This window comes from Aethalodelphis obliquidens, unplaced genomic scaffold (genome assembly GCF_003676395.1).
Source record: "Aethalodelphis obliquidens isolate GAN/ISIS:26980383/991018 unplaced genomic scaffold, ASM367639v1 scaffold6, whole genome shotgun sequence".
Classification (NCBI taxonomy): Eukaryota; Metazoa; Chordata; class Mammalia; order Artiodactyla; family Delphinidae; genus Aethalodelphis; species Aethalodelphis obliquidens.
This window is the reverse complement of record NW_020837950.1, coordinates 44278311-44529248: the sequence shown is the minus strand read 5'-3', so window position 1 is coordinate 44529248 and position 250938 is coordinate 44278311. Positions and strand designations below refer to the sequence as shown.

The window sequence follows — 250938 nt, the reverse complement described above, 5'->3', positions numbered from 1 at the left end:
TTTAAGTTTAAAACATCAGCATTTCATGGCCTTCCACAAAGCTTCCACAGTCCATTGAGCTAGTCTGCAAACCACCGACATCACTGATCTCATTTCAATGTCTTGCTGAAATTCTAGTTCTGTTTCCTTTTTTCAACCTTCACTACAGCTGGAGAACAGCTGGCTACCATACTTGTAATAACCCTCCACATACTGTACTTGAAGATTGCCATTAAATCACCCCTCAAATTTCTCTTCTCCAGGCTAAGTAATCCCAATTCCTTGAACCTTTCATCAGTGGTCCTTTAATCATTTTCATTAGTATCCTCTGGAACCTCTCCAATTCCTCTTCATTTAGTCCTAAACTTGAAGCAGGGAAAAATGTCTATTACGTTCAGGGGACCTACTTGTTAAAGGTTTCCTATTCATTTGAAACTCTCTCTCTCTCTCTCTCTCTCTTTTCTTAACATACATGAACCAAGAAGTTATAACTGTTTAAAGCTGCCACCGTGCTCTCTCCAGAAGTTAACTATAAGATCCAAGGAAGTGTAGGAAAAATCTAGGGTGTTACTTTTGGGGGGAAAAACAGGTCATAGCAACACATTGGTTCTTCTGAGTCTCAGAAAGAAACTGATTAGTGATAAAAGTCTGTCCGTCAAGTGAACAGAACAAGGATAGTTGTGAGACTTGCACCTCAGCCAAAGCCTTCTCAAGTCTCCTCTCCCTGGGTTCCTCCTCCTCTACGTTTTTATGACGCAAAAAATGGGTAAACAACATTGAAAGAAATGGGTTGTTTGAATCCTCCGGGCCACAACTTGGTCCCTCCTAGTTTTCTATTCATATTTCCTCCAGAATAACTCTTCCTAGATAACCTGGATGTCGTGGCACGGTGCTCACTCCTGGCCCATTCTTCCCAAATCCTGCTTTCTGCAGGCAGCAGTTTTGGTGAAAGGAGAGTCCAAGAGTCCCCTGAGAGGCACACACAGACCAAGGGACACAGTCTCCTGGGGCAACGGGGCAGAGGGACTCCCCTCCGGCCACTGCTTCTGTTTGCTCTTGCAGTGATTCGGCTTCGGCTTCCTTCCCCGCGGCGAGCTCGAGGCTGGGGCGTGTTGCTGGAGGAGGACGGCCAGCCCCTCTCGGAGGTCACAGCGGATGCGCCGGTCGTTACCAAGCAAGGGGCGCTTTCCTTGTGGCTTTAGTGTGTTTGGTTGCTGGCAACTACCTGTTCGGCTGGAAGGAGCCTTGGAACACCTTCACAACTATGGCTGTCCTAAATACAACCATTGTTTCCTCTATACGTTAGGAAACTATGTCTTTTCCTCTAGAAGGTTGAAACAATACGGAAACTTCTGGTCAGGGGCCCGCGAGCAAGAACAAGATGTCTGCGTGGCTTTCTTTTTAAAGGAGCAAAGTCACGAGGGAGCGACGCATGGTCCCGACAGAAAGGAGAAACTTAAATTCCGCGCGACGTACTAGTTGTACAGGTTGCTACATCTGCCACAGGATGTTATCTTTCATACGCAGAAATTTTAAGAGCTGCCCTGTGAAGCCTGACCTCCAGGGATACGTACATGTATACGCGCACAAAATCTGAACTGCTTTTTAACAGACACTGAATAGTCTGAAGTTAAGCATCTTAATAGGAATAGAAGAATGGGATTCTAAATGCCTATGTATGTATTACGGGAAAAAATAAGATGACTGGTTTTGTTGGCTATTACTTAGTGGATACCATCTTGGCAGCTGCAAACCTCCAAAACTTCTCCAGCTCTCTAATGCGGAAAACCTACATTGTCTTACTCTGCAGCTAGGAGTGGTTTTGAGGGAGACTGGAGAATGTATCGGGTATACCGAGACAGCCAGTTAACATAAACGTCACGAGCATGAATCAACCTAAATTAGAACTTGCCTAGCTGAAGAAAAATGCTCCCCTTGTTTACCGTCGGCAGTGCTGCAGGCCAGTAAGGCGGCGTTAAACAGAATTGGTCAATGCACTCATTCAATACCTATTTACTGAGTGAGCACCCGCCCATGGGCTCTGCCGAAATAACTGTCCACTAGGAAAATGTTTCTGCCGTTTGTAAGCTTGTTCACCACCTGCATTTGTTATAATATACAGGCATCCTTCTCCCTGAATAGTAATTTAAACTTTAAAAATCAGTTGCTTATAACGGAAGGAGGTACACGGTGGGGAAAGCCCAGGTTTGTCGCACGGAGCCGGACAGTGTCTGCCGCGCCCGCTGCCAGGAGCTGTGTGCTTCATCCCTCTGCACACACCCCCTCGCGGGCTGAAGAAGATCTCACTGAACTCCGCGAACATACGGCGAGTGGAAAATGAGAGACACCCCACACATACAAAATAACTAGCAAATGAAGTTCCCTTTGAATTGTTTTAGAATTTGTTATTAAACAGTTTCTTTTTTCCCCAATGTAAAAAAATAATACCTTGTTTTTGTAATGCCTGTAGCCATAGAACATATGAGTATTTTTCTTCTGCCCGTGGAAGCAGTTGGTAACCAGGCCTAACCACTCTGTTTTGGACCAAAGAGCGAGGAAATGGTTACACTAAGGGTGCAGAGTCTGGATTGTATCGGGTCATTTACACTGATGTGTTTATTAAATATTTTTCTTTATCTCATCTCTAATAGCTTGAGATGTTACCGGCTCAGTTAAATTTTGATCTCCATTAAATACATGGAGAAGTTGTTCGAAAATGTATTACTTGCCGGATGGAATGAGAACACTGCCTACAAACAGACTTAATCACACAACTGTTGTTTCTCTTTGTAGTCGCAGTGCGAACAGATTAGTCATTCTCTTCTCTGTTCGTAACTTAATTGTCTCAGAATTTGAACTCAGTAGAATCACTAAATTATGTTCTACACTGTAGTAATATTTTCTCCCACCAGGAAGAAGGTGCAAGACAACCAAAGTAAAACGGAGCCCCACAAATTGGCCTGTTGTTTTTACCGGTCCTATCAACGTTACTCAGCTGGAGAAAGGCAACCCACGGTTTCAAAATCTAGCTCGCCCTCCATGCCCGGCTCTAGCCACCATGCAGCGTACGAAGCAAGGCCTGTGCCGTGCTTGCTGGGGACTTAAAAAGCCCAGGGGTGCCTGCTGAACCACTTCATCTGTTCCCCGCATTCCAGCATCGGGCACAAGCTGTGTCTGCTCTGATTCCTAGGATCCAACTAGCTGGGTCTCTTCTTTCCTCAGTGCCTGGTCTCAGAACTCCAACCCATCCAGGCGCCCCTTACAACAACTGGCCCATTTTCAGAAGACCTAAATAGACATTTCTCTAAAGAAGACATACAGATGGCCAAGAGGCACAGGAAAAGATGCTCAACATCACTAATTATTAGAGAAATGCAAATCAAAACTACAGTGAGGTATCACCTCACACCAGTCAGAATGGTTATCATCAAAAACTCTACAACTAACATTGTAGAGACGTGGATGGACCTAGCTGTGTCATACAGAGTGAAGTAAGTCAGAAAGAGAAAAACAAATATCATATATTAATGCATATATGTGGAACCTAGGAAAATGGTACAGATGAACTGGCTTGCAAGGCAGAAATAGAGACACAGATGTAGAGAACAAACGTATGGACACCAAGGGGGGAAAGCGGCGGGGGTGGGTGGTGGTGGTGGGATGAACTGGGAGATTAGGATTGACATGTATACACTGATGTGTATAAAATAGATAATAAGAACCTGCTGTATAAAACAATTAAATAAAAAAAAAAACTCTACAAACAACAAATGCTGGAGAGGGTATGGAGAAAAGGGAACCCTCCTGCACTGTTGGTGGGAATGTAAATTGGTACAGCCACTTAAAAAACTAAAACTAAAAAAAAAACAAAAAAAAAAACCTAAAAATAGACCATATGACCCAGCCATCCCACTCCTGGGCATATATCTGGACAAAAGTATAATTCAAAAAGATATACACACCCCCGCTATGTTCACAGCTGCACTATTCACAATAGTCAAGACATGCAAGCAACCTAAATGTCCATCAACAGATGAATGGATAAAAAGAAGATGTGGTACATACATACAATGGAATATTACTCAGCCATAAAGAAGAATGAAATAATGCATTTGCAGCAACATGGATGGACCTAGAGATTATCATACTAAGTGAAGTCAGACAGAGAAAGACAAATACCATATGATATCACACATGAAATCTAAAACATGACACAAATGAACCTGCCTATGAAACAGAAACACGGACACAGAGAACAGACTGGTGGTTACCAAGGGGAAGGGGGTTGGGGGAGGGATGGAGTGGGAGGTTGGGATTAGCAGATGTGAGCTATTATATATCGAAGGCATAAACAACAAGGTCCTACTGTATAGCCCAGAGAACTATATTCAGTATCCTATGATAAACCATCATGGAAAAGAATGTGAAAAAGGAATGCATAAATATGTATAACTGAATCATTTGCTGTACAGCAGAAATTACCACGACACTGTAAATCAAATATACCTTAATTTAAAAAAAATTGATAGAAAGGAAAAAAAAAAAAAACTGGCCCATTTTCATACGCTTTCAACCTGAATGCAACACTCAATATTGTGGCCACCACAACTTTTATTCTGAAATGTTAGGAGCACTGTGTCTATTCTCCCCTCCAGTCCTTTCTCCCAGAGCAGCAGGGATGGGGAATTTCAAGCGGTGATGAGAGGCCCTGGAGCACAGAGTTGCGAGGAGGCTGTGACGCACAGGGATGGGGCAGGGACTGCAAACAGCAAGAAGCGCAACAGAGATGTGTTGTCCCCAGAGCCCCTGGCACTGCAGACTAGCGTGACTTTAACAAAACGACGCTAGCACGAGTCAGCCCCTAACACGTGCGAGCCTTAACTGGCAAGGGAGGACAACAGAGAAAATCAAGACTTGAGCATTCGTGACCTCACACGGGCCTCTGACCTAAGAGCATCGAGCCAGCGACCGGCAGAATCCCCCAAGAAACCCAGTGCTGAAAGGGCAGCGGACTCTCTAAACACCAACACGCGCACGCGGCTGGTTCCCAGCCGAGGAGGTGTGTGCCTTCGCTTAAGCTCTGCCAGCTGTGCAGGGTTGGGGGGGAGGGGAAGGCAGCTCGGTACCAATTCCCTCCCTCACGCATCACCTGATGCCAGTTAAGCAGGTGTCACCTGCGGGCCTCAGGGCGGACAGCCTCTCCTCTGGACTCAGAGGGCCAATCACGGCCCCAGGCCCAACCAGGGCACTCCCACTCCGCCACGAATCCATGGGTGGGGGGGCTGCCCTGCAGCTGTAACACTGAGGTGTTAGAGCTCTGGAAATCCCCCTCCCCAGGGGTAGGTGGCAAAACCTCCACGCGGCTCCAGAGTGAGGCTTTCAGGGTTCGGTCCTTCAGACGCTTCAACCAGAAAACTTCGCGGAAACGCGCCTTCCTCCCCAGGCCTGTTTGGGTGGTTTCTCAGTTTCCTGTTTTCTAAACCCAGGATTTCCAAACGTGGTAAAGTGACCGTTTACGAGGAGTTCTTAGTCTAAGTTTTCTCTTATAACATGTGCTCGGCCGCCTGAGAACAGGCTACATGTTTCTGGCGGACTCGAGGCCTGCAGGCCAGCAGCGGCCACAACCCTTGCGCCTGAAGGCCTGTCTCCTGGCTCTGCCTTGACAAACGCTAGGAGAGCACGAAGTTCGCCGCTGCTTCTGTTCCTACACCGCCCCCTTCCCTGACTTCTGCATGTGTTCGGCGAGTCTTGGGGCCCTCTCTCCTACGCACTTGCTTTCCTTCTGGGGTCCTGAATCTTCCACAGTCTACTGCTCACACATAAAACGGAACTCACCTGGGTGACGGCCGCCTCGCCCGCTCGCTGGTTCCTGCGTGCTTCTCCCTCCGGATCAGCCCTGACAGCGGCCCTCCCGAGGCTTGGGAGGCCCTTGTGGAGCAGCTGCGGGGTGGAGTATGGAGCGCCCGCACTTATCTTTTCACCCAGTTGTCCCCGCAGCTTCGCCTCTAAGACTCCCTGTCACGCAGCTCCCTCCCGCAAGTGTAAAAGGCTCTTAAGCCTGCAGGTTCTGAGGAACCGTGGCTTCCTTCCAATGGGCACAGAGGAGGGAGGCAGTCACGATCAGCCTATTGAGCCAGGCAATGAGCTCAACACCGGACGTCCATCATCTCATTTGGTCCTCAGAAACCCTGTCGGGTAGCCCCCATCACTGTGCCCATTCTGCTAGATTTCTCCAGAAGACAACTGCCCGCCCCGCCCCCTCGAGGTGAGGCTACATAGGTAAAGAGAGTGCAGCTGAGCACTAGAACCCAAGTCTGTTTAATTCCAAAGCCCATGGTATTAATCACTTATACCGGTGAATTCTGGAACAGCTACATTTGGTCATTTTAAGTAAAACGCTGAATAGAATTAGTATCAATGATGGGATTTTTCTGTCTTTCAGGAGTTAAAATTTGTTCTGCCATAGAAATAAAAACTGTGATTATGAAATCGAGTGATCTTAAAAACAGAATTTACACAATCAAATTGGGTTGAAAACGCAGCAATGCTTCCATTGTTCAAAGCATTTTTTGATTACTGTTTATGTACCATCAATGCCTGTTTACAGGAAAATTAGTTCCACAAAATTACAGCCACACCTTGTATTTCTGCTAAGACTTAGTCAATTAGTTACTTAGGTTGAAATGTTAAAGGGATTAAAATCAAGACAAAAGCTTGTTTCAAATGTGTGACAACTACAACTTGAAAACTATGAGAGAAAGTGTAATTTGTGCATGTTGTATAAGCGGTGACTAACGTATTAGTTTTACCTCCTCCAACAATTAATGGCTGGGTCTCAAATGAGCTTTTAAAAGCTGACATGTTAAAGAGTCTGAAAACTTACCATAGAACAGAACCCAGTGGGGAATCATTTTGTACCGCCAGATTTCATACTGTAGTTTCAAGATCTGTTCCTGCCTTACCCCCATGCTGCATCAGTTAACAGTCCCCAAACTGGAAACAGACCTTACAACTGATGCCAAGAGAAGTTAGCCAGGACTTCCCTGGTGGCACAGTGGTTAAGAATCCGCCAGCTAATGCAGGGGACACGGGTTCGAGCCCTGGTCCACTTAGATCCCACATGCCGCGGAGCAACTAAGCCTGTGAGCCACAACTACTGAAGCCCGCGCGCCTAGAGCCCATGCTCCGCAACTAGAGAAGCCACCACAGTGAGAAGCCCGCGCACCGCAACGAAGATAGCCCCCGCTCGCCACAACTAGAGGAAGCCCGCACGCAGCAACGAAGACCCAACGCAGCCATAAATTAATTTTTAAAAAGAAAGAGAATTAGCCAACCATTGCCCCCTGAGAAACTACTAACAGTGAAGCTTATGGACATTAAAGGGCCACAATTTTTACTTTACAAAGACATTTTCAGAAGCGCTAAAACTATCCTTCAGAGAACGCCATCTGGCTAAACATAATTGAAGTCCAGGTGATGGCTATGCTCAGAGGCTCACTTAGTCTTTTTCGACAAGCTATTTCATCCATCGTACAGCTTTCTTTTTAATCTCAAATTTTCATTTCTATCATAGGAATAATAATATCACTAAGAAGGGAGTACAGGAGAGAAGGGGGGAAGAGTATCCTCTTGATCTAAAAAATCTAGTAATTACGTTCAAGATGTGACCAAACATCCCTGGATCGCTGATTGGAGGAGAATTCAGGGAATAGAGGAGGAACAGCATCGGGGAAGCCAGGCCCACAGCCCCGCCTGGACTTGCCCTCCCTCCTGAACAAGTGCAGCCAAACACAGTGGAGGCCAACCCAAGCCCCTACGGTTCCTGCTGAGGCTCAGTTTGCAACACATACCGTGGCAAACAGCAGCAGCCGTCCTGATTTGAAAGCAGAGGACCTGACCACAGAGACCCTTCTCCCCACAGAGCCCTCGGCGGGCAGCAGCTGGGCTCACCCAAGAATGCAGAGACGGGGCTGAGAAAGCCGCTCTCTGCTCCTGTGTGTAAGAAGATGTTCAAAATTCCTTCCCGGACTCAAACATGGCATGTGGAACAGGATTTTTGAAAATGATAAAAGAATCTTCAGAGGCCAGGTGTTCTGACTTTCTGGCAGGCTGAGTGAGCTGAAAACCCTCAGCCAGAGAAAGGTGCTGTGACCTCCACCCTCACCCCGGCAGGCTGACAGTCACACCACTGAGAGCTCTCTTTCCTGGAATTCAGCGGTCAAGAGTGAGCCCTGCCATTTCCAAGACAAGGGCCCACATCCTGCGGGCACTCCAGTCAGAGAATAGAAAGAAAGAAAGGCCCCTCCTAAGCCCGGGGCTCCTGTCAAACAAAGGTCAGGAGCCAGCCTGAGAGTGAGCAGGGGGCTGTCTGACCACAGGGTAACCTTAAGTAATGGAAATGGTGATGGTGTCACAGGTGCTTCCTTTTATCGTTAGGAAATGTTTTATAAGAATAACCTACAAGTTTCCTAAACCAGGTTCTATGTGTGGTAGAAATGTAAGTACATATTAATTTTTCCATTATGCTATAGTTAGATTCAAGTAAAAAAAAAGAATAAGCTCCCCTTTATCCACCATGAAATGGAGGGGGGCAGAAATCTCTCAACCACTGGCACTGTGACCCAGGATACCAAACAAGGATGCCCATTTTGGGGACAGTCCTGTTTGAAATTTTCAAATTTGCTTTTTTGTATTTTTTTTTTAATCATTGAAACCTAGTTCTAATCCTGGCTCCGCCACAAAATTTCTGGTGACCTTGGGCACATCACTTCAGCTATCTGTTAATGAGGCCACTGGACCTCAGGGTTTCTGATTTCTTTCCAGCTTCAAAATTCTATCTTGGAAGACACTTTCTCAAGCCAATGATTAAAAGAAGCTTATGTTACACTGTTTCTTTTTGTTGGCAAAGAAGAAACCGATGTTCCTTAAAAAGTGTTTTCTGTGCCCTTATTCTTGCTCTGTGGGTAAGAAATCTGGAGTGACAGCTGCAGGCAGGTTGTACATGAACACCCTCTCCTGCCACTCCTCCCCCTCCATTACCACTCAAAAAAGTGACTACAGGCCAAGGAACATGGCACAGCTTCTGCCTAAATTACCAACCTTTACTTTTATAACCATTTAAGCATATTATGATTTTAAATTTTACATGTTTATTTGAATTCAAATTTTCACAGAATAGAAGACTGCATTTCATTAGAGTCAATCTGCAGCAATTATTTCTCATGAAAAAAAAAAGACAATAACCACTCAGATTTCAGAGGTGAATGAAACCTCTTCCTGCAAAAACAAAACACATGGAGGTATTCCCACCAATCCAGAAGCAGCATCTCGATGATGAGCTGAATTGAGGCGTGACACCTGACGTCACGCCCGAAGTAGGGTAAGGCTTGAGGCTGCAGGCAGCACATGTTCTGGTAAAGGCGAGATGCAGGTGCTGCTCACGCAGCCCTCCACGGACACACCACGACGAGGCAACGGCTCGCGGCTCTCCCGTGTGGCAACGACGGACACAGGGTGCTCTCGTTACAAGTGAATGAGTTCAGGTTCAGGACACTCTTTACAAAAACGACAAGGTTCAAAATAAATGTTTACTCCAAGGCACCTAAGGTGTAAAGCTTTTTAGAAAATACACAGAAATGAATAAACAGACTTAAAAAGGGAATTAGTTCTCAATGGAGGAATCGGCTATTACTGTAACTATTGTAAATAATTAGTTCAGATAGATTACAATCAAAATGCACATTGAACAGACTGTGCTGTGTGAGGGAACGTCTGACCAAAGAGCATTCCCCTGGGCACTTGGGGAGCTGTTGGTATGTGCTTACGGGGCTTCTTCCCAGAGCCAGAGAAGCTGCGCATCACTTGTATTTGTAATATCCTTCTCCAGTCTTCTTGCCAAGCTTATTCTCTGCTACCAGCTTATTCATGGATGGGCTGGACTGAAACAAGGGGTTCTTTGTATCCATTTCATGCCATCCTATTGAGAGGAGGGAAAAGAGCTTCGGATGAACTGCTGGGTTTAAGTCTCGGCGTTCCTGGGCAAGTCTGGAGGCAGAGTGTGGGGAGAAGGGTCCTTACTCTGATGTGGGAGAGCCCCACAGGCTTGGTGTCACTCGGGCCAAAACGGCAGAGGCAGAAGGAAGGCTGAGCATGAGCCCTAAAGCGGGTGTGCTGCCACCAGGCCGCGCCACTCGAGGCCCAGCTCTACCAATGGCCGTCCCGTTCATCCGACCCCTTCCTGGGAATCGCTAATGCCAAAGGTCCAGGGTCACAAACAGAACCCATTCACCTGGTGGCTGGACCCCTCAGTGACACAGTGAAATGACTTTTCAACAAATCTGAATTTGCTGCCCCTGGTATTTTGTACCCTCATAAAATTCAAAAGTTCATGCTTAAACCAGAGCCCTCCTTGCTCCTCCCGTAAGTATTCTTTGTGCAACTTGGTATTATGAGGTACATTCAACTTCGGTAGCCCAATTTTGGTTACTATTTTAAACCTGTCTTCAGAGCCACTACAGTAAAATGAATACACTTTTTTAAATGGCTGTGCATCTTGAATGCAGTGGTTACACATATCAGCATATGTGATAGAATGTGTACCAATGTCAATTTCCTGGCTTTGATACTGTACTGTGGTTATGATATAAGATGGAACCACAGGGGGAAACTATATAAAGGGGTACACAGGCCCTGTCTGTGCTGTATTTGAGACTTCTTGTGAATCTATAATTATTTCAAAATAAAAAGTTTAAAAAAAAAGTTGCCTTATGAGGAGAATAGGCAATCACATTTTTCCTTCTGCCATTTCACTTTAATCTTTAAGCTGGTGGGGCAGGACTTTGGAAGGTCTACTAAGACTCCTTATCTGTTTAAATAGGCATTATACTTTAATTCATAGTTGAGAGACTACCTCAACTCAATTAAAGACAGACAACAGAGAATTCCAATTCTTACCGTCCATGATGAACTTCGTAGTATCCAGCCCAACGTAATCGAGAAGCTCGAATGGGCCCATGGGGTACCCAGCACCCAGCTTCATAGCAGTATCGATGTCTTCCTTGGACGCATCACCTACGCAGAAGAGGGCAGTGCTGAGTCACCACCATCCTTCCCAGAATCCTCCTGGTCACGTGCTGAGTCCCTGAATTACTAGCATTTTACATATTTGCACATTCAAAAAACATCTGGAGTCAGGAACTCTGGCTTAGGTAAGATTTTTCTTAGAGGTAAATGCCAAATAGGTCACAAGATTTTCAGAGCTACTCCACGAAGTTACTCTGTGAGGTGAATTCTAGAGCACGGCAACCTTGTTCATGGAGAGAGAAGGCCCCAGTGGCCTGGAAACATTAGTTACTTTCTAATGGATTGGGAATCACCCTCTCTGGAATAACTTACCAAAATATCCTTTAAAGCGAGGACATGTTTTTGATTGATAAATGGGCTTTTTTTTGTTTTTCTATGTATTATATGTATATTTTTCTTTTCCAGATTTCCTGGTTTTATAAGTAATGAGTATCCCTCTGGAATCACATGCACACAAACTCTTTAGTCACGATAATGTTTAAAGGAAGGCCCAAACCCGACTGAGCACTGCCATGTAAGTGTGCAAGTGTGCTGAGGAGTCAAGGGCCAAGTGCTTTTTTCTTGGAGTTTTTATCCTTCACATAATGTCCCTGGGTCACAGAGGTCTTTACAGAGAACAACCTGGTCCCTTTCTCCAAAATCAGGACTAGCCTGTCACAAGTGTCTATCTAGAATTTTGTTCCAAAGCATAAAGAAATGGTCAATTATACCAAAGCTAAATAAAATTAAAAAGCTATAAAAGACTTGAGAGATTTCACAACCTAAATATTTCAGATTTTTAGACATGAGGAACAAGAACTACTTAACATGCATAAAGACTCTATTTTTAAAAGCATATGAAGTACTAAGGTAATGCCAAAGGATTTCAAGGCGGTTCAAGATGATTAAAATACCAACCAATTATTTCTTACAGGAGACATTATCAGTACTCCACTGATTAGTCAACCAGAGGATCCTGAGAACCATGATTTGAGCTTCAGGCCATAAGAGAGCAAAAATGATCACATACACATTAGCCTTATCAGGCAGCCTCATTCACTCATTCATTCAACTTTTGTCTATATCTGTTATGTATCAGGCACCAGAGACTTGGAATGAGACAAAGAAAAACAAGACAAGCACTCCAGTGTTCACAGTATAATGGGAGGATTCAGACGTGTAAAGCACAAATTTCATCATGACAAGTGCTGAGGATTCATGAAGACTCACAAACACGGAGAGATTTACTCATACTGCCACGACTTCACCACAACTGCCACCCAGGCCCGGGTCCTGGCAGTCCTGAAGAGAATCTCAGGGAGGGGCAGGGAAGGGCATTCCAGGGAGCAGGAACAGCACGTACAAAGGCAGGAGTGAGAAAGAAGCCGGCAGCTGATAAGTGGATTATGCCGAGAGGATTTCATTAGACTTCGAGGTTTCCGTGGTGTCCGGGCCAGAATGCTGCAACGACAGCCCAGGATGCTCCCTGTACTGGTGACCTGTCCTCACCATCCGCAGAACCTCTGCTCAGGTGTCACCGCATCAGAGCCTCCCCCTCCTCCCTGCATATACACTAGCAACTGTCAGGACTCCAGGCTAGGACTCCGGCCATCCCCTAGACTTTATCTTTCTCGGGGATTACTGATCACAACCTAACATGTTATCTATTGGTTCATTCGCTACAGGCTGTCTCCCCTCATTAGAATATAGGCTCCCTGGGGACAGAAATCTCATAGCATAACGGTTCCAACTTACCTAAAGCCATTTAATCAAATCAATATTCAAGACAGACAATAAACCCTAGAGTCAAAACTGTAATTCCAGATTCAGAGACTCACTTGATTGAAATAATATGAAGACACAGCACATCATGGAAAAAAAATCTAAAAAGCTTTACAAAGTCACTGTAATTCTAAAAATTCTGTTCTGAGTAACACAGGGTGAAAGAGGCAAAAAGAAAAGAGAGAGAAATAAAATACAGACCGGTGTGCCAAGTGGGAGTTAACAACACGTGGTATAGACCAATAATTTTAACCAATAATAATTTTAGACCAATAATTCCTACTCTTTAGAATCAAGCACTTCACTTGGAACCTGACACCTTCTCCAAAGAAAATGCACGTATACACAAAATTCAGCATCAACCTTAGGAGGCTCATGGGACCCACCCCCACCGCCAGCTAAGAGCCGCCAACTCTGAACAACAAAGAAGGGCGTCCTCAGTGAACTCCCAGCTCTTCTGCAGGCCTGAGAACCTGGGACCTGCCCCAACAGGCTTCCTCTGCCGGCTCATCAGCACCACCTACCGACCATTCTTGGCATTAACAACAAACCAGAGTCACAGCGAAGAGATCAGAACCGCAGTGCAGCCACCATTCCTTTATTCATCAACAGCTACCTAAAGCCTGTCCTACACAAGCACTTTGCGGGGTATGAAGATGGGGACCCAAATACTGCCGCAGAAGACAAGAGTACAGTAGGAGAAGAGAGACACATGCCGTGCGGCAGGGAAGAGAGTAGCACATGCCCCGAAGGAGAAGCAAAGTGTACAGAGAGTTACGACAACACAGATCACATCCAGCCTGGAGCGCTGGGGACAGTGCAGTGGGGCCTTGTGAGAAGCTGGGAGTAAGGTGTGGGGTGATGACAGGAAGGCAGAGGGTGAGGAGAAAGAAGGCCCCCTGGTGAGGGCACCGTATTTGGTAGGCTACAATGGAACCACTGAACACGTCTTGGGCGGGGGAGGGACAGTGTGAGCAGGATGTCACACAGTGCCTGGGGAACAGGCTCACGACACTCCCAGGGCGTCACCCGAGAAGAGCTAACCATGCAGCCCCACCACGCTGCCAGAGTGGACCCTGTCACAGTGGCATCTGACGGGGGCAGCTGTCTGTTCCAGGCACCAGCCTGCTCAAAGGTCTGCAGAGAGAGCCCGGACCCCCAGGGGCGAGGGTGACCAAGCCCACCAATCAGGCCTCGGTTACAGTGGGAATAATGAGAGCAACGAAGGAGAGAGGACAGAAGCTGCAGGGCACTGGGGAGGAAGGCACGGCAGAAGCAAGGAGGCTCCCAGCACCAGAGAGCAGCGATGGGGGCGGTGAAGCGCAGCTAGACTCCACAGGCAGTTGACGGAAGCGCTGCTGGGGGCCTGTGCACTGAAAAGACGCTCAGCTGCCCAGGAGGCCCGAGTGGACAACGACGGAGCTGATTCTCTGTTCTAACGCCCCACACATCCTTCTGACGACCCTCTACCGCTCAAACCAGCATTCTGCCAACCTGTCTGAGTGGCACACTTACCTCGGGAATACCAAAAGCGTTTGTAAGGGACCCAAAATTCACGTTGAAATACTACCCCCCAATGCGATGGTATAAGGAGGTGGGGTCTTGTAGGAATTAGGATTAGAAGAGTCACAAGGGTAGAGCTCCCATGAATGGGATCAGTGCTCTTCTCAGAGTCATAAGAGAGCCTGTTTCCTCTCTCTGCTCTCTGCCATGGGAGGCAGTCTACAACCAGAAGAGGGCTCGCACAGATACCCAATCATGCTGGCACCCTCAATTTGGACTTTAGCCTCCAGAACTGCGAGAATTATATTTCTGTCATTTATATGCCACCCAATCTATATTGCTGTATTTTTTATGGCAGCCCAAGCTGACCAAGACAGTGTCATCCAGAGAAATTCTTCACAATGAGTTTGTAAAAGGCTGGGCTGAACTGCCTTTATGGCTTGACTCTGCTGCCCGGGGTGGGGGTGGGGGTGGCGGCACTGCACGCACTGTCTCCTCACCCTCCTGGACAACACAATACTTGAGGAGACCAGTTTGGAAAAGACACAAGGTAACGGGAAATCCTTTGCTGCCTGGGGGAACCTCACTAAAGGCAGGCTGACCGGCACAGGGAGACTGGGATGACAGGGAGGAATCCAAAGTGACAAATGAAAAGACATGGCAGCGAGAGAGGATAATCCAGAATGCCTTCAGGTTTCAAAGAAGAACGGATGCAGTTCTGCCAGCCACTCAGAGCAGGCTAACAGAGGCGGGGTGGCAGGCGTGCATGTGAGCACCCCCTGCGCTGGCTGAATGAGGGCAGAACCTTGAGGTGGCAGAACGGACATGGTAAGAAGCCTGAGGTGTGAGGAGTCCAGACCATAGTGTGGCTTCCTGGGAAACAGCAGCCAGACATGACCCCCAGCACCTCCAGGGTACTGAGGGCGCCGCCAAGGGCAAAGTAAGAGTACTTCCCCTGTGGGGTCAGACTCCCCTCCAAATTCTACCTCCCAGGTGGCTAGTGATGGTGAAGGTTAAAGGGATTCCATCTGTTTAGAAAAGGACCACTGCTGGTAAGAGGAAAGTAGAAGATAAGAAAATGACTTTCAACTTACAACCAGATACATGGTTCAGTTGAAAATATATCAAAGTGACAGCATGTTTCAGTGAGAAAGACACCATTACGAGGTGGATCACCCACATGCTATATTCTAAAACATTACATTACAAAAAAAACTGCCTTTCAAAGTAGGGCAAAATGCTTCATGCTGTCTTTGAGGTGTAATTAGGCATATTTGTTGATAGATAAACACAGAAGTGTTGGTTTGATCTTGGAGCAAAAGTGAGGCAAATGCCTCCATAAAACACAGAGAAAAGTTTTAATATTTAAAGCAGATATTGAGGAAGAAAATATGCTTTCATCTCTCTGGAAGAGCTAGTATAAATGTTTTATTTCAAAAATGACATTCTCAGGAGCAAGCATTTGTAAATGAAGTAATTGAAAACAATTACACTTGCTTTTCATCCAGTCCTATTAAGGCCTGTTTGCCTTTGAAGCAGACATGATAGTTACCTTTCCAGAAATGCGGTAGGTAAGGCAGGCAGGAGGATACATGACATTTTATAACCTTGGACCATGTCCCAAGTCTACTTCTGCAACAGGGAAAATGATTCTTTGTCAATTAACAAAGTATTGAGAAAAAACCATTTCAGACCATTCTTAAGGTTAAAAAAAAAAGGCATCATAACATCACTCAGTAAGGATGGACAAGGCTGTTAACATTCCTTGTCACACAACAGCCTTGTTACTCGTTTCCCTTCTCCTGTCACAATTTTAGAACTTTAGGGAATTTTAAAGGTTTCCTAGCCCTGTGATTTTTATATCTACATCATCATCATCATCATCATGATTATTATTTTAAGCAATAAACCCTTTAACCAGAGATCCAGGATATAAATCCGTGTTGGCCTATGATTGCTCTGGCTGGGACTGTAGTGGGGGGGCTGTCCCAGAGCCACCTCAGAGGGAATCCAGGGTGGCCTGGGAGCACAGTGACAGAGGCACGGGGGCCCAGGGTCAGGCTGATCCACAGAGCCAGAAAACAGAAGCTCCTCCCCTACACCTCATGGCCCATCCCTTCCCACAGACCCTGCGGGAGAACTCCCAGACTCGCTGCACCCAGCCTGGGTCAGGACAGCTACCTCGTTCATACAGCCTGACTGCTTCCATGAGGTACGGCACCAGGAGACGGTTCACAATAAACCCAGGAGTATCCTGTCAGAGGAGAGAGAAAAACAGTAGACAAATGAAATTTCCGTGAACTTTATCTTTTGTAAAGTCACCAGATCACTCCTTCTCACCCTGGACTGTTACCCACATTTATCAAGCTATACATTTTCAAAATGTCTTAAGGTACCAAGACAGTCTCACTTCTATCTCACATGACAGTTTATCCAACAATTATAGTACTCCAGAAGCCCCTACTGCACGGACCCTGAAATAAAGGCAGATAAGGTCACTAGAAAGAGCATGGCTTTGGGGGCAGGCAGATGTGGGCTCGAATTCTAATATTCTCTGACTTTGCATCATTCTGAATCTCAGTTTCATCATCTGTGAAATGGGAATAGTAACTTCCACCTCACAGGCTGTGAAGATAAATCAGAACACATAAAATGCTGTGCATACAGCCCTCCCCTCAAATGGTAGTCCTTTTATTCCTCTTCTCTCCCACATCCCTTCTAGGAGTCTAGAAAAAGTAACAGTCCACCTTGAACACTCCTTGTAGGAGCACGACCTCCCGGCTGCTCAGGATTTTCTCAGGCTCCAGCGCACAGCACAGGATGGTGGAACTGGGGACAGGTGCCGGGGCAAACAAGCAGATGCTAACAGATCGATGGCCTTTCACAGCTCACTACGGAAGACTCTCTACCCTGATGACTCCTTGTACTGCACATCCTTTCTTCATTTCCCCCCTCATTAAAATGCTTAACCATCTCTCCTGGAGGCCTAGTATGGGGTCTGGATTCTACCTACTGATCTCTTTTGGAAGCTTGTGGGGCAGGCTGGGTTGGTTAACTTTTTGGTGGTATTTATGTGAAGTTGATTTCCACTAAGTAAATGGAGCCCGCTCTTTTAACAAAAGGCTGTGATCCTCCTGCAGGAAGAAATCTGCACCCTCGCCCCAGGTCTTGTGTCCCGTTTCAAGCACACACTGGACACTCCAGAAACATCTGAATTAAAGACGCCCAGCCTCCTGCATTACTCTTCCAACTCACCAGACTGCACACCATAGCCACAGGATTTGTAGCTCCTTTCACCCTGGACAAGCTGAAACCATGCCTACCCCATCTCCCAGGAATACAGAGATGCACAAAAGAGCTTTATCACTTTAACCAAGACTATATTAATATAACCATGTTGATTTAATAACTAGGGCATGGAAGCACTTAAATGTCCATCGACGGATGAATGGATAAAGAAGATGTGGTACATATATACAATGGGATATTACTCAGCTAGAAAAAAAGAAAGGAATAATGCCATTTGCAGCACCATGGATGGACCTAGAGAATCTCATACCGAGAGAAATAAGTCAGACAGAGAAAGACAAATATCATGATATTGCTTATATGTGAAATCTAAAACAGTGGTACAAATGAACTTATTTACAAAACAGAAAGAGTCACAAGTGTAGAAAACAAACTTATGGTTACCAGGGGAAAGTTGGGGGGGTGATAAATTGGGAGACTGGGACTGACAAATACACACTACTATATATAAAATACGTAATTAATAAGGACCTACTGTATAGCACAGGGAACTCTTCTCAATACTCTGTAATGACCTATATGGGAAAAGAATCTAAAAAAGTGGATATAGGTATAACTGATACACTTTGCTGTACAGCGGAAACTAATGAAACGTTGTAAATCAACTATACTCTAATAAAAAAACTTTTTTAAATAACTAGGGCAAAAATGCTTTTCAACTTCAAAAAGTTTATTGTAGAAATTCAGGATGGGGTAGGGTACCTGAATACATGAAGCACACCATATACAAGGTTAGAAATCAGAAAGCAGCCTGGGAAAAATATTTTCTCCATATATAATATATGGAGTTTTAAAATCATTTACATAAAGAGCTCATGGAACTCAATAAGGAAAACATGCTAAAACTCACAAAATATTTGAAGAAATATTCATTAGAACAAAATAGCATGTTGCCAGTAAGACTACTGGCAAGAGGTTTTTTCCCCATTATAATATTCAATGCTGCTGAGGATGCAGAGTGATACTCTCAGTAGAATGTAAAGAGACACAGTCCTTTAATTAAGCAATTTAATTTTATATAATCATACACCTTACATTTTTCATACACATATATTTATTAAATATACTTTACTGTATTTATTACATACCAGGTATTGTTTGTTCTAAGTACTTTACAAATATTAATTCATTTATTCCTCATGATAACCCTGTGAGACAAGTACTATTATTACCTCTACGTGAGGTAGAGGATACTGAGGCACAGAGAGGTTAAGTGACTTGCCCAAGGTTACACATCTAATAAGTGCCAAAACCAGGATGTGAACCCAGGCAGGCTGGCTCCAGAGTCCATGGCCTTAACCTTTTCACACCACACTTTCCCTGTGAAGTCCTACTAGGACGAAAGACACATTTCAGGCACATTCATGCCATTCTTCTGTGTCGGGTGTTGGTAAGCTACAATCCTGCAGGCCAAATCCAGTTGTAAATAAAGTTTTAGTGGAACACAGCCACACTTCTCTGCTGGCATGGTCCATGCAGCAGAATCGAGTAGTTGCAACAGAGACCATAAGCTCTAAAATATTACTATCTGGCCCTTGGCAGAAAAGTTTGCTGACCCTTGTTCTATGTGATTGCCTTCTGTCGTCTGGGTGCCTCAGCAAGAGCTTGAATAACTGACCCCGAAAGACTCCCCAGAAGCCCTAAGGTATCACCTAAAAAGAGATGTAACAAGGGCAATTTTATGAGACCAGAGTTGCCAGGCCTGCATCTGCCATGGCCAGTCTGATGGAAGAATGAATCATCACTCTCCATGCATTAATGACTGTGCTGCTGAAGACCATCCCTGGCTTGTTCCCGCACCTCCATTTTCATACCTGGCTTTTGATCTGCTGCAGGCTGATGCCCTTTCTAACATTATGACTACTTTCTGCCACAAAAAAGCATCAACTGGTAAGAAAAAGTGCAACCATACCCTCTGGTTATTAATGTGATTTTTTTTAATCCAAAATATTTAAAACCATAAAACTAAACCAAAATAATGAGTGTTAAAAAATGAGATTCCCTAATATAACACTACAGACCTCCACTGGGGGGACTGGCATGTGGAAGACTATTGGGGTCCACATCGACAGATGACTGATTCAGATGATTCATGAACAATTTGAGTTTTCATGGGTTAATACAATATTTGAAGTTTGAGTTCAAACTTGAGACTATTTTAGAAAGCAAAACTATGGTATGAGAAGAACCACAATGGTATTTAAAAGATTACAGTCAACCAGCAATTCCACTCCTGGATATATATCCGAAAAAACAAAAACACTACTTCGAAAAGATACATGCACCCCAATATTCAGAGCAGCACTATTTACAATAACCATGACATGGAAACAACCCAAGTGCCCATCAACAGACAACTGGCTTAAGCAGACATGATATATATACAATGCAATACTGCTCAGCCATAAGAAACAATGAAATTTTGCCATTTGCAGCAACATGGATGGACTTGGAGGGCAATATGCTACGTGAAGTCAGACAGAGAAAGACAAATACTGTATGATATCACTTACATGTGGAATCTAAAAAATACAACAAACTAGTAAATAGAACAAAAAAGAAGCAGACTCACAGTAACAGAGAACAAACTAGTGGTTACCATGGGGTGGGGACAGGTTAATACAGGGGTGGGAGAATGGGAGATACAAACTACTGGGTATCAGGTAGGCTCAAGGATGTATTGTACAATACGGGGAATATAGCCAATATTTTGTAGTAACTGTAAATGGAAAGTAACCTTTTAAAATTGTTTAAAAATAATTTTTTTAAATAAAATGATTATGGTCAAAAAAGTAGATAACATATTTATAAAAATCTGTAATGGAATTCTGTGACACAATTGTCCTTTCAGAAAAACGGCCAAGTCATGAAGAAGTGCAGCCCTAAATCTGGGGGGAACTAAAGAGGAACTACAGCAAATGGAGAGACTGAGGGTAATCAACCCAAAGTAGGTGACAGCACCTGGGGATAATTTTACATATAATACCAGGTATCTCAAGAAAGGGGAAAAAGGCCGGAGGCAAGCTTTCCGCCCACCACACTTCTTACTGAAAAACAAAACAACACAAACAAAATCATAAGCAACATTCCACTGAGAAACAGCTTCATTTTCTGCTACCTTGGTTGAGGTGGGCTCTACCTCCCTCACACCATTTCCCTAATCACCTGCAGTGTTCTTTCCAAAAGGGAAGGCCCAGTTTTCTGTTCAGGATTCATGTGCCACCAGGCTGTGCCTGACACACAGGGTTCTGTTTCCTCAGGGCCCAGAAGAAGCCGAAGCTGATGGGGTAACAAAAACCACTGATGGAAACACAACCACTCATCAAGAGACAAAAGTCAAGACCCAGAGAGAAATCCGAGTTTTTGATTTAGCTGAAGCCGTGGCTCCATTTGGATCGCAGACTATCCACCTGATGGCCTTGAGCACGGCTAGATGCAACTTGCTCTTTACAGCCTGCGGACAGGCCTGCAGCAAAAGTGGCCCACGTCCCACATCATCCTACTATGGAAGAGTACTACCTGGAATAAGTCAGGTTCTGAGAAAAGTCACCCCCCGGCCTTACCAAGCTATCCATACTCTACCTTGCAAGCAACAGGATGCTTTCCCAGCGTTTTGCTGAAGTCTACCAGAGATTCAAAGGTCTTCTGGCTGGTCATTGGTGTTTTAATGACCTGGAAACGTAAAGCAGAGGAGAGTTATAATCAGAAAGTCAGCAAACAATCTCAACAGAACAGTTCAAGGAAACACTGATCAAATATTGCCACACAGGTGACAAAGATAATTTGAGTTTCAGATTAGAAGGATTTCAAGCCAGAAACAAAACGTCCACTTTAAGATAGTGGACTACGGCAGAACACACAAAATCAAGGCTTAAAATATAAATGTGGGGACTTCCCTGGTGGTGCAGTGGTTAAGAATCGCCTGCCAATGTAGGGGACATGGGTTCGAGCCCTGGTCTGGGAAGATCCCACATGCCACAGAGCAGTTAAGCCCGTGCGCCACAACTACTGAGCCTGCACTCTACAGCCCGTGAGCCACAACGACTGAGCCCGTGTGCTGCAACTGCTGAAGCCCACGGGCCTAGAGCCCGTGCTCCGCAACAAGAGACACCACCGCAATGAGAAGCCCGCACACCGCAACAAAGAGTAGCCCCTGCTCACCGCAGCTAGAGAAAGTCCGCGCGCAGCAATGAAGACCCAACGCAGCCAAAAATAATAAATAAATATATTTTAAAAAAACCATACGTGTGTGTGTGTGTGTGTGTGTGTGTGCAGGAGAGTTCTACAGGTTTTGTCACTGAGACAGACCTGGGTTCAAATACCAATCACACCACTTACTGGCTCTGTGAGCCTGGGAATGTTTCTTGAAATTGAAATGACATTTAAACCACTCTACCTACCTCAAGGAGTTAAGGTGAGGATGGAATTAGATTAGGAAGTAAAGCATTAAGGGCAGCTCCTACGAGGGCTGAAGTGCTCAGTAAATGCTGGCTTTTATTAGGGTTTTACTTGCTACTGTTAATTATTTCAGGGAGGTAACTGGAAGTCTACTAGAGTGTAACAACTGCCCTTAAAGTACTCTGCATGAAGTCACACCTTCTCTTAGCATACAGATGAGAAGGAGCCTCAGGAAAACAGAGGTGCACTCAGGTCACCCAGGTCCTGTGGACTCTGAGATGAGTAATCCCCCCATTACTGCGCCCTCTCCCACACAGATGCCCCAAAGCCCAACAGCTCCATTTGCCTCAGGACAGGCTCATCCCAGTGGAAGGCTTTCATAACCAGCAAACACCAGCCAATGGCTGGGGCCTGCCACCTGCCAGGCGCCTCAGGAAGGCCCCTGGCTGTCCTCCTGACCTTCTCTATGAGGTGCACTGCCAGAGTATGACTGCTACCCTCCTCACAGTGGCTGCTGGGCTCTACAGAAGTCAGCACCAAGGGCCGCACCTGGCAGTCAACTCTCAGGCGTTGTCAGCAATTAGATTTCAGCAAATGGAGAGAGACCCAGATGAATTTAAACTAAAAATGTATATAAATTAAATATACAATTTAAATGCCAGTTAAAGGACTTCAACAAGAGTCAAAGCAAACAGGCTTGGCTTCTACATCAGACCCTTTATATGAGCCTAGGCAAGTCAAATCTACCCTCTGTGCCTCACCTTTCTTATATGAAATTGGGATGATGACATTTGACACATCCTCCCTCTTTTAAGAGGGCTATATGGTGTAACGAGCTAGTGTCTGTGCAGGATGAAAAGCTCTATATAAATGAAGAGAATCATTATCATTCATGTTTTAATGTGATCACAGCTTGGGGTGTGGGGCTACGTTATGGCACTAAGGGAAGTAAATGAGTGGAAACAGAAAAAAGCACCATGAAGATGGGGTTGAGGAATGGGATGAGATGGGCCAGAAACTGCTCTGCAGGCATCACAAATCAAACAGCAATAGGAGAATTATTCAAGAGGAGGTATAAAACCACCTCCATCAGAACCGTATAGATTGAGCTAGGACAAGGGCTGCTAATTATGGAGTTTAAAAAAATAATCTGTTGGCTTAAAGGAGTCAATACTATAGTTTTTGTTTTTTTTTTAACAGGAGGGATGCATATTTACTCATTCATTCAACAAATAGCAATGTGCTACATATATTCTGTTCCAACACAGGGTCTGAAAAAATATACATATACACACATCAATTGAGCCCAGCCCCAAGGAAAGAAGAGCCACTCAACTTATGGTTCATTGTGGTGCTTACCACCAGCAACACATACATGAATGCTCAAGTTAAAGAATAAAAGTTGCATAAAGAAGAGCACTTTTGGAAAACACTTTCTAGAAAATGTTAACACTTGCCAAGCATTAACTGTTAACAATCAAGGTGCCATTATTTCCAAAGACACAGATGGACATTATCAGATGAATGCAGTTGAAAACAGTATTAGAGTTTGAAGTAAATCTACAAAATTTGTCTGTATCTTCGAAACACATTATGTGCATGATATGGTAACCAAAAAAGTAATTAGTCCCTAAGTACTGAAATGCTGAAAATTCCATTCCACTTCCTTGCTCTTTTTTGTATAAGGAGAAATGCTGTTTCTTCTAATTCCCTGTGCCCCTCCCTTTCATTCCTTAACTTCTTCAAAAACAGCCTTAGGGGTTGGCAGTAAATTGGAAGAAACTAAGAAGCAATGTTAGTGGAACAGATAATTCCTATTGCAAGATGGGTCAGAGTCGTCCTTGAAAGAGAACTGTAAGAAAACGTAGTCACCCTTAAACTAGATGCTAATGCTTATGTTGTAGGGGGAGGGGACACGGGAGGGGAAGGGGCCTGGAGGAGAAGGCAGCAGTGGAGAAAAAGACCCCACCGCGTGCCCAGGGAGCCCGGGCCAGTCTCCGGAGGCCTGCCTGGATCCACAGCCCCACGCTTCGCGCATGGCAGTAACTCCGCAGCCTCAGCACAAATGCTACTTTAATAGCAGCTGCTCCTCAGATCCTGTAATGAGCCCCCCTATTAATGGCAAGTTGCCACATTTCAGGTGCAAATTATCTACAGTGACTCCACCTCCCTGGTATCTAAGACTCCAAGCAAGCAAGCAGAAGCAGCCCAAACAGGATCGCTGGCAGCCCTCCCTGGCCACTTTCCTCCACCTCCCAGGTTTGAGGTCGGGAGGTTCAAGGCTACTGGAAGCTGCTTTTTAATTTTTTTTTAACACCTTTATTGGAGTATAATTGCTTTACAATGGTGTGCTAGTTTCTGCTGTATAACAAAGTGAATCAGCTTTACATATACATATATCCCCGTATCCCCTCCCTCTTGCGTCTCCCTCCCCCCCACCCTCCCTATCCCACGCCTCTAGGTGGTCACAAAGCACCGAGCTGATCTCCCTGTGCTATGCGGCTGCTTCCCACTAGCTGCTTTAATAGGTCTGATTATAACACACGGGAGCTGTGCCTCCCCTGGTGACAATATCAAGGTCCTGTTACCTGGGGCTGAATTCACCCCGGGAACAGTGGTCAGGGCATATTACAGCGGCTCCTGTGGGAAACCAAGCTTCTAATAGAATTCCACATCCAGCCTAGACAAACTGACCTGGACAAGACAATATGAACATGGGTGGCTCTCCCCTCCGTGGTCTCATCAAGCTAGTGGTCTTTAGTGCTGCCTTCCCAGTCTGATGCCTCTCTCTACACTACCTATCAGCTATGGCACAAACAAGTAAGTGACATTCCACAAAGTTAACAGCCCTCCTGGACATCACTGGTCAGAACGCAGGGCTGCAAAGAAACAAAGCACAGGGGCCTTCCTAGATATTAGGTGCTGTTTCTTCCTTTGGCTCTGAAAGGAGAGTCTGGCCAGAGAAACCCAAGCACAAGGACAACCCTCCACCCTGCCACTAAAATCTATCCAGTGCAATCCCCAGTGGCAGGGAGGATGTGACTCACAGAAGCAGGGCTGAGGGTTGGCAGGGCAAAAGCACGTACGCACAAGCAGACACCCACTGACCTCCACAAGTTTCATCAGGGGCACTGGGTTGAAGAAATGGAGCCCGGCAAATCGGTCCTGTCTGGTGGTGGCATTGGCTATGCTTGTGATCTGCAAAGAGGAAGTGTTGCTGGCAAAGATTGTGTGTCTGTGGAGAGAAAGACAGTAGAGTATTGAAATGAGTCCCATCTTTGGAAAGTCAGGACTCCTCTCAGGTGCAACACACAAGGTGACTGCTTACTGTCCAGGTCCTGTCCTTTCCTGACCCTAGAGGAAATCAGGGAAAAGACACAGCTTCACACAAGAGGCTGGAATCAGTGACCTGTTTCATTTAAATTTTGAAATTTTAAATTCAGAAGTTACCTGTTCCAAAAGCCTACGTAGTCTTTACCAAACCTTCCTTAATTTTAGGGAGCAAAATTTCTCCTGGCTACTTGCATTATTTAATTCACACAGTATGTGAGAAACAAAAGGAGGCAACAACGTCAGTCACAAGATGAAACTCCAAGTGAACAAAGACTAAGGAAAAACAGGATGCATCACACTCAAAATAAGCAAAAAACTGTGAAGAAACACCTGAATCCTTAACAAGAAACATCTGACATAAACATGAACTACAATCTTTTCCCCTCAAGTGAAAAGCTTTACTTTTCCATTGACTGGGAATTCAAATGAAAACAGAAAAAAACCAACATGGTCCAAAAGAAGTTTTAAGGTTATACTAGTAGACTTGGGGAAGGAAGGATACACGTATACACATGATAAATGTAGTTCAAGGCATTCTTATTATTATAAAATCTCCTTAAAAAAGCAGTACCATCTTCTTTTGAGTATATAAAATATTAAATTATTAATTTAAAAAATCCATACTGACTTAAACCCAATTTAATTTTTTAAGACCTCAGTAAAGTGGGGTGCCAAAGGCAGGACAGGCAAATATTTAAAGAGACAGGCAAGACTTACGAGCTTTCCTACAGCACCACCTCGTGGATAAATGTACACAAAATGGCCTAATGCTAAGTACAACCACAGGAGCCTGGTCACAGCGCAGGAAGGGGAGTGGTTCCTTACGACCAGACTGGGGGGTTCCTGCTTGCTCAAAAGGCAATACTACAATCTGCCTGAAATCAGGGGCAAGTGGGAAGGAGAAGGGAAGGGAGAAGAAACTAGTAATTTGGGAAGAGGAGAGAAGAGTGAGGTGAAAGCAGCTGGTGTGCTAGGTAGTGGCTACCAGAGGCTGAAGGAGGACCCTTCGTGTGCTCAGCCCAGGAAAGCACTTCACTTTTTTTAAAAAATTTTTGTTGGGGTATAGTTGATTTACAATATTGTGTTAGTTTCAGGTGCACAGCAAAGTAAATCAGTCATACATATATGTATACCCACTCTTTTTTAGATTCTTTTCCCATATAGGCCATTACAGAGTATTGAGTAGAGTTCCCAGTGCTACACAGTAGGTCCTTATTAGTTTTCTATTTTATATATAGCAGTGTGTATGTGTCAGTCCCAATCTTCCAATTTATCCCTCCTTGCCCCTTACTCCCCCACCCCATAACCATAAGTGTATTTTCGACATCTGTAACTCTATTTCTGTTTTGTAGATAAGTTCATTTGTAGCCTTTCTTTAGATTCTACATATAAGTGATATCATATTTGTCTTTCTCTGACTTCACTCAGTATGACAATCTCTAGGTCCATCCATGTTGCTGCAAATGGCATTATTTCATCCTTTTTTATGGCTGACTAATATTCCATTGTATATATGAACCACATCTTCTTTATCTATTCCTCTGTTGATGGGCATTCAGGTTGCTTCCATGTGTTGGCTATTGTGAATAGTGCTGCAATGAACATTGGGGTGCATGTATCTTTTTGAATTAAGGTTTTCTCTGGATATATGGCCAGGAGTGGGATTGCTGGATCATATGGTAGTTCTATTTTTAGTTTTTTAAGGAACCTCCATACTGTTCTCCATAGTGGCTGTACCAGTGTACATTCCCACCAACAGTGTAGGAGGGTTCCCTTTTCCCCACACCCTCTTGAGCATTTATTGTTTGTGGATTTTTTTGACGATGGTCATTCTGACCCGTATGCGGTGATACCTCATTGTAGTTTTGATGTGCAATTCTCTAATAATTAGTGATGTTGAGCATCTTTTCATGCATTTTTTAACCATCTGTATGTCTTCTCTGGAGAAATGTCTACTTAGATCTTCCACCCATTTTTTGACTGGGTTGGTATTTTTTTGATACTGAGCTGAATGAGCTGTTTGTATATTTTGGAGATTAATCCCTTGTCGGTTGCTTCATTTGCAAATATTTTTTCCCATTCTGAGGGTTGTCTTTTCATTTTGTTTACAGTTTCCTTTGCTGTGTAAAAGCTTTTAAGTTTCATCAGGTCCCATTTGTTTATTTTCGTTTTAATTTTCATTACTCTAGTAGGTGGACTGAAAAAGATCTTGCTGTGATTTACAGATCAATGGAACAGGATAGAAAGTCCAGAGATAAACTCATGTATCTGTGGTCACGTAATCTATGACAAAGGATGCAAGAATATACAACGGAGAAAAGACAGTCTCTTTAATAAGTGGTGCTGGGAAAACTGGACAGCTACATGTAAAAGAATGAAATTAGACCACATCCCAGCAATTCCACTACTGGGCATATATATACCCAGAGAAAACCATAATTCAAAAAGACACATGCACTCCAATGTTCACTGCAGCACTATCTACAACAGCCAAGTCATGGAAGCAACCTAAATGCCCATCGACAGACAAATGGATAAAGAAGATGTGGTACATACAATGGAATATTACTCAGCCATAAAAAGGAATGAAACTGGGTCATCTGTAGAGATGCGGATGGACCTAGAGTGTGTCACACAGAGTGAAGTAAGTCAGAAAGAGAAAAACAAATATCGTGTATTAACACATATATGTGGAATCTAGAAAAATGGTACAGATGAACCGGTTTGCAAGGCAGAAATAGAGACACAGATGTACAGAACAAATGTATGGACACCAAAGGGGGAAAGTGGTGGGGGTGGTGGGGTGGGGGTGGTGGTGTGATGAATTGGGAGATTGGGATTGACATGTATACACTGATGTGTATAAAATGGATGACTAATAAGAACCTGCTGTATAAAAATAAATAAAATTAAAAAAAAGAAAATTATAAAGAAATCAATATAAAGCAAGATGCTATTAAAAAAATAGATAAGAAGCTGCTGTATAAAAAAAACCACAAAAAAAATAAAGCAGATTCTCAATCTAGTCCATTAAAAAAATAAATAAAAGCACACAAAAATGACTGCAAAAAAAACCCCAAAACAATGAAATTAGAATACACCCTAACACCATACACAAAAATAAACTCAAAATGGATTAAAGACCTAAATGTAAGACTGGACACTATAAAACTCTTAGAGGAAAGCACAGGCAGAACACTCTCTGACATAAACAGCATTTCACCTTTACAGCACAAGAACACTGACCTTTCTCAAACAACTTCTAAGTTGGCCAACTTAAATGCCAGCTGGAGGGGCCTGTCGTTTAAAAAAATAAAAAGACTTTTTTTAAGGTTTAAAATTCTAGTTTTCAAAGTTTCTTGCTTTTTGGTCTGGGGAAAATAATATAAATTATCCTGTCACATAATATAAACCATCCCCCATCACAGAAGGCAAGGAGACCCTCTGCAGTAACAAGGAGTGGCTGACATGCCCTGAAGCACAGCAGCAGGGTCTCCACAACCCAAGGCTGTGCTAGCAGGGGTTCCACACCACCCTTAAGAAAAGAAAGGGCTATCTCAAAGGTGAGGGTTACACACTCATCTTTGATGAGTGTGGCACCTTTTTATAGGACATTTGAAGGGCAACTCATCTGCAAAAAGGGGAAACAAAGGCACACTGACTGGAGAGCACGTTTCGTCAAACAATGAAGTTACAGTCGGCCCTCAGGATCCACAGGTTCCGCCAACTCGGATCAAAAATATTCCAAAAAAAAAAATTCCAAAAAGCGAAACTTGGACTTGCTTGTGATTTACATAGCATTTACATTGATGTGGACCATTTTTTAAAAAGTCTTTACTGAATTTATTACAATACTGCTTCTGCTGTTCATGTGTTTTGGTTTTTTTTGGTCCGCGAGGCATGTGGGATCTTAGCTCCCTGACCAGGGATCGAACCTGCACCCCCTGCACTGGAAGGCAAAGTCTTAACCACTGGACTGCCAGGGAAGTCTACATAGCATTTACATTGTATCAGATATTATAAGTAATCTAGAGATGATTTAAAGTATATGGGGGATTGCGTAGATTACATGCAAATACTACAACACTTTATGTAAGGGACTCGAGCATCCTCAGATTTTCGTATTCCCAGGGGGTCCTGGAACCAACCCCGACAGATACAGAAGGAAGACTGTACATCAGGGCCCAGTGCCGAGTGTCTCCAACCCAGGACATTCCCAGCACACATATTACCAGAAGGAGAAAGATGTCTCCTGCCGACAGACCTCCACCGCCACCTCTCCCAATCGGCCAGGCTGGCTCTGCTACTAACAGTGTCTCACACTGCCTTCCTTCAAGACAAACACGATATATGTACACATTATCTTCCACAAAAAAGCACACTCTCACATTTTCCTTGAAACACTTGACTCTCTAGGACCATCTTTTGTTTTTCCCTTTCTGATATTCACGTACCAAAAAACTTTCCTCTGAAATGCACTAACAGAAAATCAACAGCACAAGCATGATGGTCACTGGCAACACCCCCAGGTGTGAAGAAGACTAGAGGAGGTGGTGGACTGTGGTGGAGGAGAGCCCATGCTTTGTCGAAAGGGGGGAGCCAGGACTCAGCTGGGGTGGGCCATGGGCCCTAAGGAAGCTTTTCATCTGCATGTCTTATACTGCAGCTAGGGAATTTGTGCTCTCTTCCAGGATGCAACTGTTTTATCAGGGCTTCCAAGTGGATCTTTATCACTAGAATATATTTTCGTCTCCCATTATAAGGATCTAACTGCAAAACTAAGCAGTAAAGTATCTCAATCAAGCTGTTTTATCAATAAAAAAAAACACAACAACAACAATTCAGCAAACATTCAATAAAGGCGGTGATCTAAAATGAAGACGAGAGTGTGGAGAAGGATGGCTGGGGCCAGAAGCAAAGTCACATCTACGGCGTGCCTACTACTGGTCCTGTCACGTGTCACATCTGTTTTATTACATAAACTTAGGTGAAAGAGGCTAGTATAGTGCCTGACATACAGAAGCTCTCCGGAAATGTGAGCTGAGTTACACGAGTTTCCCAAACAACCCTGTGCAATAGGTACCACTACCCCTATTTCACGGACAGGGCAACTAGTCTTAGAGTTAGGACTGGGAAGGTCTTGGAAATTATTTACCCCTAACTCCTGAACTCAAATTACAGATGATAAAACTGAGGGCCAGAAGGGGTTCATGACTGTCCAAGGTCAGAGAGGGAAGTGGGGGCGGGGGGGCCTGGCACCAGGCCCCAGGCCACCTGACTTTCCCCTAACAGTCCTTCCCTTACTCGACGCTGACAAAAGAGGGCAGTCAGACCCGTCACTGTCACGAGGGAATGACCAACATTCCAATAAAGACCAAACTGCTTGACAATACTCCCTTTTCTGGGGGTGGGTGTTTCACTGACTCAGAGGGCTCCCCGCTGACTTGGGAGTCAACGCCCCTACCAAGACAGCCTTCTGTTTCTGTAGATGGTGCTGCAGCCCCTAAATGCCCGTGTAAAGCACATAAGCATGCTCGTCAGCAGAGTGACACACAGGTGACAGAAAGACAGGCCTCTCCTCTTTGTCAGGACAGGGCCTCTCCAGCCACCAGACCATAGAGCTCTAAGGGCTGACAACCCAGCAGCCTGGTATGCAAGTGTTTCTCTTTAGCCGGTGCTCACTGGTGGCTGCCTAAGAATTACTGTTGTCATATAATCTTATTTGACTTTGAGTCCCAACCAAGAAGGGTGAAGCGTGGCCAGGCAAACCACAAGAAGAGCATGAATGAATACATCAGGTGTCAGTATCACCAAGAGCCACACGCAGAACTAGAGCTGCACATGTGCACAGCTTGCTGACACTGCAGATAGTCCTGAGCCCGGCAGCCCTGTGCCTGACCTGCATGAGGCTGGCTCTCTTCTCCCACCCTTTGCCAGGAAGCTGGGTAAGAACTCAGTGCTCCTTAAAGGCTCCCAAGAGTGTTGTGATTTAACCCACAGAAAGCTCAAAGCAGGAGGGTCCTCGAAAACTGTGTAGACAGAGAAGCAGTCCCTTCAATTACATCATTCTGTTGGTTCTACCCAAAAGAGGGGACACACCAAACTGCTCTGAGGTTGTTCAGCAGACATTTAAGGACATGTCCGAGTGCCTCCATCCTCTGGCCTGGGAGGGCCCAAGACAAAGACGCTGCAAGAGATGAAGGCCTGTCCCTGGATGGGCCCTCCATTTCACATGGGAAATTCCACCCTAATTTGGGGACAAGGATCAGATGAGGGCAGCCCAAGCCTCGGGAAGCAAACTGGGGGTGGAGGATGGAGAACAAAGGAAACAGTGTCAGCTCTTCTAGAAACAGCTGTAGGGTAATAAAAAGTCTTAGTGTCAGAAGACTCTTTCCCAGGAGAAAAGCCCAAGCGCCCAGGAGGAAGCCCCCAGACCCTACAAGATCTCCCAGAGATCACGTACTCGGAAGCAAACTTGTCCAGCCTCTTGAAGAGCTCGCTCTTCACGCTCAGATTCTCTACAATGGCCTCCACCACCAGGTCTGTGCTGTGGACCACGGATGCTGCGTCCATGCTGGTCAATATGCTGCTCAGGGTCTTCTCCATGAACTCATCGCCAGCCTAATGCAGTGGAGTAAGAAGAGAACAGTCACTGGGCTCACTAGAAAATGGTGTGTGACTTGCTGCTAAGGCGAGAGGAGAGAGGAGGGCGAGGATACCCCAGACACAACCTGAATGTGTCCTGAAATTAGGAGAAATAAAACTCCCTACGTTTCTTCTTAGGGCAGACAGCATCTCAATATACTTCTGGACACCAGGGCAAGAATCAGCCTGTGCACAATCCCAACTGCTGGTCAGCACACTGTCGTGTGTCAGTCATAATCTTTGAAGCTCTTAGTCAGCTCTGCTCCAGTCACTAAACTGTTTGTTCACAGCACCTGTGTTGGCCTGTTCTATCTGTTCCGAGTGAACAGCCAGCCAGCCATGTACTGTTCCATGACGGGCTTCTTGGAAGCCTGTAATTTGTCTTCCGGAAAAGGGTAAAGGCTGAGCTCAGCCCCATCCATGAGTCTGAGGGGTGGTGCTGACTATACCCCTCTAGTAGGAGGCAGGGAAGAGCCCAGTAAGGGCAGGAGCGAGGAATAAGAAAGCTGAACTCAGCAGTCGCTCGTCAAATAATGATCGCCCATCACGTGCCGGCAACGGGTGGTTCAGAAGCACGCCAGACACAGTCTCTGCTCTAAAAGAGCTCACAGTCCTGTCTTTTCCTCATTTGTGCCTCCAGGTTTCCACAAAGAGACCTCAGTCAGGGCAGAAGCAGACAGTGCCCCTATCAGCTGCCATTTTACTTCAAAATGTCATTTGCCCGTGAGGATTCAAAATGGTCACAATCAGCTAAAGGCATCCAAAGTCATCAGGAAATAAACAACTCTCAGAGCCATTCAACAGAAATATAACGCAAGACGACAGGTGATTTAAAATGTCTACTGGTTGCATTTTAACAAGCGAAAAGAAACAGGTAAAATTAATTTTATTTAACCCCAATATTTCTCATGGACTATTTAGTGATTACGTTATTATACTGGCCTAAAGTTAGGCCTATTATACTGGCCTAAGGTTTCAATTCAAACAAATTGAAAAAGCAAGCAAAGGCGAGAGCACCCTCACAAATGTGAAGTGGTCAGAGGACTGGTCTTGAGGACATGGACGACAAGAAATTACCTTGGGGTTTTCTGCAAACTTCTTCTTCGCCACTTTCCGAAGGCTTTCCTCAATTCCCTTTCTAGATTTTGCCAGGATGTCCTCTGTTTGGTCCACCAACACTACTGTGTGGCCAGTTGCTGCAGCAACCTGGAGCAAAAAAAAAAAAAAAGCAAGAAAACATAAAAGTTAAAAAAAAAAAAAAAAACAGTAGATGGGAATTCCCTGGTGGTCCAGTGGTTAGGACTCAGCGCTTTCACCACTGGGGTTCAATCCCTGGTTGGGGAACTAAGATCCTACAAGCCGTGTGGCGTGGCTCAAAACAAAAACAAAGAAACAGTAAAGTTTCATATTCTACATGAACTCTAACACCATTCTACTCAAAATACCGAATAAACATAATAAGCCAACAGTAATTAAATACACACTTCTTACTTCTTCCCAGGCACTGCTCTAAACCCTTAACACGATGACAATTCTCCAAACAACCTTACAAGGTTAAGAAATGTGCCCATGGTCACACAATAGGTAGGCCGCAGAGCTGGGATCTGAATCAAGGTTCCGAAGGCCACACTGTAACCACTACCCCAGGCTGCGCTGTCCAACACAGAAGCCACTAGCCACACAGGACTATTTAAATTAACTGAAATTAAGTAAAATTAAAAACTCAGCTCCTCAGTTGCACCAGTCCTATCCCAAGTGTTCAACAGCCCATTCACAGAGCACCTACTCCCTCCCCAACCACCTTGCTTCCTTAGAGCTGGCCCAGCTTGTGCAGATTGACCCGTGGCTCATCTCTGCTGCAGTCCTTAAGTCAGCAATGGGTAAGACTTTAACAATGGTGGCAAAAAGACTCATGTCCCCAAGGGCTAATTAGTGATAAGACTCCCAGGAAACTAGGTCTTGTCATCAACCAATTTAAAAGGAAAATTCCCCTCCCGTCCCCTTGCCCATCTTGGTTAAATCCTGAGGATACGTTTAGTGAAGCTGCCCCAAGTTCACATGGAGCCAGCCTAGTTTAGCCACAATCAATGACAAGTCAAGCCCTACCAACTTCATCACAGTTTGCCAACAGCTTTGGCAAAAACTGTGGAAAAGGTAGATACATTTTTTATTTCATATTACAGGTAGGTGTTATACTCAGTTCAAGCCATAAGTAATAGGACACATATAGCCTAAAACAAACATCAATGATGCAAGATAACAGCACAACTGAGATGCCTCTCGGTCTGGAGAGACCCCACAGAACCACTGGCTTTGGAACATCTGTGGACCAGTGGTACGTAAAAGAGGGGCAGGTTAGCAGAAACAAACCTGCCCAGAGATGACAGTAAAGAGTAATTCTAAACCACCATCATGATGTGATTCTGGAAACCAGGCAACTAAAAACTCAAAGTTGAAAACCAAAGAGGAAAAGAAAGAAACAGAAGAGAAAAATGCAAAGGAAAAAAGGTTCATATCCCAAAGAAAGATTTCCAAGGAACACTTCTAAAAACGATAAGACAGGTTTTAGATGGAAGTTAATTAACAACAGCGTCTCCCTGAGAACGCTGCACTTAGGACTGCGAGTCTGAGCCTGCGGGGCCTGTAGGCCGCATAAGCACCGCCAGCGCCCCAGAGACTGGAACCGAGAAAAGGAAACACTGCCAGGATCCGAAGGCCTGACAACCACAGCAGGGCAATGGGGGTAACGGAATGAGTTATCTTGATAAAAAAACAGAGGAAAGAAGCAAACTTGCCCTGTCGGCACAAACACAGGCTGCAGGCAGCAGCAGGTCAAAGTAAAATAACACCCTGAAAGCTAAACACACATCAGTCCAGACCAGGTTTCTCCCTAAGTAACAACAGACCAAGGCCCATCTTGCCAACACCTCAAATCACTGGACACAAATCTGAACCTCCAATTCAGTAAATTCAAACTAAAAAAGCAAGAGCAAGTTTAGAAACTGTGCAGGAAAGACCACACTGTGAGACTGTTTTCTTTAGAAAGGCTCTTGGCTGGTGTCTGGAAACATACATTTGGAGAGGGTTCCTGCTCGCGGTATCTAAACTGTGCAATATGGTTTACACTCACAACTGCTTTCCTTCTGAGAGTCTGAAATTCTGGTGCTTGCCAGGAGGAGGGTGCCTATGTGACCAGCCCCAATAAAAATCCTGGGCTCTGGGTCTCTAGTGAGCATCCCTAGTAGACAACATTTCACATGTGCTGTCACAACGTGCTGCTAGAGGAATTAAGTGTGTCCTGTTTGAGTTCACTGGGAGACGACTTGAGAAGCTGGCACCTGATTTCCTCTAGACTTTGTCCCACACGCCTTTTCCCTTTGCTGGTTCTGTTCTATATCCTTTTCCTGTAATAAGTTATAGCCACCATGGTGATGACTTTATGCTGGTCCTGTAAGTAAATCACCAAACCTGGAGAAGCGGGGGGAATTTGGTGAGGAACCCTGACACAGAAAACTAAGAAAATAAATCTCAAATTCCAGATGCAGCTGGTGATGAAACTGAACTGCTTTGAGGCAGGCAGCACTAGGGGGCAACAGCTGAAGGGAGGTGTGATGACCACTGGTCGGGCACCTCGTCTGCAAGGTGGGGCAAGCAGAGGTGCTGGCTTGGGGACCTTCCCTTTTTGTCTTGGTTCCTCTGTCTGACAGTCCGTCTGGAATAACACAAGTAGTTTTCACCTTGCTCCTCTTAACCTTTGACCTAGGTCATCCTTTCAATAGGCCAGACAGGATTCCTCAGGTTCCGCCTTTTGCCCAGGTCCCAATCCACTCTTCCGCACTTCACCTCCAGCATCACTCGGGCTTTTTTGCTCCTCAAGGGGTTGGGGAGGAAACTTCAAGTACATTTGGAACAAGACAGTGCCAAAGCTAAAGGGAATAGAGACAAAGAAAGACAGCAAGGGACTTCGCTAGTGGTTCAGTGGTTAGGACTCCGTGCTTCCACTGCAGGGGACACTGGTTTGATCCCTGGTCGGGGAACTAACATCCCGGAAGCTGCAACTGGCGACCAAAAAAAAAAAAAAAAGACAGCAAAGGCAGTGTCTTTCTGCTTTAAAACTTTATAATCCCACTGAGAAAACATGAAGGGAAAAAAAACACTCAACAATACAAAGCTCCATATGTGGGATGTCAAAGAAAATAAAAACCACATGGTGAAGAATTCTGTCAGGCAACAGATCTCAGAAAGCCGGGTAAGAAGAGTACACCTGGAATGCGCCATCTTCCCAAGGAACAAGGTATTAACCTTAAAGAGGTGGAGCAGAATAAGTGAAGGAGGTGGTATCATGCCGTCTCTCTAGAAGGCCTCCTTCAGAGTTATTATAATCGTGTTTGTGACAGTCACAGGGCATTTTTGGTTATGTGGCAGATAAGCCATAACGTTATCCTTATGATTACTTTTTTTAAGTTGCAAGCAGAACCAAACCTAGAGAGGAAGCAACCCTCAAAAATTCAAGTGAACCAAGAGAGACTTACAAAAACACTAAAATTCAACTGGGAAAAACCCTGGCCAAAAAGCATTTTCAGCCTAAATGCTGACTTTCCACTCCTATCCAAAGTCCTCTGATAAACACCGCCAGCTGCCCACCCACACTCCCCCCCACCCCGCCCCAGTCCCCCACCCCGGCCATAAGGAGACACTGGGCAATTCAGTCACTACCTTGCTCATCCTGGCGTCTAAATGAGCACACTAGAGATGATACAGTATGTAGACAGCAGCCAAAACCAGCTATTAAACCAAGGCTCTCTAGGCAATGTTCCAGAAGAGCAAAGTGCATGTGTCAAATGACCCATGTCAAAGTTACTGAGGGTGTAAAATTTTTGTTTACTTTCTCATCTCAACCAGAAGATACAGGATGTGCAAGGAGGGGCCGAACCTCAGAGAGAAAGAAGACAGACAGATCTTCCCAGTGTCACTGATCACATCCTCCTCTGCAAAACTTCCCTCAGCCCCACCGTGCCTCAATGGTCTGAAAGAGGCTGCTCTTGTAGAAACTTTGTTCAATTTTTTTCTCTACCTCAACTGACTGCAGAATTTTCTACAATTTTGGGCTCTCCAAAATGCCTAAACTGGTATTTCTGGTGTAGTAAGAAAGCAACAATTGTATAATCTAAATGGTTATCCCTTTAACAATTTCTACTTCAGCTTTTCTTACCTTGGCTAACTCATAAAGCTTCAAGAAAATACGAAAGAAATCTTATGGTAGAGTCATTCCACAAATATAGTTAGAGAAGGACATTCTGGTTTAAACCCAAAGTGGATATGGTTAGTGGGGAGTTCCCTGGTGGTCCAGTGGTTAGGACTTGACACTTTCACTACCGTAGCCTGGGTTCAATCCCTGGTCAGGAAACTAAGATCCCGCAAGCTGTGCGGCACAGCCAAACAAACAAACAAACAAAAAACCCAAAGTGGATTTGGTTCGGACTGAGTAGAGAAAATACGAGTGAAAAAAGAGAAATTTACATTCTTGAAATATTTTCCATCTCATGGTGGAGCTCTTGGTTGCATAGCAGTAAACTGCCGTTACAGCACAGCTTCAAATGATTTCAAAGAAAGCAGTTATTTTCATCCTACCCACTTGTAGACAGTAACCCAACCTAATGCTAAAGTTCCTTGCAATCATTTCTTGCAGACATACCCAAGAGACACAACGTTGGCAGTATCTTGAGGGCAACTTCCTGTCCTATTCATCTTTGCAAACCCCAGTGCCTGGTCTGTGGTGGGCACTCAATGTATATTTGTTGAATAAGTAAATGATCAAACTACATCTAGCCCACTGCCTGGTATGTATTACATGCCTGATAACATTTCCACAGGATGAGTCTAATGTTCTTTGATTCTATTCATCTACTCCAAGTGGGGCTGATATTCCTCTCCTACTCTGTGTGTCTAAACGGGCTACCACTGGGATAGAGTCAGGATGCAGGCAGCCTGTCCCTTGCCCCCCTGCAATCCATGTCCAACCTGAAAGCTGCATGACTCTCATCCCAGGCTGGCTCAGTAAGCTGATGCAACCTTAGGCATGGCCAGCAGTCAGATCTTCATTCATGGCTTCAGCTACATGCGGGTTTGAAGGCAAAAACCAGAAAAAACAGAACAGGAAGTGCTGTGTTTTTCTTGGAAGCCAAGTAACTGCACTGGGGTATACAAACAATCTGGACAGTGGGGAAGCTGTCAAATAGTTTGGATGAAAAAAATGCAGATTATTAGGAAACGCTTTCCACCAAATGACCAGGGGTCACAGACGAGAACTTTGGCCTCTCAGAGGTGAGCACTTTTGCTCCCCCACGCCAACACCCGCACTCCCCTGGGGTGGAGGGCAAGCACCATTTAGAGTCCTGTGCTGAGCACGGCTCTACATGCGTTCCCTTTACTACTACTGCCTCCTCGTGGCTCAACCCCGTGTCGCGGCTGCTCCAGGCCCTGGGACAAGGTGAGGAACAAAACAAATCCCCTGCTCTCAGAGAGCTTTCACTGCTCATAAATTACCCCGTTTGGTCTGCACAACAGCCTTTGGGGGAGGCACTGTAACAGTAAGCAAAGTCTGGATGTGATGGGGCTTTGACGCTAGGGCCGCCTGTATCCAAGCTCACGTGCTGGCTGTTCCTGACCCCGAAAGGCATGGCTGGGTCTGAGGGGAACAGTCTGAGACAGCTCTGAGCTGGGCAAGGGCCAGACTCTGGAGCCCGTCTGCCAACTGTGAGACAGAAAAATTCCTTAACTCCCAGAGGCTGTCTCCTCACCCATAAAAATGGGCAGCAGAGCTGTTGAGAGGATTAAAAGAGTTAATATACACTAGGGACTGTGCCTAGCATATCACAACAGCTTAACGATTTTACTCTAGGCAGGCCCCTTCCTCCTTCTGCAAGGGTCCAAGGCCTAATGCTGGATCCAGGTACAGACTCCAAAGGTAAATTACTTTATTTTGCTTTTAAAATTACATCTTCTGATCTCACGACTTGTTCCCTTTTTGGTTTTCATTTTCAGGTTTCCTCTTCTGCGTCCTTCCATTTTTACAAACAGGCTAGGATCTCTCTTCATTTAAAAAGAATGTTTAGGGACTTCCCTGGTGGCACAGTGGTTAGGAATCCGCCTGCCCAATGCAGGGGACACGGGTTCGATCCCTGGTCCGTGAAGATCCCACATGCCGCGGAGCAACTAAGCCCATGTACCACAACTACTGAGCCTGCACTCTAGAGCCCGCGAGCCACAACTACTGAAGCCCGCATGCCTAAAGCCCGAGCTCCACAAGAGAAACCACTGCAATGAGAAACCTGAGCACCACAACAAAGAGCAGCCCCCGCTCAATGCAACTAGAGAAAACCCGTGAGCAGCAATGAAGACCCAACACAACCAAATTAATTAATTAAAAAAATAAGAATGTTTAAAAAGCAGGAGGGACACCCACAAGCTTCCTTAGCCACCTGAAGCTGGCCTTTGCTTCACCACAGAAGTCTTTCAATTACTGGGGGGGCACAGTGGTATGTGGAGTGCGAGTTCTAGAACTGGACTTCCTAGATTGAAACCCTGGCTTAGCCACTTACTGCATAACTTTGGACAAGTTATACAGCCTCTTTATCTATGATTTCCTGATCTGTGATAAGGAAAACAACAGTGCCCATTTCATAAGATTGTTGTGAAAATTAAAGAAGTTAAAGCGTTTAAAGCGTATAGACCAATGCCAAGCACAAAGAAGGTGCACAATGCTTGTTAGATGTCACTCTCGTCACTACACTTTGCACTCTCACTTTCCCCCTGAGCCATGCAATTCCTAAACCCTAGCGATGAGGCTTCCTCCACCAGTACTGTGGTATGAATGCACAGATAACTTATCAATGGTCTTCTAAGTGCTAAAGCCAATGCCTGTTCTTTGGCTCCATATTCTACTTTTCCACAGCCCTACACACTGCCAGCTAAACCATCCTTTTTGAAACTCTCCAATTTCTTACCTCTATTTTTTATCTGTTCCTTTTAGCCATATTAATTCTCTCCATCTTCTCAGCTTTTGAACAAAGGTATCCTTCAAGGTTCTGCTGTCAGTATTCTTTTTCTCTGTCTTTATAGCCTTTCTTTCTGGAATCTTAATCATTCGCATAATTCCAGCTATGTATGAAACCAGCATATTCTGTCCTAAGCTACAGTCAACACCTTGACCCTAAAAACCAATTCTCCTTGACCTTCATTAATACTACCACTATCCTGAGGGTCACAATTTGCTGGACAACACTTTTTTCTTAACCTCAACCCTTAATTACGTCCAAAGAAATTATATCCACTATTCAAGGCCCATTTCAAAAGCTACCCTCTCCATGAAGCCTTTTTCCAAATGAATGTCTTCTTTCCTCTGTTTTGAAACCTTAGACCTAGACTTTTACTGCTGTTATTATGCTGCTTCACACCAAAGTCAGCTGTGTCACGTGGATCTTTGTCTAATGATCTCTGCTCTTGGATCTGAATCCCTTGATAGCAGACACTGATCTGGTCCCTGTGTCCCCTAGCACTCATCACTTGCACACGGTGGTTGTCCGATAAATAACTGCTCAATACCAGGTGCCTAGAGCACAGTGACCTGAGCCCGTGCTCTCCTCCGGCCACACACTTCTCCCTGACGCTGCTTCATGGCTCCACGACCCTGCCCTTAGGTTCCCTCCACCAGAAAGCACCTCTGCCTCACTGTTGCCTGGGGGACTCCAACTCGTCCTTCATGATCCAAGAGAGGCCCTCTCTCCTTTAATGAAAGCTCTCCCAACCTCTAGCAGAGGTGGTCACTCCTTTGTGCCTCTACTGATTTACAGATACAGCAGGTCTTTCCTGCAGGACTCCAAATACAGAAAGAAAATAGAGTGCGGAGCTGGTGAGAGCCACCAGCTACCAATGGCCACTCAGTTATGTAACGGTAGCCAGAACCCCAGGATGTGAATACAACAGAGGAATCAAAAACAAATGGTCATAAACAATTTCATGTTGTAAAAATCTCACAAATTTCAGAATGAAGGTCATAAACCAATGAGTATGTAGGAGAAATTCCAGATGTGAAAGATAAATTAGACATGAAAAAGCTGACCAACACCAACTCCTGATGATGACTCAAAATAATACCTAGAGACCTTTTCAAAAGAGCTGCTGTATCATCCACTTCTTCAGAGTCTGAAGTAGCTGTTACCACAAATCCCAACATAGGGTGGTTCTGGCACACTCCTAACTGCAATCCAACCAAAATTTCCAGTAAATATAAATTTCATATACATATATGTGGTGTAATGTATACATATGCCTTTTTATAACATGTACTTTTTTAATGTTCCTTTTCCCTCACCCTAAGAAGATATATCTTATATGTAATGTTATATGTTAAGTGTCTAAAAGCCATATCTTAAGGTATTTAAACCACTAAAACTTTCATCTGTATCAGGTGACATCCCAGATATGATAAGCAGGCGATCTGTGCCTTTATGACAATTAACTGTTCATACTTGTGCTCCTTCCTCTGGACAGTGAGCAATTCAAGAGCAGCAGCCACATGTTACCTTCAACTGCCCCAGTGCCTGGCACAAAGGGACACAATATTCATGAAAAGAAGGCATGAATAACAGCTGTATTTTTTAAAAGCGTCAATTTGTAAATTATCTTAGGAATAAGTTCTCAAGAAATCATGACTGGTTTTGCTACTAGAAACTCTTCATAACAAATTTTACAAACCAAGTTATTTTAGAATTATGAAAAAATCACACTCTTAGTTTGAAAAGGATAGGAAGAAAAAAAGAGTTAATAACTGGAGCCTTTAGTCAATTACCAAGTGAAAAAAATGCCACAAAAATGCCTGGTATTTTGTGAGCAGTCCAACCGTTTTCTGGCACTGGTGGAGATGCCAAGCAAAAGGGGAACTGGAGGGCAACCGCCGTGTAATATGACCACCTCTGTAATTTCAAAACTGGATTTATGCTTAATTTCCTCCAGCATGTCAATGTGTCCTGTACCATTTATCAAAGGGGCTGTGGGCACACACAGCCCCTCTGACGGACAGGATGTGTCCGTCCATCCTGTGAGGGACACGTGCGTGAGCCAGGTCAAGGATGACCACAGACATGTGACATAGGTTCATCTTCAGGTTTCTCTTCAACGTATGTTTCTTCTCTATCATAGAAGGGAGAAAGTGAGGCACCTTAATTTCTCAACTACTGCAAGGTCAGAGATTGGCAAAAGTATTTACTGTTCAGCTTTATTAGCTACAGATGATCAAGATCCTCAATTTTTAGAGCAGGAAGATCAGTGTGGTGGCTTTCACACTTTTTAGCCATGAAATCCTTCCTCCTAAGAATGTATACAGAAGAACAATACATAAAGCATGGGTCAGGAAGAGGGCTTTGGGAATCACCAAGGAGATTCACTGAACTCCTAACCCTAAAGTCTGTCAGAGCATAGTGTAAAAACCTCTGATCTATTCACATCTGTTAGGATGGCTATTATTAAAAAAACAAAAACAAAAACAAAACCATAAAATAAGTGTTAGCAAGGATATGGAGAAATTGGAACCCTTCCACACTGCTGACGGGTAAAACAGTACAGCCACTGTAGAATATGGTATGGCAGTTCCTCAAAAAATTAAAAATAATTACCATATTATCCAGCAATTCCACTTCTGGGTATATACCCAAAAGAACTGAAGCAAGACTGTAACACAGTTACAACTGTAACACAGTTGCAGACCATGTTCATAGAAGCATTATTCACAATAACCAAAAGGTGGAAGCAGCCCAAGTGTCCATCAATGGATGAATGGAAAAACAAAAGGTAGTGTGGACATGCAATGGAATATGATGCCATTAAAAATATTCCAATGCAATATTATTCCCTAAAAAGGAAAGAAATTCTGACACATGCTACAACACAAATGAACCTTTAAGATTTTTAGGTGAAATACGGCAGTCACAAAAGGACAAATACTGTAGGATTCCTCCTATAGGTAGTATCTAGAACACAGTCAAATTCAGAGACCGAAAAGTAAAGCAATGGCTGCCGGGGGCTGGGGGAAGGGGAGATGGGGAGTTATTACTTAACAGGCATGCACTTAAATGCCACTGAACTGTACATTTTTAAATGGTCAAAATGATGTCTTACTTTATGTATTTTTTACCACACACACACAAAACCTTTAATCCAACACAACACCTTCATTTTACTGAGAAAGAAACATTAACTAAAGCAAAAAAATTATTCACCTAAGATCACATACAGGCACTAAAGTGTTCTATCCAAAACATAATTCTGTAAAAGGCACTTCTGTCTACATTACTAACTCCATTAAACTTTTCAGTGGCTCCCATGACCACAGAATAAAAGTTCTTACACATGGCATGCAAGGCCCTCCAGGAAAGTGACCCACCTCCTCTCCAGACATGCTGTTCACCGTCGCCTGAGACTCTAAGACCACCACAAGGCTCGTAGTTGCCCACACCTGCTACTACTGCCTCTCACCTCCAGGACTTTGTACTGCCCATGCCTCCTCCCCAACTTCCCCTTATTAACTAAGCCTAAGTATCACTTCCAGATACTAAGCATCCCCACCCCAAGATCCTCTTCGTCCCAGGCACAGCATCTGTGTTCCAGTAATACCCCTGCATACCCTTACCATCCACCCACCACGGTGTGTGATGATCACCCGTTTAAGTGCTGTCTCCCCGACTCCTGGATTCTGACTAAATGTCATTCTATCTTTGTCGGCTGAATAGACCCTGCATGGCTGGGGTGGGCCCTCAGGAAATGTTGACTGAATAAATACATCTGCTGGGAAAAGCCAAGATGAGATTAGGTCTCCTGAAGGTCCAAGGCTCTCTTCATAGGGTTGCTTAGGGCCTCCCCTCATAATGTGAAAATAACTATACTGGAGTTCCAGTTCAAGACAGTACAGTAGGAAGATCCTGAACTCACGTCCTCCCATAGACACGCTGAGTCTACAACTACATATGGAACAATTTCCTCTTTAAAAAAACCTAAAGAGGGGCTGAGTGATGACTACACGTCAGGCAAAAGAGAAGAAAACCACAAGGTAGGTAGGAGAGGCTGGGATACAATCTCATCATAAACCCCATGCAGGGAGGGACCTTGGAACCTGGAGCTTCTCCCTGAAGAGCAAGGGGCTTGCACCCACATCAGGCATCCCAACTTTTGGGTCATACACTTGAGATGACCCTCCAAAACTTCTGGCTTTGAAAACCAACAAGGTTCATGTCCCAAGACCCACAAGACCCTAGCAATCTGAGAAGCCACTCTTAAAAGGCTCACGTGCTCAGGTTCACACACCCCAGGGCCCAGCTCAGAGGCAGCTGATCACACCAGACTTAAAATAAAGGAAGCTGACCTGCTTATATTAAAGCGTCAGCCTGAAGGGCAGGCATCTAATTTCACACACACATCTAGAAGCCGGCTGTAACACTCTCCAGGTATGGAGACCGGTAGGCACCACCTCTGCGCTCTCCCTGTGCCATTCTCCAGAGCACCAGTGTCTCCTGGTGGGAAACTTCTGCACGTGTCTGGTGCCCCAATTTTTGCGGCCACTGCTAAGCAGTGCCTCTTGATTGCCTGCCTCTGGAGGCTAGGTGAGTTTGCATTCCTGGCCCCGTAGGACTGTAATAATTAGTGTCACCCAGAAGGGAGCTCATACCCATTTGGCACCCCACTTTTTGCTACTGCTGCCAGGGGACACCTCTACATCGCCTGGCTCTGGTGGTCAGTGGGGTTTATGTTTGTGGTTCCCACAGGACTGTAACCAACAGAGAAAGTTCTTAAAGGGCTACCAGAAAAGAGCTTATACACTCATCCAGTGCCCTAATTTCTGTGGCTGCCACTCAGGGAACACTTCCAGATCACCTGGCTCTGGTGGCCAGAGGGGCTTAATGCCTAAGGTTCCAAGGACTGTATGTATCTAATTACTTCTAAAAGCTGATGCCTGAGGGCCTGGCTTCCAGGTGGCCTGAATCTAGATGCTGAGATTCTTCCCTTTGGGACATTAACAGGACTTGGCACATCCTCAACTACTAAGAGCTGTTAAAAACATAACAGCGTACTTGGATAAGCACAGAGGTTGGAGACAACCAGGAGCTGAGGCAGGGATGAACAACAGGGTTCACCTTCTACATGAGGTCACTCCTTCAGGGCTGGGAGATGTGATTGTTCCATCTACCGTTTAGAGTCAAGCAAACTGAAGAAACAGAGGATTATGTTCCAAATGAAAGAACAAGATAAAACCTCAGGAAAAAACCGTAACAAAGCAGAGACAAGTAATGTACCTGATAGAGTGCAAAGTAGTGGTCATAAAGATGTTCACCAAATTGAGCAGGAGAATAGATGAACACAGGGAGAACTTCAACAAAGACATGGAAAATAAAGAAAGTACCAAACAGAAGTCACAGAGCTAAAGAATACAATAACTGAACTGAAAAAAAAGCTATAGAGGTTAAACAGCAGAACAGATAAAGCAGAAGAATGAGTCAACTAGAAGACAAAGCATAAAACTCAACCAATCAGAGCAGCACAAAGAGAATGAAAAAAAGTGAAGATAGCTTAAGAGACTTATTGTACAACATCAAGTATACTAACATTCACGTTACTGTGTCCTAGAAGGAGAAGAGAGGGAGAAAGGAGAAAACTTATTCCAAGAAATAATGGCAGAAAAATTCCCTAACCTGGGGAAAAGAAACAGACATCCAGATCCAGTAAGGCCAAAGAGTTTCAAATAAGAAGAACCCAAGAGACCCACACCAAGACACATTATAATTAAAATGTCAAAAGTGAAAGACAAGGAGAGCTGCCCTGCAGATGCCCGACTTGCTGGCACCACGGGTGCGGCTGCCCTGCTGCACCTGTGACGCTGGGGCAGAGAGGAAGCGGCTACTTCTATGCTCAGTGCTCAGAAGAGTGGGCGCTTAGGATGCTTTGTAGCCAGACACCACCAAAAGCTGCGTGAGAAAGCACCTTGTTTCCACGTGCACTTGCAGTGGGAGCTGTGCGCAGGCCCTTGAACACTTTGATATTCTTTTTCTTTATAAAATAAGGCTCGTCGTGAGAATTAAATGAGATATGTGTACAACCACATGGCAAGCTTTGGGCACAATGGGATTGACCAGGAGAGGGTCTCCTTATTGGAAATGATTGTTCTGTTGGTCTGTCTGGCGAGGACTTTTTAGGAATCCTTGGGCAAGTGTGACATGCATCCCTGGCTGAGGGCCGCTGAGCTGGTATCAAGGCCCTGTAGGGCCTCCAGGCCCTGTTCAGAGCAGGGTCCTAGGTGGGGGCGAAGGGGGCCCAGAGCCACCTGGTCCACAAGCACTCGTGCTCTGAGGACCCTGAGACATGTCACTCTGGAAGGAAGGCCAGAGGTTCGCTCCTGGCATTTGTCCTGTTGATGAGGCAGAAGTGGGGCCCCTGTGTGGAGCCCCTCGATGGGCCAAATGTAACCCTATAAAATGACCATCCAAACCAGGGGCGTCCTGATCTCCTTGCGGGTGGAGAGTGCATTTTGCTATTTCCCGAAATGTTTAAGTTGGAGGGCTAAACAAAAGCTGTAGGTCAGTGGCTCTCGACTAGGGGCAGTTTGTCCCCCTCCCAGGGCACATGGCAATGTGCAGGGCAGGAAAGGGGTAGCGGTGCTGCTGGCATCTAGTTGGTGGGGGCCAGGGCTGTAACTACATGTCCTGTGGTGCCCAGGACAGCTCCACAGTAAAGCTACAGGGTCCCAAATGCTGATAGGGCCAAGGCTGACAAAACCTGCTATAGAAAATATGGTTTGGGGGTGATTCACGGATTGGATTCCATTTCTCAGGTCCGTGGGCCCAGCTCGGTCCTGTGCAGCTGGTCAGTGGAATAGATCTGCAGGTGTGGCTCTTGTCACTCTAGGACTGGCTTCAGGACAGATCCTGCTGATGAGGCCAGGGCACCATCCTCAGTTCTGCAGGACAGTGCACCGGAGTGGAGCCGGGGGGTGTGTGCCTGACTCACAGCACGGCGTCCACGCACACCCAGTCTGCCGGCAAGGGCAGTGGAGAGCCAGGGAAGTCATGGCCTTGGGAATGTCTTCTGATGAAAAAGAACCTGCAGGCTTATCAAATAACTTTTGTGTGGAACGTTGGTGTGTTGAAAAGCAGTTCTGTGTGCTTTCCCCCTTGGTGTGGATCAGCAGTGCTGAGGCAGCAGGCGTGATACAGAAGTGTGAGCAGAGACGGTCTGGAATCCCCAAACTCCAGGGAAACTAAAGGTGACAGCAAGCCAGTGAAGAGGACAGGAGTTGGGGCCAGTAGTGGTGGTGGCAGCCCAGCAGGCACCCCTCGTCTCAGGGCCCTAATCCTGGCTCCAGCCGGGTGGTCAGGGGAACTGCAAGGTCTTCTGGGCGAGCAGAGCCCACAGTCCTGAGCTGTTCTTCGCTGTGTTTGGGTCATCTCCCCACAACCAAGGGGGAGAAATCTAGATGAGGTTTAAGAATTAATGCTTTAAGAATGTGGATCTCATAGTTAAAACCTTGGAACACGTGTTTTCAGCACAAGGTGCTAAAGTGAACGAAGGATTTAACACCTTTTCAAGGAGGGTGTCTCCATGTGGGCAGAACTAGAGAATAAATGGGTGTTGAATAAAAAAAAAAAGACAAGGAGAAAATATTAAAAGCATCAAGAGAAAAACAACTTGCTACACACAAGGGAACCCCCAGTAAGACCAACAGCAGAATCTCTGTATGTTAGAAGGGAGTGGCACAATACATTCAGAGTGCTGAAAGAAAAAAACTTCCAACCAAGAATACTCTACCTGGCAAAGTTACTGCTCAGAGTGAAAGAGTTCATCACTACTAAACCAGCCTTACAAGAAATGTTAAAGGGACTTTAAGCTGAAAAGAAAGGGCACTAATTAGTAACAAGAACACATATGAAAGAATAAATCTCACTGGAAAGGTAAATATATAGTAAAGGTAGATTAATCATTTATAAAGCTAGCATGAATATTAAAAGACAAAAGTCGTAAAAGTAACTATGATTATAATAATTAGTTAAGGGATATACAAGATAAAAAGGTGTAAAATGTGACATCAAAAACATTAAATGGCGGGAGGGTATTAATGTTGAGCTTTAGAATGGGATCAAATTTAAGTCGTTATTAAATTAAAATAAACTGTACAAGTTGCTGTATGTAAGCCTCATGGTAACCACAAAGAAAATTAAAAGTCAATGCAGGGAACTGAAGATATCTGAAATATGAATATAAGAATTCATAATCAGAATCTATAAACATTTCCTAAAAATCCATTAGGAAAAAAAAGGACAACATGAGAGCTAAACAGGAATGAAATTTAATAGCATATTACACAAGAATATATCTATATGGCCAATAAACATGTGAAAAGAGGTTCACCTCGCTAGTATCGTAAGCAGGGAATTCTAATAAAAATACAATGAAATGTCACTACACCCACCAGAATGACTAAACTTGAAAGGAACAATATAATCCTATAGAGCAAAGAGAATCTTCATACCCTGAAGGCAAAACTGTAAACTGGTATAACCACTTTGGAAAAATGTTTGGCATTATCTACTGAAGTCAAATATATTCATATCTTGTAATCCAGCAAGACTGTAATTGAAACTGAAATTGTGATTTCACCCAAGAGATATGTCCACACATGTATGTCAAAAGACAGGACCATGACTCTTCACAGCAACAGTGCTGTGCCGGTTAATTCCAGCAGGTCTAGAATTAGCCTGAGTTGTTTTGCTGAAGTTCCTGCACCACAATGACCCCTGGTCAAGGCATGAAACCTACTGATTTATAGTGTTGCTTTGTAAACTGAAGTCTAAAGTTTTGGGGTGGTTTGTACCAGCTTATCAGCATTGTTTGTTGATAAGAGTGATATTGATGATTCACACCTGATTTGATTTTAATTAATTATTGAATTTTCTCTTACTTAGAAAAGAATTTCATGTGTCTTGTCTGCAAGGAAATCAATCACACTCATTCTTCTCAAATTATTCAGTGATAAATTATCCCTAGCTTTCTGAGGAGATGGTAGTGGAAGAGTGGATCACAAAAATAAAGAGGTCTTTTTCCCTCCTCCCATAGACATGTTATTTTTTCAATAAATAAGGAGGACTCTCCGTGGCACTTTAATCTGAGTGCCAATAATCTGAATCAACCCACTGAGAACTCCTGTTTTATGTGATAGTGACCTACACTGTAAGACCTTGAGGACAAGCAGTCTGCAATGGAAAAAATTTTATTTGAAGGCTATGTCCTCAGCTCTATGACTTCTCTAGCCTTGGTGGAAAGCAGGCTTAGCCAGAGAGAAATATTTTTGGACAAGGGTGCTCAGAGCTGTAAAAATAGGTCCAGTGAACAGCACACTTGTCAAAGCCCCTGAGTACGCCAGCCACAGGGCCAAGGAAGCATGCCAAGCAGAAGCTTGCTGGATTTTTCTATTTTTGCAAACATACCACCAGATTTGAAGCCCCTTCTCTGAAGTGTAATTTGAGTGGAGAATTTGTGAGAATTACATCAACTGGTCCAGTGAGATGTTCCACGTGCCCCTACACTACAGGAGGGCTGCATTTCATCAACATTACATTCTCTCTGAAAAACGGCAAAGTTGTATGTACCATCTGCCAAACGCAAATTCTGACTTCTCGATCCTCAGAGTAAGTGTTTGGCCCAGAATAAGTACACGGAGTCGCTGCTCCCCATGAGGCTGCTGCGCCCCGGAGGCTGCTGTGCCTTTGCATCTAGGCCTGCCCTTGGTTCTCATGATTTGATCCAGGGAGGAAAAAAGTCACAAATCAGTTGCATCTCTCAGAGCTGGCAAGTCGGGGTTTATGACTGTCTCTGTGCAATGCCGTGAACTCTGCCATCAACACAAGCTATCTTCACAAACTTCAACAATCAGAAAAAGGCATTCCATTGAGGCTTTCGACCACCACCACAGATAGGTGGTTTGTACTTAAAACAGCTAAGTTCATTGGCTGGCCTCTTTTTTTAACTGAGATTTTTATATTTTCAATAGCATTTCTAAAAAGCCAAGGAAATGTGCCTCAATTTTTAAGTGAGCCTGTTAAATACACAATTTTTTTTTAAATTCAGTAAGCATCTGGGTTTGGTAATGTAGAGAAAATAAATTCTCTCCCTGGACCCTCCACTCCCATCTCCCACAAATTCTGGAAAGGAGATGGGATAACTGGACATGTCAGTGGCATCAACCAACTCTTAGTTATACTTAAGAATCTCTGAAAGATGTTGCCAGGATGCACACTTTCTGAGTAGAGGAGAGAGCTGCAATTCCAAACTGCTCTCTCGGAAGATTAATATGGCAATGGTTATTAGGATGAGTGTTTCTTTCCTATTAGATTCTGCTGAAATGAACCAATTAAGATGTTTCCTCAACAATTCAGGTATCAACGCCTGGCCTAGGAATTACAAAGTAAAGAACAGGGGAAACAGTTCTCCTCGGAGGAAAGCCTCAGAGCCTTCTGCTGTATGGTGGACACTCTGACAGAAACCCTGTCTTTGGAGTGCATGAAGTGGCTAGAAGATCAACAATGGCAATCACAGAGGGAGGAAACTCTTTGGGAAAGCTGGAGAGAACAAAGAAGTCTTGCCAGGTGAATTTGAGTCTATTATGGGCAGAAAGATAGTACCAGAGAATGGAGATGACTAGCAGGTGACTCTAACTTTGAATCTAGAGCTGAAGAGAGGTCAAGCTGATAACTGCTGATTCCAGATACCCACAAAAAATCCCCTTGCCCATGGAAGCCATACTTCTCCCCACAAGACAGCAGAGGCTAAAGGTGCAGGTAGAACTGTGGTCACTGCAGCCACAGGGATCTCCAGCAAGCAGAAGAGTAGTTGAGAGACCCGAGTTCCAGGCCCTGCTCTGCCTCTGACCCTTGACCCCAAGTGCCATCTCTGCAGGGATGAATATCATAATGGTCACATGAAATGACAGAGACATTAAAGTGCTTGGAACAGAAAAAAAATGTCACATCTGTAGAGTGTTTTTTAAGTGTCAGGCTCTGTTGCAAATGCTTTATGACTATGAACTTACTGTAATACCCAAATACAAGTGAACAAAGCACTAAGATTATCTCTCTCAACAGCCCACACAATTAGTCTTAAAATCTTTAGAACTGTTTGAACTCTCCATAGCTCCCTATCATATCTTCAAAGACAGTTAAGAGAATCTAAAATAAGAGAAGTCATCACCAGATTACAGCTGATGGAGCTACATAAAGGCAGCTAACATTTACTGAACAGTTACCATTGAAAACACTAGTACAGTCTAAGCACTTAGCTCATAGAACTCTCAGAACACTAAGTATTATTCGTAGATAAGGGAAGAAGCAGAGAGGGGTTAAGAGACTCGCCCAAGATTCCACAGCCAGGAGAGGAAGGGCTGGGATCCAAACTCCAGCAGGCACCTTACAGCCTGCTCACTTTCAGGCATTAGACCACCACTGAGTGGAAACTATCACATAGTCAGCATAACCTAGAGGGAGACAGAGAACAGAAAGCAGCAGCATTATCTTCCTGTGGTCCCAGGAGAGCTAGGCAGTGAGGTATGTGCCTAAGGCAGATATGGGGAGAAGAGAGAAGGAGGAGGAAAGGAAATGAGAAACTCAAGAAAGGGGCAGATAACAGTGAGGCGGATCTAGGAAACGGCAGAGAAAACCCAAAACCGGACTGAGGTACCATTTCTGCTCTACAATATCCAAACATATTCTACGGCATTCATTTTTCTGCCTGTCAGCCCTACCTCTTCTACAGCATCTACAGCCACACCCCAAGTCCAAAGACTAACATGCTGACAGAAGCTGATTTTACTGTCCTAGTACATCATGGATATCAGAGAACGGCCCAATAAAGAAATGAGCAACAACACAGTAAATGAGGGAAGAACTTCACAACACACACACACCCCGTACCCTTGAGGACAAAGTTAACACCTGGGAATAAAACTATTCCCTCCACGGGACTTCCCTGGTGGCGCAGTGGTTAAGAATCCACCTGCCAATGCAGGGGACACGGGTTCAAGCCCTGGTCCGTGAAGGTCCCACATGCCGTGGAGCAGCTAAGCCCGTGCACCATAACTACTGAGCCTGTGCTCTAGAGCCCGCGTGCCACACTACTGAAGCCCACATGCCTAGAGCCTGTGCTCGTCAACAAGAAAAGCCCCTGCTTCCTGCAACTAGAGAAAGCCTGCGCATAGCAATGAAGACCCAACACAGCCAAAAATAAAAGAAACAAAACAAAACAAAACACAACTATTCCCTCCATAAAGAATTCTGAGTCAAAATGAGAGCTTACAGCCACGTGACTGTGCCAACCTCCTGTGCTCCTAAAACTTCTCCTAGGCCACTGCACTGTTTTCAAACAAACTTCAACAGAGGCATACTCACTGTAGTGACAGAAAAGAATAAAGCTAAACAACACAAAGCAACTCTGATCATTCTTCTACTCAGCATCAGAAAGTTCAGAGTTGGGGGCAGGAAAAAGGAGATGGGCAAACAAATGCAGAGGCTGGGGAGAAGACTTCCTATCCACTTGAGTCCTCACCAAGCATCGCAGAGTACTACAAATGTCAGGGAAACGTGTACTTGTAGTTTAGAATACCCCTCCCCTTGTTTTAATAGCCTAAGGAGCTTTCCCCAGAAAAAATGTGCACTTTTTGCTCTTTAAGAAGAACAAATAAAAAAGCTTTCGGTGTGAACTCAGCTCCAACCTCCTTCTAGATGCAAACTCTCACTTCCTCAAAGAAGTATAGTGCACTAAAAGGAAGGTTGTTACCAGAGAGCCAAGAAATCCAGCCCCTAAAATGCCATTCCCAGAAAGCCCACTGGCTTCTCACTAGTAAATTAACAAAAGCTATAAGCTCTCTGGGCTCCTCATATGAAAAAAAGGCAATGCAAGAAGCAAAGTTCTGACTCATTCTATAAATTGAAGAGATGCACAGCTAATAACTTCTTCCTTTTTTCCCTTCTTTACAAAGCAAAAACCAACCTGTCCCCCACTCAAGGGTCAATTACTGCTGGAAGCTTCTTTGCTGGCCTAAGTATCCAGCTGAAGATAAACTGGCAATCAGACCCAAGTCAGAATAATGGGCAAACACACACAACAAGTTAACCTTACTTAAATATTAACCCACAGTTTTTGTTTTTTGTTTTTTTAATTTAAAACAAGCAAAAGTAATGACAGGCAAAGTAGATACTCTTAGAGAATACAAATATACAAATGGCCTGTGCTCTGATCAACTATGTATAATTAAACACAAACCTCACTCGTCTTTAATTGCTTAATTGCTTGAGAAATGTGTCAGGCTCCCACAAAATCTACTCAGTTTTTTTTTTACCCTACTCAGCATGAACTGGAACATATGGCAAAAATGATACATTTTTTTAAAATATTAAAAATGTAAACAGAACTACACCTTGATTAAAATTAAAACTACTTCATGGGACTTCCCTGGTGGTGCAGTGGTTACGAATCCGCCTTCCAATGCAGGGGACGCGGGTTTGATTCCTGGTCAGGGAACTAGATCCCACATGCATGCCACAACTAAGGAGCCCGTGAGCTGCAACTAAGGAACCTGCTGGCTGCAACTAAGGAGCACATGTACCACAACTAAGGAGCCCGTGAGCCACAACTAAGGAGTCAGCCTGCAGCAACTAAGACCTGGTGCCACCCCCAATTTTTTTTTTTAATTAAAAAAAACCCTATTTCAGAAAGAGTTCTGGAGAGTGAAGCTAAGTGTGAATTAGTAGCATAAACTTAGATGTTACTTTGTGCTTGTGTTTTTAAGGCTTTACTGAGGAGGATAAAAAGTGCCTTCCCTCTTTTCAGAGGTCCCTGAACAAACTGCAGTCAACAACTGGCATTTGCCTTCAAGATTAAGCAAGATGGAACAGAATCACAACCAGTGCTCTCCATCTTAACATCACAGGCCTACCATAGCAGCAAGGATCAGAGATGGGCGTGGCATGAGGGGACAATGACAAAAGGACAAGGATAACACCATGATGGTAATAACCCTGAAGGCAGCTAACATTCTGTGAGCCCTTACTAGATGCCACTGTGCTAAGTGCTTGACGTGTGCTACTTCATTCAATCCTCTCCATACTCCCAGGAGGCTAGTCCTACCTCAGAGATTAGTAAAGCAAGGCACAGAAGTAACTTTTCCATGTTAGCACAGAGCCAGCATAGACCATCCCAATTCCCCACAGTGAACTGGATCCAATCTACAGTCAAACCACACCAACTAACAGCTGTGGCACTAAATAAGCAAAACAGATTTACCCTGTGACAAAAGTTGTAGGTCAAGGAGCATGAAGAATGAGGCAGTACTGCCTCGAACAGCATGCTGCAGGATAGAGTGCAAAAATGGATCAGCTAAACAGCCGAAACCAACCAACTGTCTGAAAGTGGCACACAGAGATATAATGCAGGAAAGTGCGGTTCCCCTCCACAGGATTAAAGCTGTCACCTACAGCGGCTGAGGCTCTTTTAAACCTTGTTCTGTAAGGACAGAACTACCGTTCCCTAGGATTGTCCACTATTTAAATCTTTGGTCCTTATCAACTTCTTGAATGACAATTCCATTATATTTCCAATGTGTGGGGTAAATAGCTTTCTTTTTTACCCCTTAGGTTTCAAAAGGCACGCCACCCTGGTCCAACTACTCAAGGATTTGATCCACAAGTCTGAATGCCCATCATTGTCAATCTCCTCCCTCCTTCCTCAGATGAAAGCTCCAACACCATACCCATAATTTTTGGTGTTACGTGTGTGCCTTTTTGTGCAACATAACACTTTTTGGGCCAGTAGTGGATACAGTACTCCAAGAACTGAGCAACCTGAATTTGTACAAAAGTTGAAGTGATGCTTTCTACTTAGTCTCTAATCGTCTTCCACTGATGTCTTCAAGGGACCATCAACAATAGTTTCTGGACCCATTTCCTATATTGTTATTGGGGGCTTAAGGCCCTAATATCTTGTCACTAAGATGTTGTTTATATGATTTTAAACAAATACATTATTTTATACCTGCCCACAACAAATCTCACTCTCACAGCATAGGGAGATTTGGGTGGAGCAGGGAGATACAAATGCACTCAACCTAAACTTTCTTTTAAGTATCATGTAGTATAATAAACTTTCATGTTAAAAGGACCTACTCCTCCCATCTCACGTATAATAAAGATTAATGGGACAGCATAACCCAGCAGCCAGGGCATGTACACAATAAAAAGGGCAATATATGTCCAAAAACATGATCTGAGAAGAAACGGGAGTCAGAAGGATAAAACATTAATGAAATACAGATTTTAGAAGAAAACACAATCAAATTAATATGTTGCAAAAAACCTGCAGTCTGGGAAGTTTTAAGATATATAATAATAAGAAAAGATTTTTCTACAAAGCAAGCATAGAAGCATAGACTTGGCTGGAAACAGACACTACAAAAATTAAACTCCTTCATGATAGCCACTGAACTTGAGTTCTCCCCTAAGAAAAATTAGATAAATGCCTCTCCCGTCCAACAGTACAAGTAACAAAGGGCCGACATGCTAATCAGCTAGGCTATGAAAATCACGGTTCCCCAATACGAGCTGGAATATAAACGCTAAAACCCAATCAGTAAAAACACAAGGATCACAGTACCTAGGTAACAGCTGCACAACTGACCCTGAATGACAGCTTAGTTGGAACCGCGCGCAGTCCTGAAGATGCACACTGAGATTAGCGACTCCTTCAGAGCCCTCAACCGCTCTGCCTCCCCCTCCCACTCTACCCAGCGCCAGAGGGCACTAGGTCAAAGACTTCTTGCGCAGCACTTGGTGGAGTCCCAGCGCCTCACAAGCGCCGATTAGGTAACGTTACCAAATGCTGCAAAAGTGCTGACTATTATTCTTCTTTGTAACTCAGCAAGCACACACTGGGAGAAGAGAAAAGACCATTTAGAGAGCAGAAAACTGCTCTGACAACGGCTGCAGAATTATAAAAAACTAATAAAATTAAAACTGATCGCAGTGCGGGTCTCTGGAAGCCAACCGCCGTAAACTGAGGCTCGGCCCAATAACACTAGATCTTTGGGGGACTGCAGACTAACAGGCCCAGACATTTCAACTACACGGGGGAGGGTCGGGGTGGGAATTCCGCGGGGCTGGCGTGAACGCTGGCCTCCGGGCCTGACAACTCCCGCCGGGTCGCGGCCCGCCAGCGCTTTCCTGTCAGGGTGGGGCAGCAAAGCGAGTAGGGAGCGCTGCCCGAGGACTGCCCACCTGGGCGATGCCGGCGCCCATCAGCCCGCCGCCGATGACCGTCACGTGCTTGACGAGGATTTTCTTCGCTGAGGCCGCGGCGGTGGACGAGGAGGACATGGAACGCACGAACTGCCTGGTTACGAAAGCCATGGTGCAGACGGCGAAAGCGGCGACAGCGACAAGACCTGGCGGAGAATACTCCCTCACGCAACACCTAAGAGCGAGCAGACCTCTGGAGGCGGAAGCCCAAGAGCCCCGCGGCCCGCGCGCCCTGGGCGACGCCGTGACGTATTCGACGGAGGGGGCGGAGCCTCGAGGCCCGCTTTCCCCATTGGCGGAGGCCGCAGGGACGGCGTTCGAACGTCCGAGCGCGGCGTCCAAGCTCACGTGGACTGGGGCGGGCCGCCGCCCTCCTCTGCAGAGCAGGTCTATCCCGGCTGTCGACGCAGCTGGTCGTGTGCCGTTGACTGGTTAGCGTTCTGGTACCGGACCCAGTGCAAGCCTTTCCTCGCAAAAGCCACGGGCCCCTTGTAAGGGGAAGTCCGTGGTGTTGCCTTGTTAACTTCTCCCTTTTGATCCTTGTGCATAACTCGGCGCCGAATAAATACGTGTTATTTGGCTGTGGTGATGAGGAAGCCCAAAATGAGCACCTTCCGTACGTGTCACCATAAACCAAGTCTAGGGATTATTTTAACCCGGTGCATATTTTTCCTGCTAAAAACGGAAGGAAACAAACTGCTCACACCCAAAGCAAATGTCTAGTGACCCGTGAGTTCTAATGCAAAAATCAGGCCCACTAAGGGAAAGAGAAATTTAACCTTTAATTGCCCATTTCGACTCTACATGTTTATTAATGCAGGGAACATGTGGACAGTTTAAAGTCAAAGAGGAACCTTTGTGGAGTAACCGGTAATAATAGAAAGGCCAATCTTCTCCCTCGTGTAAATAATTTCTAGTTACTGTACCTTAGTAATATAGAATTTTATTAATTTATTTATTTTTAAATATGTAATAAGGACCCACAGACTCACCATCCAAAGTCTGCCTCCTCCTATTGCAGGTAACTTACATAGTGAATCCTGTGTTCACCGTTGCTTTGCGTCCATCTCATTTTTATTTCTAATTCTGTAAAAGTGTGGGAGAAGTGCTGGTGTTGAGCACTCCTTAAGGCTTGGGACTTTCTAAGGAGATCGTTACTGGCTGAAGACACTGTCACATCCAAATAATTGAAGTCCATTAAGTGCTAGAATGTACCAAATGCAAAAACCAATAGGACTAGAATTGGAATAGGAAGATTACACGGAGAACCTAGTAACTTGAACAAATGAGTCAATTTATGAAGAAAAGAGGCTTCTAGGCACAGGAAGCAGCACATGCAAAGGTAGAAACGTAAAAAAATATCGCCACAGGAAAAGGGTGAGGAATTAGGTATTGTTAGAGGTGAAGCTAGGACAGTAGATTAGGAAGATGCACAGATGATTCTTTCGGTGGATTTTAACTTTTCATTCTCATTTAAAAGTTGTGTTTAATGCAAGGCCAAACATTCTGATTATAGTGTCGTCACAATATGTATCTTTTTAATGTGTATAATGTAAAACATAATGCCTGAGTATTTGGTATGTTTTCAGATCTCTGATTTGTTTTCCTCAGAACAGAAAGAATAACCACTGCAGTATTTTTTAGCAGTTCTCAGATCTGAGGCCATATGTATTATGTAAAGGTGTGATGTGAAGAAAGGAGCAATGAAGTGAGAGTCAGGAGTCCTGTCTCAGTCACTGGTGTGCAGTATGATGGTCTGCAGACAACCTCCCTGGGCTCCAGGGTCCTTGTCTTTCAAAAGAAAGGGCTGGGAAGGGTAAGCTGGGACGAAGTGAGAGAGTGGCATGGACATATATACACTACCAAATGTAAAATAGATAGCTAGTGGGAAACAGCTGCATAGCACAGGGAGATCAGCTCCGTGCTTTGTGACCACCTAGAGGGGTGGGATAAGGAGGATGGGAGGGAGGGAGACGCCAAGAGGGAGGAGATGTGGGGATACATGTACATGCATAGCTGATTCACTTTGTTATACAGCAGAAACACACCATTGTAAAGCAATTATACTCCAATAAAGATGTTAAAAAAAAAAAGAAAAAGAAAAGGGCTGGACAGGTATCTTTCCAGCTGTTTCATACTGAGAGTCTAACCCTCATTTACACTCTTCTGAACCAGGAAGGCCACCCCGGCCTCTATTCCTGCCCAGTCCTGATCAGATGACAGTTACAGTAGAATCATTCTTCTTTTGCCAGAACTGCAAGTCTTTTCCCAAGTGTGGCCTTGAACTTTCAGGCACCCAATAACAATTTCTGTGGTTCCCGACTTGCACCTTCACCCTGTTCTTGGGGAGGTGCTTCGTTTCTCTCTGCAGGAGTGGTGCACTGGGAAGCGTGACACTGGTCACTGACCAACTCAAAAACAGCAAAGGGTACCCCTTTTTTACAGGTAAGGAAACAGGCCCAGAGAAGTCCAGAAACTTAGCAAAGGTCACACAGCTAATGAATAGCACAGGCAGAATTCAAACTCAGGACAGTCTGTTTTCAGGGCTCATGTTCTTGGCCACTATGCTGTTTTGCCTCTCTTTATAGCAACCCTAAGGTTACCACTGCTATCTTCTTCTAAAGGTGAAGAAACTGAGGCTCTGAGCGATTAAGTCATTTATTAAATGTAACTCACCCAATAACTCACCAAGCTCAGATTTGAATCCGTTCTGACCTCAAGGCTCCCATTCCTTTCATAATTTCATACTCTTTAGAAAGTGCTGCTGTTGCTAGAGGGGAAAAAAAATTGGGGAGTGGTCTCCAGTAAACATACATGTCTAGATTTGGAGCTTTAACTGTCCTACTAAGGTTATCATTAAGGTTAAGCAGATTAATGTATTTAGACATTCCTACCAATAAGCCCCAGAACTGTTAAGTTTCACACAGTGAGTCCCAATATTTACACCTGAAGACTTTATAGAACCATGTGTTTTATTCCTTCCTGATTTCTAGCATGTGGACTCATGCTTCTCAAACACAAACATCCATTTATAATCGTCTACTGATCACCTCTATTTGGAAATCCCTCAGCTACTTCAAATGTAACTTATCAAAATTTGAACCTATTATTTCTCACTTCCCACAATACCTTTCACCTCCTCTTGCATTCATTGTCAGTTCACGATGACACACAACCAAGGGCATTTTCCTTCCCCCTCACCACCATATCCCCATTCACTCGGTCAGATGTGATTGATTCCACCTTAGGAGCATACAGGCTTCCTCCCTCATTTCCCCCTCTTATCTCTATCCCGGCATTTTATCCAAGCCCTTGTCTCCTTTGTAGAGACTGAGCCCATTCCTGAAGTGCCTTACCGTAACTAATGTCTCTTTGACCCAGTTCATACTTCACATTCTTCTCAGACTGATTTCTCAAGTTATAAACTGGGTCACTACACTCTCCTTTTAAAAATTTTATTCACAGGATAAAGACCAAACTTCTAAGTCCTGGTGCCACCACTTTAAACTCACCTATTTCCTTCTACTCCTTCTCAAGTACCTTAAATCCTAGCCACAAAGAACCAAGTTGATTTCCTAACTTATAAATTAGAAATCATCTTTTATAAAGATCCTAGTATCTATAAATTAGTTGAAGGCTAAAATATATTTTGACTAACTGTAATTCTCAGACATTTTCAGAGCCAGGTATTTATCTATTTATTATTTTTTTATTGAAGTATAGCTGATTTACAGTGTTAATTACTGCTATACAGTGAAGTGATTCAGTTATACATATATACATATATATATATATATATATACACACACACACACATTCTTTTTTTAAATATTCTTTTCCATGATGGTTTATCATAGAATATTAAATATAGTTCTCTGGGCTATACAGTAGGACCTTGTTTATGCATTCCATATATAATAGCTGACATCTGCTAACCCCAACCTCCCACTCCATCCCTCCCCCAACCCCCTCCCCCTTGACAACCACCAGTCTGTTGTCTATGTCCATGATTCTTTTTCTGTTTCATAGATAGGTTCATTTGTGCCATATTTTAGATTCCACATATAAGTGATATCATATGGTATTTGTCTTTCTCTTTCTGACTTACTTCATTTAGTATGATAATCTCTAGTTGCATCCATGTTGCTGCAAATGAATTATTTCGTTCTTTTTATGGCTGAGTAGCATTCCACTGTATATATGTACCACATCTTCTTTATCCATTCATCTGTCGATGGACATTTAGGTTGTCTCCATGTCTTACAGAGCCAGGTATTTAAAGAAAGCTGATAGTGATTCCTTGTTTTAGTTTTCAAAGTAAAATCATTGATTTTGGAAATAGCAAGTTCTTCATTGCTCTATGTGAGCCAGAAACATCACTCTAGATGCTGGGTGACTAGAATGTAGTCTTTGCCATTCAAGGGCTCATAAAGTAGTAGGAGAAATAAACATGGAACAAAATGTTGTGCTTTCCAGAAGGGAATGCAAGGGGCTGTGGGAGGTGGGTAGTGAGGGGGGGTGGGGGAAGCAACGGGAAGACTAGCATTTAGTGAATGCTTAATTTGCCAGGCTCTGTGCTAAGCATGTAATACGTAACTTCTCAACCATTCCCATCAGTCTGATGTCACTATTTTTATTCTCTTTTTGCATATGGGAAAACTGGAACCTTAGAGAGGAAAATAACTTGCCTGAGGTGTGATAGGCGGGAAGAATAGAGGCAGGTCTTGAGCCCCAGTCTACCTGAGTGCAAAGTTGTTGCTCATAACCAGTGTCCTAACTTACTTCATCATGATGGATATATTACAGCAGAGTAGTGAGGATGATTAGAAGGTTTTCGGGCAGAGAAAATGTTTTGAGGACATTCCAGACAGAGAGAAAAATGTATATGTAGTCTGTGAAGGAACCGAGATCAGAGAGTGGTCTGGAAATACATTAACATAGGATAACAGAAGCACAGGGTACTTTTGGGTGAATGAAGGTGAGACTGCAAAGGTAGGCAGGGGCCAGATGAGGGTGGACCTTTTTATGAGAATCATGATCTCAATCATATTTAATTTTTTTCAATTTATTTAGAATTGCACATAGAAAAATTGTAAAAAGAGTACAAAAGAACCCATGTATCTCTTACCCATATTTACCTGTTGCTAACATTTTATCACGTTTGCTTTATCTTATCAATTGTCTAGATCTATTTATCTGTAATAGATAAGACAGATATTATATACATTATGAATAATCTCTGAACCATCTGAGAGTAAGTTACACAAATCACAGTCCTTTATAATATTTCTATGCATATTTCCTAGGAATAGGGTGATTCTCTGACATAACGATAGTAATCAACTTTAGTAAATTTAACATCGATACATTTCTATCCAACTGATCGCCTGTATTCCAATTTAGTTAACTGACCTAATAATGTCCTTTATAGTTTTTTTTTTCCTTCTAGTACCAAATCCAGTCTAGAGTCAGGTATGGCATTTAGTTGCCATCTCTCTCTCTCTCCCTTTTTTAAAACAACAGCTTTACTGAGGTTTTAGTTAATTTGTTTTTATTTTTGTCTTTAGGCACCAGCTTTTTCATGAACATTAGTTTGTGTACAAGGAAACCATAGAAAGGACTTAAATATCCTTGGAAGATATCTTTCAAAACTACAATAATTGACAATTCACTACATGCCTTTGCATACCAGGTGGGAAGAGGGTTGCTAAACAAGCTCAGATTGACAAAAAGTAATACAATGAGGACAAATGCTGCCGAGCAGAGTATGATGGGAGAAAAGAGTTTTCACTGGTGGAATTTCCCTCTTTAGTGTCATGTTTCAGAATCAGAAATGCCAAATTGGTAGATTCCTTGTGGAAAATTTTCTTTTAAATGAGGCACAAGCTAAAGAAAGAAAACTCTGAGTCGTAAACCTGACTAAGAAGGAACTATAAGATATAGGTCATTTAGTAGTATTCTTATCAGTTGTTCCATTAGTAATTTAATTGTAAACATGTTTGAGAAAAATAGCTTAACCATGTTCTTCTGGTCTGTTTGATTTGACATTCTGAAATATTTTCTTAGGCTATTTTGTCAATGTATTTGTACTCCTTGTCAATATTTCTTTGAAATGTAACTACAACTACAGATTAGCCATCCTTGCAAGTCATATTCTACGTTATGAATACGTTCATGTGATATGTCTAATATTTGCTTCACAATAAATCAGTGCAGAATGGGGCTAGTGGGAAGTGGGATAATGTAGATGAAACAAGATTTGCCCATAACTTCTGTATGTGTTTCAAAATGTCCATAACTTTTTTATGCTTAGAAAATATCAAACGTTTCAGAGACACATACAGATGTATTATTTTTACTTTTTAGACCTTTTGGGATTAACTTGGATTAATTTGGGAAATTCATCCTTTTGGGATTAACTTGGAAAAAGAAGTTAATTGGAGAAAAGATGTTACTTTAGTTTTCTAAGTAATTAACCAACTGTCCTAGCACTTTTTAGAATATATTATTCCTGTTCTTTCATAATGTGATGCCACTTTTATACACTAGAGGATATACTCTCTATTTTGTTTCATTGATTCATCTGAATATCCCAGTGTTACTACAAAACTGTTTAGTGATACATTACTTTAAAAGATAGTATCCAGGGCTTCCCTGGTGGCGCGGTGGTTGGGAGTCCGCCTGCCGATGCAGGGGACATGGGTTCGTGCCCCGGTCCGGCATCCCACATGCTGCGGAGCGGCTGGGCCTGTAAGCCATGGCCGCTGGGCCTGCGCATCCCGAGCCTGTGCTCCGCGGCGGGAGAGGCCACAACAGTGAGAGGCCCGTGTACCGCAAAAAAAAAAAAAAAGAAAAAAGAAAAAAAAGAAAGATAGTATCCACCCAGAAATAAATCCATATATATATGGTCAAACAATTTTCGACAAGAGTACCTAGACCATTCAATGGGGAAAAGACAGTCTTTTCAACAAATAGTGTTGGGAAAACTGTTATCCATATGCACAGAAGTAAAGTTAGACCCTTACCTTACACCATATACAAAAATTAATTCAAAATGGATCAGAGACCTACACATAAAAGCTAAGACTATAAAACTCTTAGAAGAAAACAGGCAAAAAGCTTCATGACATTGGATTTGGCAATGATTTCTTGGATATGACACCAAAGACACAGGCAACAAAAGAAAAAATTAACAAATTGGACTTCATCAAAATTGAAAACTTGTGCAACAAAGGGCACCTCTGGACAGAGGTGGAAGAAATGGTGGAAACTGAGGATTTAAATAAACAGGGTAACTGTAGATAGTGAGGAAGGCTCTGAAGGAAGTAAGCTGGGTGATGAATCAGGGCATATTTTAGTCCATTTAGGCTGTTATAACAAAATACCATAGACTGAGTATGTTACAGATAACAGAAGTTTACTTCTCACAGGTCTGGAGACTAGAAGTCCAAAATCAAGGCATCTGCAGATTCAGTGTCTGGTGAGAGCCTGCTTCCTGGTTCATGGATGGCTGTCTTTGCACTGCAGTCTCATATGGCAGAAGGGGGCAGGGAGCTCTCTGGGCTCTTATAAGGATCCTAATCCCATGCATGAGGGCTCCACTCTCATGACACAATCACTTCCCAAAGGTCCCACCTCCAAATACTATCACATCGGGATCAGGTTTCAGTTAATGAATTCTTGGGGCACACAAACTTTCAGTCTATAGCAGGGTGTTCTCAGGAAAGGCCACTTTAGATAGAGCTTTAGCAGAAGCCGTCCCTCAGGAGGTGACCTCTGCACTGTGACCTCAGGAGGAAGACTGGGCCGTGGAAAAAGCCGGCAGTGGGCTCATCTATAGGAAAAATCCATAGGTTCGGGTATTTTAGAAAACTCTTCTTCCTGAGCTAAGGAGTGTAATAGAGACAAGCACTCGATTATTTTGCCACAATGGGCTTATGTAGATTCATCCCTCTCTCAAATAATGCTGGACTTTGACGTGGGAAATAAGAAGCTTGGGCTGTGCTACAGTCCTGAGAGTAACTGTGCTCTGAGAGGATATTTTAAAACAATTATCCTCCTGTCTAGAGATCATGCTCATATTATATGTGGCCATCTCCCTCTTTTTGGAAGTCTATTCCCTCTTCCTTTTCTTAATTTGACATCTGGTAAAAGAGAATTTTGTTTAGCAATTTAAAGAAAACAAAACCCCCTAAACCACACATGACACTATCTCAGTTAAAATTAAAAGTTTAATATAAGCATCAAAAATCATGCTAATGATGAGGACTAAAAAGTAGGTATTAGGCAAACTTATAAAACAAAGTACTATTATTTTTACACTTCAAATACATCATAAAGTAAAAAATCGTAAAATATCAACATGTGCAAGGGAAGCATTAACAGTCCTTTCAGTGATTTGCCATAAACAGATGTTTTAAAAGTGCTACAGTTTAAGGCATTACATTTTAAAGTTTAATAAACATCTGATTTCAACATAATCTCACAGAAGAGTTTTTTTCTCAAGTTAGCTACAAACTGTTTGGTTAGGGGGTACTGAAAATGCATGTATAAATCGAAGAGTAATAAACTTGCTAATGCAAAGTTATTAGTGCAATTCCGCAGCATATGAAATTCCAGATCAGAACAAACTACCCTGCACATGGTACACGATAATCCACACATGCGTCATCCATCTAAAGTCTCCAGGGGCTTCCATGGTGGCACAGTGGTTAAGAATCCGCCTGCCAATGCAGGGGACACGGGTTCAAGCCCTGGTCCAGGAAGATCCTACATGCCACAGAGCAACTAAGCCTGTGCGCCACAACTACTGAGCCTGCGCTCTACAGCCCGTGAGCCACAACTACTGAGCCCACGTGCCACAACTACTGAAGCCCACGCTCCGCAACAAGAGAAGCCACCGCAATGAGAAGTAGCCCCCGCTCACCGCAGCTAGAGTAAGCCTGCGCACACCAAAGAAGACCCAATGCAGCCAAAAATAAAAATTAATTAATAAACAATAAATAAAGTCTCTATAACAACCTCTCCATTCACTCACAGTGCCTATGCATTTCGTTCTTAGTTTTTCTTTTTTAATTAACAAAAATCCTCAAGGCACCTAAAGATTGGCCTGTATTTCATTTATCCATATTGAAAATGCAGAAGGCAGTATAGAGACATGGTACAGGAAGAACTCTCCAGTTACAAAGACTGGTAGATTTGAAATGCACAGCAGTACTTTTTAACTACATGTAGGCCGTAACTTCTCTAAGCCTGAGCTCCATCAGCTACAGAATGGCATCCTCTTACTAAACATTCTTTAAGAATTATGTAAGCACACAAGTAAAGCATAAAGTATGGTGCCAGCATGAGGAAAGGCTCAAAAGTACAGTTGCTTATATTATCATCACAATTCTTTCTATATAAGGAGTATAATAGGAGAATAAAGAAAAGGGCTAGCCACTTTTGGAGCATGTTCTCTTTGGGCAGGTCAGTTCTTCATTGTCTAGGACTGCTCAGACATTTAGCATCCTGGCCTCATGGCAACAAAAAAGCCATTAGCACCCCCACCACTGTGATAACTGAAAACACACCCACATATTTCCAAATATCCCCTGAAAGACGTCATTACCTTTTTTGAGAACTGTTCTTTTAGAGGGAGTTTATTTATTAAGAAACAATTTAGTTATCTTAAAAAAATTAAGAATGCCTTCCTGTCTTTGCAAGTCTTCAAGGATGAGACACATTAGGCCTGGTGGCAGGAAGAACAGTTAAGGAATGTTCAGTACAGTTTGAATCCTTTTCTCATAAATCCCAGTATTAAAATTCCAGAGCTCACTATTCAGGGCTCAAGTCAGAAGCCAGAGCTACATCCTTGTGAGTAAACACAGCAGAAAGGAATTCTGCCATGAAGCCACTTCTTCAGCTAGGCTCACTGTTCATGTAGCTGAAATAGAAGGCAGACGTATACATTCAGACAATAACCTTTCCTCAACATACTAAACAAGGGTCCACTTCATCGCATGTCTACAAAAAGTAAAAACTAAAATCATAAATGAAAAGATAATAACAAAACAAGTCCTCCAAAACCGACATAAGATCTGTGTCAAGAAAAGCTCTAGGGTTTCCCTGGTGGTGGCACAGTGGTTAAGAATCCGCCTGCCAATGCAGGGGACATGGGTTCGAGCCCTGGTCTGGGAAGATCCCACGTGCTGCGGAGCAACTAAACCCGTGCGCCACAACTACTGAGCCTGAGCTCTAGAGCCCATGAGCCACAACTACTGAGCCCACGTGCCACAACTACTGAAGCCTGTGCACCTAAAGCTCATGCTCCGCAACAAGAGAAGCCACTGCAGCGAGAAGCCTGTGCACCTCAACAAAGAGTAGCCCCCGGTCGCCGCAACTAGAGAAAGCCCGCGTGCAGCAATGAGTACCCAACACAGCCAAAAATAAATGAATAAATTTTTAAAAACTTAGAAAAAAAAAAAAGAATCTGCCTGCCAATGCAGGGGACACGGGTTCGAGCCCTGGTCCAGGAAGATCCCACATGTCGTAGAGCAACTAAGCCCGTGCGCCACAACTACTGAGCCCGCGTGTGCCCTAGAGCCTGTGCCCCGCAACAAGAGAAGTCACCGCAATGAGAGCCCACGCACGGCAATGAAGAGTAGCCCCTGCTCACCGCAACTAGAGAAAGCCCACGCAGTGACGAAGACACAACACAGCCAAAAAGAAATTAAGTAAAAAAATAAATAAATAAGAAAAGCTCTAATTCACTGTCCCCTAAACCCACGTCCTTCTCTGATGAAGTATTCAAGTCTGAACACCACTTTCACGTTGTCATGGGTCTTAAACAGGTAGGTCTTCCTCCTCCTCCTGAATTTGTTCTCCAGAGCTTAACAGTGCTTTGGTGATGTCAGAAAAGATGGAGCGTTTGACCATCATTCATGCCAAGACAGAGAGAGAAGTCAAATTTTGTTACCGTCATTTTCCACGTGGAATGACTGAGGCACTGAGGGATGAGAAGAAATGCTCATTGGTGGAGGCTGCTGGGAATAAAATCCGGATCCCCTGCTTCCGAATCCAGTACTTTCGTCACCATCCCTCAAGTCACGTGCATTACTAAAATGGCTGAAGTTTCCTTCTGAGGAACCCTCCAAGACGAAAGGTCCCACGTGCTCTACCCTCTTTCCAATCTCTCTCTAATCCAAGCCTAACCTAGACCTGCAGAGTTGCTGGATCCGCTGTCAATTACAAAAGGAAGAATCTGTTTAGAAGGACATGTATTTACATTCTCTGCACCATCTCTTCCTGGAGATGTTCTTTATCTCTTTGAAATGATTATGTTAAACGGATGTGGGGCTAAGGTTAGACCATATTTCCCAGTCAGGATCGGCTTCGAGTCCTTAGGCAAAGCAAATGTGAAACTCTGCATGAGGCTCACGAACATCAGGAATAATTCCATCTTTGCCAGCTGCTCTCCCATACATACCCGCTTCCCTAAAAATGAGACCAGGAAAAAAGGTAAGGATTATAATACCAGCCCTTTTCCTACCTCAAAAGGGATAAATTTATGAAATTTCTAAATTGAGTGTTTTAAAGGCAGACATAGAGAGTTTTGAAATAAAATTGCCACATAATACCCCGTGGCTTCCCACAGTCTATGCTGATCAGAATTTTTGCATATCAAGTTCACATTTTAACACCTACTCATAAAAATCTATCCACATTCTAGATAGGAACTAGAGACGGAGCCAATGAGGTGGCTTGTCTCCTCCATACTGACTTATCTCTTTCCTTGCTCTTACCTGGAAGACTAAGGAGAAAAGATATCAAATAAGAATCTCTGGAGCATTCCTTTTCTACAGAAAGAAGCCTATATGCCCTAATCTAGGAACCTAAAAGAGGGACTGGTGAGATTAGAGAGCCCACCCTCTCACCCACCATTCAGGCACGTCAAAAGCTGCTCTTAACTCCAACAGTTCCCTGGGACTCAAACAATCACCTGGACAACTCAAAAAGGAAGATTTCTAGTCATATTTAAAGATTTAAAACCAATTGCTTTCACTTTGTTTTTAAAATCTGAAATAAACATAGTGGAGATGCATTATCTAAATTATTTCTCTCTTATATTAGCTTGCCAAGGAAGAAACATTTTTAAAAGAGTATCATGAAATAATAAAAGATTCTTTTGGTTCTATTTCTTTTTAAAATTATGCCATTAAGAAAATAAAAGTTTAACTGACCTATCCCAAAAGGAATAAATGTTTCCTTTTTAATAAGTTGTCCTTGATCATCCAGAAATCGATTAGGGTAGAAATCATTTGGCTTCTCCCAAATGGCTGGGTCTCTGTGTATTGACCACAAGTTGGGTAATATTATCGTGCCTTTAGGAATGGTATACCCTTGGAGCACTAGAACAAAACGAAACCACTGTATCATTCAACATGCTTTTACTAATAACTCTTGGTAAACATCACTCTCTAAACAAACAAACAAACAAAAACTAGTTACATATCTAGCTTCTTAATTTGCTGAGAGTACACTTTGAGGTACTTGAGGGCAGAGGCAAAACCTTATCAACTGGCATCCTCTCCATACCCTCCCAGGACCCAGCCTGACACGGCATAGGAGTTGCTCTGATGGATGTTGAGTTAATCAATTAAATCAAATGATAAAAACATTACAATTAAGAGAAAACATTAAAACGGGAATCATAAGGCATTTCAGGTGAACTTTCCCAAAGAATTACAAATTCCTAATACTTGTATACAATTTTACAGTTCCCAGTCTTTTATGTGACACAATACAATGAAGAAGGTAAACTAAGGTAAAGGGATGTACAGGGAAGTCAATGCTGGTTCATACCAGCTGACAAGTTCATATGCACTTTAAACAATGCCCCAAGGATACTGCACACACCTTATATTTAATTTACACCAAAGAAACTGTTAAGTGATCCAATGTCATTTATAAGTGACTGCCTCCTACATCTGTCTTATAACTAGATTTAAGCCCATTTCATCATGGGCTATCTCCGGAGGACGGAAACTCCTTGTTATGAGGGATGCTTACAGTGAGTCTGAGTGCCTAAATGTCAAGGTCACTGTAGGTGAAAGGCTGAAACATGTGCCTTCAGAATCAGATGGGCTCTTCTAATTCTTTAACACTTGTGCTTCAGTTGCAGAACCGCAAAAAATGAAGCAGAATAATTCCCAGTTAAACTCCTTAATTTCATAATTAGGCTAGCTCTTCGGGCCTCCAAGAACAGGAGGACAGAGAGGGGCCTTTGTTAATTCTGGAGTTTTTTTCTGCCAGTACAGCCACCTTAAACGGCAGCATAATTTGACCAGTGTAAGTGTGCACGCTCTGAAGGCTAGAGAGCTATTTACCAAACAGGCAGGGCTGGAACGCCAGCCGGTACACCAAATAAGGGACAGCTGAGGCGGAAGCATCCTCTGGTCATTTGATTATCCATGACAACAAACGCTTGCCACAACCTCACCTCAAGTCCTCTGGATGAAGGGGACGGGCTTCCCTCGAGGGCGTTCCAAGGAGGAAGGCCCTGGACTTGCCTGTTTTCTCTGAGGTCATGTGAGGGATGGACAGTGGCACCACCACACTCAGCCTCTGCACCTCCATGATGGTGGCTTCTGTGTAGGGCATCCGGGCCTTGTCAGTGAGGGAGGGGGCACGGTCACCACCAATGACCCTTTCAATTTCTTCATGAACCTTTTCTATACAGAAAAAAAAAAAAAAGGAAAGCATAATCCAAAAGATAAGCCAGGAGAGACTGCCCTCCCATACACTCTTCCCATCACCATATCCACACAGCTGATAAGTCGGCAGCACAGGCCTGACTTGGCCTCAGTGAAGTGAAACACCGATCAGATATTCCAGTGGAGGCAGCTGGTCCCAGGGACCCTGTACCAGCCTGGGATTCTGAAGGACGATGGCAGAACAGACAGAGTGGCAAAGGGGAAAGCACTCTGGATTCAGGAGCACTCGGAGTTTCTCTCGTATCAACGTCTGATTGACTCTAAGCTTTTACCTGTGACAACGTGTGGTAGCCCAACATGACCCCCAGTGACCCCCACTTCTTGGTGTTCCCAACTTCGTGCCATCCCCTCCCACTCTGTTCCAAATTGGTCTATGTGACCGACAGAATAAAGGAGAAGCAATGGCATGACCGTTCTGAGCTTAGGTTATAAAAGACACTATGGCTTTTGTCTTGGCCACTTACTCTCTAGGGTCGTTCATTCTGGGGGAAGGCAGCTGCCAGTAAAGCAGCCCTACGGAAAGTTCCAAGTGGCAAGACCTGCAGCCAGCCGCCACGTGGATGAGCCATCTTACAAGTGGATCCTTCAGTCCCAGTCAAGTCTATAGATGTTTGTAGCCCCAGGCCAACACCTTGATTACAACTGCCTGAGAAATCCTAAACCAGACCATCCAGGCTAAGCTGCTCCTGGATACCTGATCCTCAGAAACTATGTGAGATTATAAATGGTTGTTGTTTTAAGATGCTAAATTTTGGGATAATTTGTTATTCATCAATAGTTAATGAATATAGGTAGGCACAATCCCATCTATAGTAGGCAGGAAATGGTCCCTCAAAGATGTCCATGCCATAATCCCCTGGAACCTGTGACTATGCTACCTTATTTGGTAAAAAGGGACTTTGCAGATGTGATTAAATTAAGGACTTTGTGATGGGGAGATTATGCTGGATTTTCTGGGTGTGTCCAGCCTAATTACATGGGTTTTAAAATTGGAGAACTGGGACCTCCCTGGTGGCACAGTGGTTAAGAATCTGCCTGCCAATGCAGGGGACATGGGTTCGAGCCCTGGTCCGGGAAGACTCCATATGCCGCAGAGCAACTAAGCCTGTGCACTGCAACTACTAAGCCTGCGCTCTAGAGCCCGCGAGCCACAACTACTGAAGCCCACGCGCCTTAGAGCCTGTGCACAGCAACTGCCGAGCCCGCGCGCCTAAAGCCTGTGCTCCGCAAGAAGAGAAGCCACCGTAATGAGAAGCCTGCGCACCGCAACGAAGAGTAGCCCCCGCTCACCACACCTAGAGAAAGCCCACACACAGCAACGAAGACCCGATGCAGCCAAAAAAAAAAAAAAAAAAAAAATGGAAACTTTTCCCAGTTTAGAGTCAGAGGGAGATATGACTATGAAAGAATGGTCAGAGAGATGCAACATTGCTGGCTTCAAAGATAGAGCAAGGGGGCCACGAGCCAAGGAAGCCGCAAACGGCAAGGAGATGGATTCTCCTCCAGAGCCTCCGGAAAAGAACGCAGCCCCGCCAACATCTTGATTTTGGTTCACTGAGACATGTGTCAGACTTCTAATGTATAGAACTGTAACATAACAAATGTGTGTTGTCACTAACTGTGTGGTTATTTGTTGTAGGAGCAACGGAAAATGAACACACTATTCTCTCCTGTATCCTTCCACTATGAACTTCCACTGAAATTCACTACCTATTGGTATTGATGTGGTGGAACTAGCTCTGTGACCTTGTGAAAATCACAGAACTTCTCTGGGTCTCTGGTCTCATCTTAAAAAAAGATGAATGGGTTCAGATGATCACTATGACTCTCTTCAACTCTAAAATAGTCTTCTCTAAAGTTCTTTCTTCATCATAGATTTCACACAGAATCAGACCTGTAGAGATTTAAAGCAGATTCAAGCAAGCTGCGATCTTAGTGCCACTGTCTAGAAACTTGGAGTTTCGTTGTTAACACCTTACCCATTCCCTATGAGATGCAAGTATTTCCATTTTGTTTTCCAGCCTGAAGACATTGCTTACTGACAGGAGCCACAGGATCACAAAGGTTGCTGATTTAAATGGAAATGAAAAAAAATATATCCTGGTTTTGCCATGAATAAAGGAAACATCTGTTTATTACCTTGTATGTCGGGGTTCAGTGACATATACAGGAGGCACCAAAGCAAAGAGTTAGTTGTGGTATCAGTGCCAGCAATGAAGAGATCGCCAATGATATAAAATAAGTAATCTTCATCAAAACTACTATTGCTATTATTTTTCCTCTCCTCCTCCACATGGAGAAGATACATGTCTATGAAGTCCTGAGGGTTCTCTACATCCAGAGACTCTCGATGGTCTTCGATGATTTTTTTAAGGAAAATAGTTAAATCCTTTTCAATCTGTCTTAATTCCTTAAATGGTCCAAAGGGAAGGTAATAAAGCCACGAGCATATGTTGACCAAGAGGAGCTGGGTGTTCAGACAGATTTCTAACGCTCGTGACATAAAATTAAGCATTTTCTTAAACTCACTATTGGTGTAATCAAACCGCTGGCCAAAGCACAAAGAGCAAATTATGTTAGAGACAGCGTTGTTGACAATGGGGAAAGGATTGAAGAGGACTTCTCCATTCTTTTGCATTTCCTCTTTCACATATTTGAACTCCTCAATAATCTTGGGCTCCAAGCTAAGCTTTCCCAGGCCAAAATGACGAAGAGTTGAATGAGAGAACTTCCTCTGTTGTCTCCAGACTGGACCATAATGTGCGAATACAATCCCTGCAAAAGGACACCAAGGAAAGAAGGTAAGAAAGAGCAATGCTTGATAATTAATACTCAACAGGACCAACCATGAAGGGTATTTGTATTTTTGTGTAAAGTTCATATACAAACAGATAAAGATCACCAGCCAAGAATGACTAGCAAAATTTAGTTACCAAGATAGTGTATGTTTATAATAACAAAAGTCATATCCAATTTGATTAGGAAAATTTTCTATAAAGCTTATTATTATATATACTAACTCCTGGTGAAATGAAACGAGTTACCATTTCTAGAGTTAGTGTACATTTCAAAACCTTATTTTCATAAGAGTGAATACAGACTAAGAAAATATTTCAGGCTAGATAAATGTGAACAGAAGGATAAGCATGGTTAACAGATTGCACATGAGGGCAGGGACAATATCTGAGTTTGCTCATCATTAAAATCCAAACTTCTGGCATAGTGCTGTGTACAAAGGAGGAGATTGTTAAATATGAAATGAATAAATCAACAGCCCATTGGCCATCAAAGTTTGGATCAAATAACTGGCAGGTAATCTAAAATGTCTGTAGTTGCAAACAGCCCTAATTTAAAAACATCTGAACTCAAGGGCATTCACAACTACATCTTATTTGATTCTCACTTATGTTATACATCTTCCACCATCAAACCCAAAAGAATTGCTCCCAGATGTTGTATCAGATTGTTCTCAAATTTTCCTTGTTTCCTGTCACTTACTTCATTCTCTTTTCCATGGTGTGCTTTATTGTTTCAGCCAGCTCTCCTCCTTCCATTTTTCATCCACTTCATTCCTGCTACCTTCAAGGACATGCTTCATTCATTTAACAAATATTTCTGAATGCCTACTATGTGCTAGACACTGGGATGCTGTGAATACAGCTGAGAATGAAATAAAGACCTCTCTCAGTGGTTATGTCTTCTCACAATCTTTGATACCTATATAAAATGACTCTCAATAGAAATATTCACATGGTCAAATGTATTGGATGACCTGTCACATCCATTTTCCTGCCTCGAATATTCCACACATCTACTCAAATCTGATGTTGCTTTCTAGGCCTTTTGTTCAGGTGTTTTGTGACTTCCATTTGACATCATTTAGAAAATTTTTTTGACCCTCCTGTATTGAATTCATTTCCTGAATTCTATGTCTTTACCTTATTTCACTCCTGTATTTTGCTGAAGGCCATCCTCTAATAGGTTCCTGGGAAAGGACGCATCAGAGGCAAATTTCTAAACATTTTTCGAAAATGTATTTATCGTACCTTTCCCCCTCCATCAGAATTTTGAAGACATTGCTAAGAGTGCATTGATGCGTCATAAAATATGTACACCTTCAATGGGACTAGACATTATCAAATTCTTCTCCAAAGTGGAGAGTACACCAGAAGTACATGAATGATCTCTTGTCAAATAGTTACCATCACTTTGTAGTCATCAACATTTTATTTCTGCCAATCAGAGGGCTGAAATGCATCTCATCTGATTTTTATGTGCATTTCCCTGATTGTTACAGTGGGTTGGAGCAGCTTCTCATATGGTTACTGGCCAGGTTTCCTATTCTGTGATTTGTACTTATTAACTGTGCAATTTTCTTCTTCTTATATATTCTACATGCATAGCAGACATTGTCTCCCATCATGTGAATTGCTTTTTCATGTTTTAATGCTATTACTTGATAAACATGCTTTAAAGGTAGTTCCATTTCTCAATCTTTTTCTTAGTGATTTGTGCTGCATGTCTTACTTTAGAAATCTTTTCCTTCCACAGGTTTATAAATACATTCTCTACTTCCTTGTAAAATTTTAAAATTTTGCTTTTTCACATTTAAGTCTCTATAACCTACCTGGAATTTATATTTATGTTAGGTATTCCTACTTATTGTGAAGAAGGAATCCACTTTTCTCCCTATTTTGATAACCTATTGTTCAAGCACCATTTATGAAACAGCCTCTCCTTTTCTCTACTGATCTACAACATTTGCTGTACACAGGCAGCTCAGGTTATTGGTTTTCTAGTCTGCTATATTGTATACTGGTGTATTTATTTATGACTGTGCTTAAAGCACACTGTCTTAACTATTGTTACTCTATAATAAGATCTAAATAGACTTTATAGTAAGTCTTAATATTTACTAGGGAAGTCCCCACCGCCACCACCTTGTTCTTTTTCAAAATTGTTTTTTGATTACTCTTGGCTCTTTACTCATATTTATCAAACTTTAATCAGCTTGTCAAGTTCTACTTTTAAAAAAGCACCTTTGAGATTTTGATGGGAATTGCATTTAACTTACAGATTAATTTGAAAATTGTCTTCTTTATAATTGGACTTACCTGCAATCCAAGAATAAATCCAACTTTGGTTATGATATTTTTATGCTTTTTTAAAGACATTGTTGGATTTGGTTTCCTAATATGTTAAGTTTTTAAAAATTCATATTCATACATGAAAATGGACTATAAATTTCCTTTCTCATAATGTATTTGTCTGGATATACTCACCTCCTAAAATGAGCCATGGTGTATTCCTTCTCTCTGGAAGAATTTGTCTATAATTATAATGGCATATTCTTCTTTTTTCCTTACCTTTATTCTTTTGTTCTTTTTCAGATATATAAAATTAGCTATCTAACTAATTTTCAGACCTTTATCCTAATAAAGGATAGTTAAGGCTGTACAATTGCCTTTGGGTACCACTTTAGTTGCAGTCCACCAGTATTGTGTGCATGTCTTTTCAATGCATTTTAAGTATAAAAATTTGGGGACTTCCCTGGTGGTCCAGTGGTAAAGAATCCGCCTTACAATGCAAGGGATGCTGGTTTGATTCCTGGTTAGGGAACTAAGATCCCACATGCCACGGGGCAACTAAGCACGCAGCATGTGCGCCACGACTACTGAGCTCGCGCGCCTCAGAGAGCCTGCGTGCTGCAAACTACAGAGCCCACGCGCTCTGGAACCCTCGCTCCACAACTACAGAGACCATGTGCCCTGGAGCCTGTGCACCACAACTAGAGAGAGAAAACCTGAACGCCAGGACTAGAGGGAAGCCCACACGCCGCAACGAAGAGCCCTCATGCTGCAACTAAGAACCGACACGGCCAAAAATAAATAAGTAAATAATAAAATAAATCTTTTTAAAAAAAGTATAAACATTTTTTTCTATTATGATTCTCTTTTGCCACCTAGATTAATTTGACTTATGATGATTTTTGTTTTTTTTTTTGTTTTTGTTTTTTTTTTGCGGTACGCGGGCCTCTCACTGTTGTGGCCTCTCCCATTGCAGAGCACAGGCTCCGGATGCGCAGGCTCAGCCGCCATGGCTCACAGGCCCAGCCGCTCCACAGCATGTGGGATCTTCCCAGACCGGGGCACGAACCCATGTACCCTGCAACGGCAGGCGGACTCTCAACCACTGCGCCACCAGGGAAGTATGATGATTTTTGACATTGATGAGGCTAGCTTTTTAGTCTAGTATGTGATCAATTTTAATAAAATTTCCAAATAAAATTGAGAAGAATTTTTATACAAGCAATTGTTGGGTATAGGGCCCTCTTTCCAACAGAGAAAGCTACAGAACTGTCAGAATCAAATCTCCTTTATCCCTGCCAAAGTTTTATCTGCCTGATCTATCAACTATTCAAATACTTACGTTAAAATAATTTGCACTAATGGTGCATTTGTCAATTCCTTTTTTCAGTTCTGTAAGTTTTTGTTACTTGTAGATATATATCATGGCTATATAGATATTTATACATAATATATAAAATATTTTAAAATTAAGATATATAAATACATAAAATTAAAATGTATTAAAAAGTGTATATATCTACCTTGTTAGGTACATATGTATGCTAGACAACATTGTTAGGTACACTCAAATTTAGAAATAAATGCCTTCTTTCTATTAGTTTTTTCAATATTTACTTACAGTCCCCTACATGCCAGATACTAAGGGCATACAGATTTAAAAGACACTGTCTTTGTTCTCAAGATGCTTCCAGTTTTGTGAGGAGCTGGATAAACCAACAACTCTAATACACTGTTGTATGTTAGACTGTATTGAAGTTGCATATTGTATTGAATGTTGTATGGTGGATTGCACTAAAGTTGCACAGTTGGAATGCATGGTATTGAATGCTGCATTGTTGGACTGTACGGTATTGAATGTTATATGTTGGATTGTACTGAAGTTGCACTGTTGGGATGTACAGTATCGAATGTTGTTATGTTGGACTATATTGAATGTTGCATTGTTGGAATGCATTGTATTAAATGTTGTATGTTGGAGGTGTATTGAAGTTGCAATGTAGACAAAGGAAAAAGCACCATGTCAGCTGATGGAAAGCAGTACTTCTCAGAGAGGACATCTGAGCGATACTTCATTTGTAAATAAGGATGTGTATGAAGGCACATTTTAGAAAAATAAAGAACTTGGGGGAAGTTAAAGAGGGTACAGTATTTCAAGAGGGCTGAATTATCTTCAGGGAAAAATTCAGGTTTAGATAAGGCAAGGAAATGGAGGGAGGCTTCTCAAAAGAGACTAATATCTGGGCATTAGGTATCTGACAACAATCTGACAGGTATGAAGTGCAAGATAAGACTTGACCAAGGAGACAGTGCCTGAGAATGCCAGGGATGAGAGGCAGGGACAGAATTAATGGCCTCAGGGTTTCAAACGTTACAAAATATCCATGTCATGAAGCCAGAATGGCTTAAAGCAGGGGTCCCCAACCCCCAGGCCATGGACCGATATCGGTCCGTGGCCTGTTAGGAAGCGGGCCGCACAGCAGGAGGTGAGTGGTGGGTGAGTGAGCAAAGCTTCACCTGTATTTACAGCTGCTCCCCATCGCTTGCATTACTGCCTGAGCTCTGCCTCCTGGTGAGTTGTATAATTATTTCATTATATATTAGAATGTAATAATAATAGAAATAAAATGCACAATAAATGTAATGTGCTTGAATCATCCTGAAACCATACCACGCCCCCCCCCATCTGTGGAAAAACTGTCTTCCACGAAACTGGTCCCTGGTGCCAAAAAGGCCGAGGACCGCTGGCTTAGAGTCTTGGAGTGTTTGGAAGAGGTTCAGGCATACCCTGTAGTTGCTGACATCTCCATTCTTAGCCCTGAATGTATACAATGGATGTATACAAAGACTTCATCTCAAGGAGGATAATAACACTGAAAAATAAACATGGCTCCAAAGCAAAAACCAGGACTATTGTTTGGAAATGACAAAAACATACCCTCAAGCGAGTCTGGCAAAAAGGCCAGTTAGGCTGTGGATGGAACCAAAAAGCAGGAAGAGCTGGGTGTTACCACCTTGGAGAAGACTAAATGCCACTGAACTCCTCTCTGCACCTATTTTTCACTTCTTTCTTCCTGACTGACTTCATTCTTTCCTACTGTGAACCAGCTTTTCCAAGAACTGGGAGCTATCCTGAGATGCCCATTCTCCCATTTTCACCACGGGAGATAAAAGCCCTCTAAAGCCCTTTATTCTCTAGTTCTAACCTGAAAAACGCTGGGGAAGGACTCAGATGTTTCAGTCAGGTATTCCATGTTGATACCAATTTGGAATACTTTACATTTATTATTTGGCTTGAGGTTTCCAAACTATGCCACAAGTATCAATTCTTACCCCAAAACTATGTGTGGATCGATCTGTAGCTATGAACTTTTGAGTTGTGTCCAGCCCACAGACTCACTACCATCACAAAGAGGTGAGATATTCTGATCAAATCACCTTTGATCAGGGGTCTATCCCCTGACTAATCACTGTGGTCAGAGAGGGGAATTCATGTAAAGATATGGCATCTCCCATTCCAACCACAGTTAATGGATACAAAAGGGTGGTGGAGCCAGAGTTACTCAGAAGAAGAGGGTGCTCTTGTCAGAGGACTAGGTGCTAGACGGCTGAAACAAAAATCTACCTCAAACCAAACAAAGGATAGGCTAAATTGACTATGATACATTCTCACAAAGGAATATTGTACAGTTTTTAAGAACTTTGTAGAAAATTCAATAATATGGAAAAATATTCATAATACTTTAAGTGATAAAAATAATTTTAAAGAGTGTGAAGAATATGTTTCCATTTCAAGGAAGCAAATATATTTTTTAAATTACCTGTACATATAGAAAATAAAATACTAGAAGGCTGCCACAGATTGAATGTGTCCCTTCAGAATTCATGTTAAATCCTAATGCCCAGTGTGATGGTATTTGAAAGTAATCTTTAGGATGTGGTTAGGTCATGAGGATGGAGCCCTCATGAATGGGATTAGTGCCTTTATAAAAGAGGCCCCAGGGATCTCCCTTGCTCCCTTCACCATGTGAGGTTACAGACAGTTGTCTGTGAGTCAGGAAGCTGGCCCTCAACAGACCCCAATCAGCTGGCACCTTGATCTTGAACGCTCAGACTCCAGAAATAAATTCTGTTGTTTATAAGCCACCTAGCCCATGGAACTCTGTTACAGCAGCTCAAACAGACTAAAACAAAGGTGATACATAAAAATGTTAATAGTGGCTATCTCAAAATAACACTGATCACAGATGATTTTCAATTATTTTTTAAAAGAATTAAAAGGAATTCTTTTACTCCTGTTCCATGTTTTATGTTTTACAATAAGCAACATATATTACTAAAATAAAAATAGTTAAAATACATTAAATTTGATGCAATTCTACATTAATCACACATACGTTTTCTTTCTCTTGAAGCAGAGAAAGTGTTATCCACTGATTATATTTGCCCTTCCCTTCCATAGGGTCATATAAGTGTCCGTCTTAGTGGGAATTCAGGCCTTCTTGAAATGAGCATGTAACTATTTAAAATATGTACTTTACTGCATTTACTACAAGATTCAGTTATCTCGTTTTCCTCATTTATTTTCAAATTGCTCAAATGAACTTTCACTTTCTATCTTTATTTCCTAATTTCATTTTGTATCTTGTACCCCTTCAAGGTAGTCAATCCTGACTGGTCTATCCTGTACTTCTAAAGTTCTTCAAAATTTCCTTTTGCCTCCCATTTTCATGTCTTTGCAATTTCCTCTGACTCTTGCTCCAAGTTTCTAGAAATCTCTCAAAATTAGAAGTAATCTAATTTCTATCAACAGGGAAATAGATAAATTACAAAAGCTAGAGGTAGAAAGATACTTTATAAATATATGACATATGTAAGGTTTTAAAAAACATACCAAATAAAGTTATGCACTGTTTATGAATCTGAAGCAAATGTGAACAGTGATGAATGAGTTTATATTACTCTCTGCACTTTATATTTGAAATATTTAATAATAAAAATGTGATGTGCATAAACCTTGGAGAAGAAACAGACCACACTTAAAGTACTCTTTTGGTAGCCTTGGCTCTGACTTTGTAAGTTTTTTTTTATTGAAGTATAGTTAATTTACAATATTATATTAGTTTCAGGCATATAAGACAGTGTTTCAAAATTTTTAGATTATACTCCATTTAAAGTTATTATAAAACATTGGCTATATTCCTTGTGATGTACAACATACCCCTGTAGCTCATTTATTTTATACATAGTAGTTTGTACCTCTTAATCTGACTTTGTAACTTTATTAACTATTCCTGCTCAGGAATAGAATCAGATGGATGAATAAGTATGATGGGCATACCTAATGTAGAACATCTTTCTGGCCTATCTACCTTACTATAATTTTCATGCTTAAAAAGAATATCAACTTGTATAAGCATGATAATTTGAAAAACTCAAATATAATAAATAACCTCCCTACATTCTAGAACTTGATGGCAATGTGTTAAGTGAACTATTTCCAGCACATCACTGGTCATGAAATATTCCTTGTCTTCGAGTCTCATCAACTTTAGCAGCAAAACTCTTTTACAAGTATCTAATAAAAATAAATATAAACATTTAATAACGTTATTGGCCTCTAATTCTTAAAATCACTTTTCTTTCTCTTAGAGTCTATGCATCCTGCTTCTGGACAACTTCCGCATTTTACAATCTTGCCACTGGAAACAGCACTGAAGGTGGCTCGGGCACTCCTCAAATCTTGCTGAGCTGAGCCGCTCAGCCTTTCACTCCCGTGGCCTATCTTCTTCAGGATGACTATGCCATCCAATTCTTGATCTATGACGGCTACCCAGAACTCATCTGCTTCTTCATCCTTCGATGGGCATCTTGAAATAAACTCACATTCTCCCCTTTTATTTTTCACCCTTGAAACGATTCCTTGACTATCTACATTTTCCTATTCAGATGGCCTGTTCTTTATTCCAAGTTAAATCGACAAGCATTTTCCTTGTGACATATGGTTCTTGCTTTACCTTCTCCTGTCAATCACTTTCACCAGCAACATAAATTTCTCACAGCACATTCGCCCAACACATATCCACCAGAATACAAGAGCAGCATCACCTAAAAAGTCCTAACTGTCTCTTGGAGGAATTAATGCTTTCGTTGAGATGCTGAAGCACCAAATTACCCCAGGCTCCCAGGACTTTACAAAATAAGGAGGGATCCAATAATAAACTGTGATCCAATTAATACTTAGAAACTGCCTTATAGATTCTTAACCAAACTATACACCCACCAAGAAGGACCTCGAAGAAGAAAATCTAATTCCCACCTTTAAAAATCAGGAGGAAAAGAGAGATGAGCAACAAAAGTGACAATATAATGTGGTAAGTGCATTAACAGATGTTAGATGTATGTATGTATCAACAGATGTATGCATGCATTCGTTCATTTCTTGATTACCTGCTCTGTGCCGATTAGAAGGCATACAGTGGTTAACAAGATGAGCCAGATCCTTGCCCTCACAGAGTTCACATTCCAATGGTAAGTGGGGTTGGTAGTAGGCTAAATGCTTTCAAAGTTTTTAATGAATGAGGTTAGTGAAATATAAATGAGATAAAATAAGTTGTGATATTGGGCAGTGTCTAAAATAGTAGTGAAAGGTGACAATTGGCCTGAGAGATGATAAGGAATAAACCAAGTAAAAAGTTATCCCAGCGGACTTCCCCGGTGGCGCAGTGGATAGGACTCCGAGCTCCCAATGCAGGGGGCCTGGGTTCGATCCCTGGTCGGGGAACTAGATCCCACATGTGTGCCACAACTAAGGAGCCCGCCTGCCGCAACTAAGACCCAGTGCAACCAAATAAATAAATATTAAAAAAAAAATCTTTTAAGTTATCCCAGACCTAAGGACGACAAAACCCAGTAGCCTGAGGCAGTCACCAACCTTCCAGGAATCAGCTTAGTGTGTCCAGAGCAGACACTGTACTTGAAATGTACAATAAAGCGAGAGTGGAAAGAGATAAAGTGAGAAAGGCAGGCAGAGGCCAGATCCTTTGGGGCACAGTAGGTCTAGTATGGAGTCGGAAACAACTGGTTTCAGTGGGGGAAGCGACATGATTTGTTCTGATTCACATTTTTTTTTTTTTTTTAAAAGAAATCCCTTTGGCTGCTGTATGGATAAAAGATCAGAGCAGAAGCAAGCAGGCTAGTTAAGAGGCTTCTGGAGTAAGAAATGAAAAACGATGGTAGCTTGGATGAGATGGAGATGGAGAGAAGTGAATGGATACAGAACATGGATATATCTGCAGCAGGCTGACAAGACTTACTGACTGGTAGGGAATGTGATGAGGGTTTAAACGAAAACAGTGGTATCACAGAGAAAAGAGTAGCTCACCTGTACCTGGGAGGATAGAGAAATAGGTCACAGAACACATTCTCAGAGAGGTGACATTTAAGCAGTATGAAAAAATACAACACAAGTGTTGGTGAGGATGTGGAGAAACTGAAACATTGGCTGCTGCTGGCAGGAATGTAAAATGGTGCAGCTGCTATGGAAAATGGTATGGCAGTTACTCAAAAATATTAAACATATAATATGATCAAGCAATTCCACTTCTGGATTTACACCCATAAGAACTGAAAGCAAGGACTTCAACAGATATTTGTAGACATACCATGTTCACAGCAGCATTTTTCACGATAGTCTAAAGATGGAAGCATGCAAGTATCCATCAGGGGACGAATGGATAAACAAAATATGGTACATACATTCAACGGAATAGCATTCAGTCTTAAAAAGGAAAGCAATTCTCACACATGCCACAATATGGATGAACCTTAAAACATTATACTAAGTGAAATACGTCAGTCACAAAAGGATAAATGTTGTATGATTCCACTTGTATAAAGTACCTAGGATAGTCAAATTCACAGAGACGGAAAACAGAATGGTGGTTGCCAGGGGTTAGAGAGTTTTTAAATGTTTAATGGGTTTTTAGTGTTTGTTTAATGGGTATAAACTTTCAGTTCTGCAAGATGAAAAGAGTTCTGGAGATAGTGGTGATGGTTTCACAACAATGTGAATGACTTAATGCCACTAAACTCTACACTTAAAAATGATTAAGATGGTAAATTTTATGTTATTTGTATTTCACCACAATTTTTTTAAAAAGAGAGAGGAAAAGAAAAGCAGAGGTGGGAGTTCTCCAGGCAGCCATGAGAACGGAAGAGAATTCCAGGTAGAAGAAGCAGCATGTGTAAAGACACAGAGAGAGTAAGGTATGAACTGTGACATGTATGATTTATTTTTCAGTGGGACATTTAGAATATTAAGATCATCATTACTATTCATTTAAAATCCTGATGCAAAATTCTGGCTTCATCAGATTCTGAAAAGCCTGGATCTCTTTATACCACATGCCAGGAAGAGGAAGTAGTAGTTCATTTACTTAATAAATAGTTATTGACTCCTATATGTGCCAGGCAGGACAAGGAATAACTCTGTCTTCCTAGATGTCAGTCTAGTGGTGAAGACTCACATTCAGGCCAAGGTTACAGAATTACAAAGCCTCAATATTGATAAGTGCAGTGAAGGAAAAGTACTTGTGCAATGAAACTGGTTCTAACAAGGGAGACTAACTTACCTGGAACGGAAGTGAGGAAAAAAACTCCCTGAGGGAAAGACATTTAGAGTCTGTCATACAGAGCGAAGTAAGTCAGAAAGAGAAAGACAAATACCGTATGCTAACACCTATATATGGAATTTAAGAAAAAAAAATGTCATGAAGAACCTAGGGGTAAGACGGGAATAAAGACACAGACCTACTAGAGAATGGACTTGAGGATATGGGGAGGGGGAAGGGTAAGCTGTGACAAAGTGAGAGAGTGGCATGGACATATATACACTACCAAACGTAAAATAGATAGCTAGTGGGAAGCAGCCGCATAGCACAGGGAGATCAGCTCCGTGCTTTGTGACCACCTAGAGGGGTGGGATACGGAGGGTGGGAGGGGGGGAGACGCAAGAGGGAAGAGATCTGGGAACATATGTATAACTGATTCACTTTGTTATAAAGCAGAAACTAACACACCACTGTAAAGCAATTATACTCCAATAAAGATGTAAAAAAAAAAAAAACATTAACACCTGACCGAAGGGTAGGATTGACACAGACGGAAACACAGTCTGGGACCCGTGCCGGCCAATAAGACAAAGGGGAACACTGATAAACAAAAAGGGCAAATGTGATATTCTATTGCAGCGGATAACATGTTTACCAACGCTCAAAACTGCCCAACTTAGCCTTCCATAAGCAGGAATCACAGAAACTATAAACCTATTGTACACTAGGTTTGCCAATTAGTTCCTATCGTGTTTTCTGGACTTCTGTCTTACGGGGAAATAATCTTAAACTCTTGCACCCAAAACGCAAAAGGTGTAAATATCCCTCACTCTTTCTAACACGGCCGAAGTTTCTCGTCGGGAACACATTCTGAAGAGTGAGGCCTTATTCTGGGAAGGAGCGAATACTCCTGGAAAGATGGAACCTGAGCGAATACTCCTGGAAAGATGGAACCTATCACAGCTGCAGGGGATCTCAAAGGCAGCGGGAGTGGGAGGCAGCGCCGCCCTCCCCCTCCCGCGCTGGGTGCAGGTGTAAGGCAGGTTGGGTGCGCGCGGCCGCAGGGGAAACAGAACCCCCAGCTCCGGCGCACCTGCAGCCCCATCCGCGCGCTCACACGGCCCGTGACCCCTGACCCCCAAGGCTCCCGCGGCCGCGGCCCAGCTCACCCTTCCCCTTGGTCAGAATGTAGTTGAGCGGCATCCGCGGGCGGTCGCTGAAGACCTCGGCCTGCTGCACCAGCGCCTCGCGCACGCTGTGGAAGTCGTTGAGGACCACCACCAGGTAGTGGCCGATGAAGAAGCTGTAGATGTTGCCGTACACACGGGCCAGGTCTGCCAGGAGCAACTGCACGCCCAGGCCCGAGGTATTCAATTCTCCGGTCCTTGCCCGCCGGTACGGCCAGCTCTTCCGTCGGAGGAAAGGCGGCAGCAGCACGAAGCCGAAGTTGCCCACCACGGGCCAGGGCGTGGGCCCGGGGGGGATGCCCCGCTTCGGGCGCCGCCACAGCCAGCTCCAGCCCAGCAGCGCGGCGAGAACGAGAAGCAGCAGCGCGCCGCCCGTGGGGTCCAGCCGCAGCAGCCCCGGGGGCGCGTGCAGAAGGCGCAGAGGCCAGGGGGAGTCCTCGGCGGGAGGCTGGGGCAGCCCGGCGGAAGCCATGGCCTGTACGCCGGAGTCCTCAGCCCCGGGATCCTGCCGCTATCCTCAGGAGAGCACACGCAGACACCGGTGCTCGGCCCCAAGGCCAACTACCCTGGAAGCCCGGGGGCGGGGAGGAGAGCGGCGGAGGCCGCTCCGGATTGGCTGCGCCCACCGCTTCCTCCCCAGCCCCTCCAATCAGCGACGCCCGAGAAGAAACGGGGACGCGCTCGCAACCAGGCTGTGGCGGTCCGCGGACCAGGCTGGGCAAGCTGTCTGGAAGTTGGCCGCCCTATCCGGGTCGCGCCCCTTCGCTGGGTCAGACTTGGCTGTGACCGCCCCTGAAAAAAAAGATGCTCGCACCACACCCTTACGCTCTGATTGGTTACCGGATTTCTTGTGTTATTTGTCAATTGAGTGCTTAAACCGTGCCAGGTCAACAGACCCCTCGTACGACTCAGCCTCAACACCAGCGCTTCTACCCTGAGCTGGGCGAGGGGGGTCCCCGCCCTATCTCCTGGTAGCAAAAAGACAGGGGTACTGCTTTATCCAAATCGGGATTCGGAGGAAGAAATGACCCTTTCCTCCACCCACTGACAGCAGGATGATGGAAATGCAATGTGTAGAATTTGTAGATGTAGGTGGCCAACGCTCCGGAGAAAGGATGGGTGGGGAATAGTGGGGTCGGTGGGGTGATGGAGTAAAGCTCTTATAACTTGCCATACACGGGAATATCCCTTTTATGTGGAGAGTGAAAGTTCAGCGTCCGTTTCAGCGTGTGGCCTGGGTAAAGCCGAAGACCTAATCCAGAAATTTGCTTGGATGATTTAAGTAGCTAATAATATAAAAAGGAAATCAATCGGGTGAGGAGTGGGTCACAATATCACTATAACTATGCTGAGGTTGAGATTTTAAGTGAGAATTGTGTAATGCTTTCAATACAAAGTCCTTTAATTTTCCGTAATTATGGCTTGTAGTCACTTCCCTTTTCTGTCTTCTACAGGCTAAATCCTCTGGTTTCTTTTATGTTAGGTTGACACAGAATTGTCGATACTAGACCATTTTCTGTCTGCTAAAAGGCCAGTCTCGTATAAATCAACGTAACTGATGATAATGAACAAATGTTTCCCATTTTCTGATCCTTTTTATTCTTTATTTCACATTTACTCTGTTCTAATACTATTTTTGCCATGCTCTTCATAAATTATTTTAAGCTTCCCCAAAAAACACACCTCTTATCTTCTATAAGTAACCATTGTTAGATTACTTTTCTCATTTTTTTTCAATTTAGAGAATTTAAAAAATTTTACCACTTGTTTGCACAGATGATCTTCAATATATCATCTGATTCTCTTCAGAGCCTGTTCTCCAAAATAGTAGCCACTAACATCTTTCCTTACAAGCAACTTAAATTCACAAATGATTTTAAAATAGTTGACCATGTGACTAATTTAACGACCTTAACAGACACCCTCTTATACAGGATATAATTACATTCACATTGTTCTCCTAAGTAATTCTCTTATTTAGGCTAACAGCTCTGTGATGCAGATAGGAAGTATTATAGGCTGAGTTGTGTTCCCCCAAAATTCATATGTTGAAGTCCTAACCCCCAGTACCTCAGAATGAAACTGTTTGGAGATAGGGTCTTTAAACAGGTAAAGTAAAATGAGGTCATATAAGTGGACTGTAATCCAATATCACTGGTGTCTTTTTAAGAAGAAGAGATTAGGACATGGACAGACACAGGGAAGCCAACATGAAAACACAGGGAGAAGATGGCCATCTACAAGACAGGGAGAGAGTCCTCAGAAGAGATCAGCCTTACCAACACCTTGATCTTAAGAGTTCTAGCCTCCAGAACTGTGAGGAAATAAGTTTGTAGTGCTTTGTTATGGCAGCCCTTGCAAACTAATAGAGGAAGCTACATTGTTCATAATACATACTATGGATAAACTATTTTAAACATGACACCACATAGCTCATTCAGTGCTTCTTAGGGATGAATTTCCCCAAATGATATTCAGGGCTTTTTGCCAGAAAACGGAATACTTTCTGCTCCATCCTTCCTATTTTAAATAGATGAATAATATAATAATCAGTAGCAGTAAAGGAAGAGAATACTAAAAGATCTTTGGGCTGGGGAGAGAGGGAAAGGAGGACAAGAAGGGCATTAAGGAAAACATTTTAAAATTGAATCCCCAAAGATAATTTTAAACCACTTGCTTTCTCACTGGAATCCTTCTTGCTGTACATGGATTTCAGCCAGAATTGTTAGTAACAGTACAGACAACAGAATTGTTGGTAACAGTACAAATAGTACAGATATCCAAAATATCTGTACTATTATTTTGTTATCAAGAGTGGTGTTGGGCTTCCCTGGTGGCGCAGCGGTTAAGAATCCACCTGCCAATACAGGGAATGCGGGTTCCAGCTCTGGTCCAGGAAGATCCCACATGCCGCAGAGCAACTAAGCCTGTAAGCCATAACTACTGAACCCGCATGCCACAACTACAGAAGCCCGCAGGTCTAGAGCCCGTGCTCCGCAACAAAAGAAGCCACCACAATAAGCCCACTCACCGCAACAGAGTAGCCCCTGCTTGCCGCAACTAGAGAAAGCCCACACGCAGCAACGAAGACCCAACGCAGCCAAAAAAAAAAATACATAAAAAATTTTTTTAAAAAAAGAGTGGTGTTAAAAGAGAGAGGTGTTAAATTACTCTGTTTGTAAAACTACAATTGTCCAGCTGGCTGGTAATTCCCTGGGAGGTGAATGCTACACAGTATATCCATCCAGAGTCAGTGAGCATGAACAGAGAGGGCTTATGGCTTAAGAAGAGTTTGCAAAATGCTAATGAGAAGAGAAAGTTGAAATGCTAATTATTTATTTAGTGGCACAACTCCACTAGCCATTTAAAAATTAACCCCTTCATTTCCTTTAAATTCCTATGATTTGCTTCATATATACTCCTTTGAGTGTCTTCTACATATAGTGTTAGGTACTTCCTTATGTACTCTCTGAGCGTCCACGTACCCTACATGAAATTGGGATAACAAATGTGCCTACATCAAGCATAAAGACTGGATGGAGTAATTAGCACAATGTCTGGCATTTAGCTCAGGCTCGATAAGTACAAGCTGTAATTGTAATAATTACCTTTGGGCCCTGACAATGCTTTTAACTCTATGGGTTGGCCGTATTGTCTCACTTTTTCACCCCTTGCAGCTTTACCTGCCCTTTCCAAAATTAGATTGTGAGACTGGCCAAGATATTAACTTGTTTTCTATATTCAGCCTTTAGGACTTGTGTGATGAACAAATAAACTTGCCCATCTTCAATATTACCCATATCATTCTTCTCCAGTTGAATGTATTATGATTTTCCTGGAGAAGAGATGAAGGGAGGAAGGACCCTGACACATATCGGTGGAAGGCAGCATCTCCAAAGTAACAAAGTCCAATTCTCAAAACTTTTTATTTGGACAAAGAGGTTCCAGGATTAGAAGAAATTTTTTGTTTAATGCCCAAACTGGAAACTATCCAGGTGTCCTTCAACAAAAGAAGAGGAGGAAGGAAACTGTGATATATTTGTAAAATAGACGACTGGTCAGCAATGAAAAGGAATAAGTTATCATACACCCCACAGCATGATGATTCTCAAAAAAAACATTATGCTGAGTAAAGAAGCGAGACCCAAAAGACTACATACTGAAGAACTGCATTTATAAGTTCTAGAAAGGCACAACTAACTCATGGTGATATAAATCAGGAAAGAGGACAAGATTGACTGGGAAGGGACATGAGACATTTTTCCCAGGTGGTGGGAATGTTTTATGTCTTGATTGGGGTGTTAGTTACTTGAGCATACGCATTTGTCAAAACTGAACTGTGCATTTCACTCAAGGTAAATTTTACCTCAGTAGAACAAATTAAAAAAATAAAATCCAAGGACTTCCCTGGTGGCGCAGTGGTTGAGAGTCCGCCTGCCGATGCAGGCGACACGGGTTCGTGTGCCGGTCCGGGAAGATCCCACATGCCACGGAGCGGCTGGGCCCGTGACGCATGGCCGCTGAGCCTGCGCGTCCGGAGCCTGTGCTCCGCAACGGGAGAGGCCACAGCAGTGAGAGGCCTGCGTACCACAAAAAAATAAATAAATAAAAATAAAATAATAAATAAATAAATAAAATAGAATAAAATCCAATATCTTAGAAGGAAAAGACATGGTGAAGTAAGAAGACTTAGCTACCTATTGTGAAATGTATGCCCACAGTAACAGTTAGGTGATATATTGTTATTGTAACAACAGTGACTAGTAGTTTAGTATGTAAATAAAGAGGGATAGAAGGGAAAATGGTTAGAGTAACATTCCTCTAAAAAAATAAACATACACTTACTTTAATTAGCCTGGCCATAATGGTTACGGACTCCTGACTTTGATTTTTATGTAAGCCGAAGCATTGGTGGAATCCATGTTCCTTTCTTCTCCCTTATTTACTTCCATTTATTTTGCAGAACTCAGCATGGAAACGAAATGGGAGTCTGCCCAGATCTAACAGGGACAAGTTGTTAACCTTTCCGACTTTTTCTTCATAGTAAAATGAGGGAGCTTAACACAAGGATTCTAAAATACCTCCAGTCCCTAAGATTCACCTTCTTAAGTAGATTGTCAGGACCTTGAACTTGGACCCTCATTAATAACATACTTAAGTCAATACAATCTGAAAAAATAAAGTGCATTTACAAGGTAAAGTATAACCTGTTTGCCTCAGCAAAGCATAGGGTATTTACTTCCTGGTGGCGGTAAGCATGCTTGGCCATTTGCCTAATAATGAAGACTCATTTCCAAGTCTCACAAAGAATCACGTTTTAGGAAAGACTTTGAAAGATGACCTACTCTTTCCTTTAGGAAAGCAAACCAGATATTTGAAAGTTGATTTTTTATTCTGATTCAAAAAATAGCAATACATAGTTTTTGTAGAAAATTTGAAATGCAAGAAACTGTAAAAGAGGAAATAATAATCACCTTTTTGTTTTTTTCCACCCAGAAGTAATTTATAAAATTTCTGTACGTATCCTTCCAGCCGTTTTACACATATATCTATGGTATCTTTAATCTTTATAAATAGTTTAATTTATAACCATGGATATGTATATTATGTATATGTATCGTTAACATTTTCCATGTTTTTCTCCCACAAATCATTTTTAATTACTATATTCTAGCCCAAGGATTCAGCAACTTTTTCCAAAAAGGGCTAAATAGTAAATATTTTAGGTTTGCCAGCAATTTGGTCTCTGTCACAACAGTACAGTTGAGCCATGGGAGCAGGAAAGTAGCCATAGACCATATGTAAATAAATGGTCATGGCCATATTTCAGTAAAACTTTATTTATAAAAAAAAAAAGACAACAGCTGGACTTATTCTGCAGGCCACTATTTGTTGACTTCTGGACTTTTAAAAGTCTAGCTCATTGTTTAGGAATATTTCAAAATTTATCTGACATATCCTATTGTCAACACAGGCTATTTTCAATTTTTTTGCTATTATGAACAATAATGTGATATATACATTTTGGATTATTTCAGTAAGATAAATACCAAGAAACAGAACTGGTACTAAGGCTGTTGCTACATAGAACAAAGTACACACAACACACACACACACACACACACACACACACACACACTCGCATGCATGCACTTTGTCTTTCTACCACCTGGAGATAACCTCTGTTAAAAGTATGATATATCTCCTCTCAGATTTCTTTTATGCTTATATAGATTTCCCCCGCCGCCCCATAAATGGCGTCATACTATGCATTTAGTTCACTAACCTACTCTTCTCATTTAACGCTGATGTTTTAATAGAATCATTTTGGCTGCTCTGTAAAGGGGCAGAGGTGAAAGCAAGACTATTAAGAAATCCATGCAGGCATGTCACAATGTTAGCCCAATCCTCTGTCAACAAATATCTAGGTTATTTCCAATTTCTATTAAAATCATGCTGGAATAAATATGGGGGGGCTTGTTTTTATTTATTGTGATAAAATTTACATAACATAAAATTTACCATTTTAACCATTTTTAGTTTACAATTCGGTGGCACTAAGGACATTCACAATGATGTATAACTACCATCACTATCTATTTCCAGAGCTTTTTCAATCCCAAACAGAAACTCTGTACCCATTAAACAATAACTCCCTATCTCCCCCAACCCCTGGTAACTTCTATTCTACTTTCTGTCTCTCTGAAGTGCCTATTCTAGATACTTCATATAAGTGGATTCATACAATATTTGTTCTGGCTTATTTTGCTTAGCATAATGTTTTAAAGATTCATCCATGTTGTAGCACATCTCAGAATTACATTCCTTTTTATGGCTGAATAATATTCCATTGTATAGATCTTCCTCTCCTTATGATGGGGTTACATCTTGATAAACCATAAACCCATCCTAAGTTGAAAACACTGTTAAGTCAAAAGTGTATTTAATATACTTAACCTACCAAACATCATAGCTCAGCCTAACCTACATTGAACATGCTCAGAACACTTACATTAGCCTACAGTTGGGCAAAATCATGTAATTTTTTGACTACTGTACTGAAAGTGAAAAGCAGAAAGGTTGTCTGATACTGAATGGTTGTACACGTATCAGTTGCTTACTCCTGCGATTGCGTGGCTGCCTGAGAGCTGCAGCTGCTTCCTGCTGCCCAGTGTCTCCAGAGAGTACTGTAACATGTCGCTAGCCCAGGAAAAGATCAAAATTCAAAATTCAGTGTATGGTTTCTGCTGAAGGCATATCACTTTTGCACCATTGTAAAGTCAAAAAATCTTAAATTGAACCATCATAAGTTAGGGGTCATCTGTATGATTTTGTTTATCCATTCATCCGTCGATGGACATTTGGGTTGTTTCCACGTTTGGCTCTTGTGAATAATGCTGTGATGAACATTGGTATATGAATATCTGATTGAGCCCCTGCTTTCAGTTCTTTCAGGTATCTATCTAGGGATGGAATGCTGAATCATATAGTAACCCCATGTTCAACTTTTTGAGGAATCACCAAACTTTTTCTACAGTAGCTGTACCAGTTTTAACTTTCCTACCAGCAATGATGAGGGCTCCAATTTCCTATATCCTTACCAACACTTGTTATTTTGTTGTTCTTTTTATTTTTTCATAGTAGCCATCCTAATGAGTATGAAGTGGTATCCCATTGTGGCTTTGATTTACATTTTTCTAATGACTAATGATGCTGAGATTCCTTTCATGTGCTTTCATTGTGTATATTTATGTGCCGTTTGTATATATTCTTTAAAGAAATGTCTATTCAAGTCCTTTGCCTATTTTTGAATTGGGGTGTTTTGTTGTTTTTGAGTTGTAGGAGTTCTTTATACATTCTGAATGCTTACCCCTTATCAGATATATTATGATTTGCAAATACTTTCTCCCATTTTGTGATTGTCTTTTCACTCTCTTGACATTGTTCTTTGATGCACAAAGGTTTTTAATTTTGATTAAGTCCAATTTATGTAATTTTTTTTCTTTTATTGCCTGTGCTTTTGGTGTCAAAACACAGTCTAATCCAAGGTCCTGAAGATTTTCACTTAGAACTGTTTTGTTCTAAGAGTTTTATAGTTTTAGCTCTTAAATTTAGGTCTTGATTCACTTTTCAAGTTAATTTTTGTGTGTGGTATATGCTAAAGGTCCAGCTCCATTCTTCTGCATGTGGATATCCAGTTTTTCTAGGACTATTAACACTTGTCTTCTCCCCCAATGAATGCTCTTGGAACCTCTGCCAAAAATTGACCAGAAATGCAAGGGTTTATTGTTGGGCTCTCCATTCTGTTCCATTGGTCTGTATGTTCATCCTTTTGCCAGCACCAGTGTTTTGACTATTGTACTTTATAGTAAGTTTTAAAATCAGAAAGTTTGAGGTTTCCAACTATTTCTCCTTTCAAGATTGTTTTGGCTATTCTGGCAAATTTGGCTATATGGACAATTTGGCTACAGTTTTGCTATTGTTTTGGTCCCTCGGGACTTCATATGAACCTATGGATGGGCTCTTCTTTTTCTGCAAAAAACACCATTGAAATTTTAATATAGATTGCATTGAATCTGTAGACTGCTCTGTGTAGTATTATCATCTTAATATTAAGTCTTCCGATCCATGAGCATGGAATGTCTTCCCATTTATTTAGGTCTTCTTTAATTTCTTTCAGTAATGTTTTATACTTTTTAGTATACAAATCTTTCACCTCCTTAGATAAATTTACTCCTATTTTTTTCTTTTTGATGCTATTGTAAATCAAATTGTTTTCTAAATTTCCTTTTTAGATTGTTCATTGTTAGTATATAGAAGTGTGACTGATTTTTGTCTTTTGACTTTATATCCTGCAACTTTGCTGAAGTCGTTTATTTGAGCTAAATATAGTTTGTGTGTGGAATCTTTGGGGTTTTCTACATATAAGATCGTATCATCTTTGAACAGAGTTAACTTTACTTCTTCCTTTTCAATTTGGATGCTCTTTTTCTTGTCTTATTATTCTGGCTAGAACTTCCAATACTATGCTGAAGTGATGAAAGCAGGCATCCTTGTCTTTTACTTGATCTTAGAGGAAAAGCATTGTGTGATGTTAGCAGTGGGTTTTTCATATATACCATTTATTATGTTGAAGTAGTTTCCTTTTATTCCTAGTTTATTGAGGTTTTCTTTTTTTTTTATCATGAAAGGGTGTTAAATTTTGTCAAATGCTTTTTCTGTATCAATTGAAATGATCATGTTATTTTTCCCCTTCATTCTGTTAAAGTAGTGTATTATATTGATTGATTTTCGTGTATTGAATCATCCTTGCATTCTAGGAATTAATCCCACTTGGTCATGGTGTATAATCCTTCTAATATGCTGCTGAATTTGGTTTTGCTAATATTTTGTTTCTTTTTGTGTCAATATTCATAAGGGATATTGGTGTGAAGTTTTCTTTTCTCATAGTGCCTTTGTTTGGCTTTGGTGTCAGGGTAATTCTGGCCTCACAGAATGAGTTAGGAAGTATTCTCTTCAATTTTCTGGAAGAGACTGAGAAAGACTGGTGTTGATTCTTTAAATATTTGGTAGAATTCACCAGTGTAGCCATCTGGTCCAGGGTTATTCTTTGTTGGGAGATTTTTGATTGCTAATTCAATTCTCATTATTAAAGGTTTATTTAGATTTTCTGTTTCTTCAAGATTCAGTACTGGCTGGCTTTGTGCTTCTAGAAATTTGTCCATTTCATCTAAGTTATCCAATCTGTCTGCTTACAATTATTCATAGTCTTTTATAAATGCTTTATTTCTATAAAATCAAGTAGTAATGTCCCCACTTCCATTCTGACTTTAGTAATTTGAGCCTTCTTTCTCTTCTTCCTTAGTCAATCTAGCTAAATGTTTGTCAATTCTGTTGGTCTTTTCAAAGAAGCAACTTTTGGCTTCATTGATTTCTCTGTTGTTTTTCTATTCTCTATATCTACTTTAACTTTTATTTTTTTCCATCTGCTAACTTTGGGTGTAGTTTGCTTCTCTTTCTCCAGTTCCTTAAGAACTACAGATAGGTTATTGATTTGAAATCTTTCTTTGTAATGTATGTATTTATAATTATAAATTTCCCTCTCAGCACCACTGTATCCCATACATTTTGGTGTTTTTTTTTTTCATTGTCATTTGTCTCAAAGTATTTTCAAATCTCCCTTGTGACTTCTTCCTTGATCCGTTAGTTAAGAGTGTATTGGCTGGGCTTCCCTGGGGGTGCAGTGGTTAAGAATCCGCCTGCCAATGCAGGGGACACGGGTTTGAGCCCTGGTCTGGGAAGATCCCACTTGCCGCGGAGCAACTAAGCCTGTGCACCACAACTACTGAGCCTGCCCTCTGGAGCCCGTGAACCACAACTACTGAGCCTCCGCTCTAGAGCCTGCATGCCACAGCTACTGAAGCCCAAGCGACTAGAGGCCATGCTCCACAACAAGAGAAGCCACCGTGATGAGAAGCCCGCGTACCGCAACAAAGAGTAGCCCCCGTTCGCCACAACTAGAGAAAGCCTGCGCGCAGCAACAAAGACCCAATGCAGCCAAAAATAAATTAAATAAAATTTTTAAAAAAGAGTATATTGGCTAATTCTCATATTTTTGTGAATTTTTCTGTTTGGACAATTCATTTTAAATAGCTCCAGAAGCAGATTTCTCAACACTTCTCTTGGAAAGGCTGTCGTATACCGAAACAGTCTTTAACAACTTTTTCTGCTTTTGAGCTTAACTCTCTTTAATCTTAAGACCTTTTGGCACTTGCCCAAACTCTGGTGTTCCCCCAATATATAGGCAGGTCATTCAAAAGTCAGCTCGCTAGATTAGTTTCTGGTGAAATCTAGTAACTTTGTTGGTAGTTCAACATTGCACCAAACAGATAACCCCACTGTGATGGACCAGCTCTAGCTATTTATGACTGGGATAATCACCCTTAACTCAATGGTCAAGGGCAAGCCGCAGTTTACCTCTTTGAATGAATTGTCCTTCTGCATTAGAAAAAACTGTTTCCACACTAGCAATTCATCACTCATTTTTCTGGATGTTTCTGGAGAGATACAGCAAAACAATTCATGCATCTGATTAGTGTACAAAATGTGGGGAAGAGGCAGAGTGGAGGCTTTGGAAACATAAGCTTAAACACCTGACATTGTTCTCAACTGAAATCCAAAAGCTTGTACAGTGTGACAAACATATGTATCTTGTATTAAGTAGAAAATTCTAAATCCTTGCAATTTAAAAATTCTAAAATTCCTTCCAATAAAATTTAAAAGTTTTAAAATCCCATGAATTTATTTTCTGATTAGATTGAATATATATTAATGAGTCAGGTAGTATCAAGTGCTTTACTAAACATTATCTCCAATCCTCACCATGACATTGGGAGGTAGGTTTCTTCACTCTCATTTTACAGAAGGGACGGACATGATGATTCAGAAAGGTAAAGTAACTTGCTTAGGAATTAAACCTAGGGGCTGAGTCCAAAGTCTTTGGATTTTCCACTTCAGCCTTTATTTTTCTACCCATATTTTTGGCTAAAATCTCATAAAATACATATAATATGATGGCTAATGAAACATTTAAATTATAAACATCTGATGATTTGATAAGTGCTTCAATTATTTTAAAGCAAATTATTTAGAGGCATGACGGGCAATTTCCTTTTCATCGAAGCCTCATAAATTCTGTTAATATTCCAAACACAAAAGATGATATTTAAAAAAACTCATTCAACAAATATTTGCTATATGTGATAAGAACTTTATTAGACACTGGAATGAATACTAAGACAATTCCTTCTCTTAAGGAAATTTGGTATGTTAACAGGACATATTTTTTAAAATCTTACATCAGTGAGTGTATCTCACATTTTGACAATTAGTTTGTATGTATCTTTTAGGGAGGAACTCAGATTCAGAGAAGTGAGGTAAAGTTTTCAGGAGATGAGACTTCAGCTGAACTATCAGGACAAGCAAGATCTGGATATATTGATATGTAAATAATCTCAGAGCTAGAACTATGGTACCTAAAATATTTAACTGAATTTGGCTAACACTTAACCGAATGTGTATCTTATAACATCTTTAGTCTTCCCAACAATTCTGTGAGACATGGACTATGATTATTTCCATCCCACTGATAAAGAAACTGAGGCACAGAGGTTAGGCAACTTGTTTGACGTCTTCCACATCCAGCCAGCACTGGAAGAACCGAGATTCAGACCCAGAGAGCACAGGGCCACCATGTCACACTGCCTTCCTGGGTACACAGTGACAGTCTGGTTGGGGAAAGCACCTCACGTGGTTGGACTGGGTGCTGCAGCACAGAGGACCGGGATGAGAGCAGCCTGACTGGGACAGAGGGCACCGTTTACCGAAGCAGTGGGAAAGTGCCTTGCAGAGACAGGCTCACAGATTCCCAAAAGCCACGGGACCCAAAGAGCTTAAGATCTTGCACAAAAAAGTGCACTTTGCTTTTAAAAGATGTATTTGTATAAAATCAAAAAACCCAGGTGTTGCGGACTACATGATGTTTGTGTACCGGTGAAAATCCATTAGTTGAAACCCTAACCCCCAGGGGATTGTACGGGAGGTTGTCTTTGGGAGGTAATTGGGTTTAGAGGAGGTCAGGAGGGTGATGAGATTAGTGTCCTTAGAAGAAGAGAAAGACACTAGAGCTCTCACTCCTCCACCGGTCCCACAGGGGAGGAAACCAGGAAGAGGGCCCTCACCAGAACCCGACCAGGCTGGCACCCTGGCCTCGGACTTCCCGACCTCCAGAACTGTGAGAAATTAAACGTTTTCGTTTAAGCCACCCAGTTTATGGTATTTTGTTTAAACGGCTTAAACCCACGCAGACATCAGGGAAATGTCTTTCCCCTGGTGTCAAATATAAACATTCCCTGCAACCCATGGACTGGGAAACTGACCAGATGTAATGCAAAATATGTTCAAAAGTATCACTTCCTCCCTGCAAAACCCTGTGTGCTTGGGGACCTGGGGTGTGTGCTCTGGGGGCTCAGTCTCCTCGCAGATGCAGAGCCCCTGCCATCTGCCAGAGGCAGGTGTGTGATGACAGGAGAGGAATGACAGGGCACCTGGGTTTTGCCCCCTTCATCACATGTCAGTAATAGGGCATGAGGATATAAAGAGGAAAGAGCATATTTATAGATGAGAGGACTAGAGTTAAGGTGGAGACAGGAAATCTGCTGAATGTGGGTCAAAGAATCTTACAGGCTCAAGCTCAAGCCCTCCATAACTTTGCTCTCAACAGCACAAAACTTGGTTGTCCAAAGATTTCTGGAAGAGGCAATTCTTCCTCTCCTGCATTCCTCCCACGGCAGGTGATTCTTCCATCCCATTAATATGGTGGGAAAACTATGGGCTTTGGGCAATTGTGTGCCAATCAGCCAGCGGGGCTCCCTGTACTATATTTAGCTATCTGAGTCTGGAGTTCCCTCAAGTGTAAAAAAGAGCATAATGAGATTCACCTGCCTTTAAACAAGAGGAAACCAAGGAGCAGTGCCTGATCCATGGTAGCTTCTCAAGAGTAGTGGCTTCTTTTTTCTTTACCCAAATAAACACATAATTTAAGGAACTTAGGAAGAAAAAGAGATAACTTCTTGGATATAAGAACTGAAGTAAAGCGTGCCCAGAAACTTGATCAGAAGCAAGGGCACAGGTTGGACAGATTTTTAGCACAGAGAACTCACCAGTTCACACCAGGACCAAAGAATCCTATAGCTTCACTTTGGTCCCTTGGGGAGCCCAGAATCAATCCAGACTACAGTGTGTCCCAAGACTCCATTCCATTTCCTCAGAGCTTTGCTATCCTTTGAAAACGGGTCATTGTATCTCTCCCTTGTATCTCTCCCGCCTTTTGACATTCCCTTGGGAATAATCCCTGAGAGAGTCACATTTAGAGATAAAACCTTAAGCACCTTGGTCTGTCCCCCCACCCCCACCCCGCCAACTTGTGTAAGGCTTAGGTACATGATTACCTACTATCCTATAAGTGATACTTGCAACGAGTTAGCTTTATTCTAACACAGTTGAAAGCTCAAACACTTGGGGATTCTTTTGCTTTCAAGGCCATTTTGCACTAGAAGAATTGACTTTTCTCCCCTCTGAAATGTAGTAAATTCCAATTACAGGAAAAATCGGTAGCATTTGACAAAGAACCTGTTCCAACGACCAGCTGCCCTCTCAACAAACTAACTGGCTGATAAGGGAATAAACTCCCCTAAAAAACAAGCAACAACAGTGACAACAGCAAAACCTCTGAACAGTGATGGTGACCACAGTAATTATCACAGGAAGGTAGCAAAACAGAGAAAACAAAATTCAGGTTCCAGCCCTAATACTTCCGAGTTCTTTCATCTCACAAAATGGGGTCACCAACTCTTTCCTTGCCTACCTCATGGGGTTTGTGAAGATTCAAGAATGTATGTCAAGCATAAAAACAGTAAAATGAGATGCCTCATTACAACCTGCCACGTATTGTATTGAATACGCATTGTATAGACACACAGTATCCACTATTGTTCTAACATGTCTGTGAGTAATCTAGCTTATGCTTCTGATATTCTTACATATTTTATTAGAAGAAATGAAATGTTATGTGTCAAGGTTTGTATAATGCATTGGAGATAATAAGGGCAGTCTTTGAGGCTCTGGCCAGAAAAATCAGCAAGCCATTGTTTCAAACAGGAGGATGGGACAAGCTTTTCATCCAAGACCTGGGTGGAGGTGGCAGAAAGACTATTGTGATTTATCCTCTATCATTTCCAGATAATCCAAAGAAACTTGGATTATCCAACAACTTGATCTTTGAACCATATTATCTTATCCTTGTCCCCTCATCCCACTGAGTTTCTTTTACTAAATTTGTCTTTGAGGGTCATGCTTTCATTTTTTCTCAGGGGGTCCAAAAACTACTTACAGCGATCTACTGCTGCAATGACTACTAAAGTCTGGTTGAGGACATACCCTGGTGCCCCTTTGTGAAGGAAGAGGATGACATTTCTTTCACAACTGAGTGACAGAGAGAATGCTTTCCTTGAAGAATTAATGATATTTGCTCCTCTGTGAACAATGAGAATGAGAATCATGGAACTCGTAACTGACTTTAACCTTCTCCACGAGTGACCTTATATTGTTGTGAATTATTTCTCACCTTAAATCCAAGGGCAGGTAAAATAACACATTCCAGTTTATTTAGTGTGCCATTACTTGAAGGTTATCAGCTTATTTAAAAAACAGCGCTTAGGGCTTCCCTGGTGGCGCAGTGTTTGAGGGTCCGCCTGCCGATGCAGGGGACACGGGTTCGTGCCCCGGTCCTGGAAGGCCCGGGAAGATCCCACATGCCGCGAAGCGGCTGGGCCCATGAGCCATGGCCGCTGAGCCTGCGTGTTGGGAGCCTGTGCTCCGCAACGGGAGAGGCCACAACAGTGAGAGGCCCGCATACAGCAAAAAAAAACAAAACAAAAAAACAGTGCTTGAAGAAAATAACCCTCTTGTGGTTCTAATAACTACTTAAAACTAAATCTTTTTTACAAATCTTTAAAGAAAACAGTTTTATTAATTAAAAAAACAGTAATACTAATTTTGAAAAGACTGTCGATGTCACGGTGGTTTATTGGGTAAATACAAAGTATAGGCCCTTGCTCTTTTATTTTTTTAAGCAAAGCCAAAGAGATTAGAAACCAAGTAGACATATTCTCTTTAGAATAGAAACATAAATTAGTTTTAACTAACAATTAGGCACTTAAAATGTAAATGTAAAATGGCTTTTTGAAGTACAAACTATAGTTACACTCTTAAATTCCTCCTGAAATGTTTTTATAAACACAAATGCACAAGCATGGAAAACATATTTCTAAACTAAGATAATTTTCCCCTTTTAAAAAAAGAACCTGAATTCAAATCCCATATGATAGACCAATGATTAAGGTACTGGTGGGTAGGGGAAAAGAGCTTCTGAAATTTACATATTTAATTAAAACTTAAGCATTTAATAAAACTATTACAATAATATACAGTATATATGATAATGAAAAATATATGTCAGGAAAATAATGAATTCTAGACTTAAAATTTTACTTTACAACAAGGCACTTAACACATTGAAACAGTACAGTAAATTTCCAAAAGATGTAATTGGCTACTTCTCAAACCTTGTAATAATATTTCTTTTGTGAATATACTCTAACATAACCACACATTTTGCAGCATTAATCATGACATAGGAGGTAAATTAAATAATGAATTCCAACTTGGCAACTAGATTAACTTATGTTTATAGTTTCTTCTTTTTCTTTTAAAGGACAGTTTTAAATAATACCACAATAAAGAACTATTCTCATTCATGATTCATTCAGAACACAACATATTTAGATAAATGAATCATAAAATAAATCACAATTTATAAGGTGTGTATCTGTATAAAAACTTATCTTTGGGTACCTTTTGACATGATTTTCAGTGTTTAGGTATTGAAGTCAAGAGCACTTCTTAAATAGAAGAAATATTTTTAGCAAGTAAGTCAAAGGAGTTAAATTATTGCAACACAATGACATTAAAAAAAGGACTCTATACATACAAATAGAAAAGCCTTTAACACAGGGCATATTAACTATATATAATATGCGTGATTTAACCATGTAAACTCAGTTATTAAGAAATTCCTTCTCATACTTCCTTACACTACAGAAGTGAGTGTGTTAAGACCAGCTTAAACTTTTAATCAGTTTTACAGTGCAAAACAAAAAAAATTTATAAAAGAATTTTAAAAGAAATGTTCAAAATATTCAAGGAACAAGATGTGAACTCTCGACTGAAAAAGAAACTGCATGAGTTCTAGCATGTAAAAAAAAAAAAACCACATAAGAAAGACAGCCAACCTGATGTTTCAAAGTAAACAAAGAATACGCAGTTGTAAAGGGAGACATTAATGATTGTGATGGTGAAAGGTAAAAACGGTCCGCAAGTTTTCTTTGATCAAACTTACAAAAGATTAGAATTGCAACCCCCTGTGATCTAAGCACATTTTCCCTTTGGGAAAGGTTTAAAATGCCTTGAAAATAATTATCCTTTTGCATGATGCTTTCAGATTATTGACAAAAATAATTTTTAAAATGCCTTTCAAAACACGAAAATACACTTTAAAAAGTGGCATTTGGGGCTTCCCTGGTGGCGCAGTGGTTGAGAGTCCGCCTGCCGATGCAGGTGTTCGTGCCCTGGTCCGGGAAGATCCCACATGCCGCGGAGCGGCTAGGCCTGTGAGCCACGGCCGCTGAGCCTGCGCGTGAGAGGCCACAACAGTGAGAGGCCCGCATACCGCAAAAAAAAAAAAAAAAAAAGTGGCATTTGTGTTCCAAGTCATATAAGGTATTTCCACAAGGGGGCACTGCTATACAGCAAAGAACCTTTGCAATGTCATCCATCAACCAAGACTAGAAACTCGGGCTCACTCACAACCACCTTCCTTCCACAGCAAAACTTGTTTCCCAAGATGCCAGTAAATTAAATAACAAATTCTAAATTACTTTGGGTGGAACCGAGTAGGTAAGAAGGCTTATTTTCAGAGCTAGGGGAGGAGATCAAAAAAAATAGAATCTGAAAGGAATTTATTTTCATTTGAAAGAATTTAGAAAAAAATGTGGCATCATTTACAGGAACTATTATAGAAATACTGCACCGAGGACTTAATCACAGAAAAAGCTTCAAACAAGGATAACGGATAAGATCTTATAGATTGATTAGCAAGGAAAAGGAGTTCCAAAAATTTATTGTTTCAAAAGGCAAGCTCATAATTATGATTTTTTAATCAAGGTATAATCGACATATAACATTATATTAATTTTAGGTATACAACATAATGATTTACTTGTATATATTGTGAAATGATCACCACAGTATGTCTAGTAATTGTTTATGCTTTATATCCCAAAGTGGCATGTTGGGTTGAAACTGAAGTTTGCTTTCCTAAATGGGTTTTGTTATTTCTCTTATTTTCCCATCTTGAAACTTTGATATTCCCCACCCCCCTTATTTTCATAGCACATGCTTCCGCAGCATTTATTAGAGAGCTATGACATATACATGTAAAGAACACGGGAGCAGTAGTGTCCACAAATGGGGTCATAGATGTTTTTAAAGTTCTTTAAAAGGTGATGGTATTATGTGAAAAAACAAAACAAAACAGGATTATTTGACTAAAATGCAAGGTTTATACTGTTTTCAAGGATCTCCATGATTTTTAAAGCTTAAACACCTTTCCTTACTTAATTTGAAGAAGAGTGGGTTATCTAAGATGCAGCTGAATAAGGCTCTAAGGTATATCAGGTTGTTTTATTTGAATTCGAGGCTCAAGGAATATACCAATGTTAGGAGAGCAAAACCCAGGCTTCCATATCAGATACTTTTCGTCACAATTAGACAGCAGAAATTTAAAATCAGTGGTTTCAAGTAGAACACATTGTCTTATCGCAGATGTCAATATTTAACAAATGAAAATAAGTGAAAATTATGTAGAAATATAGCTAAACACAGCAGGTAAGCTACACATATGTTTCTTACTGACTTACTTAATAATAAATACCAGAAAAACTTCTTGCATTCCAAAGCCTGCCAAGGATGTTTAGGGTTTCAATTCTTGTTGTAAATAACCAGATTAGTCTGTCTTTCTGTCTTCGAATTCAACTTTTAGTGTTTCTTTTTTACACAGAGAAAGAGCCGTACTGAAAACATATACAGAATTTTAGCACCAAAGGATGATGACCCTTCTGAACAGATCTGTATTGTGCTTCTCTCCAACAATTTAAAGGTCAATTTTGTGTACCGAATCAAGGCCGACTTGTTTACAATGACAAATTTAGGGATGTTTTTCATTCTAAGTGGGGAGAAATTTCCACCTTCAGTATAAATGTAACTGCCTCCTACCAGCCCCCCTGGCCTCTCCACTCTCTGACTAGTGTTGATGACTTTGTGACCTTAAATTTTTTCCTACGGTTACTAGAAGTCTAAAGAAATTAAGCCAAGAATTATCCAAAAGATTCAACAGCATTAAATAATGCACTACATCTGGTCAGATTTTTAAAAATCCATCTTTTCTTTTTTTTTGCATCACCTGAAAGAACTTTAGAAACTATTATCCCCCTTTATTGAGTAGCTGTAACCGACTAACACACCAATTCCAACCGTAGATGATAGTGCAGCACCGTGGTATAATTTTAGGGTCAAAGTAAAATTACTCAATTGTGGTATGTGTCCTTAGGACCAGTACATAAGAAACGGAGTCTCTTGCTAAAAGGCAAGGATGCATTAAACTTTTGGATTCCATCTTGGTTTTTCCATAAAGCACAATGTCACTAGGAAGAAATGGATTTCAGTGAAATGTGACCAACTGTATTTCTGAGTTCCAATCTGCAGCTCTAAAACAGATCTCACACAGGGCGTGACCTGGGAGAGAAACACAGGCTTGTTCCCCACAAGGACATGAGCATCAGTTCATACAGCTATGTGTGTTCAGCCTGTGCTACACTGTTGACTGCTCTGGGGGTACAGGTGCAAAGTTACCAGGTGGACAGCAGGACTCCTCGTTAGCATAAACAGCCCCATGTCTCCTGTATATCTGTCATAGAGATCTTAAAATGAAATATTTACACACATGTAAAATCTGTGGGGTGTGTCAAATACTGGATATTTACTTAGTTCATCTTTTTTTTTCAAGTTATAAAATTATCAGTTAAAAAAAAAAAATAAAGTGAAAGTGATATAGTACATTGGGTGGTAGCAGCAGTGCATATTCCCAGACCTGACCCTGACCTTCCCCTTGACAGAGTAGAAACAAAGTTCACCTGAAGTTCACTCACAACCCATGGATCTCCCCTTCGCTGATAAGCCTAATGCTAAAAATCACTCTCAACATTAGGTGATTCTATTTACACAGTGGCCGTATATATCAGATTTTTATTTAAAACATTAACAAATTCTTTTGACCTTGGAGGGAAAAAGATTCCTGAAAAAATTCTGAAGTAGAGAGCTTTAGTGGAGAAAAAGAATGAGGGAAGGAGCAGTATGTTCTCTGGCATCTCCTTAACAAGCTCATTAGTAAAATTCCAGTTTGAGGGCTTGTGACCAATGAATGAAGAGCTGCAGGAGAATATAACTTTCTCAGGATGAATAAAAAACCAGTCAAAGGGTAATACTTCGTTCATCTTTCTAATCATTTGCCCAAAATTTGGTCTGCTTCATTTAGCAATCAGTTCTCCTAAAATAAAAACAAAAACAAAACTATACCTTTGGTTACAGCGATAACTCTTTTGGTCTAAGAGCTGATGCCTTTGTTTTTGCTCCTCAGGTAGATTTTTCATTATCTTCACCGATCTTCTGAACCCGTGAATACTTCTTGCAAGACGACTTAAAGCAGCCAGGAGGCCAGGACAGTGGCCAGGAGAAGCAGCAAGGAATTGAGCCTTGTACGTTTTTCTCAAAAAAATAAAAGATGGGGAACCACCATGCTCGAGACAAGAAATTAGTCTGTGAAGAGACCTTCAAGTTCTGTAAAAGGTAGAGAAAAAGTAAAATGAGACATATTTTTCACAATTTGCATCCTAATTTGTTTCTTAATTAAACTGTCATTTGCTGTAACTGAACAGGGAAAGCAGCAGAATCCGGATCGCAAGGCAATGCTTGTCTTTGCTCCTTTCCCCTAACTCTGACAGGACTCTGGCCACACTTCCAACCCCCTCTACTCTTTCCCTCTCTGTGGCTCAGGCGAATCTTTTTTTTTTTTTTTTTTTTTTACTTTTTGGCTGTGCCTGTGGCATGTGCGACCTTAGTTCCCCAACCAGAGATCAAGCCTGTGCCCCCTGCATTTGGAAGCGCGGAGTCTTAACCACTGGACCACCAGAGAAGTTCTCAGGCAAATCTTCTGCCTGCAATTCCAGTAAGACTGGAGACTCAAGAGTGGGTGGGAGAGCTAGCTCTCCGGGAGGAAAAATTTTCAGGATATGTCAGTGGTCAGATCTGTGGGTCAAGGAAGATGGAAGAGTGAAAGGAGAGCTCATAAGGTTGAGCATATAAGTTTAAGTGAATTGACCTAAACCACACGTTCAGGCGGCAACAGCAGTTATTCCCATTAAGCTACTGGAAACTCCGCTGTGTGAAAAGGGGTCCGCTGCATTTAAAGAAAAGAAATCCTCCAAGGATAATTTCACCGCTCTCACCTTTTCATTGGCCATGGAATGGTACCACCAGAAGAGCCGTGTTGTGATATAATAAGCAACGATCACATCGACAGTATAGTGTTCGTGCGCTACAAGAATGCAGATGATCCCAGCAGCGCTCAGCAGCCAGCAGATTAGGTGATACCACCAGAAGTGACGAGGCGAATCTGGACAGCCGAAGAGGGAACAGTTAATAGGATTCCCAGACGTGGACTGAATGATGACAGTCTATCCTAATGACCGGAGAAAAGTCTAAGGCCAGGAAGTCACTGAAGGAGAAAATGGATAACCCAAAATGAGTCCCTGTGAACTGGCCGGGATTTGCTCCGGTTGCCCGGGGGAGATGAGGTGCTGCTGGTAACAGGTCTAATAGTAATTCCCTGGGGCGGTGGGTAACACTAGATACTCTAGGTCTTACCCATAGCGTTTAATAATTAGGAAGAGAACAGAAATATTTCACATTAGGTTGGAACTGGCTCACACTGGCTCCTGTAGGGACCCCACTGGAAAGAGAAACAGTAGAGTGAAAAGAAAGGATAGCTGTCGGGAACTCCCTGATGGTCCAGGGGTTCGGACTCAGCACTTGCACTGCTGTGGCTGGGTTTAACCCCTGGTCAGGGAACTCAGATCCCATGAGCCGTGCTGTGTGGCCAAAAAAAGAAAAAGAAAGGGTCGTTGTCTATGAAAAAGAGGCAGTGGGGTGGAGGAGGTAATGAGAAAGCAAGAGTAATTTTAGGTCTCATATATAAACTTACTTTGATTTCTGCAGGGGGAGAAAAATAGTATTTGTGGCTAGCAATATTTTGATTCTCAGCAATTTTATACTGTTATTGCCAATAGCAACTATAAGACACTCCCTATGTAAAGCGTGGGATTCATGCCTATTCACTTATGGGTTTGAGCCTTACCTAGAGAGGGCACTAAGTTCACGACACTGATCGGCTATAAGAGAGAACTAAAGCGCTCGGCAGGTTACACGTGATCGCACGCCCCCCAGCCTTCCCACACAGGTGGTAATGACACAGGTGTAACTGGAACCAGTGCTCATCTCTAATAACTTTTCTTTTCTTTGAATAACTGTTTCCTTTTTTCTATTTTAAAGCTTTATTAGCTCACAAAGATAATAATCGAATAAACTAAAATTTATTTCATATTTAACTGTGTTTATATTTATAGTGATATTTACTTTCAAGTGTGGAAGAATGGTTGAATAGCAAAAAGGTCCATTTCCAGAACTTTACCTGACACGTCAAATCAAACATGGTTCAAATAAAAATTAAATAGCTGTTGCTCTTTGAGTCCTACGTGGAACAGTAAGATGATAAACCCGTATTTGCATTTCAAAGTCTGATTTCCTACTTCTGAACGTGCAGCTCGTTATTTCCAACTCTTGCTTGGTTCATTCTGCCACGAGGTTCTAGCAGATAACTCAGGAAATCCGAGAATTTTATAGCTAGGAGAGGCCTTGCTTCTGCAGCCTGGGGGGCCAGATCCAGTCCCCGTAACTGTTCTGTTAGGATCTGAATGTTAAAAATTGAAGTAACATTCAGAAATCTGGACATTTCACTAAATATGCATTCTCCAGCACCACAGACCTCACCCCTCCCTGAAGCCTCACATCAGCCCTGCTTCCCTTCCTAACAGGTCATCTGGTATTTACCTTAAAAGTCCAAAATGTCTGAGCAAAGCAGAACTATTTTGTATTTGTTTATCCACAGGAAGCAAAGCTGAAGTAGGTAGGGAGTAAAGAGGTGGCCCATTTTACTACTCGTGGAATTGAAAATGAGGTTTCAGGAATGGCTAGATGCCCTAGCAGTGCTCTCCTAGCACATAAAAATGTATTCTCTATGAGCTACCACACTGGGATCACTGCTCATTAATTGAGAACACTGGCTGGCCCAAAGAAAAGATTTAATATAAACTATTTTGAAATAGAAATGGCAAAATGGTAATCCTCTCTGTTCTCTCATTCTACCCACAGGGATAACCTTGAGCTGAGAGATGATGATACAATTATTAATGAACTCCACTGTCTGTGTGGGATCCTAGCCCTAGCTGTCAATGAATAATAGAGACAATAGACTTTGTGTAGTAGCAAGGTAAAAAAAAAATAAAAGAAAAAGTAGTTTTCTCGACTAGCAAGACATTTGGTTCTAAGAGCTACATTGATTTCTCCAGGCTAATTTTATAAGGAACCTAAGTCCCAAAGATAATATTTGCACACCTGTGTCAGACCCTCTCTTGCTAATCCACAAAATGATTCTGGTCCCACGTTTTCAACTCCTCTCATGACTAAATTCAAATCTGCTTGTAACAACGGAGTAAACAGAGAGAGTCCAAAATGATCAAAAGGCAGGAAAGCAAAAAATATACAAATGATGTATCTAATTCTAGAAGCAGAATGTTCAAAGAAACCACTGGAACCAATGCTTACTCGGAACAACGACACATGGTGTAATTTAGAAGGTAACTGTTTTTCCTAATTGCATAGGAAATGGGCGTAAACATGGAATGCCCAGTTCATGTACAGAACTGACTCTGAAGTTGGGTTTGTATCAAGCATTACAGATGTGCCCTTTTGTTTCTCACCAAAACTTGGAGAAAGTGAGAGTCGCATCGACACATATACACTACCAAATGTAAAATAGATAGCTAGTGGGAAGCAGCTGCATAGCACAGGGAGATCAGCTCCGTGCTTTGTGACCACCTAGAGGGGTGGGATAGGGAGGGTGGGAGGGAGACGCAAGAGGGACGGGATATGGGGATATATGTATGCATATGGCTGACTCACTTTGTCGTACAACAGAAACTAACACAGTATTGTGAAGCAATTATACTCCAATAAAGATCTATTTTATTTATTTATTTATTTTTAAAGATCTATTTAAAAAAAAATAGAAAGGAAAAAGCAGAATGTAATTCTTTCCTTGCTGTACGTAGACTTATACAATTTAAACCACCTCAAGCTCAAATCATACGTGGGGAAGAAAATGTCTCCACATACTGCATCAGCCTTTATTAAAGCAGAGAAATAAACACAAAGTTGCCCTGCTATTGCTCTGAGGTGAAAGTACAACAATGAGCAATACATCCAGGCTATTTCTTAGCAATTCTATAAGATCAGACAGCTTGGGTTTCCAAAAATTCTAAACAGAGCCAAGAAATTGGTAGTGTACCCTCTGGAGTCAGCCTGCTTGAGTTTGAATACCCCATCCTCCAATTACTAACTGCGGACTGTGGCTTAATTCATTCACTTTCTTTATGCTTAAGTTTCCTCCGAAAAAGGGGGAAAAAGTGTTTCCCTCATGAGGTAGCTACAAGGATTAAACGAGTTAATTTGCATCAAGGCCTTGGAATAGTGCCTGGAACAGAAAAAACAGTACTATGTCTATTTGCTGTTATTGGTAATATCACTTGGTCTTCAATTATTTTATGAAACTGACTCTCAGTTTCCAACATGTAATTCCTCCCGGCCCTCATCCTGCTCTTTTTTTTTTTTTTTTGGTACGCGGGCCTCTCACTGTTGCGGCCTCTCCCGTTGCGGCGCACAGGCTCCGGACGCGCAGGCTCAGCGGCCATGACTCACGGGCCCAGCCGCTCCGCGGCATGTGGGATCTTCCCGGACCGGGACACGAACCCGTGTCCCCTGCATCGGCAGGCGGACTCTCAACCACTGCGCCACCAGGGAAGCCCATCCTCCTCCTCTTCTTCTATAAGCTTTTAGGATCTGCAGATTAGAGAGAAGATCCTACAACCCAAATGAACCTCTGAACTGAAAAATGACTGATCTTACACAGATCAGTTTTTGCTGAACTTTCCACTGCAAAAGAGTGAGCACTATAAACAACATAAGTCGCTCTGCCCACCACCCAGAACCTGTAACTAGGTATTAGAAATGAGAAATTTCAGAAGATTGAAATTTAAGGGGGAGTTATTGGTGCACAGACAGAGCTAGGTTCCTCCCCTCCACCACCCCTCTCCAACCGTGTAAGAACAGAACTATGGGGCAAGGTGCAAAAGGCCCTCTGCCTTCAAGTCAGACAGTATGACAAAGGCCAAACACTTAACATGCTGCTCTCCTAACTCAAAGCTTGTGTGTAGCATTTAGAAAGAAAACAATTCAGAAGATATACAATTGTCACCAAAAAAAAAAAAAAAAAAAAAAAAGACTTCATCTACTACAGAGACTCTCCTCTCTTTGTCACATTGCCCTCAAAGCAGAATTAAAACCTATAACCCCGGGCAGTCTATGGGGCAAGAATTCACTTCTGCACCACTGGAAGATAAACCTTGATGGGTCTAAACCTGTTTGGATTAATGACAGACTAAGAGAAGGGGATTAACCAAGGAGGACAGCGGGGAAGGGCCTCCTTCCCCTGGTCTCTGCCCAAAGACCTCCGTGATATGCTCTGCAAGTGAAGAAAACTGAGATAAGCCTCTAAAAGAACAATGGCATGGGGATAGGGTATCTTGGAACTAAAGATGAAGGTTAATTTTTACCAGCTTGGTAAAAATGGAGGGAGAAGCATCGCTACTTCACAAGGATTTTGAGATAATGGGCCCAAATGTACAAAGCCTCAGAAATCTGCTAGGCAGCTAAAACCAAGTAAAACCTCCTTCACAATGAACAAGACGTTATTCCAGCCAAAAAAAAAAAGCCACTGGAATACACAAGAATTTTGTATAATGGGAATTAAGCATATAAATACGGGGAGATATTCCTCATCTCCATGTTGCTTTCTAAGAAGAAAACGGTTAGTATTGGCAAACTGTTTCATGAAGATGCATATTCAAGCACAGAAAGCTACTGGAAGGGACGAAATTAGAATAAAGTGGGATAAGGAAACGTTACAAAAGGTTTAAAAAGGGGAAAATATTAACCAAAGTATTTGGGGTGATGGAATGCATGTTCCATACAATGGAAATTTCATTCAAAAGTCCTTTCCAGGGCTTCCCTGGTGGCGCAGTGGTTGAGAGTCCGCCTGCCGATGCAGGGGATGCGGGTTCGTGCCCCGGTCCGGGAAGATCCCACATGCTGCGGAGCGGTTGGGCCCATGAGCCATGGCCGCTGAGCCTGCGCGTCCAGAGCCTGTGCTCCACCATGGGGGAGGCCACAGCGGTGAGAGGCCCGCGTACCGCAAAAAAAAAAAAAAAGTCCTTTCCATTTGGCTCTGGAACACACTGATTCTTTTTTGCAGTAACCTTAACAATGATTCTTCTTTGTTTCAACATTAAAATAGCTTTTCATACCTTAAGAAGTACTAACCAAGGAGGGAGACATTTTGGAGGCATGCTAAATGTTAGCAAGAAGCCAGGGCCAAGCTTTAAGCCTTCCTTCAGTGTTCAAATCACATACGACTGGTTGAAATGATTTAAACACACACACACACACACACACACACACACACACCCCTCTTTCCATAGCTATCGATTCCAATAGAATAAGGACTCATCGGTTTCAGGGCTTAGGGATCCCGCCCACTACAACAATCAATAAAGCAGGAATGAGTTATTACTTACATTCTTTGATGAACAGATAAGTAAGTGTCAGCACAACGGTGTGACCGCTGAAGAGGAAGTCTCCGCACAAGATATGCGACCCAGTTATGGACAATCCGCCACCAGAAATCAACCGTAGAATCCGCTGCACTTTTGCCTGAGAGTCTCCGTTGAGCTGAATGACACAAGAAGATCAGGAAAAAAATGTATAAGCTGATAAAATCATGTTTTAGCCTAATTTAGGTGATATTTAGAAAGGCCACCAGGTTGTGATTTTTTTCTTTTTAACTTCAGTCAAAAAGAATCCAAGGGGGAAGCTCCTCAAACTGGATTTTATTCATCGTATTGGCCAGTTTTAGTGATATGCTTTAAATTATTCAATATGTTACTAATAATACATTTTAGTGGTGGTGTGTCCTTGGGCAAAGCTTTTAAAAATACTAATAACCAATGACTTCACCACAGTTATGGATTACAAAGATCAAAGCTCCTTCCTTTCCACTTTGCAGGGGGAGGCTGGGGTTTCAGATGGCTAATACCTGATTCGGCTGCACTCCACATCACTAATATTCTACAGTGTCTTCATACCTGGTGCTAGGTGGGCAACCTAAAGTGTGCATGTAGCTGTATTAACATCTGATCAAAACATTTACAGTTAAAAAGAGCTGCAATACATTAATTTAAACAGGCTTGAAAATGACGGATTAGGGATGTACTGGCCGCTGTAAAATGAGTAGCTCGATCAGAAAAAACATCCTCCGAAGCAATACCCTGTGTGCTGTGGCAGGAGGTCAGGAGAGAGCTCCCTGGGCAAGGGTGGAGAAGCCCCGAGAAGCTGTCGTGATGACACGGGGAACAATGATGGGTGAGGGCGGGAGATGAGGCAACAGTCAAAAGTTCATATCCCGTTAAAACTTAAGCATACAGGTATCACTTACATGTGGAATCTGAAAAATACAACGAACTAGTAAAATAACAAACAAGGAAGCAGACTCACAGATATAGGGAACAAACTAGTGGTTACCAGCGGGGAGGGAAGGGAGAGGGGTAATATAGGGGTGAGGGAGTGGGAGATACAAACTACTGGGTATAAGATCGGCTCAAGGATGCATCGTACAACACGGGGAATAGAGCCAATAATTTGGCAATAACTGTAAATGGAGTGTAACGTTTAAAAATTGTATTAGCCCCCCCCAAAAACCGCCCCCCAAAACCCAAACCTTAAGCATACAGGAAGGAGTAGTGGACTGAGATAGAATACATGGGAAAATGGAACATTGAAACACTGTACGGCCGGATGGAGGGTTTCCGATCAGTCTAATAGCAAGTGAACAGGTTTAGAAAATCAAAGAATGACACTCAGAAATAAAATGGAGTCAGAGTATACACAAGAAGAGAAATATAGAAAGACCATTAATGACTATTTTCACTTGGGACCGGGGGCACAGTTGTAAGATACAGTGCTTTTCATACTCAGCGATGATCCTTCTGGGCAACTGGCCCCCGAAGCACGGCCAGGCCAGTCATGATGGTGGCAAACTGTTTGGTGGTGTAGACAGGTAGTGTCTAGTCCAAGTAGACATGTAGTGGTGAAGGAGGGTAAGATGTGTACAGATCAGAGGAGAAGACGGTCTAGGAGTAGAGAAATTGAGTCTCCAAAGCAGGTGGGAAACCATCCTATATGGTAAAATGGGAATTATGGCAGGATTCCTTGCCTAAAACTTTCGTGATTAAAAATATCTTATGGATCTGGAAAGCTTTCTGGTATTCAGGTGACCCTTGTAAAAAGGCAAACACACTATCGGGTGATAGTTGAGAATAAGGCTCTGCAGCAGAAAATGACATGAAACAGGATTAGAGGGCAGCGTGAGAAACTGGAGGTTTCAAAGAAACTCAACTTTCTTCAAGAGTTTGCTTAGGCTGAGCCCAGCTGGCAAAACCGAGAGAACATGTGCATTTTATCAAGAATCGAGTCCTTAAACCAAACATGCCAAGTAACAGGTGACCCTGCCTTGAAAAGACAGGGTCTAGCAGGCAGTAAGGGATCCAAACCCGGAGAAGATAAGGACTGTTGACAGAGTCACAGGACTCACTTCAGGTGCCCCTCAGGAAAGGCGTACTGCAAACCACATAAAATGACGTGAAAGCCCTTGATGTGGAGGATAGAATCTAGCATGCGCTTATCAGATCAGCCACAGACCTTCAGGAATTTCTGGTTGTGCGGTTGGTACAAACAACTGTCAACAATGAGATCAAACAGAAAGGTACATACACTCCGCCTGACCATTGTGTTCCCAGTTTAAAGAACACATTATTCATTTCAAAACTATAATAATATTTTTTTATCCACTGACCCACCCCAACTCAATACTCGAATTTTCTAAGGGCAGAAACACTTGAATTTCTTTACTAGAAAGAAATTTAGATGGATCAAAAGGCATAATTAAACCAGGAACTAAAATACTGCCACACATTCTCTTCTCCCCCCTTTTCTTTCTCCCCCCTTGATTCCATATGCCTTCACAGAACAGAGGAAGGACTCTCTTCTTGCTTTTTCTGTACTTTCTCAGTTCTTAATTCCTCAGTCCTGTCACTGCTATCTTAAGATGTCAGATCATGCTCAGCATAAATGTTAAACAGAACTTCAAGAAAGGAAATTTTAAAAGAGGGCTGAGAGAAAACTGGGAAGGGGGAGGGTAATAGCGAGAGTTGGGATTAACAGATTATTTTCTAGTTCTGTTCTATTTCATTGAGGTCCTCTATCACACACCACTAAAGACTCTAGTTCCTCTTAATTTCCTCATTTTTCAGGCCCATTCTATGCCATTCCTGGTTATGAAGCTGAAGATGTAGAAAACCAGGAAGAGAAGCATCGACCATAATAACCAAAACAGAGCTCAGTGTTCTCAAGGGCTCCTCAAACTATGACCGCCACACATTTCCCACAAAAATAAATTAGGTACAAGAGAGCCCAACTTGGCTGCTGCCAAACCAGAAACTTTACCATCCACACCATCCCTTCAATTTAGAAGAGAAGTCCTTTGGACCTCTGTGGCCAGGATGAGAGGGAAGCTTTCTCAGGGAAAGGAATGTAGCTGTGCCAGCCCAACATGCCTGTGGCAAAAGGGGTTCGAGAAGCTAAATCATTTCATGTGAGTTCTAACAACTAGGTCAATATCTATTTGAACACAATTTTCAGAACTCAAATTTTGCAACTGCAAACTAAAACTTGGGTGTGTGGGATGAAGCAAATCGTTACACCAAGGACTTAAAGTAAACCATAGGATAGAGAAGGGGGAAGACAACTGGAAAACTGTGAGAGCCAAGGATTTCACTAAGGGCCTGTCACTGTGATGGCTTCTGTGATCACATCCACTAAGTAACAAGTGATGGGAGGCATCAGTGACTAGTCAGATAACCTTCCATAGCAAGTGGCTTCAGTATACACAGTTCTGTCATTGCTCTCAGTCACTAAGGGCATTCTATAGAGTCAGCAACAAAGGAGACAGGTAGATTATCTAACAGTTTTGTAACCACAAAAATCTAAGGAACACTCGACGCCAGCGGCTGAACCACATTTAGAATGCAATTCTGCCTCTTGCTCTGTAAGACCACATCACCTCTACTGAAACAAATTGATCTGCGTTTGTTTTACTGAACCAAGATCCAGGCACCAATAGCCTGCTGATGCTTCAGGAAAAGGTCTTAGGTCTTGACATCTGAACACAGGGCCTGTTCCCAGAGCTTCCACTGTGAATATTTGTAGCTTGGTTATCCAGCAGTACATTTGCTCTTGTGGCTTCTGAAAATTGCAACTTTTCCACAGAAGATAATCTTTACATGCTTTCTGTAATCATAGCAATTTATCCCTGCAAACCTCACCCGTTACTAGGATGGGCTTGCCTTCTTTCCTGTGGCCATTTCTTCATTTAACCCATTGCAATAACCCCTTAGAAGGGTTTATTATGCTTCTGAACTTCTCCCATGACTTAAATTAGTTTCACTAAAAATCAGTCAGTGTTTAAATTCAATATGTACACTTTCAATTACAGACACTTTCTGCTTTGATGGCTTTGGAAAATTATAGCTTCTCCAAACCACACCTATATTTGGTGAAGGAGACTGCTGACTTCTTCAGAACAACTCTATTTTTCCTTCCACCTTGGACATCTGCTTAGTGTTCAGTTAAATATGATAGACTTCATTCTCTTGCCCAGAAAGCACATGATTTGTAAGTTTCCTTTTTAAACCAGGGCACACTGGGGTCTAAGATGATTAACAGCTCTCTTGAGAAATGACTCTACCTGGAGAAACTATAAATCCTGCTTACAACAGTTTCAATATCCATTCTCACACTCTATCTGAGTGAAAGGCCACTCGATCCTTCCAGTTGCTAAAAACTTTGAGGTCATCCTTGACTTCTTTCTCTTAAACCCATATCCAACTTATTAGCACATCCTGTGGGCTCTACCTTCAAAATATATCCCGAGTCAAACGGCTTCTCCTCATTTCCACTGCCACCACCAAGGTTCAAGTTCCTACAATGGGCACAGAGGCCCTGTGAGATCTGTGGCTGCATCATCTCAACTCTTCGTAACTCTATGCAGCCACACGTGTCTCCCTGCTCTTCCCTGAATGCACTATGATTAAGTTATTTCTTTGTCCTGGAGTTCTCACCCCATTCACACAGCTCACTCCCTCATCTTGGCTGCCCAAAAGCTTTCTTATTGAAGAAGTTTTCCTGACCACTCTATAAATTAGTACCTACCCTCATAGACCCTTTCACCCTTACTCAGCTTTACTGTTCTCCATCTGATAGCCACCTGACTTACCACCATGTAACAAGTTATGACTTCATTTACCTGTCGCCATCCTTCAATAAGAATATACGTTCTCTAAGGGCTTCCCTGGTGGCGCAGTGGTTGAGAGTCCGCCTGCCGATGCAGGGGACATGGGTTCGTGCCCCAGTCCGGGAAGATCCCACATGCCGCGGAGCAGCTGGGCCCGTGAGCCATGGCCGCTGAGCCTGCGTGTCCGGAGCCTGTGCTCCGCAACGGGAGAGGCCACAACAGTGAGAGGCCCGCGTACCACAAAAAAAAAAAAAAAAAAAGAATATATGTTCTCGGAGGAGGAGAACTTTGTTTTGGTCATTGCTGTTACACAGTGCCTGGTATATAACAGGAACTTAATACTTTCAAAGTGAATTCATGAATGAGTAAATGAGAAGGCAAAAATGCAGAGTCAAAGACCCAATAGTAACTTCCAGTTAGCAGAAAATGCATTTTTTATGCACAAACATATAAGTTTTAGGAACACATTTTAATGTTTCCCCCCAAAATCTAAAGCAAAACAAAATATGCTAGATTTCAATTAACATATATGAACGTGTCTAGGAGAATGCATAACAGAGAGCAGGTGTTCAATCACTGTTTGCTTAATGTCCTCTAAATGGTAATTCAGAGGGGCTTACCTTTGGAGCACACTGGAAATGCATTCCAGGCACAGGGAGAGTAGTAACATACATCGTGATACAGCGATATAGGTACAAAGTTCCAATGATAAAAAAGAATCTGCGCCCCACTATTGACCTAAAGGAAAAACAGGGATGGGGAAAAATAGGTTTACTGGGGTTTTTTGCTCCTAAGGCAACATAAAATAATGTTTAACAGAATAAAGAATAATTGTAGTTTTCAGAAGTGAAGATTCACATACTGCAATTAATCTAGGTGGGTTGGGCCCCAAAGGAAGGAGTCTCTGAGGAGAGGGGGTGTTAACGTAGATTAAGGGTTTTACACAACTACAACTCCTAAAAAAAGGCCCTCTTTGCCCGAGAATTCAATGAACCTCTCTACGTTGTCAGTCAGCTCACTGCATTAATAAACCCCCTCTTGAGAACACAGCAGAGGTATAAGCGAGCCACGGTCACAGAGGAATTAACTAATGAGCTAAGGTGATACGACATAATTGGGCACACAGGGAAATGGGACAACTCTTTTAACCTAAGTTATATAAGCAAGGTTTATTTGGAGACTATCCAAAAATATTCTGACAACTTAGGCATGAACTATTTTGTCTGTAACTATAGAGATTTTCAGAGAATTATATTTTGAAGATGTTCAAAGTGTCCTCGTGCATTTAAGGACATTTAAGAGTGAAGCTGTAAACTGATTAGTTTACCCTGATTTTATGCAATCTTGATCAAAAGAGGTTAAAAAAAAAAAAGAATCCCACAAGTCCTTTTTCACTTTATATGTTTCGGTGAAGACAGTTGTCTTGACTAACATTAGTCCCTGTCCTTCGCCCCCTAAGTCGTCAGTCTAAGGCAGTGGTTCCCAGAAGCTGGCTTTGAGCACACTGTCCTCCAAAGGGAAGGGTTCTGCCCATCTGCACCACTGTCTCTTGGGTACCTGAATGGGCATCAAGAATTCTGAAGATGACTGTTGTGTAGTTGGAGGTGGGCCTATAAACTCTGGGCTCTGTAAAGATGGCTGGGATCCACAAAGCCCCTAGAATTACTAGTTATAACTTCCCTAGTACACAAAATATGTTACTCCAGGTCTCCCATTTTCAGAGCTCTCAAACTTCCAAAAGCAGTGATCAAAAACCTCTGGAAAAACAGGCAATTTTAGGCATGTGGAATATTTTAAGTTTCCTCCAAGACTGTGGTCTGCCATGGATCAAGGTCTAATTCAGGTTACTGTTGGGACTTCTAAAGCATCGTGTACAAATATAATTTTAGCTGCCTGTCTCCAAGAGCTATTTTAAGGAGATTCCAGGGTTTCTGGGGTCAACATATAGAGAGAAACACCTTGACTAGTTGATGAAAGTATCTATTTCTTGCAAGGCATTTCTTTCAAAGGCTTGCTATTCTAGCCCTGCCTTTTCTAGTACTGAAAAGGAACAGGTAATGAACATTGCTGAATGCTTCCACTTGGTTAAGTGAAAAACTATTCTCCCTTTGATTCAAACCCAGGTTCAAAAAGAGTGCTGAATGGTGCTCCATGCTGTTAGACAAGGTGAAGTAATAAGCAGGAATTATTATGGGTCAATTATATTCATTCCAGTATTCAGAGTTCAGCTGTACTCAGAACAGAAAATTAACTTAAGAGGTGAAACATGCACTCTGCAGCCTTATTTAAAGAACTACTGCCAGTGATTTTTTTTCCCCCATAGCTTTCAAGGTGTTTTAAGTGAGAGAGTGAGAGGGAAAGAGAGAGAACAACTAGAATTTCTTATTCAGCTGGAATGTTCAAAACGGGTTATAAAAATTACTCTACCAGTTATTACAATATAAGATCCAATTCTATATGAAAAGTAAAAAGGAAAATTAGTGTCATTTCCCCAAGTTTTTGCTGGTGGATTGTGACCCAAACAGTAGCTATCATTAAAACATGCGGCTGGCCTGTGTGAAAACAAGTTTTGACACGGTAAAACCGAAGCTGGCACTGGAGAGACAGGTAACAACTGTCCTCTACGTGAAGATGCAAATACACCAAGACTGTACTGCAGGCTGGAAGCCAGCTACTTACCCGGCCCTGGGAAATTTCTCTTTCACACACATATACAAATAAAACTTTGCTCTAAAACAAAGGAGAGAGCAAATATCTTTGGCCTGAGCAGTCTCTCTTATATTCAGTGTCAATTCCAGACACTAAAAAGGAAAAAACTAAAGTTCAACTGCTACACTGTTTGCTTTTAGCATAAAGCACGTTATAACTAACAACTTTAGCGTGAAGTTCCCCTACTAAGTAAAAGACAATTGACAGCTATGTCTTTTACTTATACATTATTAAGAGAAATATTTTAAAGAAAATGCTTAGGAATGACTTCAGTTTGTGGAATAAGTTTTCAAACCTGCACACCTGCATGTGGGGAACTCTTTAACAAAAATAGACTGAACTCTTCAAATCTCAAAGCAACAACCAATTGAAAGAACAATAGAGCGTAAATTCCTTCTTCAAAAAATGATCTTGTGGCATTGCTACTGAAACCCTATTTGACTCTGAAGTGTATTGACTATGTTAGTATGTATTACGCTTTCAAAAGCCTCCGTTTATGGGCAATGTTTTAATTAAACTTATATTTGTGATTTAATTATTAGAATCTTAGTAGAGAAAAAACATCTGAATGATGGCTGAGGAGAAAAGAGGAATTGAGGGGCCTTTTTTCTTAATGGAGTAGCAGTCAGAATTCAACAGGGAAGCAGAAATAACCACCTCAGAGCTGTGCCCTATTTTTAAGAATCTTCAAAGCAAAAGTACCTGGCTTACTACACTTCCTGATTCCTGCTATTCTAAAATGGGAAGACCGAAACCAATGAACTAAGTGCTCCTTTGTGATGGCTTGAGGAAACCAGAAGGCACGTTTACTTTAGAAATCTAAAACCCAAACCGCATGGACCCAGTTCTAAATGCAGTTTATTAAACAAACTCTTGTGACTGGATTGCCAAAAGGCAAAAGGAAAAGGCATGTAAAATTCGAGAACTCTTGAAGAGAGGCAAACCTCAAAGTCTGCAATTGACTATAGACCAATATAGTCATCACATTATGAGTAATAGAGAAAAAAGCTTCCCAGCCTACAACTTTCCCCACCTGTCAAGAGCCTGGAATAACACAAGCATGATGAAGTGAATGTTATTCCTTTCCAAGGCTCTTAATGTATCATGCAAATACCAGAGTGCCAAGTTGCTTGAAATTAGAACTGCACCTTCAAGTTACAAAGTCTGAATCATCCACCACAGTACTTCTGCACCTTCACACACAGTTGCCACTTTCATACAGTTGCTCAATAAATGCTTATGGAATAATGACTGGATTTATTCAAGGTTGTAGATCTTTCTATTGATTCTTTTCATTAAGTGCCTGGATAAATAAGACTGAATTTATCAGATAAAACCGAGAAAGATCATTTCAATTACACACCGGCTCACTAAAATATAAACTCATGGCAAATCCCCAAAACATGTTAGACCTTACTTACTTGTATCTCAGAAATAGCCACTGGGTGATCCATAATCCAACTAATATAATTCCATTTATTTCTGATACAGAAAATGCCCATTTCACCCGGTCTATGTAATCAAAAAACTTGTCTGGGAGTGGAGGGCTGAGCTCCTTGGGAGGGACCCTCTCGTGCACAACCGTGATCATGACGGTTGTCAGGACGAGGTTGAAAAGAGCGTACACGAAGGCAATGCCCGTTTTCCACCACTCTAGGGGAAATTTGTTCCTCGATTCCGTGGGCATAGCAATTTGGATATAGTCCGGGTACTTTTTGGTGCCCTTTCGCAACCCATTGGATAAACTCTTAGGTTTACCATTGCCATTTTTGTTCTCTTCTTCAACAGGTTCAGCAGGTCTTACGTAAGTGTTTGCAGGATCGTTGGTTTGGTTTTCCATATGTTCTTCAAGTTTTGCTGTCTCTATGATATCCATTGTCCTCCGGTCTTCAGATCAAAAAGGAGATGGTAAAGTTCTTGTTCTTTGTGGAAACTCAACTTTTTTTAATCCTTCTACTGCCAAGATCAACATGGACTCTTACAACTGATTCTGTTTCCTAGTACAAAACATAGAGGGTCTCCATCGGACTACTGTTCCTCCTGGGCAACCATCTGCTGTACATTCACCGTTTTCAGGAAAGGAAGCCAATTTTCTTTCCCCCAAAGATGTTACTATCCCACCTGTAAAAACAAAACACAACTATATTCAGAAACTGTGCTTGTCCAGTTGTCAAGCATCCAAAACAAAAACGTTATCAAAATAAGGAAACAAATACCAAAGCCATTTGCTTTATAAATGTATCGTCAGATACATAGTTAAAGCTGCTGAGATGATGTTTATTTATAAAATATTGAGGGATTTCCCTTGTGGCGCAGTGGTTTAGAATCCACCTGCCAATGCAGGGGACATAGGTTCAAGCCCTGGTCTGGGAAGATCCCACATGCCGTGGAGCAACTAAGTCCGTGTGCCACAACTACTCAGCCTTTGCTCTAGAGCCCGTGAGCCACAACTACAAAGCCCATGTGCCACAACTACTGAAGCCTGTGTGCCTAGAGCCCGTGCTCCGCAAGCCACCACAATGAGAAGTCCGCGCACCACAATGAAGAGTAGCCACCTCTCGTCGCAACTAGAGAAAGTCCACACACAGCAACAAAGACCCAACACAGGCAAAAATAAATAAAATTTAAAAATAAATAAATAAAAATAAAACATTGAATTGTTTCATCTTGGAATTCTTCTCTTTTTGAGCTGATGTCAGTATAAATAGGAAAATTTTAATAAACAATTCCTTTTAAATTTCTATAAATAAAAGTCAGGACCCAGCACTGCAAACACTTCATGTCAGGACCCAGCACTGCAAACACTTCATCAGACACTATCACTTGTTGCAAACCATGAAGTCATAATAAGCTAGAACCCACCCAGAGATCACATCATTCCTTCCTAAGACTGGGTCTTTTCTATGAACCTTAAAGGGTAAAAAAACTGTGATGAATTGCTTACATGCATAGAATAATTGTTATTCTCTGCATTTGTCAAAATGGTCAACTTTCTACTTTCATATTAAAAACTGGAATCTTTTTAAGTGACTACTTTTCAGAACATATTCAAGAACTATGCATTCAAGATCCTTGAAATGGCACTACCTCTGTTTATCCTTTTATATTCAGAGATGCACACCATACAGAAGGAAAACTGACAGCCTTCAAAATAACACAGTGAAAAGATACACAAAGCCTTATTAGCTATGCCCATTTAGGGAGAAATTCTCCTCATTACTGGAAGGATAAAATAATTCACTACAACTAACATGGTAAATTAGTAACTGACAACATTTCGATACAGTCACCACAATTTCTACCAAACAACAGAAACGCGGACCCAGAGGACCAGCTCGGGGCACTTACCCACCACGACACCAGTGATGAAAGGTGCCCTCTGCTTAAAGCTCCACAGGCTCTAAAGAGTGAAGATTTCTCCACAACACAGCACCAGCACCACCTCTTTTATATGTGGCAGCAACACGGCCCCAGCTGTTGTCAATTTAGGAAAGCAGTATTTTCGGCCCAATCCAGAACCCAGCCGCCTGAAGAAGTTTTCAAACCTCGTAATTAGTCCCCACCCAGAATACGCTGCACAACTTAAGCACAATCCTTTGCATTTTAAAGACCTCCCCTTCAGGGTAACTTCAGGGGAGAAAAATAGGGAGGAGGAAAAACTCAAAGTGGTGACAGCTAAGCCTTTGTTTAACGAAAGAAAAAGGAAAAAAAAAGTTAAAATGGCACAGTCAGTATGGACAAGCAATATTTCTTAACAGTTGTGAATGGCAAATAGATGATCAACCACAAATGTTTATTGTGCACCTAAATGTCCCAGCACTGAGGAATATGTGGGTGCAATTAAAAGGAGTGTGAAGGAAAAAAAAACAAACACTGACCTGAACATTCACCCAAAGAGCTTGAAGTTTAGCTGAAGAGACGGAACTAAAATAGCAAAACTTTGGAGAAGACTGACTGGCATATTGTTAAGACGAAGAAGGATGAGGTGGATCGCTAGATCAAAATGTAGCCTTAGGGCTTCCCTGGTGGTGCAGAGGTTGAGAGTCCGCCTGCCGATGCAGGGGACACGTGTTCGTGTCCCTGTCCGGGAAGATCCCAATGCCGCAGAGTGGCTGGGCCCGTGAGCCATGGTCGCTGAGCCTGCGCATCCGGAGCCTGTGCTCCGCAACGGGAGAGGCCACAACAGTGAGAGGCCCGCGTACCGCAAACAAAAAAAAAGAAAAAACGTAGCCTTAGCTGTATCCCTAAAGAAGTGTCCACAGAAAGTCACTGTCCATTTCCGAGGAAGCGAAAGCAAGAGGAAAGTTAGTCTGGCAGGGAAACAGAAGAGATGGAGATTGGCTAAGAGGTAGTACCAAAAATTTTGGACCTCTCACCTTTCTACCGTTCTGCCCCTGTGAAAAGCCCCCAGATACTAATGCATCAGAGCAGGGTGAGAAAGGACCAGGGCCCCTCTCTGTGAAAGAAGACTGACAGAGATTCTCTTTAGTGCCCTAGCTCAGTGTTGTAGGACAAGTATAATGAACAGGTGCCTGAGTAAGGCATTTTCAAAAACAAACCTTCAACACCATGGACAACTACTTCTAATGGAGGTACCAAAGCACTAACTCAGCCATTGCCTGTCTCTCGTTAGCAGCTTCAGGCTACACCACTCATAGCATCTTGCCAAACTAATATCCAAATTCCATCCAACTTTACTACTACACATCTGCTCCGAGCCTGGTGTCTATAGGGGTAAGAATTTTGTTGATTTTGAAACCCAAGTCCACCAGCGGACATACAGATGGTCTTTAAAAAGGTAGCTACCTAGTTCTAGAATACAGAATGTAGAACAGCAGAAAACAGTTACTTTTTTTTTTTTTTTAAAGAGGAAGCGTTCAGCTATCCACCTCCTGGGACAACTGTGAGAATGACTGAAATAATTAATCCTGAAGAGCTTTGTGCTCCTGGGAGCAATAGCATTCTGTGAGTACAAAGCCCATTTATCAACATTTAGTGGCGGGATTGATATTTTCCTTGGGGTTTCATCAAGAGGATTAAGTATACAAAGCACATTCATCATGTGTCAGCCAATCTTGAGATGCAATGTTTATCATCAAGATGATGATTACAACATACTCATCCCTATGGTGAGACTTTCCTACCAGTAAGGATCTGGAAAGTGACAAAAGCCACAATAGTTCCTCTTGAGGGATGGCAATCCCATTAGGTCACTTGTTTAGGGTACTCTGTCAGAGCACAAAGCAGACGAAAGGATTTCCGAGTTCTCTTACATTGCAATATATACTGGAAGTTAGTCTAGATAATATTTTAAAAGTTCAAAATCGCTATAGATTAATCTTTCTTTTGAAGGCAACTGTGAAACTCTGAAACTTATAGTACAATGATACTGTTTTACTAGGTTTTGCTTTTGTTTTTTAAGAAGTATGATCTACTCCAGAAATACAAGGAAGGTTTCAAATTAGGAAATGACTAATTTGTACTTTATTAAATACAAAAAAGAAATGTAAACAGAAAAGATACGATCATCTTGAGTGAAGTTAAAAAAGGCAGTTGATAAAATTCAGTATCCACTTGATTTGGGGGAGAGAAAGTACTCCTTAGTAGGAACAGAAGTATGTATATAGCTGTGCTCTTTCAATGCCAATATCACTATTTTAGCTGTGTAATATGTGTTCTAATATCTAGTGGAAAAAATCCTCCACTTTTCACCCCTAAGGGAACTTCAAGATCTTTCTGTCAAATTACAAGAAAATACATAATTTTGCTTCTATGTTTTATTTCACCTCTATTATACCATAAAGGGTTTGATCTTACCATATTAGTATACAACATTAGTCATTTTCTCTTAATAATCCCAATAGTATTTTTCCTGTAATTTGACAAAAAATGATTCTAAGGTTCATCAGGGAGTGAAAATGAGGGCAGCAGTAGAAGGTTTGTACCAGTAGATATTAGACTACATTATACAACCAATATTGGGGTAATGGTACCCAGTCATTCTATTTTGGGAATTTATCCCAAGGAGATAAGGATGTACACAAAATGTTTCTACAAATATGCTTTCAACACAGCTATTTATAAGAGCAAATTGGAAACAGCCTAATATCCAACAACAGGGGATTAAATAAATTATAGCCATGTTAATACTCTATTTTGATATAGTAACTACAGAATTGTGAGACAAGTATATTAATACTATAAGAAGGATGCAGTATCCAATCAAGTACAGACTTAGATATGAATAGGAGGTGTAGGACCTCAGTAATTCATATCAGAGATTATGGTTTACCAAAATATAGGAAAGGGGCCACGTGACAGAAGTTCAAGGCTCGAAGAAAAGGTGCAAGTGTGAGACTCGTGACTCACTCCCAGGTCTGATCTGAAGCTCACGGACAGCATCCCACAGAAGAGGTTAAATGCAGGCATGAGCTCCAGCTGACAGGCTTAGAAATGCTTTGCTTGTTAAATTTGTATGTTGGCCTCCTTGTGCATTTGCAGTGGTTAAGAAGATAAGATGTATTAAACATGTAAATGTAGTTTAAACATTAAGGAAACTTATCTAAGTTTATATGTGGGTTTCAATGTTTAAAAAGATGTAAGCTGTTAAAGATAGAGGTTAAACATTGACCAAAGACAATGTGGTGCTAACATTTACAAATTGCAATTCTGAATGAAAGAGATTTAGGCGTTGTTTAAAGGCTTAAGAAAAACAAGGTCCTGAAACAGAGCTGAAGATCAATGGAAACAAAAGAGCTGATGAGTTTCTTAACAGACATTAAGCTTTCTCAGCCCTTAAAACAGAAAACCCAGTGATCACCTTAAAGCCATTAAAAAGTCAAGTTGTAGAATAAAATGGCCACAATATAATAGTCCTCAGCAAATGTTACTATGTGCCAGGTACTGTGCTTTGTGTAATATCTAATTATTCCTCATAACAATGCTAGGAAATATTTTAAAGAAAAGAAATTGAGATAAGTGAGATGCTCAAGGTCAGACAGGTAGGAAGTGGCAGAGCTCAGATTTGAACAGAATCCAATCTCAGGAGTCCCTGTTCTTAATACCACATCACTACCTCTAGTGCATTACATATTATAGGTCAACAACACAGTCAGTGAAAAAGATTAGGACTTCCCTAGTGGCACAGTGGTTAACAATCCACCTGCCAACGCAGGGGACAAGGGTTCGAGCCCTGGTCTGGGAAGATCCCACATGCTGCGGAAACAACTAAGCCCATGTGCCACTACTGAGCCTGTGCTCTAGAGCCTGTGAGCCATAACTACTGAGCCCGCATGCCACAACTACTGAAGCCTGCGCGCCTAGAGCCCGCGCTCCGCAACAAGAGAAGCCACCGCAATGAGAAGCCTGCGCACCGCAACGAAGAGTAGCCCCCGCCCGTGAGCCACAACTACTGAGCCTGCACGTCTGGAGCCTGTGCTCCGCAACAAGAGAGGCCGCGATAGTGAGAGGCCCGCGCACCGCGATGAAGAGTGGCCCCCGCTTGCCACAACTAGAGAAAGCCCTCGCACAGAAACGAAGACCCAACACAGCCAAAAATAAATAAATTAATAATTTAAAAAACTGTGTTAAATGTTAAAAAAAAAAAAAAGAAGAGTAGGCCCCGCTCGCCGCAACTAGAGAAAGCCCGCACGGAGCATCGAAGACCCAACACAGCCATAAATAAATAAATAAATTTGTTAAAAAAAAAAAAAAGATTGAGACAATCAATGACAAGCTTTTTTAAAACAGAGAGATACACAAAATACATAGGAAAGTCTCCAGATAACATTACAGGCGTTTTTAAATCTTCATAATTTTGCAAAAATTAATATAAACTTAGAAAAAATTTAATATATAAATCACCTCTCTTGGGGGGGGGAGAGGGAAGGAGCCTGTTAAGTATTTCCCTGTTACCCATACTTGCCATTTAATTATAATTACCGTAACTAACAAACCACTATATTACATTTATAATATAGGTATATTGCTATGTTAACAGCATCCACTTTAGCTAAGAAGTTTTATGCCTATAAAAGTTTTTGCAGAGACCAAGACATCTTAGCTTTTCCTTATTAACATTCTTAGAGCTTAATTTACCTGTAAACATCCTCCTGCCTAAAATGGACAGGCATTAATATGCTTACAGAAACAAGGGTGCTTGTGAGTCACAGCATTCTAATTTCAGAAACACCCATAAAATTTGTTAAATATTTTTACTAACAAGTTCTTGAAAACTGAAAAGAAGATCCACTGTTTATTCAAAAATTATTGCGTATATTTGTGAAATACTTTCCCAACAAAAGGAACATGGAAAAGAGGCCTTGTCATACCATTACAGGTCCCACATCTGTACAAGTATGATAGATTTAAATTAGGGAAACGGACAGGTGGGTAAGGTGGCTTCTGACACTATTCTGAGAATGGACTGGGGGAAAAAAAACTTTTTTTTTTTTTTTTAAATTTAAAAGATAGAATTGAAAAAGCAGCTACCCATGACTGTAATTCTGAACTCTGGAAGAGATATGCTCGGGTAGAGAATAGACGTTTTGACTTTCGGTACTAATTTACTATCTCACACTAAGGTAGACTGGACAACTATAGTTCTGCATCCAGTTGTTATAAAAGAAAGACTCAGCCTATCAATAGTGGTTGCTGGTGGGAATGGAGAGTGACGGCAAATAGGCTGGAAGTTTCTTTGGGGGAATGATGGAAATGTTCTAAAATTAGATCGTGACAATGGTTGCACAATTCTGTAAATTTACTAAAAATCATTTAATTGTATCCTTAAAACACATGGATTTTATAGGATGAAAGTTATAACTCAATTAAGTTTTTTTTAAAGCTATAGCCCATGGAGATATATGGTTTCTAAAGAATTAGAAACCAGGGACTAACCCATGTTCTGTTCTCATATTCCAGGCTCGCTTATCCCTTTAAAGTGCTGTACTTACCAGCTGAGCACTTCTTGAGCAGTGACTTGGAAATAACACACATTTTAAAGTTTTCTACACACAGGATCAAGAACAAGCCAATAAAATGCAAACTGTTTTACAAAATTTGTGTAAACTGCTTCAAAAATAAACTTGTAACTAAATAATATGAAGTGACAAAAAACAGAAGGATATTCTAACAGAATTCAGCAAAATTTACTATGAGTTGGATCCCAAGGAAAAAGAGACAATCTGTTTTCTTTCTCACCAAAAAAAAAAAAAAAAATTGATCCCTTTAACTGGCAAGGTAGACCATGTAATACTTGTTGAAATGCATACTACTTATTTACACAGAGCAAATATTAGCTGTGCAAATTTGAAAACAAATTGTGGGACTGGGAGTATTTCACAGGAAGGGATAATCTGTAGTCCACAGGGCAGCCTGAGAGGGCGGTACGGCACTCAGCCTGGAGCAACTGTTTCTGACATCACTAAGTTTGATAGAATAAAATACCTTCACGAAAACCTGACATGCAAAATGTTTCATAGGATGTTTTAATTCTACTTCCTGTTCACCTTTTTATTTGTGGCTGGAGAATTCCGAAGATCAGATCTGATTCCAGGAGAGGAATCTTAAAGAGAGGTGGAGACCCAGGGAAAGACAACTTAACAATCCCTGGTACAATGTGGAACATGTGGTAAGGAGAATGAACGAACAAATGAATAAAGGAATGAGGGGATAGATGAAGAGATTAGATTAGATTAGATAAGTAAACACACAGACAGACAGACAGGACCCTGAAGAGAGAAGAGGGCTGTAAAACAAGGTGAAAGACTAGGGAATATTTAAATAATCCTTTGTATTTCTTTGGGAAATACCCCAAATCAGAGGTTTTGAGAGTTAAGGGGTAGAGTGGGGGAACATCACACATTTTCCCCAAATACTGGATTACGCCTGCCCCAAACCCCTTTCCCCACCTCCATTCCTGATACATCTAGGCGCTTAGAGAACTTCTGGAGGATGGGGGTGAATGGGCTTTCCAGGTGGTTTCTTCCTCCTTTGCCTGGGTGTCTTCAGTGTTGAGAAAAAAGAACAAGGCAGGCATATTTTACTTCCCACCCCTTTATGAATTTACAGCCAGTATGATAAACCCATGTCCCCGGAGAATAAGTAAGGCGGGTTGAAGGTTTGTGTTTGTGGTAAAATGCTTATAACTACTTCAGCAGGTAAGCAAAAGAAGTCCCCAATAATTTAAACAAAGACATTTGTACTTTTAACAACCTGAACTGTGATTCCGTTAATTCCCGAGCAACCCTGCCAGAGAGATGTTTGGTCAGAGAATCATTCTGCGCTAACTGGTACCACCGGCTCCGTGTTTAATGGTCAAACAAAAGCTGCTGGCACTGGTTTAGTAGAAACACTCTGGGGGCTTTATCACAAAGGTTAAATCTAACAGCCTAATTGAACAACAGTGGTAATTATGTTTCTCCATTCCTAGCTTTCCTTATATACCCCAAAGGTTTATATACCTAGAAACTGATTCCCGTAGGTTTTAATACTTATTACTCTGTAATAGGAGTCTGCACAGATTACCTACTGAAGTGAGAGGTTTCTGAAAACCATTAAAAAACTACTCCATTTAATATTTTTAAATGACAGTGGAGCTTACATGTTCTCCCAACAACAGTGGCTGGTTTGAGAAAGAGAGAAATGCAGAAGCTAGGTCTAAGAGCTTAACACTATACTCCCAAACCACACACCATTTTCTAAACTATATTAGAGATCTCATGCTAAACAAATAAGTAGACCAAAGTCAACAGTATATTTCTTTGTCAACAACAAATATTCTAGATCTGTTGGAAGCATAGTATCTTAAATATTATAGGAAAACCACGAGAAGAAAAAAAAGATAGTTCCTTAAAAATAATTTCATAATTCTTTCCTTTAATAAAGCTCCTTTACTACATGCCTTTCAGATTATTATAAAATACACCTGTTGATTTCTCCCTCTACCACGTGGTGACCAAACTTTGTGTATATTTTATACAATTTCAAAAGTTTGCATAAAATACTATTAACAGGCTATTTAAATGAGTATTCAAAAAAATGACATCTTGAAACTTTGCTTGCTGTTCGCTAGTACATTAGAAGACAATATTAACACTTTGTTTTGAGATTTGAGTGCAATCACCTTTAAGCAAGAATCCATAGAAAGGAGTTAAATAATCCTGCTCTAGTGTGGAGGCAAAGGCCAGACTTCAGCAGAAACATTTAACCCGGAGCTTGCGGTTAGTACGCTTAGTACATTTCATAGTTGTAAACAGAGGCAGATGCCTAAGAACAGGAAGCTTACTCAATCCCCAATGCTGCTTCAGAAACTGCACCTAGGTACACTTTAACACAATTTCCTTGTAGAGGTCTAAAGTCTAGAATTGGGACAGTGCAATATGTATTTAAAATACAATGGGTTACTTGTTATTATATTTCTGCTTAGTGCTCTGTACCAACGAAACAAGTGCAAAAAATCACTTAATATAGCCTAAGATGTTAAGGGGAACACTTCCTGTTAGCAAGAATTAAACGCTGAAAAATTAAGGAAAAGGAAGTTTCTAGAATCTGCACCTTCAGCAGGTTAGTCCCATCTGCTTGCTGCAATTTAGGTGTGGTGTTCTACAGGCTTTGGTAGAGGGCAAAGGCAAGTGGGGAGCAGGAAGGCTAGACAACTCTTTGGGTTTTAAAGTCCTGTGCTGCAGCCCATCTGGCAACCTCAGGGCAGAGCACGGTTTCATATAAGGAAAGGACAAAGTAGGAAAAGAAAGCAAGCATGGAAGACCCAGAAAGGTCTGTATAAAGCCCTCATTTCTCATTCTCTTATGCCAACCACAAAAAGGTTTTTTTGCAATGACTGGTCGAATAAGCCATTGCTTTCAAATGGTATGAGGCTATAAAAAGCCATACCTTCTCCAAAGCCATTAAGGTCACTATATTTGGCTTCCAGAACTTAAACTACTATGTTGTATTTAAATAAATTATTTCTTTCTCAAAAAGCACTTATTTGACCAACGCTTCCAACCTAGGCTTTGGTTTCTGCATATAGCTCCAACATAAAGAATGGCACACGTGGGGAAGAGGCAGCAAAGGAGTAACTAAAAAGATTAAAATCCTGAGTCTACCAATACCATTTTAACAATTTTAAGGAATACAAGTGACTGTTATATTGGGACTTGAAATAGATCTATAAAATATTTATCTATCAAATTTTAACTTATCTTAATAAATTAAGGAAAAGAAGAAAGTCACAAAGTGTCCCTTTCTATAATTTTCACCAGAAAGTTTGCATATTTAAAAAATTTCATTTGAAGGAAATAAAGAAATCTGGTTTATACACCATAGTATTTAAATATTGTTTTGCAAAATGTTAGTGAATATCTGGATATTCAGAATAACTGTCAACAGACATGGTCTGCTAGGGAAAATGAGGCTGTTCAGAACTAAATCTCAATGTCTTTAGCAAGAGCAAGTGATCCAGGAACCTTCAGCTGTGTCAAAGTGTTTTGAGGCATTTCTCTCTCAAAGCAGGGAGAACAGCTCACTCTAGAGTTTTATTTCCTTTTGTGACCAACTGCGCTGGTTCACAAGGTTGCAAAGTTTAACAAACAAATGTGTCTTTTGTTGCCTACTCTACGAAATGTCCCCTGTATGAAACTTGAGCACTCCACCACAAAGCGTAGGTGGCTGTTGGTATAATAAAGACCACAGAGTGAGTTTTTGCACACCACTGGTTTCGTAGTGACCCTTAGCCAACTGCCTGTTTCTCTTAAGCAAAAATCTAGAACAGGATACACAGTTCTTATTTTGTATTTCTTTTAGGAATACCATAATATGAGGAATTTAGTTCCAATACACCCAAGCTGTCCCTCCAGGAGATAATTAGAAAAAGAGGGAAGAGAGTTTGGAAATAAAAGGGATAACAGTACAAGAGTCAGAGTTTTTACAAGGAAGCCTTGAAAGAGAAAGACAATATGGAAAAGTATAGACATCAGAGCTGCACTTAAATGGCTCCTAGTAAGACATGTTCCATAAAAGGGCACTTACAGCTTGGGGAATCCAGAGGGGCACTGTAGGTGAGCATTAATCCTTGTCATCAAAACCAGGAGAGCCCAGAGGATTTGGCTAGAAAACCAAAAAACTGGTAGGGATTGGGTGCTGGCACTGTTACACAGCAACATAGGTTTGAAAGTCTGGGGACCACCTTTACTGAAACATTTCTACCCAAGCAATAGTACACACAACCACAGTAAAATTAATTCAGCATATGAAAAAGTCAGATATTCTATTTAGCAGAAATGGTTAGGTATTATATGTAAATAAATAAATATATAATTATAACATATAGATAGGTTCTATACAAATAACATGTAAAATCCTTTAAGTATGATGATTTATTTAATCAAGGCTTTCACGTGGGCCTTGGCTCTCATCTTTATTTGCATATTAAGTCAGCTTTTCATTCTCACAATCTTTGCAGTAAGGGCAGGTGATTTCATGAACCCAAGCCCTGAAGTCCACCCTCAAAAGCCACTGGGAGGGCTTCCCTGGTGGCGCAGTGGTTGAGAGTCCGCCTGCCGATGCAGGGGACGCGGGTTCGTGCCCCGGTCCGGGAAGATCCCATATGCTGCGGAGCGGCTGGGCCCGTGAGCGATGGCCCGGGAGCCTGTGCGTCCGGAGCCTATGCTCCGCAACGGGAGAGACCGCAACAGTGAGAGGCCCGCGTACCGCAAAAAAGAAAGCCACTGGGAGAACATGGAAAGAGACAAGAGGAACAGAGAATGATTTTTGCTGGTTTATCCATGCAGTGAGTGAAGATTGGTCAGGAAAGGAAACAGAAGTAAAGGATACAATTGCCAGAGTTCACTGCCTTACTTTCTACACCTCTGACAAATCCTAAGAAAAGAATTTCTGTGACTAAATGTCTCCCAATTTCTAAAAACAAAAACTTCCTACAGAACGTCTCGTTGACAGATTAAATACGCAAGCTTCTACCCGATTGTAACCCATGGATGAGAACACTGGGAAGTTACCTTGAAACAACGCCCATTAAAATGTAGTTTAAGCTGTAATCAGAAAGAAGCATACAAAATACGAGTTACTGGTAGGATCATAAATCGGTACAATTTTTTTGAAAATCCCTTTTTAAACACATGATGAGCTTTAAAAAATGCTTCTACTTCTTGACATATTATAATAACTATTACTAACAATTTATTTTGGGACAAGTTTTAAATACAGAAAAAACATTATCCAAAAATACATTCAGTGAAACATTAAAACAGTCTAAATGTCTAGAGCAGACATTTTGAAGGATCCATGAAATTCATTAAACTTACTATTTAAAATACAGTACCATATTTCTATTTTCTTAAAATGTAAATGTATGACATTTTTAAAAACAAGTTAATAATAAATACACCAAAATAAAGGTAAGGTGTTAATGCTGGTCGTGAGATTTACCAATTATTTTTGTTTTATTTACCAATTTACCAGATTTACCAATTATTTTTGTTTCATTTGGTACTTTCCTATTTTCTCCAAATTTTCTATGATAAAAGTATTCACCCATATATCTAGACACAACTGTATTCTCAAATAATTTATTAAAATTATGTTTAAGATTTTAATGATGAGGAAATTACAGTATGATTTCAGCAATGTACAGACATATGTTACATATATATTTTTAAAAGTCTGAAGAAAATATACCGAATATTAATACTGCTTGATGAATTTATGGGTGATTTTAATTTTTTTCTTTATTCTGGACTGTATTTTCTAATTTTCCACATTAATCATTCTTATAATCAGGAAAATGCTAATGGCTATTTTAACTATAGAAGTATTGACAGGTTCATACAATTTCAAATATGTAAAAAATGAACGTACAGAACAGTCAGTGCACAAGTACACTGAAATATTAAGAATGGCTGTCCAAGTGGCAGGAGTATGAGATTTTTTTCCTTCCTACATTTGTGTAGAGGCCACATTTAAAAACATTCTCATTACCAATGTGTCATTTTATAGCTAAAAGTATTGGAAACCACATAGAGTTGTTGCTGTTGTTTTCACAGAAATATGTATTTACTGAAATCTCTTTATTTCATGTCTTCACTCAGCCTCAATTAACTGCAATAAAAAGTATATGCTTAAGAATGTTGCGTTTTGGGGCTTCCCTGGTGGCGCAGTGGTTAAGAATCCGCCTGCCAATGCAGGGGACATGGGTTTGAGTCCCGGTCCGGGTTGAGAAGATCCCACATGCCGCGGAGCAACTATGTCTGTGAGCCACAACTACTGAGCCTGCGCTCTAGAGCCCGCGAGCCACAACTACGGAGCCCACGTGCCACAACTACTGAAGTCAGAGCACCTAGAGCCTGTGCTCCACAACAAAAGAAGCCACCACAATGAGAAGCCCGTGCACCGCAATGAAGAGTAGCCCCCACTAGTCGCCAACTAGAGAAAGCCCGTGTGCAGCAACAAAGACCCAAGACAGCCAAAATAAATAAATAAATTTATTTAAAAATATATATATAGTGCTATGAAGAAAAATAAATCAGGAGGGTTATTCAAAGTTAGATCACCAGGCTTATGAGGCAACACTCAATTTAAAATTTTTAAATGAATATTCGTTATCAGAAAAAAAAAAAATCAGTACACCATCAAGTCAAAAGATCATCAGGAACATCTATGGTCCAACCTGCTGAGACCCAATTACAATAAATAGCTTCTAGAAACATGCACAAATATAACTTTTTAAAAATTATTTATTTGGCTGCTCCCGGTCTTAGTTGCAGCATGCTGGACCTTTTAGTTGCAGCATGCGAACTCTTAGTTGTGACATGTGGGATCTAGTTCCCTGACCAGGGATCTAACCCAGGCCCCCTGCATTGGGAGCATGAAGTCTAGCCACTGGACCACCAGGGAAGTCCCACAAATACAACTTTTTAAAACTAAAAAGGAATTCCACCGAAAATGCTCTCATACTCAGTTGTGGATTTTTGCTTTTGAGTCCTTTCCATTTCTAATAGATTGAAATAATGTATGCATGTTTACAGTATTCTAATTCCATTCTGTTTTTTATTTTTTGCGGTACGTGGGCCTCTCACCGCTGTGGCCTCTCCCGTTGCGGAGCACAGGCTCCGGATGCACAGGCTCAGCGGCTATGGCTCACGGGCCCAGCCGCTCCGCGGCATGTGGGATCTTCCCGGACCGGGGCACGAACCCGTGTCCCCTGCATTGGCAGGCGGACTCTCAACCACTGAGCCACCAGGGAAGCCCTCTATTCTGTTTTTTTAGAAGTCATAATGGACTTTTAAAAAAATTGATCACCCCAGGGCATCTTCTAAGAAATGTTTAACCCACATGAGGATTTAAGAAAAGGTTAAAGATGCAATGTTATTATATAAACACAGGAAGAATAAAAAGAAAGATATTATGTGGGGACAGAAGAGCTGAAGCTATCAAATATCTAATAAGGATTCAGAACTCAATTTGACTTTCGATGCAGAAATTTTATTTTATCTTAAATAGGTAGGATAGAAACTACAGATACAGAAAACTTAAAAAGCTGTTTAATGAAACAGAGCGACCAAACTCAAGATAAGCAATACTCAAAGGTTAAATACATAGCAAATGTTGCAACACTGCTGAAAGCCTGGAAGGTGAGGCAAATGAATGGCGGGCCAACCAGGAGAACTATTTCTGGCCTTCCATTCTGTGTGGAATTCGGCTCTAAGTGCTCAGGAAGGTAAGCTGAAGAGAAGGCTGGCTCCTATCCTCAAGAGGTTTTTGATTAAGTAACTCCCACCCTCCCCCTTCCACCCAGAAGTCACTTAAAAAGACCAATGAGCAATAAAAACAACTTTTACAAATTAGAGAAGAGCCTGAAATAGCATTTGAAGTTTAGTAAAACCAGGTACCTGATAGAAGTAAAAGTAAAAAGAAAATTCAAATAATGAACATAAAAGGGGAGGGTGGGGAGGGAAACATATATATATGTCTTAGAAACTTCAGAAGTCTAGGGTATATAGATGAAAACTGAAAACAAAAATTTTAAAAACTAGAATAGCTTTTTTTTTTTTAAACAGCTTTTTAAAATGCCAAGTTCCACTAATCAGTAATGAATAGAAAATCATTCTATTAGGTTTAGCACTGGTCTATCCTTGGGAGTAAACTATGGTCAGACTGTTTTCTACAGAGTGAAGCAGGTTTAGAAAAACACAGGATGATTAAAAGCACTGTCTCTAAACCTCAACCTCATGCCAAGAGGTAGTCGGGAAACGCTATAAACTGAATGCTCAATTAGTATCAGGCAGCTAAAAGGTGTAATTCCATATTTAATCTTATTTCCATTAAATGTAATTTTCATTGATGACTCTATATAAATAAAAGTATTTGACTATAAATACTCACTTGAAATTGTTTTTGAAAAAAAATGTTATCAAAAACCTATATTTAAAATAAATTGAAACAAAGTGACAGCCTAGAAGTTTTTCACTTTCTGGTTTTTTGTTTTCGGTTTTTTCTTCTGTAGCTTAATCCGCAGCAATAAAGTTATCAGAAGATTGAGAGCCCGTTTCCAAGGCTTGTACTGAACAAGACGAAAAATGACATTCTGGTTAATATGTTTATATACTTTAGAGGTACTTCTTCAGAACGTCAAAAAGGATGATGGGTTGATGGGGGGTATCTTTAAAGGAAATGAAGGAATTCCATTGGGGGGGGTTATTTGTAGGGTAAATAAAACCTTAGTTATCATCTGGGCTTCAAACTCCCTCCTCTGCTGCCCTGCCAGTCACCCCAGGTCCTGTCCATTTTAATCTTCCATCTATCCACCTAACTCTGCTCTCTCTAGCTTAGTTCAGCTCACAAACACCCTTCCTTACAGAGGGCGTGAATTAGTCCAAACATATCAATAGCTACAATAAATTTTTAATGGATTAAATCCATCCACCAAAAAGATACATTAAAAATTTTTTTTAATAAAAAGAAAGCTGATGTAGTACTAGGAGTATCGGGTACTACTAGTATTTTGGACTACTGAATATAAAGTAAAAGTATTAAGAAGAAGTGGGTAATAGAGAACAGGTCACTAAGAAGACCTGAAGTTATGAATCTTGCACAAGGAGAAACTGAAGCGCCACAGTCACTGTGGGAAAAGGACTGAGCAAGTACTTAATGCAGCACTCCCTCCCTCTCTGGTTTTGTTCCCAGTCCATTTCCTGCTTTACTGGCTTCCTTAAAGCCCTTAGATGGCTCCCTATGGCCAAAAGTCCATTGCTTATTTTGACTTAAAAACCAAACAAAAACAAAACACCTTATAATAGAACATTTCAAATGTTGTATTGAAAGTAGAGAGAATAGTACAGCAAACCTCATCAGCTACAATGATCATCATGGGAAATCTGGTTCATCTATCCCCTACCCTGGGTTTTTTGGGAAACAATCCCAAACATCATTTCTCTTGTAAATATTTCAGTATGCCTCTTCAAGGCTCTCTTTAAAAAAACAAAAACAAAAGCAAAAACAACAGAACACTAATGCCGTTATAGGTAAACAAAATAAACTTTCTTTCCTTAATGACAAATATCTGGTCAGATCACCTTTCCCCAATTATCTTTTTTCCCCAGACTGCTTCTCAGATGCTGGTGTGTCTTTCTGATGGGTGACACTGCTTACAAGGACCTTCATAATCTGGCCTCTGCCCTCCTTTTCAGGCTCAGTTTGTGAGTCTTTTTTTTTTTTTTTCCTTTCCCTAAATCCTGTGTTTCCAGACATAACTGCTTAACTTCTGTTCCCTTCACATGCAATATCTCCTCTTACCAGGCCTTTCCATATAATTTTTCAGCAGTCCGAACCTCCTCTCGCCCCTACCCTCCTGCTTGCTCACCTGCCTCTCATGCTTCAGGTTCCAGCTTAGATGTCACTTCCTCCAAACAACCTTTCTTGCTACAACTCCTGGACTCAGAAAAGAATTGTCAAACACAGCACTCACTGCCCAGAGAGGTTACAAAACCTAGTGTCCCCGTTGAAAGACAAATGCCAATTTATAACTTCCAGCTTGTTAGATAGAAACCAACCTTCCCCTCTGGGGTGCTTTGTGTCTGACATTTTCATGGTACGGTCACCATTTGTTACTTTGCCTTTTGACTATATATTCATGCACAATTATTATACAAAATCTCTTATAAATGGTGTTCTAGAGAGGCAAATCAGACATCAGTTCAAAGATCTCAGTAATAAGAAAATCCACAGAATTACTTAAACATTATATTTAATAATCATGAAGCTTTCAAACGTGAATTTGATATTTGGCAAATATCTGGGTGTGGTAGCGACAGGGACAAAAGAGCTAGTGGCAAAAGAAGACGCTAACTCTAAAAACAGCTCAGAATCCTATTGTTACTGGAGCAGATAATTGCTTCATTTTATTCTAAAAGTGGCACCAACTCTAAAAACAAAAATGCACTCATCAAGGACATGAGTGTACTTCAACAGATAACTGGCTAAACAAACAGGCTTTCTCTGCATAGATTTTCACCAAAGTGCAATCAGAAACCTATATTTGAAGATCAACTGTCAGAAAGTCTTCTTGGAAATGTTGGTTGACCACTTTGGTAGCTTTCCTTACCTACAAAAATAAGGCCATGCCTAATAACTAGGTAGACGAGAAGATTTCTCTGGGGCTTTAACAAATCTAATTCACATTGTGAAGTCAATTGATTATTGTATTTTTGGTGATGCCACCAAAGACGGTTAAAGAAAGCAAACAAAAATCTCATTTCTCACAGAAAGAAAAGAAGTAGAGTAAGGTACCTTACTGATAAAGAGTGTACTAACCATCAGAGGGTCTAGGTATTTCCTCTTAGTGCTCAGAACACCGCGAGATTGGTCCTGTGGGTGAGAAATCGATTCTCTCAAAGGTTTAAAATGTTTTGGCATTTTAATTAGTTTGATGCAGGTAATTTATGGGTAACAGGTCCACATGAGTTTATTAAAACAATGAACAACAAAAGTTCACTCAATAACCATGGCCCCTAAAACATGCCCTTGCTAATAACCAGAAAAAAAATAAATACAGGTCAACCGTGTACGGTAACATCTTAGAATCCTAAGATCTGGGTTCTAACCCTGACTCTACTACTTGATGAGAATTAAAGCAATCCCCTTGGTCCTCAGTTTCTTCTGCCTTACCTGTCTCACATTCTCAAATAGGGGACTCTGTTAAATGATTGGCCATTGGCACATTACAATTTTAAAATTGTTAGCTTATGTCTTTATTTCTCAATGTCAGAAGTCATCCTGTCAGAACAGACCACATGAAAAGGGAAATAAATTCATGGAAGAATCACCGATTAGGTTCCATCCACTATTTGGGAATCTGTATGGAGTAAGAAGACTTTTGTGGGGGGCCTGATGCAGAACCCCTTTCCTACCATGATTGAAGCCAATTAAATAAAATTTTAACAAAGAGCTTCTGATCTCAGGTTAATTAAATAGAGAAGAAATAAGACATTAAAACTGAAGAAAATAATCTCATAAGGTTGAAGTGAAAGGTCCTATCCCATAGAATAAGAGGTGGTTAATTAGATGCAAGGTAAATAGAAAGTTATTGAGTCAGCTCAGGACCAACACCAAAGGGTATAAAAAAATCAAGTATTATTCTTTATTATACCAACTGACCACTATGTGGATGCAGATTCAAAATTAGGAAATAATACAAATTAGTATAAACTATATTTTAAAAGGCCTTTTATGAAATATTAAAAATTAAGAAGTAAAAATGTTCCAAGTAACTGGAAATTGTATATCTTGATTTGAAGAGTTAAACTACCTATTCTACTAGCATTAATGTTTAAAGGCAGACAATTACAGAGTCAAATAAGACTAGATTTCTCTGGTAATTAGGATTAGCAATCCTAGATTGATTTTTTTTTTCTGGGTAGCAGATTATTCCACTTTTAATATCACACATCTCTCTCTCACACACACACATACACACACACGCAGAGGAACAAATAACTTTAGAAAAGCAGCCGATCATGTGTTAGAACTTCATTAATTAAAATAACAAATTCCTACTGCAAACATTTTTGCAACAAATAAAGTTAAGTGAACTCCATCAAAGTTCATTTGAGGCATTATTTATGGCTTCTTGTGTTTCTGAAAATAAGTTATGTTGGTTCAGTAAGCTTTTATGAATAATGGTTAATACAGTTTTCCATCAAATAACATAAAGATTCCTGATGAAAGATTGAGAATCTAAATTAATGGGAGGTACAAACTATTACCTATAAAATAAGCTACAAGGATATACTGTACTACAGAGGGACTATAGCCAATGTTTTATAATAACTATAAATGTTGTATAACCTTTAAAAATTGTGAATCACTATATTGCACACTTGTAACTTATATAATATTACTGTATATCAATTATCTTCAATAATTAATTATTGAATAATTAATTAATTAATGGGAAAACTCTAGGTTCTTTATAAAACAAGTCAAACTTAAAAGCATTCCCTGGGAATTCCCTGGCGGTCCAGTGGTTAGGACTCCATGCTTCCAATGCAAGGGGCACGGATTCAATCCCTGGTTGGGGAACTAAGATCCCACATGCCGTGCGGAGTGGCCAAAAAAAAAAAAAAGTATTTCCCCAAAATCAATATTCTACACTCAGAAAGTTATTCAAGGTATAAGACAATATAAAACAATGCTACCTTCAATGCTAAATTCAGTGAATGAAGCACTATAAATTGTGGCTTTAGGGAAAGTGAGAAATTTTAGAGTTAAATGGATTTGTCTCTTACCTTTTATAGAAAGTTAAAAGTTACCCTTAAGTCATTTGGCTGCTAGTTCGGTAATAAAGAAATCTGTATGGTTATTGAATAAAATGGTGTCAGGTACCAGTGCTACACCATGGACTACTATGTTGAGCTCTTGAGACAACCCTGAGAGGCACTTCTCTAATCCCCTTCTTTCACTTGACTTTACAGTGGATCCCTCCCTGGGATGCATCCCCACCTGACAGAACCAGACTCTCCAAATGCAGAAGGAAAAACAGTTCCTAATCTCACAACTCTCTCAAGTCACCGCAGCACTGCTGTACCACTAAGCCCAGCCCAACGTGCAGCAACGTATTCTCAATCCAATCTGCTAACGTTCTGCTTTCCCTTCAAAAAATAAATTCAAGGGAAGTGAGAACTCTGAAAAGATCAGACTGGGATTCAATGCCATGCCTTTCTCCCCTTACCTATGCTCCTCCCATGTCTTTAGTCTAGCCTACGGTTTGTAGTTTGCAGCCTACACAGGGTATCTCCTCTGCTGGGTTAGAAGGTGCAAGGACAGTCCACGTCTGATTTGTGTCAATGTGGCCACCAGCCAAGGGCCTGGCATTCAGAGGCACTAGAATGGCTGTGAATGAACGTGTCAGTTCACACACTGAAAGACTCCAGCTCTATCTCACCCTTTTCCAAAATACCACCAGCACCTTTCTTTTTCTAAAGGAGTCAATAATGGATCTGCATAATTATAATTTCCATATGGGATACAAGACCCCAAAATTTCACCCAATTTAAGAGTGCTTTACTTTGGGTGACTGCATTTTTAATTATAATACATCTTATATGAAGAGGGGGATAAAACATCAAGTATAAAAAATAGTAAAGCAAAAACCCATACATAGTTTCAGAATATTACTGATACCCTGGAAGTCCCGAAGCAAATCTCTGTGATTATATCCTCCTCCCCCTGCATAATCCTGATGTACTTTATCAATATATAAATAATTTTCAAAGTATGTAATGCTGAAAACCCTTGGAGATGTTTCTTAAAAGATGCTATAATTTCTATAATTGCAGTTCTCAAAATGATAAAAAGAATAGATAAATCCCTGAAAAGTTCTCACCTATTTTTGGGTTTTCCTTCATTCCTACACAATTCTTCCCCCACCCCTTACTTAGGGAGATGCCTGGAGGATGGAGGACGTGATTACACTTCCCCAGAGCTTATGATACCAGGCATTGGAGCTTCCCCAACATCAACATGTTAATACGTACAACCACCTTACAGAGTAGGTACCATTATCACCTCCATGTGAGTCATGAGGAAGTGAAACCCAGAAATCCAGCAAGTGGTCAAAGGTGGGATTTGAACCCAGGCAATCTTAGCCACTCTGCTAGGTTTTCTGAAATCTTGGTCTACTTTAACAATCTGAAATGTGCTTTTTATTCCTCCCCCCACCCCAAGAGCAATGGATTTCCTTCCCCATGAGTCCTTCTGGGGAGAGATTTCACCTTTTTCTCCTCCATGTTTCCTTCCCACAGTTACCATGCAGATAACAGTCTGTGTTTGCCCTGAAAGATGACTTCCTTCCAGATATTAGCTGGCCCTACAATTTAACACACAGCTACTAGCTCTGGGTCATCTGATGCCTTCGGTGCCTGTGTGAATGTTTATCTAGCTCCCCAGTGACTTACAAGAAGGGCATTTCCTGGAAATCTTGCAGATGGACATTTCACTGTGGTGACATGTTTAGAGTGTCTGAATCACTCCTGTTGCCTAGTAACCTGTTTGTGTTTGGCAGGAGGAAAGTGACTCAGGCACAGGTACAGTCAGATGCAGGACAGATATTTATTCGGTGCGAACTCCTCCCAGCACTAGACGGTGGGTTTCATGCTTAACCTTGACACTGTTCTTTTCCATGTCACTGGGAGCAGAGGCTCCTTCAATTCTTTTCAAGTCAGGGAATTCAAAGGCCACTATGCTGTGCACAGAATCTACAGATCTCTTGTAGCTGAAATACAGGCTACATTATTTTTTCTATTGAGTTCTGAAGAAGAGCTTTAACACAAAAAGGAATTACAGGATTCTTACATATAAAAGTGAATTGGAATTATAGGCTGTCATGGAAGTTACTTGCCATCCCTATAAGAATTAATTCTCTCATGAATGCACAGTTTATATATTCCTGAACAGTCCTGAGTCACTAATTCTGACCTCATAGTCAAAGAAGGAATTTTTTTCAGGCAACCAGAGGGTTGACTCATTTGGTGAGCCATATTTCAGGCCAGAAAAACTATTACACCTTTACATATACCTGTCTTTTTACCTGAAAGAACTGATACCATAATACAAGTAGATTTAGAATTGAAGGGGTTCACCCTCAAACACCACTGTGAATATAAATAAATGTCGGGGCTTCCCTAGTAGTGCAGTGGTTAAAAATCTGCCTGCCAATGCAGGGGACACAGGTTCCAGCCCTGGTCTGGGAAGATCCCACATGCCGCGGAGCAACTAAGCCCGTGTGCCACAACTACTGAGTCTACGCTCTAGAGCCCGTGAGCTACAACTACTGAAGCCTGTGCGCCTAGAGCCCGTGCTCCACAACAAGAGAAGCCACCGCAATGAGAAGCCCGTGCACTGCAATGAAGAGTAGCCCCCACTCACCGCAACTAGAGAAAGCCCGCACGCAGCAACAAAGACCCAACGCAGCCAAAAATAAGTAAATAAATAAATGTCACTGGCAGCCTAAGGTCACCTTGCTGAGCTTTGTCTTTAAACATAAAGTAGCACGCATGCCTAGGTCACTCTAGAAGCCAAAAATCTAGAATAAAACACTCTGGGTTTGCATTGTATGTAATTTCTTCCACCAGTTATTACTTGTTCCCTAAGATTTTATGGATTTACCATTCTTACTAATCATTTCTATGCATTAAATATTCAAAGGGGGAAAGTGGTTTTAAAAAAGCCACACACATGTACACATACTAGATACTATGTTGCTTTTTTGTCTGGTCCTTTTCAGCCATGTGAGCTATGGACACAGAAAGTAAGATTGTAAGGATGTGCCTAAATGTTACCTCTAATCTTAGTGGGAAAGTCCTGAATCCTAAATTTATTTAATGCTAATGGACTGAAGGGGACAAATATAATTTAGAAAGTTTTCTTCTTCCCTTCATCAAATCATATTCATCCTAACACAGGGGTTTCAGTATGCCTGATATCTTTAAGTACTATTAAAAGTATAATGAATAATAGATGTTTTATTTTGTTCTTGACAAAGGGGTGTATAAGTTTACTTAGCAAAGATTTTCATCTTAAATATACATTAAAACTTTATCTTCTCCAAAATATTTTCTTTTTGAAAGGTATTTTTAGGGAAATATTTTTTTCCATGTCTAAAAATTTCTTGAAGTCCACCAGACAAATTCCATAGCAGATTTAAGAAATGGGTACTCTCATTATCTACAAATGGATAACTGCAGGTTACAATTACTGCTGGCAAGCAACATGGGGGGGTGAATCGCTCTCCAAAGTATTGTTAAGTCCTTAACCATGTGTAAGCAGATTCTCCCAATTTGGGGTTCAGAGCTCATGAGTGGACCTGCTGCAGCCCTATGAGATGTTTAGGCTCATGCATATAACTGGAGGTATAGAGCTTCGTTCTTCAGATTCCCAAAATGCAGTTTAGACTTGGGAAACGAAACTGCCAACAGAAAGCTTAGTATTTAAGCTCATGAAGTTGTTGCTGACTACCTGCTTAATGCGAGTTTCAGTAACAAAAGAATGTTCGTTCCCATGCTATAACTGAAGAATTCGGATAATTAATGGGAGTAGAGCTTCACCTATGATACCACCACAGTTTATTGCATTTGTGTACTCCGAAAGCTAAATTGCTAATTTTTTGTTGTTGTTGTTGTTGTTGGCTGTGTTGGGTCTTTGTTGCTGCGCATGGGCTTTCCCTAGTTGCGGTGAGCGGGGGCTACTCTTCGTTGCAGTGCGCAGGCTTCTCATTGAGGCGGCTCCTCTTGTTGTGGAGCACGGGCTCCAGGCATGCGGGCTTCAATGGTTGTGGTGCGCGGGCTCAGTAGTTTGGCTCACGGGCTCTAGAGTGCAGGCTCAATAGTTGTAGCGCATGGGCTTAGGTGCTCCGCGGCATGTGGGATCTTCCTGGACCAGGGCTCGAACCCGTGTCCCCTGCATTGGCAGGCGGATTCTTAACCACTGCACCACCAGGGAAGTCCCTAAATTGCTAATTCTGCCTCATCTTTCAAAACCTTATTTAACCTTCATTTAGGTATTTGAATGTCTGCTATTTGAGTGCCTGTTATGACCAAGTAAACCAGACAAACCTATTCCCTGCCCTCACACAGTTTGTGTCTAGTTGGGGAAACAAATAACTACAACACGAGGAGATAAATGTTTGGATAGTAAAATTAAGATGCTACAGGGACACACATGCCCCTCAGTTCAGGAAAGTCAGGGAAGGCTTCCTGGAAGAAGGACTTTTCAATTCAGATCTGAAGGATGAAGAAAAGTCAGGCAAGGTGCAGGTGGGGTTATTTAAGGCAGAAGGAATAGCACGTGCAAAGGCCTTAAGGAGCAAAGCAGAATGTGGTTTGTGTGTATGGGAACAAAAGGAAAGTCAGCTTGGCTGAAATGCGGAAAGGTTGGCTTATGAAGAGGTTGGTAAGGCCTTGTTATGATACTTGGATTTTGCCTCCAGGATAATGGGATCAAGGAGCGTTTTGTGTTTTGGAAGGATCCCACATATGATTTCCGACACTTAGAAACTGAGAAGATGAACATTTCTTACTCTCAGCAGAAAATTACCAGATCATCCCTATACCCAAGGATAAATGTATAAGGTTCTTCGAAGAAGTAATTTTCTGTAGCACCAGTGAGATGCTACCATGAGACCCAGGAAAGCAGAGTGGCTAAGAGCTCAGCCTATAGAAAAAGATGACCTAAATTCAAATTCTAGTCTTACCATGTTCTGGCCAGCCAATCACTTAACTTTGGGCAAATTGCTTAAACTCTTTCTGTCTCAAACTGGAGTTAATAATAGCTATCTCACAAAGTTAAATGAGGTTCTATATGTAAAACACTAACAACAATGGCTGCCACAATGTCATTCAATCTTAGTTATTATCAACAAAAATACACCCGTCAACCGTAAGCATGAAGAACCACTGCTCTGGACTACATGTAGTATTTTTAAACCATACAAACACTTCTCTTCAGAAGCCATCTAATTTCTCTTTTAAAAAGCAGCTTAGGGCTTCCCTGGTGGCGCAGTGGTTGAGAGTCCGCCTGCCAATGCAGGGGACACGGGTTTGTGCCCTGGTCCGGGAAGATCCCACATGCCGTGGAGCGGCTGCGCCTATGAGCCATGGTCGCTGAGCCTGCGCTCCGCAACGGGAGAGACCACAACAGTGAGAGGCCCACGTACCGCAAAAAAAAAAAAAAAAAAAAGCAGCTTAAAGAAATAAATCTTTATGTTTAACACTTTTATCAGTTTTCCATTTGAAAAATTTAAAACGGGATGCTAATATAATACAATTATGCAAAATAAGCTTTATTTCAATCTTTAGACTTTATGTCCTATTTGGACAAAAATCTGCTATGCTAAGTGATGTTTCCAGAACTATTGGTTTGCAGTTAAGCTTTAAAATCAGAGCATACTTAGAAATCAGACTGTCTAGCTAAAATTCTGTGGCTATGAATCCAGAAGAATATGAATAAATTCCTTTACCTAATAATCAAATTATAGAAAATTAAAGCAAGAAGTTTTTGGTTTCTTTTTTGTGGTGCCTAAGTATAGACACTGGGAAGACCAAAGAACCAATTGTGGATTCACCACTCAACATAAAACTCTCCAGTATGGGACTTCCCTGGTGGCACAGTGGTCAAGAATCTGCCTGCCAATGCAGGGGACATGGGTTCAATCCCTGGTCCGGGAAGATCTCACACGCCACAAAGCAACTAAGCCCGTGCGCCACGACTACTGAGCCTGAGCTCTAGAGCCCACGAGCCACAACTACTGAGCCCGCGCACTCTAGGGCCCGCATGCCACAACTGCTGAGTCCACGTGCTGCAACTACTGAAGCCCGCATGCCTAGAGCCCGTGCTCCGCAACAAGAGAAGCCACTGCAATGAGAAGCCTGCGCACCGCAACGAAGAGTGGCTGCCGCTCACCACAACTAGAAAGCCTGCGCACAGCAACAAAGATCCAACGCAGCCAAAAATAAATAAATAAATTTATATATAAAAAAAAACTCTCCAATATCCAGCCGCCGTCTTGTTGCCTCCACTTGTTAGATGTAAATCACAGTTAGAACTCTGAAGCACATTTTACAATAGAACACAGACTACAAGTCAAGATACAATGTCAAAGGTCAATTAATTGCATGCTAAAAATATGTGTCGCTCACCACTAATACCAATATAGACAGAGAGAATATTAAAGTCTTTGCAAGCTGACTGGGTCAGGGTCCCCAAGACCACTCCCGGTTTGATGATTTACTAGGAGGACTCATAGGACCCAGTATACAGTTGTACTCATGGCTATTTTTACAGCAGAGGGATACAAAGCAAATCAGCAAAGGAAAAAGGTACATGGGGTAAAGTCCAGAGGAGACCAGAGCAAGCTTCCAAGAGTCCTTTCCCAGTGGAATCACACAGGTGGTGCTTAATTTCCCCAAGAAGTTGTGACAACATCTGTGAAATATCGTCTCCCAGAGAAGCTCATTAGTGACTCTGTGTCTGGGGTTTTTATTAGGGCTGGTCACATAGGAACCTTCTGCTAGACATGTACCTAAATTCCACACTCCCGGAATGCAAGCAGGCATTCAACAGAAACCACACTGTTTGCACAAACAGTCCAGGCACAGTGAGCCATTCTTACCAGGAAATGGTGGGAACCCTCCTCAAATCTAAGTTACCAGGTACCACCAGTCAAGGGCCAACCTTGCAAGTGGGTGTTTCTAAGGAGCGCAGTCTCAGACCTGCTGTGTTAACTCATTTTTGTACACTGTTCTGTTTCAATTAGCTACCATACAGGACCAAACTATAGGAGAAAGGTCTTACCCTTAGCAGGTCCCCTAGGTACATCAAGATCCTAAGAAGCACTTTTACCCTGTATATTTTCAGGATTTAAAATGCAGCATTTTTAACGTGGACATTGTCTTAACTTACATAGTAGAAGAGCTAAGATGGCCTTCAGTGTCCTTTTTTTTTGCATAATAAAAAGAGCTGAATTCTAGTCCTGTTTACTTTTCTGGGCACTTTCTTCTTAAAAATGCCATTGAAAATTCTGAATGAATAGTATTCCTACACTGAAACTGTGAGAAACCATTTAACTTATCAGATTGGTGAAAAATCCCGACCCAAATGACAGCTAGTCTCACAAGTTTCTAGCAGGGAGTGAGAATAAGATAAATCCCCTCTGGGAGGCAATTTGACAAGACAGCTATGAAAATTATACACATCCTTTATGACTGGCAATTCTACTTTGCAAATTTATACACATATAATTGTGTACATGCAGAATAACCTACACACAAAGTTATTTATTGCGGCATTGTTTAAGAGCAAGGATTGGCTACAACCCAAATGTGCATCAATAGGTCACTATTTAAATTGTGGTACATCCATACAATGGACTACTCTGTGACTGTTGAGAGAAGAAAAAAAAAAGAATGAGGACGCTCTCTTTGTACTGATTTGTTAAACCCTCCTACATATATCAGGAGAAAAAAATACATTGTTCAAAAGTATAGTTTGCTATCTTTTACTTTATGAAGGGGGCAAATATGAATTCATATTTGTGCACAGAGATACTCTGGAAGGCTGCATTAGGCACTGATAGCTGAGGCTGGGACTGGGTGGTGGAGGCAGAATTTGGGCAGGAATCTGCGAACCTGAAAAACATGAAGTAAAATGCTATCCTTGAAAAGTAATCCTTCTTTTCTAAGCCTAGGTCACATCACCCTGGCACCTGTTTTTTGTTTATTGTTTTAATAAGCTTCTCTATTTTGCAGTGATTAAACTAGAGCATTAAGATTGCTTTATCTTATTTTCCGAATCAGGTTCCAACTCTCTCCTTTTCATCTGTGCCTGTCTGCCATCTAGAAGGAGCTTTTCCCAGGACACCTGAGAGTGAGTCAAGTTATCTGCGCCTCCCTTCTCCCATCTGTTTGCTGAGGATATTTGGGGGCTTTTCTTATTTATTTATTTATGTCTGGGTTGGGTCTCTGTTGCTGCGCACGGGCTTTTCTCTAGTTGCAGCGGGCGGGGGCTACTCTTTGTTGCGGTGCGCGGGCTTCTCATTGCGGTGGCTTCTCTTGTTGCGGAGCATGGGTTCTAGGCGCGCGGGCTTCAGTAGTTGTGGCTCACAGGCTTAGGTGCTCTGCGGTATGTGGGATCTTCCCAGACCAGGGCTCAAACCCGCGTCCTCTGCATTGGCAGGTGGATTCTCAACCACTGTGCCACCAGGGAAGCCCTAGTTAGGGGCTTTTTAAAAGCTCCATGAAAGCAGGAATTTTGCTTTGTTCACTGCCTCATTCGCAACACTGAAATGAGCGCCTGGCGCACAGAAATTGTTCAGTAAGTATCTGTTGAATACATGAATTCTTTTCTTTACCCAGCTTCCATGGGACAGACACTATCAGACAAAGGGAGAGATACACTGCGGTCAAATATTCAGAAATAGTTGTCATTCCTAGTATTGGCCCATACGGGCATTCTAATCCTAGCAACATTCTTAGCATTATTTTGAATTTTACAGAAGACAAACAAATACGCCTATGGAATGCTGTGCTGAACAGTGACTCTTAAATATTCCTAAAAATTTATTTTTAATTAACTTGGGATTACATGGCCCTGGGGTCCATCTTTGGGCTGAAGACTTTTTAGGCAAACACCACACTAACTAGTAATGATGAAGAAGAATGGCTGTCATAAGAGCCAACGGAGCCCCGCTCCTAAGGTGCCCTAGCTATAGAGAAGGAAAAGAAAATCTTGTGCATTAAAAATGCAACTCCTATTTATATTTTCAAGAGTAAAATTATCCTAGGAACTAAATTCAAATTAGTTTAGACAGTGAGTTGAGTTGCACAATGTCAATCATGAACGCGAAAACTTCCTTCCTCCTCAGTGGGCAGAAAATGGGTATAACTACCACATTTCTTTGACCTTAGTTTAAAAAGTGCAGAAACAGAATAACTTTGCTAGTAATCATTTCAGTAATGTTGTTGAACAGGTGCACAGCTGACCAATGTTTCTTTGAAGATTTTTAGTGCCACTAATTTTTCTTAATGCACAGCTGAGGCAGTTACTGAGTGCTGTATTTTGGCAGTCACGCAAAGAGGTTAGGAAGTTTTGGTGTCACCTCTATTTCTCTTGCTGTCATTTAAGACAACAATCCAACAAGTAAGGAAACATCCACTCACCTGAAACAGCTTGAAATCTAAGACTCTCTTGAGGATAAAATAGAAATTCTCAGGGTTAAGGCATTTTCAAAATGTCTTAACTAGAAAAGAGAAGATAGCCGAGAAGTTGCAGGACAACTGGTAGGCAACCAACCTTCAGCGGACGCAAATCACACTTCTGATCTAGCACCAGGAAGCACCCAACCTACTGTTTGCAGATGGCAGCACAGCAAATCCCACCGTGGTCCCTGGTCCTCGAAGCAGTGAACACATTCAGTCTTGTAGCAGATCCTTTCTGCGAAGAGTGGGAGGGGCAGAGGATGATAGCTCTAAAAGGCAGAGAAAGTGAGAGGTTAAATAAGAATGATGCTTTGTTATGTTTTGCTGGTTTTCTGGGGGTGAGGGTGAAACGATGAGTTCTATGATACTGCCCTCCCTGCGGGAGTCATGGGAGAACACTGGCTCTAACAGGTACCAGAATTTCAGGGGGAGAAAAGCAACTTGGCCATGCATTCCACCAACATTAATTTAATACCTGACAGACCTGTTCAGAGGTGGAGCGAGGAAGGTAGGTGGATTCCCATCATGATGCTCACAAGCAGATAAAAGAAGCCTGTGATAAATGCCACTGAGGGAAGTCAGTCAGAATCAGAGCGAGGCTGGCGTGGCTGATTTAGAGCAAGTGGTTAGGGAGTGAGGGGATGCTATTTGAGTTAAGACTTAATAATAATGGGGGCTGGGATATGGAAGAAGAGCATTGCAGGTCAAAGAAGCAGCTGGTTCAAAGGCCCTGAGGCAGGAATGAGCCAGGCAGGTTGAAAGAATGGAAAGGCAATGGAGCATTGAAACTCAGGAATAGAGAAGTGCAGCGGAGACCAGAGGCCAGAGGCCAGGTCACCGAGGACTTTGCAGAGCAGGTGAGGAACTGCCAATACACAGGCAAACTCAGCGTCACCGAAACCCAGGCTGCTGTGCGGTGCATAATCTGTCATGTTCAAACAAAATGGTGGAGGATTCCCTTCGAAATACACACAACTGCTGTGATACTTTAATGGGTTTTTAAATAGACTTTATTTTTTAGAGGAGTTTTAGATTCACGGTGAAATTGAGCAGAAAGTGCAGAGATTTCCCATACTTCCCCACACATGCATAGCCTCCTCCATCATCAACGTCCCCCATGGAGTGGGTGGTACATATGTTACCATCAATGAACCTACGTGGACTCATCATAATCACCCAGAGTCCACAGTTTACAGCAACGTTCACCCTTGCTGGCATACGTTCTATGGGTTTGGACATGGGTATAATGACATGTATCTACTATTAAAGTATCAGAGTAGTTTCGCTGCCCTAAAAATCCACTATGCTCCACCTAGTCATCTCTCCCTCCTCTCTTTCAACGGATTTTAAGTAGCTGAAATTTGACTGGGGGGTGGAAGTAAAATGTATACCATTTTCCAGAAGTTTACAATTCATAGAACCACCATATGAATATCCTAAGAGTATAGACTGAGATACACACACAGACACACACACAAAGACACACACACACGATATTTGGTAGTTGACGTATATATACCTTTTAAATGCTTAACAGATTTCATTAAAATGTATGTTTAACAATTACAGGGCATATACATACATATCCACAACCAGAAACTGATTTTCAACTGAGATCCCACTTTCACCAAAAATACTCAACTGTTGGAAGAGACTCAAGAACGAATGTTCTTGAAATGAAAGCCCTAGTCCACACAAAAACTTGTGCACAAATGTTCATTCTGCATTATTCATAACAGCCAAAAATGGAAACAATCCAAACGTCCATCAGCTGATGAATGGATGAACAAAATGTGGTGTATCCCTATCATAAAATATTATTTGGCAATAAAAAGGAATGAAGGAGTGATATATGCTAGAACGTGGATGAACCTTGACAACATTAAATAGAAGAAGCCAGTTACAAAAGATCACATGTTGCATGATTCCATTTATTTGAAGTGTGCAGAAGAGGCAAGTCCGTACCTCTGAGAGAAGTAGGTATGGAGAAAGTAGATGAGCATTGCCAAGGGCTGGAGGCAGAAGAGAATTGGTAGTGAATATCAATGTGTATGGGGTTTCTAGTGGCGCAGTAGTGGCGCAGTGGGCTTCCCTGGTGGCGTAGTGGTTAAGAATCCACCTGCCAATGCAGGAGACACGGGTTCGAGCCCTGGTCCGGGAAGATCCCACATGCTGTGGAGCAACTAAGCCCGTGCACCACAACTACTGAGCCCGTGCTCTAGAGCCCACGAGCCACAACTACTGAGCCCGTGAGCCACAGCTACTGAAGCCCACACACCTAGAGCCCGTGCTCCACAACAAGATAAGCCACCACAATGAGAAGCCCAGGCACCGCAAAGAAGAGTAGCCCCCGTTCACCGCAACTAGAGAAAGCCCACGTGCAGCAACAAAGACCCAACGCAGCCAAAAATAAGTAAATTTTTTTAAAAAGTGTGTATGGGGTTTCTTTTGGGGATGATATAAATGTTCTAAAATTAGTGTGATGGTGCACAACTCTGTGAATACACTAAAAATCACTGAATTGTACTCTTTAAAAGAGTGAATTTTATGGTATGAATTACATCTCAATAAAGTTGTTATAAAAATTAAAGAACAAGGGAATTCCCTGGCAGTCCAGTGGTTAGGACTTGGTGCTTTCATTGCCGGAGCCCAGGTTCGATTGCTAGCTGGGGAACTAACATCCTGCCAGCCGCTCGGCGTGGCCAAAAATTAAAATTAAAAATTGTAAGTATATCTGAAATGCCGGGTAGAGATGAATAGACTGGTCAACAATGCTACGTTCCAATAAGGCCCATAATAGGAAGCAACTTAGTTTACATTGCAGACACCATACAATACTCTCAGTGGGCCATGTTCACTCCTTTGAAAAGACCACCCTACCCTCAGAGAATGTCTTTCTCATTTCACTTGGGACCTCGTTCCAGCTATGACCTCTCTCGACTTCACCCACCACTGCCACTAACCTGACCCTACTTCCAGCCACCAGTGTTTCCCCTGGATTGCCTTAATCTTCCCCCGCGCCGGATTTTCCACAGGAAAATCTGATCTTTCTAAAAATTTACTCTCACTTGAAACCCTTCAGAGGTTCCCCATATTTAAGCTATTTCTGGAACACTGAGGTACTGTTAGAAGAAATTAATGCATATTCATATTCAATCAGGTAGTACATGTGCCTCTTAATAGTAAAGGTGCCTAAAAATATGGCCTCAAAGTATCCCCAAACCATGCCTGTCCCTGCCTGTAGGGACACTGGTTGCACTGTTAACACCCACCAATAATCTCATGGGCTAATCTTTGTATCTGCCAACTTGAGCTACTCTATCAAAAGGATCAATTCAATTGCCTATTTATAAGGTCAAGAGTCAAGTGAGCTTAGATAAATACCTGATAAGGTAAGATACCTGATAAAGTAAGAACTGGGCTAAGAAAGAGATGTCTCAAGAAGACACACATCCCGAAGGTCCAATGCTTTTCATGTACCTACACACAGCGGTATGTAGAAACAAGCCCAGAGTGTCAAGTTGGGAGAAGCTGAAACTTAAAGTAGCTCATAAAACAGGGCAACAGTTTATTTCTTAGGTAGCAGGGGTAAGTCAAATTAAAGAAGAGCAGATAGTGGTTCCTGGGCCATAACTTAAGTCTGTGGACATTTATAATTGTTTCTGTCATGGTATTAATGATACTGATAACATCATCAGCTTATGGTTTTTTTCATCTAGTCAAACTCAAAATGTGTGCTCTTGTTGAAAGGAAATGGGTAAAGGGGGTGGATGTTAGACTGCAAATCCATACTCACTACTCCAAACACTCTGTACACATCCTGAAGTAGTTAAGAGAAGACCCATTTAGAAGAGTGTCATGGAAGTTCATTTATTTTAATTTGAAGTATATATACCATGCATCACTTCAGAAAGGAATAAAGTAAATGATACAGCTAAGAAGTAAAATACTCCTGTAAAAGGAGTAACATAGGATCAGAAAGCCAGGTAAATAGAGACCAGGGGTTCTTTTTTTTTTTTGGCGGTACGCGGGCCTCTCACTGTTGTGGCCTCTCCCGTTGTGGAGCACAGGCTCTGGATGCGCAGGCTCAGCGGCCATGGCTCACGGGCCCAGCCGCTCCGCGGCATGTGGGATCCTCCCGGACCGGGGCACGAACCCGTGTCCCCTGCATCGGCAGGCGGACTCTCAACCACTGTGCCACCAGGGAAGCCCAGGGGTTCTTGATCACAAGATGCAGTGGGAGGAGTGCGGGTGTGTTTCCTGTGACTGAATATTGTCTCACCCACTCCCAGTAAGGAATCGCCACACTCAGCACCTCTGGGACTCCAGACATGATACATAACCTCCCTGTGCCTCAGTTTCCTCATCTATAAATAGGGATAACAATAGCACTAACTTCATAGGGTCCTTAAGAGGGGTGAAGGAGTTAATATTTATAAAGACCTTAGAAACAGCACCTGGCATATAGTATGCATTATCCATATTTGTTAACTAACTAAAATAGAAAGGAAAGAACAGGGGGAATTGAGTGTACTGGTTAAGTTTTACAACATGACAAATACTGGGATACATATTTGGCTCTCAGTTCCTTTGCAGCTAGAGCAAAAAAGAGAAGAGACAAAACTGTCCAAACTCAGAGTATGAGTATCTCCGTATCTGCACGTATTAGGAGGATGGGGAATGGGGAACTATGTTTGTTCCCTAGCGGAAAAAAAGCTTCTCTTGACACTTAGCTCTAACATGCTCACTGTGTACAGACACAAGAGGCAGTGAGCAACAGCACAGATCAGGGAGACCATGTCACATGTTAGTTTTTCATCATGACCCTCAATAAATTCCGAAGCATGGCTCTCTGGAGTTTCTTTGATAGGAAGCCAACGCAATGCAATACAAATAAGCAGCTCTGATGGTCTGGCTCATTTCAGGGACACAACTGCACCAGAAATCCATCCTTTACTTCCATATCCCTCAGCCATGCATCTGATAAGAGCTGAAGAGAAGACAGTTCCAAATCTGTGGAACAAATTCTCTACCATCAGGAGATGGCCAAGATACAGCCACATAAAAACACTAAGTAACCTGATGCGTTGAAAGTGACTTTCCACAGAAGCCTCTGTTTTTAAGTCTAATGGACTTGAGAGTCACCATCTGGCCAAAGAGCAGCCATAATATCTCAGGGGATTGAACAGCTCAAAGAATATTCCTATTTGTCACAGTCATCTCAGGCTCTATCTAACAGTTAAACGTGGAGCATTTCCAAATTACAAAAGCCATTGTGCTGGAGGTACATTTCATTGTAAGTTGGAAAATAGATTAATTTTTATTTTAAAGACTAGTTATTAGAGGGCAAATCTTAGCTAGCAAAGGACCTTTGTTCCTTCAGATATTCCCCTGCTGTACATGGAAGACATGACACAGCTGAACTCCCACGCTATTCCACAAACCCTGGGAATTAGCTGATGTTCCAGTGATTTGTCATCTTGTTTCATTCCATCAGGCAAAGTGTGTTGCTCTTAGGACTGATTATTTAAGAATGTTTCTTCAGATTGAAATCGTGTTCCATCTTAAAGTTGTTAATCAACTGTAGCAATGTATTTTCATTTTAATTCTTGGGGGGTATTACTAAAGCCACCCAAAGAAAGCAGAAATAGATGAATTCACTTGCAGTTTACAGGCACTAAACATAGCACTTGGCAAGGAAGAAGAACCGAGGGTGGCATGTATAATAAATCCCCGTGCATCTCTGGACAAACATCACTTCCTTGAAAAGAAGCCTTTTCTTGACTCTTCCAGATTGGATTAGGGTCCCCTTTACCTGCTTCCACATCGCTCTATACTTTTTCTCCACCATAACTGTTTGCTAATTGTAACTAACTAGTCAACTACTGGTAAAGGTTTACTGGCTCTTTTCTGTCAGACTGTAAACCCCATGAGGGAAGGGACCACATCTGTCAGGTTTATCTTGTTCCTGGCACATAGCTGATATTATTTGTTCACTGAGTAACCCCCGCTTTATGAGATAGCCAGCTGTGCTCCTGAAGACTCCCATGTAAGCCCCTTGCGAGTAAGACAATGAAGTCCTTGAAGTAATCTGATAAAGCGGGGAGGAAGGGAGGAAAGCATTACATATCATGAAACCCGCAAGTTTGATGCCTTGAAAATTTTCAGAAGCAGAGTCCTTGGATGTACACATGGCAGGTATGAGTGAGAGAGGGAGGGAGAAATGGGGGAGGAGGGAGGATGGACTAATTTAGGCGGGGGCTTTAAGAGTAAAACTGTATGATGAGAACTCAAATAGTGTCTTCTAATTATAGACTCAAATTTGAAAGGTCACTCTGTACTTCTCTCTGCCTAATACAAGCAGCATTCAAACATCCCAGAAATAGGAGCGCTTTTTTTTTTTTTTTTTTTAAAAGCCCAGAGAGAAAAAGTTGAACAGATTTAAAAAGCCCTGTGTCTCTCAGCCTCTACAGTTTTTCTGTTAGGTCTTCCATGAAGAGACAATTGTCAATCTAGTTCTTTCCTTCAGGACACAAAGTTGTTGTTACATTCGAATTCCTCAACTCTTTAGAGTAAAAGTCACAAGAAATAGTACCACATAGTATCATAACAGTGAAACGTCAATAATTACTTAATTTTAAGAAATGCTTTCAGACCTACTGCAACCAAAGAAAACAATATTTTTATACTTTAACACTGAAAGTGAGAAGGTGTTTTAAACTTACTGGTGAGCAAAGAAACCCGAATCAAAATATTTGTGTTAAAAAAACCCACAAAATTATCAAGCCGCTCTCTAGGACTACTGTAAAATACATTTCTTATATTTTACAAACACCCCAAGAATGTGAACAAGATTTAACTCTGAGCCTCTGACATTATTAATAACAGTGAAAAACTGGAAATAACTAAGTATCCAACAACAGTGGGATGCTTAAATAAATTGTGATGAATGAATGCAACAGAATACTGAAATACTTCTCTACCATGTTGAGTGGGGAGTGACAAGAGGTTCATGATATATCCATGAGTGCAAAACAATGATATATGTCTGACCCTATTTATCTTGTTTTTTAGAAGTTGTACATGGGAATTCCCTGGCAGTCCAGTACTGGTTAGGATTCTGCGCTTCCATTGCAGGGGGCATGGGTTCGATCCCTGGTCGGGGAACTAAGATGCCACATGCCGGGCGGCGCTGCAAAAAAAAAGTTGCACACATAAATGTAAATGCTGGAAAGATCACGCAAAATTTTAACAGGTGATAGATTATAGATGACTTAAGGTTTCCCTTTGCGTATTAAGGTTCAAAATTTTCTAAAATAAACATGAGTTGTTACTATAATTTAAAAGTTAAAGAGAAAAGGTGAGTCTTAAACTCCCAAAATAAATTTCCAAATATCAGCTATTATATTAACAGTCTCTTAAAGAAGTTTAGTATTATGATAAGCACAGAGTCTGTTTAAACTAAGGATAAAAATAATAAACCTCATTTTTCATTTTGGTAACTATGTGTGGGGTAGGCAAATAAAAACATTCTGTCTCGGAAACTTAAGAAGTTTTCTTTTTAGCAAGATGCCATTTGTGGTAACATGCCACCAGGTAGCAAAGAGATCAGCCCCTCTAGTTAAATATAGCATAATTATATAGTTCATAAAATTAAAGTAAAATGTACATATTTGCTGTGATTACTACTCTTGCTCAAATAAAATGCTGTCTTTGAAAATAAAAATGAAACTAGAAGTAAAAATGAAACCAGACATGGATAAATATGAATTAAGAAAGAAACAAACTGCGGGGGGGTGGGGGGGGCAGTGGAGGGGGTGTTATTAGAAGGAGGCTGCCAGACGGAGAGAATTCACCTCTGGTCAGGGAGAAAGGACGTTTGTGGGGAGGCAGAGTAACTCCTCAGGATACAGAAGCATTATAATCAAAACCGCAAGGATTCTGTAGTATAGGTACCTGAGTAGATTAACAGAATGAGCAGACTAGCTACACCTGAGTAATTCAGCCAGCACTAGACTTGCGCTAGCTCTCCAGCTCTTGCTTGGGAAGTCTCCTTTAGATTCCCAAGTTTCTTGCTTCTGTGATCCATTTCCTCTAGTTCTTATTTTTCTCTCTCTTAATCTTTTGTGGTCCTTGCTCTTAACGTTTCTAAGAGATTGATTACTCCAGCCTCCTCACTAGTTATCAGCAGTTTGCTTCTCTTGTTTTAGAACATGAATAATTTGTACTTACTTTAACTCTTACAAAGTTTACCTGGTCTACCTGTGTATCATGACCCACCACAGACATCCTCACCCAACAGGTTTCCAACATTCCTTCTAAGCAATATCAAAGCAAAATACATACTGGCATATTTACATAATCCTCTGTTTCATAAAGCAATGTCTTTCAAGATCTTCTTTTTAAGTCTTGGAGGAAGGATGATGTTCAGAGAACAAAATGTTGAGTCAAGAAAGTAAACTCTCAGGACCACAAAGAGTTATGTGGTGTCCAAATAAAAGAACAATTAAAATACCAGGAATAACTGGAAAGGGGGAAGAAGAAAGAAGTGAAATGAGGGGCACACTAGCAGAAGGTTTTGCAACTGAACCTTGAGCAAAATAAAGGAAAATGAAGCAACGCATCCAAAGCCCAGGGATGATGAACATATTTTGAGGGCAGGGGCCAGTGGTGAGAATCAAGATGTAAACCAGACCTCCTGCTGGTAGCACCTGCTGGTAGAAACCAGGCTCTACCGGGCTGTCATAAAAATGGATAGCGATGCTGACCAAGTAAGTAAATCAGCTGTGTACTCTTACGTTGAGCTTCTAAGTCATGCATGGTCAGAGGCTATCTCTCAGAGTACACGAAGGAAGAGTCTGAGTAAACATTATGAATGTTATTATTAATGACCATCCTACCCTCTCTCTTGCTATTGAAATCAACCCATGGGCTTTGAATACTTTGGACACCACCTTGATTTCAGAGAAGAGAGATGAGGTTTAGCGCCTTGAGAAAGAAACTCTGAGGTCCTCCCTAACCTCCCTGAAGTGTCTAAAGCTTGCTCTAGAGAAAAGTAAAGAATAATTGCTATTCACCCTTACGGAAAGGTTTACAGACAGTAAATAATCCCGATGTTGGATCACATTTCTAAACAAACAAAAATATGTCAAGGAAACGCAAGCATGCGTATTCTCCCCACTGAGAATACACACGTTCATTTTTCACTCTTTCATGGTACTTTACACTGTAATAATGTATTAGGTGGTGAGTCACTCTCTAATTGAGAGCAGTGGGAAATACGATGAAAACAAGAAAGGAAAGAGGCTTCCTGAGGGACAGAGCATGAGCAAAGAATACTTTAGTATAGTCAGGAGACCTGGTTTTAACCTGGATTCTGACATTGCTAAGTGTGATCTTTAAAAGTCACTTTAACAGATCCAGCATACAGAAAATCAAGTTGAACTCAACAATACAATCAATCCACTGGATCTAACTGACATCTCTAGACTACTTCTATCTTGTAACAGCAGAACACACATTCTTCTCAAACTCACATGAACATTCACCAAGAGAGACCACATTCTGGGCCACAAAACACACCTTAATAAATTTAAAAGGACAGAAATTATACAATGTCTCCTTTCAGATCAAAATGGAATTAAACTAGAAATCAATAATGAAAGATAGCTGGAAAATCCCAAAATACTTGGAGATTAAATAACACATTTCTAATTAACACATGAGCCAATAAAGAGATCCCAAGGGAAATTTTTAAAATATTTTGAACTAAATAAAAATGAAAATATAACATCAGAATTTATGGATGCAGGGACTTCCCTGGCGGTCCAGTGGTTAAGACTCCATGCTTCCAATGCAGGGGGTGAGGGTTCAATCCCTGGTCAAGGAACTAAGATCCCACATGCCACGTGGCATGGCCAAATTAAAAAAAAAATTATTTTGGACTTCCCTGGTGGTCCAGTGGTTAAGACTGCGCGCTTCCACTGCAGGGTACAGGTTCAATCCCTGGTCGGGGAAGTTCCACATGCCACATGGTATGGCAAAAAAAAAAAATTATGGATGCAGCAAAAGCAGAAGGAAATTTATAGCAATGAATGCACATTTTAGAAAAGAAGATCTAAAATCAATAATCTAAGCTTATACCTTAGGAAACTAGAAAAAGAAGAGCAAATTAAACCCAAAGTAAATAGAAGAAAAGAAAGAATACAAAATTAGAGCATAAATCAATGGAATTGAAAACAGGAAATCAAGAGAAAATTAATGAAACCAAAAGCTTGTTATTTGAAAAGATCAATAAAATCAACAGGTCTCTAGGCAGGCTAACTAAGAAAAAAAAAGAACACAAACTTCTAATACCAGAAATAAAAGAGAGTGCTGTAGACCCCACAAACATTAAAAGGATAATAAAGGAATACTATGAACGTATCTATGCCCATCAATTTAATAACCTGGGTGAAATGGACCAATTGCTTCAAAGAGGCAATCTGCCAAAACTCACAAGAAACAAGCCATCTGCATAAGCCTATATCTATTAAATAAATTGAATCAATAATTAATAACCTTGGGAATTCCCTGGCAGTCCAGTGGTTAGGCATAGCCAAAAAAAAAATTAATAACCTTATAAAATACAAAGCACCAGGCCCAGATGGGTTTACCAGTGAATTCTACCAAGTATTTAAGGAAGAAATCATACCAATCTCTTTCAGAAGACAGAAGTAGAGGGAATACTTCCTAATTCATTTCATTCTATGAGGCCAGCATTACCCTAATACCAAAACCAGACAAAAACAATACTAGGAAACTGTAGACCACTCTCTCTCATGAACACAGATGCAAAATCCTCAACAAAATATCAAAAATTGAATCCAACTATGTAAGAAGAGAATTATACACCATGACTAAATGAGATCTATAAAAGGTATGCAAGGCTAATTAAACATCTGAAAATGAATTAATGCAATCCATCACATCAACAGGCTAAAGAAGAAAAATCACATGATCATACCAAGAGATGTAGAAAAAGCATTTGACAAAATCCAGCACCCATTCATGATAAAAACTCTCAGTCAACTAGGGAGAGACAGGAACTTTCTCAACTTGATAAAGAACATCTACAAAAAGCCTACAGCTAATATCATATTGTACTAAATGCTGAAAGCTTGAAGCTTTACCACTAAGATCAGGAACAAGGTAAGGATGTGCCCTCTCACCACTGCTTTTTAACATCAAACTGGAAATCCAAGCTCATACCATTAGATAAGAAAAGGAAATAAAAAATATAAAGATTGGGAAGGAAGAAATAAAACTATCTTTGTTTCACAGACAACATGATCATCTGTGTAGAAAATCTGAAAGAAATGACCAAAAAAACTCCTAGAACTAATAAGCAATGATAGCAAGGTTGCGGGATACAAGGTTAACATACAAAAGTCAACCACTTTCCTATATACCAGCAATGAACAACTGGAATTTGAAATTTAAAACACAATACTATTTACATTAGCAGCTCTCCCCACAAAATTGAAATACTTAGGTATAAATCTAACAAAATATGTATAAGATCTACATGAGGAAAACTACAAGACTGATTAAAGATATTAAAGAAAAACTGACTAAATGGAGAGATATTCCATGTTCATGAATAGGAAGAGTCAACGTTGTTAAGATGTCAGTTCTTCCCAAATTGAAGCACAGATTCAATGCAATCCCAATCAGAATCCCAGCAAGTTATTTTGCAGATATTGACAAACTGATTCTAAGGTTTATATGGAGGGTTTCCTTGGTGGCACAGTGGTTAAGAATCCACCTGCCAATGCAGGGGACACAGGTTCAATCCCTGGTCTGGGAAGATCCCACATGCCACAAAGCAACTAAGCCCTTGTGCCACAACTACTGAGCCTGTGCTCTAGAGCCCGCAAGCCACAACTACTAAGCCCACATGCTGCCACTACTGGAGCCCGTGCGCCTAGAGCCCGTGTTCTGCAACAAGAAAAGCTACTGCAATGAGAAACCCATGCACTGCAAAGAAGAGTAGCCCCCGCTCACCACGGCTAGAGAAAAAGCCTGCGCCCAGCAACAAAGACCTAACTCAGCCAATAAATAAATAATAAATAAAGTTTATATGGAGAGACAGAAGACCCAGAATAGCCAACTCAGTTCTGAAGGAGAATAACACTACCTGACTTCAAGACAATTTAAAGCTGGAGTAATCAAGATAGTCTCATATTGGTGAAAGAATAGACAAAGAAGTCAATGAAATATAATAGAGTACCCAGAAATAGACTCACATAAATAAAGACAATGGATCTTTGACAAAGGAGCAAAGACAGTACCTTGGAGCAAAGATAGTCTTTTCAATAAATGGTACTGGAACAGCTGGTCATTCACATGCAAAAAAATAAATCTAGACATAGATCTTACACCCTTCACAAAAGTTAACTCAAAACGGATCACAGGCCTAAATGTAAAGCACAAAACTAACTCTTAGAAGATAAGACAGGAGAAAACCAATTGACCTTGGATACGGAGATTACTCTTCCGATACAACAGCAAAAAGCACAATCCTTGAAAGAAATAACTGATAAGCTGGACTTTACAAAAATTAAAACCTTGTGCTCTGTGAAAGGCAATGTCAAGAGAATGAGAAGACAAGCAACAGACTGGGAGAAACTGTTTGCAAAAGAACATATGGTAAAGGACTGTTCTCCAAAATATACCGAAAACTCTTAAAACTCAACAATAAGAAAACAGACAACCCAATAAATGAATGGGTCAAAGACTTGAACATACCTCATCAAAGAAGATACAGAGATGGCAAATAAGCATATGAAAAGATGCTTCACATCACATGTCACACAGGAAATGCAAATTAAAACAGCAGTGAGATACCACTACACCTATCAGAATGCCCAAAATCTGGAACACTGACAAAACCAAATGATGGTGAGTACATAGAGCAACAAGAACACTCATTAACTGACGGTCGAAATGCAAAATGGTACAACCACTTTGGAAGACAGTCGGATGGTTTCTTACAAAACTAAATACACTTTTACCGTACAGTTTAGCAATCATGCTCCTTGGTATTTACCCAAAGGAGTTAAAAACTTATGTCCACACAAAAACCTGCACACATACAAATATTTATAGCAAGGTTATTCAGAATTGCCAAAAATTGGAAGCAAACAAGATGCCCTTCAATGGGGGGGATGGATACATCATACAATGGAATATTATTCAGTGACAAAAAGTAATGAGCTATCTCAAGCTACAAAAAGACATGGAAGAACTTTAAGTGCAAATTGCTAAGTAAAAGAGCCCATCTGAAAAGGCTACATACTATATGATTCCAACTACATGGCACTCTGGAAAAGGCAAAACTACAGAGACAATAAAAAGATCAGTGGTTGCCAGGGGATTTTTAGGGTGGTGAAACTATTCTATATGATACTGTAAATGATGGCTATGCTCAGCTCAGTGCTCTTTGGTGACCTAAGTGGGTGGGACTCGGGGTGGGGGGGAGATCCAGGAGGGAGGGGATATATGTATACATATAGCTGATTCACTCTGTTGTACAGCAGAAACTAACACAACATTATAAAGCAACTATACCCCAATTAAAAAAAAAAACCCTAAAGAATGTACAAGAGTGAACCCTAATGTGAACTATGGACTTTAGTTAATAATAGTGTATCATGCTGTATAAAAAAAAGAAAGAAAATAAAATTCAAAAAAAAATAGCGTATCAACACTAACTCATCAGTTGTAACAAATGTACCCCATTAATGCAAGATGTTAATGATAGAGGAAACTGGGGGAGGAAGGGACATATATGAGAACTCAGTACTTTCTGCTCAATTTTTCTGTAAACCTAAAACTGCTCCAAAAAATAAAGCTTATTAATTTCCAAAAAATCACTTCTCAGAATTAGCTATAAACTCATTCATTTTAAAGATATTTTTAAGAGAGCAATAATTTTTTTCAAAAATAAAAACAAGAAATACTCCAAATATTGTGATTTAACCTGTAAAGCAACACTCAAAAATTAATGGCAGGGGCTTCCCTGGTGGCGCAGTGGTTGAGAGTTCGCCTGCCGATGCAGGGGACACGGGTTCGTGCCCCGGTCCGGGAAGATCCCACATGCCGCGGAGCGGCTGGGCCCGTGAGCCATGGCCGCTGAGCCTGCGCGTCCGGAGCCTGTACTCCGCAACGGGAGAGGCCACAGCAGTGAGAGGCCTGCGTACCGCAAAAAAAAAAAAAAAAAAAAAAAAAAAAAAAAAAAAAAAAAAAAAAAATTAATGGCAAAATAGCCTCCAGTTATGTCCTTTAAGGACAATGACAATTTGCTCAAACACCAACCACTAATCTAAAACTGCCTTGTAATTCAAAAGCACTTAAGTCTTTTAAATACAGAGAACTTTCTAAATACTGCTTAATGTTGATGAAGCAACATTCGTGGTCAGGGCAGCGCTCCATTTCATAACTCTGCCGCCACAGGTTTTCATACTCTATGTACATATTCATTCCAACAGACATGAAGATGATGCTTCGTGTACCACATGGCAGGGCACACCTTATCCTGCTGAAATTAAAGACTTCATTCAGGGCGCAACATAAGCACATACATATAAGGAGGGGGCTCAGCACAAATATGTAATGTGCCATTTGCAAACGTGTACCCTGATGAAACTACACCTAAGAGAAGACTTGCTTTCCTTCCAAAATGACATTTTTACCACATCCCTTAAGAACATTCTCCTAGCCAAAGATGCACTTTAATAGAGCTCCCTAAGTGAAGAGTTCCCAAACTGCTTGCCTCAAGGAAGGAACCTTGCTACCAAGAGCCTTGTTACCAGCTAAGAAGATGCAGGTAACGTGAGACACATCCTGCAATAAGACAGAAATCTGACCACAGAAATAACAGCCAGGTCCCAAAAGATATTTTTTCAGCTATTTGCAAAATTCCATGTAAGTTGTTATACTGTGATTTTAAATTAAAACATTTCAACTTCAAACAGCCTTCTTAAGTCTTCTGTGAATTACAGTTCAGAATTACACATGGAACCATGTGCAGGTGACCTAGGTGGTCACCCTGAGCACCTTTTGTAAAGTAGCACCCCCTGAGTGGTAATTTTACTCTTCAGTCCTACCTCAAAGGGTGTGGGATCTTTGAAACTTTTCCTGTGTAGGCAGCCTTAGGATGGAGGTAGACCCTAAGGACGCTAGACCTCAGAGCTCCACCTCTAATTTCCTGTTGCAGTCACACCCTCTGCTCATTCTACTTCTCACTGACAACCATGTCCCTGGCAACTCACAGGTGATGACAACTGTTTCCATGGCAACTCATGGCTGACACCACAGTACTTCCACTACTTCCCTTTTCAGACACAATATTTAGAAACTATTAGTAACACTTGTGGTTTATAAACAAACAATAATAAAGCTGGCTCATCAGACAACTATATTTGTTAAACTGGTTGTATTTAAAGAGTCAAATCCAAATTCTCATTAGAATATAATCAAATTTATTCATTTAAATGAATAAAAATGTGTTTGAGGACAAGTGATTCAAAAAAAGCATTTTGTCAATATTTCCTTCTTTTTAAGATTCATGTTGAAAGGGATCAAAGGATTCTTAGAATTCAAAAATAGCTAATTAATTACTTGTATGAAAAAGTGAGTATGTACCCAATCTTAAGATTATTTTTACAAATAGCACTTTAGAATCTAGGTTCAAGTACATCGTTTAAAACAGAAGAATTCACCCTCATTTTCTTTAATGATGATGGTAGAGTAGGGCAGGGGCTCAAGTGGTTGGCAAATGGGGCAAAAAGAACAGAAATGAAACTTAGGGTCTAACACCATATATTACCTTTAGTATTCTGTCTTCTCTACTAAACCATTTAGAAAGAACTTTTGCAAATTATATCCTTCTGGCTGTTGTCTCACAATTTTCCTGCTCCTTGCTCACCTACTAAAGGCAATTGACTTGTCAAGAAGGAGAACAAAACAAAAAAAAGATTAAAAGGGGTCGGCGGGGGTTGGGGGGTGGGGGGAGTAGGCTTAGATTACACCACTGGATAAAGAACCTTTAAAAAAAATTAAGATCTATATGTGACTAGTGGTCAATGGAGAAACAGTAAAAGGAAGAAATCACTGCAAAATGTATGTCTGTTTGACAGACTGAGCCGACCTCCAAAATTCACTGAGGCACAACTGGAAATTACAAGACGAACGTTCATTAAGACAGGTACACTTTACTCCAGTTTCCAAGACTGTTTGCCAGATAAGTAGACGTAGCTTGAGCTAAATTTCTCTCACATACACCCTAACACAGAGAAACAGAGACACAGAAAACGTTCCAGAATATAGCTTCCTTCTCCTAATTTCAAATATATTTCTCTACCTTCCTCCCAACCTAATATATATAACATGAATTATCTTTGGTAAACCCATGTCCTTTAGACATGTATAATCTCACCCTAAAAAAAAAAAGAATCTCACTGATAAAGAACAGTTATATCACCCCCTTAATTCCTTCCTCTGAAAAAGGTTATTAGTATTCTATATCTTTAGTTCACTTTTCTCAAGTCCTATAAAGTTTTCTTTGTAGACCAGTGTCGTGCTGCCTCTGAAACACAGAAGCAATTATTAATCAAATTTTTCCTTTTTGTCCCTATTAGCAACAGCACCCTTGTCATGATCATCATCATGTTCCAGAAAAGTATTAGAAGAGCCTGCCAAATTAGTCTTTCTAAGATTTCAACTTTGTGCACAGGCAAATCTTCAGGCTCTACAATAAAACCTGAAGTCCTCCTCTTGACAATCACCACCTTCCTGAATCTTCTCCTTACCCAGAGTGGCCTGGAAATGGCACTAAACTGGCTTAGAGAGACTGATTAATAACTTCCTAGTAATCTTAGTTTCTTCATCTAAATAAAAAATTAGTCTAACTAGACCACTGAAGGATTGTTTTTCATGCTCTACTTCCAACATTTTTATTCCACCTTTCTCAACCTCATGGAAGATTTTTTTTTTTTAAGTCATGTTAAGTGGCATCTATTATTACTAGATGATGGTTCCCTGACTCAAGGAACTTAAAATCCAGTTGAGGATCCAAGGATGCTATGTTAAACCTAATAAAAGTTTATTTCTGACTGCCCCCAAAATGAGGTCCACAGACAGTAACTGATTGAGTGTGCATTCTCAGTGGTGAAAATGAGTGCTCTAAGAGTGGAAAAATAGTTTGCGGTCCTCCAAAGGGCATTAAAATTACTCAGGGGGAAGGGAGTGGTTAGAAAAAACTGTCGAAAAAGGCAATAATGAAAGCAAAAGGTGGAGAAACACTGAGAGAGGAACCCAGACAGAACTTTAATGCTCCTTCCTCAAAGGGGTCCTTTCCTAACCACTGTCTAAAGTAAGTCTCTCCTCTTATTCTCTCTCAGCACTGCTGATCCACTTTCATAATTTTTAATTATATTCTTGTTTCCTTGTTTTGCCTGGGTGTCTCCCACACTGGGTGACAGGCTTCACGAGATGATGGACCATGTCTGTTTGTTTATAGGAGTTCACCTTGTCTGGCACAAAACAGGTGCTTGCTGGTTCCTGCCAAGTCTTTCCCCTTAACCAACTTTTATTCTCCTGACATACTGAAGGACGTGTCAGAACCCTTTTCCAGACATTACTGCAAGAGATGGTCTCCAATGCTCCTAATTCACTCTTACTTTCTTTTAAAACCACTTCAAGGTCCCCTTGGCCACAGAGCATAACCTGCCAGAAATTTTCCCAAGGATCTTTGATCAACTATAAAAACTTTAGTATGATTTTCAGAGTTTTTACAATAATAAACCTGATATTAAGAGAAAAGAATTAGGCAAGGAATGTGCATATATTTTAAATGCAAGAATGAATATCAAAATAGCACTTTTTATTCTTCAAGGTATCTAAGATTTTAAAAGACCTTTCATTTCTTACTCCACAGCTGTTGTTCTGCTTCCGGGTGTATCAATAATGGAACTACTAACAGACAAGGCAATAGAACAGTCTAGGACATACACCCATTCCACATGCAGACGGGGAAATTCTAACGTGAACAAGAGGTGACACGTGTATTGGGCAGACGGAAATAAAACTTGACGTACGGGAAGTCATTTCAAATCAGAACAGCTGGGACTTCTCTGGTGGCGCAGCGGTTAAGAATCCACCTGCCAACGCAGGGACACGGGTTCGAGCCCTGGTCGGGGAAGATCCCACATGCTGCGGAGCAACTAGGCCCCATGCGGCACAACTACTGAGCCGGCACAACTACTGATCCTGAGCTCTAGAGCCCGCGAGCCACAACTGCTGAAGCCTGCGCGCCTAGAGCCCGTGCTCCACAACAAGAGAAGCCACGGCAGTGAGAAGCCTGTGCACCGCAATGAAGAGTAGCCCCTGCTCGCTGCAACTAGAGAAAGCCCGCACAGAGCATCAAAGACCCAATGCACCAAAAATTTAAAAATAAATAAATTTATTTTTTAAAAAAAAAGAATCAGAACAGCTGCCGTTAGGATAATATCGCCCCCTGAAAATAGATCCTGCCCACCTAGGAGTCAGGTCAGGCGTTATCACAGTCAAAATTATCTTCGTGAAAATATTACATGAGGAAATCAGGAAGATGAGCAAGTCTTTTGACTTGCTTAGAACAACAACAAATATATATCTTTCCACAGTATCAAGATATTTGGCAAGTTCTCAATTATAAGTTTAGTTGGAAAAAGTAAAAGAAAAAACACAGATCTACTTATGTGTGTGTGTATGTATGCATGTATATATATAATCCACATGTATATCCATATATATCTATCTATCGAAGTTATATGGACTAAAACCAAAAAATATATAAGATACTTCATTCCCTCAGTTTTCTATTGAATGTGGTCTTTAATTAGGGTGACCATATAATTTAACACCCTAACCAGGCCAGTTTTGAGTCAAAGAGAGACTTACTAATAATTAAACCAGGACAATATGTATACACTGGGACTGTCCTGGGCAAATCAGGACACATCATCACCTTAATTATAATAGAGTTCATGGAAAATTGTAAGATTTCATGAAATACAAATCAGATGAACAATTTAAAAAGGTGTCTCCTTTAGTAAAGTTTTTAAAGAAAAAAAGGTTTTAAGAAATGAATTCGTAAAGGCTAAAGTCCACAAAAGATTTTGTCCATATGAAGCAACATCCTACTAAACAAAGGATATAAATCAAAGAATGAATAGTAAAGTATTAACATAAGGAGTTAATCTCTAATAGGACCAGAAGCTTAAATTAATATTTTCTTTAATTAAGAGAGCCAATCCTTTCTAAAAACATAAACCAACCCCGTACAGATATTTCTGCGCCATAGCCTCTAGTACCACTTAGTTATTGCTGTTACTAAGAGACATTTGCACAAAAACAAGATTTATATCCTTCCTTGCTTTTACTCTTCCACCTAAAAGAACAGTCCTCCATTATTAGCAATACACTTAATATCTCCACAGCAACTAGTATAATTAGGGTGTTGCAACAGGAGGATAATGAAGTGCAAAACAAAGTGATAGAAGTAGCATGGAAGAAAAAACCACTTCCTCACAGCCTTGGTGGGAAAATAACTACCAAAAAGAAAGAAGGAAACTTGCTAAAAAGAACCCTTCGGGGGTGGCTTTACGCAGTCGCTACTAGGGCTTTAAGATACTCAAGTATCGGGCTTCCCTGGTGGCGCAGTGGTTGAGAGTCTGCCTGCCAATGCAGGGGACACGGATTCCTGCCCCGGTCCGTGAAGATCCCACATGCCGTGGAGCGGCTGGGCCCGTGAGCTATGGCCGCTGAGCCTGCGCGTCCGGAGCCTGTGCTCCGCAATGGGAGAGGCCACAGCAGTGAGAGGCCCGTGTACCAAAAAAAATAAAAATAAAAAAGATACTCAAGTATCCAACGAGGCAAATAAAGGTTTCCAAAATGGTGAATCCTATGGAGCAAGCGCAGATGACTTCACCCAAAGAACTCTGAGGTGGGGAAGAGATGAGGTTCCTGAAATAGATAAAAAGTGATTTCCACAGGTTTTCACATGTGGCTCCCAAGAAGGTACAGGGAACAAGGTACAGGTAAATGTCTAAGAGGGCATCAGAGCTTTGTAACCCTCCCAAACCAAACCCTGGCAACTGGCGAGGTGTGTATGGGGGAGTGGGGGAAGTGGAGGGAGGGAGGGGGGGAGGGGGGGGAGGGAGGGGAGGGCAATCCTGGGCAAAATATATCCAGCCCAGGCCCGACAGTGGCTACAGAAGGCAGAGGGCAGCAGTCTGAGTATCAGGAAACCTGGGCTCTTCATTGGCTTCTGCCTGACACAACACAGGCGTAAATAATGCAAGCAAAAAAGCAGTTTTTAAGAATACCCATGGGGCGGGGCGCGGGGTGGTGGGACGAATTGGGAGATTGGGATTGACATATATATACACTAATATGTATAAAATAGATAACTAATAAGAACCTGCTATGTAAAAAAATAAGTAAATAAAATTTAAAAATAAAAGACATGATTTAAAAAAAAAAAAAAGAATACTGGGCTTCCCTGGTGGCGTAGTGGTTGAGAATCTGCCTCCTAATGCAGGGGACACGGGTTCGAGCCCTGGTCTGGGAGGATCCCACATGCTGCGGAGCAACTAGGCCCGTGAGCCACAACTACTGAGCCTGTGCGTCTGGAGCCTGTGCTCCGCAACAAGAGAGGCCGCGATAGTGAGAGGCCCATGCACCGCGATGAAGAGTAGCCCCAGCTTGCCACAACTAGAGGTAGCCCTCGCACAGAAACGAAGACCCAACACAGCAAAAATAAATTAATAAATTAATAAACTCCTACCTCCAACATCTTGTTTAAAAAAAAAAAGAATACCCATTAATTTAGAAAACGTGTTCAGGGACTTTCCTGGTGGCGCAGCGGTTAAGAATCTGCCTGCCAAGGCAGGGTACACGGGTTCGAGCCCTGGTCCGGGAAGATCCCACATGCTGCGGAGCAACTAAGCACGTGCGCCACAACTACTGAGCCTGCGCTCTAGAGCCTGCGAGCCACAACTGCAGAGCCTGCGTGCCACAACTGTTGAAGCCTGCTCGCCTAGAGCCCGTGCTCCGCAACAAGAGAAGCCACCGCAGTAAGAAGCCCGCACACTGCAATGAAGAGTAGCCCCTGCTCGCCGCAACTAGAGAAAGCCCGCACGCAGCAATGAAGACCCAATGCAGCCAAAAATAAATAAATTTATTTAAAAATATATATATATTAAAAGAAAACATGTGTTGAGTGCCTACATCATGCTAGGAAATAACAACAAGAACAAAAATGTATAAATTTTGCTCCGGAGGAGCTTAGGCTGAAACATAGTTTCAGCAGAAAAATCATATTACAGTATGGTAGTCCAGTGACAAGAGAAAAGCCTAACTATTTGGAACAAAGAGGTGACACCTAGCCTATGGGGGTGAACTGGAGAAGGAAGAGAGTGAGGAAAGCTCCCTGCAGGAGAGGCTGGAGGTCATTTGTGCTTTAAATCACTCCTCTGAAAGGTTCAACAAGATCACCATGTAAAGGAATCCTCCACATTGTAAAACCCAATGAGCACTGTGTTCTCATCTTACTCAACTCCTCGAGAACTTACAACAGAACTGATTACTCCATCCTGCCTTAAACACTCGATTTAGTTGGCATCTGGAACACTGCTCTTTTTTGTTTGTTTGTTTGTTTGTTTTTGCGGTACGCGGGCCTCTCACTGCTGTGGCGTCTCCCGTTGTGGAGCACAGGCTCCGGACGCACAGGCTCAGCGGCCATGGCTCACGGGCCCAGCCGCTCCATGGCATGTGGGATCTTCCTGGACTGGGGCATGAACGCGTGTCCCCTGCAACGGCAGGCAGACTCCCAACCACTGCGCCACCAGGGAAGCCCCTGGAACACTGCTCTTTTCGTGCTCCTCCTACCTCGCTGGTTACTCCCTGGTCTCCTACTTGATCTATTTATTAACTCCATTATTCCTCGGGGCCTGATCTCCGCTGCCTCTCTTCTCTGCCTAGGAAATCTCCCCAGGTGATTCTAGATTTCCCATCTCTTTACATACCACTCTATGCTGACACCCACTGGCCCTGATCTTGTCCCTGAATGCAGTTCTCAGAATCACTACTGGCCGTTTGACAACTATCTCCGTTAGGACGACTAACAGACAACTCATACTAACCAATGGCCAAAACAGAACTCTATTCCCTACAACCCCGTCACCCACCAGGAGTCCTGCTTGATTTCTCCTACTCTGTCACGTCACCCATCCAGACCTATCCATTAAGTCTTGTCGATTCTATCTCCAAACCTCTCAAAACCATGCACTGCTCTCCATCTCTAATACTGCCACGCTGCTCCAGCCCGCATCACTTCTCACGTAGAATGCTGCCAATAGCTTCATAACTGGTCTCCTTGCTTCTACGCTGGACCCCTTCTACTCCGCTCTGCCCAGCAGACAGATCTGTTACAAATGTAAATTGGACCATGTGTCTCTCCTTCTTAGGTCACTTCACAATGCCTTCTCATTGCATTTGGAATAAAATCCATAGGCCTTACAAATTTTGCAAGTACCAGCCCCTCCTCACCGGGTCCTGCCTGCCTCGCCACCGTCTTTCTCACTATTCCTTCCTGCGCAGACACTGCGGCCAGACTGGTCTCCCTTCCTTCCCTTGTGTAACCAAGCGCTCTCCCTGTTCCCTCTACTAGCTCCTTCTCACCCTTCACCCCTCAGTGCAAGTCCAACCTCTGACAAACTTCCCGGACTGTGCTAGGGCAGGTTTCCCCAGTCATCTCTACATGTGTCCTTGAAAGAACTGGTCCAAGTCTGAACTGATCTTGTTTATTAGTTTTACTTGCTTATCATCTGCTCAACCTCCCTTTTCAGCACTTTTTCCTCTCTCAACACATAAACTCATACAATCTCCATTAAGGGTAGAAACCTTGAGTATCTATTGGTCACTGAATCCCTAGAATCAAGAATCAAGTCTAGCACATAGCAAGTGCTCGAAAACTGTGTTGAACGCATTTATCAATTTCAGAAGGGGCTGAGGCGGGCTTAGGACTGGTCTCAGCCACCTGTGTAGTACAGGTATTTGATAAAGTCAATATAGTTATGAAATCCAGAGCAACCTATCTTGAGACCTTGGTGAGAACAGCAGCTTGTCCAGTGGCTGGGGGAATGTTTTGCTACAAAATCCTCCACCATGATTTCCTTCCTCTGCATTTAGGTGATTTTCCTGCACAGAATGGTACTCTTTCCTTTCTCCCTTTCTCCCGACCTCCTTTTCTCCCTTCCTTCCTTCCTTCCTTCCTCCCTCCCTCCCTCCCCCACCTTCTACCCCTCTCTCCCCTAGCCCTCTACCTCTCATACTACACCTGTGTTTTCTTACAGTCTAATCTTATCTATTCCTGGCAGACTGATATTTGATATCAAGTAATGATTTCTCTGATCTAGGTCTTACAGTGGCCTTGCTTCCTAAATTGTCACAATAAGCAACTGAACAAGAACACAAATTAGTAAGCAGCATCATGCATATAAACAGGGCAAGGATAGGGTGAAGGTGGTGACGAATGAACAGGTAGACAGCGAGGTGACACATGAGAGGAAGTAAGTGTGGTGAGGCTCTGGGACTGAGACCAGGGTAGATGCCACACACATCCCACTTATCACAGCTCACCAAGGCATATGAGCAGCCATATTTCCTATAAGCATAATAATAAGAACCTAATAATCTAAATATTTCATTTATAGGCCCAGGCACACCTCCTGGCATTGAAATTCACAAATGTATATTACAGACAACCTTAGAGACATGTTTCACTGTATCGTTCAGCCAGTTCACTCATTCTAGCAAAAGGCACCAGAACCAGTTTTCTCTGGTGACTCCATGATATAATTCAGTTTATAAAATACAATAAATTATAATAATTATTATAATAATTTATAGAATACAATAATATTTTATATTATTGTATATAGATTATATTATTATATTATATAGATTATATTATTATTTTATTCAGTTTATAAAATAAAATACAGGGATAGTTCTGAGGATAACCTCAGATTCATGCAGGGTATTGTTCCTTAAGGATAAGGCTGGCCAGAGCTGCACTGCCTGTCAAAGCAGCCACTAGCCCCATGTGGTCACTGAGCACTTGAAGTGTGGCCCATCTAAGCTGACATGCGTAGTTAAGTTCAGAATACACACCAGGTTTCGAAGATTTAGAAAAAAAGTTAAAAGGTCAAGAATTTTTATATTGATTATAATCGATAATGATTAAAATCGATAATACTAAATATGATAACATTTTGATACATTGGTTAAATAAAATGTTTTTAAATAAAATATGTCCTTAACAAAATGACTCCAAATATCCTATCTTTGTGGTTTTAAGAGTCTCCAATTTTTTTCTACTTCTACACAAGACAGTCTCTTCCCTCTAGAAACTGCTATATGTATATATTACACCATCCAGCTAGTGTTCCACCCATATTTCTTTAAAACTACCAAAAATCTTATATTATCCCTTATTTCATTTCTTAAGCAGGAAAATTCCCAAGATTTTAGTTCTTACACTGGTGCTATTTCTACATTGCACAAAAGGATCCTTAACTGATGCAAGCTGTCTCCAAATAACAATTTAAGATTGTTACTGGAGGATTCCTTAAAAAAACAAAAACCAAAAACTAACCCCGTCCATTATGATAATTCTTGCTATTTTTTATTTCCATAATTGACACATTGATTCCAAGATATCGTCTACTCTGGGGTCTATAACCCTCTAGGTACTTACTACAGATGACCCAATGAATGATACCACCTTTTATTTGTTTAATTTATTACAATTTGAAAAGCCATTGTATAGAAGTGCTCTTGCTCTCAAAGAATTCATAATAACATTGCTAGGCAAGCACAGTAAGAAAAAGATTTTTAAAATGTAAAGGGAACCTGACCTCACATCTGTCAGAATGACTATAATCAAAAAGACCACAAATGGGCTTCCCTGGTGGCGCAGTGGCTGAGAGTCCGCCTGCCAATGCAGGGGACACGGGTTCGAGCCCTGGTCCGGGAGGATCCCACATGCCGTGGAGCGGCTGGGCCCGTGAGCCATGGCCGCTGAGCCTGCACGTCCAGAGCCTGTGCTCCGCAATGGGAGAAGCCACAGCAGTGAGAGGCCCGCGTACCGCAAAAAGAAAAAAAAAAAAAGACCACAAATGTTGGTGAGGATGTGGAGAAAAGGGAACCCTTGGACACTGTTGGTGGGAATGTAGACTGGTGCAGCCACTGTGGAAAACAGTACGGAGGTTCCTCAAAAACCTAAAAATAGAACTACCATATGATCCAGCAATCCCACTCCTGGGTATATATCTGAAAATGAAAACACTAATTCGAAAAGATACAGGCACCCCAATGTTCATAGCAGCATTATTTACAATGGCCAAAATATGGAAGCAACCTAAGTGCCCATCAATAAACAAGTGGGTAAAGAAGATGTGAGACACATATACATACAATGGAATACTACTCAGCCATAAAGAAGAATAAAATTTTGCCATTTGCAACAACATGGATGGACCTGGAGGATATATGATGCTTAGTGAAATAAGTTGGACAGAGAAAGACTAATACTGTATGTTATTACTTATATGTGGAATCTAAAAGATAAAACAAACTAGCAAATATAACAAAAAAGAAACAGACTCACAGATATAGAGAACAAACTAGTGGTTACCAGTGGGGAGAGAGGAAGGGGGAAGGGGCAAGATAGCTGTAGGGGATTAAGAGGTACAAACTATTATATATAAAATAAATAAGCTACAAGGATATGTTGTACAGCACAGGGAACACAGCCAATATCTTATAATAACTATAAATGGAATATAATCTATAAAAATTTTGAATCACTACTATGTCATACACCTGAAACTAATATAATATTGTAAATCAACTATACCTCAATAAAAAATAAATAAAAAATAAAAATAAAATAAAGAGAATCTGGAGTCAAAACTCAAGGGATAATGCCACAACCATCACCACCATCGCATGTGGACCATCATCTTACCCCAAACAAATGCAAGGCTGTAAGGACGGCCACATTTCTGTTAGGCAACTCTGATGAAAGGCCCGGGAGGCTCCACTTGCTCTGGAATCAATAAGACTTTTCTTTTTTTGCTAACACCTTGATACTGTCCTTTAAAATAGACAGCATACATCTGTACACAAATGTATAGAATGATAAAAAGTTAACTCCCTCTGCCCCAAAGTGGTTCAGTTTATATGCAAAATAAAACAGCCCCCCCTCAAATGTAAATACTTGCTATACTTGACGTGTGCATACGATAAATCACGAGATGAAGCAGCTCTTTCACAGGGCTGGCATAAAGGAACAAATCAAAGCACTGATTGTTCTAGAAATTCTCTGTATTAGTTTCCTGTTGCAGCTGTATAAGTGACTATAAAGTTAATGGATTAAAACGACACAAATTTCTTCTCTCACACTTCTAGAAATCAGAAGTCCAAAAGGGGACTCAGTGGGTTAACACTGAAATGTCAGCCGGGCTGTGCTCCTTTCTGGAGGCCCAGGGGAGAATCCATTTCCCAGCCTGTCCCAGCTTCTTAGAGATGGTGTGCATTCCTTGGCTCGTGGCCCCCTTCCATCTTAAGCCGGCAATGGCCGTTGGAAGTTTTCCTAAAGGTGCCAACTCTCTGATTCTGACTCTTCTCTTTCACTTTTCCACTTATAAGGACCCTTGTGATTACATTCGGTCTACCCAGATCACCCAGGATAGTCTCCGTATCTTAAGTCAGCTGATTAGCAACCTTAATCCCTCCTTGCCAGGTAACATAACAGGTTCATAGTTTCTGGGGATTAGGATGTAAACACCTTTGGGGCACCATTATTCTGCCTACCATCATCTCCAAGTAACTAGAAAACATTCAAAGAAACCTCACATGTGCAAGCTATTCTCCTCCAATAAGGATTTTTAAATATTTTAATTTACAATGGGTGAAAGCCCTAAAACTTAAAAAAATAAGTAACATTAAAGCAGCAGGAGGACTTCCCTGGTGGTGCAGTGGTTAAGAATCTGCCTGCTAAGGCAGGGGACACGGGTTCGATCCCAGGTCTGGGAAAATCCCACCTGCCACGGAGCAACTAAGCCCGTGAGCCACAACTACTCAGCCTGTGCTGTAGAGCCTGTGAGCCACAACTACCGAGCCCATTTGCCACAACTACTGAAGTCCGCGCACCTTAGAGCCCGTGCTCCGCAGCAAGAGAAGCCACTGCAATGAGAAGCCCGCGCACCACAACGAAGAGTAGCCCCCGCTCGCCGCACCTAGAGAAAGCCCGTGCACAGCAATGAAGACCCAACGCAGCCATAAATAAATAAATAATTTTTTTAAAAAATTGAGAACTCAAAAAATATGTTTTAAAAAAAAAAGCAGCAGGAATAGGTTGCAGCTGAGTGTGCTGATCAGGGGACTGGGAGAATGAATGCACGGCTCCTTTCCCGGACACAACACCAGGCCTGACTGAGCACTCGCAAGCTTTTTGAGAGAAATGTTTGACAATACTGTATCATCAATACATTTCAATAGCAACACTGCAATACATGACCTAGCTGTAGTCCTCCACACTGTACATCATAAGGAGGTGATAGCATGTGTGGACAGGTGTGATGTTCCCTTTGCTAAAACTGCATGTGCAAGGATAAAATGAGGCCCAAGGTGTGAGATACATGCTAGATTCTACAAACGACAGTGCCTCATACTAGCTGTGTGACCTTAGGCAAGTGACTTAACTTCTCTGTGTCTCAAAAGAGGATTCTTAAAATGGGGATAATGATATCTGTCTCAGAGTGTTTAAGGAGGAAGAGATGAGTATAAGAGTTCTACGTGCTCAGAACAAACCCTGGCATAGAGTGAATGCTTTAAGTATTTGGAAAATAAAATTGTAAATGTTCCTGCTTTGCTGCTTGTAACTTGCCAACCAAACTATACACCAAGGGAGTGTACCTCTCAGCACTAGCTGACCCATCACAGAGGATATGATATCATATATATATACACACATAAATATTGATTTAACAGAAACAATGCCTGTTGTTGCTACTAAAGTTTGGTAGCAACTACTGGGGCAGTAATAACTGGATGGTTAAATAACTTGCAGATCAAATGCAAATCTCACAAAACAGTAGCGGCTGTGTTAGATAGACCGTCTCAGGGCCTCCTAAAGAAAGATGTAGAGCATACTGTCCAGGGAGGACAGTAGGGTCTGTGATTCTTAATGGCCCCGCATTTTCTGGGACAGTGGTGCTCATGGTACAATACTCCGCAGAAGGCTGAGCTTTGTGAGGGACAGTGGCAGTTATGCTCACCAGCGCTACCAGCATCTGCTGAGAGGGCTGGCATATTGTGATGGCAGCTTTGAAAGCTTTTCAGCATTCACAGCTGATGTTATATACTTCTTATGAAAGTTCTTGAATTCAATGGCAGTGGACGACCAATTTTAATAATTTTATTTTAACCCTGAAGGAAGGGAGGAGGAGAGAGGGATAGGACCCAGATCCTACCAATGCAGGCAAGATATAACAAATGGCTATTAGGTTACAAGAAAAATACACTACCTTCATGAGAAATAACGAGAAACAATTTGATTTGGGGGACAACAGGAATGAACCCTTTGTTTGAAAAGTTAGAAGTATAGTCTATATGCAAAAAGTAATAGCTGAGGGCTTCCCTGGTGGCTCAGTGGTTAAGAACCCGCCTCCCAATGCAGGGGACATGGGTTCGAGCCCTGGTCCGGGAAGATCCCACATGCCACGGAGCAACTAAGCCCGTGCGCCACAACTTCTGAGCCTGTGCTCTAGAGCCCACAAGCCACAACTACTGAGCCCATGTGCCGCAACTACTGAAACCCGCGCACCTAGAGCCCGTGCTCCACAGCAAGAGAAGCCACCACAATGAGAAGCCCGCGCACCGCAATGAAGAGTAGCCCCCGCTTGCCACAACTAGAGAAAGCCCACGCTCAGCATAAGATCCAATGCAACCAAAAATAAATAATTAATAAATAAATATTTTTTAAAAAGTAATAGCTGAGCCACCAAACATTAACTATGAACCAAGCATTATCCTCAGTGCTTTACACATTTAAAGTAATATAATTCATTATCACCTTAGGAAGTAAAAACGATCTTATTGCCATTTCACAGCCAGGAAATGCAGGTTCATCAGAGGAAGTTACTCAGGTCACCTAGTGGTGAGGGATGTTGCTGGGACTTAAGTCCAAGTGTGGCCCGAGTAAGCCTATGGGCCTTCGTCTCTCTGGCATTACTTCATGGCCTGAAGCAGCACAGACCAGAGAAGCATTCCAGGAGATGGGTGGTAGACATACAATCCCATATCAAAATATGTACCCCCCCTCAAACCTGCTGTATCTCCAAAGCTAGCGGAGAGATTACAGAAAGCCTAGGGATACTGGGCAGTGCGTGGGCAAGAGAATCGGCTGCCCCTGGCTTCAAAACCGTGCTCTTCTTCTCACCAGCTCTGCAGCCTTGAGTATGTTAACCTTTCTAAATTGTTTCCCTACTTCCACAGTGGAGATAACACAATTTCTATTTTGCAGGGCTGTCTGAAGATAGAGAATTTGATTTAATCTCCTCTAGAACCTATCTCAGAGTATCTACCATTATCTAACCATCACTATTTTACTGTGCTATCTGTGTTTGGTGAAGCTTGGAGAACAGACTCAAGCGTTTGGCGGCTCTCTGTTTTAAAGGCTTAGCTTCATTTTCAACTCCTGCTGCCAGTCTTTTCCTGAAAGGTCTTCACTTCTCACTGGAAGTGGGCTGCTATCTAGAGGTGTCCCTCCCTGGCATACCAATTAGCTAAGTGATCCCTAATCCCAAACCACTTTAACCCTTTTCCCTACTCCCTAAATGAAAACTCGTTCCTTCACATTTTCTCTAGTTAGATCAGACTACCTACTTGAAGTACTCCCAGGTAAGGAAAAGTATCCTGAACCCATCTGGGTGGGGTGCATGTTAAGAGGGGCTTCCCAGGATGATTCTCATCAACAGAGCAGGGAAGAGAGGCCCGGAACGTGCATTTTCACCCCTAGCAGGCCAGACCCTACAGGATCACAGGTGACCCCAGTTTCAACAGCAGGAGCCAATTCCCAGCAAGCCTTGGGATTAGGCACTACCTTCCAAGGGACACAGAGTCTGCCTTTGGCACATCTGCATCTTTCTACAGTTGTTTCCCCACCTCCAGGGCTACTCCTCCCTTCAGTCCCTCCCATTTGTGGAAAAGCTTTTCAGAAGTTTAACTCTTATCGCGTATTTTGCATTTCTAATCATCTTAATTGAAAAGAGGTCATTAAATTCCCAAGGTAGGGGACTTCCCTGGGCCAGCAGTCAAGAGCTTCCACTGCAGGGGGCGGGTTCGATCCCTGGTCAGGGAACTAAGGTCCCGCATGCTGCGTGGTGTGGCCAAAAATAAAATAAATTCCAGAGGTGGATACTCATCCCCTAGTTTTCCATAAATATGATGCCTCCAGGTCCACAGTTTCAACTGGATAGCAATTTGCCCTTATACAGGTACTCATCGAGCACTTTCTCGGTGTAGGCAAGTCCTGCCCGGTAAACTCAGAGTTAAGGATGCCCTAAGGTGAGAATTTCAGCTCAGTGTCTCAATTTTGCCTGAAGCCAGCCCTAACACTTGGGTATTTCTCTTTCCACAGTCAAATGTATCACCCTAAATGAAGCTCAGCACAGCTACTACTGTAGCGGAGAAATGACAGGCGGAGAAATGACACTTACCTGAAGGTCCCTTCCAGAGCCTTTCACTTCATCTGACTTTTAGTAGCTAGCTGTCTTTTCTGACAACTGTGGCTTCAAAATTATCATTCATCTCCTTTTATTCCCTCCTCTTTAACAATTTTAGTATGTGGTTTTATTCTTTTTAAATAGTACAAGGGGTTTACTGGGAGAAAAGATGTAAATATAAAACAAACACTCGATCCAGTTAATGCTGCTTTTTAAAAAAAGATCTAAGAATGTGCACAAGTTTGTTTGAAAGTTTTAAGTGACACTATCAATCTAAAGACACAAAATTGTAAGGCTGAATTTTAAACTGTAAGCAAATCATGAAATTAGGGTTTGACAGTAGGGAAAACCAATCAGCAAATAACTGATTAACCTATTTATACTGCAATTTTATTAACTGTTTTTTAAATTCTGCTTTGAATTAAAAGTCATTGTTAGGAATTAACAAATTGAACTTATCTGGGTTTCTGTGTATGAAGAGGCTGAATTAAACACTACTCATATTCCAACATCCTTTATCAAAACCATGAGGATAAAATAACTAGCATTGGATATGGAAACATAAACCCAAAGCAAAATTAAAAGTTTGACTTGGGACTTCCCTGGTGGTCCGGTGGTTAAGAATCCGCCTTCCAATGCAGGGGACGTGGGTTCGATCCCTTGTGGGGGAACTAAGATCCCACATGCCTTGGGACAACTAAACTCATGTGCCGCAACTACTGATCTCGCGCACCGCAACTACTGAGCTTGTGCACCACAACTAGACAGTAGCCTGTGTGCTGAGACTAAGATCCAATGCAGCCAAAAAATAATAATAAAGTTTGACTCAGGGTAGCAAAGAGGGTATGATATTATAATAAAACTTGAGAAATGTTTAAATGAAGAAATGCTTTATACCTATAATGAAAACTAGCTAATGGATAGTTCTTGCACTTTCATTCGTTAAATCAACCGGAAAATGTCTTAGCAGTGATACACTTCTCAAGAGATCAAACAACAAATTTCTAAGATATTTTTATTTTATTATTTTATTTTTTTGCGGTACACGGGCCTCTTACTGTTGTGGCCTCTCCCGTTGCGGAGCACAGGCTCCGGACGTGCAGGCTCAGCGGCCATGGCTCACGGGCCCAGCCACTCTGCTTCATGTGGGATCCTCCCAGACCGGGGCACGAACCCGTGTCCCCTGCATCAGCAGGCGGACTCTTAACCACTGCGCCACCAGGGAAGCCCTCTAAGGTTTTTTTAAAAGGTGATCAGTTTAAAAGTGATGAGCTTATTCTAAACCTGATGATACATCTGCTGTATATGTAATATCTGCAAAATGCAACCTGTCTATCCTACTGGGTACCAAGGAGGCAAATCGTAGAAGTAGAATTTCTTTTCTGAGATACATGCACCCCTATGTTCATAGCAGCACTATTTACAATAGCCAAGACATGGAAACAACCTAAATGTCCTTCAGCAGAGGAATGGATAAAGAAGATGTGGTACATATTTTCAATAGACTTACTCAGCCATAAAGAAAGAATGAAATAATGCCATTTGCAGCAACATGGATGAACCTAGCGATTATCATACTAAGCGAAGTAAGTCAAAAAGAGAGACAAACACTTATACGTGGAATCTAAAATACAACACAAGTGAACATACCTATGAAACAGAAACAGACTCACAGACATAGAGAACAGACTTGTGGTTGCCAAGGGGGAGGGAAGGTTTGGGAGTTTGGGATTAGCAGATGCGAACTATTATATACAGGATGGATAGACAACAAAGTCCTACTGTATAGCACAGGAAACTATATTCAATATCCTGTGATAAACCATAATGGAAAACAATATGAAAAAGAATATATACGTATAACTGAGTCACTTTGCTGTACAGCAGAAATTAACACAACACTGTAAATCAACTATACTTCAATAAAATTTTTTTTTTAAATTTCTTTTCTGCCTGGCAAAATCAGCACTGCTCCATTCTGCTATATTTCCCCATAAAAGAAGTTCAGCTTTATGTCTAATAACAATAATACAAACACAAATAGTTGTTAAGAAAGGCTCTGTGTTCCGTTTTCATCATAAATCCCTTGCGTAATGAGCTACTGACTTATTGTGCCCCTCCATAGAGAATGTTGATCCTATTGCTGAAATCTTATGAGAAACACTAAAGGAACAGAAATTATAACAAATTTGAAAGAGAAAGGAGAAAGTTTCTAATTCTGAATATGGTGAAAAAAAAGGCAGATAAAGATCATAATTCACTTTTTTAAATGACTAAAATAATCATGGATTGCACACATATATAGTTAGAAGGATACTTATTGCAGAGTTGCTTAAAATAGTGAAAACTGGAAACAAACTAACTGTCCAACGATAAGGGATTGGTTAAGTTGAGATGCAGCCATTCAGTAGAAAACTATAAAAGACGCTGTTTAAGCATATTTTAGTGATATAGAGGCATCCATATTTGGGTGACAAAAAAAGTTAGAAAACAGTATGTAGAGAACAAACCCGGTTTTGTAGAGAATAATTTTCTAGCTGTGTAACTTCAGGAAAGTTCCTTAATTTCCTTCAAGCAGTTTTATTCCTCCATAATTGTACCTACCTCATAGGTTAGAGTGAGGATAACATGAGATTCTCTGTATAAAGTAACTGGCATACAGCACTTACCACAGTTAATGCTATACATGTTAGCTCTCGATGTTGTATGTTCATAGCGGTGAGAAAGCATTTGAGGATATAACACTAAGTGAGTTTCTGGGTGGCGGCTGATTTGTTTACCTTGTACTTTTAAACCTATACAAGTAAGAAACTGAAATATTACACTGTTCGCATACAGTGATTATTCTCTTAAAAATCTACGACGGTGCTTTCTTTGCTCACAGTAAAGAAATCTTGGCTGAACTGATTTTACCCTTCAGATGTCATTTAAACAAGTTTGCTCTGATATGGTTAAAATTATCTGACTTGGGACTTCGCAGGCAGTCCAGTGGTTAAGGCTTCACCTTCCAATGCAGGGGGTGCAGGTTTGATCCCTGGTAGGGGAGCTAAGATCCCACATGCCTCTCGGCCAAAAAACCAAAATATAAAACAGAAGCAATATTGTAACAAATTCAATAAAGACTTTTACAAAATGGTCACATCAAAAAAAAAAGGACTTCCCTGGTGGCACAGTAGTTAAGAATCCGCCTACCAATGCAGGGGACACAGGTTCAAGCCCTTGTCTGGGAAGATCCCACGTGCCGCGGAGCAACTAAGCCTGTGAGCCACAACTACCAAAGCCCACGTGCTTAGAGCCCGTGCTCCACAACAAGAGAAGCTACCGCAGTGGGAAGCCCACGTACCACAACGAACAGTAGCCCCCGCTCGCCACAACTAGAGAAAGCCTGCACGCAGCAATGAAGACCCAACACAGCCAAAAATTAAAATAAAATAAAATAAATTTATTTTAAAAATACTTGACTTGGGCTTCCCTGGTGGCGCAGTGGTTGAGAGTCTGCCTGCCGATGCAGGGGACACGGGTTTGTGCCCCGGTCCGGGAAGATCCCACATGCCACGGAGCGGCTAGGCCCGTGAGCCATGGCCGCTGAGCCTGCGCGTCTGGAGCCTGTGCTCCGCAACAGGAGAGGCCACAACAGTGAGAGGCCCGCATACCGCAAAAAAAAAACTTGACTTAAGGGCTAAATTTGTCTATATAATACTGTTACTGGGTAAAGCAAGGCATACGTGCATGGTTCAGGCATACGTGCATGGTTCAGCCTCAAAACTTATGAGACCCAGTTCACTAGAAAGCCAGTAGATCTCAAATTATCAGTGGGAGGCAGCTTATCATAGCCTAATGATTTCTGGTTTCCTCCCAAGTCCCTTCCTCTCTCCTTCTTTTTGACTCTTTTCCTCTCCCTAATCAAAGGCTAGGGGCTCTTTCTACCAGTCTTTAAGCCAGTTACAGTGCCTCCTTCATGTTAGCATTGCTAGTACCTAGCATAGTGTCTGGAATATAGTAGCTGCTCACTAAACATTCACCAACTGAATAAATATCTGATAGTAGTAGTTCACAATGGAGGCTTCAAATCCCTCATAAGGGAATTAGATAAAGGTGGATAGGCTACTCTTATCTGAAACTGTCTAGAATTCTCGGTAATTCTTCCTTAAGAAAAGAAAACAAACAACATCTCACTTCAACATATCACTTTTTTAAAAGTTCTCATTTGTATTCCATTGTCTATTTTAATAGAGGTAAGATTATTTCTATGTTTCTCCCTATATTTTGTTTAAAGTCCCACAAGAATTCCAGAGAGTTTAATTGCTCAGAGAAACACAGCCAGTAAGTTAACACCCAGATAGCCTTAGGTCTTCTGGATTCTGATGCCCAAGATCTCTGCATCACACTGTGGAAAAAAACATTCCCTGTAACCTTTGACCCTAAAAGTTGTTGCAGATATAAGGTAAGAACAAATGTTTTCAGTAACACCTGAGCAAATGCTCCCTATCCCTCCAACTGTCTCCTAGGGGTCTTTATAAGATTCCGTGAAAACCCAAAGGTGTCCAAGTGTTTCCCTCCACGTTCAAAAGTCAACCAGCTTTACTGAAAAATGAAACTAGAGAAGCCAAATTAAACATTAACTCGTTAAAAAAACACTTCAACCAGAAGACTACTGTGAAGTAAGGCCAGCAGCAAACCAAGGAAAGGGCTACAATTTTGTCCTGCGTATTTTTTTAAAAGGCAAAAAAACAAGTTAAGGGTAAAGTTAGAGAGTTATCCACACATCCTTTCTTCCTCCAAATTCCATTTGTCACTTTCAGCCACTGCTCTGACTCTGTTTAGTGAATGGCAGTTCCCCTGGTATGGGGTGGGAACCCGAACTCTGTTTAGTGAATGGCAGTTCCCCTGGTATGGGGTGGGAACCGGAACTTTCAGGTATCCACACAGAAGCGTTGAACTTACTTCACACTCTGAGGAACTTGCCAAAGGATTTCACACCCTAAACCTCAACCCACCAGGTTTGTAAGTAGAAAATTCTGTGGAAATTCATTGGTGATTATCTAAGCCAGCTGGAACACACTATTTATATATAAACAGTTAAAATTTGTTGAGGTCTGCTTTGTGCCAGACATTATGATAGGTCTTCTGAGGTTTAACTCTCATTATTATCCTCTGAAGTTGTTACAGTCCCATTTTACTAGTTCAGAGAGTTTAATGCGACTGAGAACCCACCATTAACAGATGTGACTAGGATTGAAACCAAGGATTTGGAAAGTTAAGTTCAAAATCCACACCCACCTAGAGGCACTAAACAATTGAATCTCTTCAAAAATTTAACATACGTGTCAAAACGATCCTAAGGTCGTATTAGAGCAAGCAAGATGAAATAGAATGGCAGAGACTGATATATAAAAATTACAGGACATAACGTTTGAGTTGTTTAAAGACGTAGCCGCGGGCTATTAACCATCCATACCTCAGAGAAGTAGACGGGTCCAGTCGCACCTATCTGCGCTGAAACACCAAGCCTCCCTTTCCTTAAGGGTAGTAGCTTTGGAATGCCAAACGTGGAAACGTTTCAGTGTGGGCAGCCCAGAGCTGGGTTCTTACCGTTCACACATCATCAGTAAGTGCCTCTCAAAAAAGCTTAAAGACAGTCCCTCCTCCACCTCCTTTGAACTAAAGTCCTGACCTCCAGAGTGGCTCAGGACAATCTATGGTTCAGTCTGTGTCCTTTCAACGTCAGGACCGAGTGACCCGCAATGGTTGCAAATGAATGAGATGAATGCTCAGAGCGTGGAGACGAAGCCACACGTCCATCCTCTCTATCAGGCAAAATCAGGGAAGGATGCCTTGGGGCGGGGCGCGTGGGAGCCGAATTAGAGCCACGTCCGCGTTCGCAGTCCACCATGCCCTCCCCGCGCTGCGCCCGCCGCACGGCTTTCCAGCCCATCCTCCTCCCCGGCCCCTCCGGCGCTCCTTACCCGCTCTCACCTGGGGCTCCAGATCTTCCCGGCCGGACGCACCAGCTCCCGGGCCCGGGATCTGCTAGCGGACGGAGCCCGCTGCCGCAGCCGCAGCCGCCCCCGGCCGAAGCCGCTGTAAAGTTTGCTCGGGGTCTCGCCCTCTCCTGCCTCGGCCCTGCCAGGGAAGCACCTCCCGGGTCTCTCCCGCGGCTGCCGCTTCCGAGGCCGCTCTCGGCGGCGCTGCAGCACCGGCCGGGCTCTGGCTGCCGAGGACGGCTCCTTGCGCGCGGAGGGCGGGGTCTCCCCGCTCAGCCCGCGCCGCGGCGCTCGGTGTTTACCGCGGCCCCGCGGCCCGCTCTCCCCGCCCGCCGCCCTGCGCGCTCCTGACATCATTCATTCTCTCACACCCTTGCCCGCCCACTCCGTTTCCAAACAGTGACTCACCCGGCGGCGCCCGCTCCCGCTGCTGTGGCTCTCCAGGCGCAGAGCGGAGCTCGAAAAACCGGTGCGACTTCTTGAGAAGTGAACCCTCAGCCGCGGCTCTCTGCTCCCAGCCGTTAAAGGTGCAGGGAAGGAGGGGCTTGGCAGGCGGCGCAGATTGGCTCAGCGGGGAAAGGCTGGAGCGGACCTCCCTGAGCGGTGACAAGAGAACAATCTGGGAAAGTTCTTTGGGTGCCACTCCCTGGAACTTTCAAGGGTGGGGCCGGGAAGAGATCCCCCCACCCCCGCACGTTGCCTTTCTCGGGAACGGCTTCCTGACGTCGGTGTGAGTGGGCTTGGGGCACCAGCGGTTATTCACTGGGTATTGCTTTGGCCTGGGTCAAAGAGTGGGTTTCCAGACCTCAAGGACTGCCGGGCAGGATTAGTCATGGGTCCGCACGATGGTAACTCTAGGTGAGAGCTGGAAGGGTTCACCAAGTTAATGAGGCTACTAATACTTTCCCTTAGGTGACTAACCACCATGTCATATGTCCTGTTAATTGATTTGCTTCTCATTAAGGATAGAAAACAGAAACCAAAATGAACAGTGAGAGAGTAGCTCTTTGCTCAGCGGAACACTGCGCTTTTCCGCAGCTTTTCGAGAGCACAAGACGGCGGTGTGAGATTTCTTTGATGAGCTCAGCAGTTATGTTTTTAGAAGGGGTGTTGCCTTCTTTAAAATGGTCAAGGCTCTACACTTTTTGGAGTTGCTATTCATACACCTGCTGGGCAGTTTTCAAAGTAAACGATGGCTGCCTCGGATTCTAACTAGGATGAATCAGAGGGAATTCGGTCAAATCCTTATTGAATTTAACTGACAGATATGTTTTATGTTAATTTCTACTTTCGGACAGGGTAATTATGCTTAGGATTTGCACTGGCTTATGGGTGATTACATATAGTCAACAAAAATAATCAAGAGACATGTCTGGGTGCTCAGTGCAGAAATCATGGAGGTAAACAATCATCTGTTTATGATAATACAACAGGATGGTAACAGAAAAACAAACAAAAAAAAAACCACACAAAAAAACTTGCAGGACAGTCCCAAAACGGACAACTGTATGATGTCACTACAGGAGTTTCCCTGAAATGAAAATGCTCCTGAGTTAACCAGAGGTTCAACATCATTGTTGTGGAAAATGTACATCAAGGTACAGAAAGGTAACAACCCAGAACATCAACAATTGAAATGTATTTCACTTGGGTTTATGTTTCCTTTTCAATAGGAGTTCGTTTTTTACAAAACCCAGGCATTTTGCCCAGAAGGCACTAGCAAATGGATTGGTTTGCTAGGATGTAAAGTAAATAGAAATTCAAACCAACAGTTTTTATAGACCATCACAGATGTAATCAGAGGCTTGGGTGTCCTGTCCGCTGGTAACACAGAAGGAGTAGATTCAAATGTGTAGCCACAGGAAAGTTTGAGTGAATATCCCACCTACTCCCTACTTTGTGACCCAAATGTTCAGGCATTATGGAGATATGTTTAAGTAAGATTTTCTACAGATCTCAGAAAATGATATTGTGGGCTTTGGGGTCTGTGTACATGGGTGAAGTCAAAAAGCTCAAAAGAAGGCCTCCCATCCTATGTGTCTCGTTGCAGATGTAACCCTGCAGCTCTATCATACAAAGGCCTCTGTCTGTATGAGAGGCTGTTTAATGGGTAGTTTTAAATTTGCAGTTACTATTATGTCTCAGTTTAAATATTGTGAAATAAATAATTACGTGATTTTATTATACCACTTAAATATACCCCAGTAAATGTAATATTGAATAATATAATTGTGACTGAGTTCCATGAAGTTTTTCCATTCTATTCATTGTCAACATATGAGAAAGCAAATTATTCATCTTAATTTCCATGTTTTGAAAAACATTGATTGATTGTCTGTCTCACAGAAAGAGGTGATTTTTTTTTCAACTGAACTTTTTGTTCATACAACATATCAAAGTTTACTAAGTCCCTGATTAATCACCTTCCGAAAATAATAATGCTGAATGTTCTAAAGGAGAGATAGGGCTGACAGTTGTGTTCCTGTCAATTTTTTTTCTAAACCAGTACATGCTGTAAAGCGAGTTTTACAGATATTTCTTTGGTATGATACAACATACTGGTTAAGTTAGGAAAACATACATATCTGTAGAACTTACCTGCTCTTATAATAACCCCTACTCTAGATGTACCTAAGTCATTGACTCAAGCAACAAATGTTTACTGAGTTCCCACTTTGTGCCCACATTGTTTGTCTAAGAATCACCATGTGCATCTTCTAAACATATGTCTCAGCAATGGGAATGTTTGCTTTTTTAGAAAAATTACCTAAGGATGTTTAGAGCAGTACTATTTATAATTTCCCCAGGGTCCAGTGCCTGGCATGTAATTATTCAGTGAGTGAAATAAATGAATGAACAAGCCTCAAAGAACAAACTAATAGTGAAGTAATCCCATGTTATGAGATACTATATAGGCAATGGAAAAAAAAAAGAATAAAATAGTTCCATAGGCTCTTAGAAAACTCTGTGTTAAGTGAAAAATATGAGTTGATGAGAAATATATTCACACACAATTTTTATGAATCAAACATAACTTCCGGGACTTCCCTGGTGGCACAGTGGTTAAGAATCCTTCTGCCAATGCAGGGGACACGGGTTCGATCCCTGAACCAGGAAGATCCCACATGCCGCGGAGCAACTAAGACCGTGTGCCACAACTACTGAGCCCACGTGCCACAACTATTGAAGCCTGCGCTCTGCAACAAGAGAAGCCACCGCAATGAGAAGCCCATGCACCGCAACAAAGAGTAGCCCCCACTTGCCACAACTAGAGAAAACCCACGCACAGCAACGAAGACCCAACGCAGCCAAAAATAAATAAATAAATAAAATTTAAAAAGCAAAAAAAAACCCCATAACTTCCCAGGGCTTCCCTTGTGGCGCAGTGGTTAAGAATCCGCCTGCCAATGCAGGGGACGCGGGTTCAAGCCCTGGTCCAGGAAGATCCCACGTGCTGTGGAGCAACTAAGCCCATGCGCCACAACTACTGAGCCTGTGCTCTAGAGCCCGTGAGCCACAACTACTGAAGCCTGCGCGCCTAAAGCCCATGCTCCGCAACAAGAAAAGCCACCGCAATGAGAAGCCCGCACACTGCAACGAAGAGCAGCCCCCTCTGGCCGCAACTAGAAGAAAGCCCGCACGTAGCAACTAAGACCCAAGGTAGCCAAAAAGAAAACACTTTTTAAAAAAGGAGGAAGACAGGTTTTAAAAAAAAAACAACTTCCCCCCAAAAAATCCAGAATCAAACTATATATTACCTCTTGCAACGAGATACAGTCAGCCCTCTGTATCTGCAGGTTCTGTAGCCTCCGATTCAACCAAGATCGAAAATATTCAGAAAAAAATTCCAGGAAATTCCAAAAAGCAAAACTTTAATTTGCAGTGCCAGTAATTATTTAGATAGCATTTACATTGTATTAGATATTATAAGTAATCTAAAGATGATTTAAAGTATATAGGAGGGTGTGCATAGGTTATATGCAAAATCTTTGCCATTTAATATAAGGGATTTGAGTATCCATGGATTTTGGTATCCACCAGGGTCCTGGAACCAATACCCTGCAGATACTGAGGGCAACTGTATAGAGGGTAAGAATGTGAGGGGGAAACTAGTATTTCTGGACTATTTTTCAATAAGACATATTACTTTTGAAATCAAAAACGACAACACAAGCAATATTACAACCGAGAAGGCAATAATACGAGTCCATGGCATAAGGAAGCTTACTGTCTAGTTGGAGAGATAATAACACCCAGAACAATAGAGATTAAGGCTGATCACCCTCTGAATTTGGGGTTTCAGATATTTATTCTGTGCCAGGTCCATCCAAAGAGCAAACACCTACCATTTATTGAGTACTTATTGTATGCCGGGGACTGTGCAAATTGCTTTACCTATATTATCTCATTTAACAATTTCAGCAACAATCTGAGATAGGTACTCATAATGCCCTTCTCTACATATAAGGTAACCAAAGAAAAGAGAGATTGTCATTTTCTGGAGATCACATTCAAGTAAGTAGCATCATGGGAATTCCCTGGCAGTCCAGTGGTTAGGACTCTGCACTCTCACTGCTGAGGGCCCAGGTTCAATCCCTGGTCAGGGAACTAAAACCATGCGACAAAAAAAAAAAAAAAAAAAAGTAAGTGGCATCATTGGGACATAAAACCAGGACCTTCTGGCCCTAAAGTTCATGCTTTTGGCCACTATTCCTTAAATTGCATCCACACTGAGTGTTGTGCGCGGCGCTTCTGCACACGATCTCGGAGCTGAGGGGTCAGGCCCGGCTCTTTCATGCTAGGAGCTGTGGTGTGAAGGGCCGTTGATGCAAGGTCTCTGCATGCGGCACCCTGGGAGCAAGTGAAACTAGACCAAGCGTGCAAGAAGAGGTTAAGACCTTATCACCTGGATTCCATCTTATTTTTCCTGGGGACCTCAGTGGACTTTTTGCCTGTGACTAATAAGAGGTCCAGTCACAGGCCAAATGGACTTCACTCCAATGCCATGCCAATCGTGGGCAGCAAGAAATGGAGCCATGGCTGCAGGAATTCACCAAGCCTTCTCCAGGCTGGCCAAGCAGGGCAGTTCTTGCCACCCTGGAGCGTGAAATTACGGAGCCAACAATAAACTGACAAGGTCCAGCGCAGTCGGAGTTGAGCCGATGCAATTATGAAATAACCCCGTTTTGAAAGTGTGTTGTCCAGATGCCGCTACAGCTGAGTCTTTTCACAAACAGCAAACTCTTGACCATTTCTTGCATGTTCATACTCCCTCATGAGAAGTGGACATCCATAATCTGTGAAAGGATTCCAAAGTGAAATTGACACCATTGCACTGAAAATCTAGGCTATTGAAACCTAGACAGTCCTGGCTGGGGAGGGGGCAGAGTTATTATTATTTAGAAAAACAACAACAGCTGTTTAATGATACCTTAGGAATTAGAAAAATTTCATGATTTGCCAAGATGAGCCAAATGTTGTGACACATTAAACACTGACATTGAAACATGCTCTAAAAAAAAAAAAAATTGCATGCACACAGAGTAATAGGGGTAATAGGGGCTTCCCTGGTGGCGCAGTGGTTGAGAGTCCGCCTGCCAATGCAGGGGACACGGGTTCGTGCCCCGGTCCGGGAGGATCCCACATGCCGCGGAGCGGCTGGGCCCGTGAGCCATGGCAGCTGAGCCTGCGCATCCGGAGCCTGTGCTCCGCAACGGGAGAGCCCACAACAGTGAGAGGCCCGCGTACCGCCAAAAAAAATAAAAAATAAAATAAAATAAGGTAATAGTACCATATTATGCTGCTATTGGAAAATGAAGAAAAAATGTATAAACACTGTTAACATTTTGGTGTCCAGTCTCCTTCCCTTAGATTTCCATTGTTTAAGGTAATTTCAACAACAGCATACAAATTATTCTTATTCTGATTTTTTAAAAAAATTAGCACTATATCATATGCTCTTTCCTCAAGATTATTATTTTAGTGGCTGGAAGGTGTGCCAAAAATATATATATATGCTTCTACATGTATGTGTGTGCATTGAACTTGGTCTCTCTGAAATCTGGTAGTCTAGTTCTTGATTGGGGAGCAATTTAGTTTAATATTTTAATATTTTTCTACTAATGAAAATCCTTGGGCTATCTTTTTTTAGAGTTAGTACTACTACACTATCTATACAAATGTTCTATATTAAATGAAAGTGTTTTGGGTATTCAGAAGGGTAAATGAAATGTACTATTTGCCACGTTTTACGAACATTACTGTCCATGCTGTTTCTGGACTGGAGGAAAATGAGGAGGGTGTAAGGACAGCAATACGCAGTTTTGCCGCAGTCCGGGTGTGACATGGCCATGGTCTGTGTTAGGAGAGTAGTGATGGGAATGTAGAAGGTAGAGCAGATCTGAAGCATAATGGACAGAACTTGCAAATCAATTGGATGTGGGGATGGAGCCAAAGATGACTCCTACTTTTTTTGTTGACTTGAGCACTTGGGTGGATGGATGGTAGTGCCCTTATACCAGGACAAGGAATGCCAAGATAAGAACAGGTTTATGAAGGAAGATGATGAATTATATTTAAACATGATGACTTTGAGATCTGACACGTATAATTGGAGATGTCAAGTGGGGAGCTGATGATAGTAGTCTGGAACTCAGAAAAGAGCCAGGAACTTGCAGATATAAATTTGGGGAGAGTCAGCATGTAGATAAGAAAGCCACAGGAGACCCTGGCAAAGATGGCGGAGTAGGAAGACCCTGAGCTCACCTCCTCTCACGGGCATACCAAAATTACAAATATTTAGAGAGCAACGTTTGATGAGAAAACCCAGAATCTACCAGAAAAGATCTTGTACAACTAAAGATATAAAGAAAGAAACAGCAATGAGATGGATAGGAGGAGTGGAGTCACACACAGTACAGTCAAGACTCATACACCTAAGTGGGCGACCCACCAGTCCTGGGATCTCTGGGCCACGACCCCACACAGAAGCAGGCAGACACTGGCCCCAGGACCAGTGCAGCTCTGCAGCTTGACTTGTCAGGACCCAGCCAACGCACCAACCCTGGAAACCCCCAGGCCCCGGCCATGCCCACCAGCTCTGGGACACCTTGCGCCTGTTAGCCAGCAGCCCCAGGATCGAGCCCCACCCAGCAGCAGACTGAAACCAGCTTTGGAACACCCAGGGCCCTGTAGCTAGAGACCCCAGTACCCAGCTCCACACACCAGTGAGCCGGCACTAGTCCTGGGACCCCCCTGGGCCCTGGGGCCACCCACCAGCAGGCCAACACCAGGTCTGAGATACTTGGACTCCTCAGACACCCGAGGTTCCAGCCCCACTCACCCGTGGGCCAGCACCAGCTTTGGGAAACCCCAGAACCTGAAGCCAGCTGTGTCAGGAACTGGTCCTACCCACCGCCAACACTATATTTGGGAAGTCCAGCCCCACAGCCACGCACTACAGACCTAGCTCTGCCCACCACGAGCTAGCCACCGAGGTTCCGTAGCTAGCCGACTTGTGACCTGGCCCCACTACAGCAGCTGGCAGCCTCCACACAAGGCAGGGCCTGGCAACCAACTGGACAGGGGGCCAGCCACGCCTACCAAACTGTCCACAGTAGTCAGCCCACTACAAGAGAAGGACCTATGTAGCCCAACATAGGGAGCATCCCTAGAGCATATAGCTCTGGTCACCAGAGGGGAGTGCGCTGCTGGGATGCATAGGACACCTCCTCCAAACAGCAGCTTCTCCAAGGTCTGGAAATGTAACCAACCTACCAGATACACAGAAGTAAAAACAGCAACTTGGAAAATGAGGTGACCATGTTCCAAATGAAGCAACAAGATAAAGCCCCAAAAGAAGAACTAAGTGAAATGGAGATAAGCAGTCTACCTGATAAAGAGTTCAAGGTGATGACTGTAAAGATGGTCAAAGAGCTCAGGAGAAAAATGGATGAACAGAGTGAGAAATTAGGAGTTTTTAACAAAGAGTTAGAAAATATAAAGAAGAATGAGAGATAAAGAATACAATAACTGAAATGAAAAATAAACTAGAAGGAATCAAGAGTAGATTAAATGATACAGAGAAATGTATCAGCGAGCTGGAAGATAGAGCTGTGGAAATCACTGAGGTTGAACAGAAAAAAGAATAAAAGGAAATGAGGACAGTTTAAGAGACTTCTGGCACAACATCAAGCATACTAACATTTACATTATAGGAGTCCCAGAAAGAGGAGAGAGAGAGAAAGGGACTGAGAACATATTTGAAGACATAATAGCTGAATACTTACATAACCTGGGAAAGGAAGCAGACATCCAGGTCCAGGAAGCACAGAGAGTGCAAAACAGGATCAACCTAAGGAGGAACATACCAAGACACATTGTATTTAAGATGACAAAAATTAAAGATAAAGAGAGAATATTAAAAGCAGCAAGGGAAAAGCAATAAATTACATACAAGGCAACTCCCATCAGGCTATCAGCTGACTTTTCAGCAGAAACTCTGCTGGCCAGAAGGGAATGGCACAACATATCTAAAGTGATGAAAAGGAAGAACATACAACCAAGAGTAATCCACCAGCAAGGCTTGCTTTCTGATTGGATGGAGAGATCAGAAGTTTTACAGATAAGCGGGGTGTGGGGGGGTGATAAATTGGGAGATTGGGATTGACATATATACACTAATATGTATTTAATGGATAACTAATAAGAACCTGCTGTATAAAAAAATAAATAAAATTCTAAAATTCAAAGGAAAAGTTTTACAGATAAGCAAAAGATAAGAGTTCAGCACCATCAAACCAGCTTTACAAGAAATGTTAAAGGGATTTCTCTAAGTGAAAAAGAAAAGGCTACAACTAGAAACGTGAAAATTACAAAAAAGAAAAACCTCATTGGTAAAGGCAAATATATAGAAGAGGTAGTAAATCAACCATGTGCAAAATTAGCAGGAAGGTTAAAAGACAAAAGTAGTAAAACTATTTACATCTGTGATAAGCAGTTAAGGGATACACAAAACAAAAAGATGTAAAATATGATGTCAAAAACAGTGATGATGGGGGGAGGAGAGTAAAAATGGAGGGTTGTTACAGCGCATTTGAAATTAAGACATCAGCAACTTAAAATAATCATGTATATATAAAGATTGCTACATATAAACCTCATGGTAACCATGAACCAAAAACCTAATATAGAGACATAAAAAATAAAGAGAAAGGAATTCAAACATAACACTAAAGAAAATCATCAAATCATGAAGAGAGCAAGAGAAAAAGAAACAGTGAAGAACTACAAAAACACCCAGAAAACAATTAACTAAATGAGATTAAATACAACCTATCTGTAATTACTTTAAATGTAAATGACTAAATGTCCCAATAAAAAATCTTAGGGTGACTGACTTTCAGTCTAAGTGACAGTAAGTCACCCCAACTATGGAAACACTGGGCTATGAAATCATGCCTGTTAGCTCAGACTGGAGTGTGTCCTATGAGCATCCCTCCTACTCCTTACAGAAGGCCAAGATGGTGCCCCAGAGCTGCTCCTCAAAGTGCACCCACCAGCTAAGCCTGAGTTTTTTGGTTTTTGTTTTTTTTTTTTTTTTTGCGGTACGCGGGCCTCTCACTGTTGCGGCCTCTCCCGTTTGTGGAGCACAGGCTCCGGACGCGCAGGCTCAGCGGCCATGGCTCACGGGCCCAGCCGCTCCGCGGCACGTGGGATCCTCCCAGACCGGGGCACAAACCCGTGTCCCCTGCATCGGCAGGCGGACTCTCAACCACTGCGCCACCAGGGAAGCCCTGAGTCTGAGTTTTGTCTCTCTAAATGTTAAAAAAAATAACATAAGGAGAAAAGGACATTCCCCACTAAATGTGAACACTTTGCATAAGCTTGATAGGGTAAGAGTGCAATCAACAACTATTTAAAGTGAATCTTCTCTTCATCCACCTCTCGTTTTTTTCCTTAAATGAGGAAACACATTGGTCTAGCAAGGATAGTATCTGTGCCTTGAGGATGGCAATTATAGAATGGATCCATCTAAAATATCGTATTCTGCATTTTGTTGCTTTGTTTGTTTAGAGAGGGTAATACCAAACAGTCTTCAAAGAAAATGAGGTGAAGACCAAGTGCTTCAACAGTCAAGAACATCTATGTTTTGAGATGGGTGTGTGGTGAAGCATGCTTTTGAGGTTTTCTGTATTTAGGAGATTCTGAGTTCTTGACTGTTGGCCAAATTTCAAGCAAGTAAAAATCAGTGCGGTCTGTATATTTTTCTAAGTTTACCCAGAAAAATGCTCTGTTCCTTCTGTGGCACATGCTTAGGCTGCTGAAAGCTAAATCCTCAAAATAAAACCTGAGGGGACTAATAATTCATTGAAGTAAATCAATGGTGTCTCTACTAATTCCTATCCTGTAGAAGAATTTTTGGTAGTGGATAAATAACATACCCTGGGCAGGTGAACTCAACCTGGTAGATAAAAGTTTGCTTTGGGGCTTCCCTGGTGGCACAGTGGTTGAGAGTCCGCCTGCCGATGCAGGGGACGCAGGTTCGTGCCCCGGTCCGGGAAGATCCCACATGCCGCGGAGCGGCTGGGCCCGTGAGCCATGGCCGCTGAGCCTGCGCGTCCGGAGCCTGTGCTCCGCAACGGGAGAGGCCACAACAGTGAGAGGCCCACGTACCGCAAAAAAAAAAAAAAAAAAGTTTGCTTTGGTCACAGTTGCCTATGAATATAGGTTTCAAAATAAACATAAAGGCTTAACTTAGAATTTCATTATGTTTTAGAATCATCACTGCCTTAATGTTCAAACATCTAATTAAGTTCTCTTAGTAAGGAGAAATGCACGTTTGTTTATGGCTTTTTGTGAATATATATGCAGTGATCTATGGCTTTAAAAAAATTCTGTGTTTCTGTGACAATGTTTGTTAATCCAGCCAATGGAGTTATTTACAGAAAAATGTAGCATGTAGTAGTTTTTCATGTACAAGTAAGAACTGTTTCCCCCCAAAACCTTAGTTACCTGAATTGTTCTAAGATTATTTGTAAAATCTGAAACTCAGTGATTAAAGAGAAGTGAGAATTCTAAAACACAAACAAACAAAAAACTTAGGGTGACTGAATGGATAAAAAAAGCAAGACCTATCTATATGCTGCCTACAAGAGACTCACTTCAGATCTAAAGACACACAGAGACTGAAAGGGAAGGGATGGAAAAAGATGCAATATGCAAATGGAAATCAAAAGAAAGTCAGGGTAGCAATATTTATATCAAGACAAAATAGACTTTTATTTGTTTGTTTGTTTTTGCGGTACACGGGCCTCTCACTGTTGTGGCCTCTCCCGTTGCGGAGCACAGGCTCAGGACGTGCAGGCTCAGCGGCCATGGCTCACGGGCCCAGTCGCTCCGCGGCATGCGGGATTTTCCTGGACCGGGGCACGAACCTGTGTCCCCTGCATCGGCAGGCGGACTCTCAACCACTGCACCACCAGGGAAGCCCCAAAATAGACTTTTAAACGAAGACTGTAACAAGAGACAAAGAAAGACATCACATAATGATCAAGGGATCAATCCAAGAAGAATATATAACAATTGTAAATATGTATGCACCCAAGTTGGGAGCACATAAACACATAAGGCAAATATTAACAGACATAAAAGGAGAAATCAATGGCAAAACAATAATAGGAGAGGAATTTAACACCCCACTTACATCAATGGACAGATCATCCAGACAGAAAAAATCAATAAGGACACATAAAACAAACAGACATATATATATATATCTATATAAAACATTCCATCCCAAAGCAGCAGAATACACATTCTTTTCAAGTGCACATGGAACATTCTCCAGGGCAGATCACATACTAGACCACAAAAGAAAACAAAACAAGCCTTGGTAAATTTAAGAAAATTTAAATTATACCAAACATTTTTTCCAACCACAACGGGATAAGACTAGAAATCAACTAAAAATAACAAAAAAAATGTAGATAACAAAAACACATGGAAGCTAAACAATATGCTACTAAACAACCAATGAATCACTGAAGGAATCAAACAAGAAATTAAAAAATACCTAGAGGGCTTCCCTGGTGGCGCAGTGGTTGAGAGTCCGCCTGCCGATGCACGGGACACGGGTTCGTGCCCCGGTCCGGGAAGATCCCACATGTCGTGGAGCGGCTGGGCCTGTGAGCCATGGCTGCTGAGCCTGCGTGTCCGGAGCCTGTGCTCCGCAACGGGAGAGGCCACAGCAGTGAGAGGCCCGTGTACGGCAAAAAAAAAAGAAAAAATAATACCTAGAGACAAATGAAAATGAAAACACAATAATCCTAAATCTATGGAATGCAGCAAAAGCAGTTCTAATAGGGAAGTTTATAGTGATACAAGCCTACCTCAGGAAACAAGAAACATCTCAAATAAATAACCTAACCCTACACGTAAATTAATTAGAAAAAGAACAAACACAAAACAAAGTTAGTGGAAGGAAAGAAATCATAGAGATCAGAGCAGAAATTAATGAAATAGAGAGAAAGAAAAAAAGAAAGAAAGAAGGAAAGGAAGGAAGGAAGGAAGGAAGGAAGGAAGAAAGAGAGAAAGAAAGAAAGAAAGAAAGAGAAAGAAAGAAAGAAAGAAAGAAAGAAAGAAAGAAAGAAAGAAAGAAAGAAAGAAAGAAAAAGAAAGAAAGAAAGAGAAAAGAAAAGATCAGTAAAACTAAGAGCTGGTTCTTTGAAAACATAAAATTGATAAACCTTTAGCTGGACTCATCAAGACAAAAAGAGGGCCCAAATCAATAAAATCAGAAATGAAAAAGGAGAAATTACAATGGATACCACAGAAACACAAAGCATCATAAGAGATTACTATGAACAACTGTATGCCAATAAAATGGACCACCTAGAAGAAATGGACAAATTCCTAGAAATGTACAATCTCCCAAGACTGAATCAGGAAGAAATAGACAATACGAACAGACCAATTACCAGTAATGAAATTGAATCAGTAATTTAAAAACTCCCAACAAAACAGTATGGAGGTTCCTTAAAAAACTAAAAATAGAATTACACTATGACCCAGCAGGCCCACTACTGGGCATATACCCAGAGAAATCCATAATTCAAGAAGATACATGCACTACAATGTTCATAGCAGCCCTATTTATAAAAGCCAGGACATGGAAGCAACCTAAATGTCCATCAACAGAGGAATGGATAAAGAAGATGTGGTACATATATACAATGGAATATTACTCAGCCATAAAAAGGAATGAAATTGGGTCATTTGTAGAGACGTGGATGGACCTAGAGAGTATCATACAGAGTGAAGTAAGTCAGAAAGAGAAAAACAAATATTGTATATTAATGCATATATGTGGAATCTAGTAAAATGGCATAGATGACCTTATTTGCCAAGCAGAAATAGAGACATGGACACAGAGAACAAATGTATGGATATCAAGGGGGAAAGGGGTGGGATGGGAGGAATTGGGAGATTGGGATTGACACATATATGCTATTGATGCTATGTATTAAATAGACAACTGATGGGAACATACTGTATAGCACAGGGAACTCTACTTAATGCACTGTGGTATCCTAAATGGGAGGGTAATCCAAAAGGGAGGGGATATATGTATATATATGGCTGATTCATTTTGCAGTGCAGTAGAAGCTCACACAACATTGTAAAGCAACTATACTCCAATTAAAAAACAACAACAAAAAACAACTCCCAAACAAAAGTCCAAGGCTAGATGGCTTCACAGGTGAATTCTCCCAAGCATTTACAGAAGAGTTAACCCTATTTTTCTCAAACTATTCCAAACAACTGTAGAAAAATTGTAGAGGAAGGAATGCTTCCAAACTTATTCTACGAGACCAGCATCACCCTGATAACCAAAATCAAACAAAGATATCAAAAAAAAAGAAAGAAAATTACAGGCCAATATCACTGATGAACACAGATGCAAAAATTCTCAACAAAATATTAGCAAACCAAATCCAACAATACATTAAAAGGCTAATACACCATGATCAAGTGGGATTTATCTCAGGGATGCAAGAATGGTTCAGTATCTGCAAATAAATCAATGTGATACACCACATTAATAAAGTTAAGAATAAAAATCATATGATCATCTCAGTAGATGCAGAAAAAATTTTTGAAAAAATTCTACATCGATTTATGATAAAAACTCTACACATACACACACACACACTCTACACAAAGTGGTATATAGAGAACATAACATAATAAAGGCCATATATGATAAGCTGACGGTTAACATGATACTTAACAGTGAAAAGCTGAAAGCTTTTCCTCTAAGAACAAGAACAAGACAAGGATGCCCACTTTCACTATTTTTATTCAACATAGTATTAGAAGTTCTAGCCACAGCAACCAGACAAAAAAAAAGAAATAGAAGGAATCCAAATTGAAAATATACACACTACTATATATAAAATAGATAACCAACAAGGATCTACTGTAGGGACTTCCCTGGTGGCACAGTGGTTAAGAGTCTGCCTGCCAGTGCAGGGGACATGGGTTCGAGCCCTGGTCTGGGAAGATCCCACATGCCACGGAGCAACTAAGCCCGTGTGCCACAACTACCGAGGCTGCGCTCTAGAGCCGCAAGCCACAGCTACTGAGCCCACGTGCTGCAACTACTGAAGCTCACGCCCCTAGAGCCCATGCTCCACAATAAGAGAAGCCACCACAATGACAGCACATGCACCACAACAAACAGCAATGAAGACCCAATGTAGCCAAAAATAAATAAATAAAGGATCTACTGTATACACAGGGAACTATACTCATTATCTTGTAATAACCTATAATGAAAGAAAATCTAAAAAAGACTATATATCACACACACACACATATGAATTGCTTTGCTGTACACCTGAAACTAGCACAACATTGTAAAATTGTAAATCAACTACACTTCAATAAAAACTAAAAAAAATAAAGGCATTATATTAAACCATTTGAATTAAGGACACTTGTTATACAGCAATAGCTAAGTGATACAATAATCAAAGCAAACAGCAATAAAGGAAATTGTAATTTTTTTTTCTGGCTCCATTGTGTCTTCGTTGCTGTGCGTGGGCTTTCTCTAGTTGTGGCTAATGGGGGCTACTCTTCATTGCAGTGCATGGGCTTCTCATTGTGGTGGCTTCTCTTGTTGCGGAGCATGGGCTCTAGGCACACGGGCTTCAGTAGTTGCAGCACACGAGCTCAGTAGTTGTGGATCATGGGCTCTAGAGTTGTGGCTCATAGGCTCAGTAGTTGTGGCACACAGGCTTAGTTGCTCCACTGCATGTGGGATCTTCCCGGACCAGGGGCCGAACCTGTGTACCCTGCATTGGCAGGCAGATTCTCAACCACTGCACCACCAGGGAAGCCCAGGGTAACTGTAATTTTTTTTTAAAAAAAGGAATCAAAATTAGGAAGGAAGAAGTAAAACGGTCACTGCAGATGACATGATACTATACACAGAAAATCATCAAGATGCCACCAAAAAAATACTAGAGCTCATCAATGAATTCAGTAAAATTTAGGATACAAAATTAATATGCAGAAATCAGTTGCATTTCTAAAACTAACAACTACAAGAAAGAGAAATTAAGGAAACAATCCCATTTACAATCTCATCAAAAAGAATAAAATACCTAGGAATAAATCTAACTGTACTTAGAAAACTTAAGATGGGACTTCCCTGGTGGTCCAGTGGTTAAGACTCCATGCTCCCAATGCAGGGGGCATGGGTTTGATCCCTGGCCAGGGAACTAAGATCCTGCATGCCATGCAGTGTGGCCAAAAAAAAAAAACCCGTAAGATACTGATGAAAGAAATTGAAGGCAACACAAACAGATGGAAAGATACACTGTGTTCATGGATTAGAAAAATTAATAATTGTTAAAATGACCATAGTAGCTACTCAAGGCAATCTAAAGATTCATTGCAACCCCTTTCAAAATACCAATGGCATTTATCAGAGATCTAGAAAAAATAATTTTAAAATGTGTATGGAAGCACAAAAGATCCTGAATAGTCAAAACAATCTTGAGAAAGAAGAACAGAGCTGGAAGTATCATGCTCCCTGACTTCAGACTATACTACAAAGCTACATCAATCAAAACAGTATGGTACTGGGGCTTCCCTGGTGGTGCAGTGGTTAAGAATCTGCCTGCCAGTGCAGGGGACACGGGTTTGAGTCCTGGTCCAGGAAGATCCCACATGTCACAGAGCAACTAAGCCCGTGAGCCACAACTACTGAAGTCTGCACTATTAGAGCCTGTGCTCTGCAACAAGAGAAGCCACTGCAATGAGAAGCCTGCGCACCACAACAAAGAGTAGCTCCCATTTGCTGTAACTGAAGAAAGCCCGTGTGCAGCAGCGATCCAATGCAGCCAAAAATTAAAAATAAATAAATAAATTTTTTAAAAACAAAAAAACACTATGGTACTGGCACAACAGACACAGAGATCAATGGAACAGAATAGAGACCCCAGAAATAAACCCACGTCTTATAGTCAACTTATCTACGACAAAGGAGGCAAGAATATACAATGGAGGAAAGACAGTATCTTCAATAAGTGACGCTGGGAAAACTGGACAGCTACATGTAAAAGAATGAAATTAGAACATTTTCTCATACCATATACAAAAATGAACTCAAAATGGATTAAAGACCTAAATGTTAGACTGGAAAGCATAAAACTCAGAAAAAAACACAGGCAGAACAGTCTTTGTCATAAATTGTAGCAATACTTTTTTGGATCTGTCACCTAAGGCACATGAAACAAAAGAAAAAGTAAACAAATGGTACCTAATTAAACTTAAAAGCTTTTGCACAGCAAAGGAAACAATTGACAACAAAAGGACAACATACTGAAGGGTAGAAAATATTTGTAAGTGATCTGAACAATACGGGGTTGATGTTGAAAGTATCTAAGCAGCTCATGGTACTGAATATCAGAAATAGAAAAAACTGGGCAGAAGGTCTGAACAGACGTTTTTCCAAAGAAGACATACCAATGCCAAACAGGCACATGAAACAATTCTCAAAATCACTAATCATCGGAGAAATGCAAACTGAAACCACAATGAGATATCACCTCACACCTGTCAGAAGGGCTGTCATCAAAAAGACCACAAATAAAAAATGTTGGTGAGGATGTGGAGGAAAGGGACCCCTTGGACACAGTTGGTGGGAATGTGAGCTGGTGCAGCCACTGTGGAAAACAATATGGAGGGTCCTCAAAAAGCTAAAACTAGAACTACCGTATGATCTAGCAATTCCACTCCTGGGCATATATCTGAAGAAAATTAAAACATTAACTTGAAAAGATACACGCACCCCAATGTTCATAGCAGCATTATTTATAATTGCCAAGATATCAAAGCAACCTAAGTGTCCATCAACAGATGAATGGATAAAGAAGATGTGGTATACATATAAAATGGAATACTACTCAGCTATTAAAAGGAATGAACTTTTGCCATTTGCAACAACAGGGATGGACCTGGAGGGTACTGTGCTTAGTAAAATAAGTAAGATACAGAAAGACAAATACTGAATGTTATCATTTATATGTGGAAATGTGGAATCTAAAAATTTAAACAAAAGAATGAATACAACAAGACAGAAATAGTCTATATAGAGAACAAACTGTGTTTACCAGTGTGGAGAGGGAAAGGATGGGGCAAGATAGGAGTAGTGGATTAAGAGATACAAACTACTATGTACAAAATAAATAAGCAACAAGGATATATTGTACAGCACAGGGAATATAGCCAATATTTTATAATAACTATAAATGGAGTATAAGCTATAAAAATAGTGAATCACTGTGCTGTACACCTGAAACTAATATAATATTGTAAATCAATTATACCTCAATTAAAAATAAAAGCAAGCCATAGGAAAAAATGAGATGGCCTGGAAAAAGAATACAGAGTGTCTAAGAGAGAACCCAAAATTTTAGGTTTGGTAAAGAACACCGCAGATGATGCTGTAAATTCATAACTAGAGCAACAGGAAGAAGACCAGAAGAGTGCAGTATCCAGGATAACAAGGAAAAGACTTTTTGAGAAAGGTAGAATGGCCATCTATAATATATCGGATGCTCCTGAGAGCGCAGGTAAAATAAAGATGTAAAAGTCCACTGGATTTGGTAACACAGAGGTCTTTGTTAGCCTTAGCCAGAGGGAGTTCGGTTATGCTATGTTGAGTGGAATCCTGGTTGAGTGGGAGTGAAAAAGAGCCGGGTTCAGCAGCAGGCCAGTGAGCTGTCTTCCTGGAGGGCTGATCTATAAGGGGTGCTAAAGCAGTATCAGAATAAATTTGTAAAATAAACTTGGGTTGGTGGGAAATGAGGGCTAATGGTATAGGTTTTCTTTCTGAGGTGAGGAAAACTTTCTACAATTGACTGCTGATGGGAAGGAATCAGTAAGGGGGTTGAGGAAGGAGACAACGGGGAGGATAATCAATAGTCAAAGTTCAGAAGTCAAGAGGAGATGGTATTCAGAACAGATGGAAGGAATGGCCTGGGAGATGAGAAAGAACAGCTAGTCCAATACAACAAGAGGGAAAAAGGAAGAAAGAGAAGCATGGGAGTGACACAGTTATGTTTGTAGACTGCGCGTAGAAACTTGAACTCACCCCTTTGGTTTTTTTTGTTTGTTTTTTGGGTTTTTTTTTTTTGCGGTACGCGGGCCTTTCACTGTTGTGGCGTCTCCGGTTGCGGAGCACAGGCTCCGGACGCGCAGGCTCAGCGGCCATGGCTCACGGGCCCAGCCGCTCCGCGGCATGTGGGATCTTCCCGGACCGGGGCACGAACCCGTGTTCCCTGCATCGGCAGGCGGACTCTCAACCACTGCGCCACCAGGGATGCCCTGAACTCACCCCTTTGGATGCTTCCATTTTTCTGTGAGTCAGGAGGTGTGTATTACTTTTCTATTGTTGCTGTAACAAATGATCGCAAACTTACTAGCTTGAAATAACACAAATGTATTAGCTCACAGCTGTGCTGGTCTGTTGGTTTCTCTGCTCCAAGTTTCAGCAGGTTCTGGCAGGCTTCCAAACTCCTCAGGTCATTAGCAGAATCTAGTTCTTTCCGCTTGCGGAACAAAGGTTTCCATTTCCCTGCTGGCTGTCAGCTGGGGGGTGGGGGGGTCACCTTTGGCAGCAGAGGCATCTGTCCCAGAGCTAGCCACAGCATGTTGAATCCTTCTCACAACTGGAATCTTTCTTACTTCTCTGCCACATCTCTTTGCCTCCGCTGGAGAAAGTTCTCTGTTTTTAAGGAGCATGTGATTAAATTGGGCCCACCTGGATAATTCAGGATACTTTTTCTATTGTAAGACCCATAATCTTAATTATATCTGCAAAGTCCCTTTTGCCATGTAATGTAACATATTCACAGGTTCTAGGGATTAGGTCATGGACATCTTTGGGAGGCCCATTCTGCTGAGCGCAAAGTGACATCATCAACTGAGAACAGGAAGTGGAAGACGTGAGAGGTTTTAGAGAGAATGGGAAAAGTTTGAAGTAACCACACTGGAGAGTAAGAACGTGAACTGACTAGAGAAACTCTGTAAATGTGACAGATGGCACGGTTGGGGCCACGGTGATACCAAGAGTGGCTTTCTCTGGCAGCACTCAGCCACTTGGACATGGCGCAGAGAATGGGAGTAGTGATGGAATAGACAGGCAAAGGGTCTCTATTCTGTTCCATTGATCTATGTGTCTGTTGTGCCAGTGCCGTATGGTTTTTTTGTTTTTAATAAATTTATTTATTTTTAATTTTTGGCTGCATTGGATCTTCACTGCTGCACGCGGGCTTTCTTCAGTTGCAGCAAGCGGGAGTTACTCTGTTGCAGTGCACTGGCTTCTCATTGCAGTGGCTTCTCTTGTTGCGGAGCATGGGCTCTTATAGCGCAGGCTTCAGTAGTTGTGGCTCACGGGCTCTAGAGTACAGTCTCAGTAGTTGTGGCGCACGGGCTTAGTTGCTCCGCGGCATGTGGGATCTTCCCAGACCAGGGCTCCAACCCGTGTCCCCTGCATTGGCAGGCGGATTCTTAACCACTGAGCCACCAGGGAAGTCCCTCCTTCCATTTTAATATTGAGATCTGTCATATCGACGGCTCCAGGTGGTCTTTATGTGGTCGGCATCCAAGGGATCGAGAGAATAGTACCAAAGGTGCATCAGTCGGGGGAATCTGGCTGGTTGAAATATAGTACTTGAATCAGAAGTAAGGGCTGGTCTAACCTCTGGGGTCTGTGTATATGCCTGATTGGCTAACTTGGAGTTTGCTTTGTTTTTACTCTTTGACCCTCACTTCTACCATAAAGGGGTAAGTGTTTGGACCACATGAGAAATGGCAGATATATTTCTGAGAGTCTCCTGGAGGGTAGTGGGAACAGGTGCCTTGGAAAATTCAGCAACAGCAAAAAGGAGGCCTGCATGATAATGACTTGATTCCCACAGAGGTTAGCCTGGAGCAGCATTGCCCAAACTAGCCAGTTTGCTAAATACCATCATCATGTGGGGCCCACCCATGACTCAATGAATCTTCAGGGGACGGATTCCTGACACCCTGTTAAGTAAGTGCCTGAGGTGATTCTTTTTTTTTTGCCACACCACGTGGGCTTAGCTCCCTCCTGACCAGGGATTGAACCCAACTCCCCTGAGGTGATTCTTTTTTTTTTTTTTTTTGCGGTACGCAGGCCTCTCACTGTTGTGGCCTCTCCCGTTGCGGAACACAGGCTCCAGACGCGCAGGCCCAGTGGCCATGGCTCACCGGCCCAGCCGCTCCACGGCATGTGGGATCTTCCCGGACCGGGGCACGAACCTGTGTCCCCTGCATTGGCAGGCGGACTCTCAATCACTGCGCCACCAGGGAAGCCCTGAGGTAATTCTTATGCTGAGGAAAAACTTGGAAAATTTTAACTTAAGGCAATGATTCTCTACCTTTTTCCCTATATAGTTGAGCAAATTTCCCTATATAGTTGTGTAATTTGCTCAATAATAATTATTATTATTTCTAATAATAAGAAATATCAGCCATAATTTTCAATCAGGGACCATGCCCTCCTGGACGGGGCTATCAGAATTACAAGACTGTCTGGGATTGGGTAAGAAGGAGGAACGAAGGGAGCCTAGTGTGGATTTAAGTCGCTTTAAACAGATTCTCCAGAGAAACTGAGGCTCCTTCTCACTAGGGAGGGTCATCCTCCACCACCCTACTTCCAACCTCCTTCTCTGTTTGACAGTCACTGGTCTGGACTCTAGCCAAGAGGAAGAGAATTCACTAATGAGCTTAATAGTTATATTCTGCTGTTTAGAGTGTTCTATGACATAATTCTGGTCAGGCTGCCTCTAGAAAGCCAGTCACCTTGCTATTCTAGCAAAGTTGAGTTTTAAGCCTACCAAACTAAAGACTGGACTTCACAGACTGGTGCCCAAAATGACCCCTTGTAGAACACATCTGGACAGCTTGCTAGCCTCCCAGGCCTCACTCTCCTTCTTCATTGGCTGGATCTCCAGCTGTATCCCTGGTTATATTCCAATTAGAATGTGCATACACACACATCTTCCTCCATATGGTTTATTAAGGCACTGTATATGATTTGTTTTTACTGTGATTTTTTAAATTATTCACACTTTAATATTAATATTGTTAATAGTGATAACAATAAGGCCATTATCTACATAACTTTTACAGTTTACAAACTGTTTACATAAGGGTACTGTACATGATGATATCGCCTTACTCCAATTTGACCTTAAAAGGGACGGGACAGAAATATAGATCAATGGAACAGGATAGAAAGCCCAGAGATAAACCCACGCACATATGGTCACCTTATCTTTGATAATGGAGGCAAGAATATACAGTGGAGAAAAGACAGCCTCTTCAATAAGTGGTGCTGGGAAAACTGGACAGCCACATGTAGAAGAATGAAATTAGAACACTCCCTAACACCATACACAAAAATAAACTCAAAATGGATTAAAGACCTAAACGTAAGGCCAGAAACTATCAAACTCTTAGAGGAAAACATAGGCAGGACACTCTATGACATAAATCACAGCAAGATCCTTTTTGACCCACCTCCTACAGAAATGGAAATAAAAACAAAAATAAACAAATGGGACCTAATGAAACTTCAAAGCTTTTGCACAGCAAAGGAAACCATAAACAAGACCAAAAGACAACCCTCAGAATGGGAGAAAATATTTGCAAATGAAGCAACTGACAAAGGATTAATCTCCAAAATTTACAAGCAGCTCATGCAGCTCAATAACAAAAAAACAAACAACCCAATCCAAAAATGGGCGGAAGACCTAAATAGACATTTCTCCAAAGAAGATATACAGATTGCCAACAAACACATGAAAGAATGCTCAACATCATTAATCATTAGAGAAATGCAAATCAAAACTACAATGAGATATCATCTCACACCCATCAGAATGGCCATCATCAAAAAATCTAGAAACAGTAAATGCTGGAGAGGGTGTGGAGAAAAGGGAACACTCTTGCACTGCTGGTGGGAATGTAAATTGATACAGCCACTATGGAGAACAGTATGGAGGTTCCTTAAAAAACTACAAATAGGGCTTCCCTGGTGGCGCAGTGGTTGAGAGTCCGCCTGCCGATGCAGGGGACGCGGATTCGTGCCCCTGTCCGGGAAGATCCCACATGCCGCGGAGCGGCTGGGCCCATGAGCCATGGCCGCTGGGCCTGCAGGTCCAGAGCCTGTGCTCCTCAACGGGAGAGGCCGCAGCAGTGAGAGGCCCGCGTAGCGCAAAAAAAAAACAAACTACAAATAGAACTACCATACGACCCAGCAATCCCACTACTGGGCATATACCCTGAGAAAACCATAATTCAAAAACAGTCATGTACCAAAATGTTCATTGCAGCTCTATTTACAATAGCCAGGAGATGGAAGCAACCTAAGTGTCCATCATCGGATGAATGGATAAAGATGTGGCACATATATACAATGGAATATTACTCAGCCATAAAAAGAAACGAAACTGAGTTATTTGTAGTGAGGTGGATGGACCTAGAGTCTGTCATACAGAGTGAAGTAAGTCAGAAAGAGAAAAACAAATACCGTATGCTAACACATATATACGGAATCTAAGAAAAAAAAAAAAGTCATGAAGAACCTAAGAGTAAGATGGGAATTGAGACGCAGACCTACTAGAGAATGGACTTGAGGATGTGGGGAGGGGGAAAGGGTAGGCTGTGACAAAGTGAGAGAGTGGCATGGACATATATATACTACCAAAGGTAGAATAGATAGCTAGTGGGAAGCAGCTGCATAGCACAGGGAGATCAGCTCCGTGCTTTGTGACCACCTAGAGGGGTGGGATAGGGAGGGTGGGAGGGAGGGTGATGCAAGAGGGAAGAGATATGGGAATATGTGTATATGTATAACTGATTCGCTTTGTTATAAAGCAAAAACTAACACACCATTGTAAAGCAATTATACTCCAATAAAGATGTTTTTAAAAAAAAGGGATGGGACTTGAATTGCAAATTTATTTAATATCAAATGCTCTAAGATTCAGAAGCAAGTAATTGCCTGTAATAGTTTTAAAAAACCACTTTCTGTTTTCTTTTGTGCTTTTAAAACCCATTGTTTTCCATCTAATTTCTTGACATTACATCACCCCTACCCACCCAACCTGGCATTCTTCACTTTCTGTTGCCCTTGCCCTTTTGTAGCTAGGTCTCATAAATTAATTGTGTCCTTCTTTTAATCCTTTCTTCCTCTGGTCTGGTTTCCTTCATTATACAGTTGACACTTGAACAATTCGAGGGTTACGTGTGACCACCCTCCACACAGTTGAAAATCTGAGTACAGTTGATAGTGGGCCCTTCATTTTCTTGGTTCCTCTGTACTTGCAGATTAAACCAGCTGTAGATCATGTAGTACTGTAGTATTTACTCTGGAAAATACTGAGTTTTATAAGGGAGACAAAAGTATAGCCTATATTCCTGGTTTCAAAGTGTTCTCAATACAGTTCAGCAAATAAGATAAACACATCAGAATTACATTGTTGAAAATGTGATCATATTTCATCTGGAAGTAATTTAAAACTTAATGTACTTATTTCACATTTGTTTTCAAAGTTTTTCAACCCAACTCATGGATGATATGCCATGCTGTTTAGAACCCACTTTAATTGTGTCTACTAGTGCCAACAGCTTCTGGGTTTCCCCTGTCCCTCCATCACTAGGATAATACCCCTTGAAATATGTTAGGGAATTAAAGTAGTAGATATCTAAATAAATGAAAAAGTTAAGAGGAAAACATAGAATAACAATAATAATTATATTCACTGAAATGCTGAACCATGGGCATACAGCTATACATGTCCTCATACAGTTAGGGTCTTGTCAGGAAAAAGATGATATACCCAAAGGGTTTAACTACAAAGAGTTTAATGAAGGGACTAGCTATAAAGGGTGTAGTCAGAGAGGCCAGTACAAAGATAAAATAAGACGATGAAGTGCCCAGGGACATTGGGAAGTCATTACTAACTCTAGGCCTGAAGGGGAAAGAAAGGGAAAGATGTTTCCAGCAGCAGATAAGAGCCAGCTCTGTGTAAAGGGGGCAGCCTGACGGGAGCTATGGCCTTAGGGGGAGGAGTGTAACCAGGCAGAACTGTTACAAGAGGGGAAAGAGTGAGAACAATGACCCTGACTTCCCTCTCCTCCTGCCCTCAGATTTCCTCCTGGTGACTGACCCTAACCCAAAGCTGAAGGGTAAGAAAACCCAGACCATACCGTTGGTAAAGGTTTAGTGTCCAGGGGTACAGAACAGAGCTGAGATGGGTGAGAAGGGATCTGGAAGGGCAAATAGAGAATAACCAGCACAAATCCCTACAGAGTTTTAGGAGTCTCTGCAGGTAGGTTTATGGTAAGGGATTTCCAAGGCAGTGAACTCCAGCATCCTCAGCCTGGTTGGCAATAGGCATAATAGGGCAAATTGAAGAGACCCATGACCTTAGAATTTAACCTAACGAGTCAGTCTCCCAAACCCCCTCCCACCACACACCAACTGCGTACTATATAGTTTAAATGTAGCCCAGTTGTTAACATTTTTACCCCTATTATTTTGGTGGGAAAATGCTCGTTTTCAGGCCAAACTTTACCATTAGAGTAAGGGCCAAATGGGAGAAAATGAAGCCAACGTGAAGGTAAGGTAAGCAGTGACGCATGGATGCTGTGGACAATCCCAAATTAAACCACACACACAACAAAAACCATCCTAAGGTTTGTAATGCAGACTCCCTAAATGGCCTCTCCTCAGAAATATGCAGATCGTCTACGGTCAGGATCTTAATGAATTCGAATTAATTTGTGAGAGCATTCTAGGGGTACAGTAATACACAAAATGTTCTTGAGTGTCACAATTTACCAATTGCTTAGTCAGTTGAGACTCTGGGGTCCCTGGGACTTCCCTACTGGTCCAGTGGTTAAGACTCCATGCTTCCACTGCAGGGGGCACGGGTTTGTTCCCTGGTTGGGGAAGTAAGATCCCTCAAACTGCGGGAGGCAGCCAAAAAAAAAAAGACTCTGGGGCCCTTTGCCTGGGGCAAATGACCTTCTCTGGCCGCGTAATCTGACCATGGACTCCCAGGCGTTGCCTGTTGATTCTCCTATACAACTGGGCTTTGATTAAGGAGACAGTGAAAGGAAAGTAGCCTGCTCTTCTCATCTCCACCTACTTCCTGGCCTCCAATTCCACATTATCTTGACCAAATCGTGGTCATTTTAAATAGAATCTCCATGTTCAATAAACTGTGCTATAGAACGGATGAGAACAGAGAAGCGGACATTGCATTTGTCAGTTAGGTCACTGGTGTCCTTGGCCAGACCAGTTTCAGTGGAAGACAGCCTCCCCCCTGGTACGCCGAGGTAGGCTGGTGAGGTATGAATGACTGCAAGGGGGCTGAAAACTTAGCCCCTTAAGTTCCTGACATGGCCGGGAGGAGCTAGGTTGACTTTGATGTTGTCCTCAGGATACCAAATACATATAGTAATTTTCTCTGGCTGCCGGGACATGGAAAAGTTTGGAAAGCAGAGCTACATAGTGATAGCAGTGGAAGTCAAATTGCAATTCACAAGGACTAAGTGGAGACATGGAGGTGGAAGCTGTGAGTGTAGAGAAGTCTTTCCAGATATATATGTCAGTGAAAGGAGAGAGAGCAAATAGATTGATTCTAAGCAGGTTTTTAAAAAATTATTTATTTTGCTTATTTATTTTGGCTTGTGCCAGGTCTTAGTTGCGGCACGTGGGATCTTTGTTGTGGCATGCATGTGGGATCTAGTTCCCTGAGCAGGGATCAAACCTGGGCCCCCTGCATTGGGAGCACGGAGTCTTACCTGGACCATCAGGAAGGGTCCTCTAAGTAGGTTTAATAGGCAGATGCTTGAGGACATTTGTAACAAGTAGAGAAGGGTCTGCCTGTAGAGAGGAATTATAGATACAAGGGGGAGAAAAGGAAGGCACTGTTAAGGTGGGAAGGAAGAATGCTGAAGGATTTCACCACTCTGGCTACTATTTTCTTTGTTAAAAAGAGGTTGAGTTATCTGCTGAGAGTGAGAGAGACAGGATCTTGATATGGGGTTTTAAGAGAGAAATAAAGACTTGAAATGTTTGCTATCAAAAATGAGAAAGGAAGCTGCCAAAAGATAAGTAAAATTTTGCCAATGTTGAGAGCCAGGCTGAGAATGGAGCTCATAAATGTGTAATGAAGCTAATCGGCAGTTATATGTTTCACACAGCTGGGACAGGACACCTGGGGGCTTGAGAAAACACAGTGTTAGACGGTTTTATCTAGGACCATGACCTGGAAGAGCAAGAACAGTAGAAAAGATAAGCTAGCAAGAGAATTGAGGCAGCTGGTAATCAGAGGAGGGACAGGATTTGAACTTGTTAAAATAAGAGTTCTGCCTTGTTTGTCTTGTTCATTGCTGTATCTCCCGTACCTGGAGCAATGGCTCTTAACTGTGGATTATAATCACCTGGAGAGCTTTAGCAAGTCCTTATGCCTAAACTGCACCTTGAACCAATTAAATTGGACTCTCTGGGTGAGTTCCAGGCATGGTATTTTTTTTTTTTTTTTTCGTTTGTTTTTGCGGTACGCGGGCCTCTCACTGTTGCGGCCTCTCCCGCTGCGGAGCACAGGCTCCGAATGCGCAGGCTCAGCGGCCATGGCCCACGGGCCCAGCCGCTCCGCGGCATGTAGGATCTTCCCGGACCGGGACACGAACCCGCATCTCCTGCATCGGCAGGTGGACTCTCAACCACTGCACCACCAGGGAAGCCCTGGGCATGGTATTTTTTTAAAGGTCTCTGAATGATTCCAGTCTACAGCCAAGGCTGACAATAACTGGTCTAGAACAATGTCTGGCATAAAGTAGAAACCTAATAAATTCAGTTCAGTGAATGGAATTCAGGTCAGATTACAAAGGCTCTAAAACTAGGAAGGGGGACTTCCCTGGTGGTGCAGTGGTTACGAATCCGCCTGCCAATGCAGGCGACACGGGTTCCAGCCCTGGTCTGGGAAGATCCCACATGCCACGGAGCAACTAAGTCCGTGCGCCACAACTACTGAGCCTACGCTCTAGAGCCCACAAGCCACAACTACTGAAGCCTGTGCGCCTTGAGCCCGTGCTCCGCAACAAGAGAAGCCACCGCAATGAGAAGCCCGTACACCGCAATGAAGAGTAGCCCCCGCTCACCGCAACTACAGAAAGCCCATATGCAGCAACAAAGACACAACGCAGCCAAAAATAAATAAATAAATAAATAAATAAATAAAAATAAAACTAGGAAGGGCTGAGGTTGGGAAAAGGGTTAAAGACTGAAGTCTCCATGAACCTGAAGTGTAGGTTTGAGGCCATTGTTTTCAGAGAGGGATTTATAAGTTTATTAGTTTGGAGTAGGCACAGTTCAAGCGGTACGGTTTCACCTGTTTCTGGCTAAGGGATTTTGCATAAGTACCAGGGGGTGAAGCTTGCTACAGCATGGCAGTTAAAGATCTGAAGTTATGGTGTTAGACGGTTTGTGAAGTTAAAATTTAAAGTTGCGCGGGGCATGACCAGAGGGAAGCAGGGGAGGAAGACTTGAGGTTCATGGCTCTCAGGCTGGATGTTGATTTCAGTTGAACTGGTTCTGACTTGCACTTCCCCCTATTATCTTCATGATCGTAAATTCATGTTTTTCAGCAAATTTTCCAGGCCTTCGGAGTCTGAGATCACCTTTGCTTCCCTGGGACTGGGTCCACCTTACGCTAAGACACACACACTAGTCTTACTGTAAATTAGTTCATACCTTTTCCTGCTTTCAAGAGAGTATCAGGTGAAGGCATTGAAGTTTAGGAAAGCAAAGAGTGGTGAAATGTGGAAAACGCTGTCTCAATTCACCACCCTTGCAATTTTGCTTGAGGCTATTCCAGTCAGGACTGCTACTGAGCAAAGATGACAACAGAAACAAAAACAAACCATAAAACTAACCTCCTACCCAAATCCCATAATGGTTTTGGAGAAGCACAGTGAGGCCAATGACCTCTAAAATGGCATTTCTTCTTCAATTGATTACATATTTACTGCTCACTTATCACAACCCACAACCTCTATATGGGATTACATTGAACTCTGACCGTAGATAAGGTGCATTAGGTGATTAGGGTGGGTTGGGCTCCCATAACAGAGCTAATTTACCCTCCCCAATGCCCAACACCCAAGTCATTTCCAAGGAATTATTTATAAATAGTTGGATACAGTATGGTCAGGTGGTGAAGAAGTTTGTAAATCATTATTTTATCATATGAAGAAGTAGTTGCACTTCTCCTCCAGGTTTGGTAAATATTAACTTTCTAGCTGGAAAACTGAAGTCCTAATCATCTTGGCAACACTGTGGTCATGACATACCTGGGGGCAGCTCCAGATGGCAGCATGTAAAACAAATGATAGGGGGCCTCAAGCAACATTTGATTAAGAATTGTTCTCTTTGTGGAAGGAAATCAACACTCAAACCAGCTAAGCTGGCGAGCTCTCCTCCAGTGCCTGCTGCTGGGGCAGGATGTTTGGGGAAGTTTCACGAGGACAGTAACACCCCTCACTGCAGTAGGTGAGAAACAGTCACAGTGGGATCTACATAGGAAAGGAGACTTCAGACTGAAGACATGAAGTGCCCACCAAAGCAGCAGGATTGAGGAAGGACACCAGGTCTCTCCATCCCATTGTCACTACCCTGTCCCAGTTCACCACCTTCCAGCCCTCACTTAGAACCTAGAAACTGCAGCAGCTTCCCAAAGGGCGTCCTGCCTCCTGACCCCCTCCATTCCATTCCCTAGTCTGCAGCCATCAGGCTCTTTCTAAAATGCCATTCTGGTTTTATCACCCCCTATTTGAGCCCATTACCTGGCTTCTCATTTCTCCCATTTCTCAGGGTAAGGTCAACTTTGAGTATAGCTGAAAAGCTATTAATGACTCGATTTCTGCCTGCCACTCCCGGCTTCCATTCTTTACTACGTTAAACTTCTAGTTTGTTTAAACCGGTGAAGCTCTCTGGCTTCCTCTTCTGGGAACTCTCTTCCTCTTTTTACTCTGGTGAACTCCTCCTTACTTTTTAGGACTCCCTTTCGATATCCTAGTGGGCGCTCCTATAGCATTCTAAACTTCTATTATAAGTTACTGCATCTCTTAGGCTGTTTAATGATCTGCCCGTCTTGCTGTACAGTATTAGCTCATGGTGAGTGTTTAATATTCACCACACCCTATTAAGCATTTTCCTTGGCATATCTCATGTGATTCCCGTAAGAATCCTGTGAGGGAAACACTTGATGACAAATAATTAAACTGAGGCTCATGTTAAGTTATTTGCTTAAGTCCTACAGCTAGAAAGCTCCATAGGGCAAGATGGCGTTGCTCTTGCCTATCATTTGATCCCTGGCAACAAATGTATACCTAGCCCTTAGCTGTAGCTAGCACTTACCTTGCACTTAGCATGTGCTGGGCATATCTCAATCTTATGTCAATAGGATGGGGAAACTGAGATAAAGGTTAAGTGACCTGCCCATGGTCACACAGCGAGGAAGTGGCCAGGCTGTGATTTAAAGCTAAGCATCTGGCTTCAGAACTTCTGCATGCTTAACCATTAGACTGTCCTTCCTTTGCATGAGCAGAAATGCTTCAGGTTGCAGAAATGTTAAGGAAAGAGGTGAAACAGTCAATAAAGCAAAGCAAATCGAGACTACTTTTTTTTTTTTTTGGCCGCACCACATGGCTCACGGGATTATAGTTCCCTAACCAGGGATTGAACCTGGGTTCCCCTGCAGTGGAAGCGCAGAGTCCTAACCACTGGACCACCACCAGGGAATTCCCCAAGACCATCTTTAATTAGGCAATTTGTTAGTCCTTCAGACAGCCTCCCATGAAGTCTTCACATTACCCACAACAGAAAGATAGATGCATAGTTCTCACCAAATGAAAACATGTTTGGAAGAAAAAACCATTTCCTGTATTGTAGTGTCTCAGCTTCACTGAGTAATCAGTGATTTAAAAGACATTCAACTAAAATTTCCTTTTTAACACTGCAATATATACTCAAATGACATTCTCTAGAGAAAATGGGGAGGGAAATCCGGTGGAATTATGGTGAAAAATTGAAGTCAGTCTGCTGTCTTGGAAGAGCACTGCTGTTGTCTGAGAAAAAGAGAAGAATGAAAAAATCCTTGCAGTTCCTAACAAGGCAAAAAAAAGTTTAACTTGGCCTTGTCAAGTACAAATAGGACTTGGGTGGCAGAGAGAAAAAAGCAAAGAAATGCTTTTGTAGTTGTATTTTTCTCCCTTCCCCAAATGGAAAATTTTATTGCTGTTTCTTCTGATTTCTGAATTGTTTTGATGGTTTCTGTGACCCTGACTTGTTTTAAAAAATCATCTCAGCAGGCTTTTCCTTTTGATAAAACAGAAAAAATTTGAATAATTCATGGAAAACATTTTACTTTTTGGAGAATGGAGGGAGAATGATGACTTGGGGGATACGAAGGCAAGAGGATCTCTAAGTGAGTGAGGGATCCCCTCATCATCAGAAGATGCAGCTGGCAGTAATTGTCAGGAAGCTGAGGCTAGAACCTTATTTGACTTGGCTGCTGTCTTTTGTTAAGAGACAAGAGACAATGGTTGTTGATCAGGGATAATGGCTTGGTGATGGAGAGTTCACTGGGTAAGGGACAGGACTTGTTAATGGATTTAAGGAGAAGAAGGTGATAGAAAAGGAAGAAACAAGCGTGATCCCTAGATGTGTGGCTTTAGCTTCTGGGTGGAGCCTGTTATTGACATAGGGAAGAGGAGATTTAGGGGAAAAAATTTTAAAATTCAATGTTGCACATGTTAAGTTTGAAATTTCTGCACGAGAGTCCTACCTGATCTCCCTTGTTCTACTCATACTGTTACAGTATCTTTTCACAGTGCAGCCACAAGAGGATCCTTTTAAACTGTACTCAAAGCCATCCAATGACGCCACATCCAGCTCCGAGTAAAAGCCAAAGTCGTGGCCTCGTCTTCTACACACGTCCTTGTTCATTCCCTTCCAGCTGCACTGTTCTCCTTGCTGTCCCATGAACATACCAGGTACACTCCCATCTCAGGATCTTTGTAGTGTCTCTTTTTTTTTTTTTCTGGAATGCTCTTCCTACAGATATCTTAGCTATCTTACTGACCTCACCTCTAAGCCTTTGCCCAGATTTCAGCATCTTGGTAAGGTCTACGCTGATCACCCTATTTAAAACCACGACTGCTCTTCCATCCCTAGCACTCTACTTTCTCTTTTTACATAGCACTTCTGTTTCATCACCTTCTATTATACCATGACCCTTTTTTTTTTTTTTTTTTAAATGGCCATGCCGCATGGCTTGTGGGATCTTAATTCACCAACCAGGGATTGAACGTGGGCCCTCGGCAGTGAGATCACGGAGTCCTAACCATGGGACTGCCAGGGAATTCCCTATACTATGATTCTTTTATAAGGTCAATTGTTAATCTTCATTTCCTCTCGTTGGAGCGTAAGCATCACGAAGGAGAGAAATATGATACTAATATATCCCAAGAATCTAGAATATTCCATGGTACATAGTAAGTACCCAATAAATATTGGTTACTATGAGTATGGTTAAATATGAGTAAAAATAATGATTCGATGTCTAAGAAATGTCAAATAGATGGTTGGATAGATGAGTCTAGACCTCAGAGGAGAGGTGAGGTCTGGAAGTATTCATCTGTGATAAATTAGTTAAAAATATGAGAATGAATAAAGTTACCCAAGGTAAAGACATGACTAGGAAAGAGACATTCCAATTTTAAGACCCAGGAAGTGTCAACATTTTGACATCAGGTAGAGATGGAGAAACCAATAAAAGAAGGCAGATATTTAGAACCAGTAATGTAGGAGAAAAACCAGGAGATGCCTGGGTGGGACGGGGTGGGGGGAGTACTGTGTGAAGGAAAGAGGAGTCAACAATGTCATCTCCTCCTGTGTAGCTAGGTGAGATAAGCCTAGAAAATCCTCCATTATATTGGCAACAAAGGAGATCTTTGCCCACCTAGGTAGGAACAGTTTCTGGGAAGATGGAAGCTGAGGTGGGGTTTGCCAAAATGGCTTGAGGGGGACTTCCCTGGTGGTGCAGTGGTTAAGAATCCGCCTGCCAATGCAGGGGACACAGGTTCAAGCCCTGGTCCAGGAAGATCTCACATGCAACTAAGCCCATGGGCCACAACTACTGAGCCCACGTGCCACAACTACTGAAGCCCGTGCGCCTAGAGCCCATGCTCCGCAACAAGAGAAGCCACCGCAATGAGAAGCCTGCACACCACAACGAAGAGTAGTCCCCGCTTGCCACAACTACAGAAAGCCCGTGTGCAGCAATGAAGACCCAACACAACTGAAAAATAAATATAATAAATAAAATTGATTCTTTAAAAAAAAATGGCTTGAGGATATACTGGAGGACTGTACTTTAATATAACTCCACCAAATAAGAACAAAGGATAACAAGGGATAATAACTCACAGGGTCAGAACTGATAGGAAGGGAGACAGCAACAGATCAGCAATGTCAATACATTTTTGGAAGATGTGAAGAAGTAGAAGCTGACTTAACTTAGCAGAGCAGGGGGATATATGCCTATGTGCCTGGGGACACTGGCAGAATTGAGGAGTTTTAATGATGAACAAATCAGTTTGCCATGTAGAACTCTTTAGATGTTCTGCACTTGGATCCAGCAGGTTACAGAAGGTAAAGGTAATATGCCTGGATAGAAAGAGGGATGGTGGTTGAAAATTTTTATAGAATAGTTGAGCTCACTAATTCCCTTCCTTACATGACCTACCCAGAGGACCACAAATCCATGTACCTCCAGCCTGCCCAAAGAGTTTTATGCTCTGGAGAAACTGGATCAGAGAGAGACACTTGACTTTGGGACACCACGTCTAAGACAAGGATAGAACAAAGCATGGAGTTATTTATTTTTTTTCCATGGGTTTCGAATGCAAGTTTTATTTTTGAATTCCCATTGAAATAAATATGTTAATCTTTGAAAAATATTTGGTTACATGCCACTAAAATTATCCCTAGAGCCCCCAGTGATAGTCATGCCCCATTCTGGAAAACATTACCATAGGGAATTACTGGCGGTACCCTTGGGGAGGTAGGATGAGGCCACTGTTTGTTGAGCAAAGGGTCATCTGTGTCCCAAGTAAGCTGCCTGCTGCTGTTCATAATTCTCTGAGCCCCAGACCTACCAGCATATTTGATCTTATCTTTCCTGGCCGGCAACACTTTGGTGGCTCCCTATTCTCTTCTAGATAGAAGAGTAAATAAGGCATGGAGTTATAAATGTGGGGATTAAGTGAAAATTTTCATACTGAATTATAATTCTTAGACTCCCTTCTCCTGCTGTACTCCCAGAATTCTGTGAACAGATTGGAGAGTAGATTGGAGAATGTAAACTACACACACAAAAAGACTGACAGATACTGGTACTTTCAGAATCATACAATACAAAGGTGGTGTCTTAGTCTGCTCAGACTACTATAACAAAATATCATAGACCGGGTGGCTTAAACAACAGACACATTTCTCACAGTTCTGAAGGCTGGGAAGTCCAAGATCACTGGAAGGTACAGTGTCTGATGAGCGCCCTCTTTCGGACTTGCAGACAGCTGCTCTCTTCCTCTTCTTATAAGGCCAACAATCCTATTGCATTTATTACCTCATTTAATCTTTTTTTAAAAAAACTAATTAATTTATTTATTTTTGGCTGGGTTGGGTCTTTGTTGCTGCACACGGACTTTCTCCACTTGCAGCGAGCGGGGTCTACTCTTTGTTGCGGTGCGCGGGCTTCTCTTTGCGGTGGTTTCTCTTGTTGCGGAACACAGGCTCTAGGCACATGGGCTCAGTAGTTGTGGCTCGCGGGCTCTAGAGCACAGGCTTAGTAGTTGTGGCACATGGGCTTAGTTGCTTTGCGGCATGTGGAATCTTCCTGGACCAGGGATTGAACCCGTGTCCCCTGCATTGGCAGACGGATTCTTAACCACTCTGCCATCAGGGAAGTCCCACCTCATTTAATCTTAATTACCTCCTAAAAACCCTATCTCCAAATACAGTCACATTGGGGTTAGAGCTCCAACATATTAATTTAGTGGGGGACACAATTCAGTCCATATCAGTGAATAAGAAATAAACACTGATAGTGTGCCTTTTTATACATTTGGGATCTGGTTTAAATGGCAGTTATCCCACCTTGATTAATACAAGCAATTCCAACAGAGGAGAATAGTGAAAAGAGAGCCACGCACCAGACTTTTCTAGAGGGCAACTAACCTCTCCTGCCTAGAACCGAACATAGGGGGCTTTTGGAGGAAGGGCACCACACGAAAAATGGAACTGATTTGTTCAAACATTGGAGAAAAACTATTGGTAAAGGTTCAGCAAGAAGCATTTAGAAAAAAATAAATGATAAGCACATGGGAAGCTAAGCAAGGCAATTTCAACTCCAGGAAAAACAAAATGTTGGATGGAAAGAAAATATTCATAACATGCATCTTGGGTTAAACAGGGAATCGTTACTGGGCATAGAAATGTAAATGATGGCCGACTTAGCCAAAAATTATAAGGTTACATGAAGCGGATGAAGAAGGAAAGAGAAGTTGTGTGTGTGTGTGTGTGTGTGTGTGTGAGTGTGTGCATGTGTCTGTGTGAGATATAACATACTTTAACTTCTGAAACAGGAGGTGTTTAGGAAATGTTTAAAATAGCTCAAGAAATAGCAGTATAATCCTATAAAAATGTGTCAATAATTACTAGTAGAAAGAGAATAAAAGTTGAAAGTGGGGGTGTTTCCATTGGGAGTGAGTGGGGTGGGGAGCAAGACTGTAGACTGGGCCAGGGAGTGTGGTTTTCACTAGAGCCTTTTAGTACTAGATGAATATTTAAAACTTATTTGCATATATTGGACAAAAATCAGATACACAAAACTTTTCAAAATATATTGTACGTATACTTCAATAAAAAAACTAAAAAATGTATATTGTATGGGACAAATGCTGTATGATCTCACTTAAATGTGGACTCTAAAAAAATACAACAAATTAGGGCTTCCCTGGTGGCGCAGTGGTTGAGAATCTGCCTGCTAGTGCAGGGGACACGGGTTCGAGCCCTGGTCTGGGAAGATCCCACATGCCGCGGAGCAACTAGCCCCGTGAGCCACAATTACTGAGCCTGCGCGTCTGGAGCCTGTGCTCCGCAACAAGAGAGGCCGCGATAGTGAGAGGCCCACGCACCGCGATGAAGAGTGGCCCCCACTCGCCGCAACTAGAGAAAGCCCTCGCACAGAAACGAAGAGCCAACACAGCCATAAATAAATAAATAAAATAAAATTAAAACAACAACTAGTGAATATAACAAAAAAGAGACAGACTCACAGATATAGAGAATAAACTAGTGGTTACCAGTGGGGAGGGGGGAGGGGAAGAGGGACAAGATAGGGGTAGGGGATTACAAGATACAAACTACTGTGTATAAAATAAACAAACTACAAGGATGTATTATACAGCAGAATATAGCCAATATTTTATAATAACTGTAAATGGAGTATAACCTTTAAAAATTGTGAAGCGATGTGTTGTATACCTGAAACTTATATAATGTTGTGAAGCAACTACACCTCAATTAAAAATTAAATACATAAAATATATCATACAGGTTTAAAAAAAGAGATAGGAAGTGCGGACAGCTCTTTCAAGAAGCTTTGCTGGCCGAGGGGAGCAAAGGGATGGGGTAGCGGCTCAAACATTCAAGGGTGGATCTAAATTTTTTTTTTTTTTTTCTTGAGACACGCAGGGTCTTAATTCCCCGACTAGGGATTGAACCCACGCCCCTTACAGTGGAAGCTCAGGAGTCCTAACCACTGGACTGCCAGGGAATTTCCTGGATCTCAATATTTTTAAATTCAAGTGAGAATACTTAGTTACCAAATCAAATAGTGCAGGGTTTATAATGGAAAGCAAAGTTTCCTGCCCCCCACACCCTTTCCAACACATTGCTTTCCATTCGCTTGTAAACATTTAAACTATGGCTTCTCTCAGCCCGGTAGCATTAGTGCAGTTTAGTGCCCTGGGAGAGGAGGGCAGAGACAGGATTTCTGCCAATGGAGAGCAGTGTCTCACCAGTCCGTGAGCAAGCCGACTGGCACACTGCTCGGCCCAGGTCTTACCACCACCCAGCCCGTACGGAGAGAGGAAAGCCCAGAGGGGAAGCTGAGAAGCATGCAGTGGTGCTACTCTGCAGAGTCCTGTGATCTCTCAGAATCACAGAGTCCTCATTACGACCTGTGCAAAGGGGAAAGAAAAATCCAGTTCTGTTTGCGGCACCGCTTAAAGCTGTGAGGTCTAAATTCGATTTGGGGAAGTCAGGAGAGTGATTTCTTCTCTCCGCCCCCATTGAGAAGAAAAGGTGAAAAGAGGCTCACAAAAGTTTCTGTTGTATCTTTATCCAGACCCTGTATACCATAATTATAAAGAGGCATAGGATGGTTTTTGTGGTCACACCTCTACTGAGGGTGCTGTAGGTAGGGATAAATTTTATTGCACTCAAGTGCCTATAATCATAACAATATATTGTAAACATACAGTGCTTACTTTCCGAGCATTAATGAAACAACCATACTAGTACAGAAGAACAACCAGATCTATGAGAGATTTTAAGATGAACATAAAAAGTCCCCAAGGAAAATGATCTGTAGATCATTATCTAATGATTTTTTTTTTTTTTTCGGTACGCGGGCCTCTCACTGATGTGGCCTCTCCCGTTGCGGAGCACAGGCTCCGGACGCGCAGGCTCAGTGGCCATGGCTCACGGGCCCAGCTGCTCGGCGGCATGCGGGATCTTCCCAGACCGGGGCACGAACCCGCGTCCCCTGCATCAGCAGGCAGACCCCCAACCACTGCGCCACCAGGGAAGCCCTAGCTAATGATTTTTAAAGATTATATTTTACATTATTTGACATACTATGCTTCTTCATTTACAGCATGTTTAAGAGGATGACAGTTCTGCCGGGTTTCATGTAATGTCATTCATTATAAAAATTACTGAACTCGAATGCTAGAGACAGGGCTAGTGTGCAGACATATGCCACTGCCCTGGAGTGGGGATCATTTTGGAGGGAAGTTGTGGTAGCTAACTTGGGAAGAGTTTGCTCTTATGAGTTTGCTCATATCTATGAAATATCCACTTCCAGATGGATATTTCATAATATTCCCCAACAGGGACCTAGCTCCCTGACATCTTCCATGATACTGTCCGTCTCCTGAAATGCTGATAGAGCAGTAAAGGCTCCACACCCTTTAGCTGTGCTGTGCGGCTACACTAGCCTGGAAGACAACACTCAGATGCCTTCAGGGACCAGACAAGTGAGTAAAATGGGAGTGAGAGTGAGACCCAAGAGTACATGGATTAAATCAAACCCACACTTACACATACACATACACACACCAGCCGCTCTGTGCTGGCCCAACAAGAGTCTGCTGCTCGCGTCTTTCCCAGGGGCTAGCAATCTGTGATCTCTGCTTAGCTGTGGGAATAATGCTCCCTGTACAAACTCAGACCTTAACTTCCCTCGAGAGTCACCAGGGTTTCTGACTCCATCCTGGAGCAGAACCAATTTAGGCCTCAAGTACTTAATCCAAAATGACTGTCTGAAGTCCCACCTAGCCTTTAAGGCTTGCTCAAAGCCCCACTCCTCCATGAAATCATCCCTTTCTCCCTCAGAGATGGAGCCTTACCTTCTGCTAGCTCTGCTTTGTACCTCTGTCACAGGAGTTCCACTGTCTTCTATTACAACGGCTTGGATTTGTGTCAGCTTCAGCCCCCAGATCTCAGGGCCCAGCCTTACTATGTAAACCTATATAACGCTCTGTAAAATTTAAATGAAGGGATTTCTGAGTATTTTAATTGGCATATAGAAATTATTTTAAAATCCTAGAAATGTATTCAAAGAAAAGAGTACCTCCCACCTATTCTCTCAGTGTTTCCCAAACTGGTGTTCCTCCAAGCATTAGTCCCAAAAGATGCTCCCTGAGAAGTGCTCTGTGGTCAAATGCTGCAGTCTGTATCCTGATAGAGTCACAAGGCACACTGGCATTGTAAAGGCTCTGAGAAAATGAGGAGAAATTAAAGAAAAGTTTACTTTTTTCACCCAGGATTCTCTTCCTATATTTGGCCATGGGATCCTTTTAATGGGATCATTTAAGGACTTGCTCCTTGGAATGTAGCCCTTGCAGAGGCAGCAAGGACAGACTCTGGCTCCAAGCTGCCTACAACCCAATCCTCAGCATTCATTGTCCTTGGGTAAGTTACTTGACCTAAGCAAGTTACTTGCCTAAACTGTCTCATCTGTAAAATGGGCGTAATAGTAAGACATACTCTTATAGGGCTATTGTGAAGGTTAAATGAGTTAATACATATAAACTATGTATCTCAGCCTAAATTTGGAGTTTTGGTCAGAAAATCAGGCCCCTCTCCCTAATTCAGATTCAGAAAAAAATCAGAAATAAGATGTCATCAAACTATTGGCTTTGCTACCAATAAAAGCTGTTTGGAGGAAGCTTTGCTATTCCGTTTGTGAATAGGACTCACCACCTCACCCACTGCACCCCCATTTGATTCCAGCCTCTCAATCACAGGCAGAGATGGATACACAGGTTTTCTTGGTAGGGTCAGGTAATTACAGCAGAGTGAACAAAATACGTGTTTGTCTTGTGTATTAGTTTGTTAGGGCTGCTCTAACAAAGTACCACAAACTAGGTGGCTTAGAACGACAGAAATTTACTGTCTCACAGTTCTGGAGTCTAGAAGTCGGAAATCAAGGTGTCCTCAGGGCCATGCTCCCTCTGGAACCTGCAGGGGAAGGATCCTTCCTTGCTTCTTCCAGTTTCTCTAGCCCCAGATGTTCCTTGGCTTGTGGCAGTATGATTCTCATCTCTGCTTTCATCATCACACGGCACTCTCCCGTCTGTTCTCACACAGCCTTCCCTCCACGTGTGTCTGTCTCTATGTCTAAATGTTCCCTTCCTTATAAAGACATCAGTCATACTGGATTAGGGACCACACAAATGACCTCATTTTTTTTTTCTTCTTCTTTTTTTTTGGCTGTGCTGTGCGGCTTGTGGGATCTTTGTTCCCCGACCAGGGATCGAAACTGTGCCCCCTGCAGTGGAAGCATGGATTCTTAACCGCTGTACTGCCGGGTGAGTCCCATGACCTCATTTTAACTTGGTTATCTCGGTAAAAACCCTATTTCCAAATAAGGTCCCATTCTGAGGTATTGGGGGTCAGGACTTCAACATATCCTTTTTAGGAGGACACAATGCAACCCATAACATCCTGAGACCAGGCCATCCAACATAGAGGAAAAGAGACTGAAGATCATTTCTGATCCTTCTTCCCCATGTCACCAGTCAGAGGCATCATGTCTCCTTGCTTGGGGAGGAGTGAAAGGGGGTCAAGGAAGTCCGGAAGTGCTCTCAAGTCCTTTCTCTCCTCCTCCGGCTGGAGTTGAGAAATCTCCCCCCACTCTACAGAAAATGAGGAAGTAGGGAAACATCCCCATTCCCACCCCCATTGCCAAAATGCAGTCCAAGGATGACTGGGTTTAAATAGGTCTTCAGAACTGCTTGTGGTCCTGCCTTAAAATTTGCCAGTCGGAGTCCCTCCGTCTCTCCTGGGGCTCAAGGGTATACCTGCGTGTACCGAAAAAACTGGTTACCTAGATGCTGGGGAACTTGAGGACTCCCTGGTGTTGCACTTGGGGCCACGTTCAGTTGGCTGTGCCCTTGGGAACAAAGTTCTTTCAAGCCTGACCTTTTCTGGGGGATGGTGGAGAAAATATCCTCATTAGTCTTAGAAACAACTATTAGCAGCTAATACACAACAGCAATATATATTTAGATTTTTAATAAAGATTTGGATGAGGGGAATGAATATTCAATGATGAGGGGGAAAGATGGAGGTACACACCAAGCAAAGACGGTGTTTCAAATAGCAATGCGTAGAACAAGTCAGGTGTCTTCGCTGGGGGAGAGGAGTCACAATTGTTGAGTGTTTACCCTGTGCCTCACACGTACCAGCTTGTTTAATCCTCACACCCTGTGAGTCTGGCTGGTGCACTGTGGGGCAGGGCCATCTGTCTCTAGGGCTTGTCCTCTTAAACACTGAGCTACACAGCCTCCTTTGTCTGAAACACAGGAGGCTGCTCTTACCTCTGTGTCCTGAAAACAGTTTATGTAATTTCTTCCACAGCACTGAATACATCTGGAGCTATTCCCTTCCTTGATTGTGAGCCCCTCCAGGACAGGAACTGGTCCACACTCACCTTCATTGCCTAATTTGCTGTCTGTCATCTTGTAGGTAACTTTTTGATTAAATCAACGAATAACTTTTTACCAAAGAACCCTTGCAGATTTTTCTGATCCACACACTTAGTCCAGTCTTCAAAGTAGTATGACTCATGAATTGTGATTGCGTCACACGCAGAAACAGACACCCAGGCTAATGACCTGTATTACAGCAGTGACAATATGCTGACCAGTCTCTTCCATTACTTAGAACTTTCCCCACAGTCTAAACTGAGAGAGCCCGATTTCTTGCTGGGTCTCTTCGTGGAAGTGTCCAGGGCATGGTGCTCAATGCCAGGTGCCTTGGTGTCTTCAGGGAACCTGCTGAGTGGTCACTGACTCAGGCTCTTCCTAAAATAGGTGGGACAGGGGTGACTCTGGGCCATTGTCAGTAGAGAACCACAGATCAATCTGTTGCCCCATTCGAATCTGGAGTTCATTTACATAGTGAATTTTGGAACACAAGGAATTGGCTGACCTTTGTGTTACATTCTGCTTCCCACGAGGTGCCCGATTTCTGGAACCCCTGGGGCACAGGCTTGGTCTAATAAATTCACAGAGGGACATGCGCCTATTAGAAGAATCTCAAATCAAAATCTAATGGGAGCTGACCATGTGACCTGCTTTGGGAAATGGAAGGAGAGAAAGCCCCAGCTATTAGCTGCTTATTTAAACTAAACACCCTGGTCCTTGTGCTACTCTAGATGATTTTCTCATATAGAACAAATGGAAGAGCAGGGGGAAATAATACGTTCATGAGATAATGGCAGGTACTGGAGGCTGAGTGGAAGCCAAACGGTAGGAATGGTGGCAAAGACTATATCTCTTCTGTTTTCTAAACTCAGAGAGAAAAATGAATATTATTTCTTGGCCTGCTGGTCTCTGGGCAGCTTGGATCTTTAAGTACTTGTCCAGTAGTTTCTATTTCTTCATTCATTCATTTATTAGTTTATCCATTTATTAATTTCCTCAATAAGCATTTATTGTGTACCTACTTTGTGCTTGGCACTAGGTAGGACACTGAGGATATAGAGATGAGTGAGACCTATTGCCTATCCTCCAGGGTTTAGGGGAGAACTTAAACATGGAAATGGAGTAGACTGAAGACACTTTGAAGGCAGGGATGGGGACTTATTCATCACAGTAACACCAGTCCCTGGCATGGCAGCTGGCATGTAGGAAGCATTTAATAAATGCTTATTGAACGACTTAATGAAGGTATTGGTCATACATTAATAAAACAATGATAACACTGTAAGTTAAACAACTAAATAAATGTAATATAGTTGAAGACTTCAAACAATACCAAAAAGTGACTTGCATGGTAGTAACTTAAATGTTTTGCTAGTTGGAAAAACATCCCGACATAATCTATACAGTAAACATTCTTTAATATATTGAAACCTCAACTGTGCTACAGCACTGCTGAGTTCTACCTATGTTTTAAATGATTCATCCTGAGTTAGAAGTCCCGAGGTAGAGGGTTCTTCCTTAATACTAGCTAATGTTTCCTTCAGCTGTGGCTCAACCTGAGTGAAATAACTGATGTAAGAAGGGCATCAATTGTTCTAGTCACCTCTGTGAAAAGAATAGCATGGCACGGGACGATATTTGCTGTGAGGACATTTTAAACAGCGGGTGCGGGTGTGTTTGTATTCTTACTGATTTCTGATAGCACTTTTAAAATAGAAGCCATAAATTATGGATAGCCAAGACCTATTAGGAACTGCAAGGGAACTACACTTAAAATAAATGGCCCAAGAACTGTAAAGTCAGCTGACTTAGAGCAAGAGATTTGAGGGGTGGGGAAGGCCCTATTTTGAGTAAATGACATTCAGCTAAGAGCTGAAGCCTGGACTTGGAGTTAGCAGAGTGTGTGTGTGCGTGTGTACGTGTGTGTGAGGAGTGCAAGATGAGTGCTGAGGACATGGGAAGCGTTCTGGGCTGAAGGAACATCGAAGATCCCGTGGGGGAAGCTTGGCTCTTTCGGGAAACTGAAAGCAAGCTGGCGTGGTTGTCATGTGGTGTGTGTGAAGCAGAGATGGGTATGAGTTGAAGCTGGAGGCAGGCAGGGGCCACGCCATTCAGGGCTTTGTGGGCCATGTGTAACATTTGTGATTTATCCTAAGGACGGAGCGTGTTTGCTGGTGACCTGCTGTGGGAAGATGGGTTGGGGTGTACGCCAGCTGTTAACCTGAATGGTGGTGCTTCTCTTCCTGTAAGTGACCGGGATTGGAGTGTGACCTTGGGTGCAATGCCAGTGAAACAGGGTCACATTTCATAACACATTTTGTAGGTTATCAATTATGGTGATAGTGCTTTATCAAGGTAGTGAAAAAGGAATGCAATCATGCAGGAAAATACTTCACGTTTGTTTGATCGCCCCCAAACCTCGAACACCATGAGCACGTGTGCAGACATCCAGGAAGGCAGTCAGTGAACACCACGGTCCCTGCTGACAGCAGAGTCTGCAAACAATTGTTCACCCCACATCCTGCCCTACTAGAACTTCTTGTAAGCTGCTCCCTCCTGCCCCTCAGTTCAGGAAACAGGAGGGATGTTTAAACAACTCACTCACTGGACCCGTCTCTTAAGCTTGAAAAAAATTTTTTTCTTGTATGTTTCTTAGGAAAGGGTAATCAAAAATTACCAAGCTGCAAAATCTTTGACATTCCAAAGCATCGCCTATGGTGCTGCCCATATTCGCAAAGCCTGGGCTGGGACTTTTTTTAATCAATTTGTTTTTATTGAAGTATAGTTGATTTATAATATTTTGTTAATTTCTGCTGTATAGCAAAGTGATTCAGTTATACATATATACATATATATATGTATATATATACATTATTTTTTAAATATTCTTTTCCATTATGGTTTATTATAGGATATATATATATATATATATTTTTGGCTGCTTTGGGTCTTCATTGCTGTGCGTGGGCTTTCTCTAGTTGCAGCGAGTGAGGGGTTACTCTTTGTTGCGGTGTGCGGGCTCCTCATTGCGGTGGCTTCTCTCGCTGTGGAGCACGGGCTCTAGGCATGCAGGCCTCAGTAGTTGCAGCACGTGGGCTTAGCAGTTGCAGCACATGGGCGCTAGAGTGCTTGGGCTTCAGCAGTTGCAGTGTACGGGCTCTAGGGCATGCGGGCTTCAGTAGGTGTGGTGCGTGGGCTCAGTAGTTGTGGCTTGCGGGCTCCAGAGCACAGGCTCAGTAGTTGTGGCACACAGGTCTAGTTGCTCTGCGGCATGTGGGATCTTCCCAGACCAGAGATCGAACCCGTGTGCCCGAATTGGCAGGCAGATTCTTAACCACTGCGCCACCAGGGAAGTCCTATCATAGGAAATCAAATACAGTTCTCTGTGCTATACAGTAGGACCTAGCTGTTTATCCATTGGGATTTTGTTTTTGATTAAGATTCTAACAATAATTCCAAGGAGTAGGTACCTTATAAGATGTTTATTGTAAGTATGTAATTCAACATGTTTTGCATTTCACTTGGGAAGTGATTTCTTTTTCTTTTTAAATTTGGTGGATGGGAAGAATATAAACAGTTATGTGTTAAAACCTACCCCAATGAACCAGGGAAAAACTTATGGATTAGTAGAGGAAACGGCTATCATTTCTATGAGTTCAGCCATCAAATATGAAAAAAAAGTTGTTGCTTAAAAGCATTATTCATAGACTACCAGATGGATTATATATAATCTATTGTCTACATATGTATTAGGTTAGAAGAGTAATAAATTCTCGGCTTTAAGTAAACACAGATCACAACCATAACTGCTACAGAATGAATCTGAATGAGTTGGAGAGGCAATGGACTAATTGTTTCAAAAGACAGAATGAGAACAAAAATCTGGTAGGAATGCACAGTATATGTGAATTCTGCTCAGTAGATGAACAACAGCCTCCTTTCCTAAAGAAGTAAATCTGAATTAATACTTATCCCATTAAGCGCCTTAGTTCATAGAAAAATAACTTTGCTTTCCTCTGTTTCATCTGCCTAATCTTAAGAAAAATGGAAGATAATAATAATCTCGACAACTAGAAGTATGACCATGAAAAAAATGATTCTAAAGCCACTGGCAGATCCAGTGGATCCACAGAACTGAACAGTATGCAGTTTGAACAAATATTTCTCAAGTCCTACTGCCATGGGACTGTGAAGTTGGCCTTCTAGAGAGCACAGCCTGGCCATTCTCATCCCCTAGCTAGTCTTGGACCATGAGACTGGATATAGCCAGCTGAACGAAACAGTCTAACCATAAAATGTGATATAAACAAGATGAGAAGAGACTCAGTGTTCCATAAATACTTCATCATTACTGTTACTGATTCTCCATTGCCCACTGATTCCCATTTTTAAAATCCAGATGGGGCTTCCCTGGTGGCGCAGTGGTTGAGAGTCCGCCTGCCGATGCAGGGGACACGGGTTCGTGCCCCGGTCCGGGAAGATCCCACATGCCGTGGAGCGGCTGGGCCCGTGAGCCATGGCCGCTGAGCCTGCGCGTCCAGAGCCTGTGCTCCGCGACGGGAGAGGCCACAACAGTGAGAGGGCCGCATACCGCAAAAAAAAAAAAAAAAAAAATCCAGATGATTCCATGCTAGAGTACAAGGAAAATGAGCACTTCTCAGCTGTGAAAATGGCATGAAGGTGAGAGAGTAAAATTCTGATTCTCATTCAGAGCCCAGATGATTCCAAATGCTTTGTACCATATTTTAGTTGTTTCAAAATTAATTTTTCTTTGCAGTTACTTAGTTTTCAAGAAGCTTAAGGACGCATTTAGGTAACATGCTAATATTTAAAGAATGATCCCTAAAAGTGTTGCTCCTAAGATTTATTAATTAATAGTTGAGAAGGCTAATAAAGAAGGAAAGGGTTTGACCATGCTAATCACTGTTTTATTTAGAATTGTACACAGAGTTCTTCTGATTTTATAGCTTGTGTTGATGCTTTTTTTTGGTGTTATAGTTAAAGTACATTAGAGTATTATTAAAATAGAAAATATTGGGAATACACCTGGCGGTCCAGTGGTTAGGACTCAGTGCTTTCACTGCAAGACCCCGGGTTTGATCCCTGGTTGGGGAAGTAAGATTCTGCAAGCCATGCAGCATGGTAAAAAAAAACAAGAAAGAAAGAAAGAAAGAAAGAAAGAGACAGAGAGAGACACAGAGAGAGAGAGAGAGAGAGAGAGAGAGAGAGAAAGAAAGAAAGAAAGGAAAGAAAGAAAGAAAGAAAAAGAAAGAAAGAAAGAAAGAAAATGTTATGTAATTTCTCTATTCTAATATCTCACACTTTATATAAAGATTCTTTATAATCTCCCAACAACAAGTTGTGAAGTCTTTAAAAATAAAAAAAATAAATGCTGAGCACACAAAGTACATAACTTCTTCAATAAACTGGACATTTCTGATATAGCTATAATCAAGAAAAGAACTGTTAGTGTTGCAGATGACATGATACTACACACAGAAAATCCTAAAGATGCCACCAGAAAGCTACTAGAGCTCATCAATAAATTCAGTAAAGTTGCTGGATACAAAATTAATACACAGAAATCTGTTGCATTTCTATACACTAACAACGAACTATCAGAAAGAGAACTTAAGGAAACAGTCCCATTTACCATCACATCTAAAAGAATAAAATACCTAGGAATAAACCTACCTAAAGAGGCAAAAGACCTGTACTCCAAAAACTATAAGATGCTAATGAAAGAAATTGAAGACCACATAAATAGATGGACAGATATACCATGTTCTTGAATTGGAAGAATCAGTATTGTCAAAATGACCATATATCCAACACAGTCTATAGATTCAATGCAATTTCTTTCAAAATACCAATGGTATTTTTCACAGAACTATAGCAAATAATTTTAAAATCTGTATGGAAACACAAAAGACCCCAAATAGCCAAAACAATCTTAAGAGGAACAGAGCTGGAAGAATCAGACTCCCTGTATTCAGACTATACTACAAAGTGACAGTAATCAAAACAGCATGGGGACTTCCCTGGTGGTCCAGTGGAATCCACCTTACAATGCAGGGGACACAGGTTCAATCCCTGGTTAAGGAACTAAGATCCTACATGCTGCAGGGCAACTAAGCCCACACGCCACAAATACTACTACTGAGCTCATGTGCCTCAACTAGAGAGACTGCGGGCTGCAAATTACAGAGCCCACACACCCTGGAACCCATGCGCCACAGCTAGAGAAGAGAAAACCCTCACTCCACAACTAGAGAGAAACCTGCACACCACAATGAAGAGCCTGTGTGCCGCAGTGAAAGATCCCGCATGCCTCAACGAAGATCCCACATGCTGCAACTAAGACCCGAGGCAGCCAAAAAAAAAAAAAATTAAAAATTAAAAAAACAAATACAAAATAAATAAATCTTAAAAAAAAAAACAGTATGGTACTGGCACAAAAACAGACATACAGATCAATGAAACAGAATTGAGAGCCCAGAAGTAAACCCATGCACTTATGGCTGATTAATCTACCACAAAGGGTATGAGAATATACAATACAACGGAAAAAAGACCGTTTCTTCAATAAGTGGCACTGAGAAAACTGACAGCTACATGTAAAAGAATGAAATTAGAATATTCTCTAATACTGCACACACAGAGAAACTCAAAATGGATTAAATACCTAAATGTAAGACCAGAAAACATAAAACTCCTAGAAGAAAACATAGGCAGAAGACTCTTTAACATAAGTCAGTTGACATAAATGTGTCTCCCCAAAGGAAACACAAGCAAAAATAAACAAATGGGACCTAATTAAACTTAAAAACTTTTGTACAGCAAAGAAAACCATCAGCAAAATGAAAAGACAACCTACTGCATGGGAGATAATATTTGCAAATGATATGACCAATAAGGGTTTAATATATAAAATATATAAACAGCTCATATAACTCAATAACAAAAAAAGAAACAATCCAATTAAAAAGTGGGCAGAAGACCTGAATACACATTTTTCCAAGGAAGACACACAGATGGCTAATTACATTGCTAATCATTAGGGAAATGTAAATCAAAACCACAATAAGATGTCACCTCACACCTCTCAGAATGGCTATCATCAAAAAGATCACAACTGGGCTTCCCTGGTGGCACAGTGGTTAAGAATCTGCCTGCCAATGCAGGGGACACAGGTTCGAGCCCTAGTCCAGGAAGATCCCACATGCCACAGAGCAACTAAGCCCATGCGCCACAACTACTGAGCCTGTGCTCTGGTGTCCGCAAGCCACAACTACCGAGCCCACGCACCACAACTACTGAAGCCCAAGCACTCTAGCGCCCACGTGCTGCAACTACTAAGCCCACGTGCTGCAACTACTGAGGCCCGCGTGCCACAACTACTGAGCCCGTGAGTCACAACTACCAAGACCCCGTGCCACAACTACTGAAGCCTGCTCTCCTAGAGCCTGTGCTCTGCAACAAGAGAAGCCACTGCAATGAGAAGCCTGCGCACCACAACGAAGAGTAGCCCCTGTTCGCCGTAACTAGAGAAAACCTGCGCGCAGCAACGAAGACCCAACGCAGCCAAAAATAAATAAATAAAATAAATAAATGTATTAAAAAAATAAAAAATAAAAAAATACAACAAACTAGTGAACAGAACAAAAAAGAAGCAGACTCACAGGAATAGAGAACAAACTAGTGGTTACTAGTGGGGAGAGGGAAGAGGGGGCAAAGTAAGAATAGGGGAGTAAGAGGTTAAAAACTATCAGGTATAAAATAAGCTACAAGGTGGTGGGAGTTGCAAAATGATACAATCTCTTTGGAAAACCATTTATTAGTTTCCACTAGAGTCATGCTTCATGATACAGCAGTTCCACTTTTCACCCCCAAAGAAATAAATGCATATACCCTCTCATTTGTACATTATATTCATAGCTGTTTTATTCATAATATCCAGAAGATGAAACAATGCAAGTGTTCAGCACACAAACGGATAAATAAACTGTGATAATTTACATAATGGAACACTACCCATCACTTTAAAACAAGATGGCTCCAACACAAGACGGAGAAATCTCACAGATACTCTATGGCGTGAAAGAAGCCAGGCACAAAAGAGTTCTAGTATGTGATTCCATTTATATACAGTTTAAGAACAAGCAAAACCAGAAGATGTTTTCAGAAGTCAGAACAGTCATCAACCCTTCAGGGAAAAGAGTGAAAAGTGCATGAAAGAATCTTATAGAGGGCAGGCAATATTCTACAGTTTTATCTTAATGGTGGTTATTCAGATGTATACATATGTAAGCATTCAAACTATAATGCTTAAGATTAGTGCACTTTATGCACTTTGCTATATGTATGTTATTTACTCACTAAGTAAAATAAAGTTGGTCAGATCTGCAATCAATCAATCAATCAGTCAATAAAATAAGCTACAAGGGTATATTGTACAATACAGGGAATGTAACCAATATTTTATAGTAACTACAAATGAAGTATAACCTTTAAAATTGTGAATCACTGTATTGTATACCTATAACTTATATAATCTTGTACTGCAATAAAATAAATAAAATAAAATAAAAACAAGTAAATGCTGAGAGCACAAGGTGCATAACTTCAATAAACTGAGAGTTTTCTGATATAGCTATAATCAAGAAAAGAAACTCCTGAAATAGTAACTAAAAATTAACTCTGCATATCCTATACGTTTCACATATGTCAATAAATTATAAGTCAGATGAAATCCAAAATTCTGTTAGTTATTTTAAAAAGAGGAGAGAACATCTAGATCCTGAGCTATTTTGGAGTTACAGCAATTGAGATACTAATTTTACGTGTACAGTTGAGAGGCCTCATCTCCCTGCCTTGCTCCCACCAGCTGCCTTTATCTGAACACTTTTCATGGGACAGTGGGAAAAATGGAAAAAAGGATGGTCATTTGAAACTGTTGCTTCGGATTCCTTGGCAGAGGAACTCACTGCCTAAAATACCAGAAATTTTCAATGAGGCAATAATAAATCTTTTTGATATGAGCCACGGTTATTTTCAGGTACTTAATACATTTTATTTGCTTAAAGAATAGGCCTTATTAACAAATGCTTTTTGGTGTTACGTTTATATCCTGATGCATAAAAACATAAACTCTATCTGCTAACTATGGGATTAACTGCAATTAATTTCAAAACTTGAAAGGATTTGATTTTTTAAAAATTTTTAGGTAAAGCACAACAATGTAATTTTTAGCCTACTGATTAATTCCAACACCTGAGGTTATGTTTCCTACAAAGATCTACGCTTGGACTTTGGATTGTAGATTTACCACACCCAGCGCTTCTACATCATCCAGTTCTCTGGAGGTCATTTCATAGATTGCTAGAATCTCTTAGAAGGAGGAAAATTAGTCCACTGTTTTATTTCAGGAGTTCTAGTAACTGAGGTGATAAGAACAGAAAACTCAATAACAAGTTTCTTTCATTATATTATTTCAGGTGTTTTCACCCACACTTCTTTTTACCCTTAGTTCTCAATATTATTTCTGCACAACTTTTGTAAGTTGCCCTAAGCAATAAAATAAGAAAAGTCTCAAGATATGGTCCACGTGTTCCAGGCAGTTTACATATAAAACAGTTAGTAAGACCACCTGAGGCTTGGCTGAGCCTTTCCAATGGGATTTGCCCCAGCTATGCTTTAATGAACAAACTTGTGATCAATGGCTTATAAAGTACTCTTGATTTGCACGCCATTGAACAGCTTGGTCTACCTTCAGTCTATAATTTACTTCCGGAACTCCAAAGCGTTTGACTGCACTGTCATTCTGGATAAAATGAGCTGTGTAAGTAGCAGGTAAGGTGGAGACTGCCAGCTGCCTACTAGATTCTGTTCCACTTTTTAAAATGATAGAGTTGCAGGTGAGCCATGGCTTACAAGCTAGGAGTGCTATTTTCAACCCCCCTGACAGCAAGTTATGGCCATGAATCTAAGGTCTCCCTAATAGAATATAAATGGAAGTGATGTGTGCCATTTCCTGGTTCAGACTGTGAAACGCTATATGTAAACACCTCTGTGCTCTTTCCCATCTCCAGGAGTCAAACATGAACCATCCTGGGACCAGGTCTCAATCATGTAGGTAAGTAAAACACCCTAGACTATGGAGGAGAAGCAAGAGTCATTCATTCTTGCAGCTTATATTTACTGAAAGTCTACTCTAGGCAGGCAGCATTCTAAATTCTGGGGATATGTCAGTGACCAAAAGAGATCAAAGTTGCTGCTCCCTTTGAGCTCAAATGGACAATAAAAAAATAAGTAAATATCATGCATTGTTTGTTAGAAATAAATGTTAAGCAGAAAAATAAAGCAGGGAAGGGAGACTTGAAATCTTGACTGGATATTAGGCAATTATAGGAAATTAAATGTGACCAAATAGTGGTGTAGACAAGGCAATGGGAGGAGGAGCTGTTGCATTCTGAATGTATGTTGAAGGGAGATCCAAGGAGGTTTGCTGAGGGACTGGAAATGGAGCATGGGAGAGATTTTAAAAAAAAGGAGATAAGGTTAACGCCAAGACTTTTGGCTTGAGGAACTTGAAAAATAGTGTTGCTGTTAAGTTAGATTGGAAAGATCATAGGAGGGTTTGGAGGGAAATATCCATAACTCAGTTTTGGATATCAAGGTTGTGATGTCTATTAGACTCCAACGGAGGTGATCAGTGACCAGCAAAATATGGGTTTGCATTTCAGAAGAGAGATCCAGTCTACAAGTATTCATTTGGAAGTCACCAATATTGTTGTTATTTAATACCATGAGACTGGAGGAGATTACCTAGAGAGTGAGTGCTACAGGAAAGGTGAATGGTCCAAGGACTGAAGTCTATACCTTCAGAGGTATGGCTGATGATGGACAACTAGTCCCACCTCCCAAAACTGAGAAAGAGCAGCAAGAAAGATAGGAAGTACACCAGGTAAGTGTGATGTCCTGATAGGCGAGTAAAAAAAGTTAGAGGGATGAAGAGAGCTTGGATCTCCAAATGACTCTGTGGGGCAGAGCAACCCACTTGTTCACCCTGTGGGACTCTTAAATGAGAGAAAAATAGACTTCATTATTTTTAGTCCACTGAGGTTGTTGAGTCTCTTTGCTACAAAATTTTAAACTTTTCCTCTAATACTAGATATATAGCAAATAGTATCACCAGATAAATCTTTAACAACAAAATTAATATTTATAAAAATTTTTCAAACGTTAACTTTGAAATGTGTGTGTGTGTGTGTGTTTGAAAGGTTTGAACATTTTAATGATTAAAAAAAATCATTTGGAGTTAACTTTACCACCAATTTTCTGGTCTTAGATTTAGAGAAGGACTTGTTTCTGGGCAAATAGAATCTATCTATCTATCATCTATCATCTTTTTAGTTTATTTCTTGAGAACTAACCAGAGGAGAAATTGAGATGGTGAGAAATGACTGACTTGAAGAGCCCTTTTTGTGAACTTTGACCTTAGTTATCCTATGGTTCTGTTGTATTAATTCTCTTGACTTTCAAAGGTCAACAGGTCTACCTCCTCAACCAAGTTCTACTAATAGTTCTGCCTGGAGGACTGAATGGAGACAAACTCATTTTGACACCCATGAATTTGTCATGTAGTAGCTTTCAAGTTTTGTTTCTGTGCCTAGGTGTTTTACAGTGGGCACATATACACGACCTAATGACTAAATATCATATGAGGAAACTAAGATTTTTACCCAAAGCCTATTTGCTGTTATCCTTTTCCTCCTCCATCCTATTATTATCTCTTAACCTGAAAACTATGAGGATCTTTGCCACTGCTTTATAGCAGTGCAGATTTTTTACCCCCATAATCTTCCCTTTTGCCAAATAATTTCTGGCATGGTCCCAGTGTTTTTCAGGATCTAAATGCTATAAAGCAGCTCCTTTAAAGGATGACAGAGAACCCAGCAACAAGAACAAAACAGAGCAATGTTGCAAATGCAAAGCTGATTTTATAGAACGTATACTAGGCAAACCTTGAATAGTAACCACATCTTTCGATCTGGCCAAAATGGAAAGATCCTACCTCAGAGAAATAAAGAGAATAAAATGTTCTGAGTAGTAGATTGCCAAATTTCTTTACCTTCTATCCAAGAACTGCATATTTCTAGAGTTTAAATGACATCATATATCATAAGCTGACACCTGGGTTTAGTGTCAGCTTAAAACACACCAGCTATGGACCTCGGGCTTCGAGGAAACACCAAAATTAAGGGAGTGAGCAAAACTGAAGGCTAAGGGGGAAGCCCATTCAGCGTGCTAGAAAATGATATCTTTTCAGGTTGCCGAGACTGAAGGGGTCAGAGCATTTCTCAAGCTCAGCTTCTGGAATCAGAAACATGAAAGTCAGGAGAAGAGACCAAGGGTCGCCAACTGAGTACTAGCAAGGAGGGTACACTCCAGAGAGATTGTCTAGAATAGGTGTTTGCCAGTAACCATCATGGGCCAGATGTGGGATGATACTTGAGGGGGTGCACTCTGCATATGAGATGATAAAACTTATACCAGAATTGTTTGATTCTTCCTTCATGTGTAAACTTATTCTTTCACTCATTCAACAAGCACTTTGACGCGAAAGACACAAAATTTGGCAGTGGACATAAAATGTTAAGCAGAGTAGACATGATTCCATCTTATCCTCATGGAATTTATAATTTAGTAGAGACCACAGATTTTAATCACATTTATTTAATTTACAAACACATAGTGGTTACTATTTGCCAGTTACATTGTTTTAAGCACTTTATAAATATTAACTTATTTAATACTCATAACAGCCTGTGAGGTAGGTATCTATATATTAACTTAATTTTATAGATGTATAGTGAAAACTTGCCCAAGGTCACACAGCTAGTGCATATTAGAGCAGGATTTGAATCTAGGCTGTCTGGAAGTGAGGTCCAGGCTCTGAAACATTCATTTACAAACTCTCATCAGTGTTTTGTAGGAAAACTGCAATAGGGTGCAATAACAGCTTCTAACTAGGGGATCTTGATCTAATTTGGGGGGAAGACATGAAATTAGACCAGAAGTTCAAAAAAAGATGTGGTCATTGGTGTCAAGTGCTCCGGGTACTTCAAGCAATATGCAATTAAAAACAGGGCACCGGGCTTCCCTGGTGGCACAGTGGTTGAGAGTCCGCCTGCCGATGCAGGGGACACGGGTTCGTGTCCCGGTCCGGGAAGATCCCACATGCCGCAGAGCGGCTGGGCCCGTAAGCCATGGCCACTGAGCCTGTGCGTCCGGAGCCTGTGCTCCGCAGCGGGAGAGGCCACAACAGTGAGAGGCCCGCATAACGCAAAAAAAAAAAAAAAAAAACAGGGCACTGATTCTTGCAATAGGGAGGTCAGTGACAAATATGGTAAGGGCAGTTTCAGAAGATACATTGCTGGCAGCTCAGAGTTAATCGTTAGAGCTGCCCAAGAAGGAACGGGTTGCTTGGGGAGGTGGGGAGTTCCTCCTTTTGTAGATTTTCTGCAGAATAGGCTAGAAATCACCTACTACAGGCTTGGCACATAGCATGTGCCTAACAAATATATACTTACTAACTGGTAGGGACTATTGATTTGATGATTCAACCAGATAACCTATAAGATCTCTTCCAACCTTATTTCACTATTCTGAGTTTGTGATAGCATAGTGGATTTGGTTATGCTGAAGCTTCCCTTTGCCCAATCAAAACCCTGGGAATCCAATTTGCATATAGTTAATGTCCTAATCTAAAGGAAGGATACTCTACATCTTTTGTTAAAAATTTTGGCATGATTCTTATGGTAGTTACATATATGTTACTGTATGAAATCAATAAAATTGTATTTAAAGTAAATATACAGCCTTGACATTGATTTTGACCTGATTTTCCCCATCTTTTCTTTTCTTTTCTTTTTATAAATTTATTTATTGATTTATGGCTGCATTGGGTCTTCGTTGTTGCGTGTGGGCTTTCTCTAGTTGTGGTGAGAGGGGGCTACTCTTCGTTGTGGTGCGTGGGCTTCTCATTGTGGTGGCTTCTCTTCTTGTGGAACACTAGGCGCATGGGCTCAGTAGTTGTGGTTTGTGGGCTCTAGGGCACTGGCTCAGTAGTTGTGGCACACGGCCTTAGTTGCTCCACAGCATATGGGATCTTCCTGCAACAGGGATTGAACCCGTATCCCCTGCATTGGCAGGCGGATTCTTAACCACTGCGCAACCAGGGAAGTCCCAATCTTTTCTTTTTTTAAAAAACAAATTTATTATTGGCTGTGTTAGGTCTTAGTTGTGGCACGCGGGATCTTCGTTGCGGCATGTTGGATCTTTTAGTTGCGGCATGCGGGCTCTTAGTTGTGGCATGCATGCGGGACCTAGTTCCCTGACCAGGGATCGAACCTGGGCCCCCTGCATTGGGAGCGTGGAGTCTTAACCACTGGACCACCAGGGAAGTCCCATCCCCATCTTTTCCTAATGAGTTGCATTAGCAAAAAAGGGTAAATAGATTCTAGAAAACACACACAATGGTTGGCTGCAAATCCCATTCAAAGATTTACAATATTTGTTGCTCAATTCTGTTCCAAAATATATATTTTGCTCACATTTTGAAATGTTTGACTTCAGGCTATCACACACGCTATAATCCTTGTTCCTGAACCTCTGCTTGGGGAAAGTGGCTATGAAGGAATTTCACTCTTATTCTCCTGTTTCCACAATTTCTGTATTTCATGGAAATTCTGGAAGGACACCAGTGGTGGCTCTGGTGTTTTAAAAACTGATTTGGATACCCAGCTGCCATTGTCACTGCAAGAAAATCTGGAAGGCAAACAGGGAATGTGAATTCCTTGACACTTTGGGGAAAGAAAAGCATACTTTAAGAGTTTCAGTAGAAAAAATATTTAAAGGTGGATTAGTTTAAACAAAACAAATAATGACACAGCTTAGCTGGTCCTCCATTTAGTGGTTCCTGCTGTGCTAGTATAAGAAAAGCTAATTTTATGATCTCTCAGTAATACCATCTGAGGTAGCAATGGAAAGGTTCCAGAATGCAAATTCACAGAGTGTGCTTCAAACTAAGACATATACTTCAGGATAAGTCATATATCTGCTGGAATGAAACTCCAGCAGGGTGGGTACCACTTCTGTGTCCCCAGCACCTACCATAGTCCCTCATTGATGGGTATGTAAGTGCTTCCTAATTTTTCTCAATTACAAACAATGCTCTACTAATATCCTTGTACATGTTTTTTGTGCACTTATTTGAGTAGGTCTGAAGAATAAATTTCTAGAAATTAAACTGCTGCTGATTAAAGAGTAAGTATACTTTATACTCCTATAGTTATTTCCAAAATTCCCTTCAAAGAAGTCGCAGGAAACTACACTTTCTGAAATTTGTGTTTCAGAAATGTTGACTCAAGAATACAGTCACTAGGAAAAAGAGCAATGCTGGAGGTATCATGCTCCCTGACCTCAGACTATACTGCAAAGCTACAGTCATCAAAATAGCATGGTACTGGCACAAAAACAGACACATAGATCAATGGAATAGAATAGAAAGCCCAGAAATAAACCCAGGCACATATGGTCAATTAATCTACGACAAAGGAGGCAGAATATGAAATGGAGAAAAGACAGTTTCTTCAATAAATGGCACTGGGAAAACTGGACAACTACATGTGAAGGAATGAAATTAGAACATTTGCTCACACCATATAGAAAAATAAACTCAAAATGGATTAAAGACCTAAACATAAGACCAGAAACTATAAAACTCCTAGAAGAAAACGTAGGCAGAACACGCTTTGACATAAATTGTAGTAATAATTTTTTTGGCTCTGTCTCCTCAGGCAAATGAAACAAAAGCAAAAATAAACAAATGGGACACAGTTAGACTTAAAAGTTTTTGCACAGCAAAGGAAACCATCAACAAAACAAAAAAACAGCCTACTTAATGGGAGATAATATTTGCAAATGATATGACCAACAAGGGGGTAATATCCAAAATATAAAAACAGCTCATACAACTCAATATCACAAAAAGAAACAACCCTATTAAAAAATGGTCAGAAGAACTGAATAGACATTTTTCCAAGGAAGACATAGAGGTGCCCAACAGGCACATGAAAAGACGCTCAACATTGTATTCGGGAAATGTAAATAAAAACCACAATGAGATATCACCTCACATTTGTCAGAATGACTGTCATCAAAAAGACCACAAATAACAAATGTTGGTGAGGATGGGGAGGAAAGGGACCCCTTGGACACAGTTGGTGGGAATGTGAATTGGTGCAGCCACTGTGGAAAACAGTATAGAAGTTCCTCAAAAATCTAAAACTAGAGCTACCATATGACCCGCAATTCCACTCCTGGGTATATATGTGACAAAACCAAAAACACTAATTTGAAAGGATAAATGCATCCCAATGTTCATAGCAGCATTATTTAAAATAGCCAAGCTACGAAAGCAACTAAGTGTCTACCCACAGATGAATGGATAAAGAAACTAGTATATATATACAATGGAATAATACTCAGCTATAAAAAAGAATAAAATTTTGCCCTTTGCAACAACATGGATGGATCTGGAGGGTAATATGCTTAGTGAGATAAGTCAGACAGAGAAAGACAAATAGTGTATGTTTTCACTTATATGTAAAACCTAAAAACCAAAACAAAGATGAATATAACAAAGTAGAAAGACTCACTGATATAGGGAACAAACTAGTGGTTACCAGTGGGGAGAGGGATGGGAGGAGGGACAAGATAGGAGTAAGGGATTACGAGGTACAATCTACTATGTATAAAATAAATAAGATAGAAGGATATATTAGATAGCATAGAGAATATAGCCAATATTTTATAATAACTTTAAGTAGAGTGTAATCTATAAGAATAGTGAATCACTATGTTGTATACCCAAAACTAATATAACGTTGTAAATGAACTATAGTTTATAAAAAAGCATACAGTCACTAGGGAGACAGTTATAAGGTGTGCGTGTGTGTGTGTGTGTGTGTGTGTGTGTGTGTGTGTGTATTAGAGATTAAAGCATACTTCATTAGATTCCTTTTGAAACTTTTGTCTTAGAAACTTTTTTAAAAATTAATTTTTATTGGAGTATAGTTGCTTTACAATGTTGTGTTAGTTTCTACTGTACAGCAAAGTGAATCAGCTGTATGTATTCATATATCCTATCTTTTTTGGATTTCCTTCCCACTTAGGTCACCATAGAGCAGTGAGTAGAGTTCCCTGAACTATACTGTAGGTTCTCATTAGTTATCTATTTTATATATAGTATCGATAGTGTATATATGTCAATCCCAATCCCCCAATTCATCACCCCCCCTTCCCCATTGGTATCCATACATTTGTTCTCTACATCTGTGTCTCTATTTCTGCTTTGCAAATAAGATCATCTATACCATTTTTCTAGATTCCACATATATGTGTTAATATACAATATTTGTTTTTCTCTTTCTGACTTACTTCACTCTGTATGACAGTGTTTAGGTCCATCCACATCTCTACAAATGACCCAATTTTGTTCCTTTTTATGGCTGAGTAATATTCCATTGTATATATGTACCACAGCTTCTTTATACATTCCCCTGTTAATGGACATTTAAAGAGTCCATCTTGCATGCTGTTCATTCCCCAGAGAACAGCATGATGACATCTATCTCTACACTCTGAGACCTACGACATCATTTCCAGTGATTCATTATATTACTTTGGTGTGTTCTGAAGATATTCTTTGTTTGTCTGGTCATCTGGGTTTTGCTTTTTTCTTTTGCCAGTTTTTTGATAAGGGATAGACAGGGCAGAGGGAATGACACCCATGTGAGAGGTAGGAAGGAAAAAGGAAGTGTAACTCCTTGTGTGTTTGTGTGTATTTCTCATCTTTTCTTTTTTTGGCTGCACTGCGCGACTTGTGGGATCTTAGGTCCCCAACCAGGGATCGAACCCTGGCCCCTGCAGTGGAAGCACAGAGTCCTAATCACTGGACCACCAGGGAATTCTCTTTGTGTGTACTTCTAACCAGAGTGTAGGTATGGGGGACAGAAGATGACCAGGGAATCTCTAAAAGGGCAGATTTTGAATACACACAGAAGGAAGCATAGAGGGGTTAGCTGAGCTTGGTACTAAAGATAACAGGCACTTGTTTACAAGGTACAGAAAAAGATGGAAAGGAAATACAATGAAAATTCTGCAACAGTTATCTTTCAGGGCTAAACCCTTCTATTCTTTTCAATTTTTCTATATTTTAGAATTTTTGTGCAGAGAACATATATTATTAGAATGTATTAGATTTCCAAACTGGAAAAAAAACAACTAAAGAACTTTGGTTTAATTACTGCCACTTCCTAATTCTGTGACCTTGGGCAAATTTTCAAACCTTGTTTAGCTGCAGTCCTCTCATTCTTAAAATAGGAATAAATGAATTAATTGTGTGGATTAAATGAGATAATATATACGAATGCTTAGTATACATTAAGGACCTGGTATATAATGGGGCCCAATGAATTGTCTCATCGTCATCATCATTTTTATTATGAAGCGGGATGATGGTAGTAACAACTTATATATAGAAATAGTGGACTATTCCATAGACATTAAATGATAAGAACTTTTTCAGATAGCACATAATTGAAAAAACGTTGCAGTTCTCAGGAAACCAAGTACAAGGAGACTAAAAACAAATGCTACACACTTCTCAAAAAGAGTGCTTTTTCATAGGTGGCCTTTGAATAGAGATCCATTTTAAATCTAAGGAAAACTTTAAATATTTTAATCAATATCTTATAATAGGTGATAGGTACTCTCTAGGTTTTCCTCATGAAACATAATTATTAGCTCTAATTTTGGAATCAGACCAATATATGTTACTGCTGGTCATAATGCCAGCACCAATAGTTATTATTTGGGTGTTCAAATAGTGTCCAAGGTATTTTTTATGTTCTTTTAAGGTCAAGCTCTCAGTTTTTGTGAAAGTGCCTCTTTATGGATCAAATCCCCAGAGCCATCCAATTGAGAACTCTAATTCTTAAGATTTTTAGTTTGTTTATTAATAACCTATAGATAATTTCACTTAACTTTGGAGTACATTTTTGTTTTCACAGTTGAATATGGACTGTTATGATTCCTTAGAATTTACATATCAAGAGAAATAAAGCCATATTAAATTACTGGTTGAGGACGCTGTGGGTGTTTCAACTTCCTTAACTGCAGTCATTCAAATCATCTTACCACCTCAGCTTCTCTGCTGGCTGTAAGCCTCCTCTCTCTGACTATCACAAAGTACTAGCCTGAAACGTTTTTTTTTTCTTTGCAGTTCAGAGTTCGTGATTTCTATCTCCTTCATGTTGTGAAAAGTCTCTTGGCTTATTCATGGTTAAGTGATGGATATTGTTACTCTCAGAATTTTCATTAAAACCGACTGTGTATAAATATGAAAAAGAGTCTTTTGCCCATCTACTTTGAAATCCTGATTCTAGTGTTGACCAGAATCCTAGAGCCATGAATCCTCATTTCTTATTAGTAAATATTTTGTTTTTGACATTTATGTTCTTATTTTTCAAATTATAGTTCATTTTCTTTTTTTTATTTTTCTTTTTTAATTTTTTTTTTTTTTTTTTTTTTACATCTTTATTGGAATATAATTGCTTTACAGTGGTGTGTTAGTTTCTGCTTCATAACAAAGTGGATCAGTTATACATATAACCCCATATCTCTTCCCTCTTGCATCTCCATCCCTCCCTCATTTTCAAATCAAGCTTAAAGAGTGGACTTCATCAGAAATATGTGTTGGTGTATATTCTTTTTACAGGAAAAAATGATGGAAGATTTTTTAAAATAATACTTTTTAAAGAATCTGAACTGCAGATATGTCATGAAGTCTTTAATTTTCAAATACTCTTGTATCCTCAGAGCCTAACACGGTGCCTGGCCCTTGCAGGCCCTTGGTGAGGATTTATTCATGCGAAAGCAACAAGTTCTTTTGGTTAAAAATCTACCCCACTGGGACTTCCCTGGTGGTCCAATGGTTAAGACTCCATGCTTCCACTGCAGGGGGCACAGGTTTGGCCCTGGTGGGGGAACTAAGACCAAAAAAAAAAAAAAAAAAATCTGCCATTGTATTTGGTAATATGTGGATCTGTGTTATCAGTCCTCCTGCATATTAAACTGTCTTGGTGATTTAAAATACGCCAATGCTCAGGCTTCACAGCAGGGCGATTCAGCACCTCATTGTGTATTATTTAAAAGCTTTCCAGGTGATTTTAATGTGTGCTGGGGTTGAGAACCACTTATGCAGGTCAAAGTTTTGGGAAATTTATTTTAACATTTACCTGATTACAGGTTTTCATTTCTCAATCATTTATCTTTAATAACTTAGGCTTCCTATGAGATTTAATGTAGGCATTTGCCCAATCTTTTTTAAGTCAAGAGAAAATAGTTTCTCTACCTTCTCCTCCTTCCCACTTTTATTCAGTACATTTAAAAATTCAGTGTGAGAAAGATTTTGTAGGTTACAGAGTTTTGCTCTCTTAGCTGTTGTCTTACCCCCTGGGTTTATCTGGTCACTGGTATGGAAATTAGCTCTAGAAACGATAGCTGACAAGTCCACATGCATAGTTAGTGAGGGCCTCTCTCACAAATGTTATTTGTCATCCAACAAATAGTGGCTTTGGGACTTGAAACATTCAATGAGAGAGCAGAGTTAAAATTTAAAAGCTATTTAAAGTTCAAGGAGTTTTTCCTTTCAAAGGCAAGGCAAAGTTAAATTAAGGGGTTTAAAATCATAGTTCTGAGTGTGATGTTTTTAAAAAGACTTATTTTTGTAGCTAGTTTAGGGTATAGTTTTGCCTACATTGCCTTCTAATCTCTTTTTTTCCATAATCCTAGCCTGTTTTTATGACTGAAGGATAAGAAGTACCAGAATTAAAGGGCTTTTTGATGTACTTTTGTAGTAAAACATTGTATTCTTTCCATAGTAAGTGAAACAGCCACAAAAATTATGTTCCCACTTGTAAGATAAGTAGATGGATAATTACAGTGGTTTTAAAAAGAACTATCCCACACGAGAATATACATAAGAAAATGCTTATTTAGTGGATAAAAATATGCTTTCAGTAGAGCACAAAATTTTGAGAAAATATTTGTTCTATAGGTATTAGCACTACTGGAGAATCATAAAAAACAGGTCACTTCAAATTATAAACGAGTACCCTTGTACTAAGTTTCTCAGGTACAAAGTGAAGAGAAAAATCGACTGTTTTATTAAGGAAAAATCTAGTCAGCCAAACTAGATCACTTAGACTACCCAAATTCATTCCCTATTTGCCCACAGCCTACTAAAAAAATTGGAAGGAACTGTAAATGACTAATGATAGAGAAACAATTATGGTACTACGACAGATGAATTATTATATAGATATTTATAGATGGATTATTGTATAACTATTAAAATAAGTACGAAGGAAGTCTTACAACATGAAAATGTTTATAATACAATGCTAAGGCAAAAAGTAGAATACTTTATATGTAAAATTATGTGTTTATGGGGATGAGAAATGAAAGAGTTACATGAAAAAAGTAAAAACAGTTTCTTTGGGTGGTAGAAGAAGAGATAGTTTTTTTCCTTTTTTTTTCTGTTATTATTATTATATTGTTCCTACAATAAATACAATAAAAATGATAACCTTAAATAATAGGAAGGATCAATATAAAACTAAATTCTTATCAGATTTATTCATATCTCAATCTAGCCTTGATTTGCTATTTGTCCCTTCAAATAGACATTGAAAAATTATATGTGTGTTCATGTTGTTGGGACTAGGTGCTTTAAAGAGATGGTCCTTTAATAGGGAACACTACAATGCTGAAAAAAATTACTGGCATATCACACTGTGGAAATTACTGGTATGGTGCCAACCCAATAGATTCAGCACATTTGTCTTGACTTTAGACAAATGTTCATTTGTTTAAATTTCCCTTTTATCTAAGAAGGTCATAAAGAAAATTTTCAAATTTTTTCCTTCAATAAGTAGTATTTTCAAGTTGTAATGATAAAAACCAAAGTTCCAAGGATGATAAAATAGCAGAATTATGATAAGACATATCTTGGCTAATCCTGAAGCAGGCTTTGAAGCACAAGAAGACCTTGGCCAGGTACAGAGGAAATGGGCCCAGGTATTCAAGTAATAGCTTGACCCAAAAGATGAAAACAGGCATGGCCTAGAGTATGCAGGGTTCTGAGAGATCCATATAACTTGAACAGAAGGTGTCTGTTGTGATGTAATGGAAAATAAGTTTAGGTAGGTAGAAGACTGGGGGAGGGAAGGACAGGCTTTGAAAGCCAGGCAGAAAAGAGTTTAGATTGAATGCATTAAATTGGATTGACTGAAATAAGGAGACACTTGAAGATCCTCAGCCAGGAAATGAGAAAAAGTGAACAGTTGTTTTTCTTACCAGGGTGGGGAGGCATGTTCTTATCCAATTCTGTGGCAGGGGCAAG

At 41.6% G+C, this 250938-nt stretch overlaps 3 protein-coding genes and 2 non-coding genes across 15 annotated transcripts; 2 read left to right on the top strand and 3 right to left on the bottom strand.

Annotated features, from left to right (window-relative positions):
* Positions 1-9105: 9105 nt before the first annotated feature.
* Positions 9106-56685, bottom strand: HADH (hydroxyacyl-CoA dehydrogenase). Of its 3 annotated transcripts, XM_027103469.1 has the most exons (9): positions 56367-56632; positions 33088-33216; positions 31829-31986; positions 25141-25267; positions 21217-21306; positions 16507-16579; positions 10933-11049; positions 9804-9955; positions 9106-9533 (listed from the first exon to the last, which is right to left on the bottom strand). In XM_027103469.1, the coding sequence occupies exons 1-8, from the start codon at positions 56496-56498 to the stop codon at positions 9837-9839; spliced, it is 945 nt and encodes a 314-aa protein (XP_026959270.1). In that variant the 5' UTR covers positions 56499-56632; the 3' UTR covers positions 9106-9533; positions 9804-9836. The 3 variants fall into 3 exon arrangements, with proteins under 3 accessions (XP_026959270.1, XP_026959271.1, XP_026959272.1); XM_027103470.1 differs by lacking the exon at positions 9804-9955; XM_027103471.1 differs by having other exon boundaries at positions 9109-9955; positions 56367-56685.
* Positions 45882-46015, top strand: LOC113619335 (small nucleolar RNA SNORA43). The gene has a single exon (XR_003432363.1). It is a non-coding gene; the product is annotated as a small nucleolar RNA SNORA43 (small nucleolar RNA).
* A 10352-nt stretch (positions 56686-67037) lies between the features above and the next one.
* Positions 67038-87840, bottom strand: CYP2U1 (cytochrome P450 family 2 subfamily U member 1). 2 transcript variants are annotated; one of them, XM_027103460.1, is made up of 5 exons: positions 85010-87836; positions 72281-72916; positions 69938-70099; positions 68609-68776; positions 67038-67862 (listed from the first exon to the last, which is right to left on the bottom strand). In XM_027103460.1, exons 1-5 carry the CDS (start codon positions 85497-85499, stop codon positions 67687-67689), a joined length of 1632 nt encoding a protein of 543 aa, XP_026959261.1. In that variant the 5' UTR covers positions 85500-87836; the 3' UTR covers positions 67038-67686. The 2 variants fall into 2 exon arrangements, with proteins under 2 accessions (XP_026959261.1, XP_026959262.1); XM_027103461.1 differs by lacking the exon at positions 72281-72916 and having other exon boundaries at positions 85010-87840.
* Positions 72811-187726, bottom strand: SGMS2 (sphingomyelin synthase 2). 8 transcript variants are annotated; one of them, XR_003432236.1, is made up of 8 exons: positions 187428-187726; positions 150675-150849; positions 120746-121445; positions 117236-117353; positions 111787-111940; positions 106267-106433; positions 105338-105598; positions 72811-72916 (listed from the first exon to the last, which is right to left on the bottom strand). XR_003432236.1 is itself a non-coding variant. In XM_027103462.1 (7 exons), exons 3-7 carry the CDS (start codon positions 121198-121200, stop codon positions 105395-105397), a joined length of 1098 nt encoding a protein of 365 aa, XP_026959263.1. In that variant the 5' UTR covers positions 121201-121445; positions 150675-150849; positions 187428-187725; the 3' UTR covers positions 104974-105394. The 8 variants fall into 8 exon arrangements, 6 of the variants coding, with proteins under 6 accessions (XP_026959263.1, XP_026959267.1, XP_026959265.1 ...); XR_003432237.1 differs by lacking the exon at positions 72811-72916 and adding an exon at positions 95831-96084; XM_027103462.1 differs by lacking the exon at positions 72811-72916 and having other exon boundaries at positions 104974-105598; positions 187428-187725.
* A 4254-nt stretch (positions 187727-191980) lies between these two features.
* On the top strand, positions 191981-192053 carry TRNAE-CUC (transfer RNA glutamic acid (anticodon CUC)). Its single transcript has one exon. It is a non-coding gene; the product is annotated as a tRNA-Glu (tRNA).
* Positions 192054-250938: the final 58885 nt, after the last annotated feature.

Excerpts from the sequence above, each read along its gene's own strand:
- HADH (XM_027103471.1), bottom strand. The coding sequence starts at position 56,498 with ATGGCTTTCGTAACCAGGCAGTTCGTGCGTTCCATGTCCTCCTCGTCC. Across the intron at positions 25,268-31,828 it reads CTGGACAAGTTTGCTTCCGA|ACACACAATCTTTGCCAGCA; the intron begins GTACGTGATCTC and ends TTCTCTCCACAG. Across the intron at positions 11,050-16,506 it reads AGTCAGGCTGTATGAACGAG|GTGATGCGTCCAAGGAAGAC; the intron begins GTAGCTGTCCTG and ends TCTTCTGCGTAG.
- SGMS2 (XM_027103462.1), bottom strand. The coding sequence starts at position 121,200 with ATGGATATCATAGAGACAGCAAAACTTGAAGAACATATGGAAAACCAA. Across the intron at positions 111,941-117,235 it reads ATTTCCAGTGTGCTCCAAAG|CTCAACGGAGACTCTCAGGC; the intron begins GTAAGCCCCTCT and ends TGTGTCATTCAG. Across the intron at positions 106,434-111,786 it reads TTATCTGTTCATCAAAGAAT|ATTCGCCTCGTCACTTCTGG; the intron begins GTAAGTAATAAC and ends TCGGCTGTCCAG.
- CYP2U1 (XM_027103460.1), bottom strand. The coding sequence starts at position 85,499 with ATGGCTTCCGCCGGGCTGCCCCAGCCTCCCGCCGAGGACTCCCCCTGG. Across the intron at positions 68,777-69,937 it reads CATGACCTCAGAGAAAACAG|TGCTCCAAGGGTATACCATT; the intron begins GCAAGTCCAGGG and ends GTTTTGTTCTAG. Across the intron at positions 67,863-68,608 it reads ATTTATTCCTTTTGGGATAG|GGAAGCGGGTATGTATGGGA; the intron begins GTCAGTTAAACT and ends TCTCATTTTTAG.